At 41.7% G+C, this 256619-nt stretch overlaps 4 protein-coding genes across 10 annotated transcripts in view; 1 reads left to right on the top strand and 3 right to left on the bottom strand.

Annotated features, from left to right (window-relative positions):
• Nucleotides 1-4578, bottom strand: part of TRANK1 (tetratricopeptide repeat and ankyrin repeat containing 1) — an 81751-nt gene extending 77173 nt beyond the window's left edge. Inside the window, exon 1 of the mRNA XM_021677515.1 lies at nt 4448-4578. Coding sequence (XP_021533190.1) covers nt 4448-4578 — 131 coding nt within the window. The remainder of the gene's footprint in view (nt 1-4447) is intronic.
• Nucleotides 4579-60994: 56416 nt separating this feature from the next.
• Nucleotides 60995-63282, bottom strand: EPM2AIP1 (EPM2A interacting protein 1). Its single transcript, XM_021677514.1, has one exon. It carries the CDS (start codon nt 63149-63151, stop codon nt 61325-61327), a length of 1827 nt encoding a protein of 608 aa, XP_021533189.1. The 5' UTR covers nt 63152-63282; the 3' UTR covers nt 60995-61324.
• Nucleotides 63283-63587: 305 nt separating this feature from the next.
• MLH1 (mutL homolog 1) lies at nt 63588-106466 on the top strand. Of its 5 annotated transcripts, XM_021677513.1 has the most exons (19): nt 63588-63747; nt 65801-65891; nt 67916-68014; nt 71052-71125; nt 72747-72819; nt 74394-74485; nt 75907-75949; nt 76089-76177; nt 78150-78262; nt 80577-80670; nt 81557-81710; nt 87905-88281; nt 89800-89948; nt 97296-97404; nt 99309-99372; nt 104180-104344; nt 104867-104959; nt 105242-105355; nt 106146-106466. In XM_021677513.1, exons 1-19 carry the CDS (start codon nt 63632-63634, stop codon nt 106311-106313), a joined length of 2277 nt encoding a protein of 758 aa, XP_021533188.1. In that variant the 5' UTR covers nt 63588-63631; the 3' UTR covers nt 106314-106466. The 5 variants fall into 5 exon arrangements, with proteins under 5 accessions (XP_021533188.1, XP_044771966.1, XP_044771968.1 ...); XM_044916031.1 differs by lacking the exon at nt 67916-68014; XM_044916033.1 differs by lacking the exon at nt 104180-104344.
• Nucleotides 106467-107816: 1350 nt separating this feature from the next.
• LRRFIP2 (LRR binding FLII interacting protein 2) lies at nt 107817-215188 on the bottom strand. Of its 3 annotated transcripts, XM_021677566.1 has the most exons (28): nt 214901-215188; nt 195158-195301; nt 179318-179404; nt 178003-178053; nt 172506-172562; nt 172365-172409; nt 166559-166600; nt 165032-165097; nt 163023-163097; nt 161726-161773; nt 161600-161644; nt 160685-160732; nt 160164-160220; nt 157681-157749; nt 155356-155445; nt 148145-148189; nt 146260-146376; nt 143443-143514; nt 137030-137200; nt 128310-128402; nt 125960-126052; nt 119923-120024; nt 119518-119650; nt 117493-117542; nt 112510-112630; nt 109889-109968; nt 109198-109302; nt 107817-108769 (listed from the first exon to the last, which is right to left on the bottom strand). In XM_021677566.1, exons 2-28 carry the CDS (start codon nt 195245-195247, stop codon nt 108659-108661), a joined length of 2163 nt encoding a protein of 720 aa, XP_021533241.1. In that variant the 5' UTR covers nt 195248-195301; nt 214901-215188; the 3' UTR covers nt 107817-108658. The 3 variants fall into 3 exon arrangements, with proteins under 3 accessions (XP_021533241.1, XP_021533242.1, XP_021533243.1); XM_021677567.1 differs by lacking the exons at nt 119923-120024; nt 125960-126052; nt 155356-155445; ... (9 more) ...; nt 172506-172562; nt 178003-178053; XM_021677568.1 differs by lacking the exons at nt 119923-120024; nt 125960-126052; nt 143443-143514; ... (10 more) ...; nt 172506-172562; nt 178003-178053.
• Between the last annotated feature and the right edge of the window lie 41431 nt (nt 215189-256619).

Raw genomic sequence — 256619 nt, 5'->3', positions numbered from 1 at the left:
CCCCCCCCCCCCCCCCCCCCCGCCCCAGAAAACCCGGGACAAGTCTGTCCCTCCTCACTCCCAAATTGTCCGCTCCTTTTCATGACAAATGTTCTCAACACCTCAGTTCTACCTCTGACTCATCTCCATGGATCTTTTCATTTTTTAGAGACCACCTTGGTGAAGATGCTGTGAAGGTGCTGATGGGTCCTAAGGACAGGGAGGATGGGAGTTCCCACTGAGCCTCAGCAGAGTCCAGACACTGACTGGTGCAGTGTGGGGTGAGCCCCTCCACGTACATGTCCACACTGGATGGATGCAGAGCGTATCACGGGAAGGGCCTTTCAGAACATGTGACCACACCATCCCCACGGACCTACCATGACAGGTGCAGGATGAGCACCGTTGTAGTGTAGAGACAGGGCACCCTAATATTTGCAGGACCCAGGGCCAGAGTGCAAATGGGGCTCACACACCCTGGGGCTAATCCACACTGTCCAATATGGTAGCCACTGGCCATGTGTAACTATTCATATTTAATTTAATTTAAATAAAATTTAAAATTCAGTTCCTTAGCTGTATTAGCCACATTTCAAGTACTCGATACCCACATTTTGTGTTATAGAACATCTTCATCATCACAGAAAGTCCTATTGGACAGTGCTACCCTAAGTATTTGAAGGTCATAAATCAAGTTCACAAAGTTTTCCATAAAATACGTTCTATCTTCCTACTTTACAATAACTGGTTCAAATTTAGAACGGTAGGAAATGTGTCAGGGCAGAGTGATCCCGGACTGCACCCCTGCCCACTCCCTCCACCTCAGCCTTCATCCTGCACTGCAGGAGGCACGATTCCAAGTGCTGTCCACACCCCTGAACTTGGTCAGCCCTGGGAAGAATGGGCTGCGGTAGGAGGTCTCTGAAGGCCCTGGGAGTAGAGTCCATGGGCAAGAATTCCAGGGTCCTGGTACCTATGGAATGAACCAAAGGGGAGGAAAAGACTCTGGGTGGGTAAAGCCTGTGGCCCCACAGACTCCTGCCTGGGTGGTGGGCCCAGCTGGAGGGAAGCCACAGGAGGGCCCTCTAAAGCATGAGAGGGCAGGTCCCCTTGCCTGGGTCTAGGCATAATACTACCAGGTTGGTGCCAAACCACATCAGAATTTGAAGACAAATGCAAAGTGTACCACAATATGTTAAAGCCCAGGTGCCATTGAATTCAAGACACATGAGCAAAAAAAGCCAGGCTTATACCTCTTTCTTATTGAATATTTTAATTGCAAAAGTACTACAAAATCATTATAGAAAAGTTAGGTGATACAGGTAAGCACAAATAAAAAGCAAAGTAAAAATCACCTCTACTACTGCCCCATCCTCAGTGCTTTATGTTTCCGGCTTCTGTCACTGCCCATTGTTCCCTCTAGGTGAAGGGATGAGGCCCCAGAAGCACAGGAGGGGCAGTGGGGCAGCCAGGGAGTGACTGGCAAGGAAGCTGTGACTGCAGGTGTCCAGCCCGGATACCCTGGCCAGGGCAGTCATCCCCAGCTGCAGTGAACACTGGCTGCCGCTAGGGGCTCCCAGTGCCCTGTTCTCCGGATTTGCCCTCAGCCTAATGGGATCTGCCCTCACCCCAGGAAGTTATGCCCCTGCTGTGAACTAAATTGTGCCCCTCCGCCCATATGTTGAAGCCCTGCCCACCACTGTGATGGTATTTGGAGATGGGGCCTTTGGGGAGGTAATTAGGTTTAGCTGAGGTCATGAGGTGGAGCCCTCATGATATGAAGAGACACCAGAGAGCTCCCTCTCTCTCTCTTCCTCTTTCTCTCTCCACCCTGTGAGGACACCGTGAGAAGGTAGCCATCTGGAAGCCAGGAAGAGAGCTCTCACCAGAAACTCAATTGGCCAGCACCTTGATCTCAGACTTACCAGCCTCCAGAACTGAGAGAAATAAGTTCCTGTTGTTGACTCCACCCAGTCAATGGTATTTTGTTATGGCAGCCCAAGCTGATTAGTACAGCCCCACTCCTTAGGAAAACTCCTAGGGGCCAGACAGCCTACAACAGATGGCTGACTGACGTGAGAACCAAAAAGTCAGCTCCCTTGCCCCAAAGTGGGACCAGCTCTGCAGTAGACCTCATGCTCTGGAGCTCCCCCAGAAGATCAGGCTGAAGCTGCCTCCGGTTGACACACCATCCCTGCCTGGAGCCTTCCCCTGCCCCATCCTGCTTCCCTCCGTCCCCTCCTCCTGAGAGCCCATGCTCAGTAAACCACACGCACTAAATCCCTATGTCAGCTGGCAGTGGCAGGAAGGCAGGCTACAAGTGATGGGCAAGGGCAGCAGTGTCAGGAAGGCCATGAAAGACAGTATGTGAGGGTCCAGGCAGAAGTCCCAGTAGTGGCCCCACACTATGGGGTCGGTCTACAGTCATAACCACTACACAACATTTCCTCTTTAAGAAAGTCAGATGCTATGGGCACCTGGGTGGCTCAGTCGGTTAAGTGTCTGCCTTTGGCTCAGGTCATGATCCCAGGGTCCTGGGATCGAGCCCCGCATCGGGGTCCCTGCTCAGCGGGGAGCCTGCTTCTCCCTCTCCCTCTGCCTGCCGCTCCCCCTGCTTGTGCTCTCTCTCTGTGTGTCAAATAAATAAATAAAATCTTTAAAAAAGAAAGAAAGAAAGAAAGATGCCTTGCACTCCAGGCCCAGCTTTGACACAGTTCTGATCTGAGCCAGGAGTGGCAGAATTACAGACCCAAACCAATGACACTCAACTCACATCCAGCTAGAGTGTAGACACCAAGGTGAGAGACGGTAGGAAGTGGGAGGCATGGTTCAGTAATTTCATTCAGTGGCATTTCCCAGCACAAGTTTAGGCTGCATGTACCCCACAAATGACAACCTCTATTGCATCTGTTCCCAAAGCATGGTGTGGGAACCTCTGGGGGTCCCTAAGACCATTTCAGGTGGTCCCCAAGGTCAAATATTTTCACAACGGTAGCAGGCTGAATAATGGTCCCTAAATAATATTACCTTTTATTGGCAAAAAAAAAAACCTTTGCTGGTGTGATCAATTTCTAGATCTTGCGGGGAGATTATCCTGGGTTAGGATTCAATCACAAGGGTCCTTGTGAGAGAGAGACAGGGGGAGACGTGACACAGAACAGGAGACAGTGAGACAGTGCAATAGCACGCTGGAAGGATGCACTTTGAAGACGAAGGAAGGGGCCACAAGCCAAGGTGTGCAGGCAGCCACCCAGAGCAGAAAGAGGCAAGGAAATGGATTCGCCTCTGCAAAAGACCAGCCCAGCCGACACCTCAATTTTAGCTTCGTGAGACTCACATTTCGGATTTCTGACCTCCAAAACTGTAAGATAATAAACATGTATTGTGTTAAGCCACTAAATTGTGGTAATTGGTTACAGTGGTCACAAGGAACTAAGACATTATGTGCCTTTTTCACACATTGTCTCACATGTACTCAAGGAATCTTCCAGGCTACATGATGTGTGATATCCCAAAGGACTGAATGTAGAAGCAGGTATGAGAAGTCAGATGTCTTCTATTGAGAAAGAGCTCTGCAAAAATGAAAAATGTGGGGGCGCCTGGGTGGCTCAGTCGTTAAGCGTCTGCCTTCGGCTCAGGTCATGATCCCAGGGTCCTGGGATCAAGCCCCGCATCGGGCTCCTCGCTCTGCGGGAAGCCTGCTTCTCCCTCTCCCACTCCCCCTGCTTGTGTTCCCTCTCTCGCTGTATCTATCTCTGTCAAATGAATAAATAAAATCTTAAAAAAAAAAAAATGAAAAATGTGCCACTCTTCTCATGAAGCTTCTGATTTTGGAAAATATACTTATTTTTCATTAAAATATGTTACTGAGGTTGACATGGAATGAGTTTATTACTGAAATTTTAAGGAGGTGATGAATACATATTTTAAATTTATCTCAGTTTTAAGTTCGAATCCAGGCTATAGTGATAGCTACAGCTTACATAAACAAAAGGCTCTTAGGGGTCCTCCATAATCGCTAAGCACGTCATGGTACTTAAATGAATGGGTACAGGTCGACTTGAAGGGGCCGGAGAAGAGGTGAGCCTGAGCTCCCCAGGGGTACGCACTGTAGCCAGGGCGGGAAATGTCACAGAGAAGCAGGAAAACGAATTAAATGACAGCGGAGACGTTGGGGCCTTGAATCATCCCAGGAACTCTGATTCCCATCACCAGCCAAAGGGGGAAGTTGTGCAACAGTCCCCTGTGTTTCAGTTTCTATTTCCCTATTACTTAGTATTCTCTGTGCAGTTTCTGAGCTCACAGTACTGAGCAGATACTTAGGAAGGGGGCGGAGAAAGAAAACAGAAATTAGGCGGTGTGATAAGAAACGGGAAGAAAACGTAAGTGACAGAGGGAGTTACCATTTACTGAAAAAAACAAAAACAAAAACCAAAACCAAAGGTGCGGGGTAAATCCCAGCACTTACCCCCACTGGTATAACTGCAGGAGGATCTGGATGGCTTCGTCGTACTTTCTGATGGCCAGAGAGAAGTTCCCGTTCTTCAGGACGTGGTTGCCAGACTCTTTGAGCATCTCGGCGTAAGCTGTGGGGTCCATCCTGTGAGGAGACGGACTTAGGGCTCGCCGCCCGGCCCCACACACAAGCCCTCTCCCTTCCCGTCTGCATTGCTGGGAGTCTGCAGACGCAGTTTGTTCACTCTGGCCCCGCCCACCTGCGGTGAGCACATCCTGACCACGCCCCTCACGCCCCGGGGACCAGAGGGGGCGTCTGCTGAGCCCATTTCTTCCTCAGTTCTCGTCTGACCTGGGTGGCAGCGGCCAGAGCGATTCCATGTACTCCGTGGCAATGATCAGCCAGGCATTGAGGGAGGAGGCTGCTGCCAAGCACGAGACAACTCACACCTCGCGGGGAGCGTGCGCCCCCGAAGTGGCAGCTATTCCCCAAACGGGCACTATTGTTCCTTTCTCATTTACCCACCGCTACGGCCCATAAGGAGGCACTGTCCCCACTGTTCAGATGAGGAAACGGAGGCTCCCGGAGGTTCAAGTCACTTTGCCCAAGCATCTGCTAATGGCATTCCCCGGTTCTGACCTCACGTCCAAGTTTCTGCTCTTGACCACTGCACCACACCGCCTATCGGTACAAGCAAACTCAGTGGGCAGTCCTTTCGTTCTCTTGGGAGGGGGAAAAGGGAGCGGAAGGGCAGTTCTAAAGGCCTCCATACACAAGGCGCTAGGTCGCAGGGCTACAACCACCGCCTCTCCCACCCTCCTCCCTGCCTAAAACACTTATTAAAATAAGCCTCAGAGTATTGTCCCTCAGATTACTTCTTGCAGGTCACGACTTTTGTCTTATTCTTTTTGTAGCCCCACAGACTAGCATATAACTGGTGCTTAAATATTTGTGGTGTAACAGATGTGAAGGCCGGACCCAGAAGGTTGCCTGTTACTGACTCTGTCTGGGGTAGCCTGGGGAGTCGGAGACAAGTGACTGGAGCCCTACCTGCCTGTGGAGCCCAGGAGTGTTTGCTGGACAAAGGTAATAGAAAGGAGAGCATCTAGGGAAGCCTGGAGAAGCAGCCCCCGAGGAGGCAGAGAAAAGGTGGGGCTCAGAAGAGATGTCCCTTAGGATCTCCTCCTCCCAGGGTGGCAGTAGGAAGGGGAGTCTGAAATACGAGCGAGGACAATTCAGGTGTTTGCATAGGCCATGTACCTGGGAGTGTGTTGGGGGGGGGCGTCGAGGACAATTCAGGTGTTTGCATAGGCCATGTACCTGGGAGTTTTTTTTGGGGGGGGTCACACATTCTGTCGGGGGGGGTTATTATTGATCTTAGCTAATGATTCATATTATTTTTATCATTTCAAATCTTGGTGAGGGGTTTGGGACAGGGGAAGCATATCCAAGCAGATATAAGTGGTGGCCTATTTTAAACCCATATGAGCTTACCAAGGATGGGGTTTTGGAATAGCACTGCATTCTTCAGCCAGAGCTGAATCTGAATGAGGCTCATGGTTCCTAAACAAGTGAGAGTACAAAATTGCACCTATACTTCCCACTAAATAATCTCTCAATTCCATGACTCAAATTTACACAGAGATGACTGAGTTGAACATGAAAAACTGTTCAAGAGTTGATTGACTACAGATATAAACATGTTTCTCCTCTGAGTATTGTCAGCTATCTGTCCAGTTTTTTACACTGGCCATGACCAGACAACTAGGATAAAGAAATCACCATTAACAACTGACAAAGATTAATATGCCTCTTTTGGGTTCCCTGCTCAGCGGGGAACCTGCTTCTCCCTCTCCCTCTGCCGTTCCCCCTGCTTGTGCTCTCTTTCTCTCTCAAATAAATGAATAAATAAAATCTATTAAAATAATATGCCTCTTTTAATTTTTTTATGAAGTAATCTCTATGTTCAAGGTATGGCTTGAACTCATGACCCCAAGGTCAAGAGTCTCAAACTCTACCATCTGAGCCAGCCTAGCACCCCAATATGCCTCTTTTAGAAATACCTTTCCACTGCAAGAAAAGGCCATGAATTTGTCCAAAATGTGTAAGGCCCTAAACACACACTTCACACAGGAATACAAGTAATTTCTAAGTATATGGAGAGCAGATAAACAGGATCCCCCTCACCGATGAGCAAAGAAATGAAGAATTACAACAACAAGGTATCACTGAAAAATACTTTAAAAAAATGACCCCAAATGTTGGGGGCTTACAGGGGAAATACACTACATCATGTTGCTTACGGGGGAAATATACTACATCATGGTTAGATTTAGTCTCATGGATGTTTGCCACAGTGAAAAAGTATAAATAACCCTAAATGTCCTATAACTCGTAATGGATTTGAATCAGTTATAGAATATCCATATGGTAGAACACCACACAGTTATTTCAAAAATCATGTTGTAAAAGAATACTTAATGATTGGCTAAGTTAGTAAATGAAAAATACAGTCTACATAAATAGGTGTATAATCCCAAATTGAATTTTTTTCAAGATTTTATTTATTTACTTGAGAGAGTGAGGGAGAGAGAGAACACAAGTGGGGGGTGGGGGCAGAGAGAGAGGGAGAAGCAGACTCCCCACTGAGCAGGGAGCCCAATGCGGGGCTCAATCCCAGGACCCCCAGATCAAGACCTGAGCCAAAGGCAGATGCTTAACCAACTGAGCCACCTAAGCACCCCCCCAAATTGAATTCTAAACACATATAATATATTGAAAATATGCCAAAATGTTAACTAACAGCCACACCATTAGGATTAGACAGGGTTTGGGGGCGCCTGGGTGGCTCAGTCATGATCCCAGGATGCTGGGATAGAGCCCCGCATCAGGTTCCCTACTCAGCTAGGAGTCTGCTTCTCCCTCTCCCTCTTGTGCTCTCTCTCACTCTCTCTCTCTCTCAAATAAATAAATAAATAAATAATCTTAAAAAGAAAAGCCTTAAAAAAAAGATGAGGCAGGGTTTTAATTTTCCTTCTTGTGCTTTTCTGAATTTTCAACTGCTCTACAACATACAACATTAATAATCAGAACATAAATGTTATTAAAATGAGACTCTTTAAGGGCTTAATTGAAGAATTCAAAAGCAAAACATCCACTGTATTTACAAATACAATAAAAACTATTCATGTCAGAATTTGGGTTTTTTTCATACTCCTCTAGACACCAAGAGTGAGCTCTTAATGCTAAGTGAGGAAATATCAAAAGTGTTCCTTCGCTTGTTTCCGCTCTTTCTTGGTAAAATCACGTCACAGGAAATAGGCGGATTGCCAACCACCCAGAAGGCTTTTTGCTTCTTAATAGGATTTATTGGCCGTCACATTCTCATTATAGAGAAGAATGTTTTACATCTCTTCCTTAGAACACAGAGGGCTCAGTTGTTGAAACTTTTTTTTTTTTTAACAACTGGGCCGTCTGTTTATAAGATGAAATTGTTGAATACAAGTGGTAATGACAATGTGCTTGATGGCTAATAGGTACTGAGCACCTACTATGTGCTTTATGTCAATCATGCCATTCTATCCTTACAAGAAAGCCCATGAGGTAGTCATGATCGTCCCCATTTGACATACAGGGAATCTGGGGCTACTTGCCACGGTTACCTAGAAGGTGGTGGCGCTAGAATCCAAACCCAGGTGGTGTGACTTTAAGCTATATAAAGGCTCAAAGGTCAGCACCCAGTCAATCCCCCAGGCATGTGATGATTTGGCTGACACCCAGCACTCACTTCCAGTTTTGCTGGTGGTATGAAAGCAGTTTCACACTTTCACTGTGTCCCTATCAGAATTCACGGTCCTTTTGTGGGGAGGTGTCATGGGCTACCTAGTTAGACCCAAGGAAGTTAGAAGCAAGAAAAATACAAATGCACTCAGTAGATTTCGAAACAAGCAAATCTGAAACAGAACAGATCCAGGTTGTTGTGGCTTTTATTACTTGTGTATAAACACGTGAAATTCTGTAACTGACTTACAGGAATAGAGTGAAACCTGCAAACAGGGGTGGGCTTGAGGCCACTAAAATGGGCAGAGGGAGGCTTCACTTTCATACATTATCTGCGTGCTACTCGAAATCTTGATAGAAAATTCACTTTTCTTGTTTTGGGTTTTTTTTTCCCCTTTTTTATTAAAATCTTTTCAAAAGACCCCCAAACCAGCCAATGATCTAAGATGAAATTTGGAATGCTGGGGATAAAGAGAGTTCCAAACTGAGGCCAGGGAGAACAGTTCTTAAAACTGACTCCTTCCTACTCTCCACAGGAGAGAAGGCAGCCACAAACGGTCCAGGATAAAAATCCAAAGTCAGGGGCGCCTGGGTGGCTCAGTCGTTAAGCATCTGCCTTCAGCTCAGGTCATGATCCCAGGGTCCTGGGATCGAGCCCCGCATCGGGCTCCCTGCTCGGCGGGGAGCCTGCTTCTCCCTCTCCCACTCCCCCTGCTTGTGTTCGCTCTCTCGCTGTGTCTCTCTCTGTCAAATAAATAAAAATCTTAAAAAAAAAAAAAAAAATCCAAAGTCAGGAGGCACCTGGGTGGCTCAGCCAGTTAAGCATCTGACTCTTGGCTTTAGCTCAGGTCTTGATCTCAGGGTTTTGAGTTCAAGCCCCATGCTGGGCTCTGTGCTAGGCATGGTGCCTACTTTAAAAAAAAAAAAAAGAAGAAGAAGAAGGAAGGAAGAAAGTCCAAAGTCAGAACTCATTCTGGGGACTCCAATTAGTTTTCTTTGCCTTTCTTTTTTCCTGAGGGCAAGGGTGCAAATGGGGAAGAAGAGTAGAGATTTTCTTACGAAACTCACTCACATTTTTTCAAAAGGCCTGTGGAAAAGTATGAAGTGCTGGGCCCAAGCTTTTCCTACCTGGGTGTTTTAAATAGAAAAAGAAAGACCAGACCATTGTGTTGGCCCCCCCTCAGCTGTCTCACCAGCCTGCCATGGGGTAGGGGACAGAAGTAAGGCTGGGGAAGAGGTAATGGCTGCCAAGGGCTGGACAACCTGGGACCGTGGAGGCCATCCGAGGGTCCTAGAATTCATCTTAAATGCAGTTGGGAAAGCAGCAGTGTCCATTACAACTTCCTGTGATGATGGGGATGTTCTGTTCTGTACTGGCCAATACAAGAGCCACTAGCCGCAGGTGGCTATGACACCTTTGAAATACGGCTGGTCCAGCTGAAGAACTGAATTGTTTCTTTTATTTAATTTTCACTAACTTTAAGAATAAAAAAAAATAAAAAAATAAATCTACTTTTCACTAACTTTAATGTATACAGCGGCTGCCATGCTGGACAGCACAGAGCTAAAGGGTTTTGAGCGGGGGATTAAGAACTAACTGCATCAATGCTGGCTGTGGGTAGGATGGAGAGAAATGGGCCACTGTAAGACCAAGTCAGGAGGCAGACAGACTCCACGGGAGGAAAGCGCAGGGAAAGTCAACACCAAAGCTTTTAGTCAAACCTTACCTTGCATTACAAAAATAGAAGCTCCGATTTCAAACAAACACATGTAATGTTGAATTATCTTTTCTACACACACACACAGCCTAGCCCCTGAGGATAGCCATTCTGATGACACTGAATCAAATGGGGTAAAGTATATGCTCTGTGAAGTACACAATTTGGGGAAATACACAAAAGCCTGAGGATGGATCCCCTGTGACTATCAGGGATATACCAGGTAGAAATATATTCTAAGGGGGAAAAAAAGAAGTATCTAGAGAAAATTTTCTCTACCACTTTAAAATGTTTTTATAGGGGCACCTGGGTGGCTCAGTCAGTTAAGCATCTTCCTTCAGCTCAGGTCATGATCCCAGGGTCCTGGGGTCGAGCTCCACATTGGGTTCCCTGCTCAGTGGGGAGCCTGCTTCTCCCTCTCTCTCTCCCTGCTGCTCCCCCTGCTGTGCTCTCTCACTCTCGCTCTCTCTAATAAATAAATAAAAATCTTTTTAAAAAATAAATAAAGTGTTTTTATAAAACTTATCTAATTTTTAAAGGATGATACTAACGTGAGAGTAGGCAGACCAGCGAAACAAAACAGAATACCCAGAAACAAATATATACTATGAAAGAATTCCACGTGTGATAAAGATGGCTTTTTAATAGGAAAAGAATGAATCAGTTTGGTACAACGGGCTGTATATCTGGAAAAGAAGTTAAATTTCTAACTGGGACCATGTGATAGGACAAACAGGAGACACACACGCCCCTGCCAAAAACGTCCACACCCCAAACCCAGAACCTGTGAATGCAAAAAGGGACTCTGTAGATGTAGGAACACTTAAAGGAGCTGGATCCTGCCAGCAATGTGAATGAGTCTAGAAGGCGCTTCTTTGCAGACCCACCCGGTAAGAGCCCAACCAGCCAACACCTTGACATCAGCCTTGTGGAACCTGCCAAGTTAACCCAGACTTCTGACCTCCCGACCGTGACAAAATTCATTTATGTGGCCACTAAGTCTGTGGTCATTTGTTATGGCAGGAACAGAAAACCAATACAAATTGTGTAATAAAATGCACAGCAACATACAGAACCTCAAAAATAGTATGATGAGCAAAAGAAGCCAGACTCAAAAGAATGTCTACTGTGTGGTTCGGCTTGGATGAAGTTCTAGAACTGGCAAATCTCAGAAAGCAGAACTGTGGTTTCCTAGGGAGGGAGGGCTATTGACTGGAAGGGGGAATGACTGCACTTTTGGGGGGAATGGAAATGTTCTATATTAAAGCTCATCGAACAGTACACTTAAAATCTGCACCTTTTATTACATGCAAATATCTCACTTTTTAAAAAACCATTGAGAAAAAGAGACCATAAAGGTAGTAAGAGAAAATATAGGTACAAATTTTAGATCATCTGCAACTGCTCTAGGAGGAAATTTGGGAATACTGAACCAAGTGACACATACATAGAGCCTTTGACCCAGCAATTCCATTTCTGGAAACGAATCTTACAGATGGATTGCACACACCAGAAATGGAAAATATACAAGATTATTCACTTGTCAAGTTGTAACTATAAAAGAGTAGGACGAGTATTAATGCCCATTAACAGGAGATTAGTTTAATAAATTATAGTGCAGCCCCACAACAAAGCCTTACAAAAGTAAGAAAGAAAGAAAAACAAAGAATGAAGATGCTTTCTATGTACTGATCTGGGATAATCTCCAAATATATTTGAAAAAAGCAAATGCAGAATAGTGTGTGTATCACGTTACCTTTTGTACAAGTTAAAAAAAAAACAAGGAAGAGTTGAATAAGAATTTATATTCGCATTTGCCTACATATGCATAAAGAAGTTCTGGAAGGATCCACCAGAAATAAAATTATTTACCTTTATTGGGGGATGGGGCAGAGGGCAGAGGAGGGAGACCTACTCTCTCCTTTCCATGGGAACCTTTTATATTTTTGGATTCTTGAATTAGATAAATTCAAAGAAGTTTTAATGCAATGAAAAACACTATGTAATCTTCACACTCAAGAAGGCCATTCTTATGATAGCAAAAGCAGAAACCATAGACAATAATTCATTAAAAATTAAAAACCTCTGTACATCAAAAAGCCCCCAAAACACTGTGAGTCGGCGAGATGATGGGTGGAGAGTCACTCACATAGAGGTGATGGCCGGGTAAAGGGGCGGGGGGCGGGGGGGGGTCTGTCTACGGAAAAAAATGTACACACTTCCTCACAGCTAGTTAGCTAAATGGGAATGTATTCTACAAACATATTTCTTTCACGTACATGAGGATATTAACTGCCTCGTCCTTTGTGAAAGCAGAAGTGTGATACAAATCCAAAAGTCCAGTAAGTGGAGACCTTTATACAAAGAAAGGTACAGCTGAGTGTAGAACACAATACAGTTGTTAAAACCATGAGCTGATCTAAGTAAGAGGAAGCCATGTCAAGATGCACAATGAAGGTGAATAAAGCAATCTGGAGACCAATTTGTAGAGGTACTTGGAGAGCTTAAGGGTGTGTGTGTGTGTGTGTGTGTGTGTACACTTGACCTACCGGGAGAATTTCTGGAAGGCCTTAAGAAGCGAACAAGAGTGGTGATCTTTGGGGTGTAGGTCTGGGAATGGGGAGAACATTCCCGAACAATGATAGAATGAACTTCTGTTGAGGTAAGTCACCCAGGTTGTGGTAAGCGGTTATTGCAGTCCTGGGAAACGAAGATGACACCTCTCTGAATATGCTCACAGAATCATATACATAGAAAGGACTTAATAAAGTGAGATGGTTGGACTAAAATTTCTGGAGCAAGGAAGCCAAGGCTCAAAGATTCGGGGGCCCGACCACGGTCACACCGTAGCGAGCACCCGAGCTGAAACGCGGGCTGACTTCCCAGCCTCCACCCCGGGGCCCTGGTCCACAGCACTGTGGATGGGCAGGGAAGCCAGGACCAGAAGCCAGGTCTTGCCCCTGGTCTGCAAAGGTTCAGGTTAATGGTACTGGCCGTGACGACCTCTGTAGGTTATTTGAGTGTAATCCCTGCAACATTTACAGAACCTTTGCTTTGTTTACCCAGCGAAGAGAAAATATTTGGTAAAAAACACAGCCCTAGTATTGGCCTGTTTCCACAGGGGTTCCCTGAAATTAACAGTCAGTTAAACCGCTACAGCTGAGAAAATCTGAGCTTCCAGGCTTTCCTTGGATGAGGAGTCGGAGGGGGGGCAGCACTGTAGCATCTGAAAATGGCCCCAAGCTTTCTCTACCGGGATCGTCCCTTTGAAAAGAAGGGTCCACCTCCTGCTTACAGGCCCTAATAAACTCTTGTCAGCTGGACAGTCACCAGGGTGAGCATGCTCTGGAATGGCTGCTCGGCTCACCACAGATGCCTACTGAGGGGAGGTCTGAGGTGCAAGAGGCAGGTCCCAGGGCCTCCCACATGCTCTATGGGCCAGAATTCCCTGACAGAACGCTTCCCTGGGGCTTTTGAATCTGAACTTTGGGAAGAGCTTCCTCTGGTAGTGGCAGCTGATGCAGGAGGCTCCAGAGGGCCACAGCCTTACCCCCCACCCTGAGAAGAAGCCACTCTGGGCTGAGAGAACACAATACCTACACCCAGAGAGAGCAGAAAGAGGGGCTCCCTCCACATTCCCCTGCCTCTGAGGCCCAGCTCCTTCCCTACCCCTTCCCAAGTTACTAGAGACATCAGCAGCCTTCTAGAACTTTCCCCCTTTTACCTAAACAATTTGAGTTTTTATTTGCATTCACTAGAAAGGGAGGAAATGAGAGCGGCTTGCCATTTCATCCCTCTCTGCAGGTTCACATTAGACAAAGATTTCTATCAGGGGTGTCCTGCCCCCACCCCACCCCAGACATCTCCAATCACAGTAGTCCTTCCTTCAGGGCCTGACAAATCCTCAGAATCCTTCCCCCAACATTCACTCTAGGTGGCACACATCCATGACTCAAACGAATCCTATGTGCCATTCCCAGTTGCACACCAAAGATTTGGGCCAAAAACCAACTTGTGCTTCCAAACACAAACACCGGAAGTGCCCCAACCAGGAAACAACAGGCTGAAGACAAGGCAACGTCTCCCCACCTCTCTCTCAGTTTCATCATCCCTAAGAGGCACCCAGGCCTCAGAACAGCTGTCCCCAAGTCCGGTTTGTACACACCCTCTAGAGACATCTTCCCCACTGGCCTGGGTTACTACATTATCTGCCCTGTGATCCTCCTCTTGCCCCAGCCTCACCCAGCTCCAGCTCCGACTCCTCACCATCACTGGTGAGATGGCCCCCAAATCCATCAGACCGCGCGCTTTGGGGCGGGGGGGGTTTAAAAGCCTCCGGGATCTCCCATTCTACCTCCTCTCAGGCATCATTTCCATGAAAGTTCCCAAAGGTTTCAGACCCTGTGTGCAGCTTTCATACAGTTTAACACCCTGAGTTACGATCTATCTACTCCTCTCGACATGTATCTCCCACATAGCCTTTATGCTTCACACCCAGTGCTAGGTTTTTCTGCCTTCCCCAGTAGACTAAACTCTTAAGGGAGAAACTAAGTCTTACTGAGTCTTATTATGTCTGCAAGCAAGGGCTCAGCATTGTTAAATGAATAAATGACTTTCTGGCTATTTCTTTACTCATCAGATTAAGCTAGAGACATGGGAAAGGAAGAAAGGTTCTGGAGTTTAATTCGAACTAGACAATTTCACTCCTGGTTTCAGATTTCTGACCATCTCCTGGAAAGCCAAGAATGTCAGCTGCTCCCTTGGAAAAGGACACAAATTTAATAAAAGTCAACAGCATAAAGGGCAAACCAGAAACAACCAGGTAAGTCCAACCAAAATCTGCCAAAGCTGTCAGCTACTTGGGGAAAACAAATTTATAAGCACCTGTTGAAAATTCAACAGACAGCACACAGGGCCATATATTCCCATGTGAAATTATGTTCCTGGAGATTCAGAAAAACTGAAAGCAAAGAATAATCCTATAGATCAGTGGTTCCTAGACTTCTGGAACTGACAAACAGAAACATTTACACACAGAGAAAAGAAACTGAAGGGTACCAGGGGGCCTGGGTGGCTCAGTCGGTTAAGCCTCCAACTCTTGATTTCGGCTCAGGTCATGATCTCAGGGTCTTGAGATAGAGCCCTGCACCAGGCTCCATGCTCAGCTTGAGATTCAACCTCCCTCCTCCTCTGCCCCTGCCCCCTACTCATGCACACTCTAAACAAAAAAAAAAAGAGAGAGAGAGAGAAAGAAAGAAAGAGTTGCCAACTCTTTATTTTGCCAAATAAGAGCATTTTTTTAAAAGATTTTATTTATTTATTTATTTGAGAGAGAGAGAGAGAAACAGCATGAGAGGGGGTAGGGTCAGAGGGAGAAGCAGGCTCCCCGCCGAGCCGGGAGCCCGATGTGGAACTCGATCCCAGGACTCCGGGATCATGACCTGAGCCGAAGGCAGTCGCTTAACCAACTGAGCCACCCAGGCGCCCAAGAGCATTTTTTTAAAAGTGTACCATCAGGGAAGACCTGGCTGGTTCAGTCACTAGAGCATGTGACTCTTGATCCCAGAGTCGTGATTTCAAGCCCCATGTTGGGCATAGTTTACTTTAAAATTTTTTTTAATTAAAAAAAAATTTTTTAAGGTGTACCATCTACTGCCCCCAGAATTTCACAAAAGAAGAAATTTTTAACTCACCAAAAAAAAAAGGGGGGGTAGGAAGAATGTAAGCTCAGACTAAAGAATGCCATTCTTGCAAAAGGATGAGCCAAGAACCTTAGAGTACACTGTAGGCTTGGACGGTGTGCAGATAGTATGAGCTTTGAGAGTAGACATTCCAAATTCCTAAAATTACGCCAGGTCCCCGGAAGGTACTCAAGAAATATATCGCTAAGGGCAAAGACGGATCAATTATAACTCCTAGTTCTGAAGTGGAGTCCCGATCACTTGACCTCCCTCCCAGCTGGGAGCCGGGGATGGGCATGATTTCTCCTCAGTGTGTGCACAGACTAGCATCCTTCCATTTTGCTGTTTGAATGAGAGTAGTCCGAGGCAGCTGTGTAATCACCGCTGAAATTTACTGAGCACTTACTATGTGCCAGGCCCTGTGCTAAGCCCTTCTTGGGCATTTTCTCATGGAACATCCCTAACAATGCTAGTGAGGGAGATATCATTATCACCCCAATAGTACAGGTCAGGAAACAGCTTCATCAAGGTGAGAGGACTTCTCCAAGCAAGGTACAAACCCAAGTCTGATACCAACTGTTCACAACTCTTTGGAGAAGATGGATGCAGAAAGGGTGAGGGTGTTTGGAGAAAACAGAAAGGATGGCCTTCAAAATTAAAATCAAATCCAGGGGCACCTGGCTGGCTCAGTTGGTAGAGCGGGTAACTCCCTATCTCAGTTGTAAGTTCGAGCCCCACGTTGGGTGTAGAGATTACTTAAGAATAAAATCTTAAAAGAAAATAATAAAGTCTCTACAAAAGCAAACCTGAAGGAAACTGAAAAATGAGCATTCCATACTCTGTCTCAAGACAGATGAGGAAGGTAAGCATCAGCCAACACAGGTTGCTCACAAATCTGGACTCAGTGTCTGTGCTAAATCCGGGCTGCCCAACAACTGCCACATTCCCCTCAGTTAGCTTTTCCACTATCCGTTGGAGCACCCAGGAGCTATAGATGGTTGTGAAGTCAGGGGCAGCGCCCAAGGAGGATGCAAGGCCCTCCTATGACAGCCCTTGAAAAAAGGTGCTTTCTCATTCATTCAAAGGAGTTTGGTTACCAGCAGCCCTGTCATCTTCTCCTCCAGATCCACCCCCAAGCCTCTCTTTAATCATTTAAATGCTACTTAATGGCCCCCATTCCAACTCCCACCCTCAAAACCACAGCAGTCTGCTTCCCCCTCAATCTGGAAGGCAAGACAAACCCTGCAGAGGACTAAAACACCATCCACTGCAGCCTGGGGAGGGTCCACAGGTGCCCAGGAGCTCCCCATAAACAAAACAGTCTCCCCCAGGCAGGGACCTTGAAAGGCACACCCAGTGAAAGGAGGTCCCTTAGCAGTGCTGGGAGGACCTGAGTTCTAGCGTCAGCTCTAACACCGCTGACAGATTCCTGAAACACTGGGAACTTGAACTTGGCCTTTAAAAAGGATGAACTTTGGCCAGCCTGAACAATTATTCATCCACAGCCTCAGCCCTCTAAATAAAACACAGAGTTACACACACACACACACACACACACACACACACTTTCCATGGCTCCTAATCCCATTTAGTCTAAATAGCTCAGAATCCCATTCTAAGTCCTACACACACACACACACACACACACCCTTCATCTTAGCTTTCCAGTATTCCCCAACCCTATGTGCCTGCCATGTTGTAGCCACATAACCCCAAATTCTTCTGGCTCCCTCCCTCTCATATGCCTCTGCAGTGCTGGAGCTAATGCCAGAAGGAGAATATAAGGTTATGGGTGTGTCCTCGTATGAGAAAGGTCAAAAACGTGAGATCAGAGTCACACTTTACCTCTTCCAGGCCACGTAAGCCTAGGCCTGTTTCCTTCCTGGAAAACAGGGACAGCATCACCTATAGGACTGGACTCTCTGTTTCCTCAGTCAACACACATTCGTTGAATGCTTAATATGTGCTGCAAAGCTGCTGGATGCCTGAGATATATGGATGAGCACAACCGATCAAAACACTGCTGCCCAGAAGTTTACATTCTGGTGCAGGGACATCTGTAAAATAGGGATTGTTCATAGTACTTCTATAACAATTACATAAGAGAATATCTGAAACACACCCAGCATAAAGCCCGGCTCAAGGTCAACTGTTATTATTATTATTACTATTATTATATTGATATTTAGAGTCTAAGCCCTTTTGCTCACTGTTATTCTTGATTAAGAAGCTGTTTCTTTTACCTGGACTGTCCCTCTCTCCCCGCTGGCACCTCTCAATCTGCCCACTGGAAGTTCTCTTCATCGGCCCAGGCATGGTTCAACACTCACCTCCCCTACTTCCTCCTGAGAAGGATTCGGGAGCTAGCAACTGTCTTAGAGTGTTTGTCTACATCTCCATGGATGCTTTCTCACAGGTCTGCCTGGCATTAACTCTGCTCTACCACCACCAGAAGCACCTCCCAGCTCCTATCTTTACATCCTCCATAGGCCAATGCAGGGGCCTCAGTATATGAGGAGAACTGACTTGGACAATGAAGAGCAAAAAGAGGTGAGAATATGTAAGACCCTGAGGGGAGAAGAAAGGGCCTATCAGAGAGAAGTCTTAGTCCCTGGCCAATAAGTTTAGACTTGAGTGAGTCCTCAAAATTACCAATTTTTGAGCCTCCAGGGAGAGTGGACCCCAAAGGGCAGAGGATGAGCTGGCCCAAAGGTGACCAAAGGAGAGCACCCTGGAGGCTACAGCTGGGTATGAAGCTCATTCCCATTCAGGGCTGTGAGCCAAGTATTCTTGTCACCGGCAATCAACTCGCCCAGTATGGCACTATAATTCTCTATATTTTCTACGTTGTGTAGTGCTGGCTTGGTTTCCCCCAAAATATCATCAGCATTTTCCAGGGCTAGCAATCTTGTTCCCTTTCCAAATGCTACCCCACTGATAGGAGGACCCAGTGCTTCAAAATAAAATAAAAACATCTCAGTCTAAGTGGTGTTGGAACGTCAAACACAGACAGAGCCAAATTCAGACCCAGCCTGCCTCTGACAGACAGAGGGTCCCACCAGCTTGCCAGGCTCATAAGAGCTCAGGTAAACACATCATGGTGAGTGCAGGTGGGCACTGATACAGACAAAGCAAAAGATGGAGTCACTTCAGGTAAACTGGGTCCAAGGTATCACAGGTAAAGCTCATTCACCCTTCCAGATATTCAACAAAAACAAGGAAACAAGGCAATGCTTTACATATGAATGTTGAGACCAAGAAAAATGCCTGGTCAGGCAGAATGGACAACCATGCTGACCAAAAGAAGAACACTGCTCTCGGTTTGGGCACCGTGACATTTTGGGGTCCCGAGATGTCTGTTTACCTGGTTCAATACTTTTTAAGTTTCAACCTGAATGTTTGCCCCCACCACTGCCACTGTCCCCACCATCAGTCTCTGCCGTAACTCGAAGTGTCATCTTGGCTAAGGAAATTGTCCATTTCCCCTATTTCCTCTTTCTTGTAAAGATTTCTTATAACAAGGATTTGATGGCCATAAGAACTTCAGGCTGCACTCCAAGAAGCTTGTTACCAAAGCCATAAGTCCATACTCAGCTATGTCACTGACTGGAAAACCAGAGGCAAGCCAATGTCAGCTCCTCTTCCCCAGCTGGAAAGGCAAAGGAGAGCTTATTCCTCAAGGTCAAGTGAAATAATGCCACTCTCTTGACAATGGCCGGAGGCCCACACCCCAACCTCCACTTCAGTTCTTAAAAACATCCACGGGATCGCTTTACCCTCCTCAAACACGGGACCTCCAGGCTCCACTTCGGCTACTAAAAAAATCTGCAGTACTGTATGATCTCTCTTATATGTGGAATCTTTAAAAAAAAAAAAAAAAAAGCTCATAGATACAGAGAACAGAATGGCGGTTGCCAGAGGTGGGTAAGGAGGATGGGAGAAATGGGTGAAGGAGGTATACATTAATTAAATAGAAAATTTAAAAAACAAAAACAGCATAACTGATCTGACTTTGCATACCTCACTCTGGAGAAAAGACTTTCATTTATTTTTGTTTTCCATCATTCAATTAACTCTTAACACCCATATGTACAAAATGCTCTTACCCATTCTATGAACAGAAAAGGATTCACAGATATCTAAGACATGGCCTCCACCTTCAATACAATTTCAAATCTTAATTGACAGTTAATGAGCCTATATGAGTGGCATATGATAAATGCCAAAATATAAGCTAGCCCTTAAAATAGTGACAAGGATATGGGAGATGTTCACCAAATGTTTTGACGAAAAAGCATATATGTAAAATGATTTTTACAGCATTTATCTTTGGTGTCTAGAGAGGATAAAAGGAAGGTGATACAATAGTCCAGAAGACTGTTTGTGACATTTTCCCAGTGACAGCTAAGACATTGAGATGAAAGATGGGGCCACACCTTAAGTGAACCTAAAGTAAAATAATAATAATAATATTAATAATAATAATAATAATAAAGTCAGCAGCTGTAAACCTGAAAAAGGGGGGAGGGGCAGTGATCCTGAAAGATGGGAAATAAATGAGGGGGAACCTTGGGGCACCTGGGTGGCTCAGTCAGTTAAGCATCAGACTCTTGATTTTGGCTCAAGTTGTGATCTCAGAGTCGTGAGATCGAGCCCTGGGACAGGCTGGCTCTCAGGGAGGAGTCCGCTTGAGATTCTCTCTCCCTCTGTCCCTGCCCCCTGCTCTCTCTCGCTCTCTAAAATAAATAAATAAATCTTTTAAAAATAAGTAAAAAATAAATGAGGGTGAACCTTATAATTGCCACAATTTACTGCCAAAAATCATTTCCTGAGTCTAGCACATGCAGGGGAAACCTAAGCAAAAAGAAGGGGGGGGGGGAAGAATCACCATCCCAAGAAACAAAAATAAAACAATAAGAAGGTATATGCCATAGAAATGGGCCTTTGGCAGCAACCCAGGAAAACAGAACTAACCAGCAAAGAGAAGTTTGAGAATTCCACAAGGGCAAAGTCTCTATTTGGTCCCTGAGAGCCATGGGCTGGAAAAGCAAGACAGTGGATGTCCAATCCCAGAGGTACCCTTAATTAGCTAATGACTACTAGGTGATGGGCTACAGTTTCTCCATCTATAAAATGTTCACGGCCCTGCTCCTAACACTGCTGCTGTGGAATTCTGAGCAGAGACTTTAAGAATCCTCTTCTGAATTCATGAATCCAGAGTTTGTGGCCAGCTGTGCAGCACCTGCCTTCCTACTTCCTCCACCACCCCAAAAAAGGCCTAATGCCAAGGAGCCATTATGTCCCTATCTCTCCAAAACTTCTACAAGGCCCCACTGGCCTCCATGGCAGGCGGCCAGCTAGCTCTGTGTGGACAGACAGACAGACCTAGATTAACCAGAAGCATCCCTTGACTGCGAACCACACAGTCACTCCTATGGTATTCTTATTACCCAAGTATGAATTTCCTTAATCTGGTACGAATTTCAGCCTCCTTCATCTCTCCTACACCAACTCCCCCCCCTTCCAAAGTTGCTTCCTCAGTGAAATGCTGATGTTCTCCTCAGCCTTTCTTGGGGTGTCCCCAAGAAAGCTTGCAGTTGCCACCTAAAACTGATTAGTCGAACACAACATCAAGTTCATGGATTATGACTAGTTTTTTTAAACAAGAGAAAATAGAATAGAATATTCTATAGATTCTATTAGATTCTATAGATTCTAATAGAATGCGCCATCCTGTAGAGAGAATAAATATACTGTAAAGCCCTTGTTGCAATTTTATACTTATGTGGGTAGGTGTGGGTCTCTATTGTGGGCTTGGTTAAAAAAAAAAAAGACGGAGAAACCCACATCCTGAGGCAGTGGGATCCTACTCTGGGGGTGAATGCCACACACACCTATCCTACCTCCAGCCCTTGCGGAGGATGCAGCAACAGCAAATGTTACTCCAAACTCAAAGGCCCATCCTGCAATTCTACAAAACAGACCAGACTGGAAAACAGTTAAAACAAACTTCTGACTCTCTTACAAGGTAGTACTTTCATTAAGGCACAAAACAGGATGCCCAACAAAAGACCAAGCCATCCGGGTAAAAGTTTTGCGTCAAAAAGGTGCCTGGCACCGAGGAGTCTCAACACCAGGCAGCCGGGGAGAACCTGGTCACTGGGAATGCAGGACCCTTTGCTCCCAGCTCTTTCTCCCCGCCTAAGGATTGACTGGGCCAACAGCAACTGGGCTGGGGACTAGAAACCTCAGAAGCCCCCTTCTCTCCCCCTCTTTCCAAAAATTTTCCCTTCAATTTTTCAAACTGCACATCTCCCTAGAAATTGTCCCTGGGAAGCACGAAAGCTCGCAGGCTCGCGGAAACGCCTCCAGCCGGGAGCAGAGCTGGCCCGCGCTGCACACCGAAAGAGAGGCGCTATTCCAGCGGGGCTGCGGGACTCCCGGGGCGGGGGGAGCGCGGAGAGGGGGGCGGAGTGCGCCGCACAGCCTACCGGCTCGGAGCCCACGACTGCAAACGCTCGCAAGCAGAACCCTCCACTTCTCAGCCGGGGGGCCCCGCTGCTACCCCGCCCCTACACTCCGTTAGCCGAGGATCGAGGACTGGACAGCCCCTTTCGGGCCAGCCCAGCTCGCGATCGCGCGGGCTGGGGACGAAGCCTGCCCGGGGCTGGAATCGCGAACCTCCTCCGGCCGGGCAGCGGCCAGCGCTGTCCAAGTTCCCGCAAATCCCTCCCCGAGCCGGGACCAGCCAGCCCGACTGCGTGCCCCGGGGGTGCGTCCGCTGGCCCGCTCATCGCCACCTGCTAGCTACACTGCGGTCCCGCGCGGGAGGTGGGAGGTGGGCCCGGGAGCCGCAGCTTCGGTGCCGGGGTGGAGACGGGGCAGGCCGCGCGCCGCCGCAGTCCTGTCGCAGCGCTTGCCCTCGTCCCCCAGGGCCGAGAAGGCCGGAGGTGCCCCCCGCGCGCGCCCCCGCGCAACAGGCCCGGTCGGCTCCCGGATGACCGCGGGGCCCACGGGGACGATCGCTTGGCCGCCGCCTCTGGGGTCGCCAGCTCCCGCGCGCCGCCGCTTCCCGCAGGGAAGAGGCGCGGGGCCCAGCAGGCCGGAGGCGCCCCCGCGTTTCCCGCGCCGCTACGCACCTAGCTGCGCGCGGGTCCCACATGGCCCGGGCCGCCGCCGCCGCCGCCGCCGCCTCGGGGGCCGCTTCCCGGGGGCAGAGCGCGGTGGGAGGCGCGGAAGCCCGAAAGCCGCGGCCCTGGGTGCGGGCGGCGGGAGCGGCGGGAGCTGCGGCCGCGCGGGGCCCCTGCTGGCGGTGGCGCGGCTCCCGGGCCGTGCCGAGGGGGCGGGGGCGCGGGGCCCCGACGCCCCGGCTATGTGCAGTGGCAGCCCTATTCCAAGTTTCCACGTAGTTGCGAGAGCCCGAAAACTGTCACGTGCACGTCGCCGCTGGGTGGGGGGGCGTGTTTGTCACCGTGTTCAAAAGAGGCGTTTCGATGTCGCCCATCTGGCATGCGAGTGCTCCAATGGGGTGGCTCCCGGCCGCCTTTGAAAAACGAGTGCTTCGAGCCGGCTTCCACGGCGGACCGAGCGCACACACACGACCCTGCGACACGTTTGGGTCCTTGGGATTTCGTAGGCTGGGCCCACCGCGATGGTGGGGGAAACTGAGAACACGGTTAGCTGAGGGACCTGGCTCGCCTCTTCTCTTCCCTCCGGTCCCCTCCAACAAAGAAACTAGAGACACCAGCCTCTGTCAACCAATACTATACCCCACTCCGCGGTCGCCTCGGGTGGTCACTGGTTGGCTATCTAGCACTTACTGTGTGCTCAGGCCTCCATTCTGCGGACGCGGGGCATTCAGGTGGGAAGAGGCCAGCGAGGCCCCCGATGTCTTGACGCTCACAGCCGCGTTCAAGGTGTTTGCAGAGGAGTGAGCTTCTCCCCACAGGTGGAATGGCGGGGAACCTTCTGGAAGGGCAGTGATGACTGAAAGTGTTGGGGACAGTTAGGACGACCTCAGGCTGCCATTTCGCCTTTGGTCGTCGGCGCCACAGGCCGCACAGCCTCTCACCCACCATTCGGGTTCGGCGCCCAGCTTGTCTGGTACAGGGATCACTTTCCCAGACGCCAGGGATTTGACCCAATCCGGGAGCAAAGCCCACAGTCCTCTCTTGGGACAAGGCTTTGGCCTACACTGCTCCTGGCAATTCTCTCACCCATCGAGGGCCACCACACGGGGCAGCCCCGTGGCGGGGAGGAGGATGCCACAGAGGTTCCCGAGAGGAACAGTACAGTTTCCAATGAGGCAGGGAGGTGACACATGGTGTGTCATGTGGTGTCACACCAATGTCACACATTGATGACACATGGACACACCTAATGCACACAACCCGTGTCCTTCTCTGTGCTGCTTACTCTGAGTCAAAAATCAGCTTTTCGGTCTAGCTAGTGGTCTTTTTGCTTCTAGAATCTCAGCTCCTCCCATTTCTTCTGTCCATTAATCTTCCCCAAATGTCACATTGCATCACTTCCAGTTCAAATCCTTCAGTGGCACCCCCATTGTCTACTACAGGTCAAATTAGGTAGCTGGGCATTTGAGAATCTTCACAATTTTTGCCACACCCTTCCAGTCTTAACTTCCTCACACACAGACCACTCCAGTGGTTCCCACATCTGACTGCACATAGGAATTACCCGAGGAGCTTTAAAAAATCTCAAAGCCCATGTCATACCCCATACCAATTAAATCAGACTATTTGAGAGTAGGAGTCAGACAACAGGATTTTTAAAAGGCCCTCGGGTGATGATAACATGAAGCAAAGTTTGGGAAACACTTCTAGTCTCCGAATACTTGGAGCCACTTCCCATTTCCCAGACATCATTCGTCCTTTCACTTTTAGGAAACTTGACAAATCTTTTCTCCAATTTTTTTCTCAATATCCCCCAGTTCTATATTTGGGAAAGGTCCATGCCACCTCTTCTAGCATGGCTCTTTTTTTTTAGCCAACTTCAAGGAGTCTCTGCTTCCAGAAGACTTCTAGGTTCTTACATGAAGGAGAGCAAGTCAAGAAGTTGGTGAGGGTGCAGTAGGTTAAGAAGGTGCGTCTAAACTTTCACTACCCTTTGACCAGTTTTCACAAGCCTATTAGAATCTTTTTGTCCTACTGGGCCACCTGGGTGGCTCAGTCATTAAGCATCTGCCTTTGGCTCAGGTCATGCTCCCAGGGTCCTGTGATTGAGACTTGCATAGTGCTCCCTGCTCTGCGGGAAGCCTGCTTCTCCCTCTCCCACTCCCCCTGCTTGTGGTCCCTCTCTTGCTATGTCTCTCTCTGTCAAATAAATAAATAAAACCTTAAAAAAAAAAAATCTTTTTGTCCTACTTCTTCCTCTGTATCTTTCATCATGGTTCTCAAAACAATCACATCAGCTCAAAACAGACCTCAAAACAGTCACCTTTCTTTTTAAAATCGTTTCTTCTCTTTCTGATTTTTTAATATTTTTATCAAAATTATACATTCTCACAATTAAAAGAGCAGTCCCCCCCCCACCTGACTTATTCTTCAGAGGCAACCAGTTTAGCTATCTAATCATTCTGTTGGCTCTGTTCCTGCCTCTAAATAACGCTGCTACTCCTTGTTGGGTGGTTTTCCCCTCAGTCTTATGCATCGTCAGATAATTCTTTTTTAGATTGTGCTTGTCTGAAAAAAACTCACCTTTGATGTAGTTTGGCTGGGTATAAAATTCTAGGTTGGAAATTACTTTCCTTCAAGATTTTGAAACTATTACTCCAGTGACCCCTGTCTTCCAGTACTGCTGTTGAAAATCTGAACACATCCAATTACCCATCTTATGTGACCTCTTTTAAATTTCTGGCAACCTGAAAAATCTTTTTCTCCCCAGTGTTTTTGAAATTACACAATGATGTACTTTGATGTAGGCCCATCCATCTATTCCACTGTGTACTGTGTGGGTTCTTTAATTCTTGATACTCAAGCAACTTAGTTCTGAGAAATGACCTTGAATAATTTTGTGGATTGCTACTTCTCTTTCATTTTCTCCATTCTCTTTTTTTGGAAATCCTGTTATTCAAAAATTGAACTTCCAAGATTGGCCCCTGTGATATGTTTCCCTGATGTTTAAATCACTTTTATTTTTTCTTTTTTGCTGGAAGATTTCCTCAACTTTATCTTCTGATTCTTCTTAATGAGTTTTTTTTTTTAATTTCTGATAGCATACTTTGATTGTTCCAAGAGCTCTTTCTTATTCTGTGATTTGTTGGGATACCCCATTCTCTTTTTCATGGTTACATAAATTTTCTCATCTCCCTGCAGATATTAATAGTGTTGTTTGTTTGTTTTTTTCTCTACATAGGCTTCATTCTCTGGGTTCCTTTTCTTGTTAATGTTTCTTGTTTTATTCTCCTTGTTATGGATTTTCCTCAGATGGTTATCTGCTCAGGATTAAGACTAAGGGAGCAAGATGTCCATCAATAGAGAACTGATTGAATAAATCATGGTATACCCACACCATAGAGAACCATGCAGCTATACTAAGAAATTAAGAGGATTGCTATATAACACTATGGGCAGAGGCCAGGAAATACTGTCAAGTGAAAAAAGCTAGGTGAGAACTGTGTTGATAGTATGTTACCTTTGTAGTAAGAAAGAAAGGTGAATATTTTCATTCATTTGCTTATAATTTCTGAATGAAACAATGGAAGGAAAAACAAAAACTAAGACAAATCGTTAATTATAAGGAAGAACAGAGCAGGAGGGAAAGAGAGGGAAGCTAAGGTTCTTTAAATATACCTTGTTTTAAGACTCTGAATTATAGATAACAACCTGATGGTTACCAGAGGAGAGGTGGGTGGGGGGATGAGTTAAATAGGTGATGGGGATTAAGGAGTACACTTATTGTGATGAGCACAGTGATGTACAGAAGTGTTGAATCACTCTATCGTAAACCTGAAACTAATATAACATTGTATGTTAACTAACTGGAATTAAAATAAAAACATATATTCCTTGTCTTACAATTTTGACATTGGAACCATGTGAATATTTAACATAATTGAAAACTTACATCTAATTTTAAAGTAGGCTTCACACCCAGCATGGAGCCCAATGCAGGGCTTGAACTCATCACCCTGAGATCAAGACCTGAACTGAGATCAAGAGTCAGATGCTTAACTGACTAAGCCACTCAAATGCCCCAACTTAAATCTAATTATTAAAAAGTAGTTCTTAGGGGAACCCTCCTACACTGTTGGTGGGAATGCAAGCTGGTGCAACCACTCTGGAAAACAGTATGGAGGTTCCTCAAAAAGTTGAAAATAGAGCTACCATATGATCCAGCAATTGCACTATGGGGTATTTACCCCAAAGATACAAATGTAGGGATCTGAAGGGGTACGTGCACCCCAATGTTTATAGCAGCAATGTCCACAATAGCCAAACTGTGGAAAGAGCCAAGATGTCCATCGACAGATGAATGGATAAAGAAGAAGTGGTATATATGTACAATGGAATATTATGCAGCCATCAAAAGGAATGAGATCCTGCCTTTTGCAACGATGTGGATGGAACTGGAGGGTGTTATGCTGAGCGAAATAAGTCAATCAGAGAAAGACATGTATCATATGACCTCACTGATATGAGGAATTCTTAATCTCAGGAAACAAACTGAGGGTTGCTGGAGTGGGGGGTGGGGTGGGAGGGATGGGGTGGCTGGGTGATAGACACTGGGGAGGGTGTGTGCTATGGTGAGCGCTGTGAATTGTGCAAGACTGTTGAATCACAGATCTGTCCCTCTGAAACAAATAATGCAATATATGTTAGGGAAAAAAAAGAAGAAGAAGATAGCAGGAGGGGAAGAATGGAGGAGGGGAAATAGGAGGGGCAGATGAACCATGAGAGACGATGGACTCTGAAAAACAAACTGAGGATTCTAGAGGGGAGGGGGGTGGGAGGATGGGTTAGCCTGGTGATGGGTATTAAAGAGGGCACGTTCTGCATGGAGCACTGGGTGTTATGCACAAACAATGAATCATGGAACACTACATCAAAAACTAATGATGTAATGTATGGTGATTAACATAACAATAAAAATTTAAAAATAAATAAATAAATAAAAAGTGTTCTTAAAATTGAAAACATACTGAAACAAATGAACTTAACTGTATATCAAGTGGGTAGCATAACCACCCAAAAATTATTTCAAGTTTCAATATTGATATGTTTTTAAAACATTTATCTAAAAATACTACTGAGTGATATTTTTATTACTCAGACTGTGTATAAATTAGAATAAGCAAATAATTAATTATGATACTGTTATCCAGAACCAAGACTTTCAGTGTAAGAGCAAAGGAATACAAATATAAAATCAAAAAAGTTAAGGAAAAATTCTGTAATCTGAGAACTGAACTGGAAATATCACTATGACCTTGTGATTTATTGCCTCACTCTGTTCATTCTGTCCATCCTTGATGTAATGATGCCATACTGCTGGATTGAATAATACTGTGCACCCCAGCACCCATGAGGTGATCTCTAAATATCATTCCTCTCTAGAAGGAACAAAGACTCACTAAAAAAAAAAAAATCACTAATTCCATGTTGGGGGCAGAGATGTACAAGTTGAGCCAGGAGATTTTGTTGTTCTGGAAAGCAAAGAAGCTACCAAAGGGGAATGGGGTTATGTCAAACAACCCAGACTTCTAGAGGCTTCCATTGGTCACACATGGGAAATTTAAGCATTTTGAAGTCATTTAGTCATTTTTTAACTCTATCCTTCTTTCTGCATTTATTACTGAGAGTTCTTCTTTCCATCTATAATCATTTGGTTGCCCTGAAAAACACCTCATATAGGAAAAGCAGAATAAATGCTTGTTCCCCCACTTTGTTGACTAGCTTTCAGAATAATGAGTTGGTACACTAGTAGCCAACAATTTTTTTTTATGAACTCTCATGAATTTCTAAAAACATTTCATGTACTTCAATCAATGATTATAATAGTCTTTCTTTTTTTTATTTTTTTTATTTTTTTTTAAAGATTTTATTTATTTATTTGAGAGAGAGAATGAGAGAGAGCGAGTACATGAGAGGGGGGAGGGTCAGAGGGAGAAGCAGACTCCCTGCCGAGCAGGGAGCCCGATGTGGGACTCGATCCAGGGACTCCAGGATCATGACCTGAGCCGAAGGCAGTCGCTTAACCAACTGAGCCACCCAGGTGCCCCTACAATAGTCTTTCTTTTTAAGGCTCTAAATCTCCGTATTTGAACAGTAGGAGCCCATCTACCAGGGATCACCAGTGGTAGTAAAACCACTGGAGAAAAGATGAATCTGGCTATTTCTTTTCAACCCCACTTGTCAGTCCTACCATCACTAAAACTGGGACAGCCAGACATTAGGTACCTCCTGCTGTGCTGCAAAAGGAAGGACCCAGCAACTCCAAGGAAGAATTTTTGTCTCCCAAAATTGAATCTGAACCTAAGCTAGTTTGTAAATTAGAGATGTTAAACCAAGGATCCATGGATAGAGTTCAGGTCTGTGAATCTGAACAAGAACCTAATTATCATTTTAATTTTCACTAACCTTTAACTGAAACTTAACACTGTCTTCAATTATGAATACAGGCAAATTCAAACAAAAAATAAAACTACACTAAAACCATTACATAAGGCTTTGTTGACAGTGAAATCAAAGATTCTTTCCTATCCCATCACTATTGTTGTGTACACCTCAAAATATTGTTTTTGTTTATACCTACTTTAAAATTATGCTAATTATTATACCTGCTGCAAGGTCTTGCTATTTAATGTGTTAATCAAGAAGATGTATTATTACAAATCACAATTAGTGTTTTTGCTATTTTGAGATTTATAGTTCAATGTAAATAATTTTTTTTGTAATCTTATGCATTTTATTTTATGTATTTAAAAATATTATCCTGAGAGGGGCGCCTGGGTGGTTCAGTCCGTTAAGCATCTGCCTTCGGCTCAGGTCATGATCCCGGGTCCTGGGATCGAGCCCTGCATCAGGCTCTCTTCTCAGTGGGGAGTGTGCTTCTCACTCTTCCTCTCCCTCTGCCCCCTCCCCCAGTTCGTGTTCTCTCTCTCTCTGTCTCAAATAAATAAATAAAATCTTAAAAAATATATTATCCTGAGAAGGGATCTATGGACACTGTCAAATTTCCAAAGGGGTCTGTGATCCCTAAAAGATAAAGAATCCCTGCTCTAGATCTATCAACTATTTTATAGGATTCACAGAGGATAGAGAAACATGTTACAAGGACACATCCAAGATGCAATCAACCAAATCCACGATGTGGAAAATTCTACAGGGAAAATGACTTCCTCTCTTCAACCAAAAATAATGGTAATAACAACATGGAGAGAGAATGAAGGAGGGGTAATTATAATAGAGCGTAAGAGACTTAGGGACATATCAACCAAATGCAACATGTTAGCCTGGTTTGAGTCCTGATTCTAACAAACCCATTAAAGTAAATTTTTGAGACAATCTGGGAAATATGACACAGACTGCATGTTATGATGACATTAAGGCATTATTTGTTGTTAATTTTGTTGAGTATGATAATGGTATTGTGGTTGTTTTTGTTTTTTGTTTTTAAAGATTTTATTTATTTATTCATTAGAGACAGAGAGTGGCAGAGGGAGAAGCAGGCTCCCAAGGAGCAGGGAGCCCGATGCGGGACTCGATCCCAGGACCCCGAGATCATGACCTGAGCCAAAGGCAGATGCTTAACCGACTGAGCCACCCAGGCGCCCCGTGGTTGTTTTTTAAAAGTCTTTCTCTATTAGAGATACATACTAGGTATCTTTCTCTCCTTTTTAATCAGTGAACTGATATGGTGTCTGGTATTTGTGGGGGTTTTTTAAGATTTTATTTATTTATTTGACAGAGAGAGAGATAGCAAGAGCAGGAACACAAGCAGGGGGAGTGGGAGAGGGAGAAGCAGGCTCCTCGCTGAGCAGGGAGCCCGATGTGGGGCTCGATCCCAGGACCCTGGGATCATGACCTGAGGCGAAGGCAGACATTTAACAACTGAGCCACCCAGGTGCCCCTGGTATTTGCTTTAAAATCCTCAAGGAAAACAAAACCAGTAAAAAGTGGAGGTATAGATGAAACAAGATTAGCAAAATATTGATGATTACTGAAGCTGGGTAATGGGTTTTATGGGGATTCATTATATTATTCTTTCTACTGTTGGGAAGTTGAAAGTTTTTCCATACAGAAGAGTTTAAAAAGAGAGAGATGGATTAAAAGCTAATTGGAAATTCAGAGCAAGTGAGTGTGATTATTAGCTTGCAAGCAGTCAGTGAGCCTCTGAGATAAAGAATCTCTGACATCAGGGTCTTTGGGTTTTCCCTCTGGGCCTGGTCAGAGTAAGCAATCTCCTTTCCAGAAGGTGAAGGTCTGGCTGTCTGTGTTATGGGCACCTAAGGGATGTATGGGAGTTAGGGGCCTCAGCATCCAGTATACACGTATTGACTGCTTGCAATGTGGTACCTTTATCTTCAACTTTGCCTGATGTCCCCCAGTCCTGAGACCTGCCTTTCTGCCTCCACAGAGAACAAAGCCCTTGTGGCCAGGTGAGGAAGGGGCAGTGGGCAGCTCTGCTGAGTTGGGGTGGGATCTAGAGATCCTACACTTCTTAAATAGACGTTCTACCAAACTTACTTATCCTGTTCATTGGCCCTACTTCCAAAAATATCCGCTGCCAATAGTTTCTGAGACTTTTGGAGATTCTGTTGTATAAAATGAGCTGGCCCTTGGCTTCCCCTCTGCCAGCTCACCATCATTTCTCTTGTGTCTGCTAAGTCATTTCCCATTCTTCTAGTAGATTTCCAGCACCAAGCTTTTACTGCTGTTGTATTCTTTCCTGTTCTCCCTCTCCATATGCCTTTTAAAAATCTCTTTACTATAGTTTTAGTAGGGCTTCAGGAGCCAATAAAACCATATACTTATGTTCTGTCCACTGTTGTCTTCTAATATTCTTTTTAAATGGTTGAAAGTTCCGCCTTTTGAAAAATGTGCTGAATAACACTCCTTCTCCCATCCCACAACCCTGCTCTCACCCGCAACTGTACTTTTGCTCTGTGACACTGCATATCCCTTCTTTATGGCCTTAGAGTGCAGAGCCAGATCAAGGGGTGATTTATCTGCATACCTGCCCATGTTACCTCTAAGGAGCCCCAAAACATTGGAGTCCCAAAGATGGAAAAGGTTGGATCTACCCAAACTCCAGGGAGAGTTTTATATGGAATGTTAATGAGTATTTGGAAACACCATTTGGTTAGGGGTTTAGGGGCAGGAAGGATGGAGAGCAACCCCAAGGACAAGTTCACTAACAATGGATGGTCACTGTTTTCCAAGGAGGGTGGATCCTAGTAAGTGTAGGACTCAGCTTGTACTAAGCAGAGTGTGTGAAGGGTCGAGTCAGAGATAAATTCTCCAGCCCAAAAAGGGAGGCTGACATCCCAACAGGGTCCTCCTCTGCCTTTGTCCTTGTACTCCCCAGTCTGCCCTCTGTGGACAAGTTGAACATGGATTTAAGCTTCATGAACTTGGATGCTCAAAGGTCTCCCTAGGTTTGGGAAGTTCTCATTCCCAAATAGATGCAGCCCAAAGAGATCTTTTCCAAGACACATTACAATGAAAGTGTCCAAAGTCAAAGAGATCATTTTTAAAGAAGCAAGAGAAAAAAATAAAAATTCCTCACACACAAGGGAATCCCCATAAGGCTATCAGGGAAAGATTTCTGAGCAGAAACCTGGCAGACCAGGAGACAGTGAGATGATATACTGAAGGTGCTGAAAGAAAAAACTGCCAACCGAGAATACTTTATCTGGCAAAGCTGTTCTTAGCAACAAAGGAAGGATAAAGACATTCCCAGAAAAACAAAAACTGAGGGAGTTTACCACCACTAGACCTGCCTTCTAACAAAGGCTGATACGAGCTTTTCAAGCTGAAACAAAAGGATGCTAAATAGTAATATAAAAACATATAAAAATATAAAATAAAAGTATATAATCAAATTCAGAATACTCTAATAATGTAATATGGTAGTGTGTTAATCATTTAATTCTAGTACAGAGACAAAACAACAAAGGTATTTAAAATAAATATGGCTACAACAATTTGTTAATGGATACATAATATAAAGAGATGTAAATTGTGACATGAAAAACATAAAATGAGATGGGGGAGTAAAAAGGTTTTGTTTTTGTATGCAGTCCAAATTTAATTGTTTTCAGCTTAGACCATTTTGTGTAAGCCTCATGGTAACCAAAAAGAAAAGACCTACGGTAGATACACAAAAGATAAAGACAAGGGAATCAAAACATATTGCTATGAAAAATAATGAATTCTCAAAGGAAGACAGTAAGAGAGGAAGAAAGGAAAAAGGAACTACACAGCCAGAAAACATTTAGTAAGATGGCAAGTTCTTATCCATCAATAATTATTTTAAATGTGAATTGATTAAATTCTCCAATCAAAACACACAGAGTGGCTGAATGGATTAAAAAACAAGACCCTGACTGCAAGACACTGCCTAAAAGAGATTCACTTCAGCTTTAAAGACATGCATAGTCTCAAAGTGAAGAGATGGAAAAAGATACTCCGTACAAAAGGAAACCAACAGCGAGCAGGGACAGCTATACTTATATCAGACAAAATAGACTTTAAGCAACTAAATAACAAAAAACAAATAATCTGATTTAAAAATTCGCAAAGAAGCTGAATAGACATTTTTCTGAAGAAGACATACAAATGGTCAACCGGTACACGAAGAAGTGCTCAATATCACTCATCACCAGGGAAATGCGAATCAAAACCACAATGAAATATCACCTCACACCTGTTAGAATGGCTGTCATCAAAAAGAGAAGACGTAACAAGTCTTGGGAAAGATGTGGAGAAAAGGGAACCCCTGTGCGGGATTGGTGGGGATGCAAACTGGTACAGCCAATATGAAAAACGGTATGCAGTTTCCTCAAAAACTTCCAAATAGAACTATGGGATCCAGCAATTCCACTTCTGGGTATATATTCAAAGAAAATGAAATCAGTATCTCAAAGAGATATCTGCACTCCCCATGTTCATTGTAATATTATTCATAGTAACCAAGAGATGGAAACCACCTATGTGTCTAATGATGGATGAAAAGGTGAAGAAAATGATACATATGTAGAGATATAGACAATGGACTATTACTCAGCCATGAGAAAGAAGGAAATCTTGCCATTTGCAACAACATGGATGAACCTAGAGGACATTATGCTAAGTGAAATAAGCCACACAGAAAAAGATAAAAACCATATGATCTCACATATGTGGAACCTGAAAAAGAAGGAAAGAAAGTAAAAGAAAATAGAAAAGAAAAGCTGAACTCACAGTAGGAGAAAGTGGAAAGGTGATTACCAGGCTGGGGGTTGGGGAAATGGGGAGATGCTGGTCAAAGAGCACAAGCCTTCAATTATGAGATGAATACGTTCTGGAGATACAATGTACAGCATGGTGACCATAGGTAATAATACTGTACTGTACTCTTGAAATTTGCTAAGGAAATAGATCTTAAACATTCTCACCACATACACACACACACACACACACACACACACACAAGTAACTATGTAAAGTGATGGAATTGTTAATTATGGTAATCCTTTCATAAAGAATACATACATCAAATCATCAAGTTGTACCCTTTAAATAGATATAATTTTATTTGTCAAGTGTACCTCAATAAAGCTGGAGAAATGAAAAGGATATTAACTTGAAAGAGCAGGAAAATGACCTGGCAAGAGTGTCCATGGGTCTCTCTCCCCCGAGTCTATGGCTTGTCCCTTACTATAATGCTTTGAAGTCAGAGTCTTGCCCCATATGCCTTTCTGTTTCTCACATGTGGGCTGGTTGTTGAAAGAATGACAAGCTCTTCTCCCTTGAAAGTATCTAAGAACCCATTTCAATGGCCTTGAATAACTGAAAACTGACAGACAATCTGGGAACTTGGGCAGGCCAGAATCATCAATGTCAAAAACATCAATGTGAACAAATGACTATTGAGTCTTTAGTGGCCACAGTGACCACTATATCAAGGGAAGGTATGGACCCAACCCTGTGTGTCCAGATAGCTAACCAAGTAAGAAGGACAAATATTTAGATAAATGATCAGGAATATAGAGTATATAAATAAATATCAGCTGATTTTTTTTTAAAGATTTTATTTATTTATTTGACAGAGAGAGACACAGCGAGAGAGGGAACACAAGCAGGGGGAGTGGGAGAGGGAAAAGCAGGCTTCCCGCTGAGCAGGGAGCCCGACGCTGGGCTCGATCCCAGGATCCTGGGATCATGACCTGAGCCGAAGGCAGACACTTAACGACTGAGCCACCCAGGCGCCCCTCAGCTGATTTTTTAAAGGGAAAACTCACCTAATGCCAAATAGAGGAGGAAGTATAATTAATTTTCATTCAACATTTATGTAGTACTATTTTTTAAAGTATGATAATCTAAGTTGTTCTCAAAAGAGTCCTCTAAGAGGGGTATTAATTATCTTCATTTTACAGAAAGGAAAACTAAAGAAAAGAAAGGTGAAGCAGTTTGTTGTACAGCTAGTTGGTCAGGGGCTGAGACTAGAAAACACAGATGAGCTTGGAATGGGCTTGCCTGTGCTTCTTGGACACTGAGCTTGGTCAACCCTGGATTCTGGTGCTGAAGCAAGACGTCACTGAGATCCCTGGGGCTATTACCCATTCACTGCTCATTGTATATGCCTAGAGGCAGACAGGTCTACACAAGAAAAACCACTCTGAAGTAAATTCTGTTTTTCATTTCAATGTCAGTAGAGCTGATTCTCGCCCTCTGTAACATTCTGAGAATACCAATCAAGTGTGTCATATATGACACTAATCTATCCTGATAACATAAGAGGAGGACAGCATGGACTATGTACCATCCCATCTTGAGATGTACAGATATATACACCCTCACTCAGATACCTACACCCACATCGAGAATTGCACATTTTCAGAAACGTACACACAAAGAGTAAACCAGTGAACATGCTCATTCAAAACACACACACATATGATACTCTCTATTGGTTTCCCACTTCATTTTTAAGAAAGGGGGGGGGAGGGGCAGAGGGAGAAGGAGAGAGAGAATCTTTTTTTTTTTTTTAAGACTTTATTTATTTATTTGACAGAGAGAGACACAGCGAGAGAGGGAACACAAGCAGGGGGAGTGGGAGAGGGAGAAGCAGGCTCCTCGCTGAGCAGGGAGCCCGATGCGGGGCTCGATCCCAGGACTCTGGGATCATGACCTGAGCCGAAGGCAGATGCTTAATGATGGAGCCACCCAGACGCCCCGGAGAGAGAGAATCTTAAGCAGGCTGCACACCCAGCACGGAGCCCAACGTGGTGCTCAATCTCACAACCCTGAGCTCATGACCTGAGACAAAAGCAACACTTAACCAACTGAGCCGCCTGGGAGCCCCTTGGTTTCCTCACTTTGGCTGAGCACAGCTATTCACGTCTGAGTCCATCAATGCTCCATCCAACCCCCTGCTCACAAAAGGAGCTGCCCCTCTCAGCCTCTAAGCCAGCCCTGACAAAGGCAGGCATACTGAATATATATCAGCATCCTTCATTCTCACACTGCTGAGTACTGACTATCCTGGTGTGGATGGGGTAGTCCTGGAGCCTCCCCCCCCCCATTTCCCTTAGAACTGTGGTTCTCAACCAGGGGTGATTTTCCTCTCAGGAGATATTTGGCAATGTCTGGAGACATTTCCGATTATCAAAACTCAGTGCAAGTGGGGAATGGGGGCTGCTGGCCCCAACTAGGTAGAGGCCAGAAATGCTGCTAAACATCCTACAATGCACAGGTCAGTCCCCCCCACCACAAAGAATTACCCAGCCCCAAAATGCCAATAGTGCCAAGATTGGGAGAGTTCACCTTCACAGGGCAATTGTCCTGTCCTTAACAACTTGCTAATAAACCGCCTTGGGCTGCTTCCTCTGTGATAACCAGCCATGGTTTGTCTCACAAGGACCAAACCCAGGCCACAACTACTTGGACTGGGATGGGCAGGCATCTACCCAGGGGCAGCCAAGGCAGACTGGCTAGTTCTCACTGAGGCAAAGTAATGAGAAAGCTGTTCTAAAAGGGACTACAGTGATTTTCTGGATCAGAATTTTCCAGACTCAGCAACTTAAACTGGAGGTCAGGGACGCCTGGGTGGCTCACTCAGTTAAGCGTCTGCCATCGGCTCAGGTCATGATCCTGAGGTACCCCGAGTACCTCTCTGGCCTTAACAGTTCACCCTGGCTGAAGGCTTTAGAGGACTCCAGGATTCAGGCTCTCCTCTGACTGTGCCCCCTCCCCCCGCAGGGAGTAAGGAGTCCACTGGCCCAAAGCGACGTGCCTCTCCAGGAAGGAAGGCCCACACCTTCTTTCAAGACCATGATCTGGGCCATAATTCCTGGCCCAAATGGCTCCAAGCCTGCTTATAGGGTCTGCCCAGGCCTTGTTCTTGAGTCTGTCCTCCCAAGAGTACACCAAGCTTCCAGTGTCCACCCAAGGGGTGGCCAAGGAGTGGCTATTTGCCAGGAGCATGGAGAGCTGCCGACAAAACTGAGCTTGTGGGCTAGGGTGTCCACACATGTGTGCGCTTCATCCTGCGGGGCAGAGATGAAAACAGGAAGAGAGCAGGCTGTGGGCTGTGGATCTCCATTTGTACCATTGCCCTGCCCCCCACAATAGTTGGGGTGCACCTATCACTCTCACACTCCCAGGCCAGGAATGCCATCTAAGGAATGCGCACATTTCTTCATCACTCTCTGTGTTTCTTATGAAGATCCAGGCCACAGGAATGAACTGCCACCTTATTCCTCCTCCTTTGCTCTGACTCAACTCTCTGCAGAGGGTGGGACCTCTGGGTAACCCTCTATACACATAATCTCAGTGGCTGAGTCACCTCCTGCTCCCCTCCCTCCTCCTTTTCCTCACCACCCTGAGGAAGGGGATCTGTACCAGGCTTCTTAAGAACCTTGGCCCACACCTGTAGCTGGGTAGAAAGTCAAAGCAGAGGTCCTAAATTTGGCTGCCTACAGGGACGAATACACGAATTCTTGCCTACAGGCAAGAATCACAAGTTAGTGTATCTGGCCAGGTGTAAGTACCAGGGTGAGGTAAGGTCTGCAACAAACCAGGACAGCCAGGCTCCTTCTAAATTGGCTTCAGCTGGTGGTTGCCATAGAGAAGGTGGGCCTGATGTGAAAAAATCTTTTGATTTTTTTTTTTTTTGGTGGAAACCAGAAATCTTGTGAAGAAGTTCCCACCAAATAAAACCCAACCCCAGACAAGCCACATAGGACAGCCAAGTTTATTGGCACTAATATAGCTCAACACCCATACCAGATCCAGTTGTCAGGCTGAGGCTAGCTGGGAGGTACCCCACTTGGTGGTTTGCCCTGCCCTCACTGGACCCCTGGTGGTTTGAGGAACTAATGATGTTTTCATGTGTTGTTATGTTGGCAGCCCTATGCAGCCTTTGCATCCACCCTCTTCTATCTGGTAAACCCCAAAAGTCCCTATATGACTCATCTCTATCATCACCTCCCATGTGAACGCCTGGACTGACCCATCCCCCCAGCCGGCCTCTCCATTTTCAGCACTTCCTGCTCCCGGCTCCTTACTCTTGTCTCAGTTTCAGCCCATACCACATGACTTTGTAACTGTTTACTTGTCATCTAGTACTAGACCATAAGCGCCTCCAAGTCTACGGTTTTATCTTGTTTATTCTGTGTTCCCAGCACCCCGGCACTCAGCTGCCAATGCCTGAAGAGTGAATGAATAAACAGTACATATCACTAATGAGAGCGGGGTCGTGAAGCTGCTGGGTATACAGCTCACCCTTGAACAACACCATCCCAACTGTGTTGGTCCACTTTTAAGCAGATTATTTTTCATAAACACAGTACAGCACTATAAATATATTTTCTCTTCCTGATGATTTTCTTAAAAAAATATTTTATTTATTTATTTGAGAGAGCAAGAGAACACAAGCAGGGGGAGTGGCAGCAGGTGCCACAGAGGGAGGAGAAGCAGACTCCCTGCTGAGCAGGGAGCCCAAGGTGAGGGGTGGGGGGGCTCCATCCCAGGGTCCTGGGATCACGACTTGAGCCGAAGACAGACACTTAACTGACTGAGCCACCCAGGAGCCCCTCCTTATGATTTTCTCAACAGCATTTTCTTTTCTCTGGCTTACTTTACTGTAGGAATAGAATATATAATCCATAAAACATACAAATATATGTTAATGGACTGTTGATGTTAATCGGTAAGGCTTCTGGTCAACAGTAGGCTATTAGTAGTTAAGTTTGAGGGAGTCAAAAGTTATAGGCGGATTTTCAACTGGGTAAAGTGGGTACCCCTAACCCCTGCATTGTTCAAGGGTCAACAGTAGTTCCAAACTGCTATTTGTGACAATCAGTTCATCATCATCATTATCAGAGTTTAGGAATGGGGCAAAATAATGTTCAGCAGAATGGCCAAGGACTGGGAAACTGATTTTCACTGGAGAGTGGGAAGAGGTGGAGCAGGAAGAAAAAAAAAAAAAGAACAATCCCTGGATTGAAACTGAAGCCTCGAAGGGCAGAAAATCCTGGTGGGCTCTCATGGTGAGGATGTAGGGGCAGTAAGGCGACAGATGAAACAAAGCAGTTGTAATGGAGGGTAAGGTCTTAAAAGGGAGCTGTAGGGTGCAGGGGCAAACCAAGTGGTGGGGGATAAGAATTAGAAATTGCCTGCAGGGGCACCTCGGTGGCTCAGTTGTTAAGTGTCTGCCTTCGGCTCAGGTCATGATCCTAGCGTCCTGGGATCGAGCCCCGCATGGGGCTCCCTGCTCAGCGGGGAGCTTACTTCTCCCTCTCCCACTCCCCCCGCTTGTGTTCCCTCTTTCGCTGTCAAATAAATAAGTAAAATCTTTGGGGGGGGGGCGGGGAAGTGCCTGCAGCACCCTTCTGACAGCCACCGTGAGCGATGCCACACTTGGAAAGGGTTTCATTTCCTCGGGTGATTGCTTCTCGCTGATTGTTTTCCCCAGCTTCCTTCCTGGAGGGACTAGGCCAGCCGGCATTTCGGTCTGCCGCCCCCCTGCGGCAGGAGTGTGCAGTTACACCACCAGGCCGCGGGCTCCGGCTTCACCTCCAGGCAGGTGGAACCCTACTCAAGCCCAGCACGTTTATCGATCCAATAACTTCAATAACATTTAAATATAATACAGATTTTTTTACATCTGCTGAAGTCAAGCAAAAGGAAGACCACAATACTCATTTCACAATCCATCATGCCCCTTCCTGATGCTTATTCCTTGTCTTGTGTTTGCTTCCCAACCAGTCTGTCCCAAAGGATTTAGGGACAGCGATTTATTCGTCTTTGCTTCCCCACAGAGCCTTACACACTGCAGGTGTTTTAAGGAAAAAAAGAATCTCTGCTTAGTGCATTTATATGTAGATGATATAACCTGTTTGTTTAAAGCTCCAAAAACAAGTCAAATAAACCAGACGCAGAGGGACAAATATTGTATGATTCCACTTATGGAGGCACCTAGAATACTCAAATTTGTAAGGACAGAAAGTACAGCACTGGCTAAAAGGGGCTGAGGGGAAAGGGGGAGGGGTAGTTGTTGTTTAATGGGTCTAGAATTTCTGCTTGAAATGATGAAAAAGTTCTGGGATAAGATAGCAGTATTTGTGAATGTACTTTATGCCACTGAACTGTACATTTTTAAATGGCTAAAATGGAAAATTCTGTATTATGTGTAATTTACCACAATAAAGAAATGAAAGAAAGCTCATCTAGTTCTATTAACATCAAGCAAAACAGAATTTAGATCAAAAAAGCATTAGAGAAGGCCACTTAGTTATGACAAAAGGTTCAAGTCATCCAGACAAATTAGCAATATTAAATGTGTATGTACCAAATAACGACCTTCATGAGTGTAAAGCGAGAGGTGTCAGACCCACAAAGAGAAATTCACAGTGCTGGTGGGAGATTTTAATCATGTTATATCACTAGCTGGTAGAACAAGCAGTAAAAAATTCTATACATCAGCTCCAAAAGACATGTATAGAGATATTTATAGCAGCATTATTCACAATAGCCACAAACTGGAAACAACCTAAATATCCATCATTAGTAGAATTGTGTTGGATTCATCCAATGGAATGCTACACAGCAATGTAAATGAATGAACTACTGCTACATGCAACAACAAGGATGGATTTCAAAATATAATGTTGAGTGTATGAGGTCAGATATAAAATAATACATACTATAGTATTCTGTTTATGTGAAGCTCAAAAATAAGCAAAATTAGACTATGTGTTTCCAGATGCATACTTATGTAATAACATTATTTTTTAAAAGCAAGTGTTACTTCCATAAAAGTCAGAATTGTGGATATCTTTGCAATTGGAAAGGAACATATGAGTTGGGGATGGAGGTGTTGGTGTAGACCTTTAGGGTTTTGACGAAATGTCATTTTATGGCCTAGATGGGTATTTACTTTATAACAATTCATTAAGATACATATTTGTGTTTATGCACCTTTCTGTATATGGATTCTATTTCACAATTTTTAAATTGTTTTAATGAATTAGTGAAGCACACCTTCAAAGTACTGTGGGAAAATAATTTTGAACCTAGAAATCTATACCTAGCCACATTAGCTATCAAGATTGAGAACTAGGGGCACCTGGGTGGTGCAGTCAGTTAAGCTTCCGACTTTTGGTTCCAGCTCAGATCATGATCTCAGGAGTGTGAGATCGAGCCCCACATCAGGCTCCACACTCAGGGGGGAGTCTGCTTAAGACTCCCTCTCCCTCTGCCCAACCCCCCCACCGCTCACGCTCTCTCTCTCTCTCAAATAAATAAATAGATCTTTAAAAAAAAATTGAGAACTAAGACCATTTTTATACCTGTAAAGATTCAGAGATAAAATAGTTAGTCTACTATTTAGCCTTTGTGAAGGAGATAATCGAAGATGTTGGCCAAGAAATCAAGTGTAAGCTGTATGTAGCAAACAAGAAATGACAGAACTAACCTTGCTAATCTAATGAAAAGAAATCCTGGGATGATAGCTTGCAGCAGGTTTTGAAAGAAATCTGTCCAAATTAGGGCGCCTGGGTGGCTCAGTTGGTTAAGCGACTGCCTTCGGCTCAGGTCATGATCCTGGAGTCCCGGGATCGAGTCCCGCATCGGGCTCCCTGCTCGGCAGGGAGTCTGCTTCTCCCTCTGACCCTCCCCCCTCTCATGTGCTTTCTCTCATTCTCTCTCTCTCAAATAAATAAACAAAATCTTTAAAAAAAAAAAAAAAGAAATCTGTCCAAATTAAAACAGGAGGTCAGTCATCTCCAAAGAGATGTCTTTAAGAAGAGTTCTAGAATAGGCCCTGCACTATTTAGAATGAAAAAAAGACTATCAGTGCTATGATGAAAAAGTCTTTTCCTTCTCCCGAGAGGGGAAGGGGCAACAAAAAGTCAAAGAAGACAGGAAAGTTATGATCCATATTCAAAGCAAACTAAACTAAAATATGGTATGAATTTGAGCAACTGTGGTAGTTTAAAAAAAGAGACTCCATTTGATGATTTGCTAGGAACGTTGTCCTTTGAGGGGCCCAGGGTCGTGATATTATAAGGATAGGAGAAAATGTAACTAATCGTATGTCATAGCAATTGATTATTTACTAGTTTAAAGCTTATATCATCACCTAGGGACCTGGTGTGGGGAATAGTTCTGATTCCTGAACAGAACGTAAAATGTTTCAACCTTGGCTGTGTAAATACGAAAGTGAGGTCCCCTAATTCTAACCCCAGGCTGATGGCGAGAGGCACCAGGACATAGAGGTGGGAGGAGGGATGGAGGCTCAGATGGGGCAGAGCCAAGAGAAGCTGGTGAAAGTTGCCAGAGGAAAAACAAATACTTTTAGAATATCATCTGAATTTGCAAGAGAAACCACTGAAATGAAAACCAATGATGCAAGAGAAAAAGTGAGACAAGAGGAAGGAAAGGAGAAATAGGGTGGTATGGATTCTCTAAGTCCTTATTTATTGTAATAGGCAATAAAGAGACAATGTCGACAGTGGATCAGTGGAATTCATGATATATGGAGATTCATATGAAACCAAAAGGACCAATATAAGAAAAGCCCACAAGTGGTTATTACTAGAGCATAGCAGGGACAGGGAGAGAAGTGGCTGGGGGCACCAAAGCTTTTTATCATGTCTTTTGGCATTTTCTGATTTGTTCTTTTTTTTTTTTTTAAGATTTTTTTTTTTTTTATTCATTCCAAACACAGAGATACAGAGAGAGAGAGAGAACATGAGTAGGGGGAGAAGCAGAGGGAGGGGGAGAAGCAGGCCCCCCCGCCGAGCAGGGAGCCCGATGCGGGGCTCCATCCCAGGACCCCGGGATCATGACCTGAGCCGAAGGTAGACGCTTAACCGACTGAGCCACCCAGGCGCCCCTTCTGATTTGTTCTTAACCATCACTAGGGCTTAGTATGCAGAGTATAGAAGGGAGTATTTGGTGAGGAGGTGTACTCTGTCTCTCTGCGAGCTTGCTACGGATGTGTTCGTGCTTGCTGCCCAGCACTGCTCATCAGGGAGGCCTCTGTTGCTAGGGAAACCAGCTTTTCACTGATATCAAGAATAATGCTGAGGCCTGCTAGTCACCAAGCAAACTTCCTCTTGGGCCACGCCACCTTCCTGGACTACCTCTTGCCCCTGTGTGATGCTGCCCAGCTGTAGGAAGCTCACACCTGCTCTCTCTCACTTCCCTCTTTGTGGCCTGCCACATTGGCTAGGGGGCAGCACCAGTCAGCATGACCTTGACCTGCTGCCTTTGTTTTGTTACAAGCAAACCTGCTCATTTGAAATGACTAGCAGTTGTCTTTTAAATGATAATACATCAAAGCACAGAGCATAGTGTAAAAGCCACATTATTTTTTTTTTTTTTTCAGCCTGCTTCGCTGACCCCAGGGGCAGAGGGGGGAGCCGAGAGAGGACATTTTTCTGGTACTAATTATGTTGAGGTATAAATAACAGATAGTAAAAAAAAAAACTCAAGTATACAGTTTTATGAGTTTTGATAAATGCATACACCTGTAGAACCACCACCCCAGTCAAGGTATAGGATACTTTCATCAAACTGGTAAGTTCCTTTTTGGACTGTTTTAGTCAATAACACACAACACACGCGCGCGCACACACACACACACACACACACACCCCTTACTTCCACCTCCCCTACCCTCTCTGCATCCCACCCTCGCCCCCACCAAGGCTCTGATTTCTATCACCATAGTATCACCACCTTTTGGATTCTTCCGTTCTTAACCTTCATATTAACAATTATGTTTCCTTCGGCATCTGGTTTCTTTGGCTCAGAATAGTGTTTTTGACATTCATCCATGCTTTAATGTGTATGCATATTTGTTCCAGATTAGTATTTCATTGTATGAATAGAACACAATTTGTTTATCCCTTTTTTATTGATGGGCATTTGGTTTATTGCCAGATTTTGGTTATTATGACTCAAACTGCTATGAATATTCCTTAGCAATGAACATTTTTGTCACACAGTTTTCATATCTCTTGACTAAATACTTAGGAGTAAAATTGCTGAGTCATGGGATAGGCTTATGTTTATAGAGCAGTGAAACTTGATTTTTTTTAAAAATTGTGGTAGAAGGACGCCTGGGTAGCTCAGTCAGTTAAGCATCTGCCTTCGGCTCTCCCTCTCTCTCTCAAATAAATAGATGAAATCTTTAAAAAAAGAGAGAGAGAGATGGGTTAAGAGTCAAGCATAGGGCGCTTGGGTGGCTCAGTTGGTTAAGCAACTGCCTTGGGCTCAGGTCATGATCCTGGAGTCCTGGGATCGAGTCCCGCATCGGGCTCCCTGCTCAGCAGGGAGTCTGCTTCTCCCTCTGACCCTCCACCCTCTCATGCTCTCTCTCTGTCATTCTCTCTCTCTCAATAAATAAATAAAAATCTTTAAAAAAAAAAAAAAAGATCTTCCTCTTTAAAAAAAAAAAAGAGTCAAGCATACTTGGTAAAGGAGCAGCAGAGAGAGGTTACAATCAAGGGGCCATAAAGAAACCCTCACCACCATCCTTTATATTCCAACTAACAAATGATTTCCCTTTTATAGGAGATGGAGGCTCTGATTTGTCTTGGCGACCCATGTCATTCACCAGGAGGAGACTAAACCAGATGCTGTAGGTATCTGGTAATCTGACAGCGCTAGTCAGTTCATGCCTAGTTGCATGGAAACTGGAGGAACCCAAGCCAAGCACAAAAGCCAGAACTGAATTCTCTATCAAGCCACTGGCTGGCCCTTGATTGACACATTCATGCTTGAAGAAGGAGCCAGTATCCTTTTGAATAGGAAACTCCTGAAATGAGTCCCTTGAACATCTGCAAGAATAAGTCAGCTATCCCTGAGCTGGCATTTGCATTTTTCCAGCCAGAAAATTATGGGATCGGGAATGGCAGTTACCCATCATATTAACTGTATTTTCTCATTTTCTGTTTTCCTGATGTTCTGCTGTCTGGGTCCTTCCTGACCCAGGAAAGTGCCCCCCACCCCCACCAGGGCTAGCTAATTCCTAGACTTAGCAAATGACTTCCTTTGAGCATGTCTGTCGTATGTAAACCAACTAATCCAGAGCCTATACTCTGGACCATCTTTTGGTGCTTACACCCCAAGAGGCCATACTCTTCTGTTCTAATCATCCCATGTCCAGGTTATTAGACAACTAGAGAAAGCCCCTATGTCCCATAACCAGCTGAAATTATTCAAACTAGCCAATCCTAAGCGTGTTTACCCTGCCTTGCTTTGTTTTTCCCATGGAAACCACAACAAGGGTTCTGCCTATGCTTTCCCCTCATTCCTTATGAATCCTGACCTACCCTGGTGCCCCCCCCACCGTGTTGCCCTGCATGGCAGGGAGGGCCCCCTATTCTTGGGAACTGTTCAGTAATAAATTATCTTTTCAGTGGCAGTCATCTCCTGATCTCTTGGTCTCATCATAACTGAATAATAACAAAACTTGCATTTTAAAACATCCCTTCTTCACCCCTAACTTCTCACCCAAAAGGCCAATGAACTAGACAAATAGTTCATTGCAAGTTAGCTACTCCATAGAAAAAAAAAAAAAAGTCAGTGAAAACACCCATACCTAGATATATCCCAAAATATGTTGTGAAGTATAGATTTGGAAATGCAGAGTTAAAAAACTATACTTTTAGAAAAAGTTACTTGAAGATTTACCCCAAATGAAAGAATAAACAAATTAAAGATTTTTCATTTTTAATATTTCAACAATATTTTGTAGTTTCCAAAATGTAAGTTTTGCACTACTTTTGTTATATTTTTCACTAAGTATTTTATTCTTTTTGATGCTATTGTAAATGGAATTGTTTTCTTAATTTCGTTTTTGGTTTTCTCAATGCTACTGTATAGAAATACAATTAATTTTTGTATAATGATCTTGTATCTTGCAACCATGCTGAATTTGTTTATTAGTTGGAATTGTATTTAGTGGATTGCTTAGGATTTTCTATATATGAGGTTATGTTATCTTAGAATTACGAATAGTTTTACTTCTTCTTTGCCAATAACATGACCTGTATTTCTTTTTCTTGCCTAATTGCCCTGGCTAGAACCACCCGTATGTTTAATAGAAGTGGTGAGAGGGGACAACCTTATTTTGTTCCCGATAGGGGGAAAGCATCCAATCTTTCACCACTAAGTATGATGTTAACTATGGGTTCTTTCATAGATGCCCTTTATCATGTTGACAAAGTTTGCTGAGTGTTTTTATGATGAAAGGTGTTGGATTTTGTCAAATGTTTTTTCTGCATTGTGTGGTCTTTGTTTTTATCTTATTAATATGATATATTATGTTAATTGATTTTCAGATGGTAAACCAACCATGCATTCCTGGGCCAAATCTCACGTGTTCATAGTGGTTAATTCTTTTCGTATGTTGCTGGATTCAGTTTGATAGTATTTAGTTGAGGATATTTGCATCTATATTCATAATAAATATTTGTGTGTAGTTTTCTTGTGATGTCTCTGGTTTTGGCATCAAGGTAATATTGACCTCACAGAATGAGTTGGGATGTATTTCCTTTTATTCTATTTTCTGGAAGAGTTTGTGAAGAACTGGTATTAATTCTTCTTTAAATGTTTGGTAGAATTCAATAGTGAAGCCATCTGGGCCTGGACTTTTCTTTGTGGGTAATTTTTTGGTAACTATTTCAATCTCTTTGCTTGTTATTAGTCTGTTCAGATTGTCTATTTCTTCTCAAGTCAATTTTGGTAATTTGTGTCTTTCTAGGAATCTGTCCATTTCATCTAAGTTATCTAGGTTATTGGCATGCAGTTGTTAAAGTGTTTCTTTACAATGCTTTTTATTTCTGTAAATTATGTTCCCTTCTTTCGTTTCTGATTTTAGTAATTTGAGTCTTCTCTTACTTCCTTGGTCAATCTAGTTAGAGGTTTGTCAAAAGAAATCAACTTTCCCATAGGAAAAAATATATATATGATCGGGGAAAAAATGATACAGTGGGTAAATATCTGTAACTTATATCACACAGGACTAATATCCCTAATATATAAAGAGCTCCTAAAAATTGTAAAAGGTCAACTGCCTAATAGAAAAAATAGGCAAAAGATTTGAACAGATGGTTCACAGAAAAAAATACAAATAATCTTACTATATTTTTTAAAAGTTCATTCATTCATAAGAGAAACATAAAGTAAAGCTACACTGGGATGCCTGGGTAGCTCAGTCAGTTAAGTGTCTGCCTTCGGTTCGGGTTGTGATCCCAGGGTCTGGGGATTGAGTCCCACCTTGGGCTCCTTGCTCAGCGGGAACCTGCTTCTCCCTCTGCCTGCCACTCCACCTGCTTTGCTGTCTCTCTCTCTCTCTCTGACAAATAAGTAAATAAGATCTTTTAAAAAGATAAATAGTAAAGGTACACTGAAATTCCATTTCTTAACCATCAGATTGAAAAATATCCAAAAGTTTTACAACTTTTGTTTTTTGTAAGACTGTGAAGAAACAGATACACATAGATTGCTGGTGAAGATGCAAAATAAAGCAACCACAAAGGAGGAAAATATGACAATATCTAGGAAAATAATGGATGCCTTTATGCTTTAACCTAGAAGTTCTAGTTCTAGAAATCTATCTCAAAATTCCACTGACAAAACAATGAAATGACCTATGCACAAAGTAAGTCATAAACACATTATTTGTAAAAAAAAAAAAAAAAAAAAAATGGAAGACTGGAAACAAGCTACAGGAGTAGTTGAATAAATTAGATACATTCACACAAAGGAATACTGTGTAGCATTAAAAAGAATGAGGAAGACCTTTGTATCAATTTGAAGTAATCTCCAAGATAATGTTGTTCGTATTTTTCATTTTAAAAGGGCCAAAGAAAGTTGATATCATGCTGCTTCATGTGTCTGGTCCCTTAGGGGCTGCCATTTTTTGCACAAGAGGTTAAGATAAAGTCTATGCCCTCACAGAGCATAGGTGAAGGACTGGCTTTACTGGGGAAAACTTTTAAGACCAGACTCAGCAAAACAAAGATGTATACAATCACCCAGTCTCTCCATAATCCCATGGACAGGTGTACCAGGGCCAGGGTATCTGCTAGACACAGTGTGTGTTCAATTCCATCAGAGGAACTCCTCCTGACTGTGGGACAAGTGATAAAGTGATCTTATCAGTGGGGGAGTAAACAGGCTGTTTGATGACAGGCTGTCTGGGATTGGAGGTACCAGTTAGTCACAAGGGTTGTCTGGGAAAGTCACTTATCCTTTACCCAGGGACCTTGAAGCGTGTGGCATTTTACATATCCTTTATGCAAGAGGAAAGCTACTGATACCACGAGAAACTGAGCTTAGGTGCTATGTGGTGCTGTGTTAATTGTATCTCAACTTAAAAAAAATTAACCTTACCCAAAAAGAGGTCTGGCCTTTGCCCTTGGCTTCTGGGAAAGTGATCTCTAAACCCTTGGAATACTATGCCTAATAGAAGTGTCTTTGTTTACCTGGGGGCCTTTGGTCATGCCCAGTAGTCCAACAATGTGATTTAGGTCACAGGCTTTGAATCACACCCAGAGTGACTGGAAACCAGAGACTGAGATCAGCCACTTGGACAGCCAATCATGCTTATGTAATGGAGCCCCAATAAAAACTCTGGACATTGAGGCTCAGGTGAGCTTTTCTGGGTGACCATACTCTATGCCCTTGGTCATACATCAATGCCAGGAAAGAAATGCATCCTGACTCCATGGGATGAGGACAAAGGAAGTTCCATGTCTGATACTTTCCTGGACTCTGCCCCACATGCTTCTTCCCCTGACTGAGTTTTGTATGTATCCTTTCCCTGTAATAAAGTATAATTATGAGTACAACAGCTTTCAGTGAGTTCTGAGTCCTTCTAGTGTGTAATTGAACCTGAGAGTTGGTTTTGGGAGCCCCCTTGAACTTGCTTTTGTCTCAGAAAGGAGAGCAGTCTTGTGTGGATGGTATCCCTCTAATTCTGTAGTTGGCCCTGACTCTTCACAGGTGCTATCATCCCATCAAGGAAAAGGACGAGAACCTAGCTAGTTCATTTTCTAGACAATCCATGGTGAGAACACAGGGTTAATTTTGAGCAGTCTTACCCCCTGCATAACAAGGAACAGGGTAGAAACAAGACATCATACAGTTTTTTTTGTGTGTGTTTTTTTTTAAGATTTATTTATTTATTTATTTGAGAGAGAGAGAGACAGCAAGAGAGGGAACACAAGCAGGGGGAGTGGGAGAGGGAGAAGCGGGCTTCCCGCTGAGCAGGCAGCCTGATGTGGGGCTCGATCCCAGGACCCTGGGATCATGACCTGAGCCGAAGGCAGATGCCCAATGACTGAGCCATCCAGGCGCCCCAAGACATCATACAGTTTTACCTTCAGAAGCAATACTTCCCTTTATATATGAACATAGAATTAAATAAAAAATGAAAATCAACCTAAAACTTGTCCCAAACTGAAACAAATAAACTTAAATGAATATCAAGTCAATGACATAACCATACACACAAAAATAATGATTTAAATTAACTTTATAGCACAGTATTTAGACTGTACATTCATAATGGAATATATTTTAAAGACAATTGTAAAGACAACCAGAACTGTACAGAAATCTCAACTTCATTTGGTAATCTTACTATTATTAATATTACTAAATTATTTAAACTGTTGTTATTTTGAAAGTATTTTATGTGTACTGTGGTAAAGCAAATAAGTTACTATGCTAATGTTTTAGAAACAAGTATTTTCAGCCCAAAAGAAATACTAGTACAAAATCAAATAAGTTGAATAAAAGTTAAATAAAAACTCTGCAATGTTAAGTTTAAATTGTAAAAACTAATATGGCCATAAAATATGTATTTCTTAGCTCTGTGCACTGGAAAGGCCTAGAAGCAATGACAGCTAATGAATGAGCAACACCAACATCCTAACGGTGATCTCTGACCACCAAACATTCTCTACTTTGAGGAACTGGGACTCCCAACCAAGTATGGATAGGAATATAGAGATGAACCTGGCACATCTGATACACAAAAGCATGGAAGCTACCAAAGACTAATGGGATTGTGGCAAATGATACAGGAGTCAATGCAAAGAAGCCACCAGTGGTCAAAGATGAGTCAACATGAGCATGAAGAACAATAGTGACTGCAAACTGATTGAAACAATTAAAAAATAAGTCTTCAAGTTTATAAATAAAAGTTTTTATTGAAATGTAAAAAGTTCACAGGTAAAAAAATAAAAACAAACAAACAAAAACGGAGACACCAACTCCTAACTCTGAAAATTAGTAATTAAAGGGGAAAAATTATGCATTTATTCTTCCTTCAACAATGGTTTAGCGGAGGCCTACAGGTGCCAGGCACTGGCCTTGGTACTGAAGATTCATCAGGAAAGCAAAATGAATTCCTACCCTCGTGGATCTTGTCCGTACTCCTTGGCATGTAACTATATTTCAAGGTAACTAAATAGTCCTGTTATTAAGGAAAAGTTCTACTTTCCAGAAGAATGCAGCTCATAAGTATAGAAGAAGTGATAGAGTTAGAAGACAACTATATTATAAGTCCTAATGAATGAAAGGGTCCAGGAGACAGTGACCAGTGGATCAAAGCCATCAGCTAAGAGACTGGGAGGGAGCCTGACAGAGGCAGGATGGAGCTGCAATCCTGGCCCCACTGACCAGTCCTAGCATTACTAGAAATGGGCAGACCAGAGTTTGTGATCCTGTTGTGAGGCAGCAGAGAGCTCACACTACCATATTTCCAGCCTTCAAGCCACAACAGTCCCACTTGAATCAAATCAAGCCTTTAGGGGCACCTGGGTGGCTCAGTAGGTTAAGCATCTGCCTTTGGCTCAGGTCATGATTCCAGGGTCCTGGGATTGAGCCCCATGTGGGCTCCCTGCTCAGCAGGGAGTCTGCTTCTCCCTCTCCCTCTGCTGCCCCCACCCCCCGCTTGTGTGCTCTCTCTCTCTCTGTCAAATAAATAAAACATTTTAAAAATTTTAAAAAAATCAAGCCTTTAGCATGAACTTCAAGACTAAATAAAATATGGGGGATAGAAGAACAAATTACATACAACAAGAAAGAAGGCAGATCAATGTAGCCTGTGGGACAGTCCCTACAGCAGCAGACCTGGCTTTTTCAACAGAACAATGGCATGAGGAAATGTGGAGCAGGCAGAGGGACTCCTCTGGGTTAAATGAGATGTGAGAGACACAACAACCAAATACAGAGTGTGGACTTTGCTTGGATCCTGAGTTGAAGAAACTATCTTTAAAAAGTCCATGTTGAGAACAACTGGGGAAAACTGAATATGGACTAGGCATTAGTTTTTGTCGAACAATTAATTTGCTATGATGATAGTATTATAATTACATATGACAATGTTCTTGGTTTTTAGAGATGAAATAAGAACCTCAGTGCTGACTGAGATATCTAGGTGGTGTGGTACAGCATCCACATCAGTCAAAGAAGAATACGAGTCAATAAAAGGCATAATAAAGGCCTTAGAAATTTAATTTATATTGATAATAGGTTTGATGTATGATGAAGATAGGTTAGCTATTAAACAAAATGTACAAATATCCACTTCAAGGATATGGAAAAATAATCGAAGGTAGAAAAACAATAAGAAAATAGGAAGAATTAATTAAAGAAAATAAAAGCAGACATCAATGAATTAGAAAATAGAATTATTTTATAGGATACTTAATAGAATAGCACTGATAGAACACAAGGGCAAATTCATTGAAAAGGACAAGAAAATAAAAATCTGTAGTGAGGCCAATTACGAAAAAGAGAAAGCCCAAACGTTAGGAGTGAGACAGGGAATATAACCAGAAGAACAGAGGAGATAAAATTAAAATGTTATGAACAACACAGTAAATTTGAAAACCTTAATATTATGGAAAATTTCCTATGAAAATAAAAAAATTGAAATTAATTCAATATGCAAGAGTCATAAGAAGAAATTGAAAAATTGTCAAAAAAACTACCTAAGTGGCTATTTACCCAAAGGATACAAACACAATGACTCAAAGGGGCACATGCACCCCAACGTTTATAGCAGCAATGTCCACAATAGACAAACTATGGAAAGAGCCCGGATGTCCACTGACAGATGAATGGATTAAGAAGATGTAGTACATATATATACAATGGAATATTACTCAGCCATCAAAAAACCCAAAATCTTGCCATTTGCAACAACGTGGTTGGAACTAGAGGGTATTACGCTAGGCCAAAATAAGTCAGTCAGAGAAAGACAAATACCATATGATTTCACTCATATGTGGAACTTAAGAAACAAAACAGATGAACATAGGGGAAGGGAAGGGAAAATAAAATAAGATGAAAATAGAGGGGGAGGCAAACCATAAGACGCTGAACCCTAGGAAACAAACAGGGTCACTGGAGAGGAGGTTGGTGGGGAATGGGGTAACTGGGGATGGGCATTAAGGAGGGCACTTGACGGAATGAGCATTGGGTGTTCTATGCATCTGATGAATCACTAAATTCTACCTCTGAAACTAAAAATACACCATGTGTTAATTAATTGAATTTAAATAAAGAATTTTTAAAAAAACTACCTAAGTGGCACCAGTCCCATTCTTTTCAGATTTTTTCAAACCCTCTAGAAACAGGTACTGTACACTACTCAGACTGTTTCAGAACACCCATCAAAAGATGAAAATTTTAATAATTTTTATTGTATATCTAATGTAACAATATCTCAAAGAATTCTGGATTCCTAAAGGATTTCTGTGTAAGTGCTAAGATGATACCCTGTCTCAGCCATAGCTAGCCAGAGCCAAAGGCCAAGACTGTGAGGACTCCGGGGTCTCCCACCTGGCAAACAGGTAGTTCCTTGAAAGAAATGGAGGCAAAGAGCCAATCTGGCAATGACAGAATGGCAGAGTGGGAAAAGCACAGGAACAGGAAGTAGCTTTCACCCTGGGTCTGCTGTGTAATTCAGAATAACCTTAGCCACCTCTCTGGGACCCAATTTCTCGACCTGTAAAGGAGTTGGCGTAAATGATCTTTCTATGGACTCTTGAATATTCAGTTCTATAAATTCTCATTGAGAAGGGTCAATGAGAATGCTGGTGACAGAAGGCAATAAACTATTGGAATTACTTTAAATATCAGTGGTTGCTAAGCACTGAGAGATGTGATAGGCAACTTTTGGTGCATCTGCCCAGCCCAAATCCTCCTATAGAGGCTCCCTCTTCTACCCACCTCGACTAAAGCACTGGGCCTAGAGCTGCATGTTATAGATCCCTTTACAGAAAAACATCTCTGCAATCACAACAACCATATTCCCCCATTATAAAAATTTATACACACACACATACATGCAGTGGAAGTTGGTGTTCAGAGACAAAGAAGCAGGTGTACAAGGAGGGCACGAACAAGACCCAAGAAGGCAGGAAATTTATTTGGCTTAGGAATCTGAGTCTCTGGTGCCCAGACCAGTGCCTGGCAGTAGTAGGCTTTCATTTAGTGATTGTCGAATGACCACTGAATCTTATTCCCCTACTTGGTTTCCATGAGATTCTCTTGTCTTTCTCTAATCCTTCTCTCATTTGTTTCCCATTAAGCTAGAACAAGTTGGTTTCTTATAACCAGAAAGCCCCACCAAATACATTAGGGGCCCCTTCCCTTCACAGGCATTACTCACTTCACTATGGGTAAACACACCTGGCCCCAGGGAAGACACCACCAGCCTGCACTGTCACAGGTCCTGCCCAAGAATGTGGAATTGGCATAGTAGGAGACTCGGTCAGTGGTCAGTGGCGCTGGAGTGAGGTAGTGATAGACAGCCAGGGAGATGTACAAAGGCTGGCTGGCAAAATTGATAAGACAGTTCAGAGAGGGGAGCCTGGGTGGCTCAGTCAGTTAGGAGTCTGCCTTTGGCGCAGGTCAGGATCCCAGCGTCCTGGGATCGAGCCCCATGTTGGCTTCCTGCTCAGCAGGGAGCCTGCTTCTCCCTCTCCGCTCCCCCTGCTTGTGCTCTCTCTCTCTCTCTCAAATAAATAAATAAAATCTTTATTAAAAAAAAGTTCAGAGAGGGAAGTCAACAATAGTGGCTCTGAGAGAACCTCATATTCTTTTAACAATGTCCTTTTTTCCCACCCCCACTTAAATTGGAGTGAATTTCCCTTCCCACTAGTCAAAACCAAAGGGCAACCTTTATGGGATGATGAAATGCTCTTTATCTTGATTGTGGTGAGTTTCACGCATGTGTCTTTAAGCTGTGCAGTTTATTGTACTTCAATTATATATCAAGAAAGTAAAAAAATGTGGAAAGAGTTTAAGTCAAACTCTTTCAGTTATTTTACAATAATCAATGTATCAGTAATGGTACGATGTTAAAGGAGGTCCTTTGTCATGAGGGTGCTTTTTTGGAACGTGCTTAGTATCAGCTTCTTTATTTATTCCAATGCCTTCTCACCCCCACCCCCACCAGCTCCCTCCTATCCCTCGAGGAAATGAACATGTAATAGCAAACAGTAAGTTGTAAGAGTAGTCAAGTTGGTGAACTCTAATTCATAATCAACAGAACTAAAATGCAAGACTATACACATTTTTTAAATTTATCAGGAAGCTTTTACATTGTAATCTTATTCTCTAAATCCCTTCCAGGGGTTGCAATTTACTTTATACTTTTATAATTCTAAATTATTTTACACTAATGAATCATAGTGCAAATTTGCCTCTTAATCCCTACAGTAATTGACTTAACACAAACCAGTGTTACGTCTTGTTAAAATTATCTATATAGGTAACAACCACTTTAAGGACAGGGTCAAATCATTTATCTTGATTCCCTAACTTGCAAGCAGTGTCCAGTACGGATTGACTAGGGATAGGGAAAGGGATTGAAGGATGTGACAGAAGACAGGGTAGGAAGAAAAAGGGTTATGTGGGGGTGCAGATCATGCAGGGCTTTGTAGACCACGATAAAAATTTTGGACTTTATTCTAATTATAATACTAAGCCATTGGGAGGATTCTGAGCAGAGGGTTGGCATGGTCTGATTCATATTTTTACAACAGGGATCACTCTGGTTGCTGTCTGAATAATTACAGGAAAGTATGGAAGCCGGGTATATACCCGAGTATACTGAGAGAAATGGGTGCACATGTTCACTGAAAGACAAGATACGAGAATGTTTATAGCAACTTTATTCATAATAACCACAAACTGGAAACAACCAAAATTTCCATCAACAGTAGAATGGATTTATAAATTGCAGTACAGTCGTACAATGGAATACTGCACAGAAGTAAAAAATGCTGCTACATGCAACGTGGATGAGTCACATAGTATTGAACAAAAGACACAAGAGCACATATAATTATTACATTTACATGAAGCTTTAAAAAGACAAAAGTAAACTCTGGTGATAAAGGTCAGAATAGTGTATCTGTGTGCAGGAGGGACATAAGGGCATCTGCCAGGGTACTAGAAATGTTCGTATCTTGATCTGGGTGATGGGTTCAAGAGTGTATAAAAAAATCCACTGACGCATATATTTAATATTTACACACTTTACTGATTATGTTTTACCTCAATAAAAAATATTTTTAAAGAAATTACATAAATGGATAGATATAACCACGTGTTAATCTAGTGTAGTCTTCCAAATAGTTCTGGTTTTCTTCTGAGGCACATGGAAGGATTATAGTCTTCCTGGAACTTTGGTGTGGCCATGGGTTTTGTTTCGGGCAGTGAAAGTGCTTTATAGGCCTCTAAGTGATTTGCTGCATTTTTTTCATTTCCCAAAATGAGCAGCCACACCATACATGATATCTGGTTAACCTGAGACCCAGAATGAGAACAACTTCGAGCAGGGACCAGTGAGCATTTTCTGTGGGGTCACAAAGCAAATATTTTAGACTCTGTGCATTGCACACTCTTTGTCACAGCTATTCAATTCTGCCATTATAGAGCAAAGGTGGCCATAGACATAAATAAGTGGGCAAGGCTGTCTTCCAATAAAATTTACACAAACAGGCCACAGTATGGATTTTGCCTGTGGACTGTAGTTTGTTGACCCTCGACCTCAGCAAAGTCCCTAGCCAAGTTGCAAGAGAAAAGTTCCCAAAGCATTGAGATTTTGCTGTTGTTACTTTATGACAACCTCACCTATCCTGATACAGAAATTGGCTCCATTTAAAAAAAACTCAACATACTACACACTGGCTTAGCTGGTAGGCACTCAGGAAATTGCTATTGAAGGATGGAAGAAATAACTTACGGGGGCAATTCATGTTAGGGAGTGGTGAAACTATCTCTTGGGAAAGCCTGTAAGGCACAGAATCTATCCTTTACTAAGGAGGGGGCGGCGAGGAGTAAAACAAAATGTTTTATGGTTGCTGTTGGCTGCATTTGACAAAATGTGTAAGAAAGAGATGACCTCAGAATTCATCAATTTGCAAGCAGAAATGAAAGGTGGTAGAGTTCACAAATTTGAGTACTTACTGGATAGGATGAGGCCACTTCTCAATTATAAGAAGATAAAAATGAGAAATTCCTTAATCCAAAGGATTAAAGAAACCCATTAAAACCCAGTTTTGCAGCAAGTATCACTGGATGACTATCACACCTACTGTTAAGATTTCTGGATGAGTTAATGTGCCTCAGACTAAAAGTCCAACTTAGTGTAACACTGGTTAATCCCTTAAATTGGACAAAATGGCTCAAGGAAAAAGACTATGGGTATAGTTCTTCCACGAATCCCAAAAGCCCTGGTTACCCAGAAATTAAGTTCAGAGGCACGTGAACAAGAAAGCAAAGAAATATAGCAAATCTAAGAAGTACACCTTGATTACATGTCAGTTTTGGGTCATCTTCCTTGGAGAAGTGATAAGGACATTCTGTAGGCAAGAAAGCAAGAGAACTGGGTATCTAGGGACCAGGAAGACGGAGTCATTCCTCTAATATTTTATTAAATTTACTTACTTTTAAATCCCAGAAGAGCCAGAAATCATCTGTAAAGGAAAGTGGCAAGTAAATAGTATGCATGTTTGCTGCAGCATTATCTTTTTCTGATACTGAGTGTAACTTTTTAATTACCAAAGTATTGTTTTAGTCCACTAAATAGTTGTCCAATCTTTTTCATCTAGGTTCCTTTGGAAGTCTATCTTTGGAAATTAGAAAAAAAAGAAAAAAGAAAGAAAAGAAATTAAGACTTCTAAATAAAGGAGGTAAAGACTTTATATTCCATAGATTCATGTAAGTATACCGGGTTTGAATCCTGGCTTTACTACTTACCTGTACTAGGGCAAATTGCAATCTAAGTTGGTTTCCTCAAACAACATTCACATAATAAATATTTTGAGCCACATGCCAAGCACTGAGCTGAATTCTGGGAATACAATTCCCTAGTCACAAAGAACTTAGTTTCATTTCTTAATTCATAATATGTGAATAACAATTACCCAACAAGCAGGCTAAGGCAGGAGGACCTCAGTGAAGGTCAAATGAGACCATGAAAGGGCTTCAAAGATCATAACACTACACACATATTTATTCATCCAAACATTTATTGGAACGCCAGGCATTGTGCTAAGCACTACAGACAGAATGGCTAGCAAGGCACAGTCCCTGCCCTGATAAAGCTTACAGTCTAGCAGTGACAGATAAAAAGTAGCAACAAAGTGTGACAAAGTGTACGGCTGGGAAAAGTAAAGGGTATTCAGAGAGTGCACAGTGGGGGCACCTAAAGGGCATCCGTGAAGGCTTCCTAGAGGAAGTGGTACTTAAACTGAGACCTCAAAGATGAACAGAAATTGTATCTTATCCTATGTCACGGTGAAAGCAGTGGAGAGATATGACCAGGTATGTCGTTCGGAACAATCTGGCTGCAGCATAAAAAATGATCAAAACCAGAGAAAAAGAGACTAACAAGGATGCTGTTGCTATAATATAATTCAGGCTGCTGGCTTGAATTAGGATGGTAGCACTGGAGAAGTGAGAAAAACTTGAGACAGTAGACCTAACACAAAGGTTTTCGTGACTGGATATGATAAGGTCATGGACAGATCAGTTTTTGGCTTGGGCTGGGGCAACTGGTAGCAGCAGTGCCATCTACTCAAAGAGGGAACAGAAGAGAAGGTTTGGGGGCAAGATCAATGACATGCTATGGTGTCTACAAGAGTGGACTTAAGTTAGCAGAGTGACTAGGTCAGCAATTAGATAGATACATGAACTAGGAAAGGCCTAGAAAGGAGATATGAACTTGGGGGTCATTTGCATACAGATGGTAACAGAAGCCATGGTCAGGGATGAGAGCAGCTAAGATGATGTAGAAAGAGGCTCTATAACAAAATTTTACAATCACAAGAACACAAACATGTCAGGGGAAAGGGGTGCGCCTATGAAGCAGACTGAGGAAGCATACCTGCCGATAGTATCTAGCCCTGAAGCCAACATATACAAGCACTTCAACGAAGAGTAGTCAGTGGGGTCAGAGGGTAAGAATGCTGACAAGGATCTAGCTGGGTAGAGCAGTTTGAGTGGCACTAAGAGACTGGGAATACAGACAAATCTTTTAAGAACACTGGTAGGAATGGGAGATACAGGGACATAGGGTTTTTAAAAAATAGTGCTTATTTTAACTATAATCACTGATACAATAGGGCCAGTAACAACTATTCTGTAAAAAAAAAATTTTTTTTAAAGACTGCCATGCAGTTACAGAATTACTTAATACAGAAAACAGTAATATACACACATTTTTCTTTTTTACAAACAAGACTAGTTTATAGCAAATTCTCTATTCTTTAGGGTCAGTTTTAAATCCTTAGCTTATATCTCCCCCCAACTCAGTGACTACATGATGCAAACTAGTTTTATTACCTTAAGCAAAATATATAGTGGAACTTCACAAAATGTACAAGACTTCAATATTTTAGGAACTAGGGTAGGAAAGCAGAAGCCAGGTCCTCCAAACATTCTTTCAATAAAGCACTTGCCATGAAAGAGAAGACTCTAAACTACTGGCAAATTACCGGTATATTTTTTGGGGGGGGAGGAGTGGTGGTTGGTTTTTCATTGTTGTTTTTCCAGATATTTAAGCTTACTCCCCATTCACCGAAAATCTCAACTTGACCATCCTCGATTACTAGCTTGTTAATACTTGCTTTTCTGCTCTAATTCCGTTTAACAGAACTGAGCCCTTTAGTCTGGTTCAATATAAGCCACTGACTTAAAATGCTACTGTGAGCTACCAGAATCTATCAAGGCCTTTACTTCATCTTACCAGTCAAACCTGGAACGTTGGAATGAGTCTCCGCTATCAACTAGTGTCAGTTTGCCTGACTTGCCTCTCTAATTCTGCTTCTACCGGTAATTTGCCCTGTCCCTCAAAATAAAATAATCTACAACAGTATGACAGGGGACCTACTGGCACTTTGGGAAGGATAATTCTCCATTGTGCCTGGCTGTCCTATGCACTGTGGGGGGGGGGCTTTGTGCTTAAATGCCAGCAGAATCCCCCCAGGTAAATCTGATAACCAAAGAAGTCCCCTATATTTTCCAACAACCTCTGGAAAGAGGGGTTACTGCTTCTGGTCAAGAACCCTTGACACAATTTTGGTTCCTGAGCTCTTACGGCATCTATTTTGATTGCTCAGGAATCAGTTCCTTCTAAATTGTTGATTGTTTCCTGGTTCCATGAATTTGCTGGATTAGTGACCAAGAATAATGTGTTACAATAGTTAAGACCGGACTTCAGCACAGGTTTGCAAATTGTATGTGAGAGGACCTCTCAGCTGGGTCCTGCTTTTAAATCGTTTTATATATTTGGCTTTACTGTTAAGATTTCCTTTTCATGGTTAACGTAAGTTTGAAAAGTACTGTTTTTGCACAAAGCAGATGTCTTTAATGGAATTAAAGAAATATGGAATTGCTACAATCTGTTAATAAAGCTGCTTCTTGAGGATTAAGTATTTCTACTTGTGCACTATCGTAAATATAGAATGTGTGGGACAGTTTTAAATTCTATAATAAATCCACTTCCAGCAGCTAACACAATCTGACGTCGTATCACTTTAAAATAAAGGGTTTCCTTTAAACAGGATTTCTTTATAAAGCAGTAACACCCATGCATAATAAGCTAAAATATCTCACACTTCCTGATCCTGGAGGGCAATAATCTTATTCTGTCATCCTTTTTTGACAGGGCCAAACTTCTGTCTGGAGTAGAATAAAGAATTACTAATGGGCAACTATTAAGATTCTATACTTACCGTAGTCCTTTAATAGGCAAGCTGATAAAACAGCACCCAACTGTGAAAAATTCAGGGGAGACCCCCAATAACTGATCTCCAAAATGCAGGAAGCATCCTAAACCAGCAATTTAAAAATAATTCTTACTCCGCTGACTAAAATTTTGTATGATTATTTTCTTCTACTAGTAATATTATCACTAGGGTAGGTTGGGGGGAGTGAGAGGAGGAACTCTGTCAGTATTGACTTCAGACTCAGAAAAATGTTCAAAAAAAAAAATAGTCTCTAACATTTTGATAGTTAAGACAAAATACCTCCACCGTATGTACGCTCTTACTTCTCAGAAACTTCTGAACTTGCTATGTGAGTTTCTGCAAACTGACTCAAACATACATTTAAGGAGTTGATAACTTCAGACCATATGCATCAGAATTTTAGCACTTTGTTAAAACCTAAAATTTCTTTAAAACATCTGAAAAACAGACTTCTAATTCAACTCACATTATCAGTACTGAACTTCTTTAAAAACAATCATATCATAAAAGCAAAAAACAATGACTTCATCATTAAATTAAATTTTTAAAAAGGAGTTTGCATGTCTCAGTCCCATGCTGCCTCTTGAGATGAAAAAAAACATGTCAGAAGAATCTGAATCGTGATCAATTTGGATGAATAAACTTGGTGCTTTGCCACAATCCAAATTAGTTCACTTGAAAAATCGGACAAATGTTTGCTTTTAGAATGAGATTCTCTTTGAGTGTCTCAATGTTGTACTACCAAGGCTTATGGATTGGATTCATTTCTTCCTCTCACAAGGTCATCCCAATGCGGCTCTATTTCAGTTGTGGCAATCCTAAACAGGGCGTGGAGATGCTCGTCTGTCAATGGCTGGCTCAAAGTGTGTTGGTTTCGAGTCAAATATGAAAAAGCCTTTTCGCAGATTTCGTTACTATCAAACAAGGATGCCACCTTACAGGCAACCCCTTTGATAATTGGGTAAGATTCAGCAGACAATCCAGCATAGAACTGCCCCAAGTCTTTGACTCTGTATTCATTCCAAAGGTTAGTATTCGCCTGAAGTTTTGTTAGTTCCACTCTTACCGAAATAGGTGCATATTCAGGTTTAAAGTTAAAAGGATTTGCAAAAAGTTCTAAGTCCTTTTTAATGAACCTGAGGTCCTTGAAATGTCTCTCAAATTCTTTCTGTAGGCGACAGATCACCACTTGATACCTATCAGGATCAAATATTTTTTGATCTTCTTTAAGATGCTGTTTAAGCTCATCAACAACTTCTCTGAAGGCAGCAAAGTGTGTTAGATTTTTTTCCTCAATATGTCTCTGCAGTAAATTCAGCTTCACTTCAAAGGTACAGATATGGTCAAAGGCAGCAGCAGCAAAGACTTTACTGACTCTCAACAGTTCACTGAGTTCTCGAAGGTGGTCCATAATATCCACCAAGAAGCCAAAGTCACACAGCCATTGCTTGTCTGTGAAATGGACCGTTGTTGCCCCTATTGAAACCAAGAAGGCTTCTATCTCTTTTCTCAGGGAAAATACTAGTTTTAAAGTTTTCCCTCTTCTAAGCCAATTGTTCAGACATCGTCCATTAACCCTTTCGCCATGCTCTGATTCAGATTCAGTTAGTAAAGCCTGAAATTCCGGGCGCCTAACGCCTCTGGTCTTAATCAGAACTATCCATTCTGATATAGTATTTATGATCTGATTAACGTCGACATCGTAGGAGCTCAAGAGTTCCAAGTGCAGAAATCCTGAATAATGGATAACATTCCAACAGTTGGGGCTTACAGCCTTTTCCCTCATGTACGACACCAGTCCTGAGTTCTCACCAATCATCCTCAGAGTGTGGGTCGTGGTTAGTCCAACCATTCGCTGCAAGCTAAGCCCTGCTGTCTGCAGGGCCTCAAGGATTGCCGCCATAAGGGCACCAACACTGAAGTGACGAGTCAGGTTGATTATGGTCAGAAGCTCTTCTTGGACCTCCAAGTCCTGGCCCACGCCGCGGACAAAGACCAGGAGGTAGTTCTCATAGGCCACAAAGGCCTGGTCGTCCAAGGCAAGGGAATAGGCTTTAAAGTCCTTGGCTCTGTCAAAAAGCTGACTGCGTAGGTTTTTGTTAATGTTCAGGACCCTCTGCCGCGTGACCTCTGGAGATAAATCAATGCCATCCAGAACGCTTACGTGTTCGGGCAGTACATCCCTCAGCATCACCTCCATGCACTGGTACACAAAGTCCCCCTCACCCCAGCCGCGACCCTTCAAGGCCAAGAGGCGGGCGAGCCCGAGGCCTGCACGAGCAGCTCTCTCCTCGGGAGTGAGCGGGGCGACCACGGGCAAGTCGCCCTGCCGCAGACGCTCCACTAGGGCCGCGCGCTCGCCCTCCGCCACATACCGCTCGTAGTAGTCGTGCTCGGCCTCGTAGTGGCGCCTGACGTCGCGTTCGCGGGTGGCTACGACGAGGCGGCGACAGACCAGGCACAGGGCCCCTTCGCCCTCCGGAGGCTCCACCACCAAGTAACGCTGGGTCCACTCGGTCCGGAAAACCCGAGATTCATCGACTTCCATTTTGCTCCTCTTGGGCGTCATCCACATTTTACTGCAGGCCACAAGAAGAGGGCCGACCTCCGGGAGGCCGCAAGGAGAGGGGAGGAGCAGGGGCAGGAACAAGCACCTCCTCCGCTCTGCGCCAAATCACCCCAGCAGGGGGACACCAACCTCCGGCTACGCCACCTGCGTTCCTATTGGCTGGAGATTTCGTATTCCCTAGCCCAGGAAAGAGCCAATGGGGAGAGCGGACAGCGCGCAGGCGCATACCCTTCTAGCCAGGGGCCTGAAGCCGTGCGCTTAGGGAGGGACCAAGAGACCCAGGAACCCGCGGACTTAAAAAACTTGACTGGCATCCAGCTGCCCAATCAATAGCTCCCTGGTTCCGAAGCGACTGCCGCGGGAAGGTGGGACAAGACCGCGTAAACAGAGTTGGTTGGAAAGACGTGGGCACGAAGCCCTGAGGTGATTGGCTGAAGGCACTTCCGGTGAGCCTCCCGACGTGACTTAGGCTTTTCTGGCGCCAAAATGTCGCTCGTAGCGGGGGTTATTCGGCGGTTGGACGAAACAGTGGTGAACCGCATCGCGGCAGGGGAAGTCATCCAGCGGCCGGCTAATGCCATCAAGGAGATGATTGAGAACTGGTAGGGAGGGAGTGGAGCCGGGCTTTCTTATCAGCTACGATTTAACAGGCCCCTCTTCACGAGGGCGCGCGGACACGCCTCCCTGCCCCCGGCGGAGGCGTGTACGGCGCATGCCCACGGCGCCGGAGGCCTCGGAGGCCTGCCTTTTCCCTTCCCGGGTGCCGCGAGTTTCTGAGCGCTCTCGCGATACTTTAGTAGGGTTGTCGAGGGGGTGGTCCAAGTGGAGGGCTACGTTGTATTGTTTTAATGGCGCCATCAGTTAAGGGAACTACTTTTAAAATTATATGTACAGAAGGTGCAAAATTTTTAAATGCATAAACATTTTCGGGGGGAACGATCTCCATTCATACTTCAGAGGGTACTGTGTTAACGTTTCTTGCATATTCCAAAAATAACCCATGCACATTCAAACGTACAGTTCGTTTGATTTTTATTCCAAACAGATTGTCGAGATTTTAGACAGGCCGATGGACTTTGTCTGGGTTTAACTTCTGACTGCCCTATTGCCAAATTAGTGACCCAACTTAGTGTTTTCCTCCCCTTTACCTTTTGGCGGGGGGGGGGGGGCGCACATCGAAGATGTGATTTCATGAGGGTACCCCGTGGATTCTGAAGTTTAGAAGTGTCACAGTGTGGAAGGAAGAGGTTAAAACTTGGAAAGAAAGGTGGGTGTAAACTATAAACTTAAAAAAGACATGCTCATGATGTACCTAAACGTTACCTTCGTGTTGAAATCAGTTGATGTTAATAAAATAAATACACGAAAAGAACAAAATGACCCAGCGAAGAATGGTGGGTTTGTAAGAAGATTGTGAAAACATAAACAACCACTCAGGGTAGTGGGACTAAAAGAACAGTGTAGAAAGGACCACTGAGGGAAAGGAACAGAATTAGGAAGTAGACAAAAGAAGGAGCAGGGAACATGGGAACAGGTTCTCTTTTCACCAACTGTAAAGGCTGGCTTTTGTTTCTGCAATGTTAGAATTCACTGACAGACTAACCTGGGCCTATTATCTAATGGGCCAGGCTACTGCACAACCAAACTGAACATATTAGCTAAGTGGTTTATAATTAGTTCTACGAGCAGGGATTTTGTGTGGGGTCCAGTTATGCCCTTTTTAATATGGAAATCGAGATGGCTAATACAACTTCAATTCAAGGGCTTCTGAGAAAGGTCTTTAATATTTAAGTAACTTATTGTCTTACTTTTGAAGAAAGAATTTTCTTTGTGTGGAGCCGATTACTTTTCTTTCTCAAACAGCCACAGACTGAATTTGTTTTCTATAGCCTGTGCTCTTGTGATGTTGGCTACTCTTTGAAAGTACGAAAGATTTCTTGGCTTCTCAAAGAACTTTCTGCATTGCCTTTTTTTTTTTCTTTTCCCCAACAAAATGTATTTTCTTAAAAGGGAATAAATAGTAGAAAAACACATTTATGATTTTTTTGAAATGACATCTTATTAGGGTCACTTGGGAACCCGAGACGGAGTAAAATTGAAGTAATAAATGGCAAAATTAGTTGAGAAGAGGGTAAGAAATAGGCATGTGGTAAAAGGATCCTACTTTTTTTTTTTTTAAATATTTTATTTATTTATTTGACAGAGAGAGACACAGCGAGAGAGGGAACACAAGCAGGGGGAGTGGGAGAGGGAGAAGCAGGCTTCCCGCTGAGCAGGAAGCCCGACGTGGGGCTCGATCCCAGGACCCTGGGATCATGACCTGAGCCGAAGGCAGACGCCTAATGACTGAGCCACCCAGGCACCCAAAAGGATCCTACTTTTAACTTCACTTTCATTCCTAGAGGAACAGAAATGGTGTTGAATGTCTTATTGAAAATGATGATTGCTCCCTCCTGCCTCTCTCTTCCCCCTCTGTCACACAGCATGTAAACTCATTACAGTGTAGTCACAGAGCCTATAAAACAGAGGAAAAACACAATAACCAGACAGTCTTGTATTTATCTGGAATTTGTTCTTATACCTTGGCTCATATTAAAATATGTACATTAGAATAGTTGCAGAATAATAATAAATTTTTTCTGTTTAATTTGCCAGTTTAGATGCACAATCCACCAGTATCCAAGTGGTTGTTAAAGAGGGAGGCCTCAAGTTGATTCAGATCCAAGACAATGGCACTGGGATCAGGGTAAGTAAAACCTCAGAGGAGCAGGCTGTTTGTGTGCTTTGTGGTAACAGGAAGCGACAGAGTCTTTCCTTGTTCGGGAAACTCTGGGCTTTTTGTGGATGGGATTTTTAACTGAAATATTCAATACCAGCATTAAATATACATTGAGTACCTATTCTAAACTGGACACTTATTCAGGAAAATAAGGTGAAGGAGAGAGTTAAGCTGCTTAAAGGATGAATGTTCTTGGGCAGATAGAACATGCAAAGACCACAAAACGGAAGCCCGCTTGACTTGTTTAAGGACCAGCAAGGAGGCCAGTGTGTCTCTAACAGGGTGAGGGAGTGGAAGAATAATAGGAGATGAAGTCTGAGAACTAAGTAGGCCGGTCACGTAGGACCTTGTGGGCCACTGTAAAATCTTTGGCTTTTACTCTGTATAAAGTGGGGGTTTTGAGCAAAGAGGTGACATGGTTTGTGGAGTTTTTTAGGAACCCTTTTGTCTAGATTATGGAAGACAGACTGTAGCAGGACAGTACCAAGGCAGTAAGAGGGCTCTTGGAGCAGTCCAGGGTGACCATGTCTTGGACCAGTTTGGTTGCAGTAGAGAGGCAAGAAGCAGTGAGATTCTGCATTGATTATTAAGACAGAGCTCTCAGAATTTGCTGATGCATGGTATAAGAGAAAGAGGAGTCAAGAATGATTTCAAGGTTTTGGCCTGTGCAAATGGCAGAGTTGCCATTTACTGATGGGAAAGCCTATGGAAAAAACACACTTGGGGGCAGATCAGAAATTTGTTTGGGGGCATGGTAACCTTGAGATGGCTCTTAGTTGAGTAAGCATGTGAGTCTGGAGGGCAGCATAGAGGTTTGGGCTGGAGATAAAAATTTAGTGTATTGAATTTTGATGGTATTAAAAACCATCAGACTCCCATGAAAAGGTGTTGAACATAACAAGTCATTAGGGAAATATGAATAAAAGGAGCAATGACCTACCATTTGACACCTATTAGGATGGCTATTATAAAAACAATAAAATAAGAATATAGAGAAATTAGAACCCTAATGCATTCTACAGTGTAGCCGCTGTAGAAAATAGTATGGTGATTCTTGAAAAAATTAAATCGAATTACCATGCAATTCAGCAGAACTTGTGAGTATGTACCCCAAAGAATTGAAAGCAAGGTCTTGAAGAGATTTGTCCCCCCATGTTCATAGCAGCATATTCACAATAGCCAAAAGCTGGAAGCAACCCAGGGTTCTGTAGATGAGTGGATTTAAAAATGTGATGTGTACACATAATGGAGTATTATTTACCCTTACAGAGGATTGAAATTCAGACACATGATGCAATATGCATGAACCTTGAAGACATTATGTTAAGTGAAATAAGCCAGTCACAAAAGGACAAATATTGTATGATTCCTCATCTAGGAGGTTCCTAGAGTAGTCCCATTCATAGAAGGTAGAATGGTGGTTGCAAGGGGCTTGGGGGAGGGGAGCATGGGGAGTTATCGTTTAATGGGGACAGAGTTTCAGTTTGGAAGGATGAAAGAGTTCTGGAGATGGATAGTGGTGATGGTTGTACACCAGTGCGAATGTATTTATGGCCGCAGAACTGTACACTTAAAGATGGTTAAAATGGTAAAATTTGTTATGTGTATTTTACTGTAATTAAATGCCCTATAGATTTTTAATAAAGAAGTTTTCTAATAATAATAATGATTTTTATAAAATTTGTGTGGCTGGGAGAACTCATCAAGAGAGTGAGTGTAGACGACAAAGAGGTCCAAGGCTGGAGTCCTGGGTAACCTCGCTGTCAGAGATGAGGCGGAACCAGCAAATGCAGGTGAGAAATGTGACTCATGAGAGAGAAGGGACACCGGGACAGTGTGGCATTCTGGATGCCACATGAGGAAGTTACTGCTGATTTTAAAACTCTTCTCCTAAGAGGGGTTGCTTCTTGGATTCAGTCAAGAAAAGGGAAATTCAGGATTTGGAAAAAATGAATAACATAGTTATTTACTTATTTTTTGGTATCTTCTAGAAAGAAGATCTGGATATTGTGTGTGAGAGGTTCACTACAAGTAAACTGCAGTCCTTTGAGGATTTAGCTCGTATTTCTACCTATGGCTTTCGGGGTGAGGTAAGCTGAAGATTAAAGAAGTGTGTAAAATACCCTTCTGTGAATGACATTTCTGCCATTTGTCAACATATGTTTCTCAACAGAAGTAAATAAAATATGATTCTTTTTACTTGTTAAATATATGCAAATCAAACAAACTTAATTAAATTTCATTTTCCAAAACCAAGGATTGTTCAAAGTACTTAATACATTGAAAACTATTTTATCTACAGATAACAACCCCCCTCCCCTCCTGCCAAGATGTTAAGTGTCTTTTGATGGAGAATGCAACACCACCCACAAAGTTTTTTTGTCAAATTATCAAATGTGAATCTGATTAATACCTACTAAGTGCCGGTACTGGGAAAATATAGGAGGCAAGGGAACATGGTAAATGGAACAAAAAACCTGTAGATTAAAAGAGGCTTGGGGCACCTGAGTGGCTCAGTTGGTTAAGTGTCTGACTCTTAATTTCAGCTCAGGTGATGATCTCAAGTTTGTGAGATCGAGCCCCAACTTGGGCTCTGCACTGGGCATGGAGTCTGCTTAAGAGTCTCTCTCCCTCTTCCTCCGCCTCTACCCCACCCATCTCTTGCTCTCTCTCTAAAGAAAAAAAAAAGGCTTAAGCATATGAACCAGCTCCAATGTGTACATCTTACTTGGATCCTGATTTGAGCAAACTGTAAAAAAAAAAAATTTTGAGACAGATATTTGAACACACTGGTTATTTCATAGTATTAAGAAGAAATCGTTGGGATGCCTGGGTGGCTCAGTCGGTTAAGCGGCTGCCTTAGGCTCAGGTCATGATCCCTGGGTCCTGGGATCCATCCCCACATCGGGCTTTCTGCTTGATGGGCAGCCTGCTTCTCCCTCCACCACTTGTGCTCTCTCTCTCTCTCGAATAAATAAAATCCTAAAAAAGAAGAAAAGAAATTAGATTTTCTTGGTATAAAAAATAAGACCATGGTTTTTGGAGGCGTCCTTATCTTTTAAAATACATATGGGAATATTTGTGAATAAAATTATGTGATGCATCAGAGGAATATACAATATAAAAAGTACAAATTATGTGATGCATCGGAGGAATATACAATATAAAAAAGTACATAAAAACATTTTAAGACTAAAATAGGATCTTATAATTTTATGACAATATGCTGTGGATATCTTTACATTCAGTATACATACAGTCCTATGTAATTTTAATAGTTCCATCTTACCCTGTATATGAACATATTGTGTTCATTTAAATGATTTCCTGTTGAACATTTATGCTTTTTGCCATTTTCTTGGTGAATATTCCTATATTCATATACAATGTGTTTTGTTCAATTACTGTCTCAGGGTAAATTTATGGAAATAACATTCCTGGGGCACCTGGGTGGCTCAGTCGGTTAAGCATCCGAGACTCTTGATTTCGTCTCAGGTCATGATCTTGGGGTTCTGGGATGGAGTATGTGCTGTGTATATTTAATGTCCTCCTTATACAGGTCTCAAAATCATTTACATTTTTAATGATGAAAATTAGCTCAATCACCTAAACTAGGGAAATCCAGCTAGAACCTGGTAATCTCTGAGCCTAAGCCATGTTCCTTATTAATGAACTGAACCTGCCACAGGCTGTGTTCACTGTCTTCCAAGATGCTGTCACACAGACCCCATCACAGTGCCTGGTTGTATTTTGTATTCTGTGATGTCCTTCTGGTGAAAGGAGAAGCAGGTTCCAGTGGGCTAGGAAACCAGTCTTGGTTACAAGGGGGGAAATGGTAATTTTTTAAAAATTTGCTTTGTCTTAATTAGATAACTTTTTTTTTAAAGATTTTATTTATTTATTTGACAGAGAGAGAGACACAGCGAGAGAGGGAACACGAGCTGCGGGAGTGGGGGAGGGGAAGCAGGCTTCCTGCTGAGCAGGGAGCCCAATGCGGGGCTCGATCCCAGGACCCTGGGATCATGACCTGAGCCGAAGGCAGATGCTTAACGACTGAGCCACCCAGGTTCCCCTAATTAGATAATTTTAAATTTACATTTCTAAACCTATAAGTGCTTACAGAAAACAGTTTTGTGTATTGTGCAACATTAAGTATTTGGAGTGCCCCCATTTCTGAAGGCAAGTTTTCAAATTGTTGGGAGGCAAATCATTGAGAATAATATTAAGCATGCCTGTAATTCTGCTGCCTGAACGCACTTGCTAACACATTAATACCCTGGAGTGTTTCTTTGCAACGACGTGGATGGAGCTAGAGGGCATTATGCTAAGTGAAATAAGTCAGAGAAAGACAGATACTATATGATTTCACTTATACGTGGAACTTAAGAAACAAAACAAACAAGCAAAGGGGAAAAAAAGAGACAAACTGAACAGCAGACTCTTAATTATAGAAAACAAACTAATGGTTACCAGAGGGGAGGGGGTGAGGGGCAATGGGTGAAACAAGTGAAGGGGATTAAGAGTACACTTACTGTGATGAGCACTGAGTCATGTATAGAATTATTGAATCACTGTATTATACACCTGAAATTAACCTAACAGTGTATGGTAACTATACTGGATTTTTTTTCTTAAGATTTATTTATTTATTTGAGAGAGAGTGAGAAAGTGAGTGCACGTGTGCACATGGGAGCAGGGGGAGGAGCAGAGGGAGCAAGAGAATCTCAAGCAGACTCCCTGTTGAGCTCGGAGCCCAGTGTGGGGCTCGATCTCACAACCCTGAGATCATCATGAGCCAGAATCAAGAGTTGGACACTTAACTGACTGAGCCACTCAGACACCCTGACTTACATTGGATTTAAAATAAATTTTTAAAAAATACTCTGTTGTGTTTCCTTTTGGACTTTTTTTTAATATGTATTTTCCCCTTGTTCTGATAATATGCTACAAATTCAATTTGATATCCTTTTTTTAACATGTCATGAAAGTGAGTGAGCAAAATGCCCATTGTTGCCATTTGCTAATACAAAATGGAAGGGGTAATTTAGATCACCTTTCTCCTTAATAAGCTGCCAGTGGGTGACCCAGCAATGTTTTTCTTTCATTCCATTTTCTTTTCTTCGTTAGGCTTTGGCCAGCATCAGCCACGTGGCTCATGTTACTATTACAACCAAAACAGCTGATGCAAAGTGCGCATACAGGTACGGTGCAGTCTGCTTTATTCGTGTATTCATCCTGAAACATGCTTTATGCCTAGATCTCAAAGTGACCCTATCTAAACACCAATGTCATCTTTTTTGACCAAGATCTTGGGTAAGTTTCCTTTCCTCTCTATGGACTACTTGATAATCCACAGGGATGATTATTAGGTAAAAATCTTGCTGAACATCTGTTAAGAATTAGATAAGATGTGACATGTAAGTGCTTACAAGCTCTGTTACACGGATGTATCCTAAGTAGGTGGTAGATGCGGATGTTATTCTGCCCCTGTGCCCTTTAGTAGGATCTCACTTTGATGACAGGGCTGTGGCTGGGGTGCTGGAGGCCCATGGTTCCTTAGCTGGCTCGTGAGCCCCCGGCTCCCTGCCCCCCGTGCATGCCTGTGCTGGCTTGCCCTCCCATGGGAGCCACTGGCCCTCTCTTGTGCTGGCAGTCTTCAGAAGCTGACAGACAGCCTCGGAACAGCACAAAAACAGGATTTGAGGAATCAAAGACCTCTGTTTTCATGAGCACTGGCCATTTACTAGTGGAAGACAGGAGTACCTAATTTAGGAGTACCTTAAAAAGAATTCTTTTTTAATCATACCGATTGTCCATAAATTAATATGGAAAATAGCTCCAACAGTGACAGTGCTGCGTATTTCTCAGTCTGCAGCAGACAGACATGTAATGTGATGGAACAGGGAGCATTCCAGAGTATACTTCACTGTTGCTGGGGGATTTTGACGCTATGTGAATTATACTTGTCCTAGGATCTGGGTGTGCTGATATGATCAGAATTCCTTCTCGCAAAACAGGGAGATACTTGTGAATTAATGTCTTCCTAAATAGCCTGGGATGCAAATTCCGGTACTTCACCACTGAGATTATATTATGCTCCTGCTTGGGACCTCCAGTGGCTCCCCTTCTGTGGTGGTATGAAATCCAGAGTCATCCCTAAACAGCAACACCCCCACCCCACCCCCGCCACTGTGCTTTCCATCCACCTTGTCAGCCTCTTCTCTGCACAAATTCCCAGGTGCCAGGTGTTCCGAAGCTTCTGTGTTTTTATGTTTTTCTCTTCCTGGATGGTCTTTGGTGCTTTCTCCCTGAAACTCTTCCTCTCTTAGAGCCCAGATGAATTGTCATCTCTTCTGTGATGGTTTCAACCCCCTCCCCAGTCCCCAGCTGAATATTTGCTTCCCAGATCACTTAGCACAATGTTCTCCACTTTAGGGAAAAGTGTGTCCCCTAGATTGAGAGCTCTCCAGGGCCTTTCTTTGTTACCAGGGCCTCTGCAGGCCTGTCATGTGGTAGCCTCTCCATAAATGATTACAGAATTACTGAAAAAATTTTACTGTCACTGTAGGCAATGGCAAAACTATCGCTTTGTAGCTCAAAACTCAGGAACTAAAAAGCAACGTTTGCCAGAAGAATAGGGATTTTTTTTTTTTTTGGTATCCAATTAGAATGATAATGGAATAGTAGAAAAAGAGGAAAATGGTAATTAAGATAGTAGATAACATGGCTATACCTTATTGTTGATATAATTTCTTTTTTTACCCTTTGGATAGATATTCTGCTTCTATTGGATGTTAATAATCTCTTATATTTTCTGTTAAGAGCGAATTATTCAGATGGAAAGCTGAAAGCTCCTCCTAAACCATGTGCAGGCAATCAGGGGACCCAGATCACGGTAAGAATGGTACAAGGGAGTATAAATTGTTGAAAAAGAGCTTTGTAGAAATACTGAAATAAAGAATAAAACTGTCTGAAAAAAAAAAAAATTGTCTCTGAGTTTTCAAATTATAAAATGAATCTTTGCTGGGGGCGCCTGGGTGGCTCAGTCGTTAAGCGGCTGCCTTCGGCTCAGGTCATGATCCCAGGGTCCTGGGATCGAGCCCCGCATCCGGCTCCCTGCTCTGTGGGGAGCCTGCTTCTGCCTCTCACACTCCCCTTGCTTGTGTTCCCTCTCTCGCTGTCTCTCTCTCTGTCAAATAAATAAATAAAATCTTTAAAAAAAAAAAAAAATGAATCTTTGCTGGTTAATAGAAACAGCAAGATACTTCTCTCTAAACAAGAGGACTGATAATTGGCTTTTATGGCTTGGCAGCCTGTGTGTACTCCCGCCATCTTTTTTCGGAGACTGGCAGATTCTTTTATTGGGATGGCAGAAATCAGTGGCAAAGTAGTTGGCATTGAAAGGACCTTTAAAATTGGCTCCAGAAGACGTGAGTTAGAGTCTCAGCCTTGCCACTCAGTGGTTGTGTGTCCAGAGGCAAGTTGTTTAGTGTTTCTTAACCTCACTTTTCCCATCTCTCAAATGGAACAAAGAATATCTGCCCACTCAGAGGGTGTTTAAGTAATATGGTTGTATCATTACTCAGAGAAAATCTAGTATGCTGCCTTATTTCTATGGTGCCACATTTGGTCTCTTCCCGTTGTGTGATCCTGGAAAGCCTCCTGCTGTCATGTTATGCGTCCCACCCCTCTACCTCAGCCCCAGCTGGCACACATTTCCCTGAAGTCTCTAAATCCTAGCCTTGATAAAGCAGGCAGGAGGCAGAAATGAATGTGCTTCTAAGCGCATGTTGAGACAGATCTGGTACACAGGGTGGCCACAGTGTGCTTTCCAAGAAGCCCAAATGATCTCAGAAATTTTTTTTTTTTAAAGATTTTATTTATTTATTTATTGGAGAGCGAGCGAGAGAGAAACAGCATGAGAGAGGAGAGGGTCAGAGGGAGAAGCAGGCTCCCAAGGAGCAGGGAGCCCGATGCGGGACTCGATCCCAGGACTCCAGGATCATGACCTGAGCCGAAGGCAGTCGCTTAACCGACTGAGCCACCCAGGCGCCCGATCTCAGAAATTTTATAAGAATTCTTAGTTTGGAAAATATGCTTGGATGCCATGTGATAGTATAATTATTGTAAATTTACATGTTTGCCCCCCACTGAATTGTGTGCTATCCTGGGTAAGACTGTGCTTTGTGTTCATATTCCCAGCACAAAGCAAAGAGCCTAACCTAGAGAGAGCCCCCAGTACCTATTTGAGAAATCAGTGAATGAATATGGGAAGCAGGAAAAATACCCTTTATTTCCTTTGTTAAAGGCTGACTTATCTCTTGCCCCCCTCCCCCAATCAGTGCTTAGAACTGTACTGTTGGTAAGTATAGTTGGATTCTCTGCTAGCCAGCTTTAGGTAGACAGCCTGGGTCTTTATTTCCAGGTATTTCTGTGAATTTACAAGGAAAAATTCAATCTTCATTTCAGGTGGAGGACCTTTTTTACAACATATCCACGAGGAGGAAAGCTTTAAAAAATCCCAGTGAAGAGTATGGGAAAATTTTGGAAGTTGTTGGCAGGTACAGTCCACAGTCTGGGAGTGGTTCTTTGCCATCTCTCACCGAAGGAATGTGTGCCAGTGCTTGTAAATTGAGAACAGGTGGTGAGCTAGATGGAAAATGGCACATTGTGTTCTAGCGTATGGATTGTTTCTGGTCAAGGTGTAGTTGCCAGTTCTGGGCTTTTTCTCATCTCCCTGGGAGAGAGCTGTTGGTCTGTGCATCAGTGAGGGTTCTTTGGTGGAAAGCAAAACAGATGGACTGCAGCTAACTTGAGCCCAAAAGAAATCTATTGGAAGGCTAAGAATGGCAAGTGTCAGCAGCTGCTCCCTGGAGAGGATGAGAACCAGGCTGGTTTTGGGGATTAGATAGTGGCCCTGATACAGTTGTTTTCATTCTTTCCTGACTCTACTCAAGAGTCTGTTTCCTGGGAGAGTACATCTGATTGGTATGGCTTCCCCGCCCCCCACCCCACCCCAGTCTGTCTATGGGGAGATTCCTTGGATTGGCACTCTAAGGGTAATCGGGTGGAATGGGAAAGAGGCAGTTTCCCAAAGGAAGACTAGGGCCTGTTAAAAGAAGAAGGAGAAGGGGTTCGGGGCAGGTGAAAATAACATTATGTCCACTGTAGACTGACTTCATCTGCTGGTTCAGTGGATCCAGCATGGGCTCTCTAAGCCTGCACATCCTTGAATCGTAGCAGAGATCTGTTAACTATTTTTCAGTATTTCTGAAAAGTCCAAAATGAATAAAACATTTGCTCCTCAGAAAGTAGAACATACTTCTACATGAAGTTTCTTTGCTTTTTCCTGGAGTTGTATAAATCAGCATCAGAATATTAATTATCTCCTAGAAATAGAGGAGTTGTAGTTGGCTCTTTTGGTTCTAGGTGTGGTCAAGTGAATTCTTAATTGTTAGCTGAATGAATGCATTTTGCTAGACATAGTCCTTCAGTTTGTGGGGCCCATGAGGGAGGAATAATAAATAAATAATAGCCAACTGAGAAAAGACTGGGAGATGCCGAAACAGGACCAGGGGCCGAAAAAGAAGTGGGTGAGGAGGGGGGTGTCTTGAGGGGCTTTGGGAGAGAATAAAAGAGCCCAGGATTTGTAAAGGCTAGGTTCTCAAGATACGAGCTGGACCTAGTGGGTTTACGAAAGTAAAACTGTAGGCAAGGAGGAGATTGTATTGAAATATCCCTGAGTCTAGTCAGAACCCTATAAAAGTAAAAAATCCTGTTTTTTATTTGATTCTACCGCATTTAGCATTGATAGCTCCCTGAAGTCTGTGCTGGCTTCTTTTCCTGTGGGTAAAATTTGATACCTGGAGATATTCTTTGTTTAAATCACGTGACCCCACCCATTCATTTAACCAATAGGGAGTTCTGCCTTATATTGTGCATTTGGCCACTCTGCTTACTCTTTTGTTCTTTTCTTTGCCAGGTATTCAATACACAATTCAGGCATTAGTTTCTCAGTTAAAAAAGTAAGTGATTGGTTTATAAGGGATGGTTATGTATTAGAAAAAGGGATTTTTTTTTTTTTAATAGTTCACCTGAGGAGATAAGATTAGGATGTTTCATTCACAACTGTGAGATAGTTGTATTTTCTGCTCTGTTTATCAGCAAGGTGAGACTGTAGCTGACGTTAGGACACTGCCTAATGCCACAACGGTGGACAATATTCGCTCCATCTTTGGAAATGCTGTTAGCCGGTATGTTGATAATTCATCATATTTTGAAAAATCTACGTTCCACGTCTTGGTTTACCATTTATCATACGTTAGTTTGGAATCTATCAAAGTAGCACCTGCCTTAAGAGTTTGCTTTAATGAAATAGTCCGGCTTTATTTCCATGCTCCACATTTGTTTGTGGAGTCATGATTTCAAGGAACCCACACTTCTTGGGTACATGTTATCTCCCAGATGCTCTGGCTATAAATCAGTGTGTTCTCTCTAGTCTCTGTCTTCAAAATATTCACAGTGTAGTAGAATTTTTTCATCTTCCAGCGCTCCCTCTTTTCCTGATACTTCCCTATCGTGACTTTGGGATTTCACTTATTATTGTTCGGCATTTATTAATTGTCTCCCATATTCTAGGCTTTGTTCCGGAAGTTAAGGATGTAAAGACAAATAAAATATTACCTGTCTGGTGGCGAGCAGACTTCTAAGTGTTACCAGATCTTCATTGTTAGGGAAAGCCTCCAAGGGGAACTTGCAGTATAGATGCCTCACGGCCCTCCCTGGGAGGCGAAAACCACCATTTCTATCACAGAGTCCTAGCTAAATCTCAGGACTCTGCAAAGCCCAAAGTGCCCATGTCATAATCTGAGGGGAAAAATACTAAGGGCCCTCTATGTGCCAGGCATGGCCCAGATGAGGGGCATATGCAGATGGAGAAGACAGCCCCTGGCTTCACTTTTTCCAAAAATCTTAGAAGCAGCAGTAGTCCCAGAGCCCAGTTTTCTACTTCAAAGGACACATTACTCATTTCTTTGAGCGAAACCAAGCTCCTAACTAGGGAACAATCAATTTGCCTTTAATTACCCTCTTCTTTACTAATTGTTAATCAATTAAGTTTTTTAAACTCTCTTCCCAGAGCAGAGAGAGAGTACTATTGTACAGTGAAACTTGTAAGAGCTTCTTTATTATTAAAAGACTCAGAATTAGTTGTTACGATCTGAGGGACTGTAAGAGATTAGAAATCTCACTGAGCAGCAGTTCCCAAAGGGTGTTTCCAGAACACCAGCCTCTTGAGTCATTTTGGGGAAGAAAGGGTTTGCTGGTTTATTGTGTGTGAGAAACACCGCAAGCTGTATTTTCTACTCAGAGACTTAGGGTACACATTACTACTTGATAGCTTCCACTGTACGTTCAGCAAATGCTTAATGAATGGCTACTATTTGCCAGGTGCTGTGCTGAGAAATACAGTAGGGCATAAAGCAGAAATGCTTCTTGCCCTCAGAGGACTCCTATCCAGTTGGAAAGACACATGAAATAATTATGCCATTCATTAGTGATTGTGCTAGGTGTCTCAAATGAAAAATAGAAGGCACAACAGGAGAATCTTTCAAGGTCAGGGAGAGGGATAGTCAGAGAAAGCTCTTTGAAGGAGTAAGCCCAGACATATGAGGGATAAGGAGGAATTAACTAGCTATCAGTAGGAGCTTTCCAGGCAGAGGGACCTGCACTTGGAAGGATCCTCAGGCAGAGATGAGTGTGGCTTATATGGGGACCACCTTTCACCCATTAACCTCACCCCCCCCATAAGCACAACCCTGAGGACACCACACTGGAGCCCCGTTTTGGTGGTGTTCATATAGTAAGGGATTCAGTAGAAATGAATCCTTTCGGAATTTCGTCTTTGGGGTTTAGTTAGTAAGATACATAAAAGTTTCAGCAAAATAAGGTCTCAGAGCTTGGATTTGTCATATGTCCCAGCAGTCAGAGCAGTGCTTGGCATAGAACATAAGTGCTTGAAAACAGTGATAGGGTGAGTAGTAGGTGGGTAGATGGAGAGACAGACGGATGGATGGATGGGCACAGAGGACCTCAACCAAGTTTCAAGAGTCCTTATTTGGCAAAATTAGTTTATGAAGGAGCCCTGATTTTTCCAACTTTGATTCTTTATACTGTTTGAATTTTCCATTATTTTCAAGACACTCAAAATTTCTCTTTTTCAACCAGAGAACTGATAGAAGTTGGGTGTGAGGATAAAACCCTAGCCTTCAAAATGAATGGCTACATATCCAATGCAAATTACTCAGTGAAGAAGTGCATCTTCTTACTCTTCATCAACCGTAAGTGAAAAAGAACCATGTGGGGAAGTCTGTCCACAGGGAATTTTATGGGACTGTGGAAAAATTCCGAATCGACAGGCTTGATTACACCCAGCTGGATTACACCCAGCCTGAGGAGGCCGAAGTGTGGCTTGATTAGGAAGCATTTATAATTTCTAGCCTAAGTCTACTCAGCCCTCTGATATGTGCTCATTGCTGGCCTACTCTTGGCAGAGTGTGGTTGTTGCCTCTGGGAGAGGGCATCACCGACGCCTGTGAGCCTGAACAGCTTCCTCCCTGCTGGCCTCAGAGCCTTTCAAGCAGGCCCCAGAGCCTTACAAGCAGGCCCCAGGCCATTGTTTGTTCTCGCCTTAGATCAAGAGGCAGCTGTTTGAATCGCACAGCGGGACACAGGGAGGGGGTACCTTGGGTGTAGGCAGGGTCATTAGTAAAGAAATGGAATGTTAAGCCCCTTGGGATTTTTCTTTTTAAAGAATGAGTTATTTATGATAATGAGCAGTACTAGAAATCAGGGAGGAAATTATCTAAATTCGGATTTTTGTCAGATTCCTCTCTGGTCTTTCTCTCTCTGCAGGCATATTGTTTACATGATTGCTACTTGTTGAGTAAATACTATTTTGCATTCTGTTTCTTTTTACTTGATTGCGTATAGTATGGTTTTGAGAGAGTGTGACAGGGAGCCACACATGGGTCTAATTCAGTTTTTTATTTTCCAGCCAGAAATGCACCATGCATCTTGCCATTTGTTCAGTACTTAAATTTTTATCATATTGATCCAGTACCTTTATTGTTCAAAGCAATTTGTAATTATTTTATAGTTTTGTTGGCTTGCTATTGAAAATGGTATATTCCCCTGTTCCGTTTATAATGCTAGCCAGCCAGAAGTGTCCAGATTATACATGTTTTACAGCAGTTTTCCAGGCCATATAGAAACAGAGGAGACGGACTCAATATTTTATAGACACATTCTGTTAAACTGATTTATATTAGTACGGTTTTTCCTACTTCATTAAGAAGGACTTAATGCTGATCTGTAATAAAGCTGGCTCTAATCAAGGCTCAGAAACGGTTTTCACTTGGTTTTCTAACCGTGAAGAATACTGCTTTGTGACACATGTGTTGGCTTCAGAATAGACGAGCAGAAATCAGGGTAAGCGCCGCATGCGGAGCCCGTCTGTGCTGCTGGCGAGCTGTTTACCCCACGGGCTCTGCGTTGGCGTTAGCGAGTCTGTCACTGCACCGAGTTCCCACTGGCCCAGAGGTCAGACTCTTAGGTGTATCGTCCAGTTATCTCCACGCCGTGTGCTCTCACTCAGGTGGTGGGCAAAGGAACACTCCTTTGGCCTGTCTCCAGTCCAGAAATCGCAGCAGAGGGGCTCTGGCCATGCCCTTATCAGGGCCCACACCTGCTCCAGGCCTGCATGCTCGGGGCACGTGTTACCGAGGACAGCGCCCTTGTTGAGGGCCCGTGGAGGTCGTGAGCACTGAGAAAATAATGGTCTCCTCATTGGTAAGGTCACAGGCTCTCTTCCCATTGGAAATAAAACCATGGGACATATCCTTGGCTACACCAACCCAGGAGAACAGACCACGAGCAGGTCATCTGGGGAGAAAGGAGGTCTGTGTTTTCTAAAAATAGATTTTCCTCTGATTTTTGTCTTCTCTCCCCCAGGTTTTAGTGTTTTCCACCCTCTTCAACCCTGGCTCATTTCCTAAATTACCTTAAACATACATTCAGATAGTTGTACTGCCTGAAGTTCCTGGAAAACTCTTTCTTACCCTCATTGCTCAGTTGGGATACCCCACTCTTGGGACCCCCCGGTGCCCCCCGGGCAGAGTTGGTTACTCCATCCTCCCACCACTTGGCATGCACATCTGTCGTGGTGCTTACCATCTGGAACTGGAGTTCGTGTAGTCACCAGCGTATTGTCCCCCAGCCCATCGCATATGTGACAGGCAGCCAGTGTGTATGTGCATCCTGAAAAGTCTGAGAGCTGACGGCACATGCTACCCACCGTGCCGGGCAAGGGCAAAGGTAGTCCTCCCGGGCTGACTGAGGGAAGGGAAGCGGGGAGGCAGAACTTACTGCCTCCCGTGGTCCTGTGACTTGGCTGAGAGGAGAGAGCCTGAAGCCCAGAGCCAGATGCTGGTGGATAGCGCCACGTTAAAAGAGGCCTTTCTTTTCTGGGGTCTGCTGTAGATGTCTCTCCAGAAGTGTTTTTTGTGAATGATTTCATGGCATGGTACGAACATGCACCTGTTGCCTCTCCCTTCAGGACAGTTTTGAGCTGGTTACGTTCCTTTTATTTTCTAGATCGTCTGGTAGAGTCAACTTCCTTAAGAAAAGCCATTGAAACAGTGTATGCTGCATATTTGCCCAAAAACACACACCCATTCCTGTACCTCAGGTAAGGCAGCGTCGGGCTCCTCACCCGAGACTCACAAGGAACAGATTCTGTCCAGTTGTCCTCTTTGAAAGAGATGGCTTGCTCATAGCTCTAGCAGAGTGGACCCATCCGCCACTGGCAAAAGGAGGTTCTGTCCTTTCTCACAGGTGAAGGGCATAGTTTGCCTTCATTTACTCACGCAACAGAGTCTCACTGAGGACCTCCCATGTTCCAGCCCCCGTGTTGGTGAAACCAAGGTGAATAACGGATCTTGCCCCCGAACCAGCCAGAAGCTGCCCCCTACCTGGCAGAAAAACCCCTTCCTCCTCCACGGTCCCTCCAGTGCTCTTTCCTGACACAGATTCACCTTGCGGTCACGGAGCAAGCAGTGAAAGATGGATGTGGAGCCGAGGCAGTCAGGTGATAGCTGGCACGGTGTCTAAACTGACTTTTACATTACATTCTGACGATAGAACATTCTCTCACGTGTACTCTTATTTCGATCCTCCTAATACTGAAAAGTAAGTTGGGAACAGGTTCATGGTTACAGATGACAAAACCCATCCAGAGGGGTTAAGTGACTTGCTCCAGGTCATGCAATAAGAAATTCCACTAGTTCTGGAATGATGGTAACAGCTGATGTATAATAAATACGCCAGGTAAAAACACGCAGCGTGCTTTGCATGAATTTAAGCCCCACCACATGTTATATCCGCTTTACAGATGAGGAGACTGAAGCAAAGAAAGATGATGTCACTGAGCCCAGGCTACACAGCTTCAGAATCCAGGTCACTCGGACTTGACCCGGAACTTTTGACCACGTCATTTGAACCCACAAGCCTGCTGGCAAGAATTGTTTTCCCCGTTCCCCGCCACCCGAAGTAATAGTTTGCTTTTCTTCTGCCAGCTTAGAGATCAGCCCCCAGAACGTGGATGTCAATGTGCACCCCACAAAGCACGAAGTTCACTTCCTGCACGAGGACAGCATCCTGGAGCGGGTGCAGCAGCACATTGAGAGCAAGCTCCTGGGCTCCAACTCCTCCAGGATGTACTTCACCCAGGTGAGGGCGCTCTCCGTCCAACCCTGGCTCTGGTGCTTTCGCCAGCACCAGAAGATGTGGCCCCTCAGACGCGAGAGTCCAGAGTTTTGCTTGTTGCTCTAGGACTATCTTTCCAAGGATTACTCGGATAGTCTTCCTTTGGTAACTTCTCCTTTTTTGAACCTAACCACGAAAGGATTATGTTATCCTTGGGCCTGGAGTCAGGAGGCCCGTGGTCTCACTCTGCCTCCATCTAGGACCTTCGACTAACTTCTCAGTTTCTCATACAAGCTGTCTGAAGCAGAATAAGGGTACCTCTTCCATGGGGCATTCGTCTTCCCTGGGGATGTTCAGGAGGAGGCTGAGCCCACATTCACAGGGCCAGAGTGGAGGGGCGGGGCCCCTGGGAGGCAGTGGGACAGTGGGAGGAGCGGGGCCTTAGTGTCAGGCGGGCCTGGGTTACCACCACGTGACTAACCTTCCCCGGTCTCCCTGGCTCCCTCAGTGAGGACTGAACTGGTCATCCTCACCTCTGAGGGTGGTGACAAGCAGTAGGTGGAAGTGTCCAGTGCAGGGCCTGGCACCATCCACCTTATTATAATTACCCAGGTTCTAAGTGCTTATGGTTCTAAGCTACTCCCAGCTCTCCGGGGCCTCAGGTTTCCCATCTGTAAAATAAATGGGGGGATAATACAATCTCCAGTATCCCATCCCAGTTCTGCCAGGATGGGATTCTAGGCAGCACATGGTGAGGGTGTGTTCAGAAGCACAACAGACCCCAGAACTACAGAAACAGAAATAAACAGAAATATCTCCCCTCTCCTCTCCCTCCGTTTCTAAAAAAAAAAAAGCGGGGGTGAGGGGGACGCCTGGGTGGCTCAGTCGGTTAAGCGTCTGATTCTGGATTTCAGCTCAGGTCATGATCTCAGGGTTGTGGGATTGAGCCCCATGTCAGGCTCTGCACTGGGCATGGAGCCTGCTTGAGATTCTCTCTCCCTCTCCCTCTCCTCTTCCTCCCCTCTTAAAAAAAAAAAGAAAAGAAAAAAAGAAATGGAAGCATCGGGTTCTGCAAGCAGAGAGTGGGCTTCTGGGAGCCTACTTCACAGAAAACTTTTTAAGTTCCCAAGCCAGTGAATGCTTCCCATAGGAACCTTCACGGAAAGCCCCTTGCTGGGAGGCGCCGTGGGCACGAAGCGGTGAGAGTAAATGCCATGGGGGCAGCCCTACCACCCCTGGAGCCCAGGCCGAGGCTTGGGTGGTGAGTCCGCGAGGGTCGCTGCTGATGCCACCAGAGAGGTGTGTGTGGCAGGTGGGCAGAAGGCAGTTCTGCCTGGGAACCAGCGCTCAGTCTTCTGTTAGTTTTGCTGGGCCCCTGGTGCCACACAAATGCTTGCAGTGCCGGTGGTTGAGATATAAAACTTTTAGGAAGAATCCTGTGGTTGAGTGGGGAAAGGACAGCAGAGGGGCACGATGGGAGGCCCGCAGCTATTTGGGAGAAGCAGTGAGGGTCTGGGCAGAGGAGGTAGCTCCACTCACAGATGGTTGAAGATCTGGAATTGCCAGGACCTGGAAAAGGTGTGGCTGCGGGGAAGCGGGAAGACAGCCTCAAAGTATGAGGTGAAAGTAAGGAGCACATTGTCTGGGCCAGAGTGGTGGTCTTGCTCTGTCCTAGCTGAGATCAAAAAGAAAGATTTGCCAGAGGTCCTGGAGTGTGTCTATGGCTGCACTGGGGAAGGAACTTCTCGTCTTCCTCTTGTCTTATTTTGCACAAGTCAGTTTCATTTAGTTAGCTTACATTGTATTTTCCCATAGAATTCTGCATAGTCCTGACCCGGGTGTCTTCAGGAGAGTGGATTTCTGGATCAGACGGCCTGCCTCTGTCGGTGCCGTGGTACAAGCCTGGGGGCGTTGTTCTGGGTGGTGGGGTCCAGACTCAGAGCTATCGCCACTCCTCTGGGCACGTCAGAATACCTTCTCTCCCACTCCCCAGCTGTGTCTTGCACAACACTGCCCAGGGCCTACAGCACAAGCCCTGGTTTGCAGGGAAACCATTTGGTATGGAAATCAGGAAGCCTGGGGGCTCTTGGGGTTTGTGGCAACTCTATCCTGTTGGACAAGGTGTTTCACTCTTCTGGACCTTAAAATTACTATCTGCAAAGTAGTTCTGTTAATTTCTGCTTCTGTGGCTATTGCAAGGCAAATGAAGCAAATACATTTGACCCTTACACAGCGCAGGGGTTGGGGCACCGATCCCGTGGGCAGTCAAAAATCTGACTCTCCAAAACTTTAACTCCTATTAGCCTACTGTTGATCAGAAGCCTTACGGGTAACATAAACAGTCGACTAACACATATTTTGTATATGTGTTATATACTGTATTTTTATAGTAAAGTAATATAGGAAAAAACTGTTCCTAAGAAAATCATAAGGAAAAGAAAATACATTTACAGCACTGTATTATTAAAATTCTGCATACAAGTGTGGACCCATGGTGTTCAAATCTGCTTTGTTCAAGGGTCAATTATATATCACTTTATTTGCCTGTTTACTCTGGAAGGGTTTTATATTGTCCATGAAGGGAGGTTTTTCCTTTTTGAGCACATTTGCTACTTTATTTAACTTTTTGTTATTTAGCTTATTATTGAATATTTCTAAGTACACATGGAAGTAGATATTATACAAATAATCCATGTACCTGTCACCTGGCTTCAACAGCCATCAGCATTTTGCCATAAATGTTTTCTCTTTCCCTTTCTAACTTGGGGGTGGAGAAAGAGTGGTGGTTTTTTGTTTTTGTTTAATTTTTTTTTTAATTTAAATTCAATTATCCAACATATAATGGATCATTAGTTTTTGATGTAGTGTTCAATGATTCATTAGTTGCGCATAACACCCAGTGCTCATCACAACACCTGCCCTCCTTAATGCCCATCACCCACTTACTCCATTCCCCCACCCACCTCCCTTTCCGAAACCCTCAGTTTGTTTTCCGGAGTCAAGAGGCTCTCATGGTTTGTCTCCCTCTCTGATTTCTTCCCGTTCAGTTTTCCCTTCCTTTCCCTATGGTCCTCTGCACTATTCCTTATATTCCACATATGAGTGAAACCATGTGATAATTGTGTTTCTCTGATGGATTTATTTCACTTAGCATAATCTCCAATTCCATCCATGTCGATGTAAATGGTGGCTATTCACCCTTTCTGATGGCTGAGTAATATTCCATTGTGTATATGAACCACATCTTCTTTATCCATTCATCCCCTGTTGAAGGGCATCTCGGCTCCTTCCACAGTTTGGCTATTGTGGACATTGCTGCTATGAACATTGGGGTGCATGTGCCCCTTCTTTTCACTACATCTATATCTTTGGGGTAAATACCCAGTAGTGCAATTGCTGGGTCGTAGGGTAGCTCTATTTTTAATTTTTTGAGGAACCTCCATACTGTTTTCCAGAGTGGCTGCACCAGCTTGCATTCCCACCCACAGTGTGGGAGGGTTCCCGTTTCTCCACATCCTCGCCAACATCTGTCGTTCCCTGTCTTGTTAATTTTAGCCATTCTTACTGGTGTGAAGTGGTATCTCATTGTGGTTTTGATTTGTATTTCCCTGATGGCAAGTGATGTGGAACATTTTTTTTTAAAGATTATTTATTTTAGAGAGAGAGAGCGCATAAATGGGAGGAGCAGGGAGAGGGAGACAGAATCTCAAGCAGACTCTGCACTGAGCACGGAGCCCAGTGTGGGGATCAGTCTCACAACCCTGAGATCATGACCTAAGCTGAAACCAAGAGTCAGACGCTTAACCGACTATGCCACCCAGGTGCCCCAAGGGAAAAGAATTTTTTTTTTTTTTTAAAGATTGTATTTATTTATATGACAGAGAGAGACCGCGAGAACAGGAACACAAGCAGGGGGAGTGGGAGAGGGAGAAGCAGGCTTCCCGCTGAGCAGGGAGCCTGATGTGGGACTCGATCCCAGGACCCTGGGATCATGACCCGAGCCGAAGGCAGACGCTCAACGACTGAGCCACCCAGGCGCCCGGGAAAAGAATATTTTAAAGCGCATTTCAGGCATTTACTTTTTTCCCTAGTATTTTATTATGCGTTTTAAAAATATTTTTTCCTTATATAATCAGAATGTCCTTTTTTATACACAACAAAATTAATAGTAATATCATTTAATATCTAGTCCATATTCAAATGTCCCAACTGTCCAAAAATCCTTTTATGGATTTACTTTTATAAGGAAGTGTGTTTCATTCAGTAAGGAAGTGTTTCACACTTCATTACTTTTATAATGAAGCTACTTTTATAAAGTAGCTTCATTGAAATACATATTCAGTTAAGTTCTACTCACTATAATTCTTGTCTTTTAAATCTCTTTTAAGTCTCTTTGAAACCAGAAAAGTCCCTGTACACTTTTTTGTTGTTCTTACTGGCTTATTCTAAAGGCTTCTTGTAGAATAATGCACATTTCTGTTTGGCTGAGTGCTTCTTCTTAGTGTCATTTAACTTGTTCTAATCCTCCACATTTCCTGTAACCTGGGAATTCCTATAAACTGGCATGATTACATTCAGATTTGTGAATGAGATTTCTGTGTGAGAATTTTTGATAGATGATGCCATGTACTTTCTGTCACGCCCCAGCAGGAGGCGCATACTGACTTGTTAGGTCATTTTGGTGATAAGACTCATCTGTGGGTTCAGCTGGTGACAGCCTGTTTCCTTCATTGTCAAGTTCCCCAGGAATATTTAGCTTAATGATTTCACCACTCATTGATGACCATTACTTGAATAGTTATTTCACTAGGATTGCAAGTTTATGATTTTCTGATTTTATCACTTTCTCTCAATTAATTATAATTCTTCTGTGTACAATAACTTTAGAACTTTTTGGTTATCCTGAAATACAGTTCACACTAGAAAGTAAGGGTAAATGCTGAGTTCTGTCCCTTTAATTATCCATGTGCAAAGGGATGAGTTCATGTCCTAGCGATCTCCAGTGATGTTTAATGACTTTGTCCTCTCTCTTTCCCTCTCCCTTACCATCTTTTTCTTTTTCTCTTAATATTTTATCATAGGTGTTAACAAAGCAATATAATTTAGTTAATTATAGTCATTTTTCTTTTGGATCCTCAAATTACCCCATCTTAGACCAACAAAAACCCCTTCAAACTGGTGCTCTTGTCATTTTGACCCAATTCCATTAGTCTTTGATGGTTTCTTGTTTCTCAAGAGAAGATATTGTAGGCTCACTCTGTACTTTCCAAGCCCAAGCCCTGGAATTGGCCATTTCTCTCAGGAACTCTGGTTTATTTTAGTGGGGATGGTATTTAGAGACTATAATCTGGGATCATGGGGTCCTTATTGCTGCTGGGTGGTCATTGCTTTAGGCCTTCCCAGTGGACAGAGCTAGAAAATTGTATATCTAAAAATAGACAAACTAGTGGCTGCCAGGAGCTAGTGGGGAGGGGAGAATGGTGAGTTATTGTTTCATGGGTACAAAGTTTCAGTTTGGGACGTTGAAAAAGTTCTAGAGATAGATAGTGGTGATGGTTGCACAATGATGTGATGTACTTAATGCCACAGAGCTGTACACTTAAAAATGGTTAAATGATAAATTCTATGTATATATTACTACAATTAAAAAATGAAATCCTCTTATGGAAGCAAAAAAACAAAAGAAAACAGACAAAAATATAAGGACTTTACACTAATATTCCCCATTTCAAACCAATTTTAAAATTATAAGGATTTTTCTGAATTTTTGTATTTTTACTGGTGTATCTTTTACAGAATTGCTTCTATATTAATACTTCTGTAATGATGATTATACTTGGTTCTTGCTTCTTTCTCCAGTACTGCTCCACTTTGGGATCTGGACTTCTTTTTTTTTTATTTAAAGATTTTACTTTTTAAACTAATCTCTACACCCAGTCTGGGGCTCAAACTTAACCCCAAGATCAAGAGTCGCCCCCTGGGACCTGAACTTATTTATTTCATATTCTGAATCGTCCCACTGCCTTCTTTTTTTTTTCCATATGGATTCTACTCTATTGAAACATATAGGACAGAATATAGAAAGGGTTCAGCAAAAACATAAAGTGAATCATATATTACATAAATGCCATTGAGCTTGAAAAACCACAGTGGCTAGGAATCTTATTTATTTAAAAAAAATTTTTTTTAACCATGCACTACCTTCTTTTTTGACATAGGCTTTACTACCAGGTCTTGCTGGCCCCTCTGGGGAGGTGGTTAAATCCACAATGGGTGTGACCCCCTCATCTACTTCTGGAAGTGGCGACAAGGTCTATGCCCACCAGATGGTCCGCACAGATTCACGGGAACAGAAGCTCGATGCCTTTCTGCAGCCTGTAAGCAAGGCCCTGTCCATTCAGCCTCAGGACGTTGTCCCAGAAGACAGGACCGATGCTTCCAGTGGCAGGGCTGGGCAGCAAGATGAGGAAATGCTTGAACTCCCAGAGCCTGCTCAAGTGGCTGCCAGAAATCAGGCCACGGAGGGAGATGCGAGAGAGGGGACTTCGGAAACGGCAGAGAAGAGAGGGTCCCCTTCCAGCCCGGGCAACCCCAGGTATGGACTTTGGATGGAGAGCAGCCTGCCTCTGCTGTTCTTAACTGAAACTGCCTCTGTCTTGACTCGGCATGAAGCACCTGCCGCTTCTCTCTGCCTGACCTGCCCTCTGCCTCCAATGGGACAGTGCTCTGCCTTGTCCGCTCTCCGCCTTTGACCATGGCTTGAGAGTCCCCCACTCAGTGGCCTTTGAGATATCTTAAATGTCCATGGTTCCAAGCATGAGTTAAACACACATCAGGAAAAAAAATAAGATGTCTCTTTTATTTTTAGTACTGGGTTTTGATAACGCCTCAGTAGCAGAGGTGGCCAGAGAACCCTAAAATATCCAGAGGATTCTCCTTCATCGCCCTCAAAGCTGCTTCCACTCCTCTCAGGAAAAACACATTTTCTCAGTTCAAATTATGAATGAAGCCCCTGAAGCCCGGGGGCTGGTGGTGAGAGCGGGAGAAGGGCGGACGGAAGAGCAGCTGTCATTGCCCTGCCTTCCCGGGACGCTCCCTCCCCAGCGGGCTCGGGGACGCGCCTGGGCTCAGGGTGAAGGCGCCTGCCCAGGCCTGTGCATCGGCCCAGCGCTGAGTGGCCATTGGGGTTTGGACGGGTTACTTGGCTCCAGTTTCTCATTGCCAAGTCCGTCTAGCAATATGGTGTGTAGGGATGTCTCCAGGGAATCATCAAGGGGGCTGCCACCTGTGGGGAGCCCACTCTGTGCTGGGTACTTTATGTACACTATCTCGTGTCATGCAGGGCGGGGTTACGTGTCTGTCACTGGGGAACTAACACCACCAGCTCTTTACCACACAGCAGTCAAAAGAAATCTCTGAAACCAGAAATGAGACTGGATCACTCCTCAGCTGAAAACCCACGCTTCCCCCGCACTTGGGTGCACCTGCCCTGCTCCCCCCCAACCCCCCGCTTTCCCTCCCCCGCGGGGTGCTCAGCCACATGGCTGGCCTGAACTGCCTGAGCTCCCCCACGCCCATTCTCCCCGTGCTCCGGGCCTAGGAAGTCTGCCTTCTTGCTGCTCAGGCCTGCACTCACGCGTCACCTCTTGCCAGAGGCCCTCACACTGCCCCATCATCCTGTTACCTTGTTTATTTTTCTTAGCATTTTCTGCTACTTCAAATGATCCTTTTTCTGTGGCTGACTCCCCAGCTAGAAAGTAAGCATGCTGAGGGCCGGCACTGCGTGGAGCTGGCACTGTAACAGTGTCTGACGGAGGACTGAACAAGCGAGGTGGGGCAGGGTGGGCACGCACGCGCAGGGCCCTGCAGCTGCACAGGGCGAGTGACTCCAGCGTCCTGCTGTGCGCGTGGGCTGCCTGCGGAGGGCTCAGGGTCATCCGATAGGCCGGGTGCAGGAGAACAGACCGAGGACCCCGCCCCAGACGTGCACAGCCAGCACGAGAAGCTGCTCCCTTTTCCAAAATGCAGTACGCAAAATTTGGCTGACTTATAAAAAAAACAAACCATTTTCAAGGATAGTCATGATCTGCCGGCTCCTTAATCTTCGTTGTAGAAAGAGGCCTCGGGAAAGCTCTGATGTGGAAATGGTGGAAGATGATTCCCGAAAGGAAATGACAGCAGCGTGTACCCCTCGGCGGAGGGTCATCAACCTCACCAGCGTGCTGAGCCTCCAGGAGGAAATTGACGAGCGGGGACATGCGAGTACGTGAGTGCCAGCGGCTGTGGGGCCTCCGAGGGCCAGAGCTGCCAACGTCACGTTGTAGGAAGTGCAGAGTGTTGACGATAGGGCGGCCACTCCGCGTGCCGAGCACACCTCCCTTTTTTCAGGCGCAGCGGCAGCAGCTGCAAGATCATTTTTTTTTTTTTTAAGATTTTATTTATTTTTCAACAGAGAGAGACAGTGAGAGAGGGAACACAAGCAGGGGCAGTGAGAGAGGAAGAAGCAGACCCCCTGCAGAGCAGGGAGCCTGATGTGGGGCTCGATCCCAGGACCCTGGGATCATGACCTGAGCCGAAGGCAGATGCTTAACGACTGAGCCACCCAGGCGCCCTGAAAGACCATTTTCAACTGGGAGGGAAGGGAAAAAGTAGTCTCTAGTTTTAATTATAATTGATTGGTATTCTCACTAAAGCCTAGCAGCCAGAGCAAAGGAGTCATTTACATAATCTTCAATTCGTTTCTTAGTTTAAAGCGGTGTGATGACCCACAAAATTCTAATCTGTGGCCTGCGTGGGGTGTGCTCTTGCTAAAGCGCACAGGCTCTGGAGGGCCCCAAGGGGATATCCTGGCACTACCACTTCCGCTGTGTGACCTTGGACTTGTGACTTAACCTTGCTCTGTCTCGGTTTTTCCTCATCTGTAAAATGGGATTAATTTTGCTCTTGAAGCTGATTGTGCTGATTAGAGATAAAATGTAAGTAAAACACTTGTTACAGAGTAAGGAGTCAACAGATACTTTTATATCCCGAAGACAAAGCCATAAATCAATATCACCTTCCTCAGAACTAGCGTTTCAGAATACTTGAGTATAGAGCTCCGTTTTGGTCTTGTTACTTCAAAACTAGCTACCGTGGTTTTAGGAATTCAAGGGGGCTAGTCATGTTCCAGGCACGAACTGAGCAGGGATTGAGGAGTAGAACAGGAGCTTGGCCCAAAGGGCCATCCGCACCTGGTGAGTCAGACACTCGTGCTCCAAGTGTAGACGGCACGGCTCCGGGCTCCACACAGCAGCTCTGCACTTGGGTCCACACGGGTTAGTCACGGCCTTTCCACGTTTCATCTCTAACACGTTTCCTGGTTAAAATAGTTGTGTTTCAGCACTGTGTCTTAAAATATGACGATCTAGATTAGCTTGTAAAGTCCTGAGTGGCCGAGGAGCAGGTTAGCACTTTTCACACTAATCCTCCACCTTTTTTTTTAAGATTTTATTTATGAGAGAGAGAGATCACAAGGAGGGGCAGTGGGAGAGGGAGAAAAAGACTCCCCGCTGAGCAGGGAGCCCAATGTGGACTCGATCCCAAGACCCTGGGATCATGACCTGAGCCAAAGGCAGACGCTTAACCGACTGAGCCACCCAGGCGCCCCGATCCTCCACCTTCTAAAGCACTGCTGTGACTCTGGCCCCTGTGTTTTTCTCTGTCCCAGTCTCCTCTTGTTTGAATGAATTCAGGAAAGCCTCCGTTTGCCTTTCCTTTTCTCAGCGCTCTGGGCCTTTGTCCACATGTGGGCAAAGCGATAGGTGTCACTACACGTGGGAGGGGTAGAAGCTTCCTGTGACTGAGGTCTTGCCAGCTGTAGAAGGAGCTGCCAGTTGGCCTCTGATTTTTGTTTCCAGGAAGACTTGTTCCAGTTGTTCTTTACTTCCGTTTATTGGCTTTCAAGCTGGGAGCTTTTAAAACCATATGAAACAATGTAAGAGAAGTGGGCTGTTCCCTGATTTATTTAGCAGGCTTGTTCACAGTAGTTTCAATTGACAGCCTCCCTCAGACTTGGAGTTTACTTCATCTTCCTTAAGAGTTTGTATCCCTTATGTAAAGCAGGCTATTTAAAGTTAGAGTTTCGAGAAATTTCTGACTAGTTGCACACTATTTTCAGTGCATTGTCCACCTAACCTGCGTCAAGTTGGGTCAGGTTTGGAGTCTATTGCTGAGGCTCGGATGATGAATCTAAATGTTCCCAAACTATGTATTTGTACAGGTTATCTCATTTAATTCTAGAATCGTCTTGTGAGGGAGGCAGGGCAGCTGCTGTTATCTGTTGTGAAGGCAAGGACATGGAATGGAAGATGGAGAGGACGGGAGAGGATAGATGAGTTGAACATCCCAGCAATCAGAAACAGGCCCAGGGACACACGTCACCGAGGGTGGGTGGTGACCGGCATGGCCTGCACACGAGGTGGCTGGCCCCGGACTCACAGGCTAACCAAACCAGTGGCGTGTGGGGGCATGTGCCTCTTATGATTTGATCCCTGCCACTGAGGCTGGTTTTTCAGACGCACCAGTGTAGAGTCTCAGGGAAGGCGTAGTGTCTGTCCTGTGGGAGTGGAGTGAGCCGAATGGGCTCTGCGGCAGCCCCTGCCAGCCACACCATTCGCTCGCCTAGTGGGAAGTTGTGCACCTTTTCGGGGCATCGTCTTCCTGCTCCACAGCATGACAGCACTGCTACAGCCTTTACGGGGCTCGTGATGATCGCCCGGGATACCGCACGTGTGCGTCGTAAGCTCAGGCCTCTGTCCGACGGGAGGGGCCTCGGGTCCTGCCCGCTGGCATGTGCTTTAGGCCCGCGGCCCCAGGTGGGGCAGGCTGCTTGTCTTCGAGGTGAAGGCTGTACAGGATTGCCCAGAAGCTCCGATTTGGTGAGGAAGGCCACTTGCCTTAGCACACCAACAGCCCGGCTGCTCCCACACAGGGGCTAGCCGTGCCCCTAGCCCAGGAGAGAAGTAAGGGGTGCTCTCCTTGTACCAAAGTTCTGCATTGTGCTCATTTGTGTGACTATTTGATCAGTGTATTGTCTGTGCGGGGATCGTGTCTGTTGCACACACTGCGTCACCCTTGCTGTCCAGAGTGCCTGGCAGGTGGACTCATAGATATTTGCTGATACGGTGTGTACATGATTGAGAGGAGTCGCCCGGGAGGTGAATCTTTCTTCTAAAGGATGTCAGAGTCGGACACTCAATCAGGCAGCTCTCTGGAGTCTGCTGGATTTCCGCAGCCCTGGTGGGCACACGTTTGATCAACAAATGAGGGTAGTTTTTGGCCCAGTATCCACTCAGTTCCACGGAATTAGGCTCATCTCAGATTAGTAATGACTGAATTTACGTGCGAGTCCCAAAATTTGCATCTAAAATTAATGAGGACGAGGAATGTTGTAATTTTTTTTGCTATCGTTTGAATGTGAATGTGTTTAACATTTTACCCACTGTTTTACTTTATTTTCTTGGTCTTTGGGGAACGGTCCTGGGTGTCAGTGTTCATACTTCCCATATGGCTTGTCCCCAGGTGATCGTTTCCTTTGGTACATGAAATCAGCTTGGCAGACATTGGTCAAGTACGTTCTCTGCACAGAATGCCCAGTGCCGGGCCCCAAAACAGGGGGAGGTGAATGAGCCTCGACCCCTGCCATACAGGATACCGCGGTGGTGTGGGGAGTGTTGAATAAGTAAGTGGCTACAACATCAGGTAAAATGAAAGATGTTCTGTAACAGAGGCAGAAGGCCACATCAGCCGAGCCCAGGGTGAGACCTGCCGGGGAGGGCTTCTGGATCATCTCCGACAGCTGCCAGAGGCTGTGCGCACAGGGGTTCTGCAAGGCCGTCCGGCACGGCGCCAAGCTCCTACTCTGCAGGTGGCCATGAAGAACTAGAGGGCCCGTCGTGCTTCCTTCAGGTTTGGCTTTCCTCGCTCCTGAGTGATACTCAGGGCCTCCACTGAGAACTTAGCTGTGTGGTTTGGCTTTGAAGCCCAGAAGGATCTTGTCCATTTTGTTGCTGGCAGAATGGCAGGGAAATGCCCACAGACTTCTGATGCTATGGAGATAGTTAGAGGACGGATGAAAGAGAGGCTCTTGAGGTCCTGATAAGAAGTCGTGAAGGAGGTCCAAGTAGCCTCAGGAAGCCCAGGGAAGAAAAGGCCCACCTGGCTGAAGCAGCGACTCTGGAAGCCCCAGGCCAAGCCAGCAGCCACCTCCTCCCTTCCCTGCCCAGGCTGGCAAGGCTGCATCTCGGTAGCTAGGATGCGTCAGAAGGTTCCATGAAAAATCCGTATGGAAAAATCTCTGACCCTTTTTTTAGTGGATTACACTGCTTTCTCTTTCCTCCAGTGCCTCATTATTCAAGATTATTCGATGTTCTCCAGCTTTTAAAATAATCATTTTCCGCCTACGCAGTACATCCTGTAGAGACATTGAGTTTCCAGTGGGAACAGAGGGGAACACTTCATTCTAAAAATGAAGAAAATAAGCCTCTTTCTGTTGGGGGTTGAGGGGACAGAGAGTGTTACAGAACTTATGTAACAATATGAGAATTCATTTGTGGTGCCTAAGCTAAAAAAGAAAAGTATAGTGAAAACGTGGTATACAGACCTTTCCCTGTGGTCCCCAGACCCTCTTCCCCTACCCCCCTTTATGGTGGTGGTATTTTTACTTACACACACACACACACACGTAGACACACACACACACACAGATGTATTGGTAAATCAGAAATCAAATTTATAAAATACATACATAGGATCTACACAAGAAAACACGTGAACACCTGCTTAAGAGATAGAGCATTGTGGGTTTTATCCCCTTTGAAAGCTCTCAGGTGCTTTTTCCCTAAACTGTCCCCTTTCCTTCTCCCTTAGAGGTAACCACTCTCTTAAATTTTATGATTGTTATTTCTTTTTAATACAGTTTTACCACCCATATTTGTAGCCCTAAAAAATTTGTTCAGTTTGCAAATTTTAAATTTTACATAAATGGAATCATATTATAAGGGTTTTTTTGGTGTGTGTGTGTTTATAATGTGAAATATGTGAAGCACACATACACACACATTCTGGTCCTAGGATTCATCCATCTTACTACATACAGCTCTGGTTTGCTTTTTCTGTGTAATAGATTCCACTTGGTGACTATTACTGCATGGTTGTTCATTCTTCTGTTGAAGGACATTTGGACTCACATGGCCTCATCCCTGCCTCCTCGTACCCCATCCCGCTCCTGGCCATGAGAGATTCAAGAGCTTGGCACACTAGTTGGGAAGCTCGGCTGTGGGTATACACTCAGCAGAGCTACTGCTGGGTCATAAGATGATAAACTCTTTTTCACAGGGGTCGGATAAATGTACCCATCGTTGGTCCCACCAACAGTGTATGGAAGCTGCATTTGTTCTGCTTCCTCTCCAACATTTGACCTTGTCAGACTTTTTGCCAGTTTGGTGTTCATGAAATGGTAGCTAAGGGTGGTTTTACTTGCATCTCCCTAATTACTCTAAACTTAAGGATATTTCCCCTTCCGTTAAGTGCCTTTTCTAGTTTTTTGCCCATTTTTCTGTTGGGTTTTTGGTCTTTTTGAACTGATTCGAAGGGTTCTTCATATATTCCAGATAATAATCAGTTACATGAAAACATCTTCCCCCAGTTTAGGACTTACCTGTTTTCTTCTTCTTCTTTTTTTAAACAAATACTTGTTTCATGAACAGAAATTCTTAGATTTAACATAGGTATTGTGAATTGTTCTTTAGATTGGCTTTTTAAAATTTTATTTAGGAAATGCTTCCCAACTCTGGGATAATTAAAGACATATTCTTATATTGTCTCCTGAAATGCTTGTACACAAATCCCTAGTCCTCCTGGAATTCGTCATTGGTGCATGGTGTTAGAGTCATGGTTTTCATGTGGATATCAAATTGTTCCATAATACATTGTTATTGTCCGCTTGTTTGGATTTAGCGAATATTGTTTGCTCATAGTTCTTTCCCTTGGATCGTTCATGGTCTGCCTGAAGCATAGCATTTAGTGGGGTCTTGGGTGGCCAACTGAGGTTTGTTTTGTCTAATTCATCCTCATTTTGAAAAGTGTTTTTTGCTGGGTTTAAAATTCCAGATTGACAGTTACTTTTTCTTAATGCATCAGAGGTGTTGTTCTGTCATTTTTTTGGCTTCCACTGTTACTGCTGAAAATCCAGCTATCAGTCTTATATTTTATTACATTGTGGGGAATCTCTCTTTTGTCTCTGAGTGCCTTTAAGATCTCTTTTCTTTAGTGTCCAGTATCTCTGTGTGCCAAGTGTGGGTTTTGTTGGGCTTCCTAGAACTGAGGTTTGGTGTCTTCCATCACTTTTGGGATAGTCTCAGATATTTTTGGCTTCAAAGTCTGTAAATATCATCTCCCCCCTGCCCTCTCTCCCTTCTGGAACTTGAGTTATATGTATTTGTTGTTCTCCATGTTGCATAAGCTACTTCCATAGTTTTCCTCTCTTTGTCTCTCTGCGCTGCATTCTGGGTAATTTCTTCAGATCTGCCTACCAGTTACTATCTTGGCAACTTTGTCTCATCTGTTGTGAAGTCGGTCTTGAGTTTTAATTTCAATTATTATATTTTTCATTTTTAGAAATTTGGGTTTTTTGGAGATCTTGATCATTTCTGATAGTCTCTTGCTGCTTATTCATTACAATCCCTCTGAAGCATGCTGAACATACTTATTTTCTCTTGTCTGCTGGTATTTCCAGTCTCTGAACCTTTGCAGAGGTCGTGTGGTTTCTTCTGGATTCTAATTCTTGGTGCATTCTTTGTGTGTTTTGTAATTTTTTGACTGCTAGCTACTGGTGTTTCATCTGTGGGGGATAATTTGAAGCCTGGACTGAAATTGAATTTCTCCACAGAGAATTTGCATTTGATTCTATCAGGGACCTGGAGGCACAGTCAGCCCTGGAATCAACGTTAAACTAAAATCTCCATACAAGGCAGTGCTTAGCGTGAGTCCTGCTGCAAAAGCATGTGAGGACCAGCTGGTGGTTCCAGATTCTCCGGGCTATGATTTTTTTCTTACCCCCAACACCCAGGCTTGAGGTGGGTGGGCAGTTGGGCTCCCTGCCCTGGGGCCCGGGACAGGCAGGATTTCTTCTCTTTTGCCTGAGGGTGTGGCCCCTGGCATCTCAGCTTCACATTCTGGGGAAGTGGCCTCCTATTAGAGTCCCCGTTTCAAACCATTCCAACCTTTTTGTTTTTCCTTCCCCGCCTGAGAGCCTGCGAAAACTAGCGCTCGTGATTCCTGAGGTTCCTCTGGTGCCTTTGGGTGAAGCTGGCTTCCGAGATCGCAGTACTTCTCTGGCTTCCTGCGTTGCCTCGGGGTGTGATCTGCGGGCCAAGTTCTCCTTTACCTTTGGGCAATGTTTTTGTTGCATTTTGAAAGATTAGTTATAATTTATTCCTCATTTTTATGTGTTTGCTGCAAGAGGTACATTGCGGGCATCATTGCTCATCTGTGGTCTCTAGCTCTGGTGCTTGGCTTTGGGCTGCCAAGCGGTATTGGGATGCCGTTCCTGACCTGCGCTTTCTTTTCCAGCACTCCGGGAGATGCTGCATAACCACTCCTTTGTGGGCTGCGTGAATCCACAGTGGGCCTTGGCGCAGCATCAGACCAAGTTATACCTTCTCAACACCACCAAACTGAGGTAAACGAGTGAGTGCAAGACACAAGCAGGGCCGCTACAGGAATGGTCCTGGAGGTGCAAGCGCAAAAAGCCAGGGACAGTGGCATGAGCTGTTGGGGAAGGTTCCCGGCTTTGGAGACAGACAGAGATGGTTACCAGTCCAGACCCAACAATTTACCGTTTATGTCACGGTGGACAAGGTACTTGCCTAAACTGCGTCTCAGACTTCTCATCGGCAAATTTGGAAATTACTACTTAACTTACATGGTTTTGTGAGGATAAGAAATGACATGAGAAGCCTAATGTTTGGCAGGTTCTCGGTCCTCAGTAAATGTTGACCACTGTGGTTGAACCAAGTGTCAAGGTAGAGAATTCTAGCATCTGCTGTGTGCAGCGGGGTACTGTGGGATGCAAGAGAAAAAAGACCTGATGCCCCCTTTCCTCCTTAGGGAATGTCACCAAGGCTTGCTCTCGCCATCACATGAGCCAGCGGGGTTGACAAGCCGTTCCATTTGCCCCGTACGTAGCCAGCAAACTTTCTACTGATTGTTCCCAGAGGCTTTTGTGGATGAGCTCCTAGTGAGTCTAGAACCTGTATCAAATTTGTTCTCAATTAGGTGGCACAGATGGGAGGGTGCTGCCACCCTGCATCTACTAGACATCACCTGGCCACCGTGGGGCCCTTTCCCACCAAGCCCTGCTGTCGCCTCGCAGTGCTTCTCGAGCCCGCGGAGCAAGGCAGCCGCCATACGTTGCTTGGGGGTGGTGCACAAGATAAGAACCGCTTTCCTCCCTCACCCAGAAACTGCCCAGCCCAGAGCTGACTGCTGGCACACATACCTCTGTGGGTATTCAGAACTCACCCCTTCTGGGCCCTTTTGGTGCAGCTCTGTTCAAGATCCCTTGTCTTTGCTTTGAGAATCCTTTGGCTTGTGCAGTGGGCTGTCTCTTAAGAATGTGTTGGGAATTCTGCTGCCCTTGTTCTTTCTTTTCCAGCACATGTAAGTACATTTCCAAGGCTCCAAATCACATTGTGTTCAGGTTCTTTCATTTTACAAACAGAAAGCCAGGCCCGTCCAAGAATTTCAGCTATTAATAAATGTGTATGGTTTCCCAGTGAGAAGGTAGAAGAAACAGATTGAGAACCAGGTTCAGAGTGCAGAATCTGGATTCAACTCCTTCCTTTCCACCTTATTAACTCTGACCCGGGACAGGTCAGGTACTCCCTGGGTGCCTCAGTTTCCCCCTGTAATGCAGGTGTAGCAGATGCCTTGTCTACTTTGACTGATAATGGGAAGTCTTTAAACAGACCTCTATGGTTCAGATTGCTTAAGAACTATAAAGTGCCATTTATTTCAGCACCGTGTTGTGTAAGGAGGTCCGTGTATTGTATGCCTCACAGCTGCTTTTGGAGTGTTGCCAGGCAGTGCATCATGCTACACCAAACACACCCGGGTGGTCTAATTCTGCCTTGTGTCTACTTGTGATTATTTAGTAAGTTTCCTGCCCTCCCTATACACTCCATATTATTTTTAATGGTGAGTTGTAAAAAAAAAAAAAAAAAGTGACTTATAGGAGGATTCTTTGTAAGTGGGGAAAAAGTAAGTAAGTAAACAAAAATTTCTTACGTTTCACCTACAGGGCATTCAGCAGCCTTTACAGCACCAGGGGACAGAGCCTGGGTGACTTAGAGACTTAGTCTTAGTGCTCTAAGCCGTGTGCAGAGTCCTGCCAGCCAGAGCCCTGGCTGGAGCGTGCAGCGGGTCCCAGCTCCTTAGAGGAGAAGGAGTCTCATAGACTGTCAGGAAGGCTCCACAGCGTGTCCCATCCATGTTGCAGGGGTTCTTTCTCCCGTTTGTCCTGACTGCTTGGCTCTCAAGCATGGATTCAATATTTCCTTAAAGTCACTTCATTTTTATTTTCAGTGAAGAACTGTTCTACCAGATACTCATTTATGATTTTGCCAATTTCGGTATTCTGAGGCTGTCGGTAAGTTTACTTCCTGCTTCTCACTTCTGAAACTTCCAACAGTTGGTCATTTCTGAAAATAATAGCTCTACCCTAATATCTGATTTGCAGTATATTAGGTTTTTCTAAATACGCCTAGGACAGCATCTGTATTGTAGGATTTGTGTATGGAAGTATCTTTAGTTATAACACAGTTTAATACAAAGCAGAACAGTCATTTGGTAGCCAGCTTAAACAAAGGTTTAGTATGATATTGGTTAATACATATCTAAGAAAACTTGTAAAGAGATAAAAATAGAAATAAATATTCTCTAAAGCCTATGACCCAAACACAGCCAACCCCAGCTGACAGTATTAGGTCATTTCTTCCAAGACCTTTTCATTGCTTAATTTTAATTTAGAATTAAAATCAGACTACTTATCTATGTAGTTTCATATCATCTTTGTACAGCTGACATAACTCTACAGAAAAGCCTACAGGGATTTTTATTGGGATTGTCTTGAATCTACAGAGCAATTTAGAGAGGAAATCTTTTGTTAGATATATCCCTTAATATCCCACATTTTTTCACGCTAATGGCATTTTAAAAATTGTCCAGTTGTTTGTTGCTAGTATATAGAAACACAAGTGTTTATTATGTACACTGATCTTGTACCTTGCAACCTTGCCAAACTCAGTAGTGCTACTAGTTTTCTTACAGATTTCCATCAGTTTCTACATGCATGATCATGGCCTCTGTGAATAAAGGCAGTTTTATTTTTCCTGTCCAATCTGGATGGCTTTTCTTTCTTTTTCTTGCCTGATTGCACTGGCTAGACCCTTAGTACAATGTTGAATAGAAGTGGTGAGAATGGAAATCCTTCTCTTGTTGCTGATCTTACAGGGAAACACATTCAGTCTTTTCAAAGTAAGTATGCTTTTTGCCGTAGGTGGAGATGAGATGTCCTTTATGAGGTTGAGGAAGTTCCCTTCTGTTCCTTGTTTGCTTACAGTTGTTTTTATTCAGGAATGGATATTGAGTTTTTTCAAATTCCTTTTCTGCATCTGTTAAGATAATTGCGTGGTATTCTTTTTTAATTTCTTAATATAATGAATTACATTGATTTTCATGTTAAAAACCAGTCTTGCATTCCTGGGATGAACCATGCTTGTACGTGATGTATTACTTTTTATATATTATTGAAATTGATTTGCCAGAATTTTGTTTACAATTGCTACATATATGTTCGTGAATGATACTGGTTTTTATTTTTCTTGTAGTCTTTGGTTTTGGTATCAGCATTAATGCTGGCTTCATAGAATGAGTTGGAAGCTATCCCCTCCTTTTCCATCATCTGAGTTTGTATAGAATTAGGGTTTATTCCTTAAATGTCTGGTAGAATTCACCAGTGAGTGAGGCCATCGGGGCCTGGAGATTTCCTCATAGGAAGGTTTTTAGCTACAAATTCAGTTTCTTTCCTAGATAACTCTTCAGGTTATCTTTTTTTTCTTGACAGAGCTTTGGTTTTGGTTTCTTTCAAGGAATCTGTCCATTGAAGTTTTCGAATTTATTGGCATGAAGTTGTTCATAGTATTTTTCATAATTCTTTTAGTAAGTAGATCCTCTCTCATTCCTAATATTGGCGATGTGTATCCTCTCTTTTTAACCTAATCAGTCTGGTTAGAAGTTTACCAATTTTTATTGATCTCAAAGAACTGACTTTTGGTTTCACTGATTTTTCTCTCTTGTTTTTCTGTTTTCTATTCCATTGATATTTACTCTGATCTTTATTACTCCTTTCTACTTATTTTGGGTTTAATTTGCTCTTCTGTTTCAAATATCTTAAGGTAGAAGCTGAGGTCACTGATTGGACATCATCCTTTTTCTAATTTGGGGGTTAAATGCTAATAATTTTCCCCTGAGTGCTGCTCTAGCAGCTTCCCACAAATTTTGATAAGTTGTTTTCATTTTCATCCATTTCAAAATAGTTTATTTCCTTTTTGATTTCTTCTTTGACCCACAGGTTATTGAGAAGTGTGTTGTTTCCAGTTACTTGGAGATTTTCCTGATACCTGTTTGTGAATTAGAAATCACTAAGAGTATGGTCTGTGTTGCTAAATGACGCATGCACACTTGAAACGAATGTGCATTCTGGTCTGCTTGAGTGCAGTGTTCCGAGTGGCAGGAATAGCAAGGTGACAGTGATGCTCAGATCTTCTGTATCCTGACTTTCTACTTGTTCCAGTTTACTTTTTAAAAAGGGTGATATTGAAACCTCTGACTGTAATTGCAGATTTGTCTTTTTCTCTTTGCCAGTTCCATTAGTTTGATCCTTCATAGATTTTAAAGTTCTGGTACCAAGTACATTAACATTTAGATTGTCGGGTCCTTTCATTGACTCCTCTAATATTATAAAAAAAATAGGAACAGTGTTCTGTGGGTTTATAACATGTAAAATGAATGACCATAGTAACATCAGAAGGGGAGAAATGGAAGAAAATTTAGGCATCTTATTTTTAACCATGTATTTCAGTCTTCTACCTAATCAGATGACTTAGCTGAGAGGTCACTGAACTTCTCCCCTCCCCTGGGTTCCTTATCAGTGAGGCAGGGGAGCCCTTGCAGCTACACAGGAGGGCAGTGCCTCCACCCGGCCTCCCCCTCCTACCTGCTCAGCAGGCTGGCACATCCTGTCTGCTGAAATGGCCACCGGGGAGGAGGGGGAAGACGTTTTCTTGTGGATTTTCAGGTGTTTTCTTTGTGGGAGATGGGGAGTGGGTGTTAGCTTTGGGGTTTCTCAGCTGCTGTCAGGATCATGGCTTTGTGGCTTTCACACAGGCACACCTCGTTTTACTCTGTGCTTCACTGCGCGTCGCAGACCTTCCATTTCTACAAATTCAAGGTCTGCGGGAACCCTACAGTGAGCAAGTCTGTTGGCACCAGCTTTCCAACAGCATTTGCTCACTTCATGTCTCTGTGTCACATTTTGGTAGTTCTGGCAATATTTCAAACTTTTTTATTACTGTATTTGTGTATAATACAAACTGTGATCAGTGATTATAATTCACTGTAAGCTCAGATGGTTAGCATTTTTTAGCAATAGTTTTTTTTTCCAGAAGCACACATTTTCTTTTTTCATTTTTTTAAAATTTAAATTCAGTTAATTAACATATAATGTATATTTGTTTCAGGGGTACAGGTCTGTGATTCATCAGTCTTACTAATACCCAGTGCTTATTACAACACATACCCTCCTTAATGTCCATCACCCAGTTACCCCATCCCACCACCCCCCTCCCTCCAGCAACCCTGTTTGCTTCCTATGATTAAGAGTCTCTTATGGTTTGTCTCCCTCTCTGGTTTCATCTTGTTTCATTTCTTCCTCTCTTCCCCTATCATCCTCTGCCTTGCTTCTTAAATTCCGCATATTAGTGAGATCATATGATAATTGTCTTTCTCTGATTGACTTATTTTGCTTAGCATATCTAGTTCCATCCACGTCGTTGCAAATGGCAAGATTTCAGGTTTTTGATGGCTGAGTAATATTCCATTGTATATGTATATACCACATCTTCTTTATCCATTCATCTATCGATGGACATCTGGGCTCTTTCCATAGTTTGGCTGTTGTGGACGTTGCTGCTATCAACATTGGGGTGCAAGTGCCCCTTCAGATTACATTTGTATCTTTGGGGTAAATACCCAGTAGTGCAATTGCTGGGTCGTATGGTAGCTCTATTTTCAACTTTTTGAGGAACCTTCATACTGTTTTCCAGAGTAGTTGCACCAGCTTGCATTCCCACCAACAGTGTAGGAGGGTTCCCCTTTCTCTGCATCCCCGCCAACATCTGTTGTTTCCTGACTTGTTAATTTTAGCCATTCTGACTGGTGTGAGGTGGCATCTCATTGATGTTTTGATATGTATTTCCCTGATGCCGAGCGATGTTGAGCATTTTTTCATGTGTCTGTTGGCCATTTGGATGTCTTTTTTGGGGAAGTGTCTGTTCATGTCTTCTGCCCATTTCTTGACTGGATTATTTGTTCTTTGGGTGTTGAGTTTGTTAAGTTCTTTATAGATTTTGGATACTAGCCTTTTATCTGATATGTCATTTGCAAGTATCTTCTCCCATTCTGTTGGTTGTCTTTTGGTTTTGTCGATTATTTCTTTTGCTTTGCAAAAGCTTTTTATCTTGATGAAGTCCCAATAGTTCATTTTTGCCCTTGCTTCCCTTGCCTCTGGAGATGGGTTTAGCAAGAAGTTGCTGCGGCCAAGGTCACAGAGGTTCCTGTCTGTGTTCTCCTCTAGGATTTTGATGGACTCCTGTCTCACATTTAGGTCTTTCAAACATTTGGAGTCTATTTTTGTGTGTGGTGTAAGGAAATGGTTCAGTTTCATTCTTCTGCATGTGGCTATCCAATTTTCCCAACACCATTTGTTGAAGAGACTGTCTTTTTTCCATTGGACATTCTTTCCTGCTTTGTCAAGATTAGTTGACCATAGAGTTGAGGGTCCATTTCTGGGCTCTCTGTTCTGTTCCATTGATCTATGTGTCTGTTTTTGTGCCAGTACCATACTGTCTTGATGATTACCACTGAATAGGTTTTTTTTAGTTAAGGTATGTACATTGTTTTTTTAGACATAATTCTATTTCACACTTCACAGATAGGATATATGTGTGTAAAGATAACTTTTATGTGCACTGGGAAACCAAAAAATTCATCTGGCTCACTATATTGTGGTACTCCTTTACTGTGGCAGTCGTACCGCCAAGGTGTGCCTGTGGTGGTTCTGTGGGAAGGAATTCAGGCTTCACTTGGATGCACTGTTGACACCACCTCCGTTCTAGGAGCCAGCGCCACTCTTTGACCTGGCCATGCTCGCCTTGGATAGTCCTGAGAGTGGCTGGACGGAGGAAGATGGTCCCAAAGAAGGACTTGCCGAGTACATTGTTGAGTTTCTGAAGAAGAAGGCTGAGATGCTCGCAGACTATTTCTCTTTGGAAATCGATGAGGTGTGTGACAGCCATTTTTATGCCTCTGTTGTAGTCCTCAGATAACAGTCAAGTTCTGTAGTTGGTCCGAGATCAGGACGAGAAGGCCGCCCACCCCTGTGAGATGCAGCACATGACATCTGTTCCCATCCTCACTCCCTGTTTGCTTTCTCATCCATTCATGCCCATTCCTGTTCCTGGGATAAAGTACCCGGACAAGTCCCTGCAAATGAGAGGATGCCAGGCCTCTTGCTTTCCTTGTTTCTTCCTCTTATCCCTTAAACTTTGGGGCTTTCCATCTCGATGTGTTCTTTAGCTGGTGAGCATATTGAAACAAGACGTTGTTCTGCTTCATGTCAATACAAAAAGCTCTTTTTAAGCTTTTTGCTCTCCTGCCCTCGGTGCCCAGCCCAGTCAAGCACCTGGTCACCCAGAGTGTGGACATGCGGGCAAGACCTGGAGGAAGCACTGGGGAAATAGAACTTGATTAAACTCTAACAATTTACTTCTTGTCCCTTGTCATGGCCTTTTCTGCACAAGCAGGAAGGGAACCTGACTGGATTACCCCTGCTGATTGACAACTATGTGCCCCCTTTGGAGGGTCTGCCTATCTTCATTCTTCGACTCGCCACGGAGGCAAGTGGTCAAACCATTCCTAAGTATGCGGGTACCTGCGTGTGGGCTGGCGGGAGAGGGCACGGGGCCACACCTTCACGTGGAATGATGGAGGTGAAAAGGATACAACAGCTGAAGGCCCCCCTTTACCCCACCTACCCAGCAGTTCTGGTTTACAGATTTAATGCCTAAAACGTTACATGGAAAAAGCTTTTAAGTAGTCTGTAACCTCCACTTGGAAATGAAATGTGTTTATTAAAGCAAGTACCTATGTTGAGGTATTAAATTCTCTCTTTGGACCAGGTGAACTGGGATGAAGAGAAGGAATGTTTTGAAAGCCTCAGTAAAGAATGTGCTATGTTTTATTCCATTCGGAAGCAGTATATATCTGAGGAGTCGACCCTCTCGGGCCAGCAGGTACTGTGGTGATGCACATTAGCACCCGGGATGGGGATGGGCCTCACACAACCTTTAGCAAATGAAACCTGCCACCTCTGAATTCGTAAGATTTCACTGCACATAAAGCTTCAACATAATGGTCAGCTTTTATTCATGAATTTTTCTTCCTTCTGCTGGTTTGGAAGGTCCCTCTAGAATGATCTCAGTACCTGTCAAATGTGAAAACGCAAGCTGTCACCATGAGAGCTGGGAGGCTGAGCTGGTGGATGATCCAGGGCTAGCCAATTCTTGCCTCCCACCGTTAGCCCTCAGGTGTGCGGCCCCGGTCTTCAGGTTCTGCCCCAGTCTCCCCACGCTCATTTAGCTTTGGCTCATTATACATCTGACCACTGCTCTTCCAGGAAAACAGGGCAGGTACTAAGGTCAGACCCCTAGCTCTTCTTACAGATCAGCTGTACACAGAAATGGCCTGCGTGAATGCACTTCCTACTATTGCGGGCTGAACGTCATAGTCGGGATCAGACCTTATGTTAGATGCTGCTACAATCAACAGTTTTCCCGAATGGGAACAAAGTTTCCATGGGAGAAAGTCTCTGCCTTCCTTTCCCCTTGTCTCGTGTCTCTCACGTTCAGGGCTGTAGGATCCCTGAGAGGCTGACCAGAGAGGATGTTTCACCAGCAGTAGGTAAAACAGTCCATTGTAACCAGCAAGACTTCCAGGCCCAGTACAGGTCAGCCAGGAAACCACAAATGCTGTGATGTGAGTGGGGCGAAGGCAGGCTTGTGACCTCGAACGCGTCTTTTCCAGAGCGAAGTGTCGGGCTCCTCTGCAAACCCCTGGAAGTGGACTGTGGAACACATTGTTTATAAAGCCTTCCGCTCCCACCTTCTGCCTCCTAAACATTTCACAGAAGATGGAAATATCCTACAGCTTGCTAACCTGCCCGATCTGTACAAAGTCTTCGAGAGGTGCTGACCACGCTCACTTGCAGACTCTGGGCTGTGCGGTTCTTGCACTGCATCCTGACGAGGGTAGGTCTTAGGGTTGAAGACTCCCGTTTGCCCTCTAACTAGTAGCACTCTTTCACGCTTGGTGGATCGACCAGAAATAAATTGTCATATGTGTCCTAACAAGATTTCTTATTTAATTTCACTACACTTGAAAGGTTTTCTAGATCCATTTTCACCTACAGTATACTTGTGTTGAAGAATCCAAAAGCAATTTAAAAGCCCTCTGGGCATCTGATAAGAATTCTAAAAAGGCCTTGAAGATTTTATAGATCTTGCTCTGGTTTGGTTCTTGTGTACTCTGGTAACTTTCTAGTATCAGCTGATACGAATTACGTTGGTTCACTTGCCTTGGAAAGAGGTCCCGAACATATAAGAGGCTCTGGTGACACTGAGTATGGAGAAGGCTGAATTGATAATCTCTTACCACCGTATGTAACCAAAGCTAATTAATTTGTAACGAAAAAAAAAACTTGCAAGAAGACAGCAGTCCTGATGGAGTTTATAACTAGTGTGCACTTTAAATAAGCCCCCTTTGTTAATGGATCTGAATCCTACCAGCTTAAGATAAAGTTCTAGTTATTCTTGTCTGAAGGATGACATAAAAATATACATTTAAGCTGTAGGTGCCATTACAAGAAGCTGCCTTAACACTAGCCTACATTAACAGAAATGTGCAGTGAGCACGGAGAGGAAGAACGCCTTCAGTGCGGAGGCAAAATCAGATTACAAGACTCGGTGAAGAACGTTCCATGGGAAAGAACAGGGAACTCTACCTGATGAAGACAGGGAGCCATTCCCTTTGGAAGAGACTGGGACAACAGAAGAGACAAATTTGTTGTACCACAAAAGGGGCAAGGTCAGGTTCAACCATGTAGAACTTCCAAAAAGTCAAAGCAGCGGGGCACAGGCTGAGCAGCCCGGGGCCCGGCTCCAGAACCTCGCCCCCTCTCCCTCGCAGCTCCTGCACAGGTGATTGCACCTACTATGACTAGAGAGAATTTATAGGAAATCCCCTCCATTCAGGACAGTGGTTTCCGTATTTTAAAAATAAAATATGGAACTACAAAGCTCATTGCTCTGAAGAAGGGGATAATTTGTAGAGATTTTCACATTCAAGTTGGCTTTAGCATCTAGTTTCAAGTCTAAACTTTATCTCATGTGCCTTTAATTCATTAGACTTCCCCCAGCATTTGTTCTGAAGGTAACAGCCACCATCTCCATAAAACCACCTTGATTCTGAGGGCAAAAGAGAATAACAAATCCTGCAGAGTAGCCACACTCGATGATAAAAGCCCCTTGAACTGGGTGCCTTTAAAGATGAAACTGACTGAAGTTCTTAAAAAGCTGTACATTCCAGACCATTCTCCTTGCGGAGGAGAGAAGAGGGGCAAGGTAAGAGGGGTGGGTGTGGCTGCCTTGAGGTGTTTTAAAGATTCCCCTAACAAAAATGAATGTGTCGGCAGCCAGCTGTGGTCAGCAAGAGGGTACGTTTAATAGAGTTTTCAGGCCGACCTCCCCCCTGCCTGTCCCCGCCCCCCACCGGGCTCATCTGAGGTTTCATTCCACAAATCAGCAGCAGATGAGATACTTCACATGAGATACAGCACAGCTGATGTTGAAGACGAAGGGGCCCTACTCTTACTTTAAGAGTGTTAGGCTTTGGACTTACCCGGCCACATGCAATAAAGCAAGTTTTATGTACACTCCCCATATCTTTTTCTGACATTTTCTTATATAAATTTAAATATTTTACAAAAAAAGGCTTTTTCCTCCAAACATAGAAATTTGAGTGAAACATATATTCCCCGCCTGTGAACTTGTTTCTTCACTAAAATATAAATGCTATCTGATATTAAGGGTAAGTGTCTTGACCGCTGGGGATGACTGAAGTCTGAATTGCACCGTGGAGAAGGCACTTGTGTTTTCCGAGGTCTCCGGCCGAGTTACCTCATTGGGCACTCACAGAGTCGCTGTCCTCCGGAACCTGTGCCAAGGCCTCCGAGTGCCCAGTCACTGAGGCAGCTGGGGAAAAACGGTGAGTAAACTCGATTCTAAAATTATGGAAATTAAAAAAAAAACAAAAAACAGCATGGACCAGTTCTTAGTCTAGAATCAAACTACAAACGAAATCCAGAGTATTCATTCACGAAGATTCAAACCTGTTTCATTCTCATAAATTATAAAATACAAAGGTGGCTATTTTAATGACAAAACTCCAACAGTACTGAAGGGGGGTCTGTGTCAATGGACAAAAAGTCAGTCCCTCTGGGAGGGGCCCCAGGAGTGGCGCCCGGGCCGGAGGGCAGCCTCCTACTGCTGGGCCAGAAGTGCTGTCCTGTTGGCCTTCATCTTCTCCAGCCGCTTGGCCAGGTGGCTGTTGGTCATCTCCATCTCCTCAATCTTGTCCAGTGCCGTTCGTAACTGCAGACAGGGAGGGCCCAGTCACTTTACATGGTCACACACGAAACCCAGTGCCACTTGAGTGTGCCCCCGCCCCCCGTCTGCGACACGGAAGCGCCGCCCACTGGGCCTTGCACAGCGCCCCGCGGCCTCGCCTCTCTTCCGCCAGCTGGCAGCACCGAGCAGGGACACTAAGCCTCAACCCCAGAAAGGACAGCCAGCAGGTGGGGAAACAGACCGGCTCCACCACAAAAGGGAGACCTATCCTTTCTCTCAGTCTCTAACTGACCGAAACCTAAAAGTAAATGGCAGTCACCGCGCAGGTCGAAAACCAACACCGAAGAATAAGAGACTCCACTGCAGTTCCCTTAAGATTGAACCAGGATTCAGTTTCTCAGGCGGCGAAGGATCTGTTCTTTGTACGAATGTGAGCATGCAAAAGCAGGTACCTCTCGCTGTAGCTTCCTCTTCTCCGCCTTCAGTTCGTCTTCCACTTTCTCGGCGTTCTCCGCAGCGGTCTTATACCTCAGCACCTGGCCCTCCAGCCGGCTGATCTGTGAACAAGAGAACATGGGCCTCTGCTAATGGCCACTGGGGGCCCCTTTCTCGCAGCCACATGGAAACACAGCGTCATTACAAATCCCAAGTCATCCCCTCACGGTGAGTCAGAGGGCCTCTCTGCGCCCGACGGCTATTTATAGATCAAGAAATGTCCCCAGAGAGGAATACAGCTGGAGAGTCTTTATCGAGCCGATTTCCCGTGTTAAGTTCATGATGAACATATTGTTTAAGTGCCAAAGTAACACTGTAGGGCAAGACTCACTAAATGGAAAAGCTTTTAGACTTTTTGAAATGTACAATAAGGGATTTTCAAATTACAGTCTTCCTGAAGTCTCTTGAAATAATCTGGAAAAAAGTGAATTATAGCTACAGTCTTCTGCATTTTTACAGCTAACAGAAGGCTGAGGTGTCCTGCCAGGTTTTCTCTGCTGGCTTTTGTACTTTATAATAGAGAGCTTTTATAGAGACCCCACTGCAGAGGCAGCCCAAAGAAACCCAGGTACTCCTGGAGTTAGCCACTCGGGTGCAGGAAGTTTCCAAGGGAGTGCAAATCACTTGGTAGCGCACTGAAGTACTTACATTCTGCTCCAACGTGGCTATATCCTGTTCTGCCTTTGAAAGCTTAAATTTGTATTCACTAATTTGTCTATTGGCATCTCCTAGAAGAGAAGAGAATAGTGAATCACCTGTCAGAGAGCAGGTGTGACCTCAGGCAGTGACAGCCTCTGCAGCCCAGGAGGGGACCGAGCGCAAATGCCCACGGGCGGCCACGGCACCACCCGCAACCTGGGCTCTACAACAACTCTCCTGCCAGAAGCTCTAGCACCTGATCCCAGTATCCCTTGGACCAGGGAGGTGGAAGAAAATTTACTCTTTACCCCATGGTGGGGGGAGGCCGACCTTTGAGCAAGGAGCCCTGTCTGCATCGGTGGCCCCCGCCAAACTTAGGTGCTGCCCTTCCCCCAGGAGCCTCCAGTTTCCCTCACCTTCCTGCCTTCCGGGCTCCCTCTGGCTGCCACACCTTGAGGGTCTTGCTCTCCCTTCCTCTGACTGAAGTCCTCGGCACCCTCCGGCATGACTCTTGCTTAGTCCCCTGTAACTTCGCCTTCCCCGTGGTGTTTTATTGGCACTGTTTTTGCTAACACTACTCGTGCTTTCTGAACACTGTACGTGAGGAGAGGCGCCCTGGCTCTGCCTTCTTCAGTCTACCTCTGTATCTCGCCAAGGGCTTTGTGCATGTGCTTAGTAAACATCTGCTCAAAGAAATGCTTTTCAGTAACATGTGGTGGTAATATGATGGGTAGACTTCTAAATCATCAGTTGTACTTCTGACCTAAGAAGTCATTTAAAATGAGAAGTTAAAAAACTCCCTCCAGAAACCAAATTTAACAAAAATCACTCTGAAATGATTATAGGGTAGGAATCATAAGGCCTAAAGGAGATAAACCAAATCTAAGCTATCTAACTTAAGAACTTTTCTGCTTTTCCACATCACTGAGGTTACAACTACTTATATAATTTTGAGGGAGAGGTTCTTCTCACGGGTAGTTACTGTCACCTGAAAAGTAATGGGGCTATAAAACTCTCACCCCAAAAGCCCCTCTGGCAGAGAGAGACAAGAGTTCCTACTGCTGGGCTCTAAAACACAAGCTTCAGTATCTGGTTAATTCTTCATCCCAGCCACTTATTATCACAATGTGCTGCTTCCTTCTCATGGCAAACCTCCCTTTCCTTCCTGTTTTCAAGAGTGTAAGTCCTTCATCTTTGCCATTTCGTGCTGGCCATGAAATTCCATTCAATCACACCATGCTTATATCCCTGGGCTTCCTTTGCCGGCCAGGCCCGTCTATTGGGTCCCCCTGAGCCCACCTCATTCTACGGTCACTCTGGGTCCTTCCCAGATACCAGCTCCATAACGCCCACCTGCCCTAGGAGCAGTCACACTTAAGACATGCCCGTTCTCCCTCAGTGTGACTCCTTTGGATTTTGCTGCTTTAGGCCAATCTACCCCCTGCCCTCTCTCTAAGACTGTTGGCAGCCATTGTACTGGTCCAGCTGATCACAGCCTCCCAGCTAGTCAGTCTGCCTCTCATACCCATCTTCATCTATCCTCCACACCAAAGTATTTCTAGAATAACATATTCAACAGGAAGTGTCACGAGGGTCCCAAATGATCGCTAATAAAGGACATGACACTAACCTGAAAAGCCAGTATTAATAGTATCAATAAGCCTTAATCCCAGAAGCCTTTTCTATTTAGCCTAATGCAAAAATATTTAGATGAAAAAGCCAGGAAATAACTGATATTTTAAAATAAGTTATCAGAAAAGCCGCAATTCAAACTGAATAAAAAGTAAGTCTCCCAGGGGCGCCTGGGTGGCTCAGTCGTTAAGCGTCTGCCTTCGGCTCAGGTCATGATCCCAGGGTCCTGGGATCGAGCCCCACATCGGGCTCCCTGCTCGGCGGGAAGCCTGCTTCTCCCTCTCCCACTCCCCCTGCTTGTGTTCCCTCTCTCGCTGTGTCTCTCTGTCAAATAAATAAATAAAATCTTTAAAAAAAAAAAAAAAAGTAAGCCTCCCCTCTCCACAAACGATACGTTATCTAACTATATATGAATGGCTGCTGACCTCCCCCCACCATGGAGATTACTGTAAACACAGCAGGCATTTTAAAACAACGTGGGGTCAAAAACAGAAAGGGAGAAAAACTGCATGAATAGGCTTACTTTCTGGCCTTGTTTTAAATTCCAGCTATAAAGATTAATTTGGTTAATAAAACTTCTGGCAAAGTTCTGAAACTACTCAGCATTAGTGTGAGTTAGTTCCAAATATATCCGTTCACTATCCAAGATAGATTCCACCAGAAAAATGTCGTTAAGAAGGGTGCTATATGGGAGCTGACAGTTGACCCAGGTGTGGAAGAGGACAGTGCCAGGAGGACACTGTTTCCAAAATGTCTAGAAATCACTGCATTAACCCAGTCCTCTTGTAATCCATTCCCTGAAGTGCAGAGGCTACTAGAAGCCTCTACTTGGCTGCACCACTGATCAGGACTACTTTCTGGGCTCGCTGAGGACTAAGCAATCTCTGTAACCTGGCTCCCCGAGAGAAATGCGCATCAAGACCGGTGGCGTGCCTGCAGTCGTGCTCCTGGAACACAGCCTCCCCACAGAGCGGCCATGGCCTGGCTGCGGTACCTACTCTGCATCTCGATGAACTGCAGGTCGGAGCCGTTGTGCAGCCCCGCCATGTCAGCCGCCGAGCCCTCGCTCCGGGAGCACTTCTGCCGCTCCTCCTCCAGCTGCAGCTTCAGCCTCCGGATCTGAAGTGGAAGGAGAGGGCCGTCACAAGATCCACAGGACACAGTGGGTCCTCAGCCCCACAAGTCATCCGCCCAGAACTTGAGTGCCTACCACGGGGCCACATTGCTGACATGCTAGCGACAAACTGGGAACATCAGGAGTGAAGCTCCAGGACCAGGTGTCCCAATCAAAGCAGCCCTATTTTATGATTTGTGTAGGCTGGTGGAATGGCAGATCTTGTCAGGGTTTTTCACTACTTTTATTAAAATTCCATTTTTAATAAAATTCTTTTGTCTTAGAATTAGGGTAAATACTGTAGGTTAAATATTTAGGAAACTTAAATATTTTAAAACTTGAAGTCAATTAAATATTAAGTAAATTTAATGAAAATAGTAAATTAAGTATTAACACCTAAATATTAGGTTAAATACTTAGAAAACCTTTTGTATGCAGAAATAATTGGAAATATATTTTTGAGTTTGGCTACACAGTTGATCTACCTTATTTTACCCAAAATAAAGGATGTTTATAGTAGCTTATTCATAATAGCTCCAAACTGGAAATAATCCAAATGTCTACCAACAGGAGGACAAACAAACTGTGGCACATCTACACAGTGGAATTACTACGCAGCAAGAAAGGGGAAAGCACTACTGATACGTGCAACACGGCTGAGTCTCAAAATAAGCAAGCTGTGTAGAAGATGCCAGACAGAAGAAGAGGACGTACTATATCATTCCAATTACATAAAACTCCACAAAATGGAAACTAATCCACAGTGACAGAAAGCAGATCAGTGGCTGCCTGGAGGTGCGGGGGGAGAGGGAGGCTCAGGAAGGAAGGGACACTAAAGGACACCGAGACTTTGGAGGGGTTATGAATATTTTCACCGTTTTGACTGTGGTCATGGTTTCATGAGTATTGTTATGGGTTGAGATGTGTCCTTACAAAACTCATATGTTGAAGTTCTAACTCCCAGTACCTCAGGATGTGAACTTATTTGGAAACGGAGTCACTGAAGATGCATTTAGTTAAGCTGAGATGAGATCATGCTGGAATAGGGTGGGCCCCTAATCCAACATGACTGGTGTCCTGAAAAAAATGCCAGATGAAGAGAGAAAGACACGCACAGAGGAAAATGATGTGAAGACACACAGAATGCTACTCACAAGTCAAGGAATGCCACAGACCGCCAGCAAAGCACCAGGAGCCAGAAGAGAAGTGTGGGACAGATTTCCCTTCACAGGCCTCAGGGGGCACCAACACTGCTGCCACCCGACCTTGGGCATTTGCTAATCTCCAAAACTGTGCAGACAGGAAACTTCTGTTCCTCTAAGCCACCCAGTTTGTGGTACTTTGTTAGGGCAGCCCTCAGAAACTAGTATGGTAGGTACATTTATTTGTACACTTTATGTACAAGCAGTTTATTCTACATCAGTTATACCTTAATAAAGCTGTGGGGGGTTTTTCATTTGCAAACTGAAGAAACTAAAAATGAATCAAATGCAAAGGGACTCAGGGTTGGGAAAAGACAAGGCCCAATGGAGACAGGAGCCCCGCACACACAGAGAACAAGAGCAGATGAATAGACGCGTACTGACGCTGAGGCCCCCAGTCCAGCCTCAGTCCCCAGAATGCTGCCAGCAAGACTGCTCTCCGCATGAGAGGACTGGGGGATGTCTCCCTGTAGAACTGTGTGCCTAGTCTAACGTAAAGACCAACATATCCACGCCAAAATTTCCCAACAAAACACCCAGCCCCATCAGCCTTACCTATGCTCAGAGCTGCCTATCAGCGTTTTAGTACTCCCCATCCCGCCCTGAAACGTAGGGCCAAACAAATACACATACAAGAGCATCAGTTAGGAAATAAACTATGCATGCGGAAGGAAACAGCAGAGAACAGTGACGAACTATCAGTATGCTCTGAGGTAAGTGAAAATATCTATATCCTGGAAATGACTACAGAAACACAAACCCAATGGAAGTATTCAGAGTTGAGAATCATTTAAAAGTAGAGCAAAAGAGATCAAAAGGGATGGACAAAGAGGAGAGAAACAAAAAAGTTAAAGCACTGATCCCAGAGTCTACTGCCCCTTCCTTCAGGAATCAGAGCCATGTTTCCCTGAATGCCTACAACTCTTTTATCAGCAGGGATCTGGGGAGCACTACAGCTCAGAACTACAGGGGGGAGCTGCCTCTGGGACCAAGACCGAACCTCCCCAGGCCTCCTTCGCCTTTCATCATCGAGGGTCAAGGGTGAGTGTGATGCTCAAGTTAAGGGGGCTTCCCTAGCTGAGACCCCATCAACAGTGGTCAAGGGAAAGCCTGGGCACTAGGACCAAGTGGGCCACATCCCCAGTGGGGAAAGGGTGAGCTCTGCACTGGGAGGAAACCCATGCTTCCCAGACACCTCTACCCTTTCAACATCTGCCTTGAGTTTTCATTATCCCCATCATCATGTCCATCTCAAAAACAGTCATCCTCCTACACTCTTCCCCGAAGGGCTCTGTACAGCCGTCGCCCCCATCTGCACCTCCTAACCCTTCCCAACGCCTGAAACTCTGGATTACTATTTCCCCTCATCCTCAGTTTCTTCTCTTAAGTGGTCCCTTTACCTAGTGCATTAGCAGAAACCCATTCCCCCCTGAGAAGCCTGTTCCCTTTGCAGCCCTCTGACCTTCTGGTGATCTCTCCCAGAACCCTCCTACCACTGAGCCTGAGAACACAACACATGACCTGTTTTTGTGCTGCTGCCCAACTATTCTCCCTCGATGCTCCCTAAAATTCCTGCTTCCTGACCTCCTCCCCTCCCAATTCCACATACCAACCACCCCTCATCCCTGCCATTGCCCCACTCCTTCACCATTTACCTCCTGACTTGTGCTCCCTCAAGTATAGCCTGAGCAATTTCAAGATTCATCTAGGTAGATGATTTCTCCTACAACCGATGGCAGTTTCCAAAACACCTCCTCTCCAAGGATCTTGACGTCTCTCCCTTCTTGCCCTCACTACTCTCCCATAGTCACATACTGGATCTCGCACTCGATTAAGTGCAGTCCCTGCATGAGTCAGTCCCATTATCTGCTCTCTAACCTCTATTCCTGGTCTTTCCAGCTCCCTCTCTCAGGAACCCAAATCCCAGTCTTTCAATCCCACTTCTATTTCTCATCTTCTTTCCACTGGGCCTTGACATCTTCCTGGATTACCCATTAGCCTCATTACCCACTTCATCTCTGCAGTCATCATTATCAATACTGTCCTCCACATGCCCTCACCTCCTCTGCCCAATTACACTCCTGGGTAAAATCCCACTCCACCCACCCACGCCTGCACCTATGGCCACTCAATGTACAGTAAGTGCGGTCACACAGACCTCGAACATACCATATAACTTACATATTCATTCCGTCTCTTGTTTATTGTCTGGTCTCCTCCCACTAGAATGTAAGGTCTACTAGTGGCAGGGATTATTTAACTGATTTGTTCACACAAATATGCCATATGCCTGGAATAGAGCCTGTTGAAGAGTGGAATCTCATTCAGGTTCGCATGACTGAATAGGAGTTTCAAAAAGAGATAACAGAATATGGGAAGGGGGAAAACCAGTCAAGAAATTTTCCCAGGATTGAACGATAGGAATTCCTAGAACTGACAGGGGCCCAAACCACATCACTGTGAAACTTCCAAACAGGAAGGAGAAAGTATGATATAAGCTGCCAGAGAGGGAAAAAGAGTCACAGACAAAAGATGAAAAATCAGAATGCCCTTGAAATCCTCAACATGCTAGCTTCCATACTGGAAGCCAGAGACAATGAAGCAATTTCCTAAAAAAAAAAAAAAAAAGGAAAATGATTGCAATGTAGAATTCTATATCCAAACTGTTAATCAAGTAATAGGGTAAAATGAAGCCATTTTCAGGCCTCCAAAGTTAAGAAAAATTTACAGCCTATATACCCTTTTCTCAGGAAGTTACCGGGGGATGTACCCAAAAGAGAACAAATAAAAAAGGAGGAAGGCCTAAGGCACTGCAAAAAGGGAATCCAACCTGAAACACAGAGGAAAGCCTAGGTAGCAACGAAGGGCAGGCCGGCTGGGCGCAGACAGAGCGGGCCATGATGTTCCCAGTGGGCCAGGTCGGATGCTCCAAGAACTCAGCAAGTGGAACTGAGAGCATACTTCGTGCATCTGAAAACGCTAAGAGCAGATTTAACTACTGTTGCAGACGCGGCAGCTACACTGGTAATAAATACACAGGAAACCAAGCAGAGGAAAAGAAAAGCCACAGGATTAACTCCGGAGGAGCTAGAGCTGTGAAGAGGAGGGAAGGTGGCCCTGCAATGTTGTGGGGCTCCACGGCAAGTGGCACTCACGAGTCCTGAGAACACGCGCAGACGGGAGGTGCGCCGGGCCTTCACCAGAGGACAGGAGATGGGAAGGGTGTGCGTGCTGGGGACAGAAGGCTAGATGGTCATCTTCCACAGAGGGATGTCAACAGTGCCCCAAACAGAACCATCAAGAAGCAACGTGAGCGTGTGGGACAGAAATACACAACAGGACACATGGAGAGAATGTGCTAAACCAATCGGAATGGACAGGGGTAAACGTGAGGAGGCAGAGTACGGAACTCCTGTCTTGACAACAAGCTTCGTACCACTATTTAACTCCTTAAACTCCACGTCTGATACATTTTTTTTTAAAGAACAGGAAACAACAAAGAGGCAAAATATGAATTTATCTTTTTGTCCTTCAAATCTTGAGTACTGATGTTTGAAATAAGCATGTTTCTTTCTGGTGTATATTTTAATTCGCTAATGTTTTGAAATGTGATTTATTTAGTCCGTTAAATTAACATTACCTTCCAGTGAGAAGAATGCCTTTACCTGTGATAGCAGCTCTTCCTTTTCTCCAGCAAGTTTTCGTAGCCTGACATCTAAAACAAATGGAAAAGGTTGTAAACTCAATTTGTGAGGATATAATACCAAAACAATTAAAAATTATTCTTGAAATTCAAAAACACCATACATTATCTGATAACTTACAGCTTTCAATATCAAAAGAAATGAAGGCTTAAGTTAAAGGTGCTAAGGAAAAGTACTTAATTATTCAACATATATTTCCACACAACAGATAGCTATCAAGGCACTAAATACAACATTTGCTCCCAAGGGCAGTGATTTTCCACTGAAAGACAAACCAAAGTACAAAGATCACTTCCTTATTTCAAAAATGTGCAAGCGGGTGCCTGGGTGGCTCAGTCGTTAAGCGTCTGCCTTCGGCTCAGGTCATGATCCCAGGGTCCTGGGATCAAGCCCCACATCGGGCTCCCTGCTCAGCGGGAAGCCTGCTTCTGCCTCTCCCACTCCCCCTGCTTGTGTTCCCTCTTCTCGCTGTCTGTCGAAAAATATATAAAATCTTAAAAAAAAAAAAAATGTGCAAGCTTTCACCAGCAGACAGACAACTAGAATGTTGGGGTGCTCCCACAGATTTAAGTCTCACAGGAGCAAACAAAATCTGGGAAAGAAGACAGACGGGGTACGAGGGGGCCTGGGTGGGGAGGGTGGAACAGGGAAAATGAGAACACAACACGGAAGAGGCAAAGGCCTACACAGGTGAGCGGGGGCCCAACTCGGAGGTGCAGGCAGTCAAGGGCTAATCTGAGGCCTGCGGCAGGATTGCCAGGGCTTGCTCCTGGCCTGGGGGGAGGGCCGCTGCTTCCCAAGCATGCCATTAACACAAGCCCCTCCAGGTGAGGGGGAACCACAGATGAGTACAAGCAGCAGGCGACTCCGAGCCAGCGCCTCCCACAACCAACTAGGGTCACGGCCGAATGTTAAGTGCTGGCTTCCCCAGTACCTTCCAAGCAAGCTCCTGGGAAGCCCTGGGCTGACCCCAGCCACACACTCAGTGCATTCTCTTGAGCGGCTCCCATTGCCTAGCCCGCATCCTCTGCTATATCAAAGTGCTGTTTCTGCAATTCTGTGCATCGGAGAATGTGTTTACTAACTCTGAAAAAGTCCCACTCCTCTAGGAAACCTACACATATATGAAAACAAAAGGAAAAAAAGTGAGCTGGTGAGTATCTGTGTTTTCTTTCCTCTAGAGCAGAATTCTTCGTGGAGCCAATGGATGGGCATCTGTGTGGTTTCCTGGGAGAGGTGTTATTAAAGTCTCAAAGGCTTAAATTTAAGAGGCTTAGATGTTAAGAGGCTCCGAAGCCCTGCTCTAGAAAGAACACTCTTCTAAGATCTGACTTCTTGGTCACCTGTTTCTTGCCTTAAGAAATGCGGTAGCAAGGCGGGCGCCTGGGTGGCTCAGTTGGTTAAGCGACTGCCTTCGGCTCAGGTCATGATCCTGGAGTCCCAGGATCGAGTCCCGCATTGGGCTCCCTGCTCGGCAGGGAGTCTGCTTCTCCCTCTGACCCTCCTCCCTCTCATGCTCTCTGTCTCTCATTCTCTCTCTCTCAAATAAATAAATAAAATCTTTAAAAAAAAAAAAGAAATGCGGTAGCAAAGAGCTACAGGACCCCGGGATAAGTAGCAGAGCATAAAACCAGATTCTCCAGGAAGCAGAAACTTAAAACATACCTGGGGAAGTCCCCTACCAGCCCACCGGTTCCTTGGGACACATACGCTGGATTATCTCTTCCAGGAAGGTTTGTATTTAAGTAAAAAAGCAATGTGTATACACCAACATGCTTCCATCCAGAGGCCTTACAGTGACCCAGATGCTGGTTTCCCAAGTTCAAGGGTGCCTGAAGACACTGTGCCCAGATTTCTTCCCGTGAAGAATTCAGTTAAACCTCAGATAGCCCTGTGTTGTTTTTGTTTTCCAAGATGGGCTATGAGTAAGCCGGAAGTCTAGCAGAACAGTAAACCCAAGCCAACAGAGCAGCAACTGTGTCCTACCTAGTGGACCTTCTCCTGCAGACTCCAAGACCTGAGCAGCCTCCTGAGACACCACGGTGATGGCTCCAACCACTGGTTCATGACTGACATCACCATTGGGAGTGCCATCGGGGATTATAACTAAGCCATGTTTCTGTGGAGAAGGAGAAAACCCACCGTCACAAAACATGGCCCACATGGCAGTATGCTCTGTGAGGTGACTGTGACAATATGTTTGCCACAGATAACACCAGGTTAGAACTAGTTACATGGAATATAGGTCCGTAGAAGAAATGACTGAAACCTACCAAATCTGCATTGAAGAATGAACACTGGTTTGTCTTCGGGCTGAGAAAAATAACAGGATGAAAGGAAGGAAGACTAAAGCAGTGAGGGACTTGGAACTCCAGGCTAAAGCTAACGTACCTCTCCTGTCTTCACTGTCTCCTTCAGGTCAGCCAGCTCCTCTCTGAGCGTATCTCGCTCATTCCTAAGGCAGGCAATGTATTCTTTCTGTTTCTCTAGGGCCTGGTTTTAGACAGGGTAGCAAGGGAAAGAATGGCACAGAAAAAGAGCAAGTGAAAGAGGTAGCAGAGAGCACCTACTTCAAATAAACAAAGATAAAGGCATAAAAGACAAGGGAGCGGTAAAAGCTTGGAAACCAGCAGTTAGATATGGGAAGAAGTACAAAGTCATATGGACACACATCTCCACAGGAGAGTTTTAACAAAAACTGATTAATCGTGCATCAATTCGCCAAAACATGCTTATCACATCAGGCTGGAGAACTGATCTTTCTTTTCCAGTTGATGAAAAAAAAACAGGAAAAGGAAGATGAAGACAGCAGTCGTATTATAAAGTTTTCCTTACTGACCTTACATTTTCATACAGTGACCCAAACAAGCAAACAAATACATTTCATGTTTAACTAAAATTGTTCACTCAAGAATACAGTGAAATTTTTTAAGAAAACTAATTTAAAATTTTTTTTAGTTAAAAAAACTTTAATGGCCCTGGAAGAAAAAATGACCAGTATGCACAAGGTATTAATTAAATATTGGCTATAGTGAGTGTTCTCCAAGCAGTGTGGCAAAATATTCCTCAAATACCACTTAATTCAAAATAGCTAATCTCCAAAGGGATTCCCAAGGACCTGTGTTTTGTTAATTTAGTTAAATACAATTAAGAATCTGGTTTCTGATACACCTCTCTAAATGGGAAAAAGGAAAATAAAACACTGACAAAATAAATACAGCCCACCTATGGAGTGCAGCAGAATATGTGTTTGGGGGTCAGGCTTTTGAGTCCCGGCACGTACTAACTTACCTAAGCCTCAGATTTCTCATCTGAAAGACAGAAGGGACAATAGTAGAACCACCCCACGTACACAGCGTAAGCACTGCTGCTGTGCGAGTCCCAGGAAGGCTCAGGAAAAGCCTACCACTTTCTTTCCACTTGGATCACCAGTCCACCCCCCCCCCCCCCCCCCCCCCTGAATCACAACTATCAGAGCTGAGGCCAACGGGGCAGATGCAGGCACACGCCTGGGTCATCAGTGACAAATCGGATCTGTTCTATGTAATGAAATAACCCAGAATTCAAAACATACCCTAGGCAAGCAGTCTATGCAGACACCTGACGGCTGGACTATTCTGAAAAAGCCTCTCTCTACACAAGTGTTCCTATATTTCATATTTTCTCCCAGCAGCCCCAATAGGCCAAGAAGTTTAACTACAACAGGTAACTTTCCTCTCAGTTTATGGGGTTAGAAATGAGCCAACTGCTTCATTACTGACTGCTGAGTAGCTGGACAATGTTCTAAATCATTCTAATCTTACTGTGCACCCAAACTGGCGATAAGGGACACTAGTGACCACCAACCGTGTGGCTTGAACTATACAGCAGGCACTGCTACAAAGACATATAATTTTGCCCTAATATATTTATATATATATATAATTTCTCCCTTATATATCCTGCACTTGTCTTATCCCCATTTCACAGATCAGAAAATTGAAGCTCAGAGGTTTTATATATATATATAATTTTTTTTGCCCGAAGTCGCAGCAAGTGCCAAAGCCAGAAAGTGAATCCAGTTCTTTTTGGTTTCAAAGCCTTTGCATACTTTTTCTATATCACAGCCCCAAGAAGACCACAATTATGTTTCTTTACTGTCATCCCAGATGCTGCTGGAAAAGTAGTCAATAAGTAGCCCTACCCCGTACTTACCCAAACTGCAACACCAATATCTAATTTCCTTCCAGCAATTTACATTCACACCATATGGCATGTCTTGAGTCTGCCTTTGTATTAACCATTTCAGTTTCTAGCATCACGAGGCATTTACCCTAACACTTCAAGCTACTATTACTACTCCATTACATTAATAACAAATGTTAACATCAGGACAAAAAAAGCACAAGCAGTATTTTCCCATCTGTTGACAGACACTTTAACCTCTGTGGGGTTAGGTATCTGTGGGTTACCGGCATCTACATGCATAGTTACGCCACGCATCACCACGTATGACAGGGTCAGTGATCACCGCCACATGCTCTACATAAACACTACCACTAAGTACACAAGATCTCTTAGGAACAGACCAGTTTGAAACTAGAAATTCTAGCAAGTGCTAGAAAATGCCATTTGCTCTTCTTCCTACATCTTATAGCAATGGGTTTTATCTTTGCTTTTGGACTTTTTAACTTCATCTTCCCATAATTATGGACGGGAAAATAAAATACATCCTGTAAGTTCTCCCATTTCACCACAAAGTTTGGAGGCTACTGAAATACCTTATAATTGGGGCAAATGTAGTCACGCCGGATCTGAAACCCTCTGTAGCACCTGACCATAAAACCGCTACCCTGTGTTTGCATTCAGTAATAGCTCTTAGAGAGTTTTTTCCCTGCTTAGAATAAAAACTACGTGCTTGTGGAGATCTAAATAATTCTTTACCCCTGACCTAACCTCAGATTCTAGTGTCAAGAAGCCTGAAAGATATGTGTAACAGGCTGAACTCGGGGGGCAAAAGGTTATTTCTCCATATAATTCCATGGGCCATAAATCTCTTTAGTCAGAATGGGATGGAGTCTCACATGGGGCTATCCAGATACACCAGTCCTTTGTATGTGCTGATTCCACGTGTAGCCACCTGGCACTTGGAACTGCTTTAGGGCTACAAGCATGACCACAAGGATCGATGAAGGAGAGCCAAAGAAAACCAAACTCTAACATGAGAATAAAGATCAGGTGCCTTTATTAAGTTACTAACTTTAAATCTTGAAAATGAAACTAGAGACAAAGGATACGTGAGGCAGTCACTGACTAAACTGAAAATGTGTCTTGTACGAGTCATGGGAGGGCCACTAGGATGGCTATCAGAAAAACCGGAAACAAGTGCTGGTCACGGAACCCTTGTGCAGTGCTGCTGAGAATGGAAAATGGTACCGCTGCTGTGGAAGACAGTCTGGCTATTCCTCACAAAACTTCAACATACCACTACCATATTATGCAGCAATTCCACCCCTGGGTATCAACCCAAAGAAATGAAAGCAGGGCCACAGAAGGGTACTTGCAAACTCATGTGCACAGCAGCATTATCCACAATAGCCAAAAGGTGGAAGCAAACCCAGTGTCTGTTGACCAACCGATGAATGGATAAACAAAATGTGGTACATACGTACAATGAACTATCCTTTGGCCTTAAAAGGAAGGACGTTCTGACACATGCCCAACCACAGTTAAACCTTGAGGACGTTATGATAAGTGAAATAAGCCAGTCACAAAAAGACAAGGACTCTAGGATTCCACTTATATGAGGTACCTAGAATAGTAAATCCAGAGAGACAGAAAGGAGAATGGCGGCTGCCAGGGACTACAGGGAGGAGGACGTGGGGAGCTGTTTAATGGGCACAGTTTCGGTTCTGCAAGATGAAAGAGCTCTGGAGGTGGATGGTGGTGACGGCAGCACAACAGTGTGAATGTACTTAATACCACCAAACTCTACACTGAAAAATGGTTAAAGTGGTAAACTTGACGTTATTTGTATTTTACCACGATTTAGAGAGTTTCCTAAGAAGTCAAAGGAGGGACCAACTATTGATACACGCAACTTGGATAAATCTCAAGGGAATCATGCTGAGTGAAAAACATAACCCCAAAGGGTTAAATACTTTTTAATTCCATTTATATAATGGTCTTATAATGGCAAAATTACAGAAATGAGAACGGATTAGTGGCTGCCAGGGCTTGGGGAGGAGTAGGGAAGGAAGCAGATGAGGCCATAAAAGGGCAACAGGAGACATCCTTTGTGGTAGTGAAAATGTTCTGTATTTTGCCTATAGCAAGGTCAATATCCTGGCAGTGATACTGTACCATAGTTTTTGCAAGATGTTCCATTTGGGGAAGACTGGATAAAGGGCATACAGGACCTCTCTGTATTACTTCTTGCAATTGCATGTGAATCTACAATTACCTCAAAAAAAGTTTTTTTAAGTTTAATTTTTTAAAAAAGCCAAAGGAACACATTATTATATACCATACAGAAAGAAGATAGCCACTTATTCATTCAACAATGCCATGAATATTTTTTTTTAATTTAAACTTTTTTTTTTTTTAAGATTTTATTTATTTATTTGAGAGAGAGAGAATGAGAGACAGAGAGCATGAGAGGGAGGAGGGTCAGAGGGAGAAGCAGACTCCCTGCCGAGCAGGGAGCCCGATGCGGGACTCGATCCCGGGACTCCAGGATCATGACCTGAGCCATAGGCAGTCGCTTAACCAACTGAGTCACCCAGGCGCCCCGGCCATGAATATTTAAAAGTCAAATAACTTGTCTTAACTATGAGCACATCTTTTTGGTAGAAAATAAATTTTTGTTTTATTTTGAAGAGCTGTTTTATTGGACTGAGTGGTTTGGGGTTTTCCTATGGCTGATCCAAAATAATCGGTTTAAATACTAAGATAATTATACAAAATAGAAATCATGGACCTACAGATCTGTGCTAAAGAAAATTATGTTAAGGTCCTAAAAGAAGACCATTCTAGATAGTGACCAGACTTTAACCTTTACAAATTACCTACTTTGTGCCATACATTTTTTCACATCTCATTTAAAATTCCCCAAGTAAAAATGTAAATAAGATCAGTAGTTCACAATCAAAATTTCAAAACTCTTAACAGTGGTTATATTCCAGAGGCTCTTCTAGCTTTGGGTGGAATTTTAGAAACTCAGTATTTAAATATTAAAAGCTCTTAAGAAGTAATTTTGTTTCCCATGTGTTTATTAATAAGAGGATGGGGGGCGGTACCTGGGTGGCTCAGTCAATTAAGTGTCTGCCTTCTGCTCAGGTCATGATCTCGGGGTCCTGGGATCCAGTGAGTAGGGCCCCTGCTCAGTGGGGAGTCTGCTTCTCCCTCTCCTTTGCCCCGCCCCCTAGCTGGTACACTCTTGCTCTCTCAAATAAATAAATAAAATCTTAAAAAAAAAAAAAAAAGAGGATATGTCCTTGGATGTATGAAAAGAACTGGATACGAGAACCCCTCCCCCCAACAATGAAGGGTATGACCCAGAAGACTGCTCATCCAGGCATGTCTATCACAGGTGTTCTTGGGGATCTTTGCCGACTTTTCCCTAGGCCACCTAATCTCAAGCAGAACAAAACTTTCTATGTTCTCAGGACAAGGGCTTCCTTCCTTCTCTCTGCCTCCTCCGCCATAGCCCTTCCCAGACAAGGTAAGCCTCTGGCAGCTATGGCTGCGTGGCACCCCCAGTGCAGGACAGGGAACAGAGAGCTCACAGCGTGAGATGGGGCGCATGTCAAAGGGTGACACAGGATAACTGGTGGGAATTTTTCCAGCCTCCTGTGCACTTGGAATCTACCTAAAGGGTTTAGCGAAAAAAGCACTGAAGACTTTCCTTATCTGGGCCCCCGCTTTGGGGAGTCATGGGGTTATAATTAGAGATGACGTCATGGTTTGGCAACTGGCAAATCTTACATTCCTATCCACGTCCGTAACTAAATTGATGTTAATCTCTTCCTATTTTATTCACCAAGGATTTATGGGATGCTAATTACTTGTCCTCCACCCCCCACTCACTGTTCTCTTGCTTCTCATCCAAAATTCTTGCAATGTAAGGTTATCAAGTTACCCACAGAGTTTGAATTAAATGCCTGTGGCTGCTTCTGGATGAGAATCCTGGGGAAATAAACTTCCCTAGAAAGTTCCTACTTTGTAGGTTTCACAAAGCCCAGAGTCCTGCTAGCAAGAAGAGTTCTTTCCAGGCACAGTATCAAGTTTTCCCCTGGAAGTTTTTTTCTGTCTTCTCCTTATTCCCATTTCAGTGTATAAATGCTCAAAAATAACCAAAAGGACAGATTTTTAGGAATCTCTAAATTAGATTATATTGGTCTATTCCTCATCGATGAGCTTCAGACCAAAGCCCAATTTCATTTCATACCCTAATGTTTTTATCTTTCCAAAGAAGTGTCTCCTGGAGGTCAAACACCTCTTTTGTCACGGTGTCTATTTTCTGCTGCATTCGCTGATTCTCCTGCAGAGGAAGTGGGAAGAGAAGTAATAAAAGAGCAGAAAGAAAAAACGGAGGGGGTCAGAGGGAAGAAAAGAGAACAAAAAATAAAGCTGATAAAGAAACTTAACAAAGGGAGAAAGAAAGTCTGTGCTCAACAGGCAAAGAGTTGCTTGCTAAAGGGAAAGATGACATCCAGTGTCTTGGCGACAGGACTCCCACTGGCTTGCCACAAGGGAAGTGGGAAGAACAGCTCTGTGGCAGCAAGCCAGTTAGGGTTTGTGTGTACACGCAGCTCCATGTGTGTGCTCTTCCTCTGAGAACTACCTTTTTTCCAAACATGGAACAACTTACATTTCTAGAGAGGGAAATTCAGATTTGCTCATGAACACATGATCCTTATCACAGAGAACAAGCTGTAGTTTTAAACTTTATTTTCTTAAGCAGAACTAAAAAATACAAGACATATCTCAGCTTAATCATTTTGAATTTGTTAGCAGAACCTATGACAGCAAGAATATCATGAATTCGAAGGAACAGTCATATTTTTAGTTTAGTTTAGTCTAGTTTTTTAGAAAAACTAGAATTCAGTATGTAGCAATTCTTAAACAACGAGGCTCAATTTATACCCTTGAATATGTAACAGGTTTTCTTTTAAGAATTATTGGTAAATTACCATTTCCTACTTCCTACTTACACACTTCTTATCTACTTTACCATGAAAGACCAAAAAGCATTATTTTGTCATATTCAAGGTTTTTCAGTTATACATACGCATGGGTATGAACATCTAAGAGACATTAATTCTAAACATAAAAACTCCTAAAACTAAGGACTTTAAAGTTCGCACTGTAGCACCCTCCGCTTTTAAAGAAACCACAGTGACAAGTTATGGGAATCAAGCATTACAATTCCTCTTAAGCACAATCATCAAATTAAAAACTAAAACACTTAACCAATTCTAACTTAAACTACTGAATCTGAGAAGCAGCTGCCAAAGCAGCTTTATTATTCTTTTGAAATCAAAAGTGGGGAAAAGTATATATCTTAATTAGAAAAAGAAATAGCAAGTGGCTGGCATATAGACACAAAAAACAGAAAAAGACAAAAAAGGAGAGGAATTCTCATTATTTTTAAATACCAGGAGGATACAAAATTTAGATAATATGCTTCATGCCAAAAATGGAAAAACTAGGACAACTAACTTCACATGTAATCTGGTATTTTCCAAGGGTTATCTGTGTCTGCATTTAGCATTCACAAACTCAATCTACAGGCTACATTCAATTCAATCATTCTCAAGAATGAAGAAAAGTTAACACAAATCCACAAATAGAAAAGTAGTCATTTGTTTTCCTCTAGTAAATTTTTTTTTTAAGTCATTTACAGGGTAAGAGATTAAGTGCGGCAGGGAAGAGAGGAGAAGGGAGGGGAACAAAGTGGGGGCGGGGTGGGTCCTGAGCGACAGGAACGTGGATGAGTATGAGTGTGGTGCGTGTGGTGCGGGAGGCATCTCCCAGGGATCAGTAGGAACTGGCCTTCCTGAAATCTCTCCCCCGTCATCAACATTAAGTTAACATAAGACACTTTGATAACCACAGCATGCCAGTGGGCAGGATCCCTTCCTGGCATACTTATAAAACACGAGGAAAACCCTCCTCAAGAGGAAAAACCACATTTAAAGAAACACAGAGATGCTCACAAGGTAGCAGGAACAAAAGGACAATAAATGCTTTCAAAGATTTCTTGGTGGACCCCACTGCTTCACATTCCTAAGGATGCTGCCAACACGGGCACGCAGGGGTTCCTCCACCAGCACAACCTGCCAACCTCCAGCTTTTCGTATAGAAGCTGTCTTTCTTGCCTAGCTCTTTTCCTTTAGCTGCTTCAGAAATAGATCTACCTCAATGAAGAGCAAACGTCCTATTCCCCAAGAATGCTGTCCCAGCAGACAGCATTCACTACATTCCAAAGACTAATGGTACTCATAATTTTTCCTTTTGCCCATTTCCTAACATAACTTTAGGAAACAATGTGCTTAGGAATAAAAGATCATTACAAAAGCTTTTGCTATTACAAGGGGGAATGTTTATAAGGTTGGTAGCATTAACTTTTTAAGCCTGACTTTATGTTTCATGAGTGTGAAATTTTAGGGTACAGTCAAGATGAAGAGACAAGGAACTGTGGCATTTTAACTCCCTTCCCTCCCAACACACAACCCCCTTGTCCCATTCAATGCATTTTGTTCAAAATTAAGTATTTCCACAGTTCATGCACATACCTCAATGAGCTCATCTCTCTGTCGAAGGCCTTCTTTAAGTTCATCCATCTTATGCTGTAGCACACTACACATATGTTTCTGCCTTTCTAACTCCTGTTAATAAACAAATGATACAGCTTATACAGATAACAGCACACAACAAACTGGCACATCTACAGTATAATAATTCAGAGGCTAAGACTGACCTCCAGACACACACTTGGACTTTCCATGCATAATAACTTAGAAAAATTCTGTATTCTATGGAAAGGTTCAGAAAATTACATTTTTCATCTCCTAGGAGTATACAGCTAGAAAATCCAGACTAATCAATGGCAAAATTACTAAGAACAATGAGAAGACTTAATAAAGTAACAGGTTAGGGGCGCCTGGGTGGCTCAGTCATTAAGCGTCTGCCTTCGGCTCAGGTCACGATCCCAGGGTCGTGGGATCAAGCCCCACATCGGGCTCCCTGCTCCGCAGGAAGCCTGCTTCTCCCTCTCCCACTCCCCTTGCTTGTGTTCCCTCTCTCGCTATCTCTCTCTCTGTCAAATAAATAAAAATCTTTAAAAAAAATAAAAAAAAAAAAAATAAATAAATAAAGTAACAGGTTATAAAATTAACGTATAAAATCCAATAATCCTCATAAATATAACTAAAATCTAGAGAGAAAATATAATAAACACAGTATCAAAAAATAAAATTTTTAAAAACACATGTGTAAACTTAAAAGAAATATCCAAAATCAGTATGAGGAAAATCATATAAAATATTCCTGAGGGACAGAGAAGTAGGACCAAATAGAAAGGCACACTATCTTGGATAAAAAGACTTAGTATCATAAAAATGTCAGTTCTCCCCCAAATTAATCTATACATTTAATGCAGTCCAAATAAAAATACCATGAGGCTTTTTTCTCATCAGAGCTTGACGAATTGATTATAAAGTTTATTTGGAAGAAAAACATAAGAAAAAACAGCCAGAAAAAAAATACTGATAAAGAAGAAAGCTAGCTTCACTAGACATAAGGTCAATATAATTAAAGCAATGTTTGTAAAGGTTTTTGAATACAGATGAAAGGAACAGAAGAGAAAATCCAGAAATACACCCAGTTACATGTGCAAATGTACTAAGCAAAAACAAAACAAAAAGATCATCTCAAATCAATGAGAAAAGATAGAGTTTTATGTAAGTGAGGCTGGAATAACTGGATATCCAAATGGAAAAAGGAAATTGGAACCACACCTCACACTATACACCAGGACAAATTTCAAATGGATTGGAAGTGTATGGCAAAAAGAGAGAAAAAAAGAGAAAAGGAAAGAAGGATAGTTACTAGAGAAAAAAAATGAGTGAATTCCAAAGAGTAGGAAAAAAATGTTACTAAAAAATGACCTAAAAATCCACCAGCAAGAAAGGGAAATGGGTAATAAGTTAGACTACATAAAAACTTTTGAATGGCAAAAGGCACTCCAAGCAAAGTAAAAACACAAATGATAAACTACAAAAAAAAATTGCAACTTATATCAGAAACAAAGTTATCATCTCTCTATATAGAGCCTCTAAAAAGAAAAAAACAGTACTATATAGAAAAATAGTCTAAAGAAATGGACAGTTCACAGAAAAAGAAATCACTCTGAATATAAAAAGATGATCATACTAAGAGAACAATAAATTAAACTGTACGGTCTCACTTAAACACTAGTAGAAGTCTAAAAACTTGACAACGTATTCAGGAAAATACTATGGGGATGGAAACAGGCCCTCTCGTACATTCTGGTAGGAATCCAAAAGGGAAAACTGGCAGTATCCAGCAGAATGAGCATGCCTTTTGACCCAGTAAACCCACTCCGATGAATCCCCTGGCTATCCCGGCAAAAATGCAAAAAGACTTATGTAGTACATCATTTTTGCAGGACTATTTTTAACAGCAAAAGACTGTAAACAATTCAGATGTCCATCAACAGGGAGCTGGTGGAATAAACTATAGTACATGCACACCATGGAATCACTATGGAGTAATACCAAGGAATGAAGAAGACCCACAGTCATAAGGTGATAAAAAGAGCAAGGTGTGGAGCAGTATTTATAGTATGCTACCATTTTCTAAGAAAGCGGGGATAAAAAACATATATTTGTATATACTTTTTCAAATAGCAAAATATATCTATCTTCTTAAGTATGGAAGGATAAAGCATTTAATTAAAAAATCCCCTCAAGAAATAGGGATGAACAGAGATAGAAGATTGACTCTTTGTTGATTTCACTTCAGATACATGTAAATATGTTATGTAATTGTAAAACAAAATTAAATTCAAAAAGCAATTCCTGATGGAAGCAACCCAAGTGTCCACAGACAGATGAATGGATACACAAAATGTGGTACATACATACACTGGAATATTATTCAGGAAGGAAATTCTGACACATGCTACAATACAACATGGATAAGCCTTGAAAGCATTATATGAAGCCAGTCACAAAAAGTCAAATACTGCATGATTTCACTTTTATGAGATACCTAGAGGAGCCAAACTCAGAGAGAGAGAGAGAGAGAGAGAAAGTAGAATGGTGGTTGCCAGGAGCTGGGGGCGGGCCTGTTGTTTAAAGAGTACAGAGTTTCAGTTCTGCAAGAGGAAAAAGTTCCCATTGCACAACATTGTGAATATACTTGATACTACTGAACTGTCTGAACTGTAACACCTTAAAATGGTTAAGATGGTAAATTTTGTTATACTTTTTATCACAATTAAAAGTAAAAATAATCTAAAGATAAAAAATTTTAAAGTAATTCCTAAGTATTGAAAATAAAATGCAGTGAGCCTAAATTATACATCCAGTTAGCAGCATAAGCACAGAGAAACTATTTCGAGTAACTTTTAAAAAACAATGGTTGGACTATACATAGTATAGCAGCAAAATAACAGCCAGCCAGAACAAAACAAAAAACTTTCAACTATTTTCAGTAATTATATCACTTGTGGCGACACTGGTATTGCTATTCTGAGCACTGTGGGATAGAGCAAAGAGAACAGAATATAACATAATTACTATCATCCCCCAGTGACTTTGAGAACTGGCAGTGGGAAAACGGAGATACACATATGTAAAAGAGAGGGTAAGGAAAAATGCCAGAGTCCTGAACATGAACTAGAACTACTAGCATAAATTCATAATATATTTTGACTTTAAAAACAAAAAAGTACCCCACATAAATATTTCCCTGATATTCCACTAAAAAGGCCTTTATAAACAGTTATCTTCTTGGTGGCAAGAGCTCTCCAGCACCCACACCACCCCACTAAAAGAACCAAGGCTCCTTGGACAAACAGCTACAAGTCTGGAGCACGAAATACCAGATGAGCCTGGAACACTTTCTTGTGCTAGATAGAATTTATTTAAAAAAAAAAAAAAACAACTTAGACTCATGTCAAAATTACTTGGAAATCAACCTGGACATGTTCAGATTAGTTAAAGGTTGAACAATTTGAAAATCAAAAAGAATAAAAGCTACAATGAATTCAGATCATCAAACGCTTGTATTCTTGACTTAATGATATTTTAAAATATTTTTTAAGTTTTATCTGATAAAGGACTTGTACCTAGAATATATGAACTCTTACAACTCAATAATAATAATTAAAAAATCCAATTTAAAAATAGGCAAAAGAGGGGCACCTGGATGGCTCAGTCGGTTAAGTATCTGCCTTCAGCTCAGATCATGATCCCAGGGTCCTGAGATGGAGCCCCGCATCAGGCTCCTTGCTCAGCAGGGAGTCTGCTTCTCCCTCTCCCTCTGCCTCTCCCCCTGCTTGTGCTCTCTCTCTCTTTCTCTTTCTTCTCTTTCTCTCAAAAAAATAAAATCTTTAAAAAATAATAATAATAAATAAAAATAGGCAAAAGATCTGAATAGCTATTTCTCCAAGGAAGCATATGAAAATATACTCATAATTATTAGTCATCAGGAAAATGCAAATCAAAACCACAGCTGCTAGGAAGGCTGTAAAAAGAAAAAAAGTCAGACAATACTAAGTGTTGGTGAGACTGTGGTGAAATCAGAACTCACATACACCACTGGTGGGAACGTGAAATGGTGCGGCCACTGTGGAAAATGGTCTGGCATTCCTCAAATGGTTCAACATAGAGCTGCCATATGACCCAGCAACTAACTCCCTTCCCAGGTATACACTTAACAGAAAGGACAACATACGTCCACACACAGACTTGTACACAAATGTTTACAGCAGCATTATTCATCATAGCATGTGCATCAACACACAAATGAACAAACAAAATGTGGTATGCCCATGCAATGGGATAGTATGAGGCCATAAAAAGTAATGAAGTAGTCACCCACACTACAACACAGATGAATGTCAAAAATAGTTCAGCTAAATAAAGAAGCCAGTCTCAAAAGCCACCTTCATATTCTATGACTCTATTGACTACAAGTTTAGAATGGGGAAATCTATAGAGACAGAAAGCGGATGAGTTACTCAGGGCTGAGGTGGCAGGAGACAGAGCAATGACAGCTAAAGGGTACAGGGCTTCTTTCTGACATGACCACAGTCCTCTAAAACTAACTGGGACGGCTGCACATAATATGAATATACAAAAGCCCCGAATTGTACGCTTTTAAAAGGATGAATTAGATGGTATGTGAATTTTATCTCCAATCCATTTTAAAATAATACAAGAAATGTGAAACAGTAATGATAAAATTAGTATACCCCATTTTGCAACCCTTAATCCACTAACAGATCGAAGCATCTAGCAACAGCATTATAAAAAGAAAGAGCCATACATCAGGGCCTCCTGCCAGAAGATAACCCATGAAGCAGACTTGCCAAAAATGCCGCACCTGTATTTGGTTAAGCCTCTAAACCTGACTACCTGTTTACAGAAAATACAGAGGAAAAGGGAACACATTAAAGACACCGTAGGAATGAAACAGCAAAATCCCTAAGGCTGTCAGAAACTGTTAAGACAAGCAATCCTGTCTCTTCAACACACAAATTGCAAGGGAGGAAAAAAAAAAGAGATGAAAGGAAAGCTATAGAGACTTAAAGACATGACAACTAATTCCAACTTATGGAACTTATCTGGATCCTCAGGGTTTTGTTTTTTTTTATTTAAGTGTAAAAAAGAAAACCACTTAGGACATTTGAGACAATTAAAATTTTAACAATGGTTGGATACGTAGTATGAAGGAATTATTCTTAATTTTTTAGATGTGAATGGTCTTGTGGTTATAAAAAAAAGAGGGAATCCCTCTCGTTTAGAGAGTCATACCTAAACTCATATTAAAATATGAGATACTGGGGGCGCCTGGGTGGCTCAGTCGCTTGAGCAACTGCCTTCGGCTCGGGTCGTGATCTCAGGGTCCTGGGATCGGGCCCCGCGTCGGGCTCCCTGCTCCGCAGGAAGCCTGCTTCTCACTCTCCCACTCCCCTGCTTGTGTTCCCTCTCTCTCTGTCAAATAAATAAATAAATAAAATCTTTAAAAAAAAAAAAAAATGAGATACTGAGGGGCGCCTGGGTGGCTCAGTCGTTAAGCATCTGCCTTTGGCTCAGGTCATGATCCCAGAGTCCCAGGATCGAGCCCCACATCAGGCTCCCTGCTCAGCGGGGAGTCTGCTTCTCCCTCTCCCTCTGCTCCTTCCCGGCTCATGCTCGCTCTATCTCGCTCAGCCTCTCAAATAAATAAATAAAATCTTAAAAAAATATATGAGTTACTGAGGTCTTGTCTCAAAGAACAGGAGTGGGGGAAATACGACAAAATTGGCCATGGGTTGATGGTTGCTGGGGGTAGATGATGGGCTTTAGGAGGGTTCAGAATAGTCCGCTATTTTCTGTATTTTTAAAACCTCTAGGGGCACCTGGATGGCTCAGTCGGTTAAGCATCTGCCTTCAGCTCAGGTCATGATCCCAGAGACCTGGGATCGAGCCCCGTGTCAGGCTCTCTGCTCAATGGGGAGTCTGCTTCTCCCTCTCCCTCTGCTGCTGCTCCCCCTGCTTGTGTGCTCTCTCTCTGTCAAATAAATAAATAAAATCTTAAAAAAATAAATAAAAAATAAAAACTCTAATAAAATATTTTTTTTAAATGTTAAAACAACTTTAAACATAAAATGTTTAAAAACATTTTTTAAAAAAAAAGAAAGGAAAAGAATCCACTACTAAAATAAATAGCTATTAAGGAAATAATATACTTGAGACATTCCTAATCAGGCATTCTTCCCCAGAGTAGGTATAGAGACAATATTTAAGATACAGTTATTATAATCCCAGCAGGAAGCACTGAAGACATTTTGAAAAATTGTATTAATACCATTGTTGTTATAATTGAATGGTCCTTCTCTACCCTTTCCTTCTGAGCTATAATGAAACATACCTGAGTGCCTGACCTCTCTGTAGGTCTCTGAACGTGAACATTCTACTGCATGAGGCAATATCTATAGGGGCACTTGGGTGGCTCAGTCAGTTGAGTAGCCAACTCTTGACTTAGCTCAGGTCATCATCCCAGGGTCCCGAGATAGAGCCTCTTGCTTGTCCCTCTCCCTCCCCCTCTGTCCCTCCTCCTGCTTGGGATTTTTTTAATTTGAAAAGCACAGGTGGTTTTTTTTTTTTACATAAAAATTAAAAACCACAGCTCTATGTATACTAACACATCTCTAGATATTAGAAAAAGACAAAAGGAAAAAAATACTAAGTTGCCTAGTAAGTTAATAATAATAGAGGTTTGGGGGTTGTTTTTTTTTTTTTTTTTAATGCTCAAGGGCATTTGAGAAGATGGAATGATAACTCATTTTAGTACTGAACATTAAATACTTACCATGAGATTTTCTTCTAATCTACTAGAAACAAAGAGCCAGAAACAGCATGAAAAATCCATGGAAAGGCAAAAAAGGAGTCCAAGGGCTCTACATAAAATATGACAGTTCAGAATCTCAGAAATTGGCCCTTGAGAAACAGGAAGAATCAAAGAGGAAACCACCTATGCCACCAAATCATAGTCTTCAATGAGCCCTGTCATCCAGTATGAAAATATCTGGAGGTCTCTTTTTCACTTACATAGACACAAGTCTTCTTATCCTAATTTTTTTTTTAATAGACTTTATTTTTTAGAGCACTTTTAGGTTGGTGCAGTTGAGTGGAAAAGACAGAGTTCTCATATAGCCCTGCTCACACACAAAGAGCCTCTCCTACCTACTATCAACCTCCTGCACCAGAGTGGTACATTTGTTACAAGTGCTGAGCACACTGACACATCATTATCACCCAAAGTCCATAGTTTACATTAAGGCTCACTCTTGGTGTTATATATTCTATGGGTTTTGACAAAAATAATGTATCCACTAGTATAGTATCATACAGAATAGTATCATTGCCCCAAAAATCCTCTATATTTTGTCTAGTCATCCTTCCTTCCCCCAAGTCCTTGACAAACACTTCCGAACACATTTTAAACATGACCAAAACAGACTGGAATGAACATTTTCAGTCCTCAAGGAAAAAAATCCCCATTAGAGTGTATAGTATTAATACCAGTCCCTTTGAGGGCGCCTGGGTGGCTCAGTTGGTTAAGCAACTGCCTTCGGCTCAGGTCATGATCCTGGAGTCCCGGGATCGAGTCCCGCATCGGGCTCCCTGCTCGGCAGGGAGTCTGCTTCTCCCTCTGACCCTCCTCCCTCTCATGCTCTCTGTTTCTCATTCTCTCTCTCTCAAATAAAAAAAAAAAAAAAATACCAGTCCCTTTGAGATTATATTAAACAGCTTCTCTCCCTTCAGATTACTGATGTTTCTAACAATTCACTGTGAACATGTCCTAAATTGTTTTCTGGGCTTTTTATTTTTATTTTTGCAATGTAGTCACAACTCATTTTTTTGGCAGTAATAACCTTTTGTCCTCTGCTTGGACTGACATCAACACTTTAAAAAGTCCAAATCCAGTAAGAGAAGCCAATTTGCTTTCCGCAGTTGTCAAAGGGCAAATCTGAACCTTGGACAGTGGCTTTTATTTTCCATCTGCACATTTTAACAATATAACGTACAAACCTCTAAAGAAAACATCTGCTGACGTCTGACCCATGTCTCCATCCTGCTGTTTTTAAATAACTGGTTAAAAACTTCTCTCCAATCATTTAGAAAACAGATTATCTTAAAAAATGATAGAAAAGAAAAAATGAACTGTCTCACTGAAAGTCCTCAGAGCTTTGTGGCATTCTAGCCAGTTAAAACAAGAAGACATTAAGAGATAGAAAATAGGGGCGCCTGGGTGGCTCAGTTGGTTGGGTGACTGCCTTCGGCTCAGGTCATGATCCTGGAGTCCCGGGATCGAGTCCCGCATCGGGCTCCCTGCTCGGCAGGGAGTCTGCTTCTCCCTCTGACCCTCCTTCCTCTCATGCTCTCTGTCTCTCATTCTCTCTCAAATAAATAAATAAAATCTTTAAAAAAAAGAGAGAAATAGAAAATAAAGATAAAACTTGAGTTGTGTTCTATCTTCAGAAAATGAAGGTCATAAGATTTTCCTTAAGAAAATTAAATAGATTTTATAAAAATTTAAAAAAGAAAATATCTTAAGACCTGATATCTCATGTTTGTCAATTTCCTTGGACCAATCAGTTTTGACTGCAGCTTCAGACCCGGGTATGCTGCGCTGTTCCATCAAGCCCAGCACCTCCGAAATGGCAGGTTCTAATTTTCTGACCCAGAGAAAGGGATGACACAAGATGCACAATTACCTTTGATTTTTCTTCATTTTCTCTATAAAATTCTGCCATTTGTTCCTCCTGTTCTTCAATAACATCCTTGAGGGTGTCTACCTGGTAGATCAAATTGTTCTTCTCATTGTCTAACTGTGCGTTGGAAACCATGGCTTTCTTGTATTTTTCTTCCACTTCGGATAAAGACTCCTAGATGAAAGTCACAGCCATCAGCCTGATATCTAAAATACGTTCATTGCTTATATTCAATATAACAGGAAATACAGCACTGGCACAAACACATGAAGATGCATTTTTGCAAAATGCAAGCGGTTGAGGGAATTCCTGGTTTAGTAACATGCACATGAAATGGAAGGATGGTAATAAGCCAATTATGCCAGGATAAGAACTTTATATGCTCTCTGCTATACAAGAAACAAAATCAAGCAGCAATGTAGCCTCTGAAAGATAAAAAGGTATGCAGACCACATATATTTGTGAAGAGTCCTAAAATGAAGAAGCATCGATGTTTTCAGAAATGTTACTCTTGTTTTTAAACAACAAGCTGTTTGGTATTCAGAATGCAATGATAGAACAGAATACAGCCTCTCTTCACACAAGTAAACATAATACTCATTTGAATTTTGCTACTTTCCAGACATCTGTTTTCAGTACTTTCTTGTTCTGTATAATAATGCTAATGTAAAGGCATAAACATTTTTTTCTAGCAATTATTCAAGTTCTGGTCATTCTTTAATAAGTAAGCAATACAAAAATGATTAAAAAAAGAGTAACAACAGGGCGCCTGGGTGGCTCAGTTGGTTAAGCGACTGCCTTCGGCTCAGGCCATGATCCTGAAGTCCCGGGATCGAGTCCCGCATCGGGCTCCCCGCTCGGCGGGGGGTCTGCTTCTCCCTCTGACCCTCTTCCCTCTTGTGCTGTCTCTCATTCTCTCTCTCAAATAAATAAATAAATAAAATCTAAAAAAAAAAAAAAAGTAACAACAACAAAAAAAGAGCAAAAACAAAATGTCTGAAATTTTATATAATGCAAAGTTTTCTGCTTAAAACAGCTTACAAGTCTATTTTTTAACAACTATCTAATTTGGTAGATTATTACTACCTAGTAACAGTTTTTAAGGCTTTTAAAAAGAAAAAACATTTGGGTGGCTCAGTCGGTGAAGTGTCTGCCTTCAGCTCAGGTCGTGATCCAGGGTCCTGGGATCAAGCCCCACGTCGGGCTCCCTGCTCAGTGGGGAGCCTGCTTCTCCCTCTCCCTCTACCCCTACCTCCGGCTCGTGCTCTCTCTCTCGCTCGCTCACTCTCGCTCTAACTCAAATAAATAAAATCTTAAAAGAAGCATTTCACATAAAAAAAGTCATTACTTCTAGAAATAAATTTTAAAAATACTAATGTAAATGTTCAACAAACCAAGATCAAAGATACAGAACTGATAGTCCAGAACCGTTACATTTGTGATCAATTGACTTTTGTTGTTGTTGTTGTTAGTTGTTTATTTATCAAGACAAACTATTCCATAACCCAATATTCGTGTTTCATAGTTCAGGAACACAGGTCAGTGACAGACTTCAATGGAACTCAACCCAAAGAAATTCTTTACATTCCAGAATCACTCTGCACTCTGAAAGATACCAGCCTTCTTCATCTCCTCAAACTCTTTCATGGAATCATAATTTCTATAGAAATCTGCATATGCCTTCTTTCTTGGTTCGGCCACAGCAAACTTAGAGAAAGCTGCAACCCCCAGGGATACAGCGAACTCTCCAACAATATGAAATCACAGACGCTTGGCCAGAAGGCCTCGCATCTGAGGTTTCATCAAAGCACTGGAAGTCATGGTAGTTATTCTCCTCAACACCAACCTCAAACCTAACGTCCTCCCTAACTGATATAGAAATCTGATCAACTGACTTTTGACAAGGGTACCTAGACAACTCAATGGGAAAGGAATAGTTTTTCAACAAATGGTGTTGGAACAGCAGGATATCCACATGCAAAAGAATAAAGTTGGCTTCCTACATCACACCGTACACAAAAATTAACTCAAAATGGGTCAGAGACCTAAATGTAGGAGCTAAAATTATAAAATTCTTCAAAGAAAATATAGCACTAAATCTTCATGATCTTGGAGTAGACAGAGTAGGTTTCCTAGATACAATACCAAAAGCAGTATCAATGAAAGACTTCATCAAAATTAAAAACTTCTGTGGTACAAACAGTATCATCAAGAAAGTATTAAAAAAAAAAAAGACAATCCATACTATGGGAGAGATTATTTGTAAATCATGTATCGGATTAGGGACTTGTATCCAAAATATATAAAGAACTCCCACAACACCATAATGAAAAGACACAGAATTCAGTTTAAAAATGGGTGATGATCTGATTAGATATTTCTCCAAATAGGATATGCAAATGGCCAATAAATACATGAAGACAGGCTCAACATCATTAGTAATTAGGGAAATGCACATCAAAACCACAATGAGATACCACTTCAGACCTACTATGATGGCTATAATTAAAAAAAAAAAAAAACAGAAACAAGATTAACAAGTGTTGGTGAGGATGTGGAAAAACTAGAAGCCTCATACATTGCTAGGGAGAATGTAAAATAGTGCAGCTGCTTTGGAACAGTTTGACAATTCCTCAAAGTGTTAAATATATTGTTACCATATGACCCAGAGATTCTATTCCTAGGTATCTAGGAGAAATGAAAAGGTATGTCCATACAAAAACTTGTACACAAATGTTCATAGCAACATTACTCATAACAGCCAAAAACTGGAAACAGCCCAAACGTCCATCAACTGACACATAAACAAAAATGTGGTAAATCTATACACTGCAATATAAACCAGTCGTGATAGATGGATGGATGGATGGATAGATGGAAGGAAGGAAGGAAGGAAGGAAGGAAGGAAGGGAAGGAAAGGAAAGGAAAGGAAAGGAAAGGGGAGGAGAGGAAAGGAAAGAGGAGGAGAGGAAAGGAAAGGGGAGGAGAGGAGAGGAGAGGAAAGGAGAGGGGAGGGGAGGGGAGGGGAGGGGAGGAGAGGAGAGGGGAGGGGAGGGGAGGAGAGGAGAGGAGAGGAGAGGAGAGGAGAGGAGAGGAGAGGAGAGGAAAGGAAAGGAAAGGAAAGGGGAAAGGAAGGGAAAGGGAAGGGGAAAGGAAGGGAAAGGGAAGGGAAGGGGAAAGGGAAGGGAAGGGGAAAGGGAAGGGAAGGGAAGGGAAGAAAGAAGGAAAGAAAGTTAGTTACAACATGGATGAATCTTCAAAACATTATACTAACTGAGGTCAATCACAAAAGACTACATATTATATGATTCCATTTATATGAAATGTCCAGAATAGGCAAATCCACAGAGACAAAGTAGATTAGTGGTTACCCAGGGCTGGGTGTGTAAGAGGAAGAGGAAGGGTGAGGAATGACTGCTAATTGGCACAGGGTTTCTTTCTGGGGTAATGAAAGCATTCTAAAATAGGGTTGTGGTGATGGTTGTGCAACTCTGTGACTATGCTAAAACCCACTTGAACTGTGTACACTTTAAATGGGTAAACTTTACAGTGTGTGAAGTATATCTCAATAAGGATATACACACACAATAAGAATGCTTCATAAACCAGGGCTGTATTAACAGGCAGCATTTATACCAGGAATAAGAACAAATATAAAACAAATAAAAAAATATAAGCAAAGTCAATTGTATAATGGTTTAAATATAATGGGATCCTAATATAATACAGAATTTAGAATGATTCTGATCCATCTCAGGGGCTAACAGCATTAAAGAAAAGTCTTCCTCACAGCTCAGTCCCATAGAAAATGGAGCATAACTTCATGAACATCAGAATCGAAGACAGTTTAGCAAGAGATGCAAAAATACAGTAACAATAAATTTGACGTAACATTTATGGCATGTACTCTCCTTTAAACAGACCATGGAAGACGGTTTTAAATTTGTGTCAAGGTAGTTTTAATTATTTCAATCTAGCTTACATAGTGGTATCTATTAGGAATTAATTTTATTTAAATGTGTCTAAGGCAGTGATTTTGCAAGTGTAGATTCTAGACTAGCAGCAACAGCATTAACTGGGTAAACATACAAATTTTCAACCCCATTCCAGACCCACTGAATGAGAAAATCTGGGAGTAGGGTCCAGCAGTCTGTGATTTAACAAAACCCAGGTGGTTCTGCATGGAGGCTAGAATGAGGGAAAAGCACCCCAAAGGCTGCCTCACTTAATCAAGAGTAATGTCATAAGCAATGACCCAGTATCCTTTTTTAATAGGACACGTTCACACCACCGCGCTTGATCACCAATCAGACCATTTTTTTTTTTTAAAGATTTTTTATTTATTTATTTGACAGAGAGAGAATGAGAGACAGAGAGCACGAGAGGGAAGAGGGTCAGAGGGAGAAGCAGACCCCCTGCCGAGCAGGGAGCCCGATGCGGGACTCGATCCCAGGACTCCAGGATCATGACCTGAGCCGAAGGCAGTCGCTTAACCAACTGAGCCACCCAGGCGCCCCCCAATCAGACCATTTTTTAAAATGATTTTTCTTCCACTTAAAAAAGTCATTTCAAGTATAAATATAACCTGAAGTCAAGCTCAATTATATGCTGACCATGAATTATGAAAAGGGGGGGTGGGGAAAAAAAAGGGAGGTGTTGGGGGGGATGGAAATTAAGAGTACACATATCATGATGAGCACTGAGTAATGTAGAGAATTCTTGTATCATTATGTTGTGCACCTAAAACTGATATAGCACCGTATGTTATACTCCAATAAAATAAATAAACATAAAAATAAATAAAATAGATCTCTTCTAAATGAAAAAAATAAAGCAGGGTACACCACTGTATATCACAAAGTAATTTTTCCTTTACTCTGGATATGCTTCTGTTGCACTAAACATGGATATATTTAATGTATTTTTTTACAGTTTTTCTTAGCATGGTATCATTTATGTGAGGAACATTAAGTTTTGCTTTTTTGTCTTAAAAAAAGGGATCTTGTATCTGTTTGGTCTCAAATAAATTTAATCTGTTCTTTTGTATCCTTCAAAGAATGTAGTAAATGGTAGATCTAAAACATAAGAAAAAAATGTTTTAAATAAAATAAAAAGCAACAAGTAAGAATGCCTCTGAATCGCTTGCTTTCCTGATACATATAAGACACTTCAACATGAGTGTATTTACTTAATATATAGGATTTGTTCCCTTGATCCAAGATATTTCCAAAAGTCTTATCTCTAAAACCTTAAAGAGGGGATTAAATCCTGAAGATTAGAGCCATGAAAACTAACTGAGCACATCCACATACTACCTCTGTAATTCTTCTGATGTTTACTGATAGCCTCACACGCTGCCATATCAGCGGCCTCCACACTTCCCTCCCGGACACTCTCCACAGGACTCCCTACCCTTTTTGGTCCTGAGTCTTAACCATAAGTTCCTTATGGACAATAATCATCCACATGAAGGTTCTGACTGGTAACTGGGCTACTTCACATCACGCCAGGAAAGCTGATGAAAGCCTTGCGTATTAGGCCTATGCTTTGTCCTTTGAGCATATCCTGAATCACCTTTTTGAATACCTTACTTATGTGATTTTAGAGGCCTGATGTGTATTTTTTATTTCAAACAGGGACATGCATGTGTTCAGGAAAACTTTTAGTTTCCTCATATTAGATTTGAACTTCAAAATAAAACATGGGGAAGCGCATGATAACCAAGTGCCACTGACAACCAAACTGTCTGCCTCACTCGGACACTTATATTGAAAACTGGTAGCCATCCTTGCTCAGAAAAGATTTAGGCCCATTTAAATTTACCTCCAAATTTTTTAAAGCACTGAATCTGTATAATCCTTTTTGACCTATAGTTTAAAAAAGAAGAAGAAGAAACAAAACGGAAACACAGGCCTTCTATCTCAGGGTCCTTCCTCCAAAAGGAGTATTTATAATAATGCACTCTTAGATGTTTCTTCCTCCTGCCTTTAATATTGACTGAATTTGGTGACAGAAATAGGCAATATTCTCTCATTTAGCATGGAAAAATTTTAAGGTCTAATTTTTAATTAAATATATATATATATATATATTCATTCTCAGAATACTTTTTAAGAGTTTGTCCAATTTAATTTTGTATGGCTAAGACACAAGGGACATGCAACTATTTTACAAACTTAAGAACTCTAAGGTGTAATATCTTTTACTGAATATTCCAAAAACCATACTAAACATTTAGACAAAGCAGAGACTGAAAGCTTGCCTTTCCTATGCACTGCAGGTTAAGCACATGCTTGAAAGACAAACACTGTTAGTAAAGCTCTGTGCACTGGGGTTAACAGAACTTGTGAAACCACCATTACCCAACCCTTCTGCGTACAGACAGCATGCTTGGGCTGCAGAATGGGCCCTGATACCTTTAGTTCTTTAAGCCCTTGCATGTATCTCCCTTCTACATCCTGTATCTGGTCCTTAAGGTCATAGATATCCTGCAGGACATAGGAATGAACCATTGCGTAAAACCATGCATAAACATATCTTAAGTCTCAGAGATTCAGCTGAAAACATGAACTACTTTTGTATATTCCAGACTACAAGCAAAGAAATCAAAGTACACAAGCATAACTGCCACTCCAAACCATGGGATAGGGCAAACAGGTCAGGGGATAGCGGGGCTGGAGAAGGTCTGGAGTAATCAATCTAAAGTGTTCACTATTTTCTTGGCATTAACATGTGTTGAAACAGCATTAGCAAAGGGGGGTATATATGGAAAAAAGCTATATAAATTATAATATGCTTAACATATAATATTAAAAATTTTATAAATCATTCAAATAATTTTTAACATAATGCTTCACCTAGAACTAGTAAAATATGTAGTAAATTAATTATAAGCAGCAAATTTTACTGACTCATGCAAAAGTTTTAAAAACTGTAATAAATGGATATGAACAACGTTGTCTTTCAATGACTTGCTTACCAAGCACAATTAATTTGGGAGAAAGAAAGTAAAGGGAAGGAAGTTAAACACCAACATTTTAAACATTATGTCAAATGAGAGTCTAGGCTGAGGATGCCATTTAAATGATGAGAAAAGAGCATCTGCTCCAAATGTAACCATAATCCTTAAAGTAAAGCAGGTCAAATTTTAAATGGAAAATACAGTTTCCCTTATACCTGACCCTGCTACATACAATCTATTCAGACGCTTAATTTAGGGAGAAAACTGCCACGGTTATTTTCCCTGAGTACCATTCTGCAATACAGACAGGATCAATTCTCCAAGGCCAGTCACACACACTTTCTGTATTATACTTCCCCTGCCCTCTTCACTCCCTCCTTTGTAGGTCTGTCTTCTGCTCATTGATTCATTCAACAGACATATATCGAAGGGCTACGAGGAGCCGAGTATAAGGATACAAAGCTCTCACTTCCTTCAGGAAGTCATTCTCTTAAAGAAGCAATACAGGGAAACCGCAAGCACGAGCTAAATTGTCAGGCTGGAGGGCCTTTCCCTCCCGTGTTCTGTCCCACTGAAGGCAAGAGTTTATCTTACTCAACTCTGCACCCCCGGCACCTATGCTGGTACTAAGAGCTTGGTAAATACTGATACTCGCAAAGTCATGCCATGTCGGCCTGGGGCGGCTCTCCTTCTTGACTGCCACCGTCACTGCTGCAAACCTCTCCACCCTCTAACCACTGGCCCACTTTTACAGGCTGCCCACTTCATAAGCCGGACTCCTGCTCCTACCCGCCTACAATCTGACTCAGTACCCCAGTCCCCACCTCCTCCTGTGTCAGCAGCACTGAACCTCCACATTTGGCCCCCCTCCATCTGCACCCTAGGCATTCCTCTCGCCCACTCAGGCACTCTGCTCCTCAGTCACCCTCTCCTTCCTTTGCCTTCCTGTCCTCTCTCAAGTCAAGCAATGAAAATAATAATCAAGTCCGCCTTTGACAGAAAACAAAAACCTTCTCTTAGTCTCCTATCTCTCTCTGCTGTTGACCAACCAACTCCAGTATCCTCCAGTATTCTCTTCAGAGCAAATTTCTTGCATCTTCTTCCATCACAGTTTTGACTTCACTATTGAACTGTGGGTATTGTTCCCCTTCCCGCCAGTGCTTCCTCCGATCTGGGGTCACTCTTTAAGAATGCAAATCAGATACTCTCACTCCCCTATTTAATATCCCACAGTAGCCAGGAGAAAACCAAATGCCTTCTAGGCTCCCATACATAATGGCTTTGTGGTCTGGCCCAGAACTACTTCCCCGGTCTTCCCCCTCACCCACCTCTCCTCCTCACTTCTCATCCTACCCTTAGGCAACTGTACTATACAGAGTACCTTCTGGTTCTCTGAAGTTCTGAGAAAAGCTTTGTCCTTCAACTTTGCCTGGTTCATGTGTATTCTTCCTTCACACCTTAGTCCAACGTAGCTGACACTTCTCTGAATTCCCTTAATAGCCCTACTCTGGCTACTACCTATTATCACACGACCTGGTTTTACTGGTTTCTATCAGTTTGTCTTCCCTATGAAACAGTGAACTCCTGAAGTTCACAGTGTGTTTCACGGCCTAAATCTCTGGGGCCAAAGGCTCAATAAATGTTGAATGAATGAATGAATAAATGCATGCATGCAATTTTTATTACTACCCTTCCCCCATTGCTCACAAATAGCAGGTTCAGCAAATAAACATTCAAATACATTTTGAAAGTCCTCATTTTTTAAATAAAAAGGTTAATAAGAATGGGGACTCAACCCAGGAGACTCAACTCAGGTATTTCTGTTATCCCAAATATTAGTACACTTTTCATGAAAAATTGATAGATAACTATATTCAAGCAGCCAAATAATACATAATAGCTCAAAAGACCGACAATTCCTAGAGTCTGGTTCCTTGTATATCCACATATTTTCCATTTAAAATATGGCCAATTATTTCTGAAAGAATTACTTTACATACATTAACAAGTTTTTCTGGCATCTGTAAATTAGCAGAACTCATTCCAATATCATCAAATGTTCAGGAAAGAAAACAGAAAAAAGAATTAACTAATCTCCTTCCTTTCAGATCTGAGTCACATTCCTGAACTATCTTTAATAATTTTTTTTTAAAGAACTCATATTCCTTTTCTTTCTACTAAGTCACATTAAATGTTAAATAGTTCCAGTATACTATACTATAAAGAAGCCAAAAAACGGTTTTTAAAAAGCAAACCAAAGACTGCGGTTTACCCGCAATTCACTTAATGAGGTGTCTGGATCTACTAAGCTGCTGGTGTCTCCGCTCCCTCGTCTGGATGAGTTTCCACTCAGAGGGGTTGTTGCTGAGGCAGAATTCCGAGATGAAGGCTAGAGAAAGAGGAAGAGGACACATTTAAGTCTTGTTTCTTTCCAAATACATTTGCTGTGGAAACTAAAACTGGGCCCAGGGTGGGGGTGTGGATGAGAAGATGGGGAGAGTGTAGACTGCTATGGGAAGAGGGTATCCAGAGAAGGGCCCGGGCATACTACGCATAACTTTGTTCACTCCAACACTTTATGGGAATCTAGAATTCATAATAACAAAGGAAATAGTTTGTGTGCAAGTTGTTTTCTAAGTTTATCTTTTCTACATCGTAAACAACTCTGGGGTGAGCACACCAGATTAATTTAAAACAGTTCAGGACTTATAACTGGTATGCTGATTAGCAGTCCTCCTACCGAGCGAGTTCCTAAAGATGCTCCTTCAGAATCTTTTCTTTTTCTAATATTTTGATAAAGTTGGAAACAAAATTTGCAGCTGAAGCAAATTGTGTATCACTCTGAATTTAGACTGCTATTCCCACAGTTAGTTTAAATGTGAGATTATGCTACTGGATTAATAAATGACACAGATCTATGCTGTCCGATACAGTAGCCATTAGCCACATGGGGCTACTGAGCATTTGACATATGGCTAGTCCAAATTGAGATTTTATTTTATTTTATTTTATTTTAAAGATTTTATTTATTTATTTGACAGAGAAAGACACAGCGAGAGAGGGAACACAAACGGGGAGTGGGAGAGGGAGAAGCAGATTCCCCGCCGAGCAGGGAGCCCGATGCGGGACTCGATCCCGGGACTCCAGGATCATGACCTGAGTCGAAGGCAGTCGCTCAACCAACTGAGCCACCCAGGCGCCCCGAGATTTTATTTTTAATTGTAAAATACACAACCAGATTTCAAAGGCTTTGTATGGAAAAAAAGAATGTAAAATATCTCATTAATAATTTTTCACATTGATTACATTGATATATTTGGGTTAAATAAAATACATTATTTAAATAAATTTTACCTGTTCTTTTTTTTAAAGATTTTATTTATTTATTTGACAGAGAGAGACATAGCGAGAGAGGGAACACAAGCAGGGGAAGTGGGAGAGAGGCAGAAGCAGGCTTCCTGCGGAGCATAGAGCCCGATGTGGGGCTTGATCCCAGGACACTGGGATCATGACCTGAGCCGAAGGCAGACGTTTAACGACTGAGCCACCCAAGTGCCCGTTTCTTTTTACTGTTTTAATGAGGCTACTAGAAAATTTAAACTTACATATATGTGGGTACACTTGTGGCTTGCACTGTATCTCTATCAGACAGAACTGGTATCTCTTTTGGGGATATAGCATGAAATTAATCCTGATAAATTCCCAAAGATGATTTTCTAAAAATACTCTAGAAGTTAGAGACTTTAACACAAAACAACTCCTAGAAAGGAGTTATTTTACCTCAAAAAAAAAAAAAATTAACTATTAAGGGCGGGAAAAAAAAAACCCTCAGAGTTTGTCACCACCATTCCTAAAGACACTTCATTTTCAGCGTTTAATGGCTTCTTCTCAGGATCAAATTCTAGGGAATGAAAATCAAAAGAGCAGCCAAAAGCTTAAGAAGTGACATTCAAAGAAATAAAATGCAGTGTCTTTTCTCTTCCCAGTGCTTCACATGATTCAACCTCAGAGGAATTCGGGGGGTCAAGGATAGGAAATAGATGAAGAAAGGAAGAGTAGCTCCACCAGTTCAAATGTAGTAAAATAATGAAATAGCAGTAGAAATTAAGTTTAATTGACCTTGAGAATCTAATTCCCATAGGAATTTATGTACTCACCCTTGTGTAATTTTCAGCATACTGTTTGTCAGATTTTTCATCCAACTAGAAAAGAACAGAGATAAAAATCAGGAGAGATGCTTAGCATGCTGGGGGTTTTTTTAGAGGAAAAAAAGAAGTGACCTCATTTGAGTTCTCCAAGTTCAACTGATGTTTGGAACCTAAAAGTAAACATATTGAAACTGAAATAAAAGTTGAGACACATAAGACAAAATGTCAACAACTTCAAGTCTTACCCTAAGGATGACATGCAGTAAGCAAGCTGTCCTTATGCATGTTTAGAACCTGTAGATTTTCCTTTTCATGGTATTTGAAACACGTTAAAGAAAAATATATGTAAACTTGAGCTTTGGCAATGCAAATGTTAACACACACACACAAAAAAAACTTGCACATATCAAAAGAAAAAGACTGATAAAACCAAAGGCCAAAAAACTTTATTATCTAAACATTATTAGAACACGGGACACATAGATAAGACCAGTATACTTAGCCAAAAAAAGTTCAAATTCAATTAAAGCAAGTTAAATATATCATCAAAAAAGATTTCCCCCACAGCTCTCAAGGATTCGGTTCTTTGGCTTTTTTATTTTTTTTTTGCTTTTTTAAGCAATACATGTACATACATCAAAAATAAAATTTAAAAAAATCAACCAGCACAAAAGGGTATGTGAAGTAAGCCTCTCTCCCTACTATACCACACCCAAACCTTCCAATTCTCCATCCAAGGGCAACCGGCCCCCGTGTCTTTAACAAATTCTAAAGTAATGTCCCAAATACATTCTGTATCTTCTTTTTCTCCTTACCAAGTTTCAGAGATTACAGAAACTACCTCATTTTTCTTCATGGCATTGATCACTCCCTAATCCCATGATATTTATTCGTTTATTTATTGTTTGATCTCTTTCTCTTTAATGTATGTTCTATGTCTATATGTTCATTTCTGTATTCCTAACATCAAAAACAGCACCTGGCATATAGAAGGACTCAGAATTTGTTGGGCAAATGAGTAAATGAATCATACCCCATCTGTACTTACAGACTTACTTCATTTACTTTAACAACAACATAGTGTCCTATCATCTGGGTATGCATAACTGAGTTATCCTATCTTCTGTGGATAGGATTAGTGTTTCTTTCATAAAGAGAGGTACCTCGTAGGTCTAATCCCAAACCCTGACCTTACAGCTGAGGAAAGAGAAATTCAGAGGCAAAAGATTTTCCTGAAAGCTGAACTACTACTAATCAGGGCTGAGTCCAGATCTCCGTTTTGTAAATCTTTAACCCTGTGTTCATATAATTTACTTGGATATACTGTCCCAATTACCATTAGGGGGAAAAAGTTACAGAGAGATTTAACTAAATGAAAATATACCCAGACTCCAACACCTAGACCAACCCTCCCAGCCCAATCTAGAAAAAAGATTTGAAAACTTTCCTCAGTTAATTATTAAAACACAAAATACCATTATTCCTGGCTCTATTCAGATCACTTCACTCTAACTTCCTCATAATTGAAAGTTTTCCTGTTCTTTTTCATTGCCCACATTTATCGTGTTCATTTTTTCCTCAGTGTTTATATAACAAACACTGTTTATAATAAAAGGTGTTTACTTTATTAGAAGTACTATATAAAGTACTTAAAGTAATATAAATACTATCTCAGACTTTGATCTCTTTTTGCTACTTTTTAATATAATACTTTTTTAAAGATTTTATTTATTTATTTGACAGAGAGACCCTATTATAATACTCTTAAAAAGGAATTAATTTTAGTTAACTTTAATTTTTTCTAAATCGCATATAAAATGTTCGAAAACAATTACAGTAGTTAACAATTATTGTCGCAAAAAGGAATAACCTTCCATCACATTTATACTAGTAAAACACATTGCCTGATACTTAGAGTGTTATTCTTCAGAATCAAAGAAATGCTGTATCTGAATAAAACTGCCGTATTTTCCTCAGAGTATCTCCCAACTCTCTTCTACTAATGAGTTAAAGACAAAAACAAGCAACACTCAGAAACACTCTTCTAGGTCTATTTAAAATCCTGGCTCATATTCCCCTCCCACAAAAATGACCCCCAAGTCTATCCTTTTTTTTTAACAGTCAACTTGGAATGATCTTACATTTCAGAGGCTGCATCATTGAACTAGTCCATCGCAATGTTGATTCTATTGCTTTCACTGTCTTCTGACAGATCCCAACTGTCGCAACCCAAACTGATCATGCGCCAAACCTCACGGATTGTTAAGGCAGCAAAAAATGCCAAGAGCAGCCACGCCGCAGTCCAGTCATTTGGGCTGCAGTGACTTGGCCAGAGACTCCAGTTCTCACTTCTCAGATTGTGCTATATTATGTGCTGTCTTCCACTTAGACAAAACACTACTTGACACCTGGTGTTCTAAAAGCCCCAGTGCTCTCTCTAGCAGCCAGGAGCTCTACACAACTGCTCTGCAATGACACACTAATGTTCATAATTATGACCCAGAGTCTGTCAGATCCTGAAAAGGCTTTTAAGTGGAATAAAATTTAATCATGTTTAATATATTAAGGTATAAAATAGGGAAAGGTTGGTAAAAGGATACAACAAGCTTTCAGCTATAAGATGAATTAAGAGGATCTTATAAGATTAGTAAGTGAGAAATCAGAAAACAAAGGCTGTATATACTTTATGGTCACAATTCTGTAAAACATGCAAATTAAACCAAGATAGAAAAAAATACTAAAAGTAAATCAAGTTGCTAAAAAAGAAAGTTGCTAATAAAAAAGTAGATTAAAAAAAAAAACCAAAACAAAAAACCACTTAAGCAAAGCTTCCCCCCTTCTCCCAAATATGGCCCTCAGGACTTAGTCATTAATGTTAACTGTACCTTACTATTCTCAAAAAGTTTCAAGTAAATATCATGGCACTGTACCCTTAAATAATTAAATAGGTAATTTTCCAATCATGAAAAGGGTTTCTTTGATAGCTGGAACTTGGAAGTCAGCTAACAAGCTTGTAATATTTCATATTCGTATTAATGTGAAAAGAAGAGCAAGGGCATCTGGGTGGCTCACTCGGTTAAGAGTTGGACTCTTAATTCCAGCTCAGGTCATGATCTCAGGGTCCTGAGATAGAGCCCCATATCCAGCTCCCTGCTTAGTGGGGAGTCTGCTGGAGATTGCCTCTTCCCTCTGCCCCCTCCCCCGCTACTCTGTCCCCCCTGCGAGTATACATGCCCGTGCCTGCATACTCTTTAACAAACAACTCTTAAAAAAAGAAGAACACATGGTAGCAGACTTTATATTCCAATTTGAATGCTTTAAAGTTCAAAAGTAGTATTTTCTTAAAGAATTTCAAGTTATCAACTAGTAAACAAAATCTTAAATAAATATAATCTTTCCCACGTTTCAGTGATAAATGCCTTTGCCTTATTTTATGTCTGGGACATCTGAAAATGCTTTGCTCTTGACATTAGAAATTATGGATTGTTTCTCTTTAAATCTAAACTCCTTGAATATTTGTTGAAATTAGTACATGTGAGAAATATTTCTTAGAATACATATCTTGTCAAATCCTTGAAACTCTTTATTTCTTCTTAAAAGAAAGATGTTTATTTATTCTCTGGATAAAAAGCCCTTTGAACTTCATTTCAGCATATGGCTACTTAGTTTGACAGATAATTTTACCTTACTAAAATGGTAAAATACAATTGAACCTTTTGAATAGAAACAGAGAATTCTAGTTGTAAATACATTTCGATACTGTCATTTAAAAGAGTTGTTTAGAGGGGCACCTCAGTGGCTCAGCTGATTAAGCATCTGACTCTTGATTTCAGCTCAGGTCATGATCTCAGGATCGTGAGATCAAGCCCCAGGGTCAGGCTCTATGCTGAGTGTTGAGCCTGCTTAAAATTCTCTCTCCCTCTCCCTTTACCCCTTCCACCTCCCCTTGTGTGCACTCTCTCTCTCAAAAGAAAAAATAAAAAAGATTTTTTAAAACAGTTGTTTAGAAATAAAGACTTACATCTTGTTCTAATTATATTTTTTTCTTAAAAGGACATCAGAGATTTGAGGGCACCTGGGTGGCTCAGTAGGTTAAGCATCTGCCTTCAGCTCAGGTTATGATCCCAGCGTCCTGGGATCGAGCCCCGCATAGGGCTCCCTGCTCGGCGGGGAGCCTGCTTCTCCCTCTCCCTCTACCACTCCCCCCTGCTTGTGGTCTCTTTCTCTCTCTCTCTCTCTCACTCTCATGCTATCTCTCTCAAATAAATAAAGTCTTAAAAAATATATTAAAAAAAGGTATCAGAGATTTGATGTAATTGAGCTATGCATATCTGAGGTATATCATGCAGCACCCATTCCTGTCAACTGTATCAGTAAATCTAATGTAATATATATGATCAGAAGATAAAGGTATTCATAATTAGGCATTTGAATAAACTTATTTTTTAAGTTATAAAATTATAGTCAAAGTATTTATAGTGTTGTTTAATGTAGTTATTGGAGTCTAATCCTTTAACTTCTAATTTTATATATGGATGATAATATGCATCAAAAATTCTGTTTAATGGAGAAAAAAAAAAACAACCAGAAAACTAATGACTGATTCCCTAACCACAGAAGGGAAGGGAGCAATTAATTTTAATAATCTCCTAAAGCAAAAATGGCTGAGGATTCCATTCAGAAATGGTCTGATTATTAACAATCAGTAAAATGAAAGCACATTTACATCCTTTTCCCCAGCCTGACTGATGGGACAAAGGAACAATGCAGAAGAAAAGACCAGAGGATTGAGCAATCATAAATATCCATATAGTGAGTCTTGCCAAATCAGGGCCTGGCACCCTTTTTCAGCACACCTAGCTCAGAAGTTATAAATGGAGCAGAATGTACACATTTATCTGATCCACAATGCGGAAGCCTGAAAATGACTTTTAAAATTTTGAATTCATTGTCAGCATTTTAAAATCAGGCTATTTCACAAAAAAATGCAGATTTCCTAGCTTATATCAAAAAGTGGAGTGTGTGGGGAGGATCTTACCAATGTCAAGTCCACTTTTCATTTGTCTACAATGAGCTGTATAGTTACCCTTTAAAAGAAATAATATTAGAGAAAATTTTTGCTCTAGAGAGGGGAACAGCAAATTTTTAGGCTTTGCCAAAAGGCAAAATTAAGGATATCATATAGGTACTTAGATAATCATGAAAAAAATACATAAAAACCATTAGCTCACAGGCTATAAAATAAGGGGTTGCTGGCCATATTTGCTAACCACTGCTCCAGAGAATCTTTTTTTATGTTATAAGGTGTACAGCATGATGATTTGATATAATAACGTATACATATCAAATCATCACGTTATACACCTTAAATATGTATAATTTTTATTTAAAAATATGTAAATAAACCAAAATAATTACCTGGGTAAAGAAAAGAGTTATATTAAATTAGTAGAAGCAGGGAGTTTTTTTTTTTTAAACTATCAAGCTTTTCACTTCTGTGTAGTTACTAAAATAAATTGCCAAGAAATATATATAAGGAGGACATAACCACCATCACAAATTAAAGGCTAACAGAATTCAAAGTTTTTAAGAAAAAAAGGTGTATACAATAAATTAAATTGTTCATATCTACAAAAAAAAAAGAATAAGTTGCTAAGCAAACCAATAAAATGAGCAATATTTCAGGGGAAAGACTCGGGAGCCAATCTTCCAACTCTGCGTGCAGAGATTCCTTGATCTGACAGAGGGCAAGACAGGGTTGCTATATACAGCCAGGTTTGAGATCCAACAATCTGGAATACTTAAGGACCACACTTAAGGGCGCCTGGGTGGCTCAGCTGGTTAAGCGACTGCCTTTGGCTCAGGTCATGATCCTGGAGTCCTGGGATCGAGTCCCGCATCAGGCTACCTGCTCAGCAGGGAGTCTGCTTCTCCCTCTCCCGCTCCCCCCTCTTGTGCTCTTTCTCTCTCTCACTCTCTCAAATAAATAAATAAAATCTTTAAAAAAAAAAAAAAAAAGGACCACACTTAAAATTATTTTCCAGGATTAAAGTCATTCAAAAGTAGCTATTTTAATACAACGAGCAATGTGCTAAATATAAATAATATCTCTTCATTCAAAAACTAACTTTTTGGTTAGGAAACACTGCCTCTCACCTGCTTCAAAGTGCTTGAAAATCAGACAGCATTGGTCTATGGGCAAAACAAAACTAATCCCAGCAAGGGACAGGAGGTGTCAAAGAGGAAAAGAGGCTATTAGATCAGGCAGGGAGGTATATGCTGGTTGGAGTTCCTTCATTAAGACAAATGCCTCAAGGCATCAAGGACAATCTTTCCTAAATTCAGTTCCCAATGATGTGAAAGCAATGGACAGGCATTTCTTCAAAATAATGCCATAGTCCAAATGTTTAAAATCTATTTAGATTCTTCCCAGTTACCATAAATTAGTGACACTTTACTAAGTAATATCTCCTATTGTTCAGGGGCGCCTGGGTGGCTCAGTCGTTAAGCGTCTGCCTTCAGCTCAGGTCATGATCCCAGGGTCCTGGGATCGAGCCCCGCATTGGGCTCCTTGCTCCACGGGAAGCCTGCTTCTCCCTCTCCCGCTCCCCCTGCTTGTGTTCCCTCTCTCGCTGTGTCTCTCTCTGTCAAATAAATAAAATCTTTAAAAAAAAAAAAAATCTCCTATTGTTCAACCTTCAAAGTCTGTCTAGTACTTTATATATTCACCAAAATAAAAAGGGAAGAAAAATTTTAAGACTCATCAGGGATATCTAAATATGGGCTAGGTATTAGAGGTTTTAAGGAATTATTTTTAATTTTATTAGGTATGATAATGGTAGAGTAAATATGAAAAAGAAATTCTCAATTAGAGATGCATACTAAACTACTGGGAAATGACATGGATTTGCTTTAAAATAATTCAGGAAAAAAAAAGGGAAAAGGGAGGAAAGAGATGAAGCAAAATTGGCAAAACACTGGTAATTTTTGGAGCTGCTGACGGGTTCTACAGGTGAAATTTTTCACAGAAAAGTTTTTTTAAAAAATCAAAGCATATCAGTATATACATTCCAAAACAAAACAAGTAACTGTACTTTATGTTACTCTATCCCAATAAAAATTAAAGCAGTAAATTAAGCTCCTAACTTTCAAATAGCTAATGTATTAGCCGTTAGTCACAAGCCTGAGACACCAAAACCACCCCCATGCAATACACTCACGCTGGTCAAATCGGGGATACTGACGTCATCCACCTCTGAGACTACACTCCCCCTACGATTGGAGCGACTAAAATAATCAGCGGTAGAAACCTTTCAATCAGAAAAAAATGAAATGCTTTAAAGGTTAAGAAAAGAGAGAGGAGAAGGATAAGAACATTGTCAAATGAGGAAAACAAATATTGTTTTGGTGCTTGATAAAGTATCATGCAATGAGGAAACCGCTGCAATTAACCTACTCAAAAAAGTAGAAAAGAAACATAAAAGGGTTTCTAAAGGAAATCACAGCTCCCTAAAACAAGCTTTTATGCACCTTAACTTGAGTTGTATACCACAGAGATCATTTACTGCCGAGGGCCAGCAAAGGCTCCCGTGTTTAGCACATGCATCATCCTCACTAGGATACTATTTACCTCAAGCCTCTACCATATTTCAAAAACTTATAGTTCATTACAGCTATCAACTCTGTTAAGCACATATATGCTCAATGCAGCATTCTTTGCAGGGTATTTATTGCACTATTTGCTCAATTTCTACACTTCCCTCTTTTTCATACTCCTCAAGACCAGGAACTGTGAGACAAAATAATGAAAGAACTACACTGGCCCCTTTCTGGTTCCCCAAACTCAGTCTTTTCCCACCTGAGACTTTGTCATCGGCCTAGAAAGCTCTTCTCCCGCTCTTCAGGCAGCTGGCTCCTCCCATTTCAAGTCGCAGCTCAAAGGTCACTTCCCTGGGGGAAGCCTTCTCTGACCACCCCCTCCAAAGGGATGCACACTCGCACATGCATCCCTCAATGTTCCCTGTCCCATCACCTGCTGTTCTCTTCACAATCCCTGGGGTTACTTCTCTTTTCTTCCTTTGTTTACTTGTTTATTTTCTATTTCTTTCACTAGGATATAAGCTCCACGAAATCAGAAATCTGGTCTAGCTTACCACATTATTCCCAGCACTTAATACAATGCCTCACATATAATAGGTACTCCATAAACATCTGCTGAATTAGTAAGTAGGGAGTATTTTTTACCTCACTTATCAGCTTTTCTTACCTCAGCTCTGTCTGATTACCTTGCTTAAAAACTCTTCCATTCCAGGAAGCGAATTTGGAAATCCATCCACAGAGACAAAGAAGGCTTACAAGTGTGAAGTTTTGCTAAGGGCTAATGCAGTCAAGCAACAATATTTTTATTCATAGTAATACAACTTAGATTTACATATACCTAATATTTTACTGGTTCCTACTGTCTCAAGAACTTTGTAGCTCTTCTCCATAAGTAATTCATTTGCATATATTAAGCCTACCTACAAAGACAGTCATTAACATCCCCATTACAAATAAATTGCCATTAACACAACTAACAGGTTGTAGAAGTGGCTCAAACCCAGGCATCATTACTTTAAAGTCCCTTCCTGCCCTTTCTACTCCATCACTTTCCAAGGTGCTTTCAGGTGTCCTGGCTTGTTTTTTCTCCTTCAGCTGTATGAGCATTAACTGGTTCGCCAATGGACCACAATTGCCTTAAACAGATCACTGCATTTTTGGCAACAAATCTCACAAACACTCGGTGTTCCCCTTTTCTATGAAAGCTTCAGGTTTACAATCTTTCACAAAACATGGCTCTTTTCTAGCTCTAAGCTGACATATCATGCTTACCAATGTAATTTTCAAATCAATTCTTAAATATAGCAAAAATGTCATCAGCTCTCTGAAAAACTTCCAGCATCATCAAAAGAATAATCTGAAATTACACCAATCTGTATTTTGACCTAGCTATTTGTTGTCTCTACAATTATTATGCTAGCTGAATTTTTAACCAGAATTTTTGACCAGAATTTCTAAATTTTGCCACCTACGACTATTAAAAAGTTCACAGGTCTTAAAAGATGTATATAAACAATACATCTTAAATACACAGCGAAGAAAGCAACTGATGGCAACATGATTTGTAATCCATAGTTAACGAGTTTTATGCAAAGTGGAGCATTCATTTTGCTGGAGAAACTTTTGTTACTGGTGAACTGTGCACATAAATGCATGTACATAAAACAGCAACAAAGAATAAAAAGTGAAAATCTTTCAAATACACAAAGACCTGCACATAAGAGGTGTAAAGAGGCAAGTTACTGATGAAAGCTTCCATAGCCCACAGAGAATACATATTCACAGGAACACATTTTTGAAGGCAAATTATTCATATAAGCTAAATTTGAGGAAAATGCTCATTTTTGTCAAATGCAAATTTCATTTTCCAGGAGATTTCATGGGATCACATATAGGGGGGCAATTTAAAAACTTATTGTATGAGTTTGCATGCAAACCACGCTCACCACACTGTCCCTTCGCCCACGACTGGCGCGACCAGAAGATGCAATGCTTGCAGTGTCATCATCGGTAAACTACAGATATTAAAAGCAGATAATGAAAAACATGTGATTTCACTATAGGTCTTACCTGGCTGCAAGCACATTAGGTAAGGTTTGGGGAAGCATGCAATTACTCTACATGAGCATATAATTGGCACCACCTATTGTGCACCATCAAAGAGAAAAGTGGCTTCAAAGTATAATAAAGTATCATTAAAAACCAAACGATATTTCTAAAAAGCACACAGAATAAAATACTACTTTCTCTTTTATTTAAGTTGTAGAAAAAAAGAGGACAGGAGTGGAGGGCTAGGGCATAAATAGACCAACCAACACCAGCTAGGGATTTCATGTTTTTTTGTGTGTTTTTTTTTTTAATGAGAGAGAGAGAGAGCATGAGATGGGGGAGGGTCAGAGGGAGAAGCAGACTCCCCACCGAGCAGGGAGCCTGATGCGGGACTCGATCCCAGGACTCCAGGATCATGACCCGAGCCGAAGGCAGTCGCCTAAACAACTGAGCCACCCAGGCGCCCGGATTTCATGCTTTTTAAACCACTAGGCCCTTTGGAGCCCATCAGGGGGTCAACAAGTATACTTAATGCTTAAGTTCGGGAGAGAAAAATCTAAGAATATCTTCAGGTGAAATAAGTCAAAAACAGAATTTCCTACCAGCAAGGACACTGAAATGATGATTCTTATTTTCCTTTATTTATTCCTATGCAATGCGTGGAGATACTTCTAACATCACCCTACAGTTTTCTTCCTATTCCACGAGCAGCAGAAGACTCATCTTCCGTGTGTATAAGTTACCTCTATTCTGACATCACTGAGGAAGCATTCTGGCATCACCGAGATAATAACTCTGAACCCAACTTGCAAATGAAATAACATGCAGCCAGCACACAAGGACAAGGTTCTACACTTGATTGAAAATGTATTACCATAATTTTGTTTGCAAGGGGCCATCATATTGGTGCATTAAAAATGCTATCGGGCCCAAGAATTGCCAAGTGGAATTTTATTACGGAGTGAGGTAAAAGTAAACTTCCTACTTAAATCAAAAAGCCTTTATCTCCTTAAACATTCCTGTGTACATTTCTGTTAAGCACAGGAGTGGAATTCTTGAGAAGTGCCCCTTGGAAATGGCAGAAGAACAGAGCCCAACATGAATATAAAATAAAATCTATATAGCTCACCTATTCCACTCCACAGAGCAATCTGTACTGACCATTAAGAAACTGCTTTAGTAATTTCTCCTATTTTGACACTGTCAAGAATAACAATGTAGTTCCTAAAGTCATCATTTGCCAGTGGAAATGTAAATTAGTTTAGTCTTTTTTGGTGGGCAATATGGCAATATGCATCATAATTTAAACGTATATACTCTTTGACCCCCATCATTTAATGATTAGCAATCTACCTTACATGAGATCTACTCATAAGTACACAAAAATACAGCTGTATACGACAGTCCATTATGCAAGTGTTCGCTGTAGCAAAAATACAGCAACCTAAATGTCCATCGATAGGGAGTGGGAAATACAAGCTTCCAGTTATTTAATGATTGACAAGGATAAAAGCTACAGCATAGAGAATATAGTCAATGGTATTGTAATCATGCTGTGTGGTGACAGATGCGAGCTACACCTGTGGCGAGCACAGCATAATATACAGAGTTGTCACATCACTATGTTATACACCTAAAACTAATGTAACCTTGTGTGTCAACTACAGTTTAAAAACAAAAACCAAAAACAATACCTATGAAAAGAAATCCTCAAAAAGAAATGTACAACCCATGCACTAGTGGGATAATATACCGCCATTAAAAAGAATGTGCTGACATAAAACTATCTCCAAAACGCACTCAGTAGAAAAGGGAACATAGGGAAAGGGTCAGGGGACTTTTACTTTGGACTTTCCTTAAGCTAATACTACTTTTATAACTTAAAAAAAAAAGTTTTAATATTCCAGAAAGATTAGGTGATTAGAATTATCCCAGTTTTGTCTTTTATGTAAACAATTTTTAAAAGCTGACTTGTTTTATTACTTCTCCTTTCACTCCATTGATTGAAGTGCTGGCAAGCAAGTGAAATGGCTCAATGCAGAAAGCAGAGACAGAAAAGAGAAACATAGGATAATCAACCCATATAGTGAATTATCACCACTGAAAAGATAAGAAGTTCACATAAACGACAATACAAATTTTTTAAAACTTCTAATGGCACTGGTTCCAGACTCATTTCAGAAATTGTGTGCTAAGTCACATTCACACAGAAACCACCAATTAGGACAAATTAGTATACCTGAGTTTGTGTACCGAAGGAAAATGACAATCCATGTACAAAAGAGTGAAACACGCATCCTCAATATTCCGAATTGTGAGTACAGATTAAGGAAACAACTGAAAGTATCTATAAAGCATGCAAAGAGACCAGACAGCTCACCACAGGACTGCTTCGGGCCGAACTTGTTCTTGATGAGTAATAACTGTATTCAGATGGCTATAAAGTTTCCAAGAAGAAAGGTTTTACAATAATGGCCACCTCCTTTGCCTGCTGGGGGAATACATTCGTGACCCTGGACCTAAGTGGCCGCTGGCTCCCAGGGTGAAGGTGACTGTTCTCCCAGGTCTGGAACTCTACCTTCCTCCCAACCCCCTAGATCCAGCAGCCCTCAGCTGGAGGGTGAGGAGGGGAAGGGGATGCCCTGAGGAGCACTGCTCCCATCCTCTTCCTCAGGGACTAATGAGCAGGAAAAGAGGTTTCTCCACTTATATTCCCTTCATACTGTGAGCCATGATTTCCAGCAGGCAGTTCCTCACAATTTGGGTGAGAGTCACCGTTGGCTAGCTTATGGGTCACAGCTTATAGAGCAACTGCAGGTCAGATTAAATGACTTTTTCTTTGTAAGTAAACTATCCACCTACACACCTCCCTCCTCACCACCTCCCCCTGGTTGGACTTACAGTTCGAGACCCATAAGGGTTATATAATCCACCATGATACAATGACACCTAAAGAACAGAGGAAATACCACTCATCTATTTATTCAGGTATCAAAGTTGTTTTGAAAATGTCACAATTTCTTCGAAGTACTCAGTTCCAAAAAAGTGTTGTAGTGTAGTGTGTCAGTTGAGAACATTCACTGATATGCGTAAAGTCCTACATCAGTCCCAAAACTTCAAACTCACACTTCCTTTAAAAAGCACCGTTACAGTATTTCTTTTCACCATCATGTTATGAAACTAGGAGAAGGAACATTTATGAATTTATTCTCTCTAAAGAGGGGACTGAGCAGAAAAGCAAAGTGAGGGACATAAAGCATTTTGCCCACTGGCACAATAAAAAGAACCTACAAAGCCTCCAGTTGCCAGTCTACGAGAACAGGCCACAGCACAACAAAGCAACAGCCTGAAAGCAGCCAGCTCACAACTTGCACATTACACAGAACTATGGCGCACGTTACACAGATAATGGCTTTTGCTTCCTAGTCAGCTTGCTTTATTAGAGCCTAGTATTAACACGGCCAAGGCCACAGCTGTCCCAAAGGAAATATGACATCTGTGCATGGGCAACCATCTCACAAAAGTATACAAGTGTAGTGGGGCCCATGCAAGGTTGTCTTCTCTACAGGAAACCAACCGTAAGCAAGGGCCTACCAACAGCCAGCACTATCTGGAAAATAGGGCTGGTTTGTTTTTGTTTTTTTTTCTTACTACCCTAAAGTTTTGCATTTTAAGCATTGGCAGCACATTCTGCAGTGTACATAGCATCAAAGCCACGTGTCCTTGACTGTTTTGGAGGAAAGCTGTCAAGCCAGGGTCAGCACCATGACAGTGGCTCCACCAGGAGTACACACGTTGGAAGAGAAAAATACAAACCAGGCTGGTACTTCTCAGCAGACCAGAATTTGCAGTAGAGGAGGCCTATGAAAAAAGCGCATGATTTAACCCAAAGAAAAGCAACTGGTAGCTCTGAAGGCAAGACACTTCTCAGAAAGTACTAACCCTGGTACTCTTTGAGGTCGCCAGAGGGTCACTACACAGGGAAGAAGACTGTTAAGAAACAAAAACAAAACAGAACAAGATAATTCAGCAAAAGGAGACTTGGTCTCTCCATCACGAGAGCAGAAGCTGTGTTTATTCTACACTCCATAATTGATTAGCAATTCCTGAATGCTTAAGGGAGTTAAGTTACACATAAGGTGAGGAAAACTTAGCCATTAGAAATCTTTTTGAATACCCATTTTAAGGGATAAGAGAAACACCTGGAATAGTTTTCTATAAATGTGTTTAAGTCTTACTGGGCTTTCAATAGTAATGTTAGGAGATGGGGTGGCAACCTAAGAAAACACTGAAGAAAAGAGGGCCACGGCACAGGGAGTGTGGAGGACAGTGGCCACACCCGGGTCACCAGCAGCTCCTGGGACACTTTCTGAGATCTCACAGCAGACTCTTGATGAGCTTAGCCTGACTGCTGAGGAACCAGGTAAATGAGCTCCAAGTTACACTACAAATACACAAGCCATGGACAAAGTATCTTAGTTTAATCAGAAAAAATGTACTGGTCACAACAAATTCAAGTCACTAACAAGGCACAGCATTTTTAAAAATGGAATTAAATCTTTCCTCTTCTGATGTCATCTGAAAATAATTTTCAACTCTTTTTTCCGAGCCCATCAGACAGGGAAAATAAGAATATCTAAGTTGCGTGTGCAGGTTTTGACAACTGAATTATTTTCTATGTACTATGTGTCACATATTTATGTTTTAAATGTATGATGTGCCAAATGTCTTGAAAAAACAAGGATTCTAACATTAAACAAATATTCTTTTCATCCCAATTACAGTTTAAATTTTTACATGTAAGCTTTTATTAAAAGGCCAACCACCATGATGTGTAGTGATGCCTACAACTTATTCTGAAATACATCCCCCCAAAAAAGATGGATCGATGGATGGATAGATGGATAGACATTAATATGACAAAGGAAATATAGTAAAATATTCATTGTAGAATCTAAGTAGTAGGCACGTGGGTGGTTAATATACAATTCTTTGAACATTTTTGTATGTTAAGTATTTTTCATTTTAAAAAACTGGAAAATGGTACTCATTTATAAATGTGGTGGTTCAATAGTTCACATCAGCTAAAGACACACAGACTCTATGAATTCAGTTACCACAAACCAGTGTACACACAGCCACTCACAGATTAGTTCTAACTAGTCAAAATGCAAAACCAGGGGTTAGAAGTGTGTTAAAGTTGGATAAAACAAACAAAGCCAAAAAGCCTGAGACAAACCCGTGTGTAGTAGGCAGAGGTGGGTTTGCTATGTCTAAGACTGCTATAGTTTCTCTGGTCAAAGTAGAGGCCACTCTGCAAAAAGTAAAATTAAACACATTTTTCTTAGGTTAAACATTGTTGACAATACACAAAGGCAAACTCTAATATTGCCAAACCCTCTCTCCTCCAAAACAATGACTTTAAAGCACTGAATTGCATTAAGTAAAAGTCAAAATAATAATTATCTCAGGTCTCCAAAAAAGACTAATATTAAAGGTTAACTGTATTCAAACCAAGTCATTACTAATTTTTTTTACTTTAAAAACATGAGCATAAAGCCTCAGTCAAAATGGAATGAAATAATAAGTGATTTATTCTCATGTCATACTTAGTAACATCCTTGAAAAATCCAAGACAACTGAGTAATTACCACTTTTATAATCCACTTGGCAATGCCAGAGAAAACAGTAAAGTCTTTTTCTTCAAACTTCTCCTAGTCCCATTATTTGTCAAAATATCGAATTAAGTTACCAAAGACACAGTGCAAGTGTGTACTAAACAGGTTTGGCCTAAAACATCTATGGCAGGTTCATCTTCAATACACCGCACAAACAGGCCATTATACAGATTGTGGTTACCTGGCAAAGAGGCCATCATCTATAAAACTCCCTTTCTAACTTATCCAGCCATCTTTTTCACTCAGAGTTAAGGAAATGTAAGCAATCCCTGACTGATGGCCTCCTCCTGCACTGCTGACACTGCAATCGGTGGGGCGGGGCGGGGAATCCATGTGCCCACTGACCCCTGCCACTCCTGGCCTGGCCTCCCCACACCACCCCCTCAACAAGGCACCAGGACTAACCTCTCCCCAGAGCTCCCAAGGCTTCACCCTCCAGGGCTTCTCACTAATGTCCTCTCCATTATATTCCCTTCTACCAGCCAAAGCCTACTGATCCTCTCTCACCCTACCAAAGGTCAGAGCCCCTTCCACAGGAACCCAGTTAACAGGCAGCTTGGGAGTGATTCTCCGCCAGTACTGTGGCAGCCTAACAGAAAGGGTATTTCAGTATTCTCTATCACCATCAATAATCTATTAAAAATTCTAACATTGGGCGCCTGGGTGGTTCAGATGGTTAAGCGTCTGCCTTCGGCTCAGGTCATGATCCCGGGGTCCTGGGATCGAGTCCCGCATCGGGCTCCTGGCTCAGCAGGAAGCCTGCCTCTCCCCTGCTCATGTTCTCTCTCTCTGTATCTCTGTGTCTCAAATGAATAAATAAAATCTTTAAAAAAAAAAAAAGGCTCTAACAAATTCAATTTATATTCCTGACATTGTACATAATACATTGTTTTCTGGGGACACCTGGGTGGCTCAGTCGGTTAAATGTCTGCCTTCGGCTCAGGTCACGATCCCAGGGTCCTGGGATCGAGTCCCGCATCGGGCTCCCTGCTCCTCAGGGACTCTGCTTCTCCCTCCGCCCCTCCCCCTGCTTGTGCTATCTCTCTCCCTCTCTCTCTCTCAAAAATAAATAAAAAATCTTGGGGCGCTTGGGTGGCTCAGTCATTGGGTGTCTGTCTTCGGCTTGCGTCATGGTCCCAGGGTCCCGGGATCAAGCCCCATATTAGGCTCCCTGCTCAGCGGGGAGCCTGCTTCTCCCTCTCCCACTCCCCCTGCTTGTGTTCCTGCTCTTGCTATCTCTCTCTGTCAAAATAAATAAATAAAATCTTTAATAAATAAATAAATAAATAATCTCACTAAACTTATTCTTGAAGTATATTCCAAAGGACAGTTCATAAATGAAAGTAGGTGATTAATGAACTTCTTGTATTAACTTGATATTAAATCCTGTAAGTGAAAACAAAATTACTTTTAAATAAGATTCTGATAAATCATGTTTCAGTATGTTATCAAATTTCAATAATACCTAAGGCACACACCAAAGCAGTCATAATTCTTAAGTTCCCTAAAAGTAATCAGTGAATTTTATAGCAGCACAAGACAGTGGGACATGAGACAGAACACAACTAACCAGTGGGTCTTTATGAGAACCAGAAGACCTCTTCTTCATTCCATAAGAATGACTGTAAGAATGATTCTGGAAGTAAACATTTGAAGTTAACTTTCATGATCACATAGTGAAGTTTAAAAAATAACTTAATAAACTTCGTCTTAAAATTATACACAGAAAGATGCATATGAGATACAGAGCAGTCCCCATGGAATCTATTTACCAGCTGTTAGTAAATGATTCATGGCACTTGACTGACTAGCTAAGGTATCTAGCACCTCTACACATCTTCACTCCCCCTCACTTTCCCCTGTGCCATCCCATCTCCATGTACAGCCAGCTCAAAAAGATGTAATTAGGACTCAGAGCCAGGCAGGGCATTTGTGAAGATGTTCACCCCACATCTTGAGTGCTTTCTATCTTCTTTATAAAGGTATGGGGGACAAGAGGGTCGACTTCCTTCTAGGCCTACCTTAGCAAAAGCCCAAAAGGCAATCCTTTGGGATCAACCAAAACAAGATTGAGCATTGCTCTGCCCAAGAAAATACTCCTGACCCAAGTTAGTGGTCCCACAGCACATGCTGCTCAGGAGGAAAACAGCCAAGACAGTATGGACTGCCCCTTGTAGCAACAGCATTATCAGACAATGACCTTACACGCAGGTCCTCTGAAGACAGCACTGTCTCAATACATAACTTCTCCCAGGAGCACAAAGCCAAGTGTATATGAGGGAATGAAGGAGGACAGAAATACTAGTATAAAGATCATTACGTAGACAAGAAACCCAATCTAGCTATATATTGCCCACCTGAAATGAGGAGGTGCTAGCAATGTCCTACTTATCAGCAGTCTGCTCCAGGCAAATCATCTGTCATATGCACAGCTAGATCCTGAATCCATCCATTCATTTTTCTTTTTTGAATATGCATATCCTTCCTTTCATACATTACCCTGAACATTTTAAGAGATGACTATATTGTCTAGAAACTCAGGCAATCTACTGACATAATATTAACCCAAGGAAAACATGCTATAACTAAACTTCCTTGGCTAAAATGACATACATAAAAAACCAACCAAATCAAGCAAAAATGAGCAGGTATAACTGATGTTTCAGGTATCACCTGTCACTGCTGGCTATTTCCTGTTTAGCAACTTCACACCTGCCGGCCTGTGGCACATAATAAGAAACAAACACAGCAGGGCCTGTAGTTCAGTGGGTATCAAACACTGCCAGAAACATGTCTTCCAGGCAACGCATATGTGTCATTTGAGGAGCTCATCACTTTAAGAAAAGATATTACTACCAATCTTAGTGCTGGATAAGGAAGCAAATCATTTTTATCTGATCCTGAAATTTTAAAAGAAAAAATTATTCAAATGTTCAATTATGCCACAATTGCAAAACAGTCTTTGCATCGGTGGCCATACTCTTTCCCCAAAACATAATAACAAACCTGTGGAAAGTTAGTCATAATCTATGATTAGCATGATCAGACATTTATAAAGTAAAACTCTACGTTTAACACAAAGTCATGCACTACATACTAATGATGAAAGTCTTGATGATCTATCCTTGAGAGCATCATACTGGTTTTCAGAAAAAGTTGAATGTTGATTGTATTCCCCAAATCAGAAATATAAAGAAGAAAAAAGCAACGTTTGCAAAGTTACTAAAAATCCAAACTGGAATTTAAATAAAACAATTTAAAAAAATTCAGCACTACTTTAAAAGTTGAAAATTATTATACACAAGGCTATTACATTTGAATTAAAGAATCTTCTTCCCCAAACCCACACTTTCCTAATATAAGTGATTGCTAAACTCTTTGTACATGTAAAGCTGCATGTTCTCTTTCTTTTTTTTTTTTTTTTTTTTTTTTTTTTTTTAAAATTTTTTTTTTTTTTTTTTTTTTTTTAAAGATTTTATTTATTTATTTGAGAGAGAGAGAGTGAGAGACAGAGAGCATGAGAGGGGGGAGGGTCAGAGGGAGAAGCAGACTCCCTACCGAGCAGGGAGCCAGACGCGGGACTCGATCCCGGGACTCCAGGATCATGACCTGAGCCGAAGGCAGTCGCTTAACCAACTGAGCCACCCAGGCGCCCGCATGTTCTCTTTCAAACACAGAATTCCTAGTCAATAATGGCGAGATGACTCAACCTCAGTATACCCTGGCACAAAACACCCACAGGGAGCCTTTACATGCAGGAATTAAACATTTTGAAATTAAAAAGATGTTTTACTTTTCATTATTGTGGCTGTTACCATCATTTCCCATTGTTTGAAACATGGCAAAAGCAAGGAAGGCATGGACAATGAAGTGAGAGCACATAACTAATATATAATCAGGCTTACAAAAAAAACAATGGCAGCATCAAAATGTGGAAGTTCCCTTGGATCTGCCTGTGGACACACAGCTGAAAAACTTCCTTTCTCAAGACCTTTCCCTATTAAAAACACTGAACAAAACTGGAAACTTAGTCCAAGCAAAGTGCGGAATATGCACAGTATACATACAAGTGTGGGATTAAATATCAATCAAAGAAAAACACATAAAATTTATGATAAGACCAGAAAAACCACATTTCATGTAGGGTCTTTAAGAAAATAAGATAATAGACATAATACCACATTTCGAATCCAAGAAACTGAATTAAATAGTAACTACTTAGAATTGTGATTTCCTGGGGCGCCTGAGTGGCTCAGTCAGTTAAGCGGCTGCCTTCAGCTCAGGTCATGATCCCAGGGTCCTGGGATCGAGCCCCACATCGGGCTCCCTGCTCAGCAGAGAGCCTGCTTCTCCCTCTCCCTCTGTCTGCCGCTCTGCCTACTTGTGCTCTCTATCTCTGTTAAATAAATAAATAAAAATCTTTAAAAAAAAAAAAGAATTGTGATTTCCTAATTTTGTTTTTTAAGCATTCTAGCTTACACCTTTTAAGCAATCTTACCCAGAAGAGGCAAACAACAAAGAGTGTTATTACATGGATAACAAAAATCTTGTTTATCTAAAATTTTCTAAGATGCCTAAAGGTGCACATTTAGTAAATTATGTGCAATGGTAAAATAGTCAGTGACATTTCCCTGAAAGTAAAGTTCCTTCTCTATAGAAATTTCACTTAGGTCTCCTCTCCATTAACAAAATATCTTTTTTGTTTAAAAAAAAATACCATCACTAAAATATGTACTGCTCAAGCCACACATTCTTGCATATAAACTATTCCACCCTCCCAACCAGTAAGTTCACTGAAGAAAACAGTCATGTCTTATGTTTTCGGATCCTCTCTGTAGCACCAATGGCATTTTACAAAGGCATAGAATTTAACAGAGGAATTGAAATTGACCTATTTCAATTTTCCCTTTCTAAAATATAATGCAGAGTTCAGCTGGTTTTTAAAAAAACTGCTGAATCTATCTGATAAGAAATCCATAGCTTGGACACTCCAACTGCTACTAGAACAACTGGGTAAACGAAAAGAATCCCCCTAGTACATGCCAGTTGGTATTTACATTGTTTAAAAAAAAGTAATTCGGGGCGCCTGGGTGGCTCAGTCGGTTAAGTGGCTGCCTTCGGCTCAGGTCATGATCCCAGGGTCCTGGGATCGAGCCCCACATCGGGTTCCTTCCTCAGCAGGGAGTCTGTTTCTCCCTCTCCCTCTGCCTGCTCCTCCCCCTGCTTGTGCTCTCCCTCTCTCTATCAAATAAATAAATAAAATCTTTAAAAAAAAAAACAAAAAGAAACAATTCATCAAAGGAGGGAGAACTGAAGATATTAAGGGCTCTAGCTAAAACATTTCCAAATCTTTGACAGTCTATCAGAAAGAATTTGTTTAACTCTCACAGAAAGTTACCTGAAAGTCTTCATTTGAAATAAAATTAAAAGAAATAGAGCAACTTTTTGTTTGTGGAAACAAAGTTCAGCAAGTGTCAATTTCCATTAGAATATACCCATTACTCAAGCCCGCAGAACTCTGAGAGTCAAAGTGCATAATATTAACACTGCACATTTTTCTGAACTACACACCATGATGTCTTTCCTTTTGGGTGTACTGGCTCTGCTCCAGTGTGTCCCAGTTATGTCCTTCGATGGGTTCTTCCATGGAATTAAACAGTGTAGTAGTAAATGACAAAACACAAATTGCAAGCATATTAAAATTAAATTCATTAAAATTATATTAAGGGTATTGATAATTAAAGAGGAACTAATATATACAACAGTAAAAATCTGCACCAATAAGAAATTGCCATGTACCCCTACTACTCTGGTTCAAGATGGCCTCAATTTTCTAATTTTGGACCTCTACCTTATAGTCTTCTCAAATTTCAATATAAAAAGCAGTGACCAAGCATTTTTAAGATGTTTTTCAAAGGCAGATTGTTGTTTAAAGAAACAGACTGTTTAAATTCTAAGCTCAGGGCTTTGATTTCTTCCTCCTTCCCCCAAACCTATCATTCACAGTCTTGAACTATCTTTGTTCTTTTTATTTTTTATAGAATGTCTATAACATGGACACCATTTCCAGCCCAAATACCTTCTGGCTGGTCATCTTTCAAGAAAGTATTAACTGAAGTTAATTGGATAAAAAAAGATTAAAGTCCTAAGAATATGACAGAAAACCTTAAATACATCTGCCTCACATCCAGGTACTGCTTATGTTCACACATCAAATACAAAGTCCAAAAGTGTTAGACCTTTTTAATATACAGCTTATACATTTTAAAAAATAACTGACAAAGAAATATCAAAACTCCCAAATTATATAGCAAATCCCAATAAAGTTTAGGTCACTGTTTTAGGCCATCACATTTATTTTTAAAAGAGAACAAAAGCTGTCTATATATTCAGCTTAATGTATGTGGTAGTTATTTTTTTTAAAAACTTTTATTTAAAGATTTTATTTATTTGTCAGAGAGAGAGATTGAGAGGGGCGCCTGGGTGGCTCAGTCGTTAAGCGTCTGCCTTCGGCTCAGGTCATGATCCGGGGGTCCTGGGATCGAGCCTCACACTGGGCTCTCTGCTCTGCGGGAAGCCTGCTTCTCCCTACCCCATTCCCCCTGCTTGTGTTCCCTCTCTGGCTATCTCTCTGTAAAATAAATAAAAATCTTAAAAAAAAGAAAGAGAGACAGAGCGAGCACAAGCAGGGGGAGTGGCAGGCAGAGGGAGAAGCAGGCTCTCCGCTAAGCAGGGAGCCCAACGCGGAACTGGATCCCCGGACTCCAGGATCAGGATCATGACCTGTGCCGAAGGCAGACGCTTAACCAACTGAGCCACCCAGATGTCCCGTGGTAGTTATTTTTTTAAAAAGTAAATAATCTGGGGGCTCTAGCTGGCTCAGTTAGTAGAGCATGAGACTCTTGTGAGCCACCCAGGTGACCCCCCTAATTATATTTCTTTTAAACAATGTTATCAGTGAGCTTTCAGACTTATTTCCAGGAAATCTAACTATTTAAAATGTGCTGGGTATACACTCATACACAATAACGTACTAGAGTCTCCTCTAGGGTGTAAAATTTTTATTAATCTTCATGTTCACACTCAGATTTTTTAAAATACTGGGAGCTTTACTCTTTACCACAGTAGCAAATTTTCACACTTACCACAGTGAAATAAAATGCTGTGAAAGTTCTAGTTTTATCTTAAATTTATTTAATGATATAATTTCCATAAAAAGAAAATCATCATTACCTTATAGACATTCCTGGTAACCAATTCCTTATTAGCTTAATTGCAGGTTTAATTTCTCTTATGCTTGTTTGCAGATTTGTTTTAGAGGCTCCGAAATTAGGGGTGCCTGGGTGGCTCAGTCGGTTAAGCATCTGCCTTTGGCTTAGGTCACGATCCTGCAGTCCCGGGACTGAACCCCGCGTCAGGCTCCCCGCTCGGCTCCCTGCTCGGCTCCCCACTCAGTGGAAGTCTGCTTCTCCCTTTCCCTCCGCTCCTCCCCCCTGCTCGCTCTCTCATGTGCACACACTCTCTCTCTCAAATAAACAAATAAAATCTTTTTTAAAAATGATAAAAAAAAAAAGTTTCTTAAATTAGGTCAAACTTGGATGGTTCTACAGTTCGGTTAAGCTAATATTAATATATAATCAAGTTTCCCTTAGACCACATAGAAAATTATAAATAACCAGCTTGATGATAACTGTGTGAAACTTCATACTATGAACATTATAATGAAAAGCAAAGGAAAAAGCCATGAATTTTTTAAAAATGGGGAGAGATTGTTTTCAAACTCTCAACACTCAACTTTCAAGCTTTTATTAACTCCCTGTATGATGTTTAAAGAGAAAAAAAATCTCCAGGGAGAAGCAGGATGAATTTATTATCTTAAAAAATGTTTCTCCTGTAAAATCATTCTTAAGTTGCTGATTAGGTTGCCGTGAAGGCTTGTTAATATTCTTATAAATCTAAAGTTTTGCAATTAACTAAAATATTTATGATTCAAAAACAAGTGTACTGACTTCTGTAAAAAGAGAAAGTAGATTACATTCACCAGTAAGAAATATGACTAGAGTAAAGGACTATTTAAGAGTACAAACACATCTGTAACTCATATACCAAACACACTTGGTTTATTATATTACACAAGATAGGAAGAAAACTAGACTTAGGGAAAGTTAACCAATATAGACCGCAACATGAAAGATCATTTTACTGATGAAAAATCTAGATATACACATAATAATATTGTCAATGCACAAATTAAACGCATTGCTTTAAGGTTTAAAGCACAATTCTTTAAAAAGAGATCAGTGTCTTGGCACAATATACAAGACTTTAATGAACGAAGTCTCATTTACCTTGATTTACAGCAATGTATGCTAAAAACCTAAGGCATACTACAAAATGTTAATCAAAATGTTGAGGTTTGGTAATTACTATAAATATGATAAGCAAGGAATTTTTCAATCAGTAGCTCAATTTTTCCATGTAATAAAACTAGAATTAGTTAACCAAGCCCCAAAGCTATTACCCATTTAATAAATTATTATTTTAAAAAATAGGAAAGTAGGAAAATCTGAAAGTTGAACCACACAGATGTCATTCCATAAAAATCAATCTTCTTATTTTGCGATACTTTTCCAAAATCAAAGGTCCTTTTATACAAAAAGAGTAATACATATGTTAATAGTTTAAAATATTCATGATTGTAGAATTGATTTATATTGATTATAGCAATAATTTAAGAGAAAGATCACTTTCCAATGAAAGGACTTTGCCAATATTTTCTGTTTTTTGTTGTTTTTTTAAGGCAAAGCAATACGAACACTGTCAGATTGTTCAGGCAATAATGCTGCAGAAAGCTCAAACATATAAGCTCTGCTATCATGGTGCAAACAACTTAAAATACCAACCCTGTGACTGCCAAGACTTCGAATGGACAACGCATCCTCAACTCCCTGATAACAAAAACAAACATAGCATAAGTTTGTGGGTGACTGCATGAAGTTAAAGAGGGGCAAGTATTAGGGGCAAGTTTATTGGTTATTACAAACCAGATAAGGTCGATGATGACTGGACCGGTGGGAATACCTGGCCCTTTCTGAATCTTCCTGGGAAAGGAGAAAGTACATGGAGAGTTAATCACCGGACAGAAGGGTTGTCTATCAGAAGAACTGCGCAAACAACAATCGGTTAGGAGCACAGCAGCACCTTCCTTAGAGCAAGCAGGTGTGGACAACTCAGCTTCTACAGTTGGTTTTGGGGCAGCCACATATTTCAGGTGGAAAGCAAGTAGCAATAATAATCTTGTGTATGTGTGTCTGACCACTTGTGGAATGTAATCTATAAACAACCAAGAGAGCTCAATATACCAAGATAAAAATAAGCAAGTATACTTAATAAACAGAAATTGAGTTCAGCATTAAGGGGCGCCTGGGTGGCTCAGTCGTTAAGCATCTGCCTTCAGCTCAGGTCATGATCCCAGGGTCCTGGGATCGAGCCCCACACTGGGCTCCCTGCTCTGCGGGAAACCTGCTTCTCCCTCTCCCACTCCCCCTGCTTGTGTTCCCTCTCTCGCTGTCTCTCTCTCTCTGTCAAATAAATAAATAAAATCTTAAAAAAAAAAAAGTAGACTTTTATCTATTCTTTTTTCATTGTGAATGTTCATTTATGCAAGGCAGGAAGAAATGTTTATTACAAAGATAGTTTAAGGACTTAAAAAATTTTGGGTCATAAATAATTTTGTGCTCACTGCAAAAGAATTTCTTTTTGTTTTCTTGCACCCCTCCACCTGGAAAAGAAAAGAATAACTAAATAAAATAACCCCTGTGTCTTGTTAATATGAAAAACTACTTATAATTAGAAGAAACTACATAAATATTTTAGAGTTGGTAAAGTTATTTCAAGAGTTATGCCTCATGAAGATGGTAAAAAAAGAAAAGAAAAAAAAAAACCAAACATGACCACAGCCTAAGAGTTGACTAAATTAAATGCAATTCTAAACTTTTTTGACAGTCAGCTATTAGCAATGGAGCATTAAGTCCTGTCTGTGAGATCAAATGACTAGTTCCTAGAGTCTAATCACTGCAACAGTAAGGAACTTCTGATCTTTCAGAATTTCAAAGTCCAAAGTGTTAAAGTAATTTGCACTAACTAAGAATCTACACACAACTGTCCAGTTGGGCTCATGGCTAATCAATGCTGTCTTTTCCAAAATGAATCAATACCTCAACACCACGTGGCACTACAGCATGATCGTTACAGGTGGAACAAATAGATGTGGTTATATCTGATCATCCATTTCAAATTATAGAAACAGTAACTCAACAGAAACACCACAATCTAATGCCTTATTTTGGTCATGATCTTTCAGCATCCTTCAAAAACACTCCTGGTTGTCATCTGCTGTGTATACTGATGCATGTGATCAAATCTGTTCAGAAGTCTGTATAAGCGCCAATATGATTCAATGATATAAAACCCAACAGAGTGTTCTGAACTTTAGAAGTTCATCACTGGTTTACATTTTTGTTATGTAACAGACACATGTAATCTGCAAGAAGCCAAGCAAATTTCTTCCTTTTTCCCTATCAGGTTATATACCACAAAAGTTTGGGAGCATGTGCATAAACCCAGCAGAGTAGGCACAGTTTACTGAGTGGTAACCAGTTCTGAGCTAGTTAGCTTTAAAGAACCTTGTGCTATTCAGGCAGCCTAATTCTACACACCCCTTCCCAGTCTTATTTGGGATACTAGGGCAACCTACATAGTTTGATGTTCAATCTTCCCTTTAACCTTTTTTTCATTCCACCTACCACACAAGAGCACTTTTTTAAAATCGACCTCTAAAAACCACAGCTCATTAAAGATGCAGCAAAGACAGATGAATTCATATTTATTTTCAATTATGCTACTTATAAAAATAATTCTTAATAAAACAACTTATATTTTAGCCCCGTTTGGGGAAAAAATGGCCTAAAAAGACCTTAAAAGACTACAGAATAAAATGTAAACCCCATACAGGCCAGTTAATGCGAACTGCGAGAATACAGTTTATTCCACTCATAAACTACACCTTAAACCAGCACTGTCCACCAGAACTTTCTTTGACAAAGTGGAAATGTTGTGTTTGTGCTATCTAAAACAGTAGCCAATGGCCATTTGTGGCTATTGACCACCTGAAATGCTAGAAGTGTAACTGAGGACCTAAATTTTTTATTTTAATCTATTTAAGTCTAAATGTAATTACCCACATATGGCTGGTAGCTACTGTTCAAACAGTAAGGCGAACTCAAAGCAAATTTTCATTATACCAAAAAACCCACAAAGCACATATTTTACTAAGAGGCTGCCATGTAGTGCCACTCTTATATAAAGAGGCAGGCATTCAGGTAGTTGTGAATTACTGCCCCTACCTTGAATACTTCTGCACAGTGACAAATATGAGAGAAAGAGAAGGAAACTCTTGTATAAAAGACCCTAGAATTATTTTTAAGAGCTAGAAAGTTCCCTAGAGATTATACAATCTGATCCCTTCATTTTAAAGTAAAGAAAATTGCACCACAAAAAGATTAAGTAGGAATCCACAAAGACATAAAGCTGGGACCAGCATTCAAATCTTCTGACTCACTAGACCACCAAACCATAAAGAGACCATCCTACACTGGCTAAATCTACACTGATTACAAAACAAGAGCATGAAGAAAATGGCCAGGTAGCCTGGGTTTTACTCAAAGATTTCTCTTTCTCTGGAAGAACAAGCAACTTCATTTCCCAGGTATTCTAGAATAGTATTTTAAACTGCCAATTGGCTTTTCCTGAATTAATAGCACCAGGGGCCAAGAGAAAAAATTTCAGCAACTGTGTTTCTAGGTACCAACTACAAGGCTGACTATCCTTCTCGTCCACAGTCTGGGAAACAATCCATTTTCATTGTCCTGGAAGTCATTAGCAGTATAAAGGATCCAAGGCAGAAAAAAACAGGACAATGCCTTAAAAAATGGATGTATAGGGGAGCCTGGGTGGCTCAGTTGGTTAAGCGACTGCCTTCGGCTCAGGACATGATCCCGGAGTCCCAGGATCAGGTCCTGGATGGAGAGTCCCGCGTCCGGCTCCCTGCTGAGCAGGGAGTCTGCTTCTCCCTCACCCTCCGCCTGCTGCTCTGCCTGCTTGTGCTCGCTCGCTCTCTCTGCCAAATGAATAAATAAATGGATGTATATTTGTTCAAGGCTTTCTGGAAAATTGTTTTGATACTTTTAAATTAATGGAAATGAAACATAGACTGCTTTTAAAAATTCACCTGATGTGGGGATGAAGTGATTTTATTGAAAGACAACATCCCACTGAAAACACCTGGCCCTGCTCTCTGTCAACAAGTAATATTTAACTCAAGGCTAGAGCCATTCCCTCAGTTTCAAATTAGGAAACCTCAGAAGTCGCACGTTCTTTTCCAGGTCACGACATGCTGATGGAGACACTCGGTTTAAAAACAGAAACACTGGCCTCACTAGGGCTATCTGGAGGCCTACAAAGACTTGGGCCCTTTCATCTTGGTCCTTTCACCTTCCAACCCATTAGCAGGTGTGGCGCTCTCTCTGACCTTTGAATTCTGGCTCTGCCAATGACTGAGCAAGTTGTTGGCTTCACCAGTTCTTCATTACCTTATCTGTAAAATGGAGATGGTGGTCCTTATCTTATCGTGTGAAATGGAGACATATGTAAAAACCACTAGCACAGTGCCAGTATACAAATCGCACTCATTATTAGCTTCATTCCTGAGCCTCATGCCCTGGCTTTTCCTGTTCACATCCCCCAACATCCACCCCCACACCCAGAAAGTGTGAAAATTAGGAGAAATGTTTAACATGGGTACATTTTTCCTTCTAATAACTGACAACCCTATTATTTGTATATGAATTATTTTATTATAAATTTATTGTTCTTTATATCTTACATTGTGACTACAACATGCCAACTTCTACTATAGGCTCATAGACAGAATGCAGCCAGAGAGACAAATAAGCTGAAAAGTGAAAGGAAAAATTAGTTTGAAAAGAGTAAAAGCAAATGTCAGAAGGGGTTAAGTGATAATCATTCCCACCTGAAACTAAACCCCATCCATGTTCTCTGCGAGTTGGAGCTATCACTCAGAACTTGAGTTAGTCACCATCTGCATTCTAAACCTCTAAACCCAAAATGTTCCCCCTTCCATGAAAATCTAGTGCACTCACTTCCTGAACTGCACACATTTCAGAGATAAAAAATATGTTTTTATCTTCATGGCCTTGGAATATGAGAATCAAATATGAGACTTTCAATATAGGCTTTTCTTCTTATTTAATGTTTTGTGCGCCCTAAGATAATAAAATCTCAGGCAGTTTAATTTTAGATCTATAATACATAATTTTAAAAAATGAAATTAGTATTTCCATGGAAAATTTGCAAGCAAAAGTGATTTCTTTTATTCACACAAAATGTTCTTAATGCATCAACAGTAAGATAACCCAGTTTCATGCAGAAGACACTTTAAATAAAACCAATTAGGCTAGCTTTAGTAACAAGAAAGGACAGATTCTACTCCAAAGTAACAAACACATTCATGAGGAATCACTTAATTATAAGTAACCAAACATCATCTTTCTCTCCTTTCTAAAATATCACAATGAGAAGTATGATAAAGTTTTAAATCTGTAGGTCAGTACTGTCATAAATATTTTTTACACTCATAAATATTTTAATTCTGGTTGTACTTCAAAATGCTGCTACAGAAGGAATTTGCTTATAAAAATTTCTTGTTTAACAGCAATTAGTGGTTCCTAACCCTTTAGGGATCACAGACTCCCTTGAGAATCTTGTGTTCATAACACCTGTGGGGCATTTCACTTAAAAATATACATACATTCAAAAGTCTGCGTGAGATTTTAAGGCTTCCTGCTCCATCTCCCAAGCCTATTCACATGCAGGAAGAACCTCTGCAATAGGAGACAGCTGGTGAAATTACCAACATTGAAAAAAGTTCAAATTTAGGAATGATTCCCAATAACTAATATTTTACTGGTTCACGATTTGCAGTTTGGGAGTGGTGGTAGAAGATTCGAAAAGGAACTGAGAGAAGTGAAACATAAGAGTAATTTTCATAGAAAATTAAAGAATGACTTGGGTCATCTCTCAATGAGGACATTTCTGCCTAGTTTTTTTAAAAAAGAGAGAAAGGAAGGGGGGAAGGAGGGAGTAAAAGAGAGAGGGAAAGGAGAGGGGGACAAATTTGAGGGAGACAAGAACAAACTCAGAGAAAGAAAACACATCCATTCACTCAGTCTTTCTTGGTCAAGAGCATTCATGACAAAAGTGTGAGGCTGTAGACTACAACAGAAAATGGATGGACTCCAAGTACATATTTGGTCCACTACAGACAGAAGAGACACACTCTAACCTTTAGGTTCAAACATGGCAAACACTCCTACTTGGCAAACTATTAGTCAATGTTTTACTTCAAGATTGCATTATTTCAGCAACTGATCACAACATGCAGGGCAGGCAATCCTGGCCTACCAGCCACTTCTGAATCTGTCCCCATTTCCGATCAAAGGAATAATGACAGTGCTACAAATGCAAAAGTTTCATCAACTGAAGTTTCCAACATACTGCATGATCTGAAAAGTCTTAAATTAATCCTATACATTTGCCCTGAAGAGCAGTGATCGTTAGCTCAACATAAGTTACACATTCAAAATACAGATAATTACTAAGCTAAATATGCTCAACAATGAAGAGATATATGGCTCTCTGCAGTTTAGAGGAAATGGAACTTACACTTAGCAACAATCTCCTTATAATTTTACTATAATTTTAGGAGTATAAAAGACTGTGCATTGCAACACTTTCATTTTAAGCGGAGAATTGCATTCAATATTTGAAACTATGAGATCAAAAACAAAAATAGCAACATAGGTATCAACTGCTTTTTGGTTTAGTTTTTGAGCTGTGAATAAAATCTATACAGTTGTCTTCAACACATTAGCAGCAGTCTACCACCAACATCAAAATAAAGTGCTTAATACTATTAATAATATCCTGCAGGCTTTTTCCCCTTTATACCAATATGGCATCAGAAATATTTTTTATGTGAATTTTCAGAGTCAGGTTGATGTCAGAAAGGAAGAGTTAAAAAGAGTATTTATTTCATTTTAAAGCAGCCCAATTTCTATATGCCTATTTTATTTTTCTATTTTTTGCTTTTCTTTCTGATGATAAAAATGTATTGAAATTTATCTATAAAAAAGCACTAAGAAAAAACCAAAACTAATCAATTCCACCACTGACAAACCAAAATATTGATAGTAATCATTTCTAAGTAGTTTTTGTCCCTATATATGATAGTTTTTGTAACACACAATGGGAGTCCTACCAGTCTTAACAATTGTTGTTGTTGTTGTTTTTAATTTTCTTGCATGAATATCTTCCTCCATTATTAAATATGCTTCAAAACTGTAAGGTTGAATGACTTCACAGTGTTTTACTATGTAGATATCATAATATAATTAACCTAAACTCTAAGACAGTTAGGACTATAGTAAATAACTTTGTCATCTCTAAGCTGACTTTAGCTAATATAAGTAAAGCACTTATCACACCATAACAACTTGCTACAATGCATACAGTAAGAGCTATTTATGTGTTTGCTGTTATTATTTAAAGCAAATATTATATTTAATTTGCTGACATAGAATGGCTTGTTAAAATATACACATCAGGTTATACTATTCCCAGTGTTTCAACAGGAACCAGATTTATTTCAGAAGGAAACTAGCCAAGTATTAATTTATTTGAGACTAGCACAGAATGAGGATCATCCCCCCTAGATTACCTCTTTTTGTTGTCGCTCCAGTTCTCTCATGCGTATATCCCTTGCTTCTGCCCGGGCAGCCCGTTTTGCTGCCAACCTTGCCTCTGCCTGAAATGTAATATAAAGATTCAGCTTTATTTACGAACAACAACAACCTGCACACCAGCTGTGAGGGTAAGGAGCAGATGGGACACGACCGTCCATAGCAGGTGGGCGGACAAGATACCCTCTCGCTCAGCTGTGTGACCACCTCAGTCAGCTCCTGTACACTCGTTTCTTTGTTCTAGCCCAGAGTCTCTCCTGAAATCTGCGCCTTTATTTTTAACTGCTTGCCTTGATTCCATGTTCAAAACATTTCACACAATTCATTATGTCTCTGCAAACTCACTTTTTCCCAAATTTCTTTCCCTATCAATTCAGTCATACAAATTAGAAACTTCAGAACCACCCTCTATTTCATTTTGGACATTGCCAATATCCAGTCTTAAAGTACTGCCAATTCTCTACAGCTGGGTTTCTCTCACCCCCATGGCCTGTTATGCTGTTATTATGCTGTTTCTGTTTCAGGAACTCTTCGTATCTTTCTCCTTTTAAACTGGCATGCAAATCACATACCATCAAATTCACCACTTACAACTAGACAATTTGGTGGCTTTCGGTACTATGGTCACAAGGTTGCACAACTACTACTACCATCTAATTCCAGAATATGTTCCTCACCACGCCCATTAGTAGGCACCCCTCGTTCCCCCTCCTCCCAGCTCCTGGAAACCACTAATGGTACTTTGTCTCTACGAATTTACCCATTCTCAAAATTTCGTATCTGTGAAATTACACAATAGGAACTCTTCATCTCTTGTTTGAACACTACAACTGCAACTGCCTTCAAATTCACCTACCTGCCTCCAGAAGCTGCCCTATAATTCCCTTCTACAATGTTACAGGATTGCCAATCTGCCTTTCAAAACACGTTTCCGATCATATCAGTAAGCGGTGTAAAGCCCTCCCCTGGCTCCCCCGTACTTCTGGTTAAAGCAAAATTCCACAGACTAGCACAAAGACAAGAGAGAGAGAAGAAAAGCACAAACAGAAATAAGGTCCCTCCCAGTCAGATCTCCCCCTTATTTCCCAGGACTTGCTCCACATGAACAGCTGCAGGCCACCTCCCTCCATCCAGGACTTCACGGTGCTCCATTAAGCCTCACTTCAGCTCAGGTAATGATCTCAGGGTCATGAGATGGAGCCCCACATTGGGCTCCACTCTCAGCACAGAGTCTGCTTAAGATTATCTCTCTCTCCCTCTCCCTCTGCCCCTCCCTGTGCCCACTTGTGTGCACACTCTCTCTCTAAAAAAATATTAAGAAATACAAAACAAAATTACATGCTTCTGTCACCCCCACAACATCCATGTGTCAATAGATGTCTGCTACTATATAAATAGAAGAATTTCAGGCCATGGACCAACGCATCTAGGAAATGAGACAAGGAAACAGCTTGATGTACCACATGAAACTTAAAAATCTCCTCAGTGATTTCTATCTTGCAGTGGTTTCCTCTGTTCTCAGCCACATCCTAACTCTGATTCAGATCGCCCCCTGATAACTACAATAGCTGCTTCTCCTGTGGTGTTGTATTTGTGCCCAAGTCTCACATTAAGAGACTCAGCCAATGTTTAAAAGGGTCTATTGTATGGAAGCAATTATGTTCAGTTCTGAAAATACAGGGTAAGATGTGACACCTCTGCCCCAAAGAAGTCCTCAATCTAGTTGAGGGACATGGAAACACAACGCTAAGGGAAGGAGCATGAAGTAGAGAGCAATTCGTTTTCCCTGGCAAGATCCTGGCAGCCTTCTAAGAAGAGGAGACAGCTTAAGAGTTAACACTTATTCAACTACCCCAATTTTGGCACTTTCCCAGTATGCCTAGCTGGCCTTTTAGTAGCACAAACCCTAAACGTCTATCTGCCAACCTCAAGCTCTAACCAATAACATGACCAGAGCAATTAATCTTTTCACATGAATTTTTCATGGGCCTCTATCTTTTAAAAAAGCTATTCTTACCTTCTTTACCCCTCTGACTACTGGTAGACACCACTTTCTTACTAGAGTTCATATTTTATAGAAAAATACTTCAAGGTTAAGTTCAGCAGATAGCAAATACATTTTTAAATTACAAAGTATCATTTTTCTGGGGAAAATTTTCAAACTTTTTTTTTAATTTCAGCAAAGCCATGGCAATGTGTAGGGACTGTCATTTCCATGCTTTGTACTTGTAGCGTTCTTTAGAAATGTATTCAGAATGCCCATTTCATCCTTCCAAGATCGATGGCCAATTCTGTACATTCTATGCTAAAATAGCTCACCAGTTTTCTCTCACCAAACCTAAATTATAGATAAATGAAATCTACTCTCTGATAAGATTTCTTTCACAAAGGAAAGGGAACCTGGCTGCTGTGTAACAGAAAGAACACGGGCTTCAGAGCCACAAAAATACCCTTCCCTTTGTTCCTTAGCCAACTTTATCCGAACTCAGATATGCCTCCCTTGGAGATGGTACTGAAGAAGGCCACTAAACAAGCTTAAAAAAGGTAAACAGGATCTAAAAATACTTTATCTTGGGGTGCCTGGGTGGCTCAGTCATTAAGCATCTGCCTTTGGCTCAGGTCATGGTCCCAGGGTCCTGGGATCGAGCCCCACACGGGGCTCCCTGCTCCGCGGGAAGCCTGCTTCTCCCTCTCCCGCCTCCCCCCCACCCCCGCTTGTGTTCCCTCTCTCACTCTCTTTTTGTCAAATAAATAAAATCCTAAAAAATAAATAAAAAATAAAAGTACTTCATCTTAGTATTTTTCTACACATTGCTACCAGATGCCTGAAGCAATACTGAGAGTAGGAGTAGCAAAAAGCAAAAGGTGATTCCAATCCAGTAGACAAAACATGTACTCTATACTTGTACCAATGCATTTTTAAACAGATAAATTATAGGTACACAAAGCATACTTCCAGGTAGTAACACTAGCATCTTCCCCTCAGAATACAACTGCATTTCTACACATTCACTTTACACACACAGGTATAAAATAAATGAGATAGGGCGCCTGGGTGGCTCAGTTGGTTAAGCGACTGCCTTCGGCTCAGGTCATGATCCTGGAGTCCCAGGATCGAGTCCCGCATCGGGCTCCCTGCTCAGCGGGGAGTCTGCTTCCCTCTGACCCTCCCCCATCTCATGCTCTCTCTCTTTCTCATTCTCTCTCTCAAATAAATAAATAAAATCTTTAAAAAATTAAATAAAATAAAATAAAATAAATGAGATAGAAGAATAAGGGGTCACAAAAATTAATGAAGTTTAAAACAAAGTTGGCAAAAAAAAAAAAAGTTAAACATAGAATCACCATTTGATCTGATAATTCCATTTCTGGATACATACACAAAAGAATTGAAAGCAGAGACTCAAACAGATATCTGTATACCAATGTTCAAAGCAGCCTTACCCATAATGGCCAAAAAGTAGAAACAACCCAGTGTCCATCAATGGATGCATGGATAAACAAAATGTATTAAATCCATACAGTGGAATATGATCCAGGAGGGAAGGACATTCGGACACATGCTAAAACATGGATGAATCTTGAAAACATTATGTTAAGTAAAACAAGCCAGACACGAAAGTACAAATATTGTATGATTCTATGTATTTGACGTACCTAGAATAATCAAATGGCATGGGCACAGAAAGTTGAACAGTGGTTCTGAGGGGCTGGAGGGAAGGGAGAAATGGGGAATTTTTATCTAATGGGTACACAGTTTCAGTATAGGATGATGACAAAGTTCTGAAGATGGAGAATAGTGCGGGATGCATAACAATGTAAATGTACTCAATGCCACTGAATTGTATACTTAAAGATGATTAAAATGGCAAATTATGTTATATATTTTACCACAAAAAAAGGTAAAGTTACCATAAGACATGAAATCAGAATTATTCAGGAGCCTAATTCATTTAAGTATTTGTAGAGTCTTTAAGCTCTATATGACTCAAACTTTTAAAATAAAGTTAATAGGAAAATTTAGGAACTGGAAATTCAGGTTCAGAAGTTACTTGTGAAATCAAGTAGGTCAATGGACTAGGTTTCTAAAAGTTTTTCTCATCATTATGCTTTCAAATATTAGGCACAGTAAGAATGACTAAAGGAAATATGCAATCATATAAGTATAGAAATCTATTCTTCTTAGAACAGTAAAAATGATAAAACAAAAAGCAAAGATATATTTGAATAGAATTAAATCCATTTCCCACTAAATGCTTGGGGAAATGGAAAAATAAAATGATAGCAAAAATCATGGGACTTGATCCCCCCTGGAACAAATTGCTTTAGGTTGTATTAATTCAGAAACCTTCTAAATTTGTTGGCTGTTCACTTTATAACTCAACTAATAATTAGGAATCGTACAATCATAACTAAGAACTTCTAAGGGTGCCTGGGTGGCTCAGTCGTTTGGGCGTTGGACTCTTGGTTTCACTAAGGTCATGATCTCAGGGTCCTGGGTTCAAGCCCCCACATCAAGCTCCCCACTCAGAGTAGAGTCTGCTTGAAGATTCTGTCCCTCTACCCCTCCCTCCACCTGCACGTGCATCCACATGCACACATTCTCTCTCCCTCTCTCAAATAAGTAAATAAACCTTAAAAAAGAAAGAAAGAAAAGAAAAGAAAAGAACTTCGGCGGGGGCAGCGCTGGGTGGCTCAGTTGGTTAAGCATCCAACTCTTGAGTCTCTTGATTTCAGCTAAGGTCATAATCTCAGGGTTGTGAGATTGAGCCCTGCAACCAGCTCCACACTGAGCTTGGAGCCAGCTTAAGATTCTCTCTTCCTCTCCCTCTGCCCCTCCCCGGCTCATGCTTGCTCTCTCTCCATCTCTCTCTCAAATAAAAAAATTTAAAAAATTCTTGGGGCGCCTGGGTGGCTCAGTCAGTTAAGCGTCTGCCTTCGGTTCAGGTTGTGATCTCAGGGTTCTGGGATTGAGCCCCACATTAGGCTCCCTGCTCAGTGGGGAGTCTGCTTCTCCCTCTCCCTCTGCCCCTCCCCCTGCTTGCACTCTCTCTCCCTCTTAAAAACTTCTAAAAAAATAAATAAATAAAAAATTTAAAATTCTCTAGAAAGAACTTCTAGGAAAGCTGAGAACTAACCACATACTATGGTTTGAATACTTCTACTTTAAGGACTTTTCCTTTACCATCAGGATTTGGTATTATGCTCTTCTGGAATTTAAGAAAACAAAGCAGATTTGCAAGCTAAGATGGCAGCAAATGGACCCTATGTTTGCCTATCCCTAGAACACAACTGGATAACTATCAAATCATTCTGAATACCCATGAAATGGATCTGAGAACTGACAGAATAAACTGCACAACTAGAGGGAGAGAAAAAGCTACACCGAGGAAGCTGGAATTTAAATAAAAACGTGGGGGGGGAGAGAGAAGAGAAGAGAAGAGAAGACAAGAGAAGAGAAGAGAAGAGGAAAGAGAAAAGAGAAAGGAAAGGAAAAGAAAAAAAGGAGAAGAGAATAAAGTGGATGAGATGCAATAAAAAATATAAATCACTCCATTTTAAAATGGGCAAAGGATTTGAATACACATTTCTGTAAAGACGATGTACAAATGGCCAATAAGCACATAAAAAGATACTCAACATCATTAGCCATTAGGGAAAGGCAAATCAAAACCACAGTGAGATACTTCACACCCAGTAGGATGGCTAAAATTTAAAAAAATTTAAAGAGAAAATAACTAGTGTTGGCAAAGATGTGGAGAAATCAGAAACCTATACACTGGAAAGGTAAAATAGTTTAGCAGATCTTTAAAACATCAAACATAGACCATAGAGACCTCTTCTTCCAGGGCATAGGCTCTGCTTCCCTATTTTCCAATCTCAAGAAATGGAACTCTTGTCACACTTGTTCAAAACCCAAGGTCGCAGGGCCTCCTACTTCCTAACCAAATCTTACTTTGCAATATCCCTTGATTTTCCATTTCCAACCACCTTTAATTTCCATTCCAAGAGACTCCCCCCACTCTTCCAAGCAGGCTCTTACCACTTTCAGCTAGAATACTTCATTTCCTAATTCTAACTTCACTTTCTCCATTCCCACTCTCCTCCTACCCTTGCTATTCCATACTACACACTGTTGAATTACTCTGCCTAAAACACCGAGGAACAAGCAAGATAAAACATCCCAAAATAAAATACGATTAGCCATAATGTATTTTGTGGTGTCCAATGCCCAAAAGCATCCTTATACAAATTTGGATTCTGTTACTCTTTTGGTAAAATAAGCATAGGAGAACAGGCTAAAATAAACTCACTGTGGCTCCCAGTGGCATCCCAACTAAGAAACTCAACTGAAACCAATCCTGCTGGGGCACCTGGGTGGCTCAGTTGGTTGAGCGTCTGCCTTCGGCTCAGGTCAAGAACCCAGGATTCTGGGATCGAGCCCTGCGTTGGGCACCCTGCTCAGCGGGGAGTCTGCTTCTCCCTCTCCCTCTGCCCCTCCTACCCGCTTGTGCTCTCTCTCAAATAATAATCTTTAAAAAAAAAAAAAAAAAAAGGGCATCTGGGTGGCTCAGTCAGTTAAGCATCCAACTCAATCTCATCTCAGGCTTGTAAATTCAATCCCCTCATTGGGATCCAAAAAAAAAATAGTTTGAATCCATCATCCTAAAATTCAAAGGCCAGAGAATTATAAGCCATATAACTATAAATATAAAACATATATAACTATATCCCTCCTGAGACACACACACACACACACACACACACACTCTATGTTATGATATGAAATCCATCTTCCTGAGGGAGGTTGCCTCAACTATGTGATTTCTCTTCTCCATCTTCACTCTCTCCTCTATTAGCTTGTTCTTCTCATTAGATAGGTTCAAACTCCCTCTCATCTTTCAAAAACAAATAAAAACAAACAATCCCATCCTGGTTCGATTCTGCCTTGTCTTCTCCTCATAGCCAACTTTTCTTACACCTCCCTCCTCCTAACTTCCCACTTCCTCCACGTGACTGCATTCTGGCTTCTGCCCAAATAATTTTATTGAAATTGGTCCTGCAAGTCACTAATGACCTGTAACTACCAAACCCAATAGGATTTTTCTATTCTTACTTCACTTGTCCTTTCTGGACTTCCAACATCCCTGACCACTCAATTCCTTCTTAAATTTCCCATCTCTTGGCTTTCTACAATACTAATCGCCCAGTTTTACCCCTGACTCTCCGACCTCTCTTCCTCAGAATTTATCATGAGCTCCAAAGCTCTAAAGCTTCTGGGCTTGATCTCCCTTTTCACTCTATGCTCCCCCTCCATCCCCCACCTCTCGCCATGATACTGATCATCTGCAAATCTTTATGTCCAACTCAAGACTTTTCTCCCACAGTCCTGCTCCAACTAGCTATGAACCACTGAGGCTGTCCCACTGGAACCTCAGGCTCAGTGTATCACAAATTGACTTTATAATCTTTCCCTTCAACTTCCTCTTCCTCTCTTTATTCCTTGGTAGCTGCCCAGTTACCCAAAAACTGAGATAAAGAATCATCACAAGCCTCCTCCTCCTTTTTTACCCTCCCTCCACATTCAGTCACCAAACCTCAACTACATAGCTCCCTTCAAGATTCTCTCTTTACTGTTCTTACCATCCAAACTTTCCTCTCCATTCTATTACTGCCTTAATTCAGGCTCTCGGCACCTCCTGCCAAGATGACCACAGCAGCTTCCCAGCTAGTTTTCTGCCTCCTACACCAGTCATTCTTCATATGATGGCTAAAGCAATTGTGTGACAAATCCAATCCGAAAAATCTTTTACTCTTCAATGGCTCCTCCACAGCTTCCAAAATCAGATTTAAACTCCTCAGCACACAAATCCCTTCATGACTGGCCCTACGGTCTCTCCAGCATTATCTCCTCCCATTCCCCAACCTCTCTCCAGCCATACTGAGCTGTTATTCTGGCAGCTTCCCACATGGTTCTACTTGTTTCACACCCGCATGCCTATTGAGCACTTGGAAAACGATACCCAAAAACCCATAAAACAATACTGTTTATGGAAATATGTATTTGAGCTTTTAGAACACAGACAGGAAGGAAATTTTATGATTTTATTATAGTAGTTCACTGTTGGGTAAAGGGGGGGGGTGGAAAGAGAGGCCTAGGAAGTGAAAAAGGGGCCCTAAACTTCGTTTATAATGTCTTCTTTCTCCCTTCCTTAGCTTTTTTAACCTGAAGCAATTATCAAAAAACACTGGTATCAGTTAATGCTGGGTGGTAGATTCATGGGTAGTTATACTATTATCAAACCCTTCCTGCATTTAATATTTTCAAAGAGAAGTACATGAAAACCCACACTCAAATGCCTTTAAAAGAAAGGAAACCTCTAGCTTTAAAATTCTGTCCTACTGTCATCATGTAACACTTTTCAAGAGAGGCAAATTAAAATTTCATAATTTGAGGGGTGCCTGGATGGCTCAGTAGGTTAAGCTGCCGACTCTTGATTTTGGCTCAGGTCATGATCTCAGGGTCCTGGGATCTAGCCCCAAGTCAGCACCACGCTCAGCCGAGAGTCTGCTTGAGGATCTCTCTCCCTCTCCCTTTGCCCCTCCCCCCCATTCATACACACGAGCTCACTCTCCCTCTCTCTCTAAAATCAATAAATCTTAAAAAAATGTATTAAAAAATTCATAATTTGACAGAAATGCACTTAGTCAAGCCAAGTGCAGAGCTGCCAACTTGCATGTATACCCATAATATAAAACCCATGCAACTGGCGTAAGAAATACAAAAAATAATCTGTATCTTTACAGACTATGCTTTAATTTCAAGAAATGTATAATACAAAATTCTAGAAAGTGAAACATTCAAGGAAAATGACTAATTCAGGTAGCTAAGACTCAGATTTTACTGTGTTTAATTTTGTTTATTTTTCCATGACACTCATGCCAAAGAACCCTGAAAGACAAATTAAGAGACATAATATTTATGGTGTTGCTATGGTTTCCAGACTAACAAAATCATTACTCAATTTCTTAGTAACTTCCCTTTAGTAGAAAAATCTCAGGTACCATTTTTCTTAATTAGATCTTACAATGTAATTATGGTTAACTACTTTTTAAAAAGCTTTTGGTAGTTGAAAACCAACTATATAAATTCTGAGTACAAATACCTGTATGTATTAGATAAAAATCTACGGACTTTAAGCCATTTTCTTCTGATGTCAAAAAACTGTATCTTCCTTTTACTCAGAGACCTTCTGATAGCAAAATATTATTTTGGAATGAGAGAGGAAATTTAAGATTATAGACTATATTACTCAGGTCTGAATACAACCCAATAAATAGACAGCTCAGGAGAATTGAAATTCTGGATCTGCAGTGACATATCTAACCAAAGGGGAAAATGTGAATCATAATTCTCACAGAAATACTTTGGGGGAAGAAAAAGGGTGTTGCCAATAATGTCTTCACATTTAGGTTACTGATATTGTGCTATTTGAATTTTTTCCCCCAAATTCCTCTAAGTCACAGGAATGGTGAAGATTATGACAACTGAATGCTATACCAGATATTTTCAATCACACTCACACAAACGCAGTCTTGTTAATTCTGGTTAGAAGAACAAATCAAGGAAAAGCAAGATACTCAGAGCAACGCTGGCCATCACAGAGCCTGAGCTCTTAGTTCTAGGGTGAACAGGGAAAAAAATGGACAAAGGTCTGCACGCAATGGGAATTGGCTGAATTCACGTACTAATGCCACTGGAAGGAATTCTAAATGATCAAAAACAACAACATAGATTTACTCTTTCGAAGGATTTGTTTAATAAAGACAGTAAGCACAAAGGGGGAGAATTTTTTTTTAACCGGGGAGAAATTTAAAAAAAGTAACTTTTCGTAACTCTAAAAAATTAATTTACATTTCATAATTTTTAATAAATTTTTGTGTACCACCATTGAGAACACTCAAAAGCATTTTAAATAAGAGTCATTATGCCTCCTGTGAAGTTAGCTTTCCAGACAAATCCGATTTGCACAGAACAATCTGAACCGAGCACAAAAGGATGACCAAAAAAGTGTCAGAATTAAGAAAGACTCAAGACTTGACCTTGAAGTCCTGGAGCGGCCTTAGGACTCAGCCTGAGGAGTGATTATTTTCTTTTTTTTTTTTTAGGAGTGATTATTTTCAACTCTACACTTCCTCCCTAGACAAATTTCATCCACACTCATGATTTCAATTACCTTCTACATGCTCACAGGTCTCAGTGTTTATCTACAGCCCAGACCTCTCCTTAGAGTTCTTGATCCATATCCGCAAACTGCCTCTTCAGCCTCTACTTAGATGCCTCACAGGCACCTTAAATACAACACATACCACATAAGTCCATGGTCCTCCCTCTCCAAGACTCCTTCCCACTCAAATGATCCCTACCACCACCCAGAGGCACAATCCAAACTTTCCCCCCTCTACTACTCAAACACAATCACTCACTGAGCATCGACTACTTACTTCTCCGTCCCAACCATCTCTCACCATCCCCACTGCCGTCCCTCTGGGCCAGGCCCCCACTGCCTCTGAAAGTATCACAACTCATCTCCCCATATCCACTAATATCCTTTCTGATATAGATACACTCTCCAATCTGCACTAAAGTCATCCTTTTAAGGCACAGATATGATCAAGTCATACCCCTACACAAAACCCTTCACAACGTTTTTCCATTGTTCTTCAGACACAGACCCAAATCCTAAATACACTCTGTAAGAACCTGTAACAGGGTTCTCAACTACTGACTATTTGGGCCAGATAATTCTTTGTTGTGGGGGGGCTGTCCTGGGCATTGTAGGATGTGTCTGAGCATCCCTGGTCTCTACCCACAAACACTAGTAGCACACCCCTCCTCCTGTTTGAACAGACAAAAGTATCTCCACATATTACCAAATGTCCTGTGGGGGACAAAATCACCCTCGGTTGAGAACCACTGGCTTATATGATCTGGCTCCTGCCTACTCCCTGGCTACTCTCCTCCTTGCTGTGCACGTTAGTGTTAAGAGTACCTCACAGGAGGCACAATCGTTTATAAGCAGAGGAGCCTAAGTGCAAATTTCAGCCTTACCTTTTTAGCTATGTGACCTTGGGCAAGTTACTTCACTTCTCCATGCCCTGCATTCATAATCAATAAAATAAAGAACTTAGGACAGTGACTGGTACGTAATATGAGCTCAGTAATCAGTACATGTTAGCTGTTGTTATTATTCCTCGAATTCTCCATACTCTTTCAGGCTCAAAAGCTTGTCACACATTCTTCCCTCTGACTGGAAAGCTCTTTCCCACATCTGACAACTCTTTCCCCTCAATAATTCCATTCATCCTTCAGAACTCAGTTGAAAGGGCTCAGGGAAGCCTTCCCAAAGCCCCCAAACATGTCAAGTCCCCTATCACACACTTTTTAATAAAATCATTTACTGTCCACTCAAAGCGCTTAACACAGTTGTAAATAGATTACTATATTTCCTCAATTCTGAAAATGCCACTGTGACATACACTGACAATCATAGCTTTCAAGACAGAAATTACCATGTTAAATGTAGACATTAATTTTAAAGAAAAAAGGGAACTGAAAATTGAACTAGTCCATTCTGTAATTCTTTGTTTAATGTCTATTTCCCCCTATAGAATATAAGCTCCATGAGGGCAAGGACTATGTTCGACCTGTCCACTGTCTATCCCTCACATCTGACATAGCACCTGCAGAGGACAGATGCTCAAAAAACATTTACTGAATGAATGACATTCAAAATTTGTGCAGTTTTTAAAAACTCTATTCCTTTTTCTTTTTTCTTTCTTTTTTAGGGCTCCGCACCCAGCATGGAGCCCAATGCAGGACTTGAACTCATGACCCTGAGATCAAGACCTGAGCTGAGATCAATTATTGTGATTATGGTAATTCTTTACATTTTCAAAAACTGCTATCTTTACCGAGTTTTTTTATCCTTAATTTGCCATGCCCTAAAAATGAATAAATTACTCAAGTAAAATAGTGAGATACTATGAGATCATCAGTTCTACCAAGCTATCATGGTTATCATTCCATAAAACAATAACAGTGGATAGTATCTTTTAAACTAAGCACAATTCTTGCCTTTGCATCCTTCTGTTCAGGCTGCTAATACATAATCAAAACCTGCAAACTTCTGGTTCTCACTACTAGATGCCTGGGATGGCTGTTATTTCCATAGGCAGCAAAATGAAATAAAACCAAGCGTCCATCAACAGATAAATGGATAAACCACATGTAATATATACATACGGTGGGAAAGTATTCAGTCTTAAAAAAGGAATGACGTTATTTGAAGGAGGGGAAAGGAATGAAGTTCTGATACATCCTACAACACGGATGAATCTTAAAGTCATTATGCTAAGTGAAAAAATGCCAGATACAAAAGGAAAAATACTGTATAATTCCACTTATATGGAATATTCAGAATTAGACAAATTCATAGAGACATAAAGTTTATTAAAAGTTACCAGGATCTGGAGGAGGGGGAATGGGGAGTTATTACTTAATGGTTACAGAGTTTCTCTGTGGGGTAATGAAATGGTTTTAGAAATAGACAGTGGTGATGGTTGCACAACATTGTAAATGCAATGAATGCCATTGAATTGTAGTCTGCAAATAGTTAAAATGGCAAATTTTGTTATACATGTTATAATCACAACTTAAAAAAATCAATATTGTAAAATACCAAAAACCACTGAATTATACATTTCAAATGGATGAAATATATCTCAATAAAGCTATTTTGAAAAATGAGATCTGGGGGTGCCTGGGTGGCTCAGTCAAAGTGTCCAACTCTTGATTTTGGCTCAGGTCATGATATCAGGCTCCATGACATCAGTCTACCTGAGGATTCTCTCTCTCTCCCTCTCCTCTGCCCCTCCTCCCACTCATGCGCTTACTCTCAACAAATAAATCTTTTTTTAAAAAAATGAAATCTGAAAGTCCTAGCAGCCACAAATGTCAAAAAGCCATAAAAGCTTCCTTTCTTCTTTATTACAAGTAGGTCTATGCACCCAATGTCTACGTGTACATTCTGCTCAACAACAAAAGTCTCTGAACACTCCATTTGCTAAACTCTAACTCCTATAAAAGATTATCAATTTCTATTCTTGTCATTGATCCTTTAGATTTAAGAGACCTGCGCATTATAAGCATGAATCTCTTTGGGTCCTGGATCTCAAGGGAACTCACAGAATTTTAGAGCTAAAAGGACTTTTAGATCATAAGGTCCAAAAATAAGCAACATTCTGATAACTTCCATTTGGAGAGATGTGCATGGGACATGTTTTCTTCATATCTGCAGCTCTAAAACAAGGAGAACAGTAATATTCCAGGCTTCTGTGATGCCTTAAAAAGACTGTTTGCTATCCCTTCAAAAGGCTTAATTTCTTTTCCTGGGAACACTCACCATAATATTTGCCAAACTAACTACAGTAAGGGGGCATAAGTAGCTTCCATGCTACCCTCATCTTTCTCCTTTGGAGAGCTAGCTGCCTAAGGGTTCCCAATTTGATACACTCTGTGCTTTCAGGTAAGTTTCACTTAAAGTCAACTCTCTAATTGCATTTCCCCCAAACCTGTGGAACAATCAAAGCCAAACAAGCAAGGGGGAAAAAAAAAAGCATGTGAATTGGTCCTCTGACACCCGAAAGGACTTGCTGGTGACCCCTTCTGACACAGCTCCTCTGAGCTCTTCAAAGAGCTATGACAGCCCATGCTCCCCGCATAGAGCAGCAACACACCTACTACAGACAGGACGGGGCTTCTAAATTAGCATCCACATTCCTGACTTCACAGAGCAGTCTTCAAACATCCAAACATCTTTTTAAAATGTACACAGGTCTGACAAAATGAAGACTCTGTAGATGGGTGGTGATAATGGTTGCACAACAGTGTGAATGTACTTAAGGCCACAGAATCCTATACTTGTAAAACTGGGTAAGATAAGTTTTATGTTACCAAAAAAGAAACTATTAATGGGGGAGTTGGAGAATACTGAGAAACAGCACAACACAGCAAGTAGTTAAATGCTCAGACCTTAGAGCCAGACTTCACGTGTTTGAACCCAAGCTCTGCTATTTTCTGGCTGTGTGACCTTAGGAAAGATACTTAACTTTTCTGTGCAAAGGTTTCTTTGTTAAAATGGAGATAATAAAACCAATCTCAGAATTTTGTGAAGATTAAATGAATTAGGGGCGCCTGGGTGGCTTAGTCGGTAAGCATCTGCCTTCGGCTCAGGTCATGATCCCAGGGTCCTGGGATCGAGCCCCGCATTGGGCTCCCTGCTCTGTGGGGAGCCTGCTTCTCCCTCTCCCACTCCCCCTGCTTGTGTTCCCTCTCTCGCTGTGTCTCTCTCTCTGTCAAATAAATAAATAAAATCTTAAAAAAAAAAAAAAAGATTAAATGAATTAATGCAGCTTAAATGCGTAGAAGTGTTTGTCACATAGAAAGCACTCAAGTGTTAAATGTTTAGAATGCATCCACTTTGTGAACAAAGCATTACAGATCCAAAAAAGAGTTCAAATATTTAGTGACAGTACAATAAAGCCTAGAAGGTGCCAACATTTTCTCTCCTTATAGAAATCTGGGTAAATCCCTCTAATTTGGGAAGTAAACATTTTGAGTAGTTTCAGTTTTCAAATAAAACTATGTGGCTTCCAAAATGCTTCATTTGTGCAAATACTTAAAATCCTTGTATCTCATTTTCACTTTATTTTAAAGAATCTTTTACCCCTTTATCTGAAAATATCTCGCTTGATTTTTTAAAAGTGATTTTGTTAAAGTATCACAAGCTTGCCAACAGTTTTTAGACAACTTTTCTTTGCTTCAAACATCCCTCTATGGAATTTGACTTCTAATTCAAAAGCTAACAGAGTAGCTTACCAGAGGAAAAAAATGTAACAATGAGCTGGATCAAAAAGAGACTGTATAATATGTCAAAAGGAAATAGCACTAGTCCTAAATGAGCTATTTACTAAGAATAACAAAGAGGAAGTGGCGAGGGACTAATCCTCACAAAAAGAATATAATTTAATAATGCTCTAACCAATTCTTGTACCAGATTAATTTATGGTCAGGTCTGCAGCTGCAGATAGTCAGAGTCTGAAACAAAGTTGGCACCTCAATAAGAAATCACAGCTGGCAGATATCTTAAATTTCCAATATGCAACAGGAAATGCTGCCAGTGATTCAATAGGTGACAACCCTTTCCATTTTTTTCTTTCTTCTGAGTTGTCAACAAACCGAAACAAAAATGCTCCAGAAGCTCTGGTACTAGCTGAAAGTTAAACATAAAAATTCCACTGCAGTATTTCAAAAAACAGCTAAAACAACTGAATCTGGGCAGACACCAAATAAGGACTGTTTCTGTCAACATTTATACAGTGCCTCCTGGAATATGTTAACTGTATGGCCTACGAGTGTTTCTATAATATAGTTATATTTTCCACATTCTAATTACCTTAAGTTTCAATACTGAAGATTCATTATAAATTTCAAAACATTACAGGTACCTCACAGTAATCCACAAAAAATAAAATGAAAAATTAATTTTAGATAAGAGAAACAGATATCCAAATAAAGAGATGGTAACTATATTCTATTCTAATACAGTATTTAGAGGCCATATATAACATCTTATTCACAGTAAGCATTCTGAAACCAGCTCAGTGAATCAAAGTCTATATATATCTCCCCCCAACATTTTTACAACGTTCCCAACTGTGCAACTCAACATTGAGAGGGGGTTTTCCAGACACACCTCTCTGGCAATGTTACTCAAAGCTTCATCTTCTGCAGAAAATCGGTCTTTTACAGGTGTCCTTTTCCTTCCAGAACCAGGAGTCCCCATATTGCCTTCTTAATAGTTTTTTAACCGTGAAACGTGATTTCACTATTTTCAGCCCTGAAATAAACAGAAACAGAATTAACTTAGGATGTTTCTCTTTGTACCATTTTAAAGCTCCTTTATACATTCACTTTTAGAAAAGAGAAATTATATTTATGTATTTACATATAAATTAGTCACCAAATACTTCTTCCTCACTATAAAATTATTCCAACAAATTTCAGAATATTTAAATTTATACTAATTATTAAACCTCCCAATTCTTTTTTACCATGCTACCCACAGACAGCAACCTCTAAGAATGTGTTGTAGGGGAACCTGGGTGGCTCAGTCAGTTGAGCCGCTCAGTCTTGATTTCAGCTCAGGGTTGTGAGATCAAGTCTGGCCTCGGGCTACAGGCTTGGCAAGGAGTCTGCTGGAGATTCCTTCCCCCTGTCTAACCCCCCTAACCATCCCCACCCCTTACCCCTGCTCGCATGCTCTCAGGGACGCACACGCTCTCTCTGTCTCAAATAAATAAAGTCTAAAAAAAAAAGAATGTATTGTAACATTAGCCTCAGAAAACTGCAGTCAACAGTAATTCTACTTAACAGTTTAAAATTACTACAGCTATTTCTAAAACTTATTTCCATCCCAGAGCAAAAAACATTTCAGCAAAGTCATCCATTCTAAAGCTTTGAAAGAACATATTCAAGAAATTTTAATACAGAACCTTACACTTACAAAGATAAGTTGGCTTTTTAGTGTAATTTAAAAAACAATTCCAATTAAGCTATTACCACATAAGAGAACAAATGAAGATTTATTATTCTGCAATTAACAATTACCAACACTGTCCATGCAACAATGTCTGAGTGCCTGTTACCGCCAGGTACTATGGAAAGTGCCAAAGATACGGTGACAAACAAAACTGATGTAGGCCAACGACTAAGAATATATCTTGGATCTATTACTGTTGCTGTTATTATGAAAGAGACCCATTTTTACAAAAAAAGAGAAGAAAAATTCATCTGCCAGGATTTAATAATAAGGATAGTAAAGATCATCTGGCCTTCCAAACACGTGGTATTTGAAATTAAAGATTCCCATAAGAAAATGCATTTGCATGACCTCCCTCTCTCCTATACACATTCCTGAGTACAGCTCATTTAGCAAAATACCCATTAACTTAAATTTTTTTTTCCTAGCTTTAACAAAATAAACTGGTGAAATTTCATTACACCGTGAGTCACAAAGGAATTTTCAAATAAGTTTGCCCCAGTAGAATGAACTATATTAAAACTCCAAGTGACTTTAATGTGTTGGAATTTACTTGTTTCAGGCAAAATAAAACAGAACCACTTCATCAATTCACTCTTCCAAAGAAAGTCTTCTCCAATGAAAATTCAGGCCATTCCCCTCTTATCTGATACCATTTTTTATTCCCACATAGCTGGCATGCTATGTTTGTCAATCACAGAATGAAGACTGATGATAGTTCATTACTCTGCCACAGAAAATCTATCTGGATATGATAAGAAAGGACTCCTTCAAATGGAAACGAAAAGAAGGAATGTTATGTCTGAAAGCAGCAGCTGAGAAGTCCCAGCCACAAATCAGGGCAATTTCTGAAAAGCTCAGTGTTGTTTTTTCAGAAGTCTTCCATCAGGGGCACCTGGGTGGCTCAGTTGGTTAAGCGACTGACTTCGGCTCAGGTCATGATCCTGGAGTCCCGGGATTGAGTCCCACATCAGGCTCCCTGCTCGGCGGGGAGTCTGCTTCTCCCTCTGACCCTCCCCCCTCATGCTCTCTCTCATTCTCGCTCTCTCTCTCAAATAAATAAATAAAATCTTAAAAAAAAAAAAAAAAAGAAGAAGTCTTCCATCATCCTCACCCTCAGCATCACTTTAAAGATCATACACTTAATAGTAACGATGTACAAGTGTTAGTCACCTACTGAGAAAAAAGCAGCATGTAGTACTTTTCAAAGACTGGAGTGACAATTTAACTGATGCACAGTAATATCACCCAATATTTGTCCTTCAGCCGGCCTTCCAAGGACACATTCAAAGACATTTCACAAAGACAGGAAACAAAAAGAGGCATTTTCTAATTCCAGGAACATAATAACAGTTATAGAAGAAGAAATAAAGATTTTATCGAAAGTTTAACAGTGGTTTCGTTAGGAGGAAAGAATTACGGCTGCACTTTTTCTTCTTCTTGATTTTCTAACATTCCAATAACATTGGGGAGAAGAGAGATGCATCAATCAATCAATCCAGATCCAAGACTCAAAGAATAAAATGGCCCCAAAGTGGATCACACCCAAATTAGGCACCATATGGTATACAGCTGAGACACACTATCTGAAGCCACTGCTGGTGGCACTCTTTTGAATGGATTTCTATCTCCTCTTTTTCCATAATCCATTTCCTTCTTTCTCAAGAACACTGCCTTAAACCTCAGGATACTTCTAGCACACAGATTTACAAAGAATTATCTTTCCTTAAAGACGCCTCAAAACAAAACTGTTTCAACAGGCTCCAGGATAGCCAGCCCTGAGAGAAAGATGACGAGAAAAGAGACAAAGGCACAGGATAAGCAGGAAATGGGAACAACCTCCTGTCTTCCTTGTCCTTCTTGTCCTATCCACAGAGAATATCTAGGGGTTTACATGACTCATTGGCCAGGTCCTGTCACCTTTTTCAGGTGCACACGAGGAAGATCAACCATTACCTATGTCAAAAAACAATCCAATGTTTTTGAAAGAATTACATGATTTGTATTCTGTAGGCAGACATCCTTACTAATATTAGAAAAAGTAAAAGGTGGGGCGCCTGGGTGGCTCCGTCGTTAAGCGTCTGCCTTTGGCTCAGGTCATGATCCCAGGGTCCTGGGATCGAGCCCCGCATCGGGCTCCCTGCTCAGCGGGGAGCCTGCTTCTCCCTCTCCCACTCCCCCTGCTTGTGTTCCCTCTCTTGCTGTCTCTCTGTCAGATAAATAAATAAAATCTTTAAAAAAAAAAAAAAAAAGTAAAAGGTTTTCGGCTCCTAGGCAATCTATCTTCAAAATGACAAAAATAAGGATATAGACTCAAAAGGTGATCTCAAATAGATTATTTCCAGTTTCTGATCCTAAAGGACTTTCAGTAAATTGCTACCGCAAGGAGGTTTCCTCAAGAAAAAAAAGAATACTTTTCTTCAGGAGCCGTGTTAATCTTTTCCAGCTTTTCCTTGGTGGTATTAACCAAACTAAGAGCTAAACCTTTATATCCACTGACAACAAAACTGCCCACATTTTGTCAAATCCATTACCCAGACAATGTCAAGCTGATTTTCTCCAGATGGTTTGTCATTAAGGATCTGTCTACCTAAGGGAAAGAAGGGAAGTACCTTCAAGGATGTTGTGAAATAGCAACCTTCCACGATAGACTTTCTTTTCTCCAATGAGCTTCTCACATAATACGTTTCTGAAAAATAGGCACTTTGCCACATTAAGTGGCACTTCAATCATGATATTGTTCACTCTTGTGAAAACAGAATGGGTATGTAATAATATATGTCATAATAATATATGTCTAAATATAGCACACTTAGAGAGCTCTGTCTGGATCCCAACAGTTGCAGTTAGTTCTCTATATCTGAGTATTTCATCATGGGGGAACTCAAAATATTGGCATAAGCCTCTGCATCAGAGTCGTCATTACAGTTAACACTAGCCTATGCACTAAAACATTTGGTCTTTATTCATCAGCAAATCGCAGTATCTGGAATGGCACTTGAACTAAAGACTGAGTGGGACTGCAGCTGTTGCCGCTGGACCAAAGTTAAAGTGAGAGGATCTGAGTTCAACTGCTGCACTGCCCTTTCCCCTACCTGAGGCTTGGTTTCTTCACTTACAGAGCAGACACAACATCTGTCCGCCTATCCAACATGGTTAATGGGAGCTCAAGTGAGTTCAGGTAAATGCAAGCACCTAATAAACTTAGAAAGCACTCCATAAATGTTTCAAGTGCCTTGAATTAACTACCTCTTTTACATATTCAGCTTATGAAGTGGACAAAAGGGCAATCCTGGCCTTTCTTTACATTCTCATACTTTTAACTGAACTAAAACATCCTCAAGTTACTTTCTCCAGCATGCATTGTGTGATTATCATTAGCAATGCTAAGAATATTTGCTGAAGCACGGAAAAATCTAAAAAAAATAAAAATACCTTTAACTATAATCATTAGACTATGTAGCACATTTACATATTAAAAAATTAAAAAGAAGAAATTTTTAAGGTATTTTGTGGCATTCAAAGTCTATTTTTGAAAAATCCAAATGAATATACCAGTTTTAGAAGTGTGGCCTTATAATGGGAGTTAGTTCTCTCATGAGAACACAAGTGGCTCAGAAGATAAAAATTATTAAATGGTACACTTAAGATCTGCGCATATCTTTTTTTATTATTCTTTTTTTAAATTTTATTTATTTATTTGACAGAGAGAGAGCACAAGCAGGGAGAGCGGCAGGCTGAGGAGAAGCAAGCTCCCCACTGAGCAAGGAGCCCCATGCGGGATGGGATCGTGACCTGAGCCAAAGGCAGACACTTAACCCACTGAGCCACCCAGGAGCCCCAAGTACAGTAAAATATTAACAGTGGAATCCAAGTAGTAAGTACACAAGTGTTCATAGTAGAACTCTTTTCAACTTTTCTTAAGTTGCAAAATGTGTATAATAAAGTGCTGGAAAAAAATAACTAGTTGAGAAAGGTAGATGACTAAGTGAACAAAAGATAGGAACTGATAATTTCAATAAAAAAATCTTGATTTGAAAACCAAAAAGGAAGGTAGAGGTAATCACAGTATGGACGAATACCAATAGTTATGCATACATTAGAAAGATTATGGGCAAAGGAGAGAATGCCTCAATTGCTGGTTAGAAGAGAAAAAAATGAAGGGGAAAGGGCAGAGGTACGAGCAAAGCGGTAGGGGAGGGAAAGGGGGGGGCGGGTAGGCAGGAGGAAAGAATTAACACTTAAAGACATCAATTCCTGTAAATAGCTGAATGAGGACATTACGCAAAATGAATAAATCATTAACAGAACCTACAGAAAGAATAAAAGGTACATCTAGAAATTGAAGCAAAGTACAAAATGAAAATATGTATATGTGAGGCAAAACTGGAAGACCTGGCATAACCTGAAAGGTAGATGCAAAACATAAACTAAATCTCAGGAGAATATGAGAACCTATAATGGTTAAATTAAACTCATATTTTATAAAATATAATGCCTATAAAGGGACAATGAGAACTTGTATAATCCCATCTCCAACTTCCACATTTGGTAGTCCTAAGAATTAACAAAAATGTTTCTTAAAGTCTCATATTTTGAATACATATTATTCTCATACACCCAAAACAATTGATAATTTTTCCATTTCCTCCTTTCATAAGATGACATGCCAGTGGTTGCACTTCCTTCCTAGCTAACCGTGTTTAAATAAATGAAGTCTAACGGGCTGTATGTTCGACATGATTTACAATACTATTTTCAATAACTGTGCAGAACCCAAATTAGGAAGATGTGCTCTTACCCAACAACTGTATTCTCAGTATGCCCTGAGAAGTAAACCATTTTCTAGTACCAAATTCCCTCCTTTCCCTATGCCTTTTAAAAAGTATCTCAGTGTCAACTATACTTAAAAAAAAAAAAAAGAGAGAGAGCGAGAAAAAAAGAAAGAATGAACCTCAGAAATGTGTGTATGAACATACATTCAGAGGATGAAAGGAAGGGAGAGAGAAAATTACATATGCTGAGGACAGGTCAGACTTAAAAGTGTGCAATAAAGCAGAAAACAGGAAAAGAACAGAAGTACTAGGGAGAACAACAGAAGCTCAGGCAGCAAAGAACAAAGATAAAACCAAAGACGAGGGAGAAGTAGGGAAGCATGTAATAAAGATGTGATTTTTTAATGTAATTAATATGAAGAAGGTTCTAAAATTAGAAAATTACTATAAAATAAAATACATACCTTTAAATTTTCTGTTTCCAACAAATATGTACTGTGAATTTGCAAAGCACTATGTACATTTGGCTTATAAGTGGACAAAAGAGTAAATGGGAAAATTAAAATGGCAAAGAAAAATGCAGAGAAAAGTACTTATACTATTTCTACATATCCTTTCTTAATGGTGTTCTCTGAAACACAAAAGCTTTTATTTTGAGGAAGTCAATTTACCTATTTTTTTCTTTCGTTTCATTTGATGTCATTTTTTTTTTTTAAAGATTTACTTATTCTTTAGAGAGAGAGAGAGAAAGAGAGCAGAAGCAGGAGGGACAGAGGGAGAGGGAGAATGAATCCCAAGCAGATTCCACACTGAGCACAGAGCCCAACACAGGGCTCAATCCCACAACCCTGAGATCAGATCTGAGTGGAAACCAAGAGTCCAATACGCAACCGACTGCGCCAGCCAGGCGCCCCCATTTGATGTCATTTCTCTTTTTTTGCATTAACATATAATGTATTATTTATTTCAGGGGTACAGGTCTGTGATTCATCAGTCTTACACAATTCACAGCGTTCACCATAGCACATACCTTCCCCAATGTCCATCACCCAGCCACTGATGTCATTTCTAAGAAGGCACTGCCTACCCCAAAATCTCAACGATTTATTCATATGTTTTCTTCTTAGAGTTTTACAATTTTAGCTCTTACCTTTAAGTCTATGATCCATTTTGAGTTAATTTTTATATATGGTTTGAGGCAGGGTACCAACATCATCCTTTTGCCTGTGGATATCCACTTATTCCAGTAACGTTTGTTGAAAAACTATTCTTTCCACAACTGAATGACCTTGGCAGCCTTGTCAAAAACCAATTGACCATAAAAATAAGGGTTTATGTGTGGACCCTCAATTCTATTCCATTGATCTATCTACATAAATCTATATATATCTATAAATATAGATCTCCTTCTGTCAGTATCACACTGTCTTGATTACTACTGTAGCTTTGCAATAAGTTTTAAAATGGGGAAAAGTGTGTCTTTCAACTTTGTTCTTTTTAAGATTTTACTGGCTATTCTAAGTCCCTTATATTTCCATATAAATTTTAGGATTGGCATGTCAATTTAAAAAAAAAAAGGCTGCTGGAATTTTGATAGGGATTACACTGAATCTATAGATCAATTTGAGAAATATCGCCTTCTTAACAATATTGATTCCAATCCATTAACATGGGATGTCTTTCCATTTATTCAGATCTTTAATTTCACTCCACTATGTTTTGTGGCTTTCAATGAATTCTTATACTTCTTTTATTAAATTTATTCCTAGGTCAAGTAGATATAAAAGTTTCTACAGGGACTCCTGGGTGACTCACTTGGTTAAGCATCTGCCTTCTGCTCAGGTCATGATCCCAGCATCCTGGAATCGAGTCCCGCACTGGAACCTGCTTCTCCCTCTGCCTACCACTCCCCCTGCTTTTGTGCCCTCTCTCTCTCTCTCTCTCTGACAAATAAATAAAGTCTTAAAAAAAAAAAGTTTCTATAGAGTATAAAATGCTATGGAAATATACTGTATCACCAACACCAAAAAACATCTAAAATCACAATAAGCAAAAGAGAAGGTAGTAAAGTAAAATTCAGAAGTAAATCCCATGGCTAAGGTTAATCTTAGTTGAGCCATGGGTGGGCAGGGGAATTGCATATTTTCAAACACAAATATAATCCAACACTATACCTATATACTTAGTGGGAAGGCATTTTTCACTATTTCCAATTTACTAGATATGTAGCAACAATAAAAGGAACGGAAAGTCCTTTCACTGAATTATACAAGGCTGTGTTTTCTATCTGGGGTATAGAGAATTATTACTGAAATATTTCTTCCACCAAAAGAAATGAAAATCAAAACTAACATGATAGAAGCAAGTAACTAACTTCTGTTACTAATAAGAAAATAGAACCAGAATTAAGTCCCAAAGGAAAAAAGAACTTAAACTAGCCTTAGACCTTAGGCTCTCCTTCTGATTAAGATGAACTCTATTGACAATACTTATATTAACTATATTCTAATAACAAAAATAAAACTTAGAATATAATGCAACAAGAGGAAAAATTACATTAATAAATATGATCTTTTTAATTTTTTGTTAGTCTATTGTAAAACCAAAGATAAAACTGAAAATGACCCAAGTTTACCACAACAGCTTTAAGTCAAGGCCAGTCAACATGATGTAATAAATTGTGGCAGGAAAAAACTCATAGGAAGGAAGCAAAGACAAAGACACATTTGATATTATGCCTATAAGGTGCAAAAAGATAATAAAATGCCATGTAAAGTATGACTGCAAATATGTAAAACTTCATACATACGAATAATGAATAAAGACAATATGTATAAAAAGAATCTTCCTTTTTCTTAAGTTTTATATACTGCTGATAATCACTTTACCAAAAATGATTTAAGCTAAAATTTACAATTATGGGCTACTTCATAGTATGAAAATACAAACTTACAAGAATAACCAACTTTGAAACAATATTAATGAACTGATAAAAGAGAAAGATTCATTTGGTCTGTCAGAGCAATTGCAAAGTAGGACTATAAAAATTTACGTTGGTCATCTCCGGTAAAACTGTAATTTCCTAATAGATTTCATAGTGACCATCACTTTTACAGGCATAATGACATTTTAAGTAAGTGAAAAACACATTGCTAATTTTAAATAGAATGAGCACCACTAGATTAACCTTTAAAATTAAAAATCTAACTTGAATCAACAGGTCAAAATTAGAAAAAGAAGCAAGCATTAATGTCCTCTAACGTCCTGGGGGAAAACAACAATTTTTAAGTCTACAACTTTTTATTATCAAAGCAAAATCCTTTCAAATTATCAGCTTTCCCTGAAGACCTCTATTCTATGAATCCTTCCACCCACATAGCTCACTGACTGGATAATAAAATAGTGCCATGAGATACTTTTACAGCATAATGGGAGAAGCCAACATTTCTCCTCTCTTGAGCCATGTTGGTCAGGTTTGTGTAGCTTAAACCTTTCTTAGAAAGGGCAAAGTAATACTCTGAAATGGTAGGCAAGATACCAATCAGGCCCATAAAAGGAAGTCAACAAGATATAATGCAATGTAAAGTACAATGTTCACAAGGGAATAATTAGAGAAGAGCACCAAGCTGACAGCACAGCTGTGAGAGTAGCTAATCCAAGTGCCATCCAATCTAAAGCCACATGCAATGAGCTCCACTTTAGATGTATGACTTTGCTCAAAAAAGACCTAACATCAACATTTGGGTAGCTCCTTTTTATACAAATAAAGACAAACTGACCATCCCTCCTCCCATACCTGCTCATCCACCACAGCCTCACACACACACACACACACACACACACACACACAGAAAGATATCATTAATAACTTCTCAGAAGTTAAGGACATAAGTTTCCAGATTCAAAGGGCCCACAGAATGCTCAACACAAGTCCTGAGTCCATACCAAAGTATTTCATAGTGAATTACCTGAGTGAATTTCAAACACTGGAGACAAAGATGATTTTACAAGCTTCCATGGGTGGGAAAATCAGGTTACATAGAAAGAATTAACAATTAGAATGGCTTTAAACTTTTAAAAGTAATTCTGGAAATGAGGCACCTGGGTCGCTCAGTCAGATGAGCAACCAACTCTTGATTTCAGCTCAAGGTCATGATCTCAGGGTGGTGGGTTCGAGTCCCCCATAGGGCTCCCTGGTCAGCACAAAGTCTGCCTGAGATGCTTTCTCTCTCCCTCTCCCTCTGCTCTTTCTCAAACAAACAAATAAATAAAATCTTTTTTTTAAAAAAGGTAATTCTGGAAAGAGGACAATCACTGTATTGATGCCTTCAAACTCCTGAAGGAAAACTACAGACAACCTATAAACAGCCTATGCCCAGTCAAACCATTCTATTTCCCATACTTGATGATTAAAGACATTTTTAGACATTTGAGGCCTCAAAAACTTACCTCTTTTATGCCCTTTGTCAATAAGCTACTAGAAGATATACTTCACCAAATAAAAGAGAAAAATCAAAGGAGTAGTTTTTTGCAGAGTCAGCCAGGGACTCGGGTTCCTTTCTTCCCGTGACTACTCCTTTACCCCTGCTTCCCAACTCGCAACCGATAGAGATGTGAGACAGATATACACCTGAATTGTGTTAAACCACTGAAACTTGGGGGTTGTTTAAGTTGGTTAGTCTATTCTGACTAACAGACACAAAAAGGTGATAGAGCTATTCCACTTTTCAAAACTGAACCACATATTGATTAGAAATACATGTATGGAGAGTGGGACGGCACAGTTGGGCAAGGAATGGTCCCAAGAGAGCGATTAACATGTAAAATGGCACTGTGATTGCCTGAGAAGGAAGGCACACATTAAAGAATATGTACAGGAACTTCTATGATAATTGTAATGTTCATTTCTTGCCTAGGTAGTGAGACACAGATGTTCATTTTATTGTTCTTCCTCAAAATGTATTTTTGTTTTATATCTCGCCATGTTTCACAAATAAACTAATTATTTTGTTCAAAATAAAACAGATACATAGGATGAGGCACTTGAAAAAAAATGTTGGAGCATTTGGGAAAAAATAAGGTGAAGAGAAAACTAAGTGAAGAAAGGAAGCCCCCTGGCAGCCCCCCTGGAAAAACTGAGTTAAACAAGAAAGAAAACAATCATGGTACAATACTTGGCTAAGCAGTAAATAATATTTATTTAGTTATAATGAAAACACCAACTATTGATTTAAAAATTGCAAAACTGGAATGTTGCAGAGAGGAGATACACATACACACATATAATGAAGAAACAGAAAAGTAACAATAAAAACCACCAGTAATATTTAGTTAACTGCACATACATGTTTTTCAAAGAGAAATAGGTTCATAAAGTATGTGCCATTTTGTAAGATACTTCTTTTAACTGCACATTCATGTTTTTTAGACAAAAATGGGTTTATAAAGTATGTGCTATTTTATAATCAGCTATGGCAGACAGACTCTAAGGTGGCTCCCCACCATTATTCCCCCTCCTTCTGTTCCTACCTTTGTGTAGACACCTCTCAAAGATGTGGCCAGGACTTGTGACTTGCTTCTAACCAACAGAATATGACAAAGGTTATGAGATGTCATTCCCATGATTATGTTACATTATATAAGACTAGCCAGCTAGCCAACTTGCTCTAGGCTCTCCTTAATGATTTGACCAAGTGGTCATATCAGGAAATTCCACAGAGCCAAGAAATTCAGGTTGCCTCTAAGAGCTGAGAGCAACCTTTAGGAGCTTGAAGACAGCCTCTACATAACCTTTAGTTATCCTAAAGTAACCTTTAGTGAGCAAGAAGCTTCAGGTCCAAAACCAGAAATAAATTAATTCTGCCAAAAACCTCAGTGAGCTTGGAGATGGATTTTTATCATGTAAGTCTCCAGAAGAGAATTCTGCCCAGCCACACACAACACCTTGATTACAGCCTCATGAGACCTTATGCAGAGGACCCAACTCAGCCACGTTCAGACTCCTGCCCCACAGAAACGTAGGATAATAAATGTGTGTTGTTTTAAACTCTAAATTCGTGTAACTTGTTGCACAATACAGAAAACAAATGCAACAGCTTTTAAAACTTTGGATTAAAAAATACCTTTGGATGAATAAATTCTGCAAAGGTACAGGGATAAAAAAATCAACACATACACACATATACAAAACAGCTGCATTTCTATACACTAGCTATGCACAATCCAAAAAGGAAATTAAGAAAACAATTCCATGTACAATAACATCAAAAAGAATAAAATACTTGGGAAAAAATTTAACCAAGGAGGCTTGTACACTGAAAACTACAAAACATTGCTGAAAAAAATTAAAGGAGATATAAATAAATGGAGAGCCACCCCTGTTCAAGGACTGGAAGACTTAACATTGTTAAAATGTCAATAATACCCAAAGCCATCTACAGATTTAAGGCACTCTCTATCAAATCCTAATGATATTTTTTGTAGAAATAGAAAAACCCATCCTAAAATTAAAATTCATATGCAATCTCAAGGGATCATGAACAGCCAAAACAATCTTGAAAAGAACAAGTTGGAGGTATCACACTTCCTGATTTCAAAACTTAACTAGAAAGCTACAGTAACCAAAACAGTGCCTTACTAGCATATACCACAAACAAAAATAACTCACAGTAGATCAAAGAAATAAGTGTAAGCTAAAACTACAAAACTTTTAGAAGAAAACATACACAAAAAGCTTCACAACACTGGATTTGGTGATGATTTCTGGAATATAATGCCAAAAGCCCAGGCAACAACAACAAAAAGTAGATAAATTGGACTTCATCAAAATTAAAACTTTGTGCATCAAAGGACAATATCAAGAGAAAAAAGTGACCCACAGGATGGGAGAAAATATTTGCAAATAGTACATCTAATAAGGGATTAATCTCCAGAATATATAGAGAACCCCTAAAATTCAACAACAAAAAACAAACAACCCAATTCAAATACGGGCAAAGGAATTGAACAGACATTTCTCCAAAGACAGATAAATGGCCTATGAGCACATGAAAAGATGCTCCACATCACTAGTTATTAGGGAAATACACATTAAAACCCCAATGAGACACCACCTCACATCCATTAGAATGGCTATTATTTTAAAAAATAATAATAAGTGTGTCAAAGATGCAGAGAAACTGGAACCCCTGTACACTGCTGGTAGGACTGTAAAATGATGAGCCACTGTGGAAAACGGGCATGGCAATTCCTCAAAAAAGTAAACACAGAATTACTATATGATCAAAAAAAAAAAAAAAGAATTACTATATGATCAAACAATTCTACTTATGGGTATATGCCCAAAAGAAATGAAACCAGGGACTCAAATAGATATTTACACACTTGTGTTCATAGGTAGCAGCATTATTCACAATTTGGTAAAAGCTAATTAAGTGTCCATCAACGGACAAAGGGATAAACAGAACGTGGAATATACATACAATGGAATATTAGTCAGCCTTAAAAAGGAGTTAAATTCTCATGCATGCGGGCGCCTGGGTGGCTCAGTAGGTTAGGCATCTACTTTCAGCTCTGGTCGTGATCCTGGCACCCTGGGATCGGTCCTGCATTGGGCTCCCTGCTCGGCAGGGAGTCTGCTTCTTCCTCTCCCTCTGCCCCTCCTCCCCACTCGTGTTCTCTCTCTCTCTCTCTCTCTCTCATAAATAAATAAAAATCTTTAAAAAAAAAATTCTCATGCATGCTACAACTTGGATGAACCTTGAGGACATTGTGCTAAGTGAAATAAGCCAGACACAAAACAGAAATATATGATTCTACTTATATCAAGTACTTGGAGTAATCAAATTCATAGAGACAGAAAGTAGAATAGTGGTTGCCAGGTGCTGTGGGGATGAAGGAGTTATTTTAATGGGTGCAGAGTTTCAGTTTGGGATGATGAGAAAGTTCTGGAGATGGATGATGGTGAAGGTTGTACAACAGTGTGAATGTATTTAACACCACTGAATTGTACACTTAAAGATGATTAAAATGGTAAATTTTATATTACATATATTTTAACACAATTTTTTTTAAACCCCACTTGGATGGGTAACAAAGGGTGAGTTGGGTAAAACAGGCAGACAATGACTCTCATTTCTTTGACTATCCACTGAGATGTGGCAATATCCATGACAGGGGAAAAGACAGCCAATCTAAAACTGAATTTTTTTTTTCTATCTTTAATCCTATAATCCTTGGGTCACTTTACTGAAATCCTTTTTTTTTTCTTTTTAATAGCAACATGTATGCTTACTAATTGTACTCTTTATTGTTATAAATTACTTAAACCATTTAACAGAGAAATAAATATTTTAACATCCTAGTCCTCTGCATACAGTATACTCTATTTTACTTAGAAACAGCCAAAAAAGTGCTCCTGGCTGTTAAAATGTTTCAACTTAGGAAAGTGGGGGATATAGAAAGAATAACAAAGTGATCAGAACAAGTAACTTTAAAAAGAGTTTCCTAAAACAGTAAAGTTATGTTATATCAAAACTAGTTAAGATTTTTGGTGTTCATAATGAAAAAACTAAAACATACAAGGTTCAAAGTGAAAACAATGAAAAGATGAACTACGATTTTTTAAAGAAGGGTTTTAATAGTTCCCTTCTGAGGAAATAAAAACAACCTGATACACATTTGTACTCCAAAGCTTTTCCACTCTCTCTGTTCTGCACTATCTTCACCTCCTTTTTTTTTTTTTTTTTGGTAGAGAAAGGCTGAGACTTGAGACAGGCAAGGGATAATAGGAATAAATCAGATAATAGGAATAGAAAAAAATAAAAAGGGAAAATACTCCAGTTTACTTTTTCTCCTCACACTCAATACAGTACTAACTACATCATTATTATCAAATGCAAATAATCCAAATTTCTGAGGGCAAGGAAAAACTAAATTTCTTGGAGTTACAACCTAATCTAAAGCAAAAAAAGGAAACCATCTGCAGCTTTGCATCTGTAAATTAAGTTTGCACTGCATGAGGAATTCTTCCAACAACCTTGACTGTAATACAAGGCTGCAGTTTAATATGGTGACAGGAACCTTGGATAAATGGGTAGAGTACTAAGCCCTTTAAACAGTTTTCTAGCCTAAGTAGTGAAATCAGTTAAAGAACTTTAAACTCAAGGGCCTCATTCACTGAGTATAGAAAACACCAAGGTTTTCATGAGAAAGCACATGATACACAGAGGCAGCTGTGCTGGGAGATAGCATCTGGTAACAGCCTCGAGTTATTTTTAAAGAGATAACTTCATGATAATGTACATGAGATTGTAGCAGTTCCATGGGAAGAAGAGCGCGAGAATTTGGGAAGAAGCTAATTTCTTTGTACAAACTCAAAATAATCCTATAAAACAGCCCATCATTCCCAGTGTCCTTTTGATCCAAAGATATGTGTGCAAGTCTCTGAAGTGAACTAGTTCAACTAGGGCCCTGGCCTCCCTATGCCAGTATCAGTAATGGTTTTCCCGTTGTAAAACATTTGACTGATCACTCTTAGACCCAGACCATAACATCAATACTGGTACAATCCTGTGCTCCTCCTTCTGCACATTCTTCTGAAATACTTTTCTCATTAGTTTTCCTTAATCACGCTCTTTTCTTAAAAAAGAAAGACAAAAAGAAAAAAAAATGATCCTAGGATATGCATGCTAAGCAGATTTTCACCCCAAAACTTAGCCTTAACCTTCTGGAGGCAAATGTCCTTTATAAGCTCACTCCTCTGTGGTTGCCGCTTTTCCTAAACCGCAGGCCTTCCTGACTGGCAGCCGGGCCAGGACAGATTACAGTTATGTGGTAGGTTCTGTCGGACAAGCTCTGACAAGGCCTCAAAATAGACCCTGGGCACCAGCCAGAGACACTGCCACTCACAAGTTCCAACTTCATCATCATACATTAGCCCCTCAGTACTTTTTTTTTTTCTCCCCTAGAATCTCTCATTTTCAAAGGGCAAAAGTTCCTGAACGCCCCTCCTCCTGGTCATGAGTGAGCTGTATAATACAGAAATTAAACTTTTAAACTTTTAATTTGCTCACAAACACTTGCAGAATAAAAACTAACACTGTACCTACCCCCTGCCTTGGGATATTAATCCATCCATAGCACTCTGGTTTGCAAAAGGATTTTGGAATCTCAAACTCTACAGGGGTTTATTTTACTATGAATAGACTAGGATGTGGAAGGTAAAGGAAGACAGAAGGTGGACTATTTATTTTCTGTGACTAATAATATAGTAGCAGACTTCATCAGGGCAAGACGTTAAACTATACACAATATTTTTAATTGATATTGGTCATAAAATCCTAAAACAATCAACCAACTACAAAAGGTATTCATTTAACTATTACCCAATATATAAGTGAAGTGGTTTGTCTATAACACCAGTCTTCAAGCCACAGTATTTTCACCCTTACCAGTACAAACAAAACTAACCACCAGTCACTCTAAATGATTAAATTAAGATTGCCTTATAAAATACACTTTAATATTTTTTAAAATGGAGAGGATAGAATACAAAGTAAGAGCTCCTTTCTCCTACAAGGTTGAGAAAGAAGTTAACTTCTATTATAAAATAAAATCCAATATAAGATTGAAACAAATTTATAAATCTTCACAATTTAAGGTCCAACTTTGCAATCACTCTTTCAGAAATATATTCCATATACATACTTATGGACTAGTGCAAAGATTTATATACTAGTTGTTCACTATAGCAACATTTGTAGAAAGCTAAAAACAACCTAAATGTCTGTTAATAGGGAATGGTAAAACAAAGCATGGAAAATGAATAAACTGTGGTTCATCTACACTAGGCAAGACATCCAGTCTTTTTTTAAAAATCAGATGGACACATGTGCTAATACAGAAAAGTCTCTAAGATATATATCAAGGGTAAGAATGAAAGGTAGAAGAAAGTTCTCCTAAACATAGGTGATAATATGTAATAGAAAATTTGGAGAATATACAGGAAACCATTCACAGTAGTTGCTTGGATTAGGGGGTGGGGGAGTGAGAAAAGGCTAGGAGTTTGTTGTGCAAAGGAAGCTTCCTTTGCACCACATAACATTTTCTTTTCAAATGTTTTATCAATTTTTAAAAATCCTACAAACATCTACTGTACCCATGAAGTGGGCATTCTCTTTCCATGTATGTATGCCATGTCTTTTGTCTTCTCAACCATTTTTACTCTTATCTACTGCTCTCCCTACCACTAAACCAAAACAAAAGCATACACATTTAGCAAATCTCAGAGTTCCCCCAAGAAACAGAATCCTTTTCCATCCCCCATCAGAATAAAGAAATAATAGAATAAACGAAAAAGTATAACTTATACTAAACCCTGTTTTTAGCCCCATGTTTGATTCCTTTTAAGTCTGGCCTAATTTCTTGTAGGGCAAAAAGTTTTAAAAGTAAAGTGCAATGTGCAACACAAAAAAATTATTTCCAAAGGTGTCTATCTAGTATCTTAAAAGGAGAAATGGAGAAAAAGGTAAAATTATTCTACTCACAGGGCAAATTCTGCTCAATCCCTTCCCTCTGAAGTTTTAAAAGTTGAGTTTTGAATAACAGTCATAAAGTCTATTAAGTCTATTGCAAACTGGATAAGGTAGTACATTTTCCTGGTTAAAGGTCCATCTCACCATTCAAAGTCTCCAGAAAGAAACTAACTACCTAAAAGGAAAAGGCTATGAAATGGCCTCTATTTTGTAGGTGCAATGGATAGTGCTCTTATGGTAAAGAACTGTATCTCTTAAATGATCCTCATCAACATTCCCAGCACGCTGCCAGAATTTTTTTTTTCTATACATCATCAATTCTGTTCCTTTTCACACTAGGAGCACAGTAAAACAATTCACAAAAAGCTTAGCAAGACACAGCTCTCATTTCTAGCAAAAATATGTTTTTGGTTTGTTTTTAGAGAAAAAGAATCTACTTGCCAAATATACCCTCCTATCACTTTTTCCCTTCATTATGGAGATGCTTAAATCATGACGTAAGAAGGCTTCTCTTGCATATCTACCTATCAAGACTGTTAGTTATGGTGCTTTCCACAAGGGATTTTCCAAAAGGGAATCTCTGTTTACTGGGAACTGAAACTCTTAATTAAGTCACTATTAGCTGGACAAAAATCAAAAGCAACACTAGGGAACACTCTGTATATAAGAATGAATATCCAAGAAAATAAGATGCCAAAATTTAGTCAAATAATTAAAGGAACCTGGTAAGCAAGACCAACTTACCATTACTTTATAGCTGATAACTAACTAAAGTTCCCTACAAATGAAAATCAAGGTAAAATAAGCTGAATTCCAAAAAGAAGTAAAAGAAAACAAGGCTAAGAGTATCAAGTTCTCTGTGATTCAAGGTTATTTTGCTTAACAATATTTTCAAAGCCAAAAATGATCAAATTACATTTCAGCAATAAAAAGTTATTTCTAGTTTACAATGAATTCATTCCAATAATTAATCACAACTTCAATACACTTTCTTCTATAGCAGAACTTACGTAAGAACTCAGTATAGTCTCATTCCACATTTTTAAGGATTCACAAAATAGGTGAGGCCTTTCACTGAAAAGACTATTTTGTATACTGTAGATTCTTTCCGTAAACTTTTTTATGCCTTTTCACTGACATTTATTTTGTTTCTAGACCCCTTCATTTATCTTCCCACATCTGGCAAAAAAAAATAGGGAGAGTGGGGGAGGGTAAAATTACAACAATTCACTAGGAACTATTTAAAGCCAAACACTCTGCAAAAGTTCAATTTTTATCTTCTTACCACACTTCATGACAGTAAGTATTCAGCAACAAACCTAACAAAGCATAATACAACACTTCATATAAAATGACTAAAGGCAGCTAAACAGGCAGTAACAAACTTCTAGCTTTCCTCTATTCCAATTTTAAGATCCGTATCAATGATTCAGAGTGACCTAACTTTCTAAATGAGTCACACTTTCTGAAATTCTTACTCTAACATGAATATAATACTAGATCATCTCTATATTTGTTAAAGAGAGCATGATGTTGGTTAAAAAGGGTTAATACTGCAAAACTTCCAAACCACAGCAAACCTCAAGTCTCTGCCAACTAACTCTTATCTGCAACACTGCATTCTCCAACAATTGCACCTGTATATATAGATTCATCCCCATATAAAATGTTATCTTGCAAAAAATGTTATTTTATATTATGAACTCGCCCACCTACTGTTCACCATCTCTCTGGTTCCATTCATTGCATCCACGTTCTCTTCCCATTGTGATAACATAAAAAATTAGTGGCTACTCAGTTATTCTTACACATTATCTCTTAGTCAATTAACCTACTCTACAGTTTTTCTGTTTACCGCAGAAATGCTGAGTCATTAAATGGAAACTCAAAGAAAATGAGCTATAAACAGTTAAAGTTTAGGATACAATATTTCCCTATATTTCCCTAGCCGTGTCTCAGCAGCCTAATATTTGCATCTCCCATGGTGTAAAAGTAGAGCAAACACTTGAACTTTTTCCGTCTAAGAAAGGAAAAGAGGTGCGTTCCCTTATGTCCGCCTGCTTCCTGCTGGATATCCACAGGCAAGAGAAGCAGGCCTGACTGGAGCTGTATAACTTAACAATCTGGATGTGAATAACACCCCATATTAGTCAAGCATTAACCCCGACACTCCTAGCAAGCGCCTGTTATGCCCGCGCTTCAGTTCGGGTCAAGGAAGAAAAAAAATCCCATAAAAATGCTACGCCCTCCACCGGCCTGACACCGTTCGCTGGGGTGCCGGTCCGGGGACAGAAGCGAGGGAGTGCCGCGCCGCGGGAGAGGAGAAGGAGCCTCGAGCACCGAGGCACAGGGACAGCGGCCCAATGTATTTTCTCCCACAATGGGAGTAACCCCTTCCCCTCGCACAGACGGAGGGTGCGCGTTAGAAATCAGGCGTGCTGCCGGCGAACGCGGTAGGCGGGGGGCGACCCCGACCCGAGAGCCCGCAGGGAAGCCCGTCCCCCAGCAGGGCTCAGCGGCGGCGCGGGTCGCACGGGCTGTAGAGGCCGGGAAGGGGGCCCCGGGACGGCGGGAGGGACGGCCCTTACCTGTCCCTGGGAGCGGGCTGTGGCTGTGGCGCCGCCCGGGAAGGGCCGGGGCACGGGTCGGCCGCCGGGAGCCGGCCGGGCGAAAAGGGAGGAGCGGAGGGCTAGGGGCGCGGACGGCGAACTGGGTCCCAGGCCCCAGGCCAGGGAGGCTGGGCTGGACGCGGCGGCTCCCGGCGCCCGAGGCCGGCCAGTCAGTCACGCCGGTGGCCCCGCGGCGCGGCGGCTAAGACAGAGACAGCGGGAACCGGCCCCCGGGAGGAGCCGCAGCCCGAGCGGCTGGCGAAGGAGGCGGAGGAGGGGCGGGGCCACAGGGTCGGTGACCCGCTCACCCGGAAGCAGTTGCGGCCGCGGCGGCGCGCGCTGCGGGACGGGCAGGATCCCGGCCTGGCGGCGGACGGCTGGCTCTTCCGCGGTAGCGGTGCGCGGCTCCGGGAGCGGTGCTTCCGCCGCGGTGCGCGGCCACTGCTAGCTACCGGCGCCGCGCTGGAGGGAGGGTGGCGGGGTGCGACCCCGGTGGGCGGAGGACCAGGAGCCCGGAAGGTGAATTGAGGTGGGCGCCCGCTCGCGGCTGCACCTGCCCTGGTCGCCCCTAAACTGTCCGGCCTAGTGGGCTTGGGTAAGTGGGCCGGGGCGGCGGTTCCGGCTGTAGAGAACGAGTGTGCGAGAGCTAGTGGGTGTAATGGCAACGCGAAAAGCCTCGTTTCCAAAATGAAAACGCGTGATTTTAAAATGATTTCCGGAGAAAAATGCGGCGGAGTTGGGGGGTAGGGTGGATGGAGGGACGTAGAGGCCGTTAAATATCTGCTAGACACGGACGTGTCGTTCATTCCAGAAGTGTCTCTCGAGACTCAGCAGGTTCAAGGTGCTGGAGAAAGGCCAGGGCCCAGCTCTTTGGGAAGCTTACCTTCTAGTGGGGTAGAGGGATTTAAGCAGACAAGGTAATGACAGATTGTGGTGAGGCTGTGCAGGAAATACATAAGAATGATGTGAGAGATTGTGTGGGCGAGACCCCTTTTTCAGGATAGGATGGCTAGAGAACCAACCTCTAGAGGGAAGTGATAGTTGAGCAGCTTCCTGGGGGAAAAGGCACGAAATACACTTAGCCACAATTTTATAGACAGGGACTACAGGTTCCAGAACCTGCTTGAGTAAGCCCACGGATTCCATGTGAAGAACCTGTCTCTAACGCCTTCTAAGGGCTGTCTGTGTGCTGTCCACCCTTGCAATTTCACAAGGCTTGCTCACCCTTTCGAGTTGATGGAGCCTGGGAATATGGCTCTCTTAGCGGAGGTTCAAGGCATGAGTTAGGGAACGTTGGTCTCCAGACAGAGACCAACGTCAATAGGCGCTTCCGGGGGAGAATTACACCATCAGCCTTGAAAGATAAATTCTTTAACCTTTTACCATTTCTTTTTCCATGTCAGTTTTTCTCAGACCCATGAGTAAACATTAAAACTATTATTTTTACCTGGGATCAAGAGGAGTTTGGGGCACCTGGGTGGCCCAGTCGGTTAAGTGTTTGCCTTCGGGTCAGGTCATGATCCCAGGCTCCTGGGGATCAACCCCCGGTCAGGCTCCCTGCTCAACGGGGAGTCTCCTTCTCCCTCTCCCCCTCCCCCTCCATCCCGTTTGTGCTCTCTCTGTCATTCTCTCTCTCTCAAATAAATAAATAAAATCTTAAAAAAAAAAAAGAGGCGCTTTAATCTTCCCAAAAGGTTCTACTCTGTTATCATCTGAATAAAAGAATTAATGGCCTATTTTGCTAAATCAGTTAAAGTCAAAATAAAAAGCTGACTTGCAAAAGAGAGGACCTATTCAGGTATTAATGCATTACCTGAATAATAACCAATAAATCCAATAATGTTTATTAAATATTAGTTTATATAACTGCATAATTAATAGAACAATTGTTTGGATAATAGTAGGATTAGATTCTCTTGCCCTTTTTATTTACCCTTTAGCCATTTGTTTTGATGCATACCACACTAACAGGGAAAGAAATATTTTGTTGTGTCTTCTGGGAAAACTGGGAAGGACCTCACACTTACTGCTACCTACTGTTTGCACAGCATTGTGCTAGGCAATTAAATATATTATCCCTTTCAGTACTAGGACCAACCTTGAGATATGGGGATTATTATACCCATTTTAGGAGCAAAGACGTTGAGATTCAGAGACTGTGACTGGCCTAAGGTAACAAAACTAGTAGCTGGAAGAGTCAGAATTTGAACTCAGGTCTTTCTAGCCCTAATTCCCCTTTTACTTTGCACCGAGTTGCTAAACTCTAATATTTAAGAAGGAAATATAAGTGAAATGTCCAGCCAAACAGATTTCTATGTTGCTTTAATAAGCTTTAAGGTACAGTGAGATGAGGCAATTTGGGAGATTCTCTGGGTTTCAATTCTCCTTCTGTAGGATATTTGCCATCTATTTGGCACTGAAAAAGCTACTCATAAAAGTTCATAATGCCGTGTGTCTTTTGAATGCTCCCAGGAATGTGGTAAATTATGACACTAACGTTTTATCATTGCAAGGGGGTCCTGCCTAAATGTGTCCCTCTGAATTCTTTCACAAGCAGTCTTTCCTTGCACATCAAGTGATTTCTTTCTGCCAAAAATATGTGTTCCCAGATTTTTATGGAATATTGTGACATGTGAATGCCCCCAGGTCTGTGTAGGCTGGCTGCTCTAGGGACATTTAATGGATGAAGGAAAATCTTGAAAATGTTTATACAGTTTTGAGGAATGAAGTGGTAGGATTTGTGCATTTTTGTTCCTTTCATATCAGATCTTCCATGTTTTTCTTTGATGATGTCAAGAAATACAAGTTTTCCTTTCTCAAGAGCAAACACTCATTTTTGTGGTTTTTGCAAAATTAAGTTGTTTTTTGCAAACAGTACTATGTTTCACTCTCTACATGTCTCTGGAAAATATCATTAGTTCAAACATTAAAAATAGGATGCCAGTTTTCAGAGCCTAATATTTTTATTAGTAAAGTGTGTGCCTGTCTGTCTGTCTTGGAAACATTTTTTAAAATTTTGGTTAACTCCTTACAAACCTATGGAAATTTGGCAAAGCAAGTCTTCAACTATGTATATTTAAATTCTCTTTCTAAAAATACCTTCTTATCTCCCTTTACTATTTTTCCTCCTGTCTCCTTTTTTTATTAATTTACTTATTTCACTTATTTGGAAATAATTATAGACTCACAAGAAGTTGCAAAGATAATACAGAAAGGTTCTGTGTACCATTTACCCAGGTTCCCCCGGTAGCATCTTATATACCCATAATACATTATTAAAACTAGAAAATTAACATCTTGCTATCTTCTTTAGGTTTTTAGTTTCTTTTTATGTTTCATTATATCCAAAAATTACCATTTTTATACCATTTTGTAAATTCATCTTTATTGTACATGATTTGGCTCTTCTCCCTTTCCTAAATTAATAAATGACAAAGTCAGTAAGCTTGCCACAGTGCTCATGGAATTACAAGTTTACTAAAAACTTCTTTTCACCACACTTAAAAAGAAGTCATTTGTAAGATTTCTGCTTTTTTTTCTGCTTATACTGTTCCATGTCATTCTGCCCTAATAAACCTGTAAATGTATACAACCTGTGTATGTGTGTGTGTTAATTTATCCTCTGACCACTGAAATGTTTTCAAAGAGATTGCTGTTAAAATTAAAAGAAAAATAGGGGCACCTGGGAGGCTCATTTGGGTGTCTGACTCAATTTCAGCTCTGGTCATGATTGCAGGATCATGGGATTGAGCCTCACATTAAGCTCAGCACAGAGTCTGCTTAGAATTCTCTCTCCCTCTGCCCTCCCCCCCCGCCAGCTCTCTCTAAATAAAAAAATAAATAAAATCTTCAAAAAAATAAGAAAAATAATGCAAAGCTTTTTATTTGGGGAAAAAATGTTTCTAGGGGCACTTGGGTGGCTCAGTCAGTTAAGCATCTGCCTTCGGCTCAGGTCATGGTCCTGGGGTCATGGGATGGAGACCCGAGCCCCGTGTCAGGCTCTCCACTCAGTGGAGAGTCTGCTTCTCCCTCTACCTCTTACCCTGCTCATTCTCTCTAAATAAATAAGTAAAATCTTTAAAAATAAAAAAGTTTTGGGGCACCTGGGTGGCTCAGTTAAGCGTCTGCCTTTGGCTCAGGTCATGATCCTGAAATCCCGGGATTGAGTCCTGTGTTGGGCTCCCTGCTCAGTGGGGATTCTGCTTCTCACTCTCCCTCTGCCCCCCCCCCCCACCTGCTTGTGTTCTGTCTCTTTCTCTCTCTCAAATAAAATCTTTAAAAAATAAAAATTAAAAAGTTTCTAAACATCTAACTATCCAAGTGAGAATGCCACGGTCTATTGGCTCAGAAACCAAATCTCACTTAAGGCTAATTCTGGCTCTATGTGGATTTTCCTAGCCAGACAGCTCACTCTTTACTCCACTAGAGAGTAAACAAAGAAAAGAAGTGTAACTTACTTTCTTCAGTCTTAGTGGTGAGGAAAAGTTGATGAGAGAATTTGGGATTTGGTGTAGGTATCAATTATGTATAAATGCCTAATCACAGATAATCAAATGATGGCTCTTCTGCATTATATTTATTGTAAATGAGTAGTCAAACATCTTTCATACTATGGCTCGTTTAGCAAAGGTATTCATCTATTGTGTACCAGGTACCCAGTTAGACACTAGTAAGAGGGACACAACAGGATTGATTTTTTTAAAGGAGTATTAAGCTCTTACTATGTGCCAGATACTTCATAGATGATAGGGATCCAGTAGGAAGTAAAAAGAAAGCTGTGTTTTCTTATGAAACTTACCGTCTGATAAGGGAGACAAATTATCACACAAAAGCAACTTTATAATCCGAATAGATATTACTAAGGGTAGGGAGGTGGTGCATGAGGGCATCGAAATGGAACTCAACCTAATCTGGGGTGTCCAAAATGGCTTCTCGCAAGAGATGCTTTGAGCCAAGATTTAAAACTGCCTCAGGGAGGGGCACCTGGGTGGCTCAGTTGAGCGTCTGACTTTTGACTTCAGCTCAGGTCATGATCTCAGGATCGTAGTATCAAGTCCAGCATCAGGCTCTGTGCTCAGCTTGAAGTCAGCTTGAGATTCTCGCCCTCTGCACAACCCCACCCCACCCCCGATTGCATACGCTCTCTCTCTAAAATAAATAAATAAAATCTTTAAAAAAAACTGACTCAGAGTGAACTTGATAACAGAAGTATCATAAAGGGAATACATAAAGACTTCATAATGGAATCAGCTGAGTCCCAGGGCCTGAAAAGAAATGAGGGAGATAATTTGAGATGAGTCCAGAGAATTAAGCAAGGATGCATCAGGCAGGGTCTTATAGGTCTGGTAAAGATTCCCATCTTTGTTTCAAAAGTGATACAAACCAATTTAAGAGTTTTTAGTGGAAGTGACATCAGATTTGGGTTTCCAAAAGATCACTCTGGCTTCAACTTGAAGAATTCATTCTTTAAATAAGTCCTGAGTGCCCACTATAGGCCAAGTTCCAGTCTGCATGCTGAGTACACAGCACTGAACAAAACAAAAGATCCCCAGTCTTTGAGGATCTTCTGGACAATATACAATGATAGTACATAAAATCGTGAGAAGCTCTATAAAGAATATTGGAACCCAGGTGAGAATAAAAGGGTAAGGTGGTGGTGCTATTTTATTAGCTTGAACTATATGAAATTCCTGATATTTTTTACATTTTTTTTAACTCAGAACAATATTAGGTTCATTTGATTCAACGTGGTTGAATGACACCTAATACTTACTCGGAAGACTCAGAGAAGACCTCTGATGAAGTGATCCAAAGAAAGAGTCAAGTCATTCAAATACCTAGGAGAAGAGCATCCCAAGCAAAGGGACAGAAAATGCAAAGACCCTAAAGCAAAAATGTACTTGCCATGTTTGAGTAGCAACAGCAGACCAGTGTGGCTGAAGAGTAATAGACAACAGGGAAGAATGGAATTAGGGACCAGATCATAGTAGGTCTTGAAGACTATCATAAGAAACTGCCTTTTCCTTTCTGAATGAGGTAAGCTATCTGAGGGTTTTGGACAGAGGAGCTACACAATCTGTCATCTTAAGCAGGAATGCTCCGCTAATAGTAGAATCTAGGTAGTGGGTATACAGATGGAGCAATGTAAAATTTTTTCACCTTTGCCATATGTTTGAAAATTTACCTAATAAAATGAGACTGTTTTAGCTGCTGTATTGTGAATAGGCTTTAGGGGGGCAATGATGAGATCAAGAAGACCAGTTAGGCTATTGCAATAATTCAGGCAGCAGTGGAGGTAAGAAGTGGTTAGATTCTGAGTACATTTTGAAGATAGAGACACTAAGATTTGCTGATGGACTTGATTCAAGATGCAAGAAAAAGAGAAAAGTAGGGGCCCCTGGGGCTCAGTCAAGTGTCCACTTCAGCTCAGGTCATGATCTCAGGATCCTGGGATCTAGCCCCACATCTACTCCGAGCTCAACGGGCAGTCTGCTTCTCCCTTTCCCTCTGTCCCTCCCCCAGCTCATGCACCCTCTCTCTCTTTTTCTGTCTCAAATAAATAAGTAAAACCTTTAAAAAGGGGAGAGAGAAAAGTAAAAGACAACCCGTAAGGTTTTAGACCTGAACAACTGGAAGGAAGGGCTTGCCATCTACTGAAATTTGGAAAACAGTCTAGGTCAAGCAAGTTTGGAGGAAAAGACTTTTTTGGACATCTAAGTAAAGATATTTAATAGGCAATTAAATATACAAGTCAGTAATTCAGAGGAAACGTCCAGACAGGAAATACAAATGTGCGAATCTACCTAAAGATTAGGGATATGAGGACCACTGCCTTGAGAATTAAATGGAAGTACTCAGAGTTTAGCCTAAACCCTTTTACCCATACTTTTGTTGTAGGTTGGTTTTGTTTCCAGATATCATTTTATATTGCCAAGCAGAATATTTATATGCATACTGTTTGCAATTCATTTGTGTTCTAAAGGGTTTCATTTTTAATGTTGTTCATGTCTTTCCAAGTAGATTATACATTTCTTGAGAAAAGACCTATTTTATTTTATACACTCTACAATGCCATATCCCTAGAACATTTTATGATGCTTATATAATAAACTATTCCAATACAGTTTTTTCATTTCTTTTGTTGTCATAAAGTATCAATTTTCTTATAAATAATTTAGACACTTCTAGCCGTCCTGTGAAAATAAGGATAGAATTAGAACTTTCAACCTACTGCCACTCATGCCCATTTCAGATCAGATCAGAGAGAGCCTTCTGAAAAACAAAAAGCAACAATAGAAAGTCTCGGCTCTCCTCCATATTGCCTTTATATTCAGGTTTCATGTGGTAGCAAGACGGTTCCCAAAAATTTCAAGTCTGCATCCATCCTGGTCCAAGTCCAGCAAGAAAGAGAGCCTTCCCAGAAGTCCCTGGATTCACTAATTAAACCAACACAGATTATCTGCCTGTCCCTTAACAAATTACTGTAGTTAGGAAAATTCTATGCTGTGATTGGCCAAACGTGAGTCACATGTTTCACTGCTGTTTGGTCCAAAGAACATGGACTATAGGAAAGGAGTGGTTCCCTAGAAGAAAAAATGGGGTGCTGTCACCAAAATAAAGAAATGGATACTGGTGGTCAGAAAATAATACATACTATATCAAATAACAAAGGCCTAAAGCATTCTTCCTTAAGCTCTTTTTTTGTAATTTTATTTATTTATTTGAGAGAGAGAGAGTGTGTGAGAGAAGGAGCAGGGGGAGGGGCAGAAGCAGACTCCTCACTGGGCATGAAGCCTGACATGGGGATCATGACCTGAGCCAAAGGCAGACACTTAACTGAGCCACCCAGACAACCCCTTCCTTAAGCTTTTAAAAGAAGTAATACCATGGGGGTGCCTGGTTGGCTCAATAGGAAGAGCATGTGACTTGATCTCAGTGGCCCGAGTTCAAACCCCACCTTGGATGTAGAAATTAAAAAAAAAAAAAAAAGTAAAGAAAGAAGAAATACCACAGCACTCATTTTATATCTCTCCCAATTCTATACACAATACTGCACTATTTCCCCTGTATCATTAGGCTGTCATATATTCACTTGTCATTGATGAGTGAATGTCACAAAAAGTAAATAAATGCATGAGTATAAAAGTTAACCAGCTGGAAGGGTCAGTTTTTCAGCACATCACTTTCCAGGATACTCCCACCTAAGTACTGCAGGTAGTTTCTTGTCCTACAATTCTTTCCTATTGTCAGTGTGCCTGAAAAATATTTACTAGCCCTCAGTACCCTGGGGGCAGGGTGGCTGCTAGCTAAGATGCCTGAGAAACCACTGCAGAAGCAAGTGACAATGAATCGGCTTAAGTTTATCTTCTTGAAGCCTATTTACACAGTGTAGAAATTTTGCTTGAAAGCAAAATATATAGACAGATTAGTTTTCCGATTTCTTTTTGGTATCACCATTTCCATTCCTTTCTACACTAACAGGTTACTTTCCCCACAAGATGTTTAACCTGACCTGTATGGCATTTTTATCCTTTTAGTTCAAATTTTGCTGCAGAAAATGGATAACATGGGTATAAAGAGAATGTTGGCTCTCTCTATTACTCTGGAATTTGGGATGGCTTCTCTAGTTTGCTACTTCCCTGGACACCAAACATAACATTCTCTGTTCTAGGACCTGCTTCAAGTTGGTCATAAGACTGGCAGAAAATCAAACCGAACTAAATGAATAGTTGTTGAAGTTAATCTCACATCCTGGAGCTGTATGTGCCATGGAATCACCTGCTGTTATTAACAAGCACGATTCTGATCAGAATCACTGCTCTGTGGTCCTGTTCATCAGAATCTCATGTTTGGAAATTGGATTTGGGTCTGGTTACTTTAAAAATAGACATGATCATGGAATATAGCCATTAAAATTTCTATCGTAGGAAAAGGTAACATAGGATAGTATTAGCCATGTATTTAGTGTAGTAGACTACTAAACAATATGTTCAAGATGATTCCTGTATTGTTTAATATTATACAGACATAGACACCCGAATGTTAACCGTAAGGAATGGAACTACCAGTGATTTCATTTGTTTACTGTTCAGGATATTCCTAGATAAAATGTACTCCATTCAAAGTAATTACTCAAAGTAATTTTTAAATAAATTTAAAAATAAATAAATTAAATAAAATACATGTATCATACCATACCCCAGAGTCAAAATATGCAAAAGGTACAACTAAAAAATAGATCTAATTATGACTCTCACTGTTCAAAACCATTGTAGATTTTTCTCTTGCCTTGCATACATCATTTTTTTCTTCCATTTTAAAAAATCATGTACTGGATGCTAGGAGTAAACGAACAATACAGGTGTGGCTTCTGCCCTCTCAGAACTAATTGTCTGGTGGCGATATAACAAGCAAGCTGACAAACAATCCAGCCTGTCACAGTCGATAATAGAGTTTCATGCATACTCTGCTAAAACACCTAACCCTCCTTTTGCACATCAAATTCCGGCTTTGGTATGTCAGTGGACAAGCACGTTCAACTCACACACAGGCACTCACTATTTGTCAATGCTTCCATTTGAGCTTCGTCCCCATTGTCCACACACTCATGCTCAATTACCAGAGTACTGGCCAATTATTTGGGTGTTAATTTGCTCTTATTTTATAAAAATGAAATTGCAAATACTAGTTATAGGAAATGTAGGTCTTATAAATGTAATTTGAATGAAATAAAGATGGAAATCATTAGGCGTGCCAGAAACTGAATCTCTAGCCTCAATCAGATAACTCAGACATTCATGATATGAAGTCGAATAAACTGAGTGAAAGTAAAGAAGAAAATCAGAGAACAAGTATAAGATCCTGGAAATATTCATTGTTAAGTGTTGTGACTAAAAGTTTAGGGATGTTTGGAGATTTTGATCTTAATTTTTAGTTCCATAAGGAAGGATTCCTCCTAAAGCAATAAATTTACTGTTTGATTTTTAGATCCATGGTCAGGTATGCTTTATATTTGAAGGTTGCCTGGTTCACATTGCCTACAGGATAGATTTTATTTATTTATTTATTTATTTTTAAAGATTTTATTTATTTATTTATTTGAGAGAGAGAGCACAGGAGTAGAGGGAGGGGCAGAGGGAGAAGCAGGCTCCCTGCTCAGCGGGGAGCCCAATGAGGGACTTGATCCCAGGACCCCGTGACCATGACCTGAGCTGAAGGCAACCGCTTAACTGACTGAGCCATCCAGGCGCCCCTACAGAATATATTTTAAATCATTTATCACATCAATGATGTTAAAATCCACAAGTTTATGATGACATTAGGAAAAGAAAATGTACAAGTTACCTGGAAGTTGCCATAGTAAGTTGCTAAGTTATATGGTAATGGCAGTTGGTAAATAAAGGAGAAGAATCAGTCTGCTTCTCCTGTACAAATTGTATTTTAGGGTGACCAGAGTTGTTAAGAAAAAGCCTCTTTGTATAAAATATTTCCAACTGAGGGGCACCTGGGTGGCTCAGTCAGTTAAGTGCCCAACTCTTGATTTTGATTCAGGTGGTGATCTCAGGGTCCTGAGATCAAGCCCCCTGTCAGGCTCTGTGCTCAGCACGGAGTCTGCTTGAGATTCTCTCTCTCCTCTCCCCACCTCCATGCACGTGGACGCGCGCTTTCTCTCTCAAAATAAATAAATCTTAAAATATATATATATTTCCAGCTGATAAATATAAAAGAAATGACAAAAGATAATTTTGTAATCTCCTAATAAAATAGACTTAAATACCAATCACCAATGGCTGCTAAAACATTAAATGAAAGATTGATGGGTAGAGTGAAAACACCTGGAGCCACTGATCAATATTTAACATCACTAAGAGTCGAACGACCATAAATCATATGCATCTGATGTGGTGCATTCAAAATATATTGAATCACCTATGAAGTATTTTTGCTACTCCCCTAAATATTTTGAGTTTAAATCCAATCAAGCCTCTAAATATAACAGTTGATGAGGAGAAGGGAGAATGAGCAATATAGGAAAGTGTCAAAACAACACCAGAGAAGATGCAATCAACTAAACCCAGAATGTGGAAAGTTCTACAGGACAAATGATGGGATTTCTTCAACCAAACAATTACCTTAATAAATTAAGAAAGATTTAAGAAACCTAACAACCAAATACAGTAGGTGGATCCTGATTTGACAAATAAGTTATAAACAGACATTTTTGAGACAATTGGGAAATTTGACTGTAGACTGGTTATTAGATGATATTTAGGAATTATTAATTAGGGGTTTGTAATTTTGTCCTTGTCATAATGATACTGTGGTTGTGTTTTTGAAAATAGTCTACTAGAGTCATATACTGAATAAGGACAGAATTCTATAATCTACAGGATTTCCTTCAAAATATTCCAGAGGGAAGGGGGGAAGTGGCAAGAGAGATGAAAACAAGATTAAGCAAGAATTGATAAGGGTTAAAGCTGAGTGATGGGTCAATGAGGGATAAATGGGGTTTAATACCATATTCTCCATTTTTTGTGTGTATTTTAAATTTTCCATAACTGGAAATTAAATTTAAATCAATCAGTCCATCCATACGTACTTAACATACAAACATACATAAAGGCTTTAGGGCAGCTTATTTCTATAGCCGACTTGTGCCCTGGGGAAGTTACTGAGTAAATGAATCGGAAGACCTGTAATATTAGGATCCCTGAGCCAGTTGGTGTGGATGCATTGTCTAAAAGTATGATCCTGAGGAAAGAAGCATCTCTCTTTTTTCTGGAACCTCTGAAGGGAAGTGTTCCAGGAATAGCCACAGTCAGGACAGGAAGCACACTCCAAGTCCCTTCCTTCTGATGGCCTGTGTATTCATAGGCAATCAAAGTAATGGTAGCCAAAGGTCTTGGTGACACTGGAGCTTGGATCTGAGTTGGAGTGTAATTATCTCAGACTGGTGCTTCAGTAGTTACAAGGACACTATGTTCAAATCCTGTGGGCAGCAGTGGAAGTTGACAAGGGCATTGCTTTCCAAGGGCATAGCTTTGGAAAGCCCTGGAGTCAGCAATGACACTAGACTCCCAGCTGCTAGAGCAGCTAGGGTAACACCTTCCAGAACAATCAGCCATGATTTTGATTGCTGTGATTCCTAGATGTACAAGAGAAAGAGGTGGAGCAAGGAGGAGAGGAGAGGAGGTCTGGATTTCCCACTGATCTAGACATGTGAGGCTTGCATTGACAAACCAAAGGCATCCCTATGTTGAATCACTGTGTGTTCATCAGCTGGTGAAGCAGGATTTACTCATTACCCAGCTCTTGAATTACATGATTGTATCATTATATTTGATGGAAATGAGTCTGACTATGACTCAGAGGTATGACTAGAAAATTCCTCCCACTCCCTTGTCCTTGTGTAATCTTGGGCAGGTTGGTCTTCTCGAAATTAGGATAATAATATCTTGCCTCTCTACCTCCAGGTTGTTTTGAGGATCTGAAAAGATAATATGTGGAACTATAATTTTTGTGAACTATCAAATGCTGTATAAATATAAGGCATCATTATTACTGTAAGTGATGAGGTGATCTATATCTCAAAGCCCCTTATTTCCTTTGATTTTGCATTAACAATGAATGTTTAATTAGTACATTATAAAATTAGATAGTCAAGAAATAATTACAGAAAACTTTAGTATATAGTATGATCTTTCTGCTTTCTCCTATGTTACATAGGAATTCCTGGGAATAGGAAGATCTTATCTACTTATATCCTTTATAGATATATATCTCCTTGCTAGTTATATCCTTGAATATGTGCTTATCAATTTAGGAGACAAACAAGTTGCTCTATATCCCATAAATAATGCATATTGCTTTATAATCTCAATTTCATAAGTCATTATTTCTCCTGTCCAATAACGTATCACAATTGGGAGAAAGATCAGAAGTTGACCAACTATAGCTCATGCAACAGATCTAGCTACCACTATTTTTGTATGGCTTGTAAACTAAGAATTGTTTTTGACATTTTGAATTTTTTTAATCAAAAGAAGAATATTTTATGACACATGAAATTCAAATGTCAGTGTCCATTTATTGGAGCACAGACATACTCATTCATTTATGTACCGTTCATGGCTGCAACAGCAGTTGAGTAGTTGTGAGAGAGACCATATGGCTCACAAAACCTAAAATATTTGCTATCTGGCCCTTTACAGAAATGTTTTCTTATCCTTATAATAGAGGAGTTGAAAGGACAAAAATTCAAAAATAAAATATCTAACTTGCGGGCACCTGGGTGGCTCAGTTGGTTAAGTGACTGCCTTCGGCTCAGGTCATGATCCTGGAGTCCCAGGATTGAGTCCCGCATCGGGCTCCCTGCTCGGCAGGGAGTCTGCTTCTCCCTCTGACCCTCCCCCCCTCTCCTGCTCTCTCTCTCTCATTCTCTCTCTCAAATAAATAAATAAATAAAATCTTTAAAAAAAAAATCTAACTTGCTAACTTTCCCGGGGATAAATAAACCTGGAATATATGGATTTAAATTATGCATATGCAATAAGAGAAATTCAAAGGTATGGTTTTAATATGCAATGACTGTTTTCAGTCAATTAGGAAGAAATTAAAAATATAATAAATAAAATATAAATAGAATACAGTTAAATCCTTAAAAGTATGTTCCCATTTTGCTCCATGTTGGTGGCAGAGTAAAGAGAATAGGGGGTATATCTATTCTCTGATTAATACACAGCAGAAACTGACTCTGGCTAAGGGTAAAAGGTAGTTCATTGGAAAGAGGATTCTTGAACAGTTCCAGAGTTGATGGGAGAGCTAGAGATTATAACCTTTGAAAGGACAGGAATCAGAAGACCTCCAGGTCTGCAACAGCAAGAGACCCTGTGCCTGTTCTCAGGGCATTTCCGCAAGACTTCAGGAGCCTTCCATTTGAATTTTGGGGAGAAATAAACTGATGGGCCTAGTGTAAGACCCTGGAGCTAAAGGGATAGAGTAACGTGATTGGGAGTCTTTCTGGAATTACATGGTTGGAATGAAGAAATAAAGAGGAAGTAAGAAAGGGGTAGGGATTACAGGCAGACAAAAACCAACAGATGCACTCACGGGAAGCTCGTCAGGAAACATGGGATTTAATCCCAACTTCAGCAGCAAATGGGTGAATGTGAGAATAAGTCATCTTATTGGGCTTATTTGTACAAAAGGAGGGGTACAGTTAGACCCACCTGCCATAAAACTATTCATTGGCCACTGTACATAAAATTCTTACCCTTGGAACAATATACATTTTTTAAAGATTTATTTATTTGAGAGAGGAGGGGGCACAAGTTGTGAGGGGCAGAGGGAGAAGGAAAGAGAATCTCAAGCAGACTCCACGTGGATCATGGAGCCTTGATCTCCCGACCCCAAGATCATGACCTGAGCAGAAACCAAGAGTTGGACACTAAACCCACTGTGCCACCCAGGCACCCCTCAAAACACTATTTTTTAAAGTTAAAGAACAATGCCTTCTGGGGTCCCTGCGTGGCTCAGTCAGTTGCACAACTGACTCTTTGTTTTGGCTCAGGTCATGATCTTAGGGTTACGAGATCAAGCCCCACACTGGTTCCATGTTCTGCAGGGAGTCTGCTTGAGATTCTTTCCTTCTTCCTTTGCCCCTCCCTATCCCCCAGCTCATGCTCTTTCTCTCTCTCTCTCAAATAAACAAATAAAATATTTTTAAAAACAAACAATATCTGGGGCGCCTGGGTGGCTCAGTCGTTGGGCGTCTGCCTTCGGCTCAGGTCATGATCCCACGGTCCTGGGATCCAGCCCCGCATCGGGCTCCCTGCTCCTCGGTAAGCCTGCTTCTCCCTCTCCCACTCCCCCTGCTTGTGTTCCCTCTCTTGCTGTGTCTCTCTCTGTCAAATAAATAAATAAAATCTTAAAAAAAAAAACCCAATATCTTCCATAGGATCAAATTAAAAGATAATTGTGTGACTCCATCCCCACTTTTATTCAACATTGCACTAGAGTTTTCAGCCAGTGCAATAAGACAAGAAAGTAATAATAAACCTACAGTTTGTAAAGGAAGAAAAAAATGGGTCATTTTTTACAGCAAGTGATTGTATACATATAATATCCAAAAGAATCTAGAAATCATTATAATTAATAAGTGAATTCAGTCAAGTCACTGGATGAGTCAACCTACAAAATTTCATTTTATTTCTATACTGGAACACACTAACAACAAAAATAAAATAAAAATTTAAAAATGGTACTATTTGCAATAGCATGAAAAGACATTAAATATGTAGGAATAAATGAAAGAAGTGCAGCCAATTTCCTCAAATTTATCTATAGGCTAAGGCAGTCCCAATGAAAAATCCCAGAAGGCTTGATTTCTTTCTTTCTTTTTTTCATTCTTTCCTTCCTTCTTTCTTTTTTTTCCTGGAAATTGGCAAGCTGATTCTAAAAATTTTAAAGAAATGCAAAGGGTGAAGAATAGCTGAGGCAATTTTGAAGAAGAAAAACAAAGGAGGCAATGCCACCAGATATCAGAACTTAGGAGGATAACCAACCGTCCCAGTTTGCCAGAGACTGAGGAGTTTTCTCAGATGCAATACTTTCAGTTTTAGAACCCAGAAATTTTCATATATCAAATCATTATGTTGTATACCTTAAACTACTACACAATTATATGTCAATAATATCTCAAATGGAAGGGGAGGTGTGTGTGCAGAATGTACTAGGAAAACCAGGACAATCAGTCACCCTAAGACTTATAGCACTATAGTTACAGTTATATAGTTATATAACTATAGTTATAGCACTAAGACTATAGCACTATAGTTATTAAGATAGTGTGATATTGGCATAAGTTTAAACAAATAAACCAATGAAAGAAAATAGAGAGACCAAAAATAGACTCATACATGTTTTATCATCTGATTCTGACAAATATGGCACAGTAGTCTATTTGGGAAAGGATGGTCTTTTCCATAAATGGTGCTAAGTAATTTGCTATCAATATGGGGGTTGGGGGCTCAACTCCTAATTCAAAACACAGAAAATAAATTATAGATAAATTGTATTTCTAAATGTGAAAAGTAGAGTGGTACATCTTTTAGGAAAAAAAGTAGGAGACTATCTATATGACTATGATATGGACAAAGATTTCCTAAATAGGAAACATAAAATGCTAAACATTAAGGAAAAAATTGATAAACTGGACTAAATTAAATTTAAATGCTTCTTTTTTTTTTTTAAGGATTTTAAGTAATCTCTACATCCAATGTGGGGCTCGAACTCAACAACCCTGAGATCCAGAGTCCCATGCTCCACCAGCTGAGCCAGCCAGGCACCCCAAATTCTTATTTTCATTATAAAAATTATTTAAGAGGGTCACCTTAAATAATATAATAAAATAATAATAAATATAATAAAATAATAAAAATAATTCAAGAGGGGCTGGTTCAGTTGGTTGAACATGGGACTCTGGATCTTGGGGTTGTGAGTTTGAGCCCTGTATTGGGTATAGAGATTATTTAAAAATAAAATCTTTATTTTAAAAAAATATTTATTTATTTCTTTTAGAGAGAGAGAGAGAGAGAGCTATCATGAGTAGGAGGAGGGGTGGGGGGGGAGGGAGAGAAAAAGAATAAGAAGGCAGACTCCCTGCTGAGTCTGGAGCCCTACCCAGGGCTCCATCCCTGAACCCTGAGATCATGACCTGAGCCAAAACCAAGAGTCAGATGCTCAACTGACTGAGCCACCCTAGTGCCCCAAAAATAAAATCTTAAAAAAAAATTATTTAAGACAATATTTAAAAAGCAGCCAGTCACAGAGTGCTTTTTATGTAAGTATATCATATATCTAATTATATATTATAAATAAATATGTATTTGTATTAAATATTTTATTTAATGTATTTTAAATAAATATTTTAATATAAATATGTTAATATTTACTTTTAAATATAAAGTTATGTATAACAAATATATTTTTACATACAAATTACATATATCTTCTTCCACTCTATATGTGTCTCTGTGCATATATGTGTCTGTAGCTATACGCATCTCTATATATTGTTTGTTATATATCTGACAAGGGACTCATATACAGAATATATAAGCCATTCCCATAAACAATAAAAAAAGATATATGAAATGGTGCTTAACTTTATTAGTCATCAGAGAGATGCAGATTAATATCACTATGAGATAGGACAAACAGTACCAAGTGCTGGTAAGGATGTGGGGCAATTAGAACTGTCATATACTATCAAAAGCAGTATCAAATGGTACAACCATTTTGGGAAACTCTTTGGCAATGTCTACTAAAGCTCAACACATTTATACCCTATGACTTACAGATTCCACTTCCAGGTTCATACCTAGGCACCTAACATAAACCCTCCTTAATGGGTTTAGGCTTGGGATCATACATTCAAATGCATACAGAGAGAGGTCAGGCAATAATATCAATTGTGATAGGCAATACAGAGTGTCAGGGACTGTGGTAAACTGTCTCCACTCCCTATTGTCTATCACAATTGACACAACCTGGCTAGCTTATCTCTGTTGACATTGGAATTCGTGACTCCAAGCCTAAAGCCATTAAGGAAGATTACGTTGGGTGCCTGGGAAGCAAATGTTCTCCTTACTGAAGAGGAAACACAGCTGGCCACAGCTCTGCACTCTGTCCAGCAGGACATTTTCAGTGGAAGTGATACAAGTAGATATGCTGGACACCATTTGGCATGACTGCCCTTCACTCTTCTGTTCACTTACCTCTGGAAACAGCCCCTGCTGCCACGTCTAGATCTCAGGTTTTGGCCTCTCTCTCTATGGCTGATTGCTCTTGGGTGGACACCTTACCCAAGCTAGGTGCTGTGCGTGGATACAGTTGGTGCTCTGCCTAGATCCCAGATCCCCTTTCGAGGGCAGTGCACCAACCCCCAACTGCTGTGAATGTTGGCTGCTAGTGGCTCACAGCCACCCACTTCTCTTGAATAGCCTTGCCCAAAAATGTTGGAGAAACTATGCCCACAGCCAATAACTGATGGACATGGGGATGCAAAAGGCACACTCCCTTGCTTCAAGATGGGATAACTCTGCAGATCCCACTGTAAGATCAGGCTGAGACTAGACTAGCTCCTGCCCCACCCTGCTTCCCTCACTGCCTTGTAGGTTTCTGCTGAGAGCACTCCCCACAAAAATCACTTGCACCACAATCCCTCTGCTTGTAGGGAACCCAAGCTAACCCACAGGGCCCATAAGATTTTCTTCCTCTGAAGAGCCAGAGAGCCTAGGCGGCTGAAATAATCATATCAATGTCAGCACAACCATGAACTCCTGGAGCTCCAGTCCTTCCCTTGCTGACCTGCGGTTATTCAGCTTTCCTTTGATTTCATAAAAGCCCCCAGAAGCTTTCCGATAATCCCCCTTTTTGTTTAAGTCAGCCAAAGTCCGTTTCTCTGCCCTGAAACCAGTACCACCTTAACTAATATGATGGGTAATCCAAGCCTGACCTAACATGGCCTTGGAAATCTGATCCAATGTTTTGTGGGATAATATCACGTTGGAATCCTGAGGGGAAAAAAATAATTGATTACCCTTCCTATTCCCTTGGCATCAGTAACTAGAAGTGCTGCTGGGCACGCTCCCCATCCTGTAATCCTCCAGGAATTTGCCTTGCCAAGGAGCTAATTTGTTACCCAGGACTATACTTCCCTGAGACCTTCTGGATTCCCTGGAGGCAGGAAAAGATAAAAGAAAAAAAAAAAAGAGGACATCATTCTCTTGCGTCTCTCTCTGTCCCAATCCTGTCCAGGAGGCTCTAGCATCTCTCAGACACTTCTGATCCCTCCAACATACTTTTCTACATCCTCATTCTCTGTGTGCATACGTATGTGCCAAGCACATGCAGGGTATTTGCACACACGTTAGGGAGGCAGAAGGAGGAGGCGGGTAGTCAGAGTTCGGATCACTAAACGATGGGTTATAAAGAAAGGGTGACGCAACACAAGCCTGATTAGTTCCACTCAGAATTGTTCACTGATTCATCAGAAAATTGATCCTTCTGACCCAGGCGCTCCCCTCTCAATAGTCAAAGGCAGTTTTTGTTGGAGCCACTATTTGTGCCTCTACAGCAATTTTCAGTAGTTTAGCCCAAGACAAGTTGCTACTGGAGCCAAATGTGCCTAACCCTAACCCTAACCCTAACCCTAACCCTATTCTAGCAGAATAATAGTTTAAGATATTAACGTACATTCTATTTTCCAGTGAGCATGTCCTCCTTTCCCCTCGCTCCATTCAGGCTGACAGTCCTGCGGTCTTAGGGGGGGGACTTGGTGTAGAGTGACAAGTGAAAAGTTGACGAGTCTTTCTAGCTTCCTCTTACTGACTGGTAGAGGCCATAAATGAGGGTCCACTGGTCTTAGAGTGTCTACACAGAAGGTTCTTTTTGTCCACACCGTACTTTTTCAAAGTCTGATTTTGGCCACAGAGGGCTAAGCTCCACAGTTTGCCACAGTCCCCAGCACTCCCTATTGTCTGTCACATTACCTGCCTGGCTTATTTCTGTGTGCACACAAATCTGTGACCTTAGGCCCAAACCTATTAAGGAAGAACGTGTTCTGTGCCCAGGAAGTGAACATTGTCCTCTCTGAAGAAGGAACAGGAAGATTAAGAGAGGGAAGATTTCCATCAGAAGAGGGAAAGCCCCAGGTTATGGGCAATAATGAGTCAGAGCCTCTTAGAACCATGGAGAAGGAGCAGAAGCAGAGTCCACAGTTTAATTCTGAACCCCCAGGCCTAGACCCTACTTGGCTCCAAATGTCTGAGGAAGTGGGGGAGTTACAGAAAGCACTACTTTGAAGGAGCAGGATTCCCAAGACAGGAAAGAGGTATATGTAAGGACCTAAGGTCATGGTGAGGAAGTTTTCCCTCCCAACCACCCTTTTTGTTTTTCCCATGTGATTCATCCACTGAAGAGATATTTATTAAACATTCATTAGGTGTCAGGCATTGTTGTAGGGGCTGGGGATATGCCATTGAATAAACTTTTGTGGAGCTTTTACTATTTAGTCTCTCTGTGTCTCTGTCTGTCTGTCTTTCTCCATCTTTCCTTTTTTTTTAAGATTTTATTTATTTATTTGAAAGAGAGAGAGATCATGAGCAGAGGGGAAGGGTAGAAGGAGAAGCAGACTCCCCACTGAGCAGGGAGCCTGATACGGGACTTGATCCTAGGACCCTGGGATCATGAACTGAGCTGAAGGCAGACACTTAACCAACTGAGCCACCCAGGCATCCCTTTCTCCATCTTTTCATCCAGATTCAGAAACACAACCACCATGTTTTACCTCTTCAGGTAATTTGAATACCCCTTTGCCTTGAACAAGATATAGAAAATTGTCTTCCCTTTATGTAATTCTAGAATGATAGTTCTGAAGAAGCCATGAGAGTTGATGAAGGCCTCCCACCTCCAGGAAATGGAGACCCAGATGTGTGGATATAAGCTCCAACAGGGTAGGAACTTGGTCTCTTTGGTCGCTACTGCATCCCCAGCAGTGCCTTGAACGGTGCCTGGCACATAGTAGGTTCTGAATACCTGTTTGTTGAATGAATGAATGGACAACCAGCAAAGCAGTTAGTGGCAGAGTGGGCCCTGGATGAACATATCCTGAATCCCTGTCCAGTCTTTTCCCCCAAACTACAGGTTAACAAAGGGAAAGTCCGCGGTTCTCATAAGGGCTTTAAATAAAAGACTAAGTGAGAAAAAAGAACATAAAAGAAGATTCAGTGACAGGGACTGTTTCAGAAGCACATCTAACCATGATAGACGTCTAGAGGAGCCTGATCTGGTGGAAGCTGCCTTGAACTGAACATGATTTATAGAAATACCCCCAGAGCTTCTTGAACTAGTTGCTCTTACCTGGGAATAGGTATATTTTGGGGATACAGGGCTCCCCCAGGGAAAGCTTCCCCTTTACCTAGAGCCCTCCTTGGTGTCCGGTTCTTCCACCCAACATGCAGCAGATCACCCAGCTGATACCTGAGCAATAGTGGGGCTTTGAGCAAACATACAGAATTAGGAGCCTCAGCTCTTGGCTCCAAGAGGTTTACAGATTTGGAGGAAGGCAGCATATGTGCTTCTGAAACAAGAATAATGATGGCCCTGATGGTGATTTTGCTGCACATAATTTAAATGACAACTGTAGGCAAGACAGGCTGGCAAGAGGCCATCACAAGAGAAGACAGCAGTGTGGGTCTAAGTCTCAAGAGAAGGAAGAAAAGGCTGTGGTCTTTATATCTGACCTGCCTGGCCTCCCTTCCCCCTTCTTCTGGTTGTAGCACTTTGGTTATCCCCCCTCCCCCAAAACTGCCCCCAATCCATTGCACACGGTCTTGATGGGATTGTCAATTAAAGTGCTGTGGCCAAGGGGTATGTGTGACCAAGTGACGCATCAGGCCATTCATGCTCTTTCTTCCCGGAATTTGAATCTTGAGCACAGGAACATAGGGTGGAAAAATCTATCCTGAAGCTCCCTAAAAGGACCACCCATTAACTCCTGCTACCTGGACTCCTCAGGAACCTAAATTCCTCTTCTTTCAGGGGCCTGCCAGGTCAGATTCTATATATTCTGTGAGCTTTCCAGTATCATTCCAATAAGGTCTTTTAGGGTCAGTTTCTGTTGCTGGCACCCCGAGAACCCTGCCTTGTACAGAAAGGTTCCTAGAAAATGTGGGATGTGAGCTGACAAATACGTCTGGAAAGGACAGGGGACATACTCCAGGTGAGAAGGACAGTATCAGCAAAGCCTCTCAAGAACTCTGCTTGGCCTGGTTCAAGGGCAGACTTCAGGGGAGGAAGTATGAGAAATCAGGTAGGAGATTGGGGTGGGGCTAGTGTGGGAAATTTCCTACTCATCTTTTTCCTACAGCAGAGGTTCCTATGATGCTGTGGGACACCCTTCTGGGCCATAATCAGTGAGAGCTGCAGATAGAGGGAGAGCCAGCCAGCAGAGTTGGACTGCACATATTAGTAATTGGGGATGGGCCAGGGAAGCCAGTCGTGCTGGGCAATATCACCTGCCTGGTAAGTTGAGGCAGCAAAAAGTTGGGAACCTCTATGACGAGAAATAAAACCTATGGAGGAGGGGAGAATATAAGGATGTGGTGATTGTCAAAGGATAGAATGGACTCCTGAGTCAGTCTGCCTGGGTCTAAATCCTGGCTCCATCAGTGACTGTGTGGGAATGAATTCCTTACCCTGAAACAGTCCCTACTTCAATTTAATGTAGTGGCTGGCCACTCAGTAAATGGTGGTTATTATTATTATTATTGTCAATAAAATTTGATTATATGAATCCAAGTTGTTAATTATCAATTATCATCATCACAAATTAAACTTCAGATTCAAAGCCCCAGACCATCCCTACGCACAGCCACCCACACACAAAACACAATTATATTTCAGAAATGCCCCTGGGGCCCAGCCTGACATTACAGACTAATAAGCCTGAGACAAAGCCAATAAGATATTATAAAAGAAAAGATCCAACAGGTGGAGACTTCTACCATTGTGTTAAAAGGGAAATGGTGGTCCAACACATAGACTTATGCCATGGACAAGGAGCCAGGTAACTGGCAGAGTTGGGACAAAATCTAAAATAATTCCTGTTCTAATAAAGATCCTTAGAGGGCGCCTGGGTTGGTTAGGCGACTGCCTTAGGCTCAGATAATGATCCCGGAGTCCCGGGATAGGCTCAGTTGGTTAGGCGACTGCCTTAGGCTCAGATCATGATCCCGGAGTCCCGGGATAGAGTCCCACATCGGGCTCTCTGCTCAGCAGAGAGTCTGCTTCTCCCTCTGACCCTACCCCCTCTTGGGCTCTCTCTCTCTCTCTCACTCTCAAATAAATAAATAAAATCTTTAAAAAAAAAGATCCTTGGAAACTAGATACAGATACAGTACATAGCACTTCAACAGGAGAATGATGGTCCAGGAAGTACCCAGTGAGGCCAAGGAACTAGACTGGAAAATATAATTGTATTATTACAGTAATTTCATGTATAACTGTTTAAGAAGATGGAATGGAGAAAGTGCTGACTTGGGAATTAGAAGTCCTAGATTCCACAGAGAGTATGTCAGGATATGTCCCATATCAGTAGCCCCTGACTATGACATACATGTCCCTCCTCCACCTACGTGGACTTGTGACCATGGCCAGCTCTGTCTGGAACCTAATCTCACTCCTAGAGTAGAAAATGGGTTTCAGGATGGGAGGAAGTGTTGCAATTTTAAACAGAGTGGTCAGGAAAGGTGTCATTGAAAAGGTGACATTTGAGAAAAAGACTTGAAGAAGATCAAGGACTGAACTGTGGGATATCTGGGCAAAGAGGATTCTCGGTAGATGGAAGAGCCAGTGCAAAGGCCCTGAGGCAGAAGCATTTCTAGTGTGTGCAAAGACAGACAGGGTGGCTATAGCAGAGTACGCAAGAGGTTAGGAGAGATAAGCAAGGCAGACCATTAGGGTCTCATGGGCCCCTGTAAGAGCTCTGACTTTATTTTGAGTGAAATAGTAAGCCATTGGAGGGTGCTAAGCAAAATAATGACATGGTCTGACTCAAGTTTTAAAAGAATAACTCTGGCTGCTGTCCTGGGAGGAGATTGTAGGGAGCAAGGGCAGAAGCCTCTGGGTTCACCAACAGGTCAAGGACAAGGCAAGAAATCAGCAAAAGAGTGGACAGAGAAATAGGAAACAAACCAGAGAGTCTGTTTTCCTGGAAGCCAAGAGAAGAAAGACTTTCAAAGGAGAAAGTGGGTCCTATTTAGCCCCTTTCCAAGACTCCAATGGCGGTGAATGTTCCAAAAAGCAAATCAAGTCATGTCGTTAGGCTTAAAAACCTTTAAGTGACTTCCTACGGCCTTCAGGAAGAGTCCAAGGCAATTATCAGGCTTATAAAGACTTTCACCGCTGAGCTCTACTTGCTCATGCCAGGCCTATCCCTATCTGAAGCATCTGCTGCTCCATAAACATGGGAGGCTGTTCTTCACCCTGAACGTTTACGTGCTTCTTCCTCCACCCAGAGCACATTTCCTACCCTTCAGGTCTTAGGCTTAGATGAGACAGCCTCTTTAAAGTCTTCCCTGCTCTGTGCCCACTGAGTCTCTTGTGCTCACCGGGCCTCTACCATGCCATTGGAACTGCCCGTTTACCCTTCTGTCTACTCCAACAGAGTGCAAGCTTATCAAAGGGACAAAATGTTTCCCCTTCACTAGAACCTGAAAGAAACTGCAAGAAATATTTTTGAATAAAAGAAATACATTTTTGAATAAATGAATGAAAAAATAAAACTCAAGTTTGGGACATATTGAATTGAGGTGTTTATGGGACACAGAAGGCGAAGCATCTGGTTGAACAGTGATGTGCTGGTAAGTGTTTATCAACTGGCTCTTGATAAAGCCTTGACTAGGAGCATTTGTTGAATGCCACGATGTAAGGACTCCCACCGTGGCCCATTTCAGGGTGTGTGACAATGCTAAACAGAGAGTCGGGAAGATATGTGTACAATCGGTTCTCAGGAGTCGCTGTGAGTGGGTTCCTGCACACCACTGCCTGCAGGCAGGTGGATGTGAGGGTTTCATGCTCAGGAGTGGGATGTGGGCTGGAGAGATGGATTCGGTGGTCATCTGCAGAGTGACGGTCAGGGGAACGACAAGATGGCCCACGGAGATGGCTCAGGGTCAAATGAAGAGAACAAGCATAGACTCTGAGGCAAGACCAACATTTATGTGGCATGTGGAAAAGGAGCCTCTTTGGAGGAGAAGGAGGCAGGAAGACCTGAAAGAGAAAATCTGTAGAACCAGGTTGGTAGATTGTCATGGAAGCCAGGGAGTAGGGATTCTCAAGGAGGTGTTGTATTAGTTATCTATTGTTACATAATAAATTACTCTAAAATTTAGTAGCTTAGAAAAACAATACACATTGTCTCGAAGCTTCTGTGGGTCAGGAACTCAGGAACAGCGTAGCTGGGTAGTTCAGACCTAGAGTCTCTCATGAGGGTGCAGTTAAGATCTTGGCCAGGGCTGTCACCTGACAACTTATCTAGATCTAGAGGACCTGTTTCCAAGATGGCTCACTCATGTGGATGGCAAGTCAGTGCTGGCTGTTGTCAGAAGGCCTCAGTTCTTTCCCACGAGGAACTCTCCATAGAGTTCCTTGAATGTTCTAACAATATGGCAGCTGGTTTCCTCCAGAGCGAGTGATCCCAAAAGAGTATAGTAGAAATACAACGTCTTTCACCATCTAGCTTCGGAAGACATATACCATCACTTCTATAGAATCCTACTGATCTCACCAGCCATAATTCAATGTGGATGGGAATGATACAAGGGCATGGATACCAAGAGGAAAGAATCACTATGGTGCCATCTTGAAGGCCGGCTACCACAGATGGAGAGCAGACATAGATTGTTGTGGGGCCTGGTGAGATTAATTGGCCTCAGGGTTGTAAACAGAATTCTGATGTAAATCTGCTTCATGGACTCACTGGTATATTTGGGTTCCCCAATAGAGTTGTGTTAGGCCCTCAGCACCGGTACATCTTCTTGCAGACTTTGAGGTGGATGCAGGAAGAGGCCTAGCAATGTGGAGAATTTTTTCTGTGAGGACCATGGGCTGGGACGGGCTGAGGCCTGCCACGTAGCCCCATTGTTGAGCCTATTTCAAACACAGACCGCTCCCCTGGAAGGTACACAATGACAGGACCTAGAAGCCTGTGTGACAAGATAGAAGTAGCATCATTATCAGAATGTAAGAGGTGTGCTTACCCTGATTCAGTGTGACCTTAATGATTAGGGTTTACCTCTTTTGACCTCTGAGATTTTGTTTTTTCCAATAGTAAAATATGCAATTTGGGGAAAATGTTTTTACTTTTCAATTTTGTGTGTCATAAATCTATAAGGGCTTAAAATGGTATATACAACACCTCCTATAATGTCTGAAGATCTGAATTAAATTTGTGGACACAACTAGAATTTTCTGGTTAATCATCTTTTGAGGAATTCTCTGCTGCTGCCATCTTGTGGCCACTTAGAATAATAACAACTAGAGTGTTGCCTTTGTTCTTACGAATCACCCACTGGACAATGCCCAGAGTTCCTCCTCCTACACCCCATCCAATGGTCCTCTGGATTCTGAATGGACATTTCCTATGCAGGATGCCAATTTGCAAGGCAGTCTATACCTACGTTGTAAATATTTGAGTAGTAGAAAGTTCTTTCTGATACTGAGCCAAATTCTGCCTTGGTCTCATTGCCATCCAATCTGTCCTTCTTTTCCTATTGTCTATTTTTTTTTCATATTTGAAGGCAGTTGCTTATCATATTTCCACATTTTTTATTCCTAGACTATTTAAGCTCCTTTATCCCTCTTTACATGATATGATTTCCAGAGGCCTCATCATCCTGTGCTTCTCTCTCAGGTCAGATTCCCTAGAAGCAGAATCTGAAACCGGGGTTCTAGTGCAAGTGATTTACTGGAGGCGAGCCCTCAGGGTACACCTGTAGGGAAATAAGGGATGCTGGATGGGACAGGGGACAGAGCTGAGCAAGTATGTGGTCTCAGCTGGAGACTAGGCTGAGGGTGATCCCCAGGGCTCTGGAGCATGAATAGCACCACAGAGATCTCACCATGAGATGTGTGGTTCAGCCTTTTGTATTTTATGCCACTCAGTCACTAGCTCTGGGAGTGTGGGGAGTTAGGAGCAACCTTCCTGAGTAAAGTGGTTCCTGTTCCCGTCGTAAGGGGTTCTCAGGAACAGGGTACAGTTGGGCGCTGTTAGCAGCCAACAGTCATGGCTTGTGGGGAATGGGTGCCTAGAAAAGGGGATCTGTCTACCTTCTGCTAAGATCCTGTCTCAGTCATAATACCAGACCAAGACCCACATATTCCAGATGCAGTCTGACCTGTAAAATTCGAGGGGGCCATTAAATCCCATTCTTCTTAGCCCAGGATCCATAGTCTAGGCTCACTCTGGGGCTTTGCTAATCTAACCCCTAAGATGTTTTCCACGTAAAATTGTTCCCAAGCCCAGTGTCTTCCATCAGTGCGTATGGCATGGTGAATACCAGAAGCAAAAGCACTTTTATTACTTTAAAATATCCTGTTGTTTTAAGTTCACATTCCAGCTGACTGAGTTCTTTTGAATCTAGATTCTGTCGCCTAACCCAGCACTGCCTGCTCTTACCCACAGATATGATAAGTATATCTCTTGGTTGACTTTCAACTTTCTTGTCCATTCTTGACACTTAATGGTTGGTCATCTCTCAATGTTTGGCTCTTCTGATGTCTGGCTCATTGCCCTGCCTGACCATTCCTGTTCTGTTGCTGCAGCCCATTCAGCGTCCCCTTCTAACTTTGGTTAAAAATGGATAGAAGCATGCCTGAAGCCAGGGCTCAAGAGAGTCTGCCAAGGTCTCACAAAAACCCGAGTTTGAGATAAGCAAACCGCCAGGAACCCAGCCAGATTTCAAGGCAATACTGAGTGACCAACACTAAAAACTCAGGGATACCAGCACAGTAGCTCTGAGCCTTTTGGGTAGCATGACAGGAGGTAGAGAGGTGTCTGAGAATAACTTAGGGAATGTATTCAACTAATCTTAAACTTACTTAAGTGCATTGCAGAGTGGTGTACGATTGCCTTGAATTTTACAATATGTAGAGAATCACCCTTGATAACTGGCCTCCTTCATTGTCTAGGATAATGTTTTCCATGTATCCAACTGCAGCATCACTTTCAGTGTCAGATCCAGAGAATGTAGGTAGCATGATGCTTTCTCCTTCCCTCCATCTATGAGCTGGGATGGAGAGGTCACCCTCATCTGTGACCCTGATTGAGGTGTCGGTCAGCCTCCGCTCCCCAGGCCTCCATCAGTGGAAGGGATACGCGCTGTCAGTGGTCCTGCTAACATATTTCTCTCTGCCAGCCTTGTCCAGAACTAGTAAATCCTTTCCCCCAGAGGGCACATATGAAATGAGTCACCATGAAAGGCAGGATCAGTTAGGGAAGGCCAGGGATCACCTAAAATCACCTCCTGTATCCTAAAGATATGTGTGTCCCATCCACCATTTGGGAAACACTAACTTGCAGCATATATGCTGGAGAATCATCTAACTATTCCTTGGTAATTCCATCCTCCAGGCCCTGAGTCACTTCCAGACCAAAGACCTAAAAACCTTGAGAATAATGAGACACAGTGGAAACCACAGTAAAAACTTATTGTATTAATTACCTTTGGATTGTGAAATACCCTTTTTCTCCCCCTAGTTAGAGCCATGGGGCTTTACATATAACAAATCCTCTCTTATTTGCTACTCTGTTCACCAAATTCAGTAGGTCTTTACATACTTGGGCTCTCTTTACAAAATAACTTAAATTGTGGTTTTCACAGCAAGCAGAGATTCCAGGGGCAAGGGATACACACTCCAAATGCTGATATGAGGCAAATTCCATACTGGGAAGATTCAATCCAGGCCCTTGATTTCAGAGTCGCTATGTCTGTCTACATTTAAAACAGGTGATTATTTTTAACTAGGCAAAAGCATTCAAGTTAGAAAAGGTCACAATGAAGACTAAGTTCCCTTCTCATTCCTTCTCTTGGTTCCAGTTCCTTTCTCCAGACATCAATATTATTGCCAGTTTCTTGTGCGTCTTTAATCGTGGCTATCCTTCTAATTATATGTTCATTGTGCTGTATACATCCTATATTCATAATTCTTTGAAATAATGTTCCAGTAAAATCTTAAGAAACCTGTGTTCCATGTCACCTGTCTTAGTTGGGGTTTCCTCAAAAGCAGAGACTGAAACAAGGAAGGACTTGGGTAAAGCACTGAATTAGGGAGGTGGTCGGTTTCAGCATGAAGGAGTGGAGGCAAAAAAGAAGGGAGAAGAACTAAGATACGAACATCTGCAGTGAAGGTAGAATCAAGAATTTTATCTTGGAAGCGTGCCTGGGTGGATCAGTCTGTTGAGCATCTGCCTTTGGCTCAGGTCATGATCTCAGGGTCCTGGCTTTGAGCCCTGCATCAGGCTCCGGGCTCAGGTGGGAGCCTGCCTCTCCCTCTGTGGCTCCCTACATCCCCCTGCTTGTGTGCTATCACTTTCTCTCAAGTAAATAAATAAAATCTTAAGAAAAGAATTTTATTTTAGATATATTAAATTTTGAAATGATCTTTAGACACCCAATGAAGAATTGAAGCAGGCACTTGGCAAAAAGAGTCAAATTATTCCCATGGATCTGATCACTGTCTAGTTGCTCCAGCAACAAGTCCCTCCTCTGACCTAATCTCGGTCACTGCCCAGGCTTTCTTTCCCTGGGATTGATGTCGGTTAACTCGAGACTGAGCGTTGTATCAGACTCCATTTAGCAGTCTGGAGAACATAAACAGCTAGGCTTTACTGCTGGTGGCAGTTGCTCTCCAGATGCCAGAATCACCCCGAGACCTGTTATTGCGTTGAAAAATGGTCCCAGATGCCGCTTTCCACAAATTTCATACTTACGTCTTCTTAGATGTTTTTCAGTATACTAGCTCATAAAATGGAAGCCATTACCATACTCGTTTATTTTTCATGAAGTGTTGTAAGAGGAATCGTGGATTCAGCAAGTGAAGCTGAAAGTCATATTAATAATGCATGTTAAGTACAACTGATACGCACTCTTGTCATCTTAACATCACCGAGAGTGTTAGACCGAGGAGGCGTACATGTGGCAACATGGTCATGCGCCCGCATCCCTTCTGCAGGGAGACTGGTAGTGAAGGGACCAGAGGGGAGTCTTTAGCTTTCAGCTTAAGTTAGTGGTTTCTTCAGCATTAATCAGCAGAAAAACCATCCGAGGGTGACTCTAACTCAGTAGGGCACTTTTTCACCCTCCCTTCCTTCCGGGTGTATCGGACAATGACCGAGCCCTAGAATCTGCATGATTACCAAGCCCTCTAATTGATTTTCATGTAGGTGGTTCACAGAACATTGTAGGAGAAGCTGGCCTAAAGAAACCTATAACTGATACTGTGGTTGTCTCGCTAACGTCCATTTTATCCCGCTCCTGACCCATGCATGCAGAAGGTACATTGTGCTTGGTATCTACCCTTCTCTGCTCCCCCACATGCTCCAGGAGAGGCGGGCCACCCACCCACAGGGCGGGCCTGATTGGTCTATGGCAATCACGGTTTTCCTTCCCCCTTTTCAGGGATTGGCTTAGACATGGCCACGTGATACAGTTCTGACCAATGAAACTGAGGAGCAGGATGCTTCTGGGAAAGATTTTCTTGTTCCTAATAAAAGACACACTGGTGAAGATGGTCTTTTATTTCTATTTTTTTTCCCCTGGACATGGCTGTTATCCAGGTGTGGAGGCTGGCCCTGGGATAGCTGCCTTGTGACAATTAGAGGGGGGCTAGCGCAAAGGTGAAGCCTGCCCACCAGGGTGACAGAGAGGCAAGATGTCATTGAGTCATGGAATTATCCTGGAGCTGTCCTATCCTTGGACTCCCAGGTATTTCCTTGTTGTTCAGCCGGCTAAGTTTGAGATTCTTTTATATTTCCCGCTAAGAACATTCTGACAGGTCCTGAATTCGTATGTGCACTTTTGATTCAGGGTTTAAGCTTTCTGTAATCTACTACTGAATGATCGTAACATAACATCTTCGTGGGCTCCCTGGAAGCAGATTCTGAGATAGGAGTTCGAGTGTACGTGATTTATTGAGGTTGTGATCTCAGGACAAGCCAGTGAAGGAGGAGGGAGTGAGAGAGGATAGGAAAAGGGAAGAGACAAGTAGTCTCAGGCAAAGTCTATCCTTGGCCTGACCCATGGGAGGTTCTGGATCTGCACAGTCTTATATGGTAACCTATATGTAGCTATTTACATTTACATTAATTAAAAGGAATTAAAATTTAAAATTCAGTTTCTTAGTCTCCTGTCAAGTGCTCAGTAGCCACATGGGAGCCGGTGGCTCCCATACCGACCAGAGCAGACAGAAGCATTTCCATCATCACAGAAAATTCTACTGGACAGCTCTGTGGAGTGTAAATGATAACACACAGTTGCCCCACCTTGATGCTCTTGCACTGCAATGTTGGTCAGTCATTGCTGCCCTGCGGGGAGTGGTGACGTAACCCCTCCAGGGAGATCCAAGGAGGTGGCTCCTGTCAGCCAAGGGCAATTCCCCAGGGCAGAGCACGGAAGGTCGCAGCACCCACAGCCGCTCCAGATTGGCCATTAGGTAAAGGGACCTAAGTGAAATACCAACAATGACTACCACCGTGGTGTCAAGCAGGCATGAGCTGGGATGCAATACTAGTGGTAGATGATTAGGCTAATCCAGAATCTGGGAATTCACCATCTCCTGGGATTACTACTAGGGAGCACCTTTGGTCCATAGCCACCCCTGGGTCAGATGTGTACCAACTCCAGAGATACTCAGATTTCAGGGGAGACAGTGGAGGCTCAGAGAGCAGCCTCTAAGGGAGGAAGGCACATGGCCCAGTGAGTAAGACCTACAAAAAGTGCCCGAGTGTCAAAGAGGGGTGGTGACTCTGCACAGAACCTGGAGCTCCTGCCACATCTAGCCCCTGTGCCCTACTAGAAAGAACATGAGGGTATAAATTCTTATTAAGTGCTCATTATGCTTCCATAACACAAACATATGTTTTCCTATGTTTTGCGTCTGTCTACTCTTTGTTTACCTCTTCCTATGACACCATTTTTGTAATGCCATCTTCTATAAAGAGAATAGCAGATAATTCAGTCTTTTATCTTGCATGGTTTATCAACATGTTTTATCATTGCTGCTTTAGAAACATTTCTTTTAGCTCCACAGTTTGTTAGGGAAAGTGACACATCCGTACCTTCCTCCTCGGTTCCTTGATCAGGAGTTAATGCCTCTTGAGGGGAAAGTCCTCAGATAACACAAGCCTGTGATTTCACTCTTCCTTGACCTCCCAATAGCTGCTGCCAGAGTGGCCAGTCTAGCTCAGATCAGGTCTTCACTGTCCTGAGCACCTGTTCCATCACTGGTTTGGTCCCTGAAGGCAGGGTGGTGGTGTGGAGCAGGAGGCGATGGCGTGAGCCTAAGTCATAGTCACCCCTGAGCAGGAAGCAAAGGAGCTTCTCATTCCAGATTCTTCTCCTTGGGTCAAAGATAGAACCCAGAGACTAAGTGACCGTAGTGGTGTTCTATTCACCTTCCCTCAGTGCACAGCAGCCCAACTTCCAACTGTGGGCACCTGTAACTTTGTCTGAGGGCTGTACTCTGGCCACTGAAGGCCATTTTGCTCACCTGTGTGGGAGGCTGCAGGTGTCCAGAAATTGCTGTCCTTCCCCTCACCCAAACCCTACTCCCCACTAGTCTTCAACCAATGATTAATGGAAGTTAGTGTATAAATACCAAAGCTCCTCATCCCTTGGATAGGATACTTGAGTGTGAATCTACATGGGCTCCAAGTGCCCCATCATGATTGAGCTCCAGTCGTCCTCATGGTAATTGGCTCGATAATGTCTGAGCTCCCTTTATTTGACTGCCTTTCCCATACTGTCTCACTTCGCTCTTACTGGTGGTTTTTGTTTGTTTGTTTGTTTGTTTGTTTTAGCTCCTAAATGAACTACTTGTACTTGAGTCATTGTCTCAGCATTTGCTCCTGGGGGAACCCAGTGAAGATCCTAGGTAAAGTCCACCAGGCCAGTTGTCACTGGGGACTGCTGCCCAACCTGAGCCCTCGGACCATCATCAGGGCACAGGGGCTGGAGGGGAATGTCTTGTCTCCACCTCTGCTGAATAGTTAGTTTTAATCTGGAGTGAAGATTATTAGCAAGTGTATGAGGCATACAACATGCCAGTTGCTCTGTATCACTCCCCTGCTCCCATCACTCTTATTAGTTATAAAGCTGATACTTTGTTCTCCAACTCCTGCTGTTTATCTCTAGGTCGGCTCAGAACTTGAAAGGAGAGTAGGAGGTTATTAATTGAGTCTCCTGAAACTGTTGCAATAAGCATGGTAGAAAGGTAGCAATTCAGGATGAGCAAAATCCAGGTAGATGGGTCAGAGGGTGGCTAGATGCTGGCCCCTGGCCTGAGGGGTGGAGCAGATCTACAGTCCACAGAGGAGGAGGCAGAATGAGGTAGTAGGTGGCATACCAGAATAAGAATTCAGGAACGGAGACAAGGCAAAGCCAAATAATCAGAGCACTTGGGGGTGCTGGGGATGTGATCCTTTTGATGAGACCAGAGCTCATTTATCAGAATTGGATCACTGCATCCAGAGTGGGGTAATATCATCCGTGCTGATGCATAGCTTATGGGGCCTGAGCTAGTCAGATGCCTCCTGTATCAGGTTATGATTAGACCTGGGGGCAGGAGGCTGGGCGGCAGCTGTGGGCAGAAGAGAAACAATAAGTAAGGAAACAGGCTGGTACTGATCCATTCTGCAACTGGATATTTAAAAGACTAGCTCAATTCTCTCCTTCTTGTCTGTAAAGGGGCAATACTGCGCTTTGTTAAGCCGCAGAGAGGAAAATGCCATTCTTTAGGCTCTTTTCTCAGATTTTGCAGACGTTGACCTTAGAAAGCTCTCTTGCTTCGCTTGTATCTTTCATCTTCTCTGCCAGGGTTCATGAATCATGAGGGGACCTCGGCTGCTCTAAATGACTTCAAATCTGTCCTGTTCCAGACAAGTTAGAGGGCAGGTATATAGGTCAGGGCTCTGTCAGTTACAAGGGATAGAACCTAGGGTCTCATAAAATGGAACTGTGGACTCGTTGCCAGTAGGACTCTCTCTCCATCCAGTTCTCAACACCGTTTGTTCCGCTCTTCTTTGCATGTTCATCTTATTCTCACCACAGGCAGGCGTTTAAGACACTTTTAATCCCCCAGCACCTTTAATCCCCAAGTTTACCAATGTCAGCAGAAAGGGCTCTGTGTTCCCAGGAAGGACACTGACAGGTGCTGCCTAGACCTTATGCCCATTTCATGGCCCAGCACGTAACAGGCAATCAGTAAATATTCTTGAATGAACGAATAACATTATCATGGCCCATGTGGTGGATATAGTCCCATTGTTATATATTAATAAATTGTAGTTGATGTTTCTATCTCGAGATACTGGTTCATGTGCACGCACTTGCTTCCCAGAGATGTCTGCTCTTGGAGTGTTGAGGAAACAGTCTCTGAGCCTGCAAGGCTGAGAGTTTTGCTAAATCCAGCACGGTTAGTAAATGCCACCCTGGGAGGTCTCCTGGACCACAGTCTGCTCTGCTTTCTCAGCTCTCAGTCTGGACTATGCTGTTGATGGAATTTATGCCTGTTGCTGTTTGAATCTTCACACTGAGAACTTAGCTATGAAACATAGCTTTCAAACTCATCTTCACAATATCATTGTGAAGTCATTGTCAGATAAGGTCTTACTGTCTCTACTCACTAACTAGGAAAGTCCAAGCATACATTGGATAGGTTGGTATTTTCCAGGATTTCTTTTCCGGAATGTGAGCTCCTTGAGTATCCATGAAAAGGGGTTCCATAGTCAATTATGATTAGGAAATCTTTGATCAATTCACAATGCATGTTAGTATATTAAAGGTTCTGAAAGAAACTACAATTATGAAATCTATATGAACTGAGCTCTTTTTAACGTTGAGCAGAAAGATTTTGCAAAACTATTGGATGCTAAACCTTCTTGCATCCATCTTCTCTTGTTGCCTCCTGTTTTCCCCGACTATCTCTTTCCACCTAAAACCAGTCCCTTCATCTACGCCTAGCATCTTATCTCCCCCCGCCCCCATCCTCAGGAATCTTCTTTTCTTTTTTTGCTGCAAGAAATCTTTTATTGTTTCCATTTGGTCCAGGGCTTGGGAGGGTTCCAGGGTGGTTAAAAAGCTGCAGGGAGGGGCACCTGGGTGGCTCAGTCATTAAGCGCCTGCCTTCGGCTTAGGTCATGATCCCAGGGTCCTGGAATCGAGCCCCGCATCAGGCTCCCTGCTCCGCGGGAAGCCTGCTTCTCCCTCTCCCACTCCCCCTGCTTGTGTTCTCTCTCTCGCTCTCTCTCTGTCAAATAAATAAACAAAATCTAAAAAAAAAAAAAAAAAGCTGCAGGGAAAAGCTCGGGCAGAAACCCTGACACCAGGGGGGATACCAAAGGGGCCACTGAGCCCCCAAAGCACCTAGTTGTGCTTGCAGGTGAGCCTTATAGAAGGGATACTCACCCACCCAGCGTGGGGGCTGGCCAGCCTGCAGAGGTGTGTCAAGCGGTTGACCATCTTCTTGATGAGTTTCACCTCCTCATCTAGGAAGCAGTCTCTAGGAAGTTACAGAACCCACGACATGCAGATCCAGAAGGGCCTGGTTCACCTTCTTTTCCTGGACCATAGCAGCTTCCCTGGCGTCCAGGCTTTTACCACACTTATCCTGGGATGGCTTCTACATGTCCTGGAAGAGGGCACAGCCCCTGCTCTTATGGTTCTCCTTGGCCAACTCCAGGAATAAGTGGCTCACGTTCTCCAGAGCCACATCATTGGGTCGAAATAGAAGCCCAGAGAGAGAGGTAGGGATGGGAGGCCCACAGATGCATGTTGACAGGTGGTTCATAGCGGTCTCCACCTTGCTGGTATAATTCTGACAAATCTGGGAGTTCATGGTTGGTTGGCAATAAAAAGCTATGCACACACACACACACACACGCACGCACAACGGTGTTCGCTGATCCCGGAGGCAGAGGATGGCTGAGACGATGGGACGGCTGGAAGAGAGGTTGGAGGGTGGTTGGAGGCTGAAAGAAGGCATGTCCCTGGGTCCCATCCAAACACTTGAAGCAAGAGATAGATCTGGGGGACCGCCAGGGTGCATCCCCTTATCTCTTTCAGGATCAACACCTTCTCCCTCCTGGATCTTTCCAATCAGCATTTCCACAAACTCAAGAGCCTAAATCCTTGCTTTCAATGTGGTCAATGAACCAGCATCCTCAACATCACCTAGGAGCCTGCTACAAATGCAGACTCTTAAGCTCCACCCCAGCCTGCTAATTGTCTGCAGTTTAACAAAATCTCCAGGAGATCTGTATGCACGTTAATGTGCTCTAAACCACAACCAAGATTCTCTGGTAAAAATGCAAATCAGATCTTATCTAATCTCCACCAGAAACATCCTGTTCTCCCAGATTCTTTCCCAGCCTCCCTCAATTCCACAACTGCTAATTTCCTAAAATGAGTTTTCCAAGGACCTTTTTTGGTAAACCCTGGGCAGTCATTTGTCCCAGCTTTGTGACAGCACCTGACTCCCTTGCCCTGTGAGTTTTGCACTATGTGATCAGAGTACAGAGTCCACTTGAGGATTTTGAGCTCTGATTTGTTGCAGAAATGATATTCTCAGAGTCAGTCATTTTCCAGTTTGTTCTCAGGTATACTCTCCACTCTTGATATTGCAAGGGGCCCACCCTACAACTGTATTTCCAGGCTCCCTTGCCCACTGGGTGCTGCCAGTGGGAAGCACTGGAGGAAGATTGAGGGTGGGAGGAGAGGAGTGTCTCCATGGAGGCGGCACCACTTTTGTGGTTCTGGTCCTGCTCCTGGACTCTGTTAAAACTGCCTCCTGCCCTTGGTCCTCCAGCCACAGGGATCATAAGAGCTCCCTGCTCTTGCCAATCTCTCTGTGGCCTCACCATCCCTAGTTTGGCTTTTTGATTTTCCCAATACTTATATAACTATTTCCCCACACCTGTGATGGGTTATGCTTTCCTGAGTGGGTACTCTGACTGATACATGGAAGTATCAGAAAATGGAGGTTGGGGGAGGGAGGACATTTGAGAAATAGGCAAATTCTTTTTCTCTCTCTCTTTTTTTAAAGATTTTATTTATTTGAGAGAGAGAGAGAGGAGGGACAGAGAGAGAGGGAGAATCCCAAGCAGATGCTGGCCGAGCACAGAGCCCGATGTGGGGCTTGATCCCATGACCCCAAGCCCATGACCCAAGCTGAAATCAAGAGTTGGACACTCAACCAGTTGAGCCACCCAGGACCCCTAGAGAAACAGGCAAATTCTACTTGATTCGATAGACAACCTTGAGTCCAGGCCCATGTAATGGGGCCCAGGAGGCAATGACAGCATGTTTGTGTCATGAGTTCTTACCTACCATCACTACAATAGCACATTCCTTTGAAAGCTAATGTCCTCTACTCTGGGACGTGTGGGAAAGTTTTATGAATAGGGAAAAGGGCAGTTACAGAGGACAATCAATCTCCCTGCACATGAGTGACTCTGGTTGTAAGTCACAAATAAATCAGTGCTGCTGTGTAGTTGCCTGGGACGGGGTCAGAGGAGTTGTCCCACAACAGAAACCTCTTCATCTGGGAACAGGTTGGGGACAACTCTCTTGGCTGCACGCATAACTGGTCTGGGTTGGACCAGCTGCTGAGTTGTCATAGTTGGTGGTTGGGGCCTATTGTCAAATGTCAATATTTTCACAGTCATCCCACATTGCCGAGCTACAGCTCACCCTGGCATCTGTCCCTTGGCTCTGGGAGGACAGGCAATTCTTTCATACATAATGGGAAACGATACAAGAAAGACTGTCTTTTTCTCTCAAAGACTGTTCAAGTAGAAGGCCAGTGCGCTCTGAATAACGCCCTTTCAAATGGAAGAAGAATAGAATTCTAGAATCACGTACTCCTGGAACAGTTAGAGATGGCAATTTACTGAGTATGATTTTTGCAAGAAGATTCTGTAATGAAATGTAAGCCTCAAAGTCAGAAATAAATAGTGTATTTACTCAGAATATTGCGTGTTTGTATGTGTATGTATATGTATGTTATCACCCTTCAAGTGTCCCATGATCAAGATGACAATTATACCATGCCTGGAAATATAGACAGAGCTAAGGCTGAGAGTGCAGGGCAGGTAGGAATTGCACGCATAAGGACACTCATCAGCCAAGGTGTTTCTCCACTCCTTTTCCTCTGGAGGTTAAACCAGGAACTGCCGGTCTTGGGCACTCCCCTTGGAGAGCTGCTAAACAGGTGTGTGGGGTGTGGTCTAAGGTGAGAGCACTCTGGGGGAAGGAATGCTTCTTTACCTTTCACAAGCTGAAGACACAGCTTAACCTGGAGGTGGGGCAGTAGAGATTTTGGCTGAGACTAGAGGCCCCAACTATGTGCCCAGTGTGAGGAGAGGTGATCCAACATACTCCTGGCTGCCATGGGAATGATGGAGGGCAGTTGGGGGTTAATTACCCTGGTAGAAGGTGGGCACACATGGTTTCTCCTCTAAAAGTCTAAAAGGTGCAGCCGGAAGCATCCCAGCCCCTCACAAATGTGGGACACTTGTTCTTTTGTCCCTGAAACTCAGGCCTGATTCTTTTAATAATGTCTCATTGACTTTGATTTTATTCATCTCTTCCTATAGGAGCCTCATTCCTGCAAACCCTGGTTAAGATACACATCCTTAGCTTTTGTTGAAAACAAATTTCCATGGTTAGGAAAATGTCAGTTAAAAAGTCTGTATTTTTTAGTGTTGGTTTTTTCATTGTTGTTTGTTTTGTTTTTGTTTTTTTGATCTAATTGGCTTTATTAAGCAATTCATGAATCGGGCGGCATCCCATCTAGCCAATAGAGAGATGCTCCCTAGCTCTGATTTTCTTAAATTACAAGTGTGACCCTTTACAAATTGATGACAGAAAAAGCCTTATTGTTTACGATCCCCTTCCTTCTTCCTAAGGAGGCAGTCCCTAGTAAACCAGAAGTTCTTCTGTTTGCTCAATTCCAAATCAACTTCCCTGTAGCAATTGCCTCTCCTGCCCCTGAGGACAGAGTTAAGTGATAGATGTGGGAATGCAAGATTAGAGAGGTGGGACAGAGGGGGCCCTACTTCAGGAATGAGACAGAAATGGCTGGAGGCCCAGGCAGAGGAAGCTGAGCCAAACCAGGCTGACCTATGCAGGGGGAGATTAAGACATCCACCCAGGGGGCAGCAGGTAGGGTGGTTTGGGGAGAAAAGATATGTTTAATAAAGTGATTCAGAGTAAAATAGTGTGCACTAGAATGTGTAAACCGTAACCTGGGTTCTCCTTAGAAAATCTAGATTTTGGAAATTCTAGATTCTGAAGTGAAACATCCAGTTTTTGCTATTGCATAGAGAGGAGCCTGTTTTACTTTGGAGAGTCAGTTGAAGTGTATATTGTTCTGAGATACAGGCAGGAAGGGGACAGTGCCTGCCTCTGGGGCTCATCCACATGGTTATATATAAAATATATGTATGTATATTATATATACATTTTAAATATTCAAAACATACAGAAACACACAAAGTAAAAAGTGAAATTTGCACCCCCCCTCCCCCCGTTTTAATGGATTATACTGTTCAGGGTTAACCCATCCACAACTAATAGTTTGGTGTGTATCCTTAAGTATTTTTCCTAAGCATTTGTGGACACATACATGATTGATTATTTGGTTCAAAAAGAATTCGAGGTTGAAAACAATTTCCCTTTAAAATTGTGAAGATAGCATTCCATTGCCTACCTCTTTTTGAATGTGTTAAAAGTAATTTTTGGATAGTTAATACATGCTTGGGATATGAATTCAAAAGATAGAAAAGCATATGAAAGTAAATGTCGTCACCATTGATACTTCCAGCTGCTTAGTTTCCTTCACTGGTAATAACCACCGCCATTGGTTTTTTATGCATCTTTTGAGATGTATTTTGTGATATCTATGCCTTTATAAATATATATACATGCCTATATGTAGAAACATATGAAGTTACCGTTTTTGAAGTTAAAAAATCAGCAATTTCATGAGACTCAACATAACATATATGTATATACAGATACAAATTTTTTCGAAGATTTTATCTATTTCCTAGAGAGAGAGAGAGAGTGCATGAGCAGGGGAAGGGCAGAGGGAGAGGGAAGGGCAGAGGGAGAGGGAAGGGCAGAGGGAGAGGGAGAAGCAGACTCCTCGCTGAGCACAGAGCTGACATGCGGCTCAACCCAAGGACCCCGAGACCATGACCTGAGCTGAGGTCAGACGCTTAACTGACTGAGCCACCAGGCGCCCCACGAATACAATTTTTAATGCCTCTAAAAGTAGCATGATGTATATGGTGTAGTGCACTTTGATACCTCACTTAACAAAAAATCTTGAGATCGTCCCATATTCGTATGTATAGAGCTGCCTCATTTTTAAAAAACTTTTGTGCCTATTATTTTCATGGTAAACTATTATTATTTTAAAACTTACATACAGTAAAATTGAATTTTACTTTTGGTATACAGTTCTCTGAGTTTTAACATATGTGTAGATCTGTATACCCACGACCATCATCAGGAAACAAATATTTCAAGCCTATCCATGTAAGCACTACCAATAGCAAAGATAGAGTGCTACCCTCAGGTACCCTAGGATCTTCCCTCAATCTCCCCTCCTTGTTGCAGTGCCTTTTCTACACCCCAAGACAATATTTTTCTTGACTTCCAATGCCATAGATTATTTTTGCCTGCATGAAATCGCATAGTATACATTCTTTTATTTGCCTTCTTTTGCTCATTATGTAAGATTCATTCTGTTGCCATGTGATTACTACAGAGCAATGCATTGCACAATATTTCATTATATTATGGCATTTTTTGGCAGAATTAAGAAAAAACATTTATATTGATTGATAAATTCAACTTTGTTTGTTGTAATGGTTTCTGGGTTTGTGTTATATGTAGAAAGGCCTTTACCACTCCAAGATCATAGAATAAAATATTATAGAATAAACCATCCCATGTTTTCTTCTAGTGCTATAATAATTTCATTTTGTAGGTGTGAGGAATGAATCCAGCTTTTTTTTCCTTCAAGATACTGACTTATTATCCAACTACTTCTTTAATCCTCATAGGAAATGTATGATGGATATAATTATGTGTCTTCATTTTGCAGATGAAAAACTGAAACAGGGGCACCTGGGTGACTCAGTTAGTTAAGTGTCTGCCTTTGACTCGGGTCATGATCTCAGGGTCCTGGGATGGAGCCCCGCATTGGTCTCCCTGCTCAGGGGGGAGTCCGCTTCTCCCTCACCCTCTGCCCCTCCCCCACTCATGCTCTCCCTCCCTTTCTCTCTCTCCCTCTCAAATAAATAAATAAAATCTTAAATTAAAAAAAAAAAAAGAAAAAACTGAAACAGAGAAGCGAAGTAACTTTCCCCCATCACAGAATAATGTGAAGCTGGGATTTGAACACAGCCGGTTGAGTTTAATGTCTGTGTGCCTATTCCTTAATCCTACCCAGCCTTTCCCTATGGGAGGAGTCTACCAACACAGTATCTTGAATATAGGGCTTTTTTGTTTTTCCTGCAACACAAACACAGTATCCAAATGTTTGCAAGAGTGAATTCGTTTACTTAGTATCTGATTATCAAGTAGTTACTTAGTAAGGAGCAAGGAATTTGCCACTTCTCACCTTTATTCCCTCAACCCTTCTCTTTTGTTACCAAGACCTCATTCTTGAAATGATTTTTTTCTCAGCTCAGTGTTGGGCTTTCCCTTCAAAAGATTCTTCTCATTAAATTGCTGCCATCAGCTGTGTAAACAGTCCCAGAACATGTTATGTAAACAATTATAAAACTGCTAAAGATGGGTGCCTGGGTGGCTCAGTCGGTTAAGCGACTGCCTTCGGCTCAGGTCAT

This window comes from Neomonachus schauinslandi, chromosome 1, assembly GCF_002201575.2.
Source record: "Neomonachus schauinslandi chromosome 1, ASM220157v2, whole genome shotgun sequence".
Lineage (NCBI taxonomy): Eukaryota > Metazoa > Chordata > Mammalia > Carnivora > Phocidae > Neomonachus > Neomonachus schauinslandi.
Note: the sequence above shows the minus strand (reverse complement) of the source record. Positions and strands in the feature narration are given on the sequence as shown.

Bases quoted from the DNA above. Each gene is read 5' to 3' on its own strand.
- MLH1 (XM_021677513.1), top strand. From the start codon at position 63,632: ATGTCGCTCGTAGCGGGGGTTATTCGGCGGTTGGACGAAACAGTGGTG. The intron at 68,015-71,051 runs GTAAGCTGAAGA...TTTCTTCGTTAG, and splicing joins CCTATGGCTTTCGGGGTGAG to GCTTTGGCCAGCATCAGCCA. The intron at 80,671-81,556 runs GTAAGGCAGCGT...TTCTTCTGCCAG, and splicing joins CACCCATTCCTGTACCTCAG to CTTAGAGATCAGCCCCCAGA.
- EPM2AIP1 (XM_021677514.1), bottom strand. From the start codon at position 63,151: ATGTGGATGACGCCCAAGAGGAGCAAAATGGAAGTCGATGAATCTCGG.
- LRRFIP2 (XM_021677566.1), bottom strand. From the start codon at position 195,247: ATGGGGACTCCTGGTTCTGGAAGGAAAAGGACACCTGTAAAAGACCGA. The intron at 143,515-146,259 runs GTAAACCGCAGT...TATGTCCTGCAG, and splicing joins CCTCATTAAGTGAATTGCGG to GATATCTATGACCTTAAGGA. The intron at 119,651-119,922 runs GTACGTTAGCTT...CCTTCTCCACAG, and splicing joins AGACAGTGAAGACAGGAGAG to AAACATGGCTTAGTTATAAT.